The sequence below is a fragment of the Athene noctua genome, chromosome 6, assembly GCF_965140245.1.
Source record: "Athene noctua chromosome 6, bAthNoc1.hap1.1, whole genome shotgun sequence".
Taxonomy (NCBI): Eukaryota; Metazoa; Chordata; class Aves; order Strigiformes; family Strigidae; genus Athene; species Athene noctua.
The window spans coordinates 7,552,331-7,839,026 of NC_134042.1; the positions used below are offsets into that span (position 1 = coordinate 7,552,331).

Sequence of the window (286,696 nt, forward strand, 5' to 3'; positions counted from 1 at the left end):
TCCGCGCCCCGCTCCGCCAGCCCCCGCGGCGGGCGGCCCCGGCGGCGGCAGGATGGCCGCCAAACCGGCCGAGCTGCTGGGCGTCTGCTCCAGCTACCAGGCCGTGATGCCCCACTTCGTGTGCGTGGCCGAGGAGTTCCCCCCGCCCGCCCGCCCCGCCAAGGCGCCCAAGGGCAAGCTGCGCCGGCCGCGGCAGTCCCGCTTCAAGACGCAGCCGGTGACTTTCGACGAGATCCAGGAGGTGGAGGAGGAGGGGGTGTCCCCCATGGAGGAGGAGAAGGCCAGGAAATCCTTCCTGCAGTCGCTGGAGTGCCTGCGGCGGAGCACCCAGAACCTCAGCCTGCAGCGGGACCGCCTCGGCAGCTGCCGCCTCCGCAACAGCCTCGACTCCAGCGACTCGGACTCGGCCCTCTGAGGGCTGCTGGCCCGGCTGCTGGCCCGGCTGCTGGCCCGGCTGCTGGCCCGGCTGCTGGCCCGGCTGCTGGCCCGGCTGCTGGCCCGGCTGCTGGCCCGGCTGCTGGCCCGGCGGCATCACGGACTGGGCTGCAGGGAGCCGCCCCGCCGCTGGCCGAGGAGCGCCCGGGGCGGGATGTTTTCTAAGAAAGCGCTTGTATCTTCGTTTCTATTTGATTGTATGAAACTCTCCGTTTAAAAGACGAAAAAGACAAAAAAAAAAACCAACCCAAAACAAACCTTTTCTATTCGTTAGAAGAAATGAGCTGTTTTAGATGCATTGAGCTGCTGGACTTTATATTTATTTTTGCATTTAAACCGTTGACTGCATTAATTTAATATGTTTCTACCTGAATGTCTGTTATTATTTCCATAAAAGAGTAATAAAATTGATATATTTGCACAGTACATACCGGACTGTTCTTATTTCAGGGCTGTAACTGTCCTCTTTCAGCTTTCTTTACTCTGTTGAGGACTAAAGGGATTTAAAGGCTGTCAGTAGCTAGTGCAGAAGCAGCAACGCTTTCCTTGAGGATACTGTTGAGAGAGGTTTTGCAGTCCGTACTGTCAGGTACAAGTTAATGGACAAGAGCCAGGTTAGACTGTTTTTAGACAAGTTTCTTTGCTTCTTTGAGATCTTTGTGTTAACCTGAATTGATGTTTATGGAGTGTTTATAACCGGTCCGAGAACCTTCATGTGACTGGGCAAGCCTCATGCATTCACAAACTTCAGTTCTCATCCAAATTGTTTTTGCTTCTTCTCCCCTTCCCTTTCTGGCCTGTGAGTTGTTCAGGGCAGCAGATGTGTTTGGTAATTGGATAGAATTGCAGTTTTATTTACTAGAGCAAGTGGTACTGCACAGACAGGCTTTTCTGAAGCCGGAAAGTGGCATAGGAGTGAAGTTACGTGGGGCTTCTGTGTGTGTGTGTTTGCAGGTGCATGTAAGATGTTTGTAAGATTTTCTCTCTCTGCAGTGTATGTGCCAAGGAGCATCTGAAGCACTCTATAGAATGAAAAGCAAATGCCTGGACTGGGAATCCTGTGCTAATAGTGTGATCCCATGGGAGCATCTTCCTTCCAGACAAGCCTCCAGCAGCTGAAACTTCCCCGTTACTAGGTATTAGCTGATAGCGAGCTGCAGCCTCTTAACATTTCTGTGGCAAGATGCTCTGGGGGGTTACAGCTTTTCTTACATCCTGGCTTGCAGCGCAATCATACTGATAAACCAGGGACAAGCAGCATGCTGTGAGTTTAACGGGGGAGGTGAGGGCTGGGGCAGAGGGGAAGGATGGATGTGGTGCAGATGGCGAACAGGGTGCCTAGGTAGGGCTGGCAGCCACGGAGCCCTCCCCTCCAGACACTGGGGCACAGCAGATGACCCGCCTGAGGAGCCAGGTGGTGGCTTTGGGCACAACTGGAAGCTGAGGAAAACCAAGGATGGGGAGAGTTTGCTTTTGGACAGGTCCTCTGGCAACTTTTGTAAGTACAGGGAGAGTCTTAAAAACTCCCTTGCAGTAGGAGAGCCAGCTGAGCACCAGTGCCAGGGGAGGGCTGTGTGGGCTGTTCAGCAGGTAAGGAAACAGGTCTGGGCTCTGACCTGACCTCCTTGTAAAACAATTATTGACACCACTCCCCTGCATGCAGTCTGTGGAAAGAGCTTGTCTCCCTTTGCTGTTAGACCCCGACGGCTGCTTTCTGTGCAGGCGCAGCACATAAACACACAACATTTACCTACAAAGCAAAGTAACTTGACCTCCAGAACAGCTTTCAGCCAGGCAAACAGGACTCGGTAAGAAACAGTTACCAGCAGCTGGGCTAATTATCCTCAACCAATTCCAAAGGCTGTTACAATTCTGGGAGGGTTTGAAACATCTGTGGGAACTCTATAGCTTTGTGCCTAAATGTTGCATAATGTACACAGCGGGCTAATAAGCTCCATACGATTTCCAGGGGTTGTATAGCATCCTCCCCACACTGCAGGTTTGAGACTACTTTCCAGTCTTGCATTCAGCTCTGGTACAATCCCTGTGATGACACACAAAGCGTGTGGTAGCTGTGAGCGCACGATCCTCTTCCCCGCTCTCGGTTTCTGTGCAGCAGCTGGGATTAATAGCAGGCCATTTACCGTCGCCTTTCCCATCCCCGCTTCGGCGTGCAGCTGTGCAGGAGGCACCAGAGGCTGTGCCGTGCCAGCCAGCAGCCCAGCATCGAGGACTCGCCTCCTGGAAAGGGGAAAATAGCCACGTTCTCTTTGCTGTTTTGAGAGGCAGGCATGAATGTTAACATAAAGAGGGTTTGAGAATCTCTTGTAGCACAATATTTGAGAAAAAGCCATATTCCAGTGGCTAGGCTGAATAAATAAGTTTCTTTTCAACCGGTCTTTGTTAACATTTTTCTGCTCCGTCTCAAAGCAAATAACGTGGGAGATGCCAGTCTAAAGACAGGCTAGCATTTATCTTCCAAACAGTTCCAATGGGGGCAAAAGGGTGAAAATCCAGCGTGGTTTAGATCCATCCTGGAAAGGCCCTCCTGAATGCAGCTGGAAAAATAAACCTCCCTTCCCGTCTTCCTGTGCTGCTAATTTTGAAGGTTTCTCCTGCAATGGTTTTTAGCATCATGGATATCTGTCCTTTGAGGATTGCAGGAAGACCTATTAAATTCACTTTACCGAGGGTAATGACCATATCAAAGGGGTTTGGGTCTGTCACCTACTACCCAGGCTTGAGATGTGGGCTGTACATTTCCCCTCAGTAATTTACAGCTTAAAAGCATCCAGCAGATGCCACTTACGGTGATGCTCAGCATGGCAGTGAGTAGGCACGAGCATTTTATGTCAGCACAGGAAGGAGCTGGGGGCCCAATGCTCCCGGCACCACAGGGTGGGCCTCAGGGCAGAGGGGAGACTGAGCACCCCAGGGCTGCCTTCAGCCCTAGTTCTTCAAAACGCAGGAAATCACACAGCAGAATTTGTCTTTAGTGGGACCTGCATTTTGTTCTATCACTTCGTGTGTGAATCTTCCTGCCCTCTGCAGCGAGAGAAGGACCTGGTGGGACGAGTAAAAATTGAACTTGAAAGCAATTCCTTTATTCTCTTCTTGGTTTGTGTCCAGCCTCTTCAAGCTCATCAGCATTTTTCCCTTTTGCTCGCGTTGAAATGCTGTGTTAGTGTAAAGCTACTCATGCTGGTGTGGTGGATCTGCACCTCTGCACCTGATGCTGACAAGTGTAGAGGGGATCTGTACAGTGCAGTATCATTGCTCTCCTGGCCTCAGGATAAAAAAAAAAAAAATCCTTCCTGTGCATCCTGTGGACAAGCTTTTTCTGCTTTTTCCCCCAAACCTTTTAGTTAAATTTGACTCTAATTCGTGGAGACCTTCTGTTTGCAGTTTAGTGTCCACCCCAAGGAGCCGAGGACAGTCTCCTCTCCTAGCCATGTGTGCACCGTTTCTGCTGTTGGGTGACTTCTCTCATCTCTGGGTTTCCAGTGACTCTCTGGGGACACTTCAGAGCAGAGCTGTTATCAGGAACAAATATGAGATTTCTGCAGGTAATTCCTGCAGGTTTCTGTGCTGGGATCCCAAGAATGTGTTTGCTTTAGGAGCTGGTTAATGACCACACATCTCCTGACCCTTACCAGTGCTGTGGGTCTGATCCTGCAAGTGGAGAAGACTGCAGGGCACTGCCCTGGGTAAGAAACACCCCATGACCATCATTATCTAACCTGCAAAGCAAGAGCAGAGCCTGGGACAAACCACAAATGGAGGAATCCATTTCATTGTCAGGCTGACAGCGAACAAACTGCCGTGAGACAAGGGCCGCTGGGCGAGCTCTAGCAAATTTGGTTTGCTGTGGTTTTTCTAATGTTAGCACTGCCAGCAGCTTGCTGGCTGCCCTCTTCGGGGTTGTAGCTCTTGGGCAGCGTGTGTGGACCTCACTCAGCCTCCGTTGCCTCCGGTGCAGCAGGGTTCTCCAGCCTGCACCTAGCCTTGTTTGACCCGCAGCTCCCATGGCATGGCTGAGCCTGAGCTGTCTTTTGTACGTGGGGCTGACATTTCTGTGGGGGTAAAAACCCCTTGGGGAGGTGCAGCTAGCCTGAAGTCCCTGAGCAGAGCTCAGGCTGCCTGGGCAGTGATGCACTGGTGCCCTGGATTTGCCGTTTAGCTTCTCACAGCCATCTTAAATAGAGCATGCAAGCTGTGTGCAGTGATTCAGCAAGCCTGGATCCTAACTCAAGGGGTACTTTTTAAGCTGTAAAGATGGAAGATTACATCCCGAGCAGAAAATAATCAGTAATAATCAAGGGGAGCTCACCGTCTCCTGAATTCAGAGGCCACTGCACAGTACGGGGAGGTTGCCAGCTCAGCCCTGCGGGCTTTATCAAGAAGTAGTACGCAGTCTTTCACTTCCACTTGAGTAGCCACCTGAAGCCAGGTGGCTGAACTTGGGTGCATTGATTTTTTGTGGGAATGAATTAATTCCCAAACAGCATCTCATCACACATACAAACATGTGTGTCCCTGTGCCTGGTCTGTCTAGTCTGGAGTGCGTGCTGCTAACAGAGCAGCCTAGTTCTTGACTGTAGAGCAAAGCACCTCCAGATATTTAACTGACAGTGCACTTAGTTTAACTGGTACCAGGGGAAAAGGAAATACTTCTTGCATAACCAGTAACTGCAGTGTCAGTCGTGTAACCATTTCTCGTGCCAGAGCATCAGCTTAAGGCTATTAAATGCGTGAACTTGGTAATTATGCACTTATGACTACTGCGTTAGCAAATGTCATGGTATGTTCTCAATGGCATCGGATCAGATCCTGATTTTGGCTGCACTGGTGTCAGACTGGATTTGGTCCAGCTGTACTCCGGAGTTGATCTGGATTTGCTCCTTGAGCATTCATGCCATTGGGCTGATGTTGCTGAGCACGTTTCTGGACTGGCTTGAAACGGCCAAGGCATTGATCTCCTGCTCTGTCACACCCAGGGTACTCTGAGGCTTTGCACAACCTTACACAAGTTTTAACCACCCTTGTGCTTTGGAAGTAGTGTGGGTGCTGTGCACCCGCCTGGCTGGGACATCTGCTCCCTGCTCCCAGACGGAGCAGGAGGCGGCAGCGGCAATGGGGAGAGGCTGGGGGAGCGGGAGTGAGAGGGGATGGGGCTTTCCTTTGGTTCCTCCATCAGTCCATACTGATATGAGACTGCAGAAGACTTTCTTTGAAACCAAACCAAGGTTCGCCTGGGTATGATTTCAAACAAAACAAGATCTACCATGATAATTTACGACTGTGTCTTGAACAGAGATTCTTTGTCTGGAAATATTTGCATTGAAGAAGTTGAAGTTATTTATTAGGAACTGGTGAAAGGGAAGTTTTCTTCCTTGGCTTCATTTAAAACCCTGTTGTTGTGGAAGATTTTTTTTTTTTTTTTTTAACTTCCCTGTGAAGAAAATGACCTTTCTTGGGCAGGAGGGAAGGGGATTGGCGAGAAAGGAAAGAGGGAGAGAGAGAACACAGCTCGCTTGTGAAATGGTTCTTGGCTAATACAAAACCATGTGAAGGATGTTTATGCGCTTGTTACTTTTAATCTTGGGTTTTGGCAAGTCAGTGTTTTCCCTTTGAGAAGTATTTGGAGGTCCTGACCATGATCATTAAAGATCCATTTCAGTCTCTTTTCACAAGCTCTAATGTCTGAGGGAGCCTGCATGCTGCTGACTTGAATCTTTCAGGAGAAATTCAGTGAAGTAACATGTTTTTTCCACTGTTCCATATGTAAAAGCAAACAGAGGAAAGCAGCATCAGAAACATAGGTTATTGCTTACTGTTAAACATTTGCTGTTCAGCTGAGTTGGATGCATTTCAAGCGTATGTGGCTGGCATTGTTGGTTGGGAATGCATGCAGGGGGTTTCGCGGAGGCAGCTCCCAGGCTCTCCGCTCTGGAGGCAGGCTGGATGATCGGGTTTTGGAGGCGTGGAAAGATGCAGAAGCACCAAAACCTGGAAGGACACAGCTCTGTCACTTCAGAGAGGCAGCTAGGGCAGAGTTGTTTGGGAATGGAGCTGCTGGAGCAGAACCAAATGGTGCGGGGAGAGGCAGGAAGGACAGAAAGAAAGAAAGAAAGAAAGAAAGAAGACAAAAATACCCAACCTCAGAGAGAAACTGGATGTGGCCCGCTTGCCTAAGAAGGCAAACGAGAGAGCCTGTTTGTAATCAACTTCCATTAGTAGCACCCCTGAGTTTATGCACCCTTGGGATCCAACAAAATGAAATGAAGCTTTGCCTGCTTTTTCTAGTTCTGAAGCATATTGACATTTTTATGTGACATTTTTGTTTGTTTCCCAAAATACATGTGAGAGTTATCAGCCAACTCCTCCTTTTCCCAGCAGATTGACCCAAAATAACCAATCCACCAGCTTTAGGACCTTAGTTATTAATTTTATGACTGTTTATATGTGTGTTTACTCTTGGATAAAATGTCCTTATGTATTTTTCTACCATACAGATGAAGCAAGCAAGCAGGCAAAGCAGAGGAGGTGACAGGATCGCTGAGATTTCTGCTTAGCTTTAGACAATGGAAGTGCTCTGGGGCTCAGAGCAGGGGTTCTGGCAGTGGGGTCTCCCGGGGTTTACTGCTCGTTTGGGGACAGAAAATGTACTCAAGCTCTCAGGGAGAGATAGAGAGTTAGGGGAGGGAGTGCCGTTCCCCATCCTTCTGTTGGTGCACTGCGTGGCCCTGAGCAAGCTGCTTCTCTCTGGCCCTCCATTTCCCTGTGGGAGAGGTGGGAATTGATGAGGCTTGGTTCATTAATCCCTGCAGATGGAGGTCTGTTGTTTTCCAGACACGGGAGATGCGTTTGGTTGGTGAATGGAGAAGACTTGGATTTATTCAGAGGACAAATGCCCAGCAATGTTATGTCATGGGTTTATAAAACACAGCTGCGTGCTGAGATCACCTGTGTCAAAGAAGGAGTCTTTGCTTTGCCCGAGAGCCCTGTGCAGAGCCCGAGTCCCTCCAGCCCAGGCTCGTCACCCATCGGGGCTGACCAGAGGGACCTGCCCTTTGGGGACACACACACACATCCTGCTGCTCAGCAGATACTTTGGGGAACTGGGAAGAAAAAAAGTGTTCTGACACTTTCTGGTGAACTGTACAACGATTTCAGGCCAAGAAAGCTGGTGAACGATATTTACACATTACCAGGCTTGCATACGGCCTTCTCAGGTGTCCCATCCCCTTGCTCGGGGACCTGAGCCTGGTGGCTCTCCTCCTTCTGCTATGCAGGATTCCCATGGTGTGTCTACATGAGGAATGGGCTTATTTTGTCAGCGTGAATGTGAGTCTGCGTCAGGGAGGAAGGAGGGCTTCATGTGAGCATCTGAGAGAAGAGGGCAGCATCGTGTCTGGGCCAAAACGTGGTCGCTTTAGGGGCTTAGTAGAAAGGAGCTAGCCAGTAGGACATCCAAGTGTGTGATGACTGAGTAGGTCAACCAGAAGAGGAGCAACGCTTTATGTGAAAGAAAACATGGCTTTATGTGAAAGTAAGCTAAGTAAATAGTGCCAGCAAGTGCTACAGAGTCCTTACAGGCAGAGATGCCATGCCTCCACAGGGTCAGGATATGACTAGGGTGGCAAAACTGAGGACCCAGAGGGGATGCTGCAATGGATGAGCTGTTCTGATGGAAGGAGAGAGTACAAAGGTAGCAGTAAAGCAGTAACGAGAAATTTCACCTAACCTCATACAGACTGGGTAAGTATTACAAAAGAGCATGATGGTGATGCTACATTTTGGTACTACAAGCAGTGATTCCTTGCCTGAGCACCTACAAGCCTCGGGAATCTCTTGGTTTAGCTCAAGGACTATACAGATGTAGTGAGGAGCACTTTGAAACGGAGATAATCAAGCATTCAAATTTCATAGTTCTGTAGAGTGAAACTTCCTTCCCCTATCCTTTACAGTAAAGCCTTAGCTTAAAGGATGAAAATTAAAAAGTCAAAAGAGCAAAAAAGGCTTGCAGATATCTAGGCTCTGGATATTAGGAATCCATGATAAATTTAACTACCAGAAAGACTTTTCAAAAAGAATAAAAATAGCTAGCATAGTTAAATAGTAGATTAAAGAATATTATTAGAAGTAAAAAGATATCCTGCAAAAAGCATAAGTCATGTCCAAAGGGCGAAAACAGAAAGGATCATAAATACTGGGATGTTAAATGTGAAATCATAATAAGACATGCTTAAAAAAAGATTTTGAAGAATGACTTGTAAAAGGCTAGAAGCTTCTGCTATAAACTTTTGCAAACACATCGAAAGAAGGAAGTTTGCTAGAAATTCTTTGGCCCTCTGTCTGAACAGAGACTAAAGTGAACAGTCAAGGAGGATAAGGCAATATCAGAAAAGCTGAGTCTCTTCCCTGCAACACTGCAAACTAGGTATACTTGACTATATATTCAATACAAAGTGCTCTAAAGCAGCAATTATTGGTGGTGAAAGAGATGCAGGAGTCGTCGGGGATAGTCTTGATTCAACTTGCTACTCAGGAATGATAAAGTTATAAGAATATTGATGTTCTTATCTTATTTCTTTTCTAGGAAAGAAATTAAGAGCAAACCAAAAATCCTAACATGGCAACTGTCTAAAATGACAGTGCTCTGGTATCTTGATTATTCTGTTCGGGTCTAGTTATAAAAAAAAAAAAATAATCAAAAGAGATATCTATATTTACTGCTGTTGAACAGAAATTTAATAGAATAGGACCTTTTGGTTTGAAAATAAAAGGGGGAGATAGGAGGGAGATGCAGGAATCCATGAATAGTTTGTGAAGATCAGTGATGACCTTAATTATTTCTGACAATACAAGAGCTGGAGCAGTGTATAAGTTATTGGACAGCAGGTTTAGGACAAACAAAAGGAAATACTTTTCTTGCGCCACGAATAACAGAATCACACAATTCACTGTCAGAGGATGTTGTGGCTGCCAGAGCTGCTCCAGCCGCACCGTCTGTCCCAGGTGTGACCCCACAGCTGCCTGTCCGGGCAGAGCAAGGGCAGGTCAGGGGTGCTGGTCCCCTGCCAAGGCTCCCTGGGCAGCTGGTGGGCAAGTCTTGGCTAGGGACACCCCTCATGGCCATGATGGACCAACAGCCCCTTCCCCACAGGGCCCCAGGTCTCCGGCAAGCACTGGTGTGGTCCCTCCAAGACCATGATGATGATGATGATGATGACGATCTTCAAGGCCTTTTCCAACCGAGATGATTCTGTGATTATTGATACCTGCCCTGAAGGGAGGTGTTCAAGGCCTTGGTGTTTCCTCCACACGTGCTATGTTAAGCCCAAGACGGGTGGGAAATTTTTGTTAGGAACCAGGCAGGCCCCCCACCACGGCTTGTGGCACTGAGCCACCCGGCTGGCAGAGCACCAGCGCTGTCCCTGTGCAGCCCCTCTCTGCCCCGCAGCAGTGGCGTGCTCAGGGCACGCATTCCTCTGGGTGTGCTGGCTGGTTTGGTTGCTTTCAAGTGCTTGGAAAATCAGCTTTATAAGCAGAAAGCAAAGATTTCTGTCCTTGCCCTCCCGTGTGCGTGTCCCTATGGACGCGAGCTTTGTCTCCTAGCCTGTGCTTAATTCCTGCGTAGGCACTTGGAGACTGATCTTAAAGCAAGCATCAGCACCACCTCCAGAACAGATCTAAATAAAGCAGAAGGCGAGTGCCAGCATATGGTTCCTTTCCAAATGCCATGTTGGTCCTGCTAGAGAAAATGGTTATTTTCATAGGCTGTAGGGTTAACGTTTCAAGGGTCATGATTAGAAAAATAAAACGCATGTCCAAATAAAATGAACTGGGCCAAATTTTGCAATGACTAAGTAACTCCACTCAATAAATGGAATTATACTGAGTGAGGAATAAATCACCCCAGAATTTGGCTCAGGGTTCTTCGCTGGAACCCAGACAATAATAACAGGTAGACTGGGATTGTATGTGAAACGCCAGGATTATGCTTTTCCCTGCTGTTATCAAATGCTCGGTGCCTATTTTTGTCGAGTATGTTCCTAACTCACGTACAATGGGCTGAAAGTTCTTGTCACCATGTGATGCCCCTGCTTCCTACACAAACAAACTCATACATGTGTGTGCAAGGTCTTGGCTGGTCCTCGTAGCTCAGCTTGACGTGTTTCCTGCTGCTTATCTGCTGGCCTTGACCCAGCCAGCGAGGCTCTGGAGAGGGTCCTAATGCTGCTGAGGCTGTTGGGCCTTCCTGCTCAGAGCTTTCCGAGTGCCCTCCTTGCTCAGCTTCCCCGGGAGACCTGCGCCTGCCGTGTCCTCGTGCATTAGCAGAGGCTCGTGGTCTCGGAGGGCCGGGACTGTCTGAGTGGGAGGCAGGCTGAAGAGGAAGGCTGCTGCCATCGCAGTGGTCCCCGGTGCACGATGGGCAGGGGCAGGGACAGGATTCCTGATGGAAACCCCTGGGGCCAGGGGGTCTTGCTGGCTTTCCTGCAAGAACTGTTTGTGCTTGTACTGGGTCTGGCTGAGCTGGAACTGGTTTTCCCCTCCAGCAGCCCCCATGGAGCTGTGGTTTACGCTGGGAGCTGGCAGGGTGTTGGCAGCACCCTGGGGCTGTGGCTGCTGCTGAGCGGTGCTTACACAGCACCAAGGCTCTTCCCGACATTTCCCCCCCAGTGGGACGGGGTGGGCAAGATCCTGGGAGGGGACACAGCCAGGACAGCTGACCCCAACTGCCCAAAGGGACATTCCAGACCATGTGACGGCTGCTCAGTGTAAGGCTGGGGAAAAGGAGGAAGGGGGTGAGGTCATCCTTGGTCCTCCGAGGCAACCCCTCCGCGTATGGGAGCCCTGATTCCTGAGAAGGCCCCACAGCGCCTGTCCATGGGAAGTAGAGAATAAATCGGTTTTCCTTTTGATTCTGTGTGTGGACCTTTGCTTTGCTTACATTAAAACTGGTTTTGCTTTACCCACAAGGGTTGTTTTTTCTATCTTTTTCTTTCCCCTTTTTGCCCTGTTGAGAAAAAAGGGGGAAAGAGGGGAGTGTGTGAAGTGATAGAGCGACTTGGTGGGTACCTGGCATTTAGCCAAGGTCAAACCACCACAGCGCTCCTCTGACAGAACCTTTAGGCTTTTTTTTTTTTTTTTTTTTTTTTTTTTTAAATACTGTTCAGATTTAAAAAAACCCCAATGTCTAAAAGCAATGAAATATCAGAGCTCCCTTGCCCATCCACTGACTCTTGGGATCCCTCTGGATCCTGTCTATCCTTCTGTGGCCTGAAGCCTGCAACATGCTGCCATGTCCTCTGTGAATGTCTTAAGACCATGCTGGACCTGAGGGGCATAAGGAAAACCCACCAGGCCAGATTGCAGTGGACTGGCTCCTCTGGGCTTCGCTGGGCTCACTGCAGACCAGGGGCTATGTGCCAAGCTCCTCCCAGGCTGCTCCTGTTTATTCCCTGTGTGTTGGCAGGGCTGTGTGGAAAGAAGAGCAGGACTTAGAACCTTTGGGGCCTATTTTCTCACACCTCCTGCCATTGTGTCCCTGTGAAACACCAGGTTTGGGTTGTTGAAGGAGTATATGTCATCCAGCCCACAGAAAGCTACCTCTTTCAGTTGCATTCCTCAAAATATAAATACAGCTGACATAATGTTTAGCTCAGCCTTCCCCAAGTACATTTTGTTTCGTGAAGCTCTGGTTTGTTAGTGTTCCCAGCTGAACAAAACCTGCCCCGAGGAAGCAGCATCAAGCCTGCGGAGCAGAGCACCACCTCTTCCCACCGCCGCACACCCCATCCATCACATGGTGTTCTGCCCTTTCTTGCCATCATCCCAAAGCGAACAAACTTCACGGAAAGCTATAATTCTACTTAATGTTTGCACTGCTTGTCTGCTTCTCCCCAGTCTTCCCTGCACTCACAATCCTGATTTACAGCTCAGCGACTGCTTGTCTCCGTAACCCCAGCTGATTCACATTTTCCATTTTGCTATCTCTCGCTCTCTCTGCCTGATGCGTGCTCAAGTGGGACAGCGTGTCAGACTCGGCCTTAGCAGCTTGGAAGTACATCACAGTTCTCAAAGTAAGTGTTATTTTTACCATCTCCCTCTGCTTGTTGGTGGCACTGAGCTGAAGGCAGCTCTCACAGCTCTGTCCCGGCCACCGCATGCTTTGGCCAACAGCTTCCATCACATCTGACAAGGTGGGAGCACCATGTAGGCAGCCTGGGTGAGGGGATGCCTGTGCCCTGAGGAGAGCTGAGGCTTCTCTCCTCATCCCCAGCCTCATTTCACAGTTCCTCTGATGCAGGTTCAGCCAGAATCAGGCCTTCCAATTGCTTCATCTTGTGTGTGCCTGTGAAAAACCCTGTGTCACGCTTGATGCATTTTGGAGATCTCTCCTCCTATCTCCGACTGCCACAGCACATAGAATAATTAATTAAAAATATTAATAAGTAAATATTTCCTGTCAAAGTGTTATGGTTGTTGTTCGGGGTTTTTTTGCCAGGAAATTGCTTGTTTATTTTTTCCACTGTGTTGATTTTTCTTTGCCCAGGTTAAATACTTGGTTTTGATTAAAAGTGGAAAAATCTAATTTTGCCTGTCCTGTAGCAATGCCTTGTGGGAGGCACAGCTCGGCAGTGTGAGGCTGGGGTGGGTGAGAGCATCTCTCCCCTCTCCCTGGAGCTGTGCTGCTGGGAAGGGTGCTGGCGAGGCGGGGAGGGCAGTGGGCCATTTTGGGGGGTCATAGGTAGAAGGACAGTGGGAGATGCCCAAATGACAGCTAAAGTCAAATTTTCAAAGGGCTCTGCTTTTATTCCTTTCACCAGAGAGAGGGCAGATTTTTTAAGGAGATTGCTTTATGCCTCTTTTTCTGTCCAGCTCTAAGAGCTGCCTTTGATTTCAGGCCCAGCAAGCAGAGCCGGGTGCGAGGGCGGAGGAGGGCTGGAGGAAAACGCGTGTGCCACACATCAGCATAGGCAACGGGCTGAGGGAACCTTTTCAATGGCGCCTGTAAAAACCGCTCAAGCGCCTCTGCCAGAGACTTCAGACTTTTAAAAAAGTCAAGACTTTTAATTTAATGCTGCTACAATAGGAAAGCATAAGTCTCGCCTGCTGTTGGCAAAAGGCAGGAGGACCAACTGCTTGCAGGTGCACGGAAGCAGCCTGTGGTCCAGACACTCCCCTGTCCGGAGGGTGCACGTTGCTCTCTCACGAGCTGTGGGGCCATGGCTCTGTTTAAAGTCTTCCAGCGCACACATCTAAGCCCAGTGTGCCTCAGCCCTGGCCTGTCTTTGGGGATGCTTTAACCTGATTAAGCCTCAGGAAGATCTCTGACCTTTCTGTGTTGCTCATCTAGCATGGTTAATACAGTCCCAGCCCCAGCTGCTCTCAGTGCCTTACAGCTCCTTAGAGATCCTCCAGCCACCTGCAAACACACCCAAACACCCAAACACACACCTTGTAAAACATGGGATACAACCTACCTGTGGTTACACAAAGAGCTCTCGTTTTATCTCTGATTTACAGATGCGTGCGCTAAACACAAACCCTACACATCACATGTACCTCCTGCTTAAGTGCACCAAACACAAACCCACAGCTGTGTTTACCTTGGCACTACATGTGTATACGGAATGTAAAATGTGTCCTCACGGCATAGGGTTTGTCTTTCAAAGAATCCGACTGTCCTAGGCGTGCAGTAAAAGATGAGCAGGACAAGTGATGCCATGAGAGAAGTTGCAGAGGCCGAGGGCTGCCTCCAGCCCAGCTTTGCTGCTGGGTGGCTGTGCTGCTGTAGCTGATTCAGCTGGCCCCCACCGCAGCGAGAGCTGCCAGCCGAACACAAAGACTCCTTGTAGTCTGGGGCTGCTGTGGCCAGACCGAACTGTGGAGAAAACCGTTGCGTCAATATTTACCTGAACCACACGCACTGCTCCGCGTGCCGTCCAGAGACGCATGAGCTTAGTGCGTGCCCTGCGCACAGATTTCCACGCATTTCTGTATGTAAGTCTGTAAGAGTGCCCTAAGCAGCACCTGTAAAGCCATGTGCAGGATCCCATGCACCCCATACACCTGTGTGCCTGCATTATACATGGCACTGAAAACCCATCTATGTGGAGGAAGCCGCAGTCCCTGGCACTGGCTGCAATGCAGGGGTGGGCAAGGCTCTTGGGGATGGCCTGTGTATCGAAGGCAGACCTCAAACTGAGGTTGTTTAGTCTGGAGAAGAGGAGGATGAGGGGAGACCTCATGGCCCTCTACAGCTCCCTGAAAGGAGGGTGCAGAGAGCTGGGGATGAGTCTCTTTAACTAAGTAATAAGCAATAGGACAAAAGGTAATGGCCTCAAATTGTGCCAGGGAAGGTTTAGACTAGGTATTAGGAAGCATTTCTTTACAGAACAAGTTGTTGAGTGTTGGAATGGGCTGCCCAGGGCAGGGGGGGAGTCCCCATCCCTGGAGGGGTTGAAGAGTCGGGTTGACCCAGCGCTGAGGGATCTGGTGGAGTTGGGAACGGTCAGTGTGGGGTTCATGGTTGGGCTGGAGGAGCTTCAAGGGCTTTTCCAACCGAGACGATTCTGTGAAATGGCACCAGGATTTTAGAGGTGGGACTTTATGACAATTTGGTTGTTAACAAGTTGGTGGAAAATAGGTCTGGTTTCTTGGTCTCTGAATGCTCTATATGCATCTGCTAGTAGGTGACAGTTAGTATAGGATATTATCTGTCCAGCAGTGGTGAAGTGACAACCAGAGGGACAATGTGGTTGCCATTAACGGCAGTGGTACCAAGAGGCACTTCTGACAAGTCAAAACCAGCCCTTGCCTTGCTGAGAAGGATCCTGTGAATAACCCACAACGCAAGCGCTTGCTTTCCTTAAAACTGAAAGCCATAGAAACCCCACTAATAGCCCTCAAATGATGACCGCTTCTTCTTGGATTATGGTCACTGTGTTTCAGCTGCAGTCTCACAAGGACTTAGCCTAAGTCTTCAGTTTAATACCTCTCCAGGCTGGGTTGTGCCGAACTGGGTTGTGCTATCATGCTTGTGCCAAACAAGGCTGAGGCAGGAGGTTAGGGCTCCTCTGGGCCCACAGAGCCACCGTCACAGCATGCCCGTGAGCCAAGGTTTCACTCCAGGCTTCTCAAACTTCACGTACATGCTGGAGCAGGGGAATGACAAGCAAGTCCAGGATAAGGCTGAGTGTGCAGGCGGCTGTTTGTGGCCCTCCTAATCCTTGGAGGAAGATTGGAGATGCGAGTAAATGCATTTAAGGCTCTTGAGCTGGAAAATAAAGAACAGGAATCTCAAATGTATAGTTTGTAGCATAATCACCAGCATACTGCTCTGCTTCTCTCCCATGAAACAACATCAGAGCAGCGTTACCTTATGGTATTTTGGGGTACTGACCGTTGGTGCTCAAATACTTAAGGCTGGAAGGGCCAGGTGAGGTAAGTGCTATTTATTCCCAAAAAAACCTTGACCATTTTGAGAAGGATTCTTGCTGGAGGCAATATTAAAGTATCAGAGCTGTCTTTTCCTTTCTGTCTCCCAGCAAGAAGGCTAAATGAGGCATAAAAAATGGTGTAAGATTAGAGGAAAACAGGGGTGAATGTTACAAAGGCTTGGGCACTATGGGAATCTTTTTTGACACTTGATAGCCAGCAGTTCTAGCCTGTGGCAAGCTGTGGAAGCTGGTAGTTCTCTGGGTCCTAGGGAAGCCACAGGTGACACTGTGAAAAAATGCCTGATGCCTGGTAGCATCAGGCCATGAAAGAACCAGGAAGGGCAGGTTGAGCCACAGGAGTCTTGCTGCATGTGGGCAGCATCGTAATACAGATGAAAAAGTCTCCTCTGTTATCTGTTTCACCCGCAGTCACACCGCTGAGCCTGCTTCAAGATCTGCTTTGTGCTCCCCACGCTTTCTGCAGGGCCATATCTGAGCTGAGGTCAGGCTTCCTTTGCAGTTAGGCTGTCCTGGGACAAGGAGACAGCAAATAAAATCCAAAAGATAAATAGTGCCTGTTAATCCTCTCTGTGTGTCCCAGCGACCTGCTTTTGTTGTTTAACAGCCGGCAGCTCTCCCTCTGCAATCTTCCCTGGAGATCAAATTTGTAAACCCTCAGCTCCTCACATATCGGGTTCCAGCAGAGGGGGATCCAAAAAGGCTTTTAGAAGGGGGATTTCTGCTCGCTCGCTGGTTATTGATCAGTGCAGAGAACAAGATGCTCTTCATGCAGTCAGAACCCACATATCTTTTTATTTTTAGCAGTAAAACCAAATCCTGGCTTCTGAAGTGCAAAGTACAGCCAGGGCGCTGCATGGCAGACCCAAGGCTGCTGCTTCTCGCTGGGGCCTTGCTTCTGACTTCTGCTTCTAGCAAGGGTGTCAACAGAGAAGATTTGGTGATGAGCGATGTGGTTAATGTTGGGTTTTTTTTTTTGAACAGCTTCCCCCCTGTGCCTCCCTTCCCAAGAGCCTTGTGCCTGACCGTAGCAATATGCGCGCTTGATACACCTCGGTGTCCCGTCTGCAGGGCATGAACCTGAGGGAGCAGGCTGGGGCTGGGTGTAATTCTTCTTCCACAAGTCTGATCCAGGGCTTTTCTCCTGAGTAGGAAGCCATTCAGGGGAAACAACTCCCAGGAGGTGCTGATATTTAGCAAGGAGGTGATGCATTTTGAAGCACGTCACACGTTTCATGGGCTTGGAGCAGAAGAGCTTTGCTCTGAACAGGTGTGACAGGGGGTCTAAGCCCAGACAAGATGGATCTACCCAGGGATCAGTACAACCTTCAGGTGAGAAGGTCATCTCTCTGGATCAGTGGGCCTTGACTGTATAACCAAGAAAGGGGAATTGTTCTGGGCACTAGGGATGTATTCTATGTATTATCCTGGCAAGCTCCCCTACACACAAACATGGGGTACATGGGGGTGCAGCACTTGTGCTGTGCAGAGTGCCAGAAGCTTTTAGCATGGCCCTGGGGTCTCCACAGATCTCTTGGGGCTGCTGGGGTCAAAGGATAGGGGCTCTTTCTTTCCCTGGACTGGCTGGCAGGGCTGTGCTGGAGCCACACAGCAGGTGCAGGACCCTCCAGCTTGCTCAGCTCTGGGCAGGTTTATTTTTTTAGGGCATATCTTCAAAAAACAGGATCCCAGAACCAGCTGGGTCCAGGAGCTGTAATTTAGTACCATAATTAATTATTTATTATCGATCTATATTAATTCTATTTATGTCTTTCTTTTTAAATACATATTCCTTTTTATTTTATTTATACATTTTACATTCAGGTATCTGCTTAGTGCAGGCAGTGGAGTCAGTCATGTCAATACCAAATATCGAATCTGTTGTACTGACAGAGCTCAGAGGGAAAAGCTAAGGCTGGACATCCACCCAAAGTCAGCACTTCCTAGTCCTGAAGGCCTAAATCCAAAATGAGACCCGCCATGTCTTTAGGAATCTGTACCTAATATTTAAGTGTCACAGTCACCCCAGTTTAAACCTATAGATGCCCAGCTATTCATGGCAGTATCAAGTTTCTGGTTGTCTGCCCAACAGCACTGACTGAAGTAACTGCCCTCAGACCAGTCTCCTAGACTAGACCTCAGATAAATGTCAACAAACAATGGCATTTGTGTGTTATTTTATCCGCCAGTCTGGCATAGACCATTAACCTTTGGAGGGACAGAAATGAAGACTTGTGTTTGGTCCTTACTCCACCTGACATGCGTCTGGGAATAAAACCAATTTCCCCCATGTCCTGGAGGGCAGTGTAGCCAGAGGCGACGGCAAAACTGGTTGCAGCTCTGGGGCTGGTTTTGTCACCCTAGGCAGGGTCTCAAGCTTCATGGTCCTGAGGAAAGAGACTTGCTCCTCTTTGGTGACAGCTGTTACCTGAGCCCTTCTCCTTGGCCACTCCTGCTAGATACCTCAGCTGACTTCCAGCTTGCTCTGCTGCTCTCAGCAACCTAACAACCAGCTTGTAAAATAAGCCCTGCGAACCTAACTCTAGGCTGTGCCTGTCCGTGGGTGGGAAGACAGCGAGGAGCTTGGCACTGCCATGCCATGGGGCTACCTGTGAGCACGGCGCTGCTTGCTGCTCACCACGACCACGACTCGGCGCAGCGGAAACAGGTGGGGAGCTGGGGTGGGGGGTAGCACAGTGTGCAATTATTTAAGCCTTTCATGGCTTCTCAAAGCATCAGAGAGGAGGGAGAGGATTTCAAGAACAGCTCCAGAACTCGGAGCTCACAAGCATCTCAGGAGGTGCTTGTGAGAGCAGGCCTGGTCTCAGCTAACGGGGGTCTATGGTACGCACCTTATGGGCAGCGTGGTATCGAGGGAGGGTACAGGGCTTTGAACAGCTCTTTGAGGTTTGGAATCCTGTTGGGTTTTGGTGTGTTTAATACCATGGGCACACAGAGTGCTCAAGAGGCCTAAGGGAAGAGAGAGGATGACTTTATATATGGGCTCAGCAGAGCAGTATCCTGATGTAATGGGATCAGACACCTGGTTCACTTCTGCATAGAATACTTGGAGGCAATCTGCCCCACTTACCCCTACCTGCTCAGTCATGACTCCAGGATGTGAAAAACATGATTTATATGCAGAAAAAGTTTTTAGACTAAACAAAGAATGCATTCTGGTTGCTTTTCCTTGTTTCCAGATACAGCTTGTATCCTGTTGTGTACAACCAGGTCAGCTAGGTCAAGAGACTCAAGCACTTTTCTGTGCACAGGAGGACTAGAAACATGTTTTCTTTCCTGAGCAGAAAATCTTGTGCAAAGCCAAAGGCTGGGATTTAAAGATAGTGATAAATGTATCTTGAGTGATCATGATAAAATCCCAAGCAACAGGGAATTGGATAAAGTGTCAGGCTGGAGCGCGAGTGTTTGGGGGCAGTGGGGTGAAAGGAAAAGGTTTGTTTTTGTGCAGCCCAGCTGTTGGCCACAAGCCAGAAGTCTTGTGCTTGGAGTTTGCACCCCAGTGGCAAGGCCTATAGCTTCCACATTTTCGCTGCACAGCACCGTGCTTCTTTCTCACTCTGCAACTGCTCTCAAGGGACCCCTGAGGATGCCCCCAGTCCTGGCCAAAGTCACCCCCTCAGCTGCAGCCCTGAGCTGGTGTTGCTCCCCCATGTTGTGGATTCATCTCCTGTCATGCACCTTAATGTGGCCCTCTCTGATGTCCTGGAGAAGGTACCTGCAGGGCTGTTGAGGTGTGAGCCGTGTGCGCGGTGACTTTGTGCTCTGTGCCCATGGGGCAGCCGTGTTTGTTGCCCCTCTGTCCTTGGGAGCTGCTGTTCCGAGGCTGCCTGGCAGCCGCACCCAGAAATTTTGCTCTTTCAGCTTTTCCCTCTCTGCGCACATCGCAGGGACGTCTTTGCCCCTATGCTGACTTACTGCCAGCAAGTGCACGTATAGACCTCGCTATATATAAATGAGCAGGGTCAGAGCTCTATTTTTAGCCTGTCTCAAAATATTTCCCTTACTCTGCATTTCTTGCCACCAATTTCTAGTCCTGTCTCCTTGCTGCAAAAGGCCCTGTGAGGTGAGTGAGGTCTGTCAGCCCCGGGATCAGACTGGGGGGACTGGGGAGAAAACAGGGTTATGGGACATCCCCAGCACCAGGCCCTGCTATGACCACAAGCTGAGGTGGGCACTTCTGCTAAAATGTCCCTTTGACTTTCAGGTGAGGAAATCTCCCTGATAATTTTTAGCATTTAGAGTCAACTGCCCTGTAAAATGAAAGCCCAGCAGCTCACCTGCAGCAGAGCCAGCTGCGGGTGCAGGCAGGGAGTGCTGGGATGAGTTGGGCACTGTGGGACACTTGTCCCACCACCGAAAGGTTCTCCTGTGGTACCGGGTATATAGAGTTTTGTCCTCTCTAGGGCTGAGCTTTGCTTTCTCTTATAGCTGGTAGGGTTGGAGTTTACAGGGGAAGAGCCTCTCATTTAGCTTGTGCCAGTACATGATATGTCTGGCGCTGCACGATGGCTCCTGTCACACCCCAAACGTTCCCTAAGAGCCACCACGGCAGTAACGACTGAAGTGCTGCTTCTGGGCTGTGGACCAGGGGGATTTTGGGGAATTTGCTTTCTGAATTGCCTTTCCATCTTCCCGAAGCCAGGCTGCCTCTGGAGGCGTTTTTGGTACAGCTGGTGTGTCACTGCTGCTGTTAAACCTGGCTGCATGGGGACAGGAGGTAACTGACCTAAAGCTGGAGAGGGAATATTTTTGTAGAGGAAACAGATAAGCATAAAAAGAGGGATTGGCTGTAGGTGGCATGGGAAGGGGATGGAGGGGACATGTGAGAGGGCAGCGAGAGCGAACCCTGGGCGCTGTGACTCCCCTCTTGCAGCGACAGCTCTTTCCCCTGGCTTCTGGGGCACGGGTTCAAGGGGTGCACACCCGGCCCACGCTGGGAAGGCTCAGCGGTGCCATGCAGTCGTCTCTCCTGCTTCTGTCACTTGCTCTAGCCCTCGGTGACAGAGACATCTGTAAGGGAGGGTTTGCTTTGAAGGGCTCGGGGCTGCAAAGGGCTCCCATGCCCCATCGCTTTGCCACGCCATAGCAAGTTGCAGCAAAGCTGCCGAGTTGGGCCAGCTGCCTGCGTGTCCATGCTGCAGCTGATCATCTTACCCTCTTTCATCTTCATCTCATTTGCCTCACCATAATCCTGCACACGGCTGGTTACTCATGGTAACTCACATCACTGTAACTCAGCTCTGAGTCCCAGCTCTTGCAGTTTGACTGTAAATATTCTGCTGTTTGACGATTCTTTTCTTACTGTCTTGGCTCCTGGAAGCCTCTGGTCTGGCAAAAATCTCTGCTTTTGCTTTTATAACACTTTCCACACTTCCTGTCTATGGAAAGAAAAAACTTGAAAATAGGATTCCAGTATTCTCGGTAGGCTGGGAAAAAAAGAGGGGAAATGCATCAACTATTAAAAAATAATCATGACTTCCTAGCAGCTTCATATCAGAATGAGTCAATGAGGGAACACAGAGGCCTCACTGAAAGAGAAACACCATAGCTTTTTTCTCACGGTGGTGGCTGATTGTCTGCAGGCTGGAGGGGTAACTAATCTGTATCAGTAGAAGCCTGTGAGAGTTATTTGTTGGTGGTTTTGTTTGTTTTGGTTTGGTTTTTTTTTTGTTTTTTTTTTTTTGTTTGTTTGTTTTTAATGCATGATAATCTTGTCCTTGAAAAGCTTCTCCTAGAAGCTCCATCATGAAAATCAGGTGCCACAATACAATTTTAGTCTGCCCATTACTTATTCACATGACTTATTTACATGACTTCAGCTATTTTTAGTGCCAGTAGCAACACAAAGTTTTTTACTGGTGATGTGAAGCCTCAGTGCCACTTTTTTTCAGCTAAACAGTGAGGAGAATCAGCAGCAAGTGTTCTCCCCCAGAGGCAGAAAATGTGCATGGAAATCACACAGCCCCAGTAGATACAACGGCCGTGGCAGCATCCCTTAAGAAAGTACGTTTGTGGACAATTCTGAGAGTCACACGCCAAATTTAGGAGTCAACAGCAGTGTCAGTGAGGATGATGTACCGCAGAGCAGTTGTTTAAAACGCTGCAGCTTGTTCACAACCAGAAAAATTGTGGATGTTAGTGTGATACAAGAGCGTGACAGCAGTAACAGTGCCAAGGGAGAAATCTCTAGGTCAGCACTGAAGCAGGCTCCAGGGGTTTGAAACATCTGAGGCAAGAAATACCTTCTGTCAGATGAAAAAGTTTTGATTTCAGCCCCTTTGGAAGAAACGTTGCAGCGTATCATCAATATTTATGACAATGAGTGTCAATCAGGTTTTGAAACAACCCTTTATATTTACCCATCTTATGAATCATGTCTCTTTGTAAGTTTATTCCAGCTAACTGAAAGGCAACAGAAAACTAATGGCATTTTGTATTTCTTATTCTTTATGCAGGGGTTTACGTGGATTTCTAAGCAGGAAAACTGGATGTTACATCTGCTTTTCATCTGGGCCATGACCCCCTGGACTTTGAGGGGATATATCAATATATCAGTATTGAGGGCACATCAATATATCATTTTACTTCTCACCTGCCTGTGAAGAAAAAAAGAAAAGGAGGGAGATTTCAATTCAGAAAGCCTGTTTGGAAGGTTCGTAGCAGATGAGTTAACAGAGCAGAGGAGCGTGAACTCCAGTGCAGAGATCCACGAGCTGCAAATCCGTATCAAAAGGACTGTGCACAGGATCGTTTCAGCAAATATCTGGAGGAGAAAGGTAAGGATTATGGTGATGTGTGAAATGAACTTCTGATGTGTTACAAGATCCTTACAGTAACACATGAAGCTTTCAAGGGAAAATACTGTACATTCATTTATGATTCATTACAAACACAGGTATAATTTGTTAATTCCTTAGTTGTAATATGAATCTTTTTAACCAGTGAATGTGTAAAGTAGAAGTCTTAATGCAAAAATATATTTACAGAGAGGCAGGAGGCTGTTGTTATCAAGCAGTAGTAAGCTTGCCACCTTTGGTGCAGTATTAGTATCAGCAATAACTGAAATTTCTCTTCATGGCTTGCTGATTACCTGAGTATCAACTAGAAGAAGAGGCTGGTCATGTAGGCTTGTTGCAGTCCCATGTAGCCCAGAAAGAGGCTGGAGACTGTAGAAAACTGGGAAAGACAGCAAAGCTCTTGAGTCATGGTACACCTTAAAGAAGGCTTGCCACTGAATTGGGGACTCTAACATCTGGAGATGAGAATTTCCCACCTGCGCCCTGCATCCTTCCCACCACAGATCAGGGAGCACCGTCTGCCCACAGTGCTTTTATTTCAAACCAGCTTCAGACCTATAGCAAAGAGGGCCAAAAGCCACAACGACTCAGAGGTGCTGCAGGAACACGACATGGGAGATTACGAGCATCCCTGGTGTCCTATGTCCCTGCTGCAGCTGGGAATTTCTTAGTACAAAACTCTGAGATGATTCTAAGAAACAGCCTGTAACCCACCTCACTGTGAAGCCCGAATATTGCTCTGTGCAACAAGGCTGTGACCTCGGACAAGGTACACTAACCCAGGAGGGCGGGAAGAGTTAACGAGCAGTTTGTTGAGATTGTGATGGACACCTGGTCTATGGGCTGGGGTCACTTGTGGCGGTGACAAGGTGGGGGTACAGACCAACCATCTCAGCAGACGAAGGCAGGATCCCCATCTTCCTCTTTTTTAGGCCTATCTGGGATCTGGTGGGGTTGTCCCATCCGAGAAGCTGAGCTGTGACAGCTAACCCTGGTGACAGAAAAAGCTCTAGCATTTAGGGTGTGGGGTGAACACTGGGCCCAGAGACTCACTCTGCAACTCTCACCGCTGTTGTCAGCTGCTGTCTTACAGCAGCAGGATGAACTTTTGGAAATCTTCCCTACCACTGCCACCCAGCTTGTCTTCTAAGACCACAGCCTCTGGTTTTTTTTCACTCTGCACCTGGCTCCTAGCAGCTTCAGCTCACCTCTCCCTCCCTTAAACAGCATATGGCTATTTAAGGATTAAAAATGGTAGCGGGAAATTGGTACTTACCCTCTGTTAATCCTTAAAACTCTGCCATCTCACTCACTTCCAGCTAGCTGTGAAGGGAAGATTTGATTTCCAAAAGACCAGAAGCAGGATCACATGGGCAAAAATGATGTCCAGTGCCTAGCTCCTGATGTTGCCTTTTGTGGTCAGCAGAGAATCCACGCTCTCTGGATGGACACGGTGGCCCGAGCCCAGGTTCCCTAGGTCCATACTGTAGGGAGGAGAATGGATGAAGAACCAGAGGAACCCTGAGTCTGGGTTTTGGCCAGGGCCTGTTTGCTGCTCCCATCGACAGTGCCCCAGGTGCTAATTATAGTCTCTTTATTCTGCTTTGGTCAGGGCAAATAACAAAGTGGGGTGAAACCCAAAAATAAGCAGCCCTCAGAATAGCCCTCTCCACATCTTTCTGCTAATGGCATCTCTGAAGAAGACTGCTTGTTCCCCTGCAGACAAGCTTTCAGAGGCTGTTTTAATCCATTTTTAGTTGCAAATAGCATTTATCAGAATAAGAGTGGGCTGCCTGCCAGTTCCTTCAGATCTTTGGCAGCCCAGAGGGCAAAGTCTCTGAAAAATAACTGGGTGTGCTTCTACTGCATGTTCCCCTGCCCAGGGGATTTTGGGGACATAATAAGGAAACAGTCATCTGATGCAGCAGAGTCCAGGAACCGGTGCTTTGCTAAAACCAGTGATTCCCCCGTCATCAACACTTGTTCCCAGGAATCAAAGCTCTTGTTCCTGTCATCAGTGTGGATGTTTTCAGATTCAATTTAGCAATCATTAGGAGGCAAGAAGCAAGGTTTGCAAAAAGGTTAGTGAGCCACTTGTTTCCAAGTCACTGCTTAGAACATGACCCCAACTATTTGTGTCCAAATATCCTCCTTGACAGTCATCTCATGGCCACTCAGTAGTCTCCGGTGAGTTCACGATCTTCGCAGAGTTCATAAACTGTTCAAAGTTATATTTTAGAAAATGCCACATGGAACACTAATTGGCATTCCCAGAGAAGCAAACACGGAGCAGGCTGTGAAGATTAAATTTCCCCTTTCCCTGAAGGCATTTTGATAATGGACAGTATCTGGGCAGCTTGCCCTACTGCTCTATCTCAGCGATCTGTCTCAGGCTCTGCGGCTGTCATCTTTCACCAGTGCTAAATAAATTTTAAAATATCTTAGGAATAATATGTGTGGTGGCCTACTGCCTGATTTACTTGGGCAAGGGGTGACAGGCAAGGGAGAAAGAGCTGACAGAAGGACGGAGGGGAGCATGAGAGATCTTTGGCCCTGATAGAGGCTGACATAGGAGAAATTTAGGAAAATATTGCTACGTTCGTGATGTCTTACTGTCCTCCAGCATTTGTCAGAGTGACTTTGACGACCACTTGATCCACTCTTGAGCTATTGGTATCTCCTGTGTTCAAAAGCAGGCATCTGAAATGCGGATCAGAGGGGTTTACAAGCAAGCAGCACTGTGCACAAGGTCTGTTGAGTGTATGATACCTGAGGCAGTTTTGGATCTGTGATTCTGGCCAAACATCAGCATAATAATGATAAATTCTTTGCTGTGCTGAGGGAATTGTTGCACTTCACCAAGAATACAATGGCACCCATTCATTTTTCTCTCTCTCCTCCCACCTGAGACCTGATTATGTAATTTCCGATGTGTAAAATTCATGTGTTCTGCCAGTCACAATAAACATTTCAGGGTGACATGGGGAATGACACAATGATGGTAAGTTCTGGTTTCTATATCACTTAAAAGGGTAAAGCCTGGTAGTATCAGAACTGATCTCATATGTTAACACATAGATGGAAACAAGCCTTTAAGGAATATTAGCCAATCTTATTCTCCCTATTTGGTTTTCACTAGCTTTGTGAGAGGAAAGGAGAGTCAGCTGGAGGTGAGCAGGCAGCACACATTGTCGCAAGTTTGAAGGCTGACTAGACCATCCTTGTGGCTTTTGTTGGTCTCCGTCATTGCACTGTCAGGGTCTTGTGGCCTGTGTGTTTGTTGTCTGAAAAATGCCAGTAAACATGACGTACTGGTTGTGTAACATCATCTCAACGCCAGTAGGGCTGTTACACGTTTCCAGTGAAATACATCTCCTTCAACTTGTTTGCGTAAGGGTCCCAGCAAAAATCAAACAGCAGCCCTTACCTACCAGCTCCTGTCAATTCTGTTTCACTCTTTGTTTCCACAGATACGTTTGGCTGTCGAGTCTTTAACCTTCGCTGCGGGAAGAGTATAGGATGACTCACGCTGCTGCAACAAACTGGGATGCTTCTGGTTGCTGCCTCCAGACTAGTTCATTTATCATGAAGGTGGAAGAGTTTTGGTCTGCTGAATGTCACTATGCTTGTTTTCCCTGCCTGGGCTTCCCCCATTATTTCTAGGTGGATCTTTAATGGGAAAATCAGATCTGCCTCCTGTAAATGCACGCGGCTCTGTGATGTTGCTGCAGTCCTGGGTGGGGAACCCCAGCAGGATTTTCCCTCACACACCTCCAGGCACTGCACACCCAGGGCACGGCAGGGCTGGGCTGCCCAGAACAAGCAGGGTACCTGCAGTCCCACAGAGGGGACAGTCACTCCTGGCTCACTGCCCCATCTCTTGGCTGCGTCCTGCCTTGGTGCCTTGCCTGTTGTGCCAGCTGGAACCTTGGGGAGGCTGCTGATGATGATTTACTAGTTCAGTAAATATCCCTGGGGCAAATGGAGATGAAAGTGTCTCGGTCTCAGGTAGAGCTGGTTCCAAGAGTGCCAGAGAGGAGTCCAAATGGTTGCAGGGAACGTTGGAAAGGCCATTTAATGGTCCTAGCAACGGGTTTGAGTCACAGAGATGCCCTTTCACCCATGCACTCCTGCATGCACAGCCTGAAGTGCCAACTGCCTTGTCACAGCTATTCCTCCTCACTACAGAAATGGATTTATTCTGATAAAAGGTTTGCCACGGAGGTCAGTTTTGATATGTATATTATATGGTAAAGCTTGGGCACCCTCGTGACTACTAAAAGTGCCGCAATGCTTTTGACTGGAGAATAAACCCATCTTGTTCACCTTGGCTCAGCTGTATTCTCTCACCTGTATTTTCAGGGACAGGTGCTGCTCCTCACCTTGTGATGGGGACATTTAAGACATTGGATTTATGTAGTGAATTTAAGATTCATAGTTAAAGAAGATTTGCATCTCTGCATATCTAAAAGTGGGAGTTGAGTTGGTGAATTAAAATTGAGTACTTGTGGGGAAACTCTTTGTAGGCCAAGGATGAGCTTGCCCAGAGTTCACCCTTGACTATAGCATCTTCTGCAGAGACATGAGAGCAGACTGTGAGAAGGAAGGAGGAAGCAAGCAGGGGCTTAAGGAATAAAGGGAGAGAAAAACAGAAATAAGGCTTGAAGGCAGGAGACTGATGGAGAATATCAACTCCTTACACCCACAGGTTTGTAGAAACAAAGGGGAGTTCTTACCTGAACAAGCAGAGGAATTATGTCTCTGTATCTGGGGGTTGTATTGCTTTGGTTTGGGTTTTGTTTTGTGGTTTGTTTTGTTGGGTTTTTTTTTAATGCACTTAAGGTTTGGGTTTGGACACTTGCATAAAAGCAGGGGCAGAACTTTTCTTAAAAGCGTAGCATTGCAGTCTGGCAAGCAAAGATTCCTCATCATTTCCCGCAATTCCCTTGGTGGAAGTCAGTTCCCAGAGCAGAGGCAGTATGAGGTGTGCGCATGTACTGGGGGTGGTAGTACAGAAATGAGTAAGCGAAGGACTGCCTCTTGCCCTGAGCCCAGGGCGCTCGAACATGCTGTCCCGGCGGTAGGCACAACTCAGGGGCGGGGGGCAAATTCTGCTCTTTCCCCCGCAGGCCAGAGCTGCCTTTAGCATCTGCTTTCCCACCCTCTCCTCCTCCGCCCTGTCATAAAGGGCACTTGGACAGAACACTGTTTTGGATGGGCTTCAAGAGACCTTTTAAGGCTGTGGGGTTTTTCCTTTATAGCTGCAATTTACTGGTAAAACTTGTCTGAATTATGCAGGCTTTTTACAGTGAAACAGGTTCAAGAATCTCTATTTTTAGTCCAGCTCTAAACAAGTGCAAGAATTACTGCCTGCTCCTCCTGCGCTCCTCTTTGGCCCTCTCCCTCACCAGGGTTGTCAGCTTTCTGTGCCAGGTAGCTGTTCAGTGGCAGGAACAGTCAGAGAAATGGGACTATTTAGTCTCAAAGAAACCATAACCTGCTTTTCCAGAATCATAAAAAACTAATCAATCCTCTTGATCTGTCACAACAAGCTGATGTGTCATTAACTAGCAAGTCCAGGCTGCTCTTGGAACAGGATGGCTGAAAAGTGTGCAGGATTTAGACGATTTTTTGACGAGGAGAGAGCACGAGGTAAATGTAACCATGTAATACAGGAGTATTGAGGGGTGTGTGTGTGTGTGTGTACTGTTTACATAGTGATGTATTTGTGCATGATACATTACAGATATTTAAAATGCACATTCCTTGATGTGATGAACTGTACTTGAGAGATCATCTGCAATCATAACAAGGACTCTAGCTGACCTGCGGGTATGTTAACCGTGGTAGAGTTCCTTACTCTGGTATCTGTTTATATAAAGCTTGCATGTTCTCTCTCTCTGTTTTATACACAAATTCACGTGGCATCTATCCCAGGAAGCTTATGATCTAAGCTTAGCACTAAAGGATGCTGACTGTAGTATGGGTGGGAAGGACTCAAAAGCACACAGGGGCCTGCTCACATGAGAGACAGTGATTGCCACGAACCCACTGTGCTAGTTCCTTCCTGCATTGCCTCTCCTTGTTTGACCCCAGCTCCGGTGGGTATCAAACCATCCTGCAGCACCTCTAGAGCCAGCTCCCCCAGCAAGAGTCCCATGAAGCAGGAAGGGTGGGCTAGACATCGGAAAGGGTGAGTTTACCTCTGTAGCACGCACACATGTGCACCGTCCCAACCTCAACCCACCTGTTGCCTTCTCCTCAAGGGCTGAAGGAAATTAAGGTCCTGCTGCAAATGATTAGCCAGAGCAGCTTGCTTATATACACCCCCTTGGAGAAGCCTTATATGCACCCTGTGAAAGTAGCTCCAGTCCCCCTTCCTGGCACAGGGGTGGTCCTTGGGCATGCAGGAGATGTGCAGCCATCTTACAAAACCCATTTCACTACTTGCTTGCCTTCCCACTGCTTTCTGGCTGAAGCTGCCCAGGTTGCCAGAGTTCCATCAGGCAGATCCCTGTGGCTGAGGATGGTGGCTTGGGAGAGGGTAAGTCCTGGGGAGGAGGTGTGCTCATCTTTGGATGACTGGACCGTGTCCACGGCAAGTTACATCTGCGTGTCATTGTCCCTTCATGGAACTTGAACCCTCATGACTTAAAAAGTTTTGAAGCCCAAGCAGAGAGGCTCTCAGACCAAGTACAGCAGGACCTGTGCAGAGCTGGTCTCAGGGGGCACTCCCTCTCTTTGCTGAGATAAAGGAGTTTTTAGCGCATGAAGGAGGGTGCATGTGGAGATTGGTTGCACATGGAGGAAGGTGACATGCTTCCTGAGAACCTATGGCCGTCAGCCATTTTCCCTTATGTTGAAGTTGTGAAAAACTTCATGGAGCTGGCAGACAGCTTTGCTTTCTGTCCCCAAAAGACCACTGGGAGCCCAGCACAGGCCCTGTCCTCCCTTCTGCAGAGGACCTGCGAAAGTCTTGCTTCTTGTGGCCATCCCACTCCAGCTCTCTTCTTGTGCCTCCCTCCACCCTTACCCTCACATCTTCAAGGGTGTGAAAGGAAGGGACAGCCTTTTCTTTCATCTCCCACAGCTCAGCCATGTCCTACACCTCCCAGGGATGCACCCAGGGGCTGGGAAAGAAGCAGCAAGGGTGCAGGTGCCCTGACCCAGGCCAGCTTGACAGGGTGCAACCTCCTGGGTTGAAAGTCCCAGGGGTGAGTCCAGTGTGGATGGTCTCCTCTCTGCTTCCTGCAGAGCATCATCGAGGCATTTGTTGCTGCTTTTCTGCTTGAAATCTGTTCATCTGCGGGCTGAAATGAGAACCAGCTGGTGGTTGTTTGGGATTTATTTTAGAAAAAAATGTCTTCTGTAAAGCATTATTCTGTTTTGAGTTCCTGTTTCCTTTCTCATGCGTCCAAGGAGCCGGGTTTGTAAATCTCCCACTGTCTGCGTGTCCTCGCTCACGGCACGGCTCCTCCGCTCTGGGTCCCAGCACGGCTCCAGCGGGCAGGCGTGAGGGTACGTTTCTCCTGGACTGTGTGCAGGGGCGCTTGTGCAAAGTGTTTGTTTGTTATTTGGGTATGTTTTCATCTGCTTATGGTAGTCTCCTCCTGAGTTTCCTAGATTTGAGTGAACCCAGAAATCTCAAAGCAAAACACCACCGAAACACCATCTGGTTTCACATCAAAACAGCACGCTTCCCAGCCATTTCTCTGCCAGCCCACTTGACTCTCCCTCGCAGCGTGCGACTGTGAGTTATCACTGGCACCAGCACAAAGTGGCTGGTTTGGTGGTATTCCGCACCCACAAAGCCTCTGCAAAGATGCAAAAACACAAGGCACAAGGCCAGCTTTCAAAAGCTGGGCAGAGCATACCCAAAGAAATGTAGCAATCTCTAGATCGCAATTTTGACACCTTTCTTTGTTTTCTGTGTTTGATTTTGTGAGAGTACAAATGTCTGCCTTATTTATTTGAAAGGAGAGGCCAGATGCTGCTCTCAGGGCCACCAAAATTAATCTGGATTTACTTCATTTTGCTCAAGTTGTGCAGAAAAGGACTACTGCTCTGTGTTGTCTTTTTTGTTTTCTCCTCATTTGTTGGCAGCTACATGGATTTTCTCACTGGATTTTTCTTCTTTATCAAAGAAATTGTGGCATTTAAAAATAAGATTTCACTTTCTTTTGTAACTTCTAATAGAAATTAAAATCTCTTCTGTAACATAGCTCAATTTGCTCTGATGTCTTTCAGCACTTTCAGAGCTCTTCGCCATTCTTCCTGGGCACTTTTCGCATTCTTAAGACCAGTAGGAACTTTATGGTTATCTGTTCTGGCAATGAATCTCACTCAATAATTTTTGCTTCAACATTTCTTGAGATACAATGTGTCTTTGAAAATAGGCTGTTTAGTCTTCAGTTCAAGATGTCAGACTGTGGAAGCTCTACTCCATCCCTAGGTAAATTATTCTAATGGTTAACGGGTTTTGTTAAATAGTGCTCCCCATAGTTCATCTGAATTTGCTTGGCTTCTGTTTCCAACCACTGCATCAAATTATATTCCTTCTTTTTTTTTTTTTTTTTTTTTTCCTCTCTGCCTGATTAAAGAGCCCTAATATTAATCATTTCTTCTTGTGCTGGTAATTATAGACAGTGTTCAAGTCATCTTTTGACCTTCTGTTGGATAAACTTGGATTGACCTTCTTAAGTTTCTTGCTAGAAGTATGTTTTCCAGATGCTGAATCTTTCTTGAAGCTCTTTCCTGAACTCGACAACTCTTGTGTTGTTTTTAAACTGTGAACACTGACATACAAACACACATTTCTCTTTCAAAGTAGCGTCATAGTTTCTGCTGCTGTTTCAGCAGCACTGTATACTGAGGTAATGTCACCTTTCTGCTATGATGTGATACTCTCCTACTTGTTTGTCCAAGAATCACATTTGTCCTAGCAACAGTATCATGTTAAGGGATCGTGTTCAACTGACGATGTCTGGTTAGAATCAGATTTGTAATCATCTTTTACAGAGATGCTACTTCACAAGAAACTGGCTTCCACTGTACACACATAGCCATCGTCATCCTTTGCTCCCGTATGACTGATCCCAGTCTGGATGTATTAACCACCATATTGCACGGATGAATCTGTCATGCTGGACAGCCTCCTAGGTGGGCCTGTACAGCTGAGCATGCTCCTTGTCTTTCCAAGCCCACCATTTTTGTATCATTCTTAATGCTACCTGCTTCCTAGGAGCAATACTATTTTTTCAGACTGCTGTTTTTATACGAGCGTGCCAAGTGGGGCTGTAAAATGCCTCCTGATGTAAACATACAGATACAGTTATCTACATTAAATAAAGTAGTGATCTCGCCAAAGTACGTTTTAATAAAAAGGTATGCACATTTCCTAGAGCGAAAGGGGAATCTCCACGTGTGGAGATACTAAAAACAGAACTGGAGAAGCCCCTGAGAAACCTGACCACCTAATCACAACTGTTTGGGGCAGGAGCTTGGATAAGATGACTTTCAGAGGTTCCTGACAACCCCAATTTTTCTGTAATTATATAATTATGTGACTAATTAGGTTACTATTTTTAATAATTCTCACTACAGTCACCTTTCTGCATTTTACTCTACACCAGTGAGAGGCTAACTAGAATAGGCCCTGCACATTATATATATAGATATGTCTTCTGTACCAACATCTGCTTAAAGAACTCCATATTTAAGGATAAAATAGCAAGCACTTCATTATCAGGTAATGCTGCTGATGCCAAATACAAAACAAGCATGCTTGCAGAAGACGTCTTGGCTGAAGATGTGTTTGCAGAAGATGTCAGTCTGAAAGCGGTACGGAGGGTGTTTGCTGTGAGGCGTGTTTCTTGGGGGATGTGGCTGACACTGGAGTGCCTGCAGAGATTTGCCAGGAGCCTCTTTCATATGCTCTGGCCAAACGGAGGCAACTGGAGCCTGTGGCTGGGTTCCTGCCATCCCTGGAGCAGGACTACTGGGCTGGCAGTCTCCAGGAGAGGTCACTCCTGCCTCCTCCCAGAGCGGGTCCTTTGCCCTCACCACTGCAATGCGCAGCAGGACGCTAGGAAGGAAAGTCATCTCTTGAAGGTGGAGGAAGGTGCTGCTCCATTTCTCCTGAGTGGGCCTTTCCCATCCTGGATGTGTCCAGCAATATTAGGAATGTCAGGCATGCAACTGGCCTGTGGTATCAATAAAACTTATTTGATCATGTTTATTTTACTAACGGAATTTTCCAAATCTTCCATCTTTTGATTTCTTAACCCTGATCACAGTTTCTTTCCTAAATACTGTAAATAGCCATTCTCAAGCTCATGATTTATTCCAATACTTAATGGTAACTTGTGATCAAACACTGTTGTAAAATCTTATTTAGGCTGAAAGACAGCTCTGAAGATCACCTGTTCCTTCCATCCGCTCAAAGCAGGACCAGCTTCAAAACCACATTGGGTTGCTCGGTGCCGTAGCTGGTCCATTACTGAATATCTCCATGAACGGCAATTTCACAGCCTCTCCAGGTGCCTGTTGCACTGCTTGACCACCCTCATCAGGATTTGGGTTTTGACTTAATACCTAAGGGAAATTCCGTTGCTGTGTCCTGTGCCAATGGCATGTAATCCTGTTGTTGTACCCTTTATTGAGATTGTCTATCCTATTCCTGTCTAAGTTCTCCCTTCGATTTCCCAGATCAGTCTTGCTGCTCTTCCTGAAGTACCTAAATTAACAGGGGCCAAGAGTGTGTTCACTGGATGAGGGAGTCTGGAGGTACTGCAGCTCTGCAAGTGTGCTTCCTCTTGAGAAATGTGCTCTGATGCTTGAGAAGAGAAGCTTGGCAGAGGCAGGAGGTAACGGGGACCGCTGGCATCTCCCCGAGGGGCCTCCGAGGTGGCACGGGGGACCGTGTGCCCAGGACTCTGTTTGTGCAGCCCTTTGCCCACCTCCGTGACACACCCTCTGCCGCCCAAGCCAGGTGTTGTGAGCCGGCTGCCTTCCCTGTTTGTTTTCCTCTTTGTGGGTTCAGTTGTTTTGCATCTGCGAGATTGAGTGGGTAGCTTGTAGTTTCTGTACGCTCTGTTCTTTTGGTGGGTTTTAGTTTAGTCTGTGTGTTTAAATGCAGGTTGTGCTTCGCAAAAGGGACATTACTGTCACTGAATGGCATCATCCATCTAAATACCTGGTTTAGCTTTTACACCAGAAAATCTGATGAGATACAAGCTGACATCTTCTTTTCTTCATCTGGTTAGAGGAAGTCACGATGTTTTTTCAGAGAAATCTTTATTTGAAGATCTGAAAATGTATAAACAAGTAGATACTTCCTCTGCTTTCCTTTGTCAGGCTGTCAAAATTTTCCCAGGCCACCCTGGCTTGCGGTTTTCACTTGTTATTCCTTCTTTCAGATGACAACAGAGAAATGAGTTGACAGGCACTGGTGTCTGAGGCAGGGCGCTGCTCTGGGGAGAGAAGAGCTCATCTTTAAAGAAAACTTTGCTGTGGTTTGGCGAGGCTGGATCAGTGACTCTGACACAGAGCAATGGTGACTTCCATCTAAGGGTATTCATATTGCTATAAAACACAAAATGCCTGAAATAGCTGCTCTCTGGGACTATACTTTGTGGCTGGGAAGGTGTGCATGGGTTTTATCCAAGGGATACAGGCTACAGGCTACGCTCAAACCCATACACATGAGGATGCACTGACTTATTTATAAAGTCAGTCTCCTGCCAAAAGTACAAATAACATATAGCTTTCCAGATACCTAAGTGTAGGTCTATACCTTTATTCTGCTCTTCCACACTTTTATTTCAACACTGTAAGGTGTCAAGTCAGTAAAAGGGCAGGCTCAAGCCTGGGGTTGCTCCTCAGTTTGTTTCATTTGGACCTAGTTAGCGGTTTGAAGGCTGGGTGCAGGGAGACGATTGGGAGAGCTGAGGTCTGTCCTTTGACTTTCAGGATCAGGCTTTAGCAAATCACAGAAGCTGATGAGAGGGGAGCAGGAGGGTACGCCCGGGACTTGCATGGTTGTATTGTGTAGGTTTGAGCTTAAAATGGCAAAGTGTGAGCAGCAGTGACTGATGGTGGTTGTCCTGGTGTGTAATGTGTCCATGCTGGCTGGAGTGGGGACCGGAGGCAGCAGTCGGTGGGGAAAGGCGCTTTGCTGGGTTTGTGAGAGAGGAGCAGGGAGAGCCTTAGCTATGAGATAGAGAGTGACCTGAGTCAAGAGGTATAACTGGTCCCTACTTTTCAAAAGTCCATGTGGTGACTTGGAGGAGACACATGCCATGAAAAGACAAGGACGGTGGGGAGTAGCAGAATATGAAGGCAATGAAAATGGTTGGGAAAGTAGAAAGGAAAATGCTGGAGTGGTACGGCCCTCCGGCTAAGGGACAGGCCAGGTCAGTGAAAGATTTCCCATGTTGCTTGTTGAAACTTGTGAAAACATCCAAGTTCCCCTAAATATTTGTGCCTGAATGCACACCTAAGGGACATGCAAAGAAGCTCAGGTTTGAGAGTTTTGACTTGTCTGCTTCCCTGACTCTTCTACTTGTCCTTTCTTCATCTGTTGGCCCCACATTATGCCTGAAAAGAGCTGAAATTTTCCAGACTGCTGCACATGAGTCCTATGTGGAGTAGAGAGCAGGGTGAGAGCTGTGCTACTGGCAGCCACTGTGACCGCTGCCTCCCCGCCTTGTTCCCACGAAGTGTCCCATCGTTGCTGTGGGGCATGTGAGAACACAGACGTGCTGGAGCACACCAGGCACCCTCTGATCCCGGCAGCGGCCTATCAGTTATGTGCCTGGAAAACTGGTGACTGAGAAAGGGTGGGAGACTGTTGGGGGTGGATGGCAGGAGTGGGGCGAGGGAGGGGTGCACTGTATGGCTTTGATCACTTGAGATAGATAGCCCAGTGCTCAGCAAGGCGCTACCTACACTTCCTTGCCAACATCCACAACAGATGCCCCTGTTGCCTGGGGATCACAGGCATGGCCATTCCTCTGCTGACCTTCAGCATCCCTATGGGATTATGCATGGAAGGGAATAAAAGCCAAAGGCATGCATGTTTTCCTGTGGTGGACATGAAGCCATGGAGAAATGCTCTGTAGCCTCATGCAAAGGTTACCTGGGAGCTGTCTGACAGCATTTTGTCCCTGTAGAGGCAAGTGTTGGGTTGAAACGCCAAAGGCGGAGTAATGCTCTATTAAGCACCTCCCCATGGAGCTGCCTTGTCTGTTGAGAAGGTCCTGGGTATGTGACACTCTGCTGAGCCCAGGCTGCGTGGCGTGGGTCTTGTCTCATGTCCCTGTAGAGTGTTGGATCCCGGGTGCAGTGGCAGGTCTCTGGTAGGGGGCCCTTTAAAGGGGCACACCTGCTCCCTTGGGCCTGCCATCAAACAGCAGTGCCTTCCCATAACACCCAGGTGAATCTCACACAGGTTTTGTTCTTTCCACATGTGAAGAGACACCTTCCTGGTGCAGACTCACAGCTGGTTCAGCTCATGGCATGCATCAGCCTGTTACTGTTGTGACACTGCTCATGTATTTCCTCTTCTCACCCACTGCCTTTCCAAGGGGAAGCTGTGATAATGATAGGACTTCTTGTTCTTTGTCACCAAAATTGGGGATAATTGCTCCATTTCAGCTGCTTTAAGAAGTGCAGCAAGGGAACAGGCTGGATTCTTTCTTAAGACATCAGTCATCTGAAGCATTTGGTAAATGGCACATCAGGGCTGGGAAATGACTCAACCGTCTTTGTTAAAAGCAATCTCTGGGCTCTGGGAATAAAATTAAAGGGAGACAGCTGAGGGGGGTGCAGGAGGGGAAAGGAGACAAGCAGCAAAAAGAGATGCTGTGTTCTGTGCTGCCGTCGTAGCACGAGAGTTTCCTCTCAATAGAGCTGTACCTGAATCATCCCTTCAGTCAAGAAGCTGTTCGTCAGCCAGCCTCCCCACAGCACAAAAGGCCAAGGTGTCCCAGAGGGCAGAGGTGGCTGGGGGTGCAGCTGGGCTCAGCACAGCCATGCTGGCACTGTCAGCAGCACTGGGCCATTCTGAACATCCCTGTTCTCGGGGCATACAGGAGCCTTCAGGTGAGCCTTCTGCCCCCCAGCATCTCCCTGCTGGTGTGCTACTGAGCCCCAGCCTTGCTTTCCTCTCACAACACTGGGAACACCCAGGTTGGGATAATCCTAGCCAGGAGCCATTTTTCCTCCTGGCTGGGCTCACAGAAACCTTGTTGAGTTGGTCTTGCCTGCCTGTGAGTCTTTGAAGGTCTTGTGTGACAAACTGCTGATGGCAAAACAAGCTGCTTCTCAGTGGGCGTAGCAGGGACTGGCTTTGTTTGTTTTTCCTGCTGCCAAGGCCTTGCTTATCTAACCTCCATTTCAGTCTTGTTCTGCCTAGAAATATTGTTATTTGTGCAGCTGGGGCAGAGGCCCTTTTTATTTTAACTCCTCTAAGTTTGAACTTGTGGAAAAGAAAATCTCTCATGGTGGATGAAATCCTTCTGAGGGATGAAATGTGGTGCCTGATACAGAGATTGTACAGATGAGCGCAGGTCTGTAAAGCCTGCCGTTCCCTGGTCAGTAATGAGCTTCAATGCATTTACACATCTACTTCAATGCATCTAGTACAGCTAATGCAGGCCTTTTTGGTCCAAAAGTCACCCCCATGAGAGTGACATCAGGCTTCAAGCCTGATACAAGCCAATAGCAAGAAACAATCCCTGCCCCAAAGAGCACTCAGATGTAGAGGTGCCACCACATCCAGAGGACTCTTTCAAGACTTCAGAGTGGGTCTGGAGACCATCTCCTGGGATGTCACATGCTTGGGAGCATTTTTTAGGCTACTTTGCAGTCAGGCTGGGGGCTTTCTGTGAGGGGGCAGGTCATCGAGCAGGCTGTGCTCGCAGCTGCTCTCAGACCACATGTGAAGATGTAGCCATGTATCTAGGTGGCCCTAGCACTCTGTCCTGCTGTTCCTGCCTTTACTCAGGGTACCAGCATTCCTGATTGCCAGCAATGATTTGGCAATGACTACTGTGACAGTGGGGATCGGATGGTCTTCACACGCTGTTATGACCTCTCTGATTGTGGCAACCAAGGTGACTGTTTTTTCTGTTATAAGTTAATAGAGAATTCAATCATTTTCAGAGCATCTTACACCTCTCAGGATGCTTATCACAGTGTGAGAGCTCCACGGCCCCAACACTGTGGCTGTACCAAGTGCTGTGCGTTCCTAGGTGGTAGTGTAAAAGGATGCAGAAATAACATTCCATTTATAGTCTCTCAATGCACTACTTCACGTTTTTGTTTAAATACTCCAAGCTCTAGGTTTGCTTTGTTCAGCACAGTCTTTTTGACAGAAAAAGAAAGTCAGTCATTAGTGGTTAATTGGGACGTGTTTTTCTTTCTTAGCTGTCCCGTGCTTTTATAGACGTCCAGGTGCTTGTTTCCAAAACAAAGTTGATCTCTGCGGTTCCCCTCTGAAAAGCATTTACCTATGCTAGATTATGACTCTGCAGTACCCAAGGAGGAGTCGCAGCGCTGGCCAATGCTGTCTATTTAGAGTGGCCCAGTGTGTTTCCAAGTACCATGACAAATTGGTTAAGGCAGCACGTGTGCATGATTTGCTACAGCTGATGTGACAGAATTAGACTGTCCATCTGCATGCTCAAAGGATCTGCATTGATACGGTTCTAATGACAGCTCTCATGTAGCCTCTATGAGAAGAAATTGTAATTTTGGGAGCAAGCAGAACTGAATACAGCTTGTTAGGAATGTTTCAACAAAGATGAAGCACTTAGAAAATGTGTATGTGTTGAAGCAGAAATATTGCCTGGAAACATATGTGGTTTGACAAACTTTAATTGTCAGTTTTCTGTTGGATAACTCCCCTGTTGTATCATACGTTTGATCTCGGTGCTGCACAGAAACACAGCTTCCAAGGTTTGTCTCTGAATTACTGCCCTGTGGTCACAGTCCTGGCATCCTCTGGCTGGCCAAGATGGGACTTCACTTGTCCCATCAACCTGGAAGCTTGGCTTTTGAATGAAGCTGATGTGACTTCAGTTTTGTTGTTGCTCACTCCCAAATAAATTTGTTTTTCCTATTCAGTGTTGAGCAGCACTGCTATCGGGACAGAAAAAACCCAACTATGGTAATTTTACTCAACAGCTACAGAAGTCCTGGGCTACTTCTGATATCTTGAAAAGATCATGTATCAGTGTTTCTGAAAATAAATTCTACAGGATTTCTATTTCATAGGAGACTTGCAAACCTTTTTTTATGCCTGTTTGAAATTAGGTTTCAAGCTATTGAGAATTTCTACAGAAGGGGAATCCTATTATTTAGCTAGTTTGAGTCTGACTTCCACCCTATTACTGAGACTTTGAGCAGATATGGCTGGGGACATTGTGGCAACCACTATACACCTAGATAGCAGTTGCTTTTATTGCTGTATAAAATACGATGTATACTGAGGTTTACTTGCACGCAGGCTCTGGAGACTTATTCAGGGAAGACTAACTGCAGAATGTGTTTGGCCAATTCTAGAACTCTTTGCAAGAAAGAAAATTGTTTTACAGGCTCTGATAAGATATTGCTGTGTTCTGTCTCTACAGAATGAGTTTGAAGCTCAACAGCAACAAAAATATGTTAGTATTTTCTACATGTAGGAGATGTTTCTTTCTTGGGAATTTGGTCACAGGTATATTTAGTGCTTAAAAAAAACCCACACCAGAGAACTGAAACCTCTAGGGAAGTTTGACTATTGACTGAAGAGATCCTGTGACCCAATTCTATGCAGCTTTATCCTATTACAGACTGAAATCGAAGCTGAAATATTATGACTCTAAAGCCATGACATGCCCACCACCTTCATTTCCAAGAGGCTTCACAGGACATTGAAATTATACTAGCTGTGGGTTGCTTAGTTTCTCTGTGCAGCAATTTTGCTGTCTGTAAGTAAACAAAGACTGAGATCTTAATGAGGTGACTTCCAAGAACTACAGTCCTGCAGGACAAATGCAAAAGTCACCCACATCCATCAGTATTTACCTTCTAGATCAAATCTCAGGTCAAGCTGGGAGGAAGGTGTTAAGGATTAAAGTCCTGACCTGAGGACAGGCCAACTGGGTCTGAGTCAGCTGCTCTGCCATCAGTTTTATGTGCAAATTTGGTTAAACAGTTTTATTTCACCTATTCTTGGATCCTCATTTCCAAAGTGAGGGTGGTAGTGCCTTTCTGTCTCACAAGGGTGAGAATATAGTACAGCTTGTGATGCACTCAGTCGTTACTGGTTTGGAAGTACAATAAATCCACCTGTTCTGATTACACAGATGGCAGAGGCAACACAGGGAGTCAGCTTTGTCTGAGGCTGTACTAAAAATTATGGACTAGCTGGTCTAGTCTGGGAATAACACATTCTTATGCCAGATTATATTGCTATCTCTGCTATGCTTGGCTTTGCATCTGCGGTGCTGAGGAGTTCCACCTAGGGGAGTAGGTGGAGGTAAAAACCTCTCCTTTACCAGCTGCAGTTTTTTCTGGAAGTGTTTCAGATTAGCTCAGTTATTAGATGCTCTAATTCCTTCAAAAAAGGTTTGTTTTTGCTTTCATATACTGACAACATGCTGATGCTTGTCACTTGACTTGGCTGCATAGCACTTCCCATGACCCCAGTAAGATATTTTGGAAAGACTATTAAAACAAGCATAAACTGGCCCTGAAGGAGCGTGTGTTCAGTAAGTGTGTGTTGCAAGCACTTGCGTCAAGGAAGCTAGAAAGCTGTGCAGAACTGTTCTCTCCCCAAAAGCCTTGTCATGAGGTAATTTTTTGAGGTGCTGACTGCTGACACAAAAGGACCTTGATGCTGTTTATGCAAGATCTGGCTGGCTTTCCCTCTAGTATTTACAGCACCCTCATTGATCCCATGTATCAGTGGAACAGAGGAGGCTTTGCTCCCATCTCTTTGGGAGCATTGCACATCTGCCTGGTACCAGGCAATTTAGGGGTCTGTCACAGCTGATCTGCCACGTTCAAAGGTTGCTGAAAAGTTGCACGTGGCCAACATAATGTGTGTTTGCCTTGGTCACTGACTAGAGGAAAGAATAACTAATGCAAAGCTATGAGAGAAATTAGAACCAGAAACATGTGCATGTTCCTTTTTTGCTCCATTTTAGAATATTTTTTTCTTTTTATGACAAAGCTTGCAGTACCTGATTGTTTAGGTAAAAATAAGCAGATCGCTTCAGCTATCTATGGCTGAAATGTAGACCGACCTATTTTTTGATGTTTCTGTAACAAGATGTTTCAGATTGTTCAGGCTGGAACTCACTACCAGTTACTGTTGGGATTTCCAGACCAGTCATGAAGCAGAAGACCCTTTGGTGTGTGAGATCCATGTCCAAGCCTCCTTCTGCAAAGACCGACGCCCAGATGCTTTGGTCACCACGCTGCTGTGCTACGCTGTCTCCGTTACGTGTTGTGATAGGAATGGTGGGATGGCTTCAGATGAGAAGCCTGAAAGACGTGTGTAGCATATCCAATGGTTTGGTCACTGGGACTCTCTGATGGGAAGGGCAACAAGGGTGTAAGCAGAGAGAAGTACGTGTTCTGGCTCACATATGTGAGGTTTGAACTTGGGGTCAGAGTAAATGGTGGCTCCATGTCCAGCTGCTTAGTGCAGCCTGTGCAGTACCACCTCTCTCCTGCAGCCCTGGGAACAGCCTCCCCTCCCTTGGGAATCCAGCCATTTTGCCTGATTCCTTTGGCTTTTGTAGAAAATGCCCCCCCCCCAAGGGAAATTATTTGTTTTCCACCTAATAAAGCGTTTCACATAATCTGAAGCCAAATGTTTTCAGTTTGCCAGATATTCCAAAATATGTCAGCTTCAGGGGAACCCGCAACAACACCTCCTTTTTTTTTTTTTTTTTTTTCTCCTGTTCCATGACAGAACAGAATTAATTAGTGCCTCAGCCTATCTCCTCTCATGCTAAAGGCACGGCAGCTAAAGTATGGCAGCACTGCCTCCCCTTCTTGGAGCAGACAGCTGTGCAAAAAGGGCTCAGGCTGAGGGAAGCACTGGCCTGGGGGGAGCAATAGGGGGGCACCCACTGACCCCAAGGGCTAGCTTGAGTTTGAGAGGGTGAGTCACACCTGCCTGTTTGCTTCCCAGTGAAAAAGCCACCCTGCAAAGCAAGAGGCAAGGGGTTCATAGGTTCAGGGCTGTCCTCAGGCAAAGGGGTGACTTTCACAATTACCATCTGTCCTTCGAGCACCTTCCTCTCTATCCCCAGACAGCTGAGTCGTCCTGGGGCTGCTGAGGTGCTGCTTCCTTCGAGTTATCTGTCTTGCTTGAACAGTATCGAGGATCTGCGTTCCTGCTGTCATGACAGTGACCTTCCTCCAGGCACCAAAGCAAGTGTCCAAGGAAGGATGTGGTGACGCTGCGGCCTCAGTTACTTTCCTCCCCCTGCAGGCACTGCCTCTGTCTCTTGTGTCCCAGCAACTCTGCCTCAATGCATGATGCCTGTGTGTTATGGGGATACCTTCACCTCCGCATCCAATGTCAAACCCGTGCATTTACTCATCAGTCTTTTCTCTCCTCATCTGTTATTCGGCCCATGATAATGCCCCTATCCTCCTCATGAAGGCTAAATGGGGGGACGAAGGAACAGGCTGTCTTCTAGCAATGCAGGAACATAAAGCTGCAGCCGCAATTGCAGTTACCAAGCGCATAAAAGCTGTAATTTCTTTGCCAGTGCACAGTCCCCACCCAGAGACAAAGCCTCTGCAAAGCCCTGCTGGCAACCACCCCAGCCAGAGACATCTGCGCGGCGCATCCCTACAGGGGAGTAGAGAGGAGGGGATGATATGTCTCTACTCTACAATTAAGGCTTTCATTTTCTCATTTTTATTCCCTTCTGATGGAAGCCGGCAATGCGCTTTACTTCTTCCCCCTCCCATTGCGGTGCGTTACGGTGCTTGGGTGCTCCCTCCCCGCTCTGCGGAGTGGCTGTCACCGTGTCCCCTTGTCCCCAGCCACCCTAGAGGGGCTGGGGGACCTGCCACCCTGCCTGCCTGCCTTCAGATGAATGGTGCCCTGACTACCTGCCTGCCTTCAGACGAATAATTCTTTTCCCTTCCGTCCCTTCTGCTTTCCCGACTGCTGCTGGGAGGCACTGTTCAGCACAGGACACTGCTGCCAGAAAACCTAAGCACACAGCCCTGCTTGGAGGCATGCTGCAAAGGCTTAAGTATGTTTGTTTGCTTCATGGGTTCAGAAGGACTTCCCAGGCTTTCCCCTGATTTTTGGTGTGTTTTGGTTGGTTTTGATTGTTTGTTTGTTTGTTTTTTTATGAATCCTCTTTTTCTATGCCTATGATTTAAAGTACTCCGCTGCAGGTGCCCATCAATCCTCTTCCACCTAATGCTGTGTTGCCAGGGTACTCCAGACTGCTAAACTCTGAGCAGACGGACTGAACTGCTCAGCTGTTTGGATACACACACAGGTTTGCTTTTGGGATGTTACCGATCTGGTGGGATTGAAAGATTTCACAGAGACTGAAATCTGGACAGAGCCTGGGAAGAAGTCAGACCTACTGCACTTCATTGTCCCATTACATCAATGTGCATTGCAGGTTTTCACTCTTCTCATCTGAGAGATGGTGTTGTACATCCTTCCTCCTCATGCATAAAGGTCATCTCCAAGCAGAGTTGTATTTCTCAGTGTCCCAAACGAGGAGTCACCAGGCAGAATGAGTCACTAATGCAATTTTCCATAGTTTAATATAAACTTTTAGGGCCTGATTTCATTATTGTTTCTTACATTGAGTAGTTTCTTCCTGCATGCTGAAATCAGCAAGATTACTTGTGTCACTTGGATGGAAGGTTTTTAAAAAAACACAGGTGGTTTTAGGTCAGGATTCAGTTAGGGGAAGAAGTGCTGGACAGGTAAACAGGGCTGGTGATGAAAGCTGCCTTCACACAACCTTTCCTCTGTCATGTGTACTTTTATGTTACTTAAGCACTTGAGTGGTTTAGTAACTTCTGTGATCTCCAGGCTGGAGCAGATGGGCTGGCATGGAGAGGGGTGGAGAGGTGGGATTCAGTGGGCAATGAAGAAATGCCAGGTCTCTTGTGGAAACATGCAGGTTTTTGGAGAGCAGGGAGTGGGATGCAGTGATGCTCTTTACATTTTCTTGCCTGATAAATCCTCGCTCAAGAAATGGAATGACTTCCCCATAACATCAGAGCTAGTACTCCAGAAAAAGCATTTAGGTCTTTGAAATGAACCAAGGATCTGATGCTCTTTCCTCACACCCCACAAAACTGATCTCTGCTATTTCCCAGAGTCACAGATCATTCCTTTTCCCTCCTGTCCCTTCTTCTGCTAAAACAAACCCCTTCCCTCTGCAGAATTTCTTAATATCTTGGCCAGTCAAACTTGAAAAATACTCTTGTACTGAAGCTTTCAGACCTGCTGTATAACATGATTTTTCTTTAGTCATGCCTTTCTTTTTTTTTTTCTTTCTAGTTAAGTCCTTTTCACATGCATAAAAAAATCTTCTGCTTATTTTTGCCATACTTGCAGACTTACAAGCATATCTGTTTTGTCTCTCAGTCAAATGGCAGAGACAGCTCAGTTCTGACAGTCTAGCTCAGACCTCTCTCTCCTGTTTGTTTCTATTCTCTGAATTCCAACTTTGACAATGTCTTACTGGTAATGTGCTGCCCATAACTGAGCAAGAGTATCCCAGAGAACATCACCCACAGACCTTAACCAGAAGAATGTCCCTTCTCTCCTTTAGGGCATGATGTATTTTCTCAAATTCCATCCAAAAAAAATCTTTTGCAGAACAGCATCCCTCCCCCCACTACCGCAGATCTGACTTTTTCAGGATGCGCTGAGGAAGACTTTGACCGTGCCGGATCTAGGGCAAGAGACACCTGGGGACAGCAAATCGGGCGCTGGACCCCCACTGCACTTGCGCCAGAGCACTGGAAAGTCAGGTTGGCTACTGTGTTCCCCAGCGAGCTCTGTCCTACTTCCTTTCCTTCCTTTATCCCCTTTTCTGTTCCTTTTCTCATGGCAAAAGCAGTTCAGTCCCTTTTTCTCGACTCAGTGACTTTTTTTTTTTTTTTTAAATTCAGTTCAGTCTTCCCACGCTGCAGAGATTTTTTCCATGCTGGCTGTGATATAACTCTGTATGGAGACTCTTCTTTTCCTGTAACCCCTGAAACTGTGGGTGAAAATGATAGCATATATATTCAGATATTTTGAGAAAGCATATAATAATAAAAAAAGCTAACAAATTATTATCAGAGGCTTTGATGTTCTAATTGTCAAAGCAATTAGATATTAGAATAGGTCAAGAGTATGTCTGCCCCGCTTTTTCATTTTCCACTTTCCTTATGTCCTTTGGGTAGCTTTTAGTCCTCATAATAGCTAATCCTCTGGGAGTGAGGATGAACCCCTTGAAACTAATGCACTTGGAAGGCCTGGAGTAGCTTTTCCTTTTGCAAGCACTAGTTTCACATAATTGCATAATCTGTGTGACTATTCTCTCTGGCAGCCTATGTAACCCATAGGAACTCTCAGATTGTTATTTGCGATAGAATAGTTCTGATTTTTAAGCTGAGGCACGTGGGTGATGAGTAAGAATTACCCTTGCACATCATCCCAGCTACTTAGAAGCACTGATTGGTATTTTCTGTGAGGCAGTAGCAACACATATCCAGAAACAGTGAAATCCAGAGTGGAGGAGAAGGGAAGGAGAGCAGAAGTGGAACAGGCTGGGTCATAAAGAATAGACTAGAAAAGGGAAAATTTTTCCCGGCTGGTTTAGTACAAAGTGAATGAGGGATGACAAGGGGGGTGAGGACAGCCAGTGGAGCTCCTCTTCCCAGGTCTGCGAGTGATGCCTGGGGCTTTGGCAGGTCCTCTGGGGACAGCAGCTGGCACTGCTTCCTCTTTGGCTCTCTGTAGGCTCACAGCTGGAATGGTCTCATGGGCTACTCAGGCTCCATCTGCTCTCTGTTTATACTGTGATATGCTCTGCAGGGCCAGACATGCAATGCACCCATCGAAACGGGGCTTTGCAGAGCAAGCGTCCCTTGTGACTCGGTGTGCTGCACTACGGGGGATGGCATAAAGCAGTCAGAATTTCCGCTGGCTCAGAGCTCCCCGGAAAATGCAAAAAGCTCAGGTCAGGGGTTTGTGGTTGCTGTAGGTTTGAAAAATGTTTGTTCGCCTGTGTCTGGCGCCTTTGGGGATCTCACACAGAGCTGTGAAACTGCATATGGTGCACCACCTTCTATAATACTGACCAGGCCACAGAAAGCTAAAAATTGTTAGAGGAAAGATTGCCCTTACAGAGCGAGTGCCTTAGGCCAGGCAGGTCCCAGAGATGGGGCTGAACTTGCCAAGTTCAAACCCTCATCCAGGCCTTTGTTTGGCTTCGTTATCGCTCTGACGCAATTGTATTTGGAAAGGGGCTTTGGGCAGGTCCTCCTTGCTCATTCTTATCAAGATCAAGACTTTCAGGTGCCTGTCTGAACTGTGACCTGAAATTCCACGTCAGAGCCTGCCTCGCAACCCAGCCCACCCATGGAAATGGGAGCGAAATTCCCAACACCTCTGGCTGCCTGATCTGCCTGGATATTTACTGAGTTCTCCCACACAAAGTCCTCTGAGAAAAAATCCAGCTCCGGATCTCTCCGCTCCGCACATTTTTTCCTCTCAAAATAGTCAGACTTGATCAAAGCATAACCCGGTTTGACAAAGCATTTGTGAACTTGAGCAGACCTGGCCTTCACTGCAGTTTGTAATGAAACCCCAAACCAGCGGCGCCTTGCCTCGTTCCAGGCTGGGTTTTGCTCAGTTGCTGGGTTCAGAGCAGCCTAAGCCAGTTGGGTTTAATTGCTACAGACGCCGTACTCTGTGCAGCGGGACGCAAAGTGGAAAACAGGCTTTTGCCCCCTTGTACTCTCGACAGACAAACACGAGAGAGGTCTGGTGTCTCCAAAGGACACAGGGTTTGGATGGGAGTTTCAGGGAATTTGCAGGGGGAATTCTGGTGGAGCTGGGTTTGTGCAGGGGCCAAGCACATGCCTGGTGCAACGCTGTTGACGTCAGCGCCCCATGCCTGGGTCAGCGTCAGATCCTCATTCGTATTTTCTCCTGAGCACATAGGCCTGGCATCTGGTTTGTGCTTTTGTTACTGCAGCTGTTTGCTGGTCTGGTTGCTTCAATAATTTCCCCGGTCCCTGGAAAACCCACCCGCAAGCCCATCTCTAGAGCTCTATGATTGCTCTGTTAAACACACGTTTCCCAGATTGGCTCCCTCTCCCCAGACTAATTCATTGACTAATTATCCCCTTTGTTGGTGCTAGTTTTTCGTGAATGCAGAAATTTGGTCATTACAATTTGTTCTATTCTTGAAAATTCCAAAGTCGTTGAATAATAACGAATAGAAAAAGCCTTTTGTTAATTCAAATTCAGCAGTGAATAGTGGCAGCCCCTCTGATGGACCTGGCATGTGAGGCTGTCTCTCCCGAAAATGTGAGGCTGCGGCAGCAGAAATTTGGGAAGCCGGGCAGGAGGCTTCCCCTTTTTAGAGTGCTGCAGCAGATACCACTCACAGACGCTTTCTTGAGCAAAATACTGGTGAATTCTTAGGAGATTTTCCAGTGGGAAAGATGAAGGAAAACCACTGGGACCTAGAAAAGAAAAACAGATTTTGCTTAGCAGAAGTCATTTAGAGAACGAAATGTCTCCCAGCACCTTCTCAGTGCAGTGTCAGTCTAACGGGACTCAAGCACAGGGATTTGAATCACAGAATCGTTCAGGTTGGAAACAACCCTTGGGATCATCGAGTCCAACCATTAGCCTGACTCTACAAAGTTCTCCCCTACCCCACATCCCCCAACATCTCATCCAAACGACCCTTAACCACACCCAGGGATGGTGACTCCCCCCCTCCCTGGGCAGCCTATTCCACTCTCTGACCACTCTTAATGGGAAACATTTTTCCCAATGTCCAGTCTGACCCTCCCCTGTTGCAGTTCAAAGCCGTTCCCTCTTGTTCTGTCGCTAACTCCCTGTGAGAAGAGACCAGCACAACCTCTCTGCAATGTCCTTTCAGGTAGTTGTACAGAGTGATGAGGTCTCCCCTCAGCCTTCTCTTCCTTGAGCTAAACAGTCCCAGCTCCTTCAGTCACTACACTGGCTTAGACCAAGGGCTCATCACTGTGCCCAGCCTTCGTTGCTTCAGCAGACAGCATAAAATGCCATTAAAATGGGCATGGGGTAGCACCATGTTGATAACCATGTTTAACCATAGAGAGTACTTCCACTCTTCGCATAAATCTATGCTGGATTTTTTGCACTCCTGCGAGCACTTTGTCCAAGCAAGCTCTCGAGACAAGGACTGTGCCTTTCAAATTCCTGTGGAGCCATCTGTGCAGCTGTACTCTGCACAGCGTAACTCAAAATACTTTGCTGCAGCTCTAGCTGTTTCACTAGTGAGTGGCAAGCTCTGTGAGCGGGTGGGACAGTTTTACACTTGGAGCTGCTTTAACTGAGTGCTCTCTGGGTCTTACATTTTAAAGTGAGGTCATCAGGTATGCCTAAATGATCTCTTCCACAGTTACGTCTGCCCCCTTATATCCCCATTCACCTGCATTCTTTCTCTTCTTAAAGAACCATTTATTTGTATAACCTCTGTATGTTTTTATACAGATAATTTTCCAGCCTTCTTAGTGCCTCCTCTGTCATTTTCTATTTTAATTTGGCTGTTTCTTTTGAAAAAGAAAACTGAACAGAGTTATTTCAGAGGATGGACTAGTATCATTCCTATAATTCCAGTCTACATTCAGTATTATCTTTGTGATCTTAAGCATGTCTTAAGATTGATTGTTTTTCACTACTGCTGAAACTTGAGCAATATTTTTACAGAATCATTTGTAAGTGGCTTAATTTTGTTTTTAAAGCGCCAGTAAAGGCAGTTTGCTTAGTTTCCCATTGCCTGGTTCTCTCTTAAAGTTAGGACCTTCTGAGACTCTTACAGTTGCCTTTTTGTGATGTCAGGGGTAAATGATGCAAAGCCTAGTTCAGATACTTCTATGCAAAAAATGAGTGGTTATGCCAGATTTCTACCTGCTGCATTTTTGCTGAAATGGCCATTCTGAATTTACCTGGATGAGCATTCCTATCCCAATATTACCTAATTATGAGGAAACTGAAAAAAATTATCAGCACCTATTTATGCATCTCTGAGAACAACTCATAGACATTCCTGCTTTCTAGAAGGCATATGGTTACAGTGATGTTTTGGTTTCATGGAAAGTCAGTTAAAGCTGTAATTCCCTGAAAGAACATAACACTGACTCGAAGTCCATGAAAACATTGTTATCTTAGGACACCTCTGGAAAGAAAGCAGATCCTTTTGCTTCTCTCATGTCCTTGACTCTTTCTTGAGGCTGTAGCAATCAAGTTCTCACCTGGTGCTGTTTAGGGGCAGATCTTAATCATGTTCTTAGGGGGCAGTTCTGTTCCACCCAGAAACCACCACTACAGCTGTCATCTCATTGACCACATCAGAAAGAAAAGTGAAGTTTGAAAGAGAAATGGAGTTAACTGCCTTCTGATCTGTAGATGAGAGGTTGCATCCTTTTCCACTTGCCTTAAACACGCTGGTTTAAAAGAGATCATTTTATTATTAATCTATTAGCTCTGGGGCTTCTCTTGGTAGGTGTCTGGTAGGTTTCTTCTCCAATATTGTGTGAGATGCAATGTGACTTTTGCTCAAAGTATTTGCTACAGTTAACCATAGAGAGGACCTGTGAATCCGGAATCAGTCAATGGTGAGGATAAAAGACCAGTGAGACATGGTAATGCAGAAATGAAGAGTATTCCTACAAATGGAAGATTTCCTATAAAAGGCCCCACACTGTTACCTCCTTATTCCCATTTGTCTTCCGGGCAGATATGAGATTATGCTGGAACGTACAACTTTTTCACATTCTTTTCTGTGTATCGTTTCCTCCTCTTCCTCCACCCCCTTTCCCCCATCTCTAATATTTGTCCTTAAGCTGGACACAGAGGGAGAGAGATTGTCAGATTTGGGTTCCCCCCTCATCTTCTCCTCTGATCTCTCATCTCTTATTTATGTCTGTAAATGTTTTGTTTTATTTGATGTACATTTGCCAGAGAAATGCTGGGCCAAGCTCCAGGCAATCTCATTTCCCTCTTCCATCTTGAGACATTCCAGACCAGAAGAGCGTGAGCTTGCACAGATAAATATTTAGGAGAAAGTAATGAAACTGTGTCAACAAATAGCTCTGAATACACCTCAGAATAAAATGAGATTATTTAGTATGTGCAGAAAAACAATGTATGATACCTTTTCTATGAAAAGTCTTGGAGCAGACTAGAAAAGGCCTACACTTAAGCTACCAACCATTGTGATCAACATAGCACCTCACTTCAGTCTCATATGAGAGAGAAGGTGCCACCATATTCAACTCACTTCTAACCCCAGACCACTGAAGGATCCCAGTGTGGTGATGACTTCTCAATCCAGTATGGTTTCAGACCCTCCCGGCACAGATCCAACTTCCTTCACTGAAGATCAGCATCTTAGTGTTTCTTCATCTCATTCCTCTTAATCTTTCAGTACTTTCTACAAACATGGAGAGAAATTATGGCAAAGCACACTTCACTTGGAGCACAGGCACTGTATCGCTAATCTTTGTTAAGACAAATGTCACCTACTGCTATGAGTTCTGAATCTGGCACCAGTGGCTTCATCTGCAAAGGTTTCAGAGATTTCTAAACCTCAGAACCTGATGGAGAAATTTGCCAGAGGTTAATACAACCTGTAGGAGTGATTATCTTCAGCAGAGGAGTAAAACAGACAGCTGGGACTGTCTGCCTTACTTATACTATTGCTGCTAATTTTGAGAGAGGCTGTGAACCAGAGCACGAAGTCTGAAGAAAATATGAGACGTCTGGAGCAGCTTCTGGACATTAGCGCTTGTATGAATCAAGCTCCAAGCCTTCAGACTGGACATGTCCACAAAAGCAGCTCTTTCTCCTCCATTGCCACATGCCCTGGATGTGATGGCAGTAGAGGAAATTGAAAGCAAATGGGATTCTGGAGAAGGAGGTCAAATTTATCCTCAGTGATACTGGAGCAACTCCACATGGAAGGTCCTTCATGAGCGAGACAAGACAAAGACCAGCTGCCTGTATGTGCTTGCCCTGTCTCGTAGTGGCTACAGCATGCTACATCTTCCCGTTGCCTCCTGCCCATCGTCAAGATTTTTAATGTTTCTCTAATCAAGTAAGGACAACACTGGATTTAATAAGTTGCCTGTCAGCTGGCACAAGGCCTTGAAGTGGTTTGGAAGAGGGACGGCAAACACTGCACACCTGCTTCCAGCCTCTGCCCAAAACACACTCGGAAACATCAAGCACTGCCGTTCTGTTTGTCTCTGGGTTACAAATAAGTACTAAAACAGGTCTACTAGTCACACAGACACACAATATTTTTGCACCAGCCTAGGCCCAACATTTTACTTGGTAGCTCATCGGCCTTATGGGAAACATCTGAAGCCTGGTCATACACGAATAAATATTCCCAGTGGATGAGAGGGAGGGAAAGGGAGAGAGAGAGCGCTAAGCCAACAGCTTGACTAAACGCAAATGGGCGAGAAAGTGAACCAGCTCTGCATTGCCAAAGTCTGGATTTTTCTATCAACCTTGTGATTGTTTTTGCTTTTCTTAATGTCCCAGCTCCACAGAAATCAGTGTTTATTTATTCATATTTAAATAACGCATTCCTAGCTCTTGTAGCATGAAGTGAGAAGCGGAGTGAATCTAAACTCACTAACATCCTGAAAAAACACCGAATTTATTATTATTTCTCAAAAAATTGAGCTTTAAGGCAAGTCTCCTGAAAAAGGGAAGTCAGGATGACTGGTTTTGAAAGTTTGCTAACGCAGTACATTGATAACAAAATCTTTGGTGGAAAACAGGTGCCAATTTTAATTTCTGGTTTTATTAATTGGAATGGGGGATACACAGACCTCAGAGAATTACATATTTTTTGTATATTTTTATACACATTTTTCTTCTAACTGAGCAGCTGATGGAGAAAAATCTATGAAAGCTGTAAAAAGAAAAATTCTTTTCTTCCTCCCTTCTTGCAAATTGTTCTGTAAATAACTATGATTGGTTTTGGACCAGAGGCCAGACCTTGACTGCTTAATCAGTGGATCACCTGTGCTTTTTCCTCAGCATCACCTGGGAGCATCTGGTGCATTCTCCACGTGGTACAGGTACGTGGCTCGTACCTGGGTTTCGAAGGGAGACAGCACTGATCTCTTACTCTTCCCCCAATGGTTCGGAGCACAAGAGAGTGACCGGTGAGACAGTACAACTACGAGGTGACTCCCGCTTTGGCGCAGGAGGTCTTCCACACCAGTGCCTTCTGTTCCTGGAGACATGTAAGTGATAGATGACGCTGCCTCCTGGACACTGAGCAACCACTGCCATTTAGCAAAGCCCCTGCCTCAAAGGTTGGTAATGCAGATGAGATTTGGAGTGGTTTGAAACTAGCTGCTACTATTAAAGCAGATTAATATTAGCTTAAATAGAGTCTAGTGCTTTCTGAAAGAGGTATCCTTCTGTCTGCAGACAAAGAGGTTTGAAGTACACTAATGAGGAGAGCTGGTTTGGAAATCTGTGCTGTCTCTCTGAATAGAATATTCTGATTTCTCTCTTTTTGCATACTTGAATTTAGTGAAGTTTAAGGAATTTCATGAAGGTAGAGTGAATGAAATCCCATCCATCAGGCTGAAGCAGCCTGGGCACAGGCAGAACATAATTCCATGTATGCTGCCTCTGCTTGCCAAAATATTTCTTGCTTCCAATTGGAAAGAGGCAGGTTTCCTTGTGAGACAAACAGCCTGCTTCAGTCATGACCTCTGGGTCAGCAACAGACTTAATGGTTTTTCTGAGGTATTCATCATTTCTAAATAACTGGCTTGTGACTAATTTCCTTCATAAACATTACCATAATTTTGGTCACTTCTGAACCAAAGCAGTTTCAGTCAAATTGAAAAACAGGAAAGCAGAGAGAAGAAAAGTGGTGGTAACGCACGCATTTCAAAGGGAAGGTTTATGTGTGCCTTCCTTGATAGCTGCCCTATTCAGTTGTAACAGATCCAAAACTGCAGAGGAGAAGGGGTGAAGGGAGATGAACTAAATTTGGCCAATAAGATAATTTTTTAAGGTTGACTCAAATTTGGTTTCAGTTAAAACAGTGTCTCTATTAAGGGTGTGGAATATACTCCCGGAGTGTACAGTCAGATGATAACAGGGCAGAGTGAAAGGCTGAGAAATTGGGAATGTGATGTGAAGGGTCTTGTAAGTCTTTGATAGTACTGCAGGTGAGATCATGTTTTCTCTCTCCCACCTGTCCTTATTTATGAAGGATGGAGGCTGCTACTACACTCTTGGTTATAGACACCTGACTCAAGTTTGAGCCAAGCAGCTCATGTCTTTAATACTGGTTGTAACTCTACTTCTTTTCCTGTGTCAGTTAGGGTGGTGATGGTCCTGGACGTGTTCCAGTAGTCTGGATGGGAGGTTTGGGTGGAACCGGCCTCTGCTCAGTTCCTCTGAGCACAACTCCTATGGCACAAAAGCAGTTCCCTTTCTGAAGTCTTGCAAGATGCACTGAAGACTTATATACAGACTGAAAAAATTTCTTTCAGTCACCCACCAGTCACAAGCTGTGCAATGATGGCAGGGCAGCACGGGGAAAGTTTCCTTTGTCAGCTGAGCATAACATGCCCCTTCTGGCTGTATTCAGGGCGTGAGTACCCTGACTCAGTTCAGTGGCACTCCACTTACCTACCATTTTTTAAAATTACTTTAAAAACCAGAACAGATTCTTTTGCTCCCACCATGTATCATATTTGGAAAGTGATGTTAACAGCAGAGACTGGCTTTCGGCAGGCTCGAGAGACCCTGCAAAGTGTGCTGGGTCTCAACTCACCAGAGACTTATTAGCTTTGGAAAGAAGGGTCTCAAGTATTCCCTGAGGCTCAGGGATGGGAATTTGCTGTGACAGTCTCAGGTTAGGGGGTGACCTCTTCAGAGACTCTCTAGTCTTTGCAAAGCTGAAGTTAGGGGTTGGAAAATGTAGTTATCATTGGTATTCTTCAAGGCACTGACATCTGGACCACTGCGTAGCTGATCCTGTCACTTGAACATCTGGGATGATTTTCTTAAATATTTTTAGAACCTTTTGTGAAGTTCCCTAGAATGAATCACTGTTTAACAACAGCTCAGTAAACATCATACAGTTAAAATCACTGAACACAGTACAGTTTGAATTGAGTTCTCAAAGAAAAGGTTTGCCAAAAACTGCAAAACAAACTCTGTTCTCTTCCTTAATGCAATAAAACCCCCATCAGCCTCTAGGGAATCAGACTTTCAGAAATTTCTAGCAATAGTTATGATTTCTGAATGTTCTCTTCCACCCTAGAAGGCTCACACCCAATGATTGATAACCAGTGCACATGCTGCTCTTTAAATACTGCAAGGGAGGGCACGTGACCCTAGCCAAGGGTGCAAGGACGTGGCCTCGGATTGGGAAAACCTTGCAAGGGGGGGTGTGATTCTCACACATGCTTTTCTGGGAGCTCCTTGATGCAATCTGAGTCTAATGCACACACCTGACAAAGTAAACAAACACAAGAAAGAGCACTTCCTCAGCCTTTTTGCCAGAGTTATAACTGCAGCTGTGCCCATAAGGCAAAACCTGACTGACTGTCCACTAGCCCATTTCTATTTCTGCCAGCAAAGTCCACAGGTAAGAGCAAAATATTAGTATCTTACTTCAATTGTGTTTTGCTTCAGCTGTAAGGTATGGGGAAATATTTTTGTTTGCTTTAGACAATGGATATAGCTCATTTCTGGGGTATCCTAGTTCTAGATAAATGATGCTGCTGTCATTGTGGGGCACTGACCTCAGAGAAGACAGCCAGAATCTCGTGTTGGTACTTCTCCGCACATGTTCTTTCTGACCCATGACAAGTCACTGAATTACTCTGTGCCTCTCTTCCTTAGATGTAAATTGGGAGCGAACTGTGTGACTATGTTGTAAGGCTACAGTCACAAACACACATGAGGTGTTTGCCTGTTCTACAGTTGAAAACAAGATTGGGATGACCAACAGCCATGTTTTTAAGAGTAACATTTTTTCCCTCTGCCAACTTTTCTGGAACTGGACCGGTATAGTGGGATGACTGACTGTTAGTCAACTCCCCATTGTTTGGCTGGTAGGGGAGAATTCTCTGGATATTGGGATGGAGGAGCTGCATGTTGAACCAAACCAGCTTGGGACCAGCAGATCTAATTACCTTTGTGGCAGCCTCCTGGATGGGTCTGCACCACTGTAATGCACAGTGGGTCTGACAGAGATAACAAGGTCAGATCTGGTATTGCACTGACGTGGTTGTTCTGCTTTGAGGACTGAGTTGGCTCAGGACCAGTGTCAGAGGGAACAGACTTCTGAGAGATTGGAGCTGGCTTTGTGTGGCACCGCTCGGCACACAGTGCAATCCTAGGATTGCTCAGTCACTGCTTAGACACCTGTCTTCATGTTCACTTGATGAAGTCCAGCGTTGAGGGAACTGGCTGAGATAGCTGCAGAACTGTTAGGAATTATTTCTGAGATATCACGGGAAATGAGATCCCAAAATGTAGGAAAAAATGTGCAAGTAAAGATGGTCTTTGAAGAAAGGAGAGAAAGAGCTGTGTAGTAGTCACCCCAGTTCCCATTCCTGGAAAAACTGGAACAAATGAGCTGTGCGTAAGCATATAGAAGATAACAAGGTGATAAGTTGCAGATATGCAGGCCTGTGAAGAAGAAATCCTATCAGAGCAGTCTGCCCTCTTTTTTTCTGACAGAGTAACCAACCAGGGAAATAAAAAGGAGATGTCCCATATTCAGAATTGGGTAAGGTTTTCCATGCTCCTTCACGTGATTCTCATAAACCAGTTACGGACATACACCCTTGGTGAAACTCATGGATTATGGGCGAGCAGCCCCATGGAAAAGCCTGAACAGCCCTAGGAGCTTTGCATCAAACAGGGAGGGAGCAGAGAGGGAACAGCGCCTCTGCCCAGTCAGTCAGTCTTGTCATTAATGGCTTCATGAGGTGCAACAGAGATAATGCTTATCAAATGTGATGGCAGTGTTGTGCCAGGGGGCTTGCAAGCACACAGGGGAACAGGGTCAGAATTCAAAGAGGTCTTCAGGCACTGGAGGACCAAATGGAGAACTATTTGATATGGACAGGTACGAAATAGGAATGAACAATCCACTGCACAAATACAAGGTAGGCAATGGCTTGCAGGGCAGCAGATAGGGAAGGTTTTAGTGGTTACAAGGGATCACAAGATTAATGTGTTTCAAATACTTTGCTACTGTTAAGACACCAACATTATCCTAGGACAAACAAGACATGAGCATAGTCTCTGAAACAGTCTCCTTTCTTTGCTTAGCACTGCTGGGGTTTTGGCTCCAGTGTTATGCCTAACTGTGGATGCCAGATTTCCCAAAAGCTGTAGATAGGTTTAAGAGAGTTGAGAGAAGAAAACAAAAAATAATCAGAAGTCTAGAGAAGATATTCTCTACATTTTTTGAATTTGTTGAGAATGCTAACCTCTCAGCTTGCTGTGAACAAAAGTAGACAGTTTTCTGTGTCAGTGGCAGATGAGACAAGAAATCTCCCTTACAACTTACGTTGTATCAGGGGAGATAAAGGTTAGGCATTAAGAGGCCGTTCTCATGCCAAATGTAGTGAAGCTCTGAATAGATTGCTTGGAGAGGCTGGGAGTCTTTTACGGGAGTTTTCAAAAACTTTGCATCTTCCAGAAATTATGTCACAGTAGTGCTGCCTCAGGTAGAGGTGGAAATAACAGAAGAGAACAGCAGAGAACCCAGACAGTATAGCTGTGAAAACCAGCCAAACCTTTGGGCAAATAAGTTTCTCTTCCAGTCTCAGGCTGTTGATAATTCTGCTGCGGAGCAGACCAGTGTCCCTGCCAGTCACAAGCAGCAGGGGCAGGAGAAATTGCTCAATAAGAAAAGAAGAAAAGAGGTGCTTCACAGCCCTTTTAGAAACAAAGGTAGCAGCAGCACCTGCACACTTTTGTTGACTGTTTTTGACTTATTTTATTCTCCAAATACTAATGACATGTTGCACAACTGTCAGGACAAGAGGATCATCTCCCTGGGTTCAATTTAAGTGTCTAGGGGCCACCAGCTTTTAAAGGGACTTCCTGAAGTCTGGGTCCATGTGGGAAATTGGAAGGATTTCCAGTCCTGGAAGAACTGACTTCCATCCTGACCTCTTCCATGTTTCTTTCCCAAGTATTTTTCATCCATACACTACCCTGAAGGGAAGACAGACTCTTAGCAGCATCTGCTGTATCAGATCCTTGTGCTATTCTAACTTCTAGTTATGTTTCCTTTCCAGACAGAAATCAGTCCATTGTGGTTGTTTGGATTTAAATGTTAGCACAAAATTTCTGTTAGCCTTACTTAAAAATGTATTTCAGATAGCTCAGAAACTTCCCTGTCATTCACTCCCTCACACTGTCGGACAGTGATGATTTCCCCAGCCTATTCTCAGGAAGTTTGCATTAATATAGTATTTAAAAATTGGATTTTATTTTTTTTTTTTCTGGGCCACATCAAGTTCAGATAAATATAGCATAGCTGGACAAGGCACCAAAGAGTTGTACAACTCAGGCAGCTGGCACTACACAGTTCAGCAGGATCAATATTGTCCCACAGAGTCTCAGGCTGTTTCCTGAGTGTGCTGGTAGTTACACAAGGACAATCATTGTTCCTGAGAGCAATTACTGACTTTTTAAGGGCAACATCACTGAAGTTCTTGCACAAGATGGAGAGAATAAGGGAAGGAGAACAGAAAGGTCTCCAGCTCTCATGAACTGACTGCAAAGGAAAGCTTAGGGAAAAAAAATTTATTTATTAGCAATTACTGAGAAAGGATAAACAGCACTGATAATATGTGAGGGGAATGTTTCCTTTTGAAGATTATACTTAGTTCAGGAAATCAGAAGCTGGGCACAGCTGAGCTGTCTGTTCAAGGCAAGCAGTGATACGGGTTTTGTGGCCTCAGCCTCAGACACAAGGCTACCCATAAATGTTAGCATCAGTTGTTATTCTCAGGCCTGGCAGAGCAGGAAAGAAGGTCAGGATGAGGATGATGATCTGCTGTCAGTGCAGCGAGGCTGGAGCAGAATAGCTACGGGGCTCTGGCACGTTACGATTGAGTTGCACTGGCAGAGCCCTGTCAAAACCGAGGACACCCATGGCAGTGGGTGCTGCAGACCAGCATTGTGGGAAAGTCTTCTTTATGTACATGGTTTCCCACTGTAAATAAATTCTTAATTTCTTCAGTAATTGCAGAAAACCTGCACTGACACACTCTTCCTCCCACCCCAGTTAGAAAAGGCTCAGTGTGAATGAGCAGGTCTTGCTGGGGGCATGTTAGAAGTATCCTGCTTGGCTTTTAGTCATGCTACAGGAAACAAGAGCCCAATTTCAGCTCATGTAGTTATTGCGGGCAGAAGCAATGTAAACTCCTTACTATTATAAATGAAAATACAGAATAATTCTAACCCATGGTTTTATCTAGAAATTTATTCCCGACTGTTTTCTGTATCAGACCAAACATGGAGGTCTCTGTGTCTATCTTTAGCATCAGATAACGGCCAGTTAGCCTGCTTTTTTCCTTCCCTTTGGCTTTTCTCTTTTAAGGCAAATAGTGACCGATTCTGAATATGCCTTACTTGAAACTAAAGGGACAAAAAAACCTTATGGCAACAGAAGGGAATCCATGGAGAGGGATATGAGCTGATATCTGGTTTTGTTGTGTCATTACTTGGATAATTTTATCTCTCGTATTTACCTCAGTGATGCAATTTTGGTGTTAGCATGTCCTAATTTTTGTAGAGCATATAGCAACACCTATATCCCTGCAAGTTGTTGGTGTGTTCCCAAGCATATTAGCTACTCTTCTAATATCTCTTTTAGGATAAAAGATAATACTATTAAAATGCATAACATTCTGTGATAAAAACAGTAACCTTATCTTACCAAGCTGAGATTTTTGTGATCTGCAGCTGTGAGTTTGGAGGTCACAACAGGGGCTGAGGGGTTCATGGCTCTGTGTCTGTGGAATCTGAAATGATCCATGTTGTTTTCTGGCAGCAGAGAGGGAGAAAACATTTGCATGTCTCCTTGCAAAGAACTCACAGTACAGACCAGAGCCAGCCCAAGAAGCAGCAATGGCCAAGAAAGAAAGAAACCAGACAAATAAAAATGCATGACTGGCTAATATAAACATCATGTCAAGAGAGAAGCAAGTTCGAATGCTCATTTTCCAGCTAGAGTCAGTACCTCTTCTTTTCCTCTACTCTCTTCAACACGGTTTTCCCCTGCAGCCCTCTTCCAGTATGAGTGACCATGAAGAAGCTGCAAACAGAAGTCACTTCGTCAGCTGCCACACTGTGTGTCCTTCATGCTGAAGCCTCTCAGTTTCTTTCTCTAGGGCAATGCAAAATTTCTGTGTTTAGAAAGCAGAGGTTTCAACCAGCCCTGCAAGAATATTAAATGTACACGTGAATCTGCAAGTGATAAATGCCTTTTCTTGCCTTGGCCACGAGATGCCTGGTAAGCCTTAGTGGAAGGATGCACGTGACGTGAAGCACGGCAAGACCTTTCACTACATATAGGATGACAAGTGTCAGTGTCATATGGGAAGTTAAATTTATTTACCCTGGTAGGCACATGGGGTTTGATTTCTTGCCTGGGGCATCAGCCACTGTTACTTCACCCTGAAGAAGAAAACACAGACCCTGTCACTCCCTAGCTAACTGTGGTGTGCTCCTCAGTTTAGCAGAAGTGCAGTCTGCTCCTGCCCTGAAATTTGTCACCATTTAATCAGTAGCATAGAGACTTTTTCACTCACGACTTACAGAAATTGTATTATGGCAGCTGAATCTATAGGAATTTAGATACCTTAGAAGAGAATTAGTCTCTTTTCATTTTAGATCTGTCCAGGCACAAAACTGCAGAAGTAAGCTTGGTCACAGAATCAGGATCCATTCCCTTTCTTGAATGCCTCTATGAATTTAGACCCTCAGGTTCACTTTATCTCTGTTTGGTTTTAGTCACAGGGTTAGCCAGTACTTAAAACACCCCCAACCCAATCACTGCTTCCTGCTCTGGGGAATACCATTAACTAGTTGCATGGGATGAGTAAGCAGGCTTGGCTCTTATCTAATTTGCACAGAAAGTAGGAAAACCACAGTTTCTCAGTTGTTTGCGTGGATGTTACACTGACTGTGAGGGTGGAAAACACTCAGCACTTGCAATAATAGCTCCCTCTGCCCACAACGGGACCGTGGGTCTGCCCAGAGTTTCATAGAAGACGCAATGTGCTGTTTAATCAGTTACAAAATTGGCATTTGGAAAAAAAAAAAAAAATCAGCCCCAGAAAATCTAGGTGCTTAATAACCAAATTCTTCCTTTCTTCTGCAGTTCTTGTCCAGCTCTGCTCTACAAAAGGTTTTTGAAGACTGTCCTACTGCCCTCTGTGGGCTTTACTGCAAAGTACCTTAAATAACCTTTTGGGCTTGAGTCCCTCAGAAACCTTTGCTTCTCTTCTCTCATGTCCATGTACTAAAGCTGCTTATTAAAATGATGTCTTAATTTAAGAAGGCCAGCTATACTCCCACTGTGCCTGCTAATGAAATAAGGAGCCTAAGAGAAGGCATCTGTAATGGTGGTTGGGGCTTGCTTGCTCTGAAAACCAATGGGATATAAAATCATCTCCAAAGAAATAGACATGATGGAAGAATTAATAATGAGTGAGGAAGGATGATCGTGGTACATACGAGATACTGCCCTAGCTTTGTTTTAGGTGCTTTATTTCAGTCATCATTTTGTGGTTTTCAGGGGCTGGGATGAATGTTTTTGCAGGAGGATTGAGTGGATAATCAAGATTTATACATCCAAAATTCTTTGTGAAGCAGAAAGGGTGTTTTCCAGCACTTCTCTACAATGGTCAGTTTTAAAGAATGTAGAAGTAAATGCTGCTTGATGGCTTCAGCTGCTCAGTGCCCCTTGGCAATCTGGGGAATGAGATGGAGTGCCTGGGTGTGGTCTTTCGCACCATCTCTGGCCAGGGCCAGTGCATCAGCTCAGATCCAGAGAAACTAAAAGAATTGAGAGAGTTTCAATTTTTTGTGGTTTGTCCAATAACATGGCAAAATCTCATATTTAATTACACTATCTGCCAAACTAGGGAGATGTAAGAATATTTTTGTCTCAACGGTCTATTTGTACTTTAATTTCTGAGCTGCAATTATTGCAAAGAATTTTTACCGGTGTCATCTCAGGAACTAGACCTGAGTATGCCCAGCTCATCTGACTCCAAGTCAGTATGGAAAGAGACATCAGACAGTTGCAGTTTCGGTCAAGGTGCTGCTGGGCTTTAAGTGCTGCCAGCAGCCACTGCCCATCCCAGGGAAGTAACCTTCCTCTGATGGACAGCATTGTAAGTGTCAAACCAGCATCCTTTCCCACATCACAGAATCACAGAATCATGTATGTTGGAAAAGACCTTGAAGATCACCCAGTCCAACCATTAACCCCACACTGACCATTCTCAACTCCACCAGATCCCTCAGTGCTGGGTCAACCCGACTCTTCAACCCCTCCAGGGATGGGGACTCCCCCCCTGCCCTGGGCAGCCCATTCCAACACTCAACAACTTGTTCTGTAAAGAAATGCTTCCTAATACCTAGTCTAAACCTTCCCTGGCACAATTTGAGGCCATTACCTTTTGTCCTATTGCTTATTACTTAGTTAAAGAGACTCATCCCCAGCTCTCTGCACCCTCCTTTCAGGGAGCTGTAGAGGGCGATGAGGTCTCCCCTCAGCCTCCTCTTCTCCAGACTAAACCCCCCCGGCTCCCTCAGCCGCTCCCCAGCAGACCTGTGCTCCAGACCCTGCACCAGCTCCGTTGCCCTTCTCTGGACACGCTCGAGTCATTCAATGGCCTTTTTGGGGTGAGGGGCCCAAAACTGAACATAGTAAATGAGGTGCAACCTCCCCAGTGCTGAGTACAGGGGTAAGATCCCTTCCCTGTCTCTGCTGGCCACGCTATTGCTGATCAGAGGCTGTTGAAAAGAGGTGTGTTTTATTCATTTGCAGCAGAAACTTCCTTTCATACTAAAGCGTGGAGAGCCGTGTATGGAATTTAGGGAAAACAGGTTGCCAGGCACCTCACATTCTGGTTAAATCTCTCGCTGATGCATTCCTAGCCTGCCAAGGTCCCCCTGCTTGTGATGTCTCTAGGAAATTCTCTATTCTGAACTTGTAAATAGAAAAATGAGAGGGGCAACTACTGATTTCGGGATTGTTGCAGTCCAGAGGAGGAATGGGAGATAAAGGAGTGAGTTATTCCAGCTCTGCATAAACAATACATGCGTTGCTAATGACTATATTTGTGAAGAGGAGCTAAGAAGATTGGTGAGGGCAACATCCTGCCCCAGAAGGCAGCAGTGGCTGGATGACTGTCTGAAAAGTCAGCGAAAATCGGCAGTAACTGGGGGAAAGATAAAGGCGGCTGGGGGAGAGTGGGGGAGACTGCGACCACCGACTCTAAGATGAAGAAGACGTGCTCCCCCCGCTTCGAGTTTGTGCAGGAGAATGAAAAGACATTGCAACTTTAAATCAGGACGGGGCATGTTGTTAACCAGTGAGGGCCAACACTTGCCACCATGGGTTTCCACGGCCAGCAGCAGCAGGAGGTTGCAGACCCGTCGGAGGAGGGAGGTAGCTGGGGCTGGAGCACCCTCTGCAGGGACCTTTTCCCATCGCCGCACCCAGGGCCCGCTGCCGGCCCGGGCAGGAGCCTTTTTAATTATTAAAAAACCCGCTGCTGTAGTTACAACAAAATAATTTATTGTTACCATCTGACATTTAATTGAAATGCAAGGCCTCCATTTGCTTTTGTGAAGGTTTCCCCTGCCGAAACCACCGTGATGGTTGTCACATTTCCCCGCCGAAGGCCTGATAACTCAGTAGGCCCCTTCCACTCAGCTTGCAAATGCGCTGTAAATAAACAGAAATTTCAGCTTCCAGGGCTTTCATTTCAGTGCCGCCTGTGACCATGCCATTGATCTAGGCTCCAAATTTAATGAAAATTTGTTTTGAATGTCATTGTCTGTGGGTGCTGGCAGGAGAGCCCAGCCCCCTGCTCCGACGGCCTGCGATGTGTAGGGCACACACTCTTGCCCAAGGCTGAGCTGTCAACTTGTTGCATCAATGACTCGGAGACCTATAATAAACTAAACTTAACAAAATAGTGAAGCTTAACGCCGTTTTTAAAGGGGGTATTTTCAGGATCATATGTCACAGCTTGTTAGAAAAGGAATTGTGGTACGCAGTTTGTTCGGAGAAGGAATGCCCTGTCACTGCGGCACTCAGCTGTCAACCGCCGAGACAGAACTGAGGCACGGAATTTTCAGAGAATAAAGAAGATACTCTGTGATAGCATTTGGTTTGTGCTCCTGAGCTTGCTGCATGAAAAGGAAAGGTGGAGAGGGATTATTGTCAAACCACTGTTAAAGAATTAGCCTGTCTTAGCTTAGGTGGCGCCTACACTTTTGTCACAAAAACAGGCGTACAGGCCAGTTCAGGAGATGACTTCCTTTTGGTTTTGCAGTTCTCAGTGGCTTGCACTGTCTGCATTTCAACATCATCCCTTCTTGCGCTTCAGGAACACAGCCCCTGCCAGTCCTCTTTTCCATCTGAATTGGAAAAGCAACTCGAAGAACTGGCAGCTCAAACTATTATCTCAGCAACATAACAGTATGTGATATGTTATTTATTATTCAATGCCGTGTCTACCTGACACATGAGTGCAAGGGAAGCCCTTAATTTCATTTAAAACATCAAGTTTCCACTTCATGTAGCGTAAAAAAGTGGAAACAACTGAACCATGAACAATAGTTCAATATTTATTATTTTTTTATATCATGAATTTAGGTTCCATCCCTTTTGATGCTTGCATTTTGAAATAGTGGCTCTTTCCGAAGCTAGGGCATATTTTGAGTTACTTTTGAGAGCATCTACTGCTGCCTGGCTAAGTTATGACCCTCAGGCATAAGAGGCTGGAGCCAAGCTCTCAGGCTTCTTTGAAAAGCTTTTAAAAAGACTGTTCCCTGCTGCCTTTAATCTATTTATATTTACTATTAACCTTCTATCATCGGTGGCTCTATTCACTGTTGCCCTGGTCTTTGTGTACTCCAGCACACACAGCACACAGTCAATGTAAATGTCCTTATATAATTAAGTCTGTATTTGTAGAAAGCAGAGTGCCCGTGCCATGAAAAAACCCTGGGAAGGTAAAATCTTTCTTATGGGGGTGTGGGAGTACAAACTCTAGTTAAGCAGACCACTGGAAAAAAATCCAAACTACTGTCTGATCATAAGTTATTAGGAAAGATAGTATTTTTAAAGCTAAGTCTTGTCTCTTTTTTTCCCCATAGAGACTGTGCTCAAAGTATTGCACAAAATATAATGAAGATCAAGATTTTCATTTTTGTTTCAGACTGAGAAATGGAATTATAGAGGCTGCGAGTGATTTATTAAAATCCAGAGGGAAGTTAATGAGTTGGTTAAAAACCCCACAGTGCTGCGAAGCAGCAGATCTTTCAATCTGAAAGGAAAATCATGAACTTAGAATGCACTTCACCACCTGTACGCTAGCCATCACCACCTGTACACTAGCCACGAGAACTGTGATACAGGATATGGACACATTGTGTTTCGTTCCATTTTTCTCATAAATTACTGGGTTTATGTTCGTCCTCGCTGCCTTAGGGCTCAGTCTTTATCCTGCCAGGCTCAGGTCTGGACTGAAACTGCCAACCCGATGGGTCATGGGGCAACACGCTCTGTCCCACCGCGTGGCTTGAGGCCACCTTGGTGGCTGATGCGGCAGAACAGCTCTGTGAGCTCTGCAATTACAGATCCCTGCGAGGAATTTGACCTGCTGGTGTAGAGGGAAAGCCAGAAATCCTGCCTTAGCTCTCCGCAGCTCTCCACCCCGTTCAGGGACGCAGCAGAGGACGGGGCGGGGGGTGCTTGGAGGGATGTGAACCGTGCCAGTAGGCGATGTGGGGAGGGAAATGGAGGGGTGAACGGGTGCGGTGGTGGCTGGTCCCTCCATCCCCGCTGCTCTGCCTGCGGGAGGGAACCGGCGGCCCGTCCCCAGGCCGTGAGCCGGGGGGCTGCCGGGGGCTGGTTCTGCACACCCGCTCCCCACGCCCCTCCAGCCAAGCCGGGCCCAGCGGTAAGCCGGGCCCAGCGGTAAGCCGGGCCCAGCGGTAAAGCGGCCCCGCCCCCGCCGGGCAGCTCCCGAGGGAGCGGGGCGGGGGTGCGACGCGGCCAGGCCGTGCCGAGCCGTGCCTGGCGGGGCCGGGCGGAGGCGCGGCGGGGGCCGGGGCTGCCCGCCGGGGGCGGGGCGGGCCGGGGCGGGGCGCGGGAGGGCCGGAGGCAGCCGGCGGCGCCGCGCCGATCCCGGCACGGCCCCGGGAGCGCAGCAAGCGCCTGGCACGGGCCAAAGTTATCCCGGAATAAGGCTGCACGCATGTGCGTCACCCCGGATGTGAACATGCCGGCCCGGCTCCCCGCTAGCTCGCTCCGCCCGGCTGTGGCGGGTGGGCCGAGCCGAGCCGAGCCGGGCCGAGCCGGGCCGAGCCGTGCCGGCGGCCGCGCAGCCCCTTAGGGGCGGGGGAGGCAGGGCCGCCCGGGCGCCCTCGGGGCCAAGGTGCGAGAGCCCCGGCCCGGCGGGGGGCCCGGCCCCCCGGGCGGGGGCGGGGCGGGGGCAGGGGCAGGGCCGGGGGCGCCGCCCGGGCGGGGCCGGGCCGGGCCGAGCGGCGGGCGGGACCCCCGGCGCAGCCCGCCCCGGGCGCCCCCGCGGGGCCGCCGCCGCCGCCTCCCCGGCCCCCCTCGGCGGCCGCTCCCGCCGCTGGCCCGGCGGGTCTGGGCGGCGCGGGGGCCGAGCCCCCGGCCCGCCGGCCGCCCCCCCATCCCGCCCCCCGACCCGGGAGCGATGGATTTTCGGGGGAAGAAGTACGAGCGCGGCAGCAACTGGTCGGACCCCGAGGTGGTGGAGCTGCTGCAGCTCTGGGCCGACGAGTCGGTGCAGATGGAGCTGGAGAGCTGCCTGCGCAACCAGCACGTCTTCAACCGCATCGCCGAGGTGCTGCGGGAGAAGGGCATCCACCGCACGGGCGACCAGTGCCGCGAGAAGATCAAGAAGATGAAGCTGGAGTACCGGCGGATCAAGGACAACAGCAAGGCCCCGCGGGGCGGCCGGACCTGGAAGTTTTACGAGGTGATGGACCGGGTGCTGACGAGCCGGCCCGCCCTGGCCTACGGCTCGCTGGGCGGCAGCATGATGGCGCAGCAGGTGCTGCAGGGCAGCATGGTGGAGAGCTACCACCACCAGTTCGCCTCCTCGGGCCTGCCCTTTGGACACTCCCAGCACCCCGAACTGATGGAAATCAAATGTGAGGAGGTGAACTCTGATGAGCACTGCTTGACCCCAGAGCCCCCACCAGCCATGTCTTACCAGCAGGGCTCCCCTGAAGAGCATGAGATGGAGAGAGCCTTCTTGGAGAGGGCCCAGAACGACTCTCCCATCTCCAGGGTGGAGATTCCCATTGAAACCAGTGTTTCACCTTCAGGTAGGGAGAGCCTTTTACATTCCAGCATAAGGGTTCTGCCCGGTTTCCCAGAAAGAGAGATTTTTTTTCTGGTGCAGAGATAGACACCTGGTTTTCGCACTGACGTTTGGATCCTTATTTTTCCACGTCCCAAAAAGCTTTAAAGTAGAAGGCTGGTATCTCCATTCATAGTCTTCTGGCCATTCCCGAAACGTATCTCGCTGCAGGTAAATAAAATCTGAAATTACTGCGCTAGGCTAAATATTGTGTATGAAATCCAAAGGGCTGGCATGTCTGCCGTGAGCCAGGCTAGGCATTTGCGTTAGATTTCTGCATATAAAGCTGAGACCACTTAACGTATTGAAAAAAATTTTTTTTTAAATTGCACGGGTTTTGGTATTATTTGAACGTCACCAGGGCTGTCTGCGGTCCTCATGCTGAATTGTATCAGGAGACCCTCTTCTGCCATGGCTATGCTATAAACCTGCAGGTGAAACTTTCCTCGCTGCCTTTTAAAATATTTTCCGGCTCTAATCTTTTAGGACACTCAGCAATGAAGAATGCTTGGCAATAATCATTGCCTGGCTTTCTAGGCTGTTTATTAGGACTTGGAAAGAAGATCTTTTTGAAAGTCATTGGCAGAACCAGCGTATCTGTTTACAGGAGATGAGACTCCTGCACTGAAAGTGCAGCTGGCCGTTGCTTGGCTGCCAGGAAGGGTACGGTCTGGAAATCCTGGGGATTTCAAACCAGCCTAGGATGGGCTGATGGAAGAGCACGGCGTGATGGGGAAGAAGAGAGACGATAACCAGTGTGAGGTTAATGTCTGAGATCAGGAAGAAATGCTTCGTCCTCTTCACCGTGGTGGTTGCGGAGTTAGTCCAGGGGAGGGAACTGATGATGGTTCAGGTTAATTCAGGGGCTGAGTACAGGGCTGGGGCGGGCAGCGTAACGGGGTGCCCCATGTGTGAAGTGAAAAACAAACTTGAAAAATACTTGCAAACTTCAAGATGTACCTGACAGGTTTTACTTCGGTTTTCCTGTAAAACCCTATGGTAGATGGAAGGGTGTTTCCTAGGAAGGGCAGGGGAAGACAGCAAAGCGTGTCCACGCCACTTTACTTGCTGCACGTTTAATTTTACTTCCTTGCTTTTATATATTCCCAGGTTTCAGTGAGCCCAGCATGGCAAACTCGTCACGGATCCAGAACGTGGTTCCTCGGCCTGGCTTCTCCGCCTTGCATCGGCTGAGAAAAAAACGGAAAGGCCAGCGTGTGAAGGACCCGCTCGATGATCTCTTGCTGAAGACCCTGACATCTCAGCGGGCCATGGAAGAGCGCTTTTTGCAGATGGAAGAACGGCGATTTCAGCGAGATTTGGATGTGGAGGAGCGTCGGATGCAACTGGAGCAGCGCCGGTTTGAGCTGGAGCGGGAACATGAGTTTCGCATGTTCAATGTCTTTGCTCAGATGCTCAGCATCCTAAAGCAGAGCCATAGCGGCTCTTCCTCCTCCCTCGCGATGCCTCGGGGCTTGGACTTCAGCCAGGCACTCTCCGAAATCGCAGGAATGGGAGGAGGAGGAGGGGGCGACCTGCAAGAGATGAGGGCTCGGCCGCTTACCGAGAGGAGGGTTGACATGCACGGCTTCTGTAACACCGGCGACTTCCAGAGGAGCCCCTACCTGTCTGCTCGTGGCAACATTGCCAACGTTTTTCGTGGCTCCACTGAGGAAGGGTACAAAGCTTATCATGCTGACAAATACGATGAAGACAAGAACCCCAATGTGAGTGAGAACCTCAAAGTGTTTTCCTGGCTTTCTTGCTAAGGAAAAAACTGTTAGAGGGTTGCTGACAGATGTGATAAAAGTGTGTGGGGGTGTCCTGAGCTCAGTAATACACTGCAGGTCAAGCTGCTTCAGGAAGAGAAATTAAAAGCTTTGCAGGTCATCTGTATATCAAAGAGGAACGCCGTGTTCAGCTGAGGTTTGCACACTGATTTCCCTCTTGGGGAAATAATAGCAGTAGCAGACCTTGAAAGATGTAAGAAATCTGCAGGAACAAACAGAACTGTTCCTCCTTTCACCTCATCACCCCTGCTGCCCACTGAAGACCATCTCTGATTATCTGATTATATCTGCAGGTGATGGGTGCAGGAGATAAAACAACCGAGCAATAGACTTTTTTTTAAAAAAAATAATTACTTTTATCTAACACTCAGTATTTTTTCTGCCTGCTTAAGCTTGGCTGCTCAGTTGTAAGTAGCTCATCATACCCCCCTTGTGGCACAAAGGCTGAGTGTTAATACTTCATGTCAAATTATTACTGAGTAACAAGTATGCTAAATATAAATAATGATTTATGTGGATGACTTTTAAATAGAACCCCTATTCAGATACTGAACTACTTAAAACTTTTAAAGTGTTTTATTATTAGCCCTGACTTAGTCACACTGTGTTGGGAAGTGAAAACCAGATTTTTAAGATAGAAAAGCGCAGTGAAGTTTTTGATACAAGGTGCATTATGAGGTGCAAACTGCCTCTTCTACCCACTGTTGTCTATGTAGGAGGTAGCTTTTTAAACAAGTATCTAAAATTGGACTTGTACTTTATTAACATCATAAAAGTAACATCATAAACGTACAATTGCATAGATTTACTTTCTCATTTTTAAAAATTTATTTACCCAACCTCTTCTAATAATGAAAATGTGCTAGTAGATTTGAACTCTTCAAGATCTAAATAAACAGTAGGGCCAAATCCTAAACTTGGAACTGTAGGGTAAGCTCTCCAGGGGGGAATATTTAATCTTTTAACCACTTTTCATGACTACATGTTTATGTGATTTCTGAGCAAATCAGTGGAGTGGAATGGTAATGACCAATAAACAAATGCTTTTAGCTAAAAGAAATGTGTCCAAAACCTTGTTTAAAACTGCTACAGAAGGGTAAACCTCATTTTTCTCAGTTTTGTTTTAAGGTTTCTTTTGTAGTTAGATATATACCAGTGAGTGTATTCAAGGTTAAATCAAACATATTCTGTAGAGAAGTATAAACTGTTAGTACGTACTCATGTACAGACAGTTTATTGACTAAGAAGCTGAGTGTCTGGAATATATATGTAAACACACACACATAGATAAGTGTCTCGAGTTATATATGGTGAAGTTTATATGAACTGTGTTTTGACTTTTCCTTGGTAAGTGTTTTGAAGACAATTTAGTGAAGTGGCAGCTAAGGTAATGTAGGCACGTGGTTTTTGTGTTGATAAACAAGAAATTATTTCTTTTTCTAGGGTATAATAAACTTTGGCACCAGTGAGAATAAACTCTGCTTTGACCTAATGTCTAAGCGGGTAAGTTCTATTCCAGATAGAAATACTAAATTTGCTGTGTAGTTCCTCCTCAGTGCTTGCACTTTCCTAGTTATTGCTCTTGCACAGGTTTCTCTGGTAACATTTTTCGTGGTGAATTTTTTACATGTTCGAAGTCACTTTTGCATTCAGCTATTTGTACATTTATTTATGTTATTTTTCCAGGAAGATAGGAAAAAGGGTGTTTTTCTGTTCCTCTTCATGATGGATTTCCCTTTGGGGATGTACTTGGCTCAGAAAAGTAAATGAAAATGAGATGCATTTTATTTTCTCCTGCTGACAGTAGTTGATTTAATACAGAGGTTTTGAACTCTATTTAATTTCAAGGATCTTCACATCTGTCCATTTTGAAAGTCACACAGTTTGGATGCCCAGGTCTGAACTTACCCAAAGTGTGTGAGGGTGGCAGCTCTTGAAATCAGACTGGGTCAGCTGCTACCTGCTCGCTTTGTTCAGTTGCGCCAGGGAGAGGCATGAAGCACAGCACAACTCAAAAAGTAAAAAAAGTCGAAAGACAACAACAGAAGGGTGCTGTAGAGGAGTGTTTCTTGATTTCCATTAAAATCACTGCGCTGGTGCAGCCTGCAAGGTGGGCAGGTGGCAGTCTCTCATACCTGAAGCTGTCTGCCGGGAGGGAAGGAGGCTCAGGGTCGGGCAGTCAGCCTCTGTGGTTTGAAGTTCATGGTTGCTCCCCTTCCACCAATTCCCACCCTCAAAATGTTCCTTGTTTTATTTCTGCCTGCCACTCCACTGGCTCGGGGGGGACGCTACCCCACCACTCCGCCTTCCAGCTAAAAGAACAGGTAAGGCAGAGCTGCTGCCTGCACGAATAAGGTGCCTTCTAGGCTGCACAGGTGGTTTCCTTCCTTCCTTCCTTCCTTCCTTCCTTCACTGTCCTTTCCCATTAAAACTTAACACCAAGCCTGCAGTAAGTAGTGCAGAGGGAGGTGGTAGTCAGCTGCATCTCAATTAACCTTATTATGAAAACGAGTGAAGACTTCATTGGCTCTAGTGAGAGGAGCCATCACGCCTGTGGCAACAAGCTGAACAAAGAGGCTGTTGCCAGTTTCTCAGACGTCGCAGCCTGGCGTTGCAGTATGGGCTCCTTGAATGCAGCACCAGCTGGGATGGTAGGCAAATACTTTGTTGCTATTTGGGACAATAAATACTTACTGTTTTCACTGAAGAAAGTAATGTATCAGATTTCTGCCTTCAACTTTTGACCCTTAAATCAGACTATATTTTGTGGCATGAGATCCCAGATGGTCTTCCTTTCAGTTGGCCCCTCTGGTTTCCTTAGCCCTTAATGCCGTACCTTTAAGGGTTCTCCTCTTTGTTATTGCATAGTAATTTTTGGCCAAGCCTGCTGATACGTTTTATGTTGCATTCTCTAGATAAGTTTAGGAAAGAGATCCAAACACAGTACTGTGCTACGTAGGCTTCAAGAACACCTGCAGCTGAATAAAAGAACTGTAATCCTATATCAGGTTGTAATTCTGCATGGGATAAGGACAGTGTCTTTAAACTCCAGAGCTTGGCACCTGTTATTAAAACACCAATACCGAATGTTGTCATTTTGTTATGATGTGAGAAACTTTCACGCTGCATGTTGAATTTCCCTCCTCCCTTGCACTATTGCCTACTTGCTGTGTCCCCCCACCCTCACCTTTTTTAGTATTAACTCATAGATTTGGTTGCCATTAAATATTTGGAAGGTACACTGTAATACATAATATTTGTTTATTCCCCTTTTGTTTATGTAAAATATCCTCTTGTCTCTGCCTGTACCACCACTGTGCTTCTCCTTGCAACTTCATAGAACTGGATTATGTGAAACCCTGATACTTATGACCTTGAAAATATTTAGATAAAAGCAGTGTGAATACTTTATCTAAACAGAAATATTTAAAAGGCCTCCGCAGTTCAGGTGCATCTGTCTTTGAGATCAGAATGTACACCTAATAAGGAACAAAGTGCCTGCCCTGGGGAAGAATTATCAAGATAATTTCATTTTTCTCCTGTCTTTTGAAAGCTCGCGTTATGCTTTAACACTTATCAAAGCTTATCAGGGTTACAGATCTGAAGGATCTGCAGTAACTTGGAACTCAAACATAAATGAAAGCTAGAATTCATTAAAAAATGAATATATTGAAAGTTGATTAAAGAAAATGCATACCTGACTGTGATTCAAAATCCTTTCTGTCTCTTTCTGCCAGTCTAGACCTGAGCTTTCACAGTTGGGACTTACTTTCCAGCTGAAAGCTGTTGCCCTCAGAGCTTGGGGAAAATGCTCTTTGGGACTCTTTGGGTTGCTTTGTTTGCTGAGAAGATCTTCTGCAGGCATCTCGGTTATGGGCATCGTGTGTATTGCCTGTTCTGCGTTCTTTTTGTCGATCTATGTGCAGCAAAGTTTTGGCTGCAATAACTTAGAACTTCACATAGCCTGAAGTTACCACTGATCAGTTTCCTGGTTCTTGCATTAATTTTAATAGTGACTTTCTCAACCCAGTTTTCGGGTTGACCCAGCGCTGAGGGATCTGGTGTAGTTGTGAACGGTCAGGGTGAGGTTCATGGTTGGGCTGGAGGAGATTCAAGGGCTTTTCCAACCGAGATGATTCTGTGGTTCTGTGAAGTTGCACCTGTGTGTGTGTCTATGCCGGGATGTGCCTGTACAAGGATCCTGTCTATCTCCATGTTTCCGCTATCAGTGATTGTGCTTTTAATGGTTCTTCTTGTTGTTCCCAGCTGACACAGACCGATATGAATCTGATGGAGCCTCCACTGCTTCAGTATCCTGACTGGAAGGGACATATGTTGTAAGTCTCCTCTTTTCTGTAAGACTTCTTTTTTTGACTACTTGTCTGATAAGCAGGATGGATGAATACAAACCGCTTCTGCTGCACTCACTAGTTAAAACTTTTCTAGGTCATTTAATCATCTCTTCCTTTGCAAAACTGTAAATTAGCTGGCCTGCCAAATTCATCCAGTTAAAAATCCTTTTATGTGAGAGAAGATGTCAATTTTCTAAAGCAAACACAGTTTTTAAAGCACTGTATGCAATGACAAATTAGGTGACTCCAAACAGTTCTTTGAAACATAGTGAACACTTGGGGACTTTAATCCATCTCTTCTGTGCCTCGATTAAAGCTCATCAGAAATGTGTGCACCGTTACAGACATTATCTGCAACACCTTTGTCATGTGTTAAAGTCCTGTCTGTGGCATGGGCCTGAGCTATCCTGTTTTCCAGCTATTTTCACCAGACTTTACTGCGCCCTGGCTTTATTTTCCTGAGATGTGGACCTGGGGAAGCCCAGCCTCTTGGAGAATAAGCTGAATCAATATTTGCTTTTGTCTTTCTCAGTTTACGGGAGGAAGTGGCTCGATTTTTGACCTATTACTGCAAGGCCCCTGCACCTCTTAAGGCAGAAAATGTGGGTAACCCACTTTCCATTGGTGTCTATTCTAATGTATTGCCATTTGTTGTCCAACAGTTTCATCTTCTTTTTTTTTAAACAAATGATTTGGTAAGATGGCAGCCTTTTACCATGTAAATGAGGTTGATTCATAGCCATTTCAGTAGCTTTTGATGCACACTTCAGCCAAAACACTTCGGGTCTACTGTATATTTGCCTCATGCTTTACTTCTGTGTGCCAACTCCTCATGTCAGGGCTCTCAGGGGGGCTTTCTGTTTTCAACTCCTTGTTCAGCTCTGGGACCTATTGTGCCTGTATCCCTCAGCCTTAACAAAGAGTGCCCATTGTTTCAGTCAGGTTCAATTTCATCCTGTTCTGCTGTTACACCTCAGGACAAAAATCTGAAATTGAACTTAGAGTAGTTTTAGCCTGTAAAAACAGACCTTTTTTGTGGCGCTGTTGTGAGGAAGGCATCAAGACCTGAGTCTCTGCAAGACTTGCTGACTGGGGAGAGATGCAGGCTGGGCGCAGGTGCCTGCAGAGATCAGGGGTCCTGCCTCTGCTGAGTGCTGAAGGCAGCAGGAGCTGGGGCAGCCATTGCCTTTCTGTCAGCAATAATTCAGCAGAAGCCCATACTTCATGTGATCTGAAGTTACCACTGATCAGTTTGCTGTTCACTGCTTCTCCAAGGCAGCAGATTCTGCCCGATGCTTGGAGTGAAACTCACAGAACCTGTGAGCATCTGTCTTCTAGAAGCAGGAGTCACACCTGCTCCTGTATGAGACAGTGGTTTCCACTTTTGCACAAGTTTGGCAGGAGGTTGGAGCTGCTGTTACCACAAAGAGATGGTAGCATGTATTAGCTGATGAAAATTAGTTTGCTTTTCTAGCAGTTCGGAACTGCTCCCCAATTTTTTCCCTATTTTAAAGCCTACTCTTTTTCTAAATTGCTTATTAGAATCAAGAACAGCACCAGGAAAAAGTGTCTCTGAAGCAAAGAATTGGATTAAAGTTATTTCTGGTAGAAGTGGGATTTCAGCAGGAAAATTCTGGGAATGTCTGTGCTAGAGAATTGGGAAGAAAATGTATTTTAGTAGTATGGTCAGGAATTATTTTATAGGGTTGTCTTTCTATGGACAGATTTATCACTAGCCTCTCTCTTTCTTCTGTAGGTGATTGTTTTAAATGGTTGTGGCTCTTTATTTTCCGCGTTAGCTACGGTCCTTTGTGATCCAGGGGGTAAGTGGATGGTTGGGAGATGAATGTGGGGTTTTTTTCTGGGAAATAACATTACTCTGTTTAAATGTTGTTTGACAGAAGTGAAGTAGTGGAACTGGCATTGACCCGCTACAAAGTTCTTGTTTCCTGCAAGGTTACGCTGTGAAATTCATCATCTCCATGGTCTGCAGATGTCATGCACTCACACTTGGTGTCTTGCCCTGTCTGCCTTCACTGTTCTCATGGTGCCCTGTTTTAGTTTGTTAGAGTAAATGTGAGTCATGCTCATGTTTACCTGGGTTCTTGCAGAAGATTAAAGCATTACTGTAAAAACTAAGTGGAGGAAAAGGCATAACATTACAGTGTTTCCAGAGGGCACAGCTGTTAGAAAGCTTTCATGTGTAGCTGAAGTACGTGAGAAGAGAGAGGAGGACTGTGACCTGTTGATAACCAATTTTGTTTTCTCGGTTCCAGAAGCTGTTCTGATTGCTACTCCCTTTTACGGTGGTATTACCCAGAGTGTCTTCCTCTATGGTAATGTCAAGCTGGTCTATGCCTATTTAGACAGTAAGGTAAGCTCTGAGGGAAGGGAATACCAAACTCTGTAATTAAAAAATAATTGATACTAGGAAGTGCCAAGCTTTGGGAACCTCTGAAAGCAGTCCTCAGAACAAGGATAGACTGAAGTCTGTGGGCATTTTCTCAATTTATTGCTGGGAAACTGGGCATGTGATTTGCAAGAAGGTTGGTTGAGACCATGAATCTGGATTCCAGTCTTGTCCTTTTCTTATATCTTACTCCCAGTAATGGCTCTTGAGAGGAAAAAAATGGCCATTTTGAGCCCTAGAGGCAGAAGTATGTATTAGAGATGGTCCTATGGGTGGAAGACCAGATGAAGATTTTGCATTGTTTGGTTATTCAAGGATAACCAGAGAATTCTGTGTGTATGGCCAGCCTATGATGAACATTTCTTTGATTTTATTTATTTATTTACTCTCTTTGTAGTATAAAAGGATAAGAGGATGATTGCTACGTTACTATTGTTGGGTTTTTGTCATCTTTTGGGGAACATTTCTCAGGGGATTTGGCTCAAGACAGACCCTATTGAAATAACTTGACCTTTTTTATCTTTGTGATGTCTTTCAGATTACTGGAACGAGCACTCGCCCTTTTCAGCTTACAGTGGAAAAACTGGAAAAAGCCTTGCAGGATGCCCGGGCAGAGGTGAGTTTAGCTGAACTTCACATTACTTGTAAAGGCTACGATATGCTTGAGATGGCATGTCCCAGAAGTGGCCTGAGGATCAAAACATTTTCAAAACCTAGCACCTGGCTTTCTGGTTGTCCTTGTAGACCACCTGAGATTAGCCTCCTTGCAAACTCAGGGACAGTCTTAGGGGGAATTCCCTGGTATTGTGTCTGTCAGTTTTTGTCACACAGAAAGGACTACCAGACCATTCACAAAGCCCTGGAACCCATTCATATCACCAGAAAGAAAATGTACTTGGTCATGCACTAAAAAATAGGGACTACCCAGGGTTTGTCCTTCAGGGAGGCCAGCTGAGTTACCCCAAAATGACTGTTCTACACAGTAGTGCAGATGAATCCACTAAGAACCGAGAGTTTTTGCAGGAGAGAGAGAGATGCAAATGTAGAGGATAAATGCAGATGAGTATCACTCTTTTGAAGAGTTCATCCATAAGTTTTGATGTTGTCCAAAGCCCTGTATATGTTCAGTTGCATCTTTAGATCATTATCAGCTTTGACATCTTCAGCCAAGTGTACTTTAAATGGGAAGAACTTGCAACCACATAGCTCAAATTCCCATCTTTCTTGCCTCACTCACGGGCAGTCTTCAGTAATGTGTTACTTCCCACTTACTGGTTGTCATGATTTGAGTCCAGAGGGCAGCTGAGTACCGCCCAGCCACCCACTCACATCTCCAGGCTGAGAAGGGGAAAATAAAGCAAAAGGCTCAGGAATGAGACAAGGACAAGGAGGGGTGGCTCACCCATTACATAAGCAAAAGACAGGCTGCTTAGAGGAAGGAAAAAAAACCCCATCACTTCAAACACTAACACTACTTAGCAGAGTGGGACAGTGAGAAGCATCAACACATCTTGAAAACACCTCCCCTCACCCTTCCCTTCCTCCCTGGGCCCAGCTTTGTTCCAGATATCTCTACCTCCTTCTCCACAGCGGCACAGGGGGCAGGGAATGGGGTTTATGGTCAGTCTACTGCTCCTTTCTCCTCAGGAGAGGGGGGAACTCTGCACATTCTTCCTCTGCTCCATGTGGCTTCCCTCTCATGGGAGAACTTCCTTTGGCATGAGTCCTCCCCACGGGATGCATTCTTCTTGAGGTGCTCTGGTGTAGGTCCCCCCAGTGTGCTGCAGTCCTCCCAGCCCCGAAATACAACAGCGGGGGCTGCTTCTCCCCTCAGAGCCCCCGGCCTTCTTTGGGCACAGCCGCCTGCTCCAGCATGGGGTCGTCCACAGGCCACAGACTGTGGCATGTGCTCCTCCAGTGGCCTCCATGGGTGGGAGGGGGCGGCCCTGCCCTCTCACTGTGGGATACAGGAGGGTCTCTGCTCCAGCACACCTCCCCCCTTTCCCCCTCCTTCCTTCCACTGACCTCGGTGTTCACACAGGTGTCCTTCTTGTAACTCCTCCTCACAACTCCCGACCTCCTCTCAGATTCACCGTCTTAAATACGTTATCGCAGAGGTGTAGCCACTGTCACTAAATGGCTCAGCCTTGGCCAGAGGTGGGTCTGACTTGGAGCCAGGGGAGCTTTTGAGAACCTTCTCCGAGGTGGCCACCGCTGTAGCCCCCTCCCTTGCTACCAAAAACCCCGCCACACAAACCCAGCACACTGATACAGCTCAGAGAAAGTTCTCTTCCTTGCTGAGAACATCTGAGAGCATCTTCTCTGAATTGGTTGACCAGATGGCAACAGTTGTGGCAGACTATCTCTTTTTGAAATCATAGATTCTCTCTATAATCTTTTTCCTCAGTTCATTTTGCAAGTGATATATTTGTAAAATAAAATCTTAATTTGTGGCTGAAAGTTTTCTCATAGAAATCTAACTTTTGAGGTGAAAAGTCATGGTGGAAGCTTAAGGGGAATATTGTGTGACAATCACTGCCTAAGTGGAGGGACTGAAAATTTATCCTGTGATGGGCACTCTCTTAACACTGTGTTATTTGTATTCTGCAGGGTGTCACTGTAAGGGCCTTAATTCTTCTGAATCCCCAGAATCCTCTTGGGGACATCTACTCCTTGTCAGAGCTACGGGATTACCTGGAATTTGCTAAAAGGTACGTGAGTTTGGAAGGCTGAGGCATCCTGAGTCGGATATAGCTTCTAGACTCTGGTGGACTACTCACTCTCCCTAAATTTATCCGTGAATATCTTTTAAGTCAGGCAAACAGTCTATGCTTCACACACAGTGGTGGGCTTAAGAGAAGAGAGGGGAGTGCTGGGGACAAGGGAACATGGACCATGCTGTCACCTGGAGTGGCAGAGCAACTTGCATCAGGGAATGCAGGTTTTATTGGTTGGTAGTCCTAGCAAAAACTATGGTGCTGTGCTTCTCTGGTAGGAAGCTGGATTCCTTTCCTCTCAGTTTCTCTGTATGTGCAAAGACAAAGCAATATGTGAATATGGGTTCCCAGCTTCATCATGGATCACAGATAGTCTGAGATTCAGAATCCATCAGATTCTGAGTGGATGATGATATGGTTTATTCTAATTAATATTCACTAGTACATTGGAAATGACTGAATTTTTATCTTGTTATATGGTTGCAGAGGGTGACAGGTAGACATAGATCACTTCAATGTACACATAACAGACCTTCTGAGTTGTAGAAAAAATGCTTTACTTCTGCAAAATTTGTTATCCCTCTTCTTTGTATAAAGCAGGTCTTGGCGGGCCTGAATTTATCTCTGCTTCTAAACCAGAAGCAGCCTTCTTCTGTAATCTCCATTTTATCCTTTTGCAGACATGAATTGCATGTGATAGTAGATGAGATCTACATGCTGTCAGTTTTTGATGAATCAGCCACGTTTCACAGTGTCCTAGGCATGGACAGGTAAAATCAGCTCCTACTTCCCTGGCCATCTTCCAGTGACAGTTCAACATGATGCCTTGCTGAGAACTTGTGACTGGAAGTTAAGTCATGAGCTAGCAAATTCTGAATCTGCCTTATGCTGATTTCTTTTTTTTTTTTTTTTTTTTTTAAATTTCTGAATGGCAAATGCATTTGTCAAGTGCAATCTAGCAAGTAAAAAATGGTAGTTACGTTTCTGTTGTGGTACACTTTTCAATGTGTGCTTCAGTATTTGCTTGTGACAGTCCCCAAAACTGGAAAGAGATGTTTCACTTGTAGAGAGTGAGGCTTTTCTTCCCACCTAAACATTATTACATCTTTCCCATGTTGCTGTTGATGCCTGTAAAGACTTTCTGTTGCTGTTTACTTGTTTTTTTAATACAGTAGTCACGGATCACAGTGTTATTTCAGACTGGAGAATGGGTTTTATTATGTATTTAATAAGATGAAAAACTTTTCAAATCTCACCTTTTAAAAATATGGTGTGCTTTTTTGCTGTTTTGGGTTGGAGTTTTTTCAAATCTCTAGTTTTAACCAGTGTTGCTCTCATTCTTTTTGTGCTTAGTTGCAAGGAAATAAAATACATTTGGTTAAGTCTTAGCTCAGTTTTGTTGGGCTTGGATGTACTACACTGCAAAAGAAGAACTTCCAGCTCCTTCTGCAAAATATTGGGGTTTGAAAGAAAATTACTTTTAATTCTTGTCAAATACATTGGCACAGGCCTGCTTTCTAGCATTATATGTAAAAGCTTCATATGTGCAGGAAATCTGTGCGTGAAATATAGCACTCACAAATATATGTATATCTGAAATATTTGCTGTGTCTAAAACTAGTTTCAGGGAGTTCCTAGCTTCTAAAGTTAGGTCAGATTTTAATTTTCCCTACTTGACTGATGTTCCGTGCTGCACTGTCTGTCATTGTGTAATGCTGCCTCTCTGTTTCTGCAATGCTGCACTGGTGATCCAAAAGCTTCAGCACCCATGACACTAACTGCCCATCTGCATCCTTCTACATACAGATTGCCTGATCCACAGCGGACTCATGTGATGTGGGGAATAAGCAAGGTGGGTGCTGGTTGCCATCGTACTGTGGCTTCCTGGCTGACAGGGTTGGCCTTGGTGTCCTCAGGTTCCTCCTGCGGGAACGAACAAGGCAGTAGTAATAAGATCCTGGTCTTCCTGTGTAATGAAGTAGTCTCTCTGTGTCTTCTCCAGGATTTTGCTGTCTCTGGGATTCGTTTTGGTACTTTATATACAGAGAACCAAGATGTTGCTAATGCTGTGGGTTCTTTGTGTTATTTCCATGGGGTTTGTGGACCTGTGCAGCACAAAGTCGCACAGCTGCTTAGAGACAGAGGTGAGTCAGGAGCATTATGTATGATCCTCTGCTGTTCTGTGTGTCCTGGTACTTGGGGATCCCCTCCTCTTACTTTCCCAAGTGGTCTCCTGTTTGTACAGTCTAACCGACAGTCTTCTATAATCCTGAAGCTGCCCACGTAACAGGAGATTAACAGTTTTGCAGAAAAGGAGCATTTCTGTAGAGCTCCTGATCATCAGAATTAGAGGAGCAGCTCTGGAGAAGTGTGATAGCTATTCGTATAGAAATAGCCAGTGTTGTGTAGAAGCAGAAATGAAGAATACTGGCTTGTGAGACAAGGGAAATGGAACTGGATTTCTACGTTTGCCCTGGATGGAGTGCTAACAGTCCACAACAGCTAAGAGCTATGAATTTAGGGAAACTTCCTCAGAAAGGTCAAGAAGATATTCTTCTGCACAGACGTGAAACTGCTAAATAGTTCTTGCCCCTCTTTTTGCTGTTTGAGGAAACAGAAAACAAAAAAAAAGAAGGTGAAGGGTGAAATGGAGAAAGGCACTGTGAGTGTTTTGGTAACTTGAACAGATCTGAATTTTCTCTCAGTTTGTGATTATTTTTTTTTTTTTTTTTCTTTTCGTTCTGGTTAGACTGGATCAACCAGGTGTACTTGAGAGCCAACCATGCCCGCCTAAAAGCTGCCCATACATATGTGACAGATGAGCTGAAGACACTTGGAGTTCCTTTTCTCAACCGCAATGCAGGCTTCTTTGTCTGGATTGATTTCCGAAAGGTTGGTAGTCTCAGGAAGTAAGGCTTCTGGGCTAAGGGCAGGCACGTGGTGCAACGGCGTCTCGAGGAAAGTTTATTATTGTGATAAGCATTTTGGTTTAACAAATCTGTTGTCACACGAGCAGAGGGAAGGGCTGCCTTGTATTTCTGTCCGTTCTTTTCCTTTCGTCTGTCTGTGCATTTCCCTCCTTGCAGGAATCTTACTGCTCTCAAGCCACTTTCCTCCCCATTTCTTCTTTTATATCACAACTGCTGTACTTCAGAGGTAAAAGGTGTCTCCCCTGGCCTTTGCAGACCTCATGGGAATCACAAATTCATGAGGATCTCGGTGATTTAGCCTATATGTTACTAACCTCTGGCCCTTCTGCTGACTCTCCTAGTACCTTAGGACAGGCACATTTGAGGAGGAGATGCTGCTCTGGAGGCGTTTTCTGGATAACAAGGTCCTCCTGTCCTGCGGTAAAGCCTTTGAATGCAGTGAACCTGGATGGTTCCGCATCATCTTTGCTGACAAGACCCACCGGCTACAGTTAGGTGAGCAATGTTTTTTTCTCTTTTTCCTCCCACCAGAATTTCTGCAGCACTGTTTCCTCATCTCCTTAATCCTAAACTTACCCTATTACTATCCTCTTGTCTTCTCTGTTTTTCCTCCATTTCCTTCCATTCTCCAAATTTTTTGGATCTGACAGATCTGGGGACACTTTGTGGCTTAAATAATCCACTAGTGTTTCTGCTCTTTATGCCACTGCAGGTATGCAGCGGATCCGCAAGGTTTTGGAAGAGCGGGAGCAGGAGATACTGGCTGAAGAGAAGGAGCAGCCTTGCCAGTCAGATCAGGACGGCAAAGCAGATAGCACAGATGAAGTAATTTTTGTGTCCCGCCACCAGGAGCCTACCTGTGCTGGTAGTTCCAACCTTGGTGACCTCATTGGCCTCCTGCAGCAACAGATGCGTTCGTCTGACTGGCTACAGAAAAATACAGCCGAGCAGTTTGCACAGGAAAAGCCAGAGATCTACGACGTGTTCAGCAAACTGGTGGGGAAGCAGTAAGGGGTCAGTGTGCCTTCAGGGGGTCTCCTGAGCAGTGACTGACCCTGGGCCCCTAACAGCTCAGCAGTGACTTACAGCAAATAATATATTTTCTGTATAGCAAGAAAATCACTTTGTAAAACCCCTCCTCTCCCCCCTGTTTGGAATCTCTAATTTGTATTATATAGGTGCATTCCTTGGATTGAGGTGAGGGTAGGGAATGGCGGGGGTCTTGTTCACCTGCTGCCCCCTGTCCTGCGGCATCATTGTATTTTGTATTTCATTTCTAATGAATATGCTCTTAAGTCTCTTATAAGATCCTGTGGTGTCGTCTTTTATATTTCTTATATCATGACAGAGACTTGAGATTGTTAAAATGTGTACAGTTTCCCTTTTCCTGACTGATGATCAGATGTGACTGATTTTGGGGCCAGAAGATGACTGCTTTTGCAAAGAGGATTTTTTGGGAGTTAGAACCCAGGGTCAGCCCTAACTTAGCTTCAGCTAAGGGTAAATAAGTATGTGTACGGGTTCATCTTCGTGCGTGAGGCTCCTAGGACAGTGGTCATCTAGTCTGAGATCTGTAAAGCTTTTCATTTTGAGCTGGTTTCCAGTCTAACCTCAGATCAGCGAGTATCCAATATCCTCAGTTGGTGAAATGCCCGTTTTTCTTTCTATCCTTTTTTGTATTCGTATAAATAAACAGCATCCACTGGCCTCTTGGCGCAGTGTCCACAAAAGAGCTAAGCAGGGAGAGGCCTTTGAAAGTAGATGTTCTTTCTGCAGCCTTCCTATACCTGGAAGTCCATCCCTGCTGGACAGCAGTGAGGTGTATCGGCAGGACAATGAAGAGGATGCTGCTTCTGCCACCGTGCTAGGTGTATCTACTCTAAGCCCACAGTCTTCCAAGATGGCACCTTCTACCGTTATCAGAGTAATTAAGGCAATTTTTTAGCTATGTTTGTCAATTTGCAAGGTAATTTTTTGGCTAAATGGTATTCTTCAGTCTCCTTCCTTTCTTTTCCATTTTAAAAGACACTGTTTCCTGTATGGTGCAGATAAAGTATTTCACCAGTAATTTCCTGGTACTGTAAAATTTTCAGTATCTTAAAGGAATTTAAGCTTTTTTCTGCATACATACAAATCCAGAGTTCAAAGAAATTGCCCATGAAAACTGAATGGAAGCGCACCTTTCTCCTGTAATTCTAATAACCAAATTTCATCCTGGTGACATGGAATCTTTATATAATGAGTTAGAGAGGTGAAAGATAAAATTTAAGCTAAATTCTGTGCTGTCATAGTTGGAATTTGCAGATTACAACTGAAGAACTGCTTTCTACTCTTCTGATCAAGCCTCCAATGTGAAATTGGAAAGGCAAGAGAAAAATCCTTGGTCCCATGAAATGCATGTGTCTTGCTTAGCTTTGTAGATCATTTGGGAGAAGGGTAATATTGAGAGTTAACAGGAAATTCAGATTATTCTTTGATTCAATCTTCAAGTCAAACAGCTTTAATTTTACAATTTCTTTGAGAGGTGGGATGTCGGTGACTGATGGCTCCCAGCAGTACCACTGTGACTCTGTTGGTTTTGTTCTTGGGCATCACAGATTTGGGCAGATTGCCATGCCATAATGAATGACAAAAGCATTTATGTCTATATCATAAACCAAATTGCCAAGGCATAAGTAGCAAATAATTAATGTGACTGCACTCTGGTGAGGTGACAGTGGAGAATTGCCTGGACAGTGAGAAGGACAGTCTGAGCAGTGGCTGAGGTGAAGATGGTGCTGCATGTGGCAGCTGTTAGAAGTAACTGCTCCCTCTCTCAGGTGCCAGCAATGAGGCAAGGTTGGTGAGGTGATTGGTAAGAGGAGTATAAGGGATAGTTACAAGCGTCATATTTGCTTGTTAGTTTGGCATTTCCCCATGTACAATATTTTTAAGTACATTCTTTGATTATTATTATTAATTTTCCATTTGCTCTTGGGTGTTCACAAAGGTGTTAAGGTCTCCTTAACAGAATGGGAAGTGAGACATACAGCCAAAATGCAAATGGACTTACTGGTTTGTCCTCTCTTATTTATGTGTCCCGAGGAGGGTCTGAGCAACAAAAATTTAGGGAGAAAGCTCTTTGAAATGAAGAATCACGTAAGACTGTATAGGCATTAGCTAAAGTGGTATTTCAGGAGATTCCTGTAACAAACTCAACCCATTAATTTCTCCTAATTTTCTTTTCTTTTGGTGTTCTGGTCACTCCTAAGGTTGGAGTATGTTGGTATATAACAGCAACAATTAATATAATATGTTTTTCACCCATAGACATTTACTGCTCAGAAAGCAGGTTTATAGTACTGTCTCTGTGTGGAAGCAGTTAGTAAAGCATACCTCTGTAGGAAAGAGGGTGTAATACACTTTCAAAATCCTCACAGCTAATATAACACAGCTCACAGTCACTTCCATCTGAGCTTGCTGTAACTCAGAATAACAGGACAGATGCACGCTTTGTTGCATGGAATATTTTCTGTGTTTTTTTCAGGTTTAACACCTGCCTGAGGAGCTCTCCACTGAGGAATGTTAGCTTGGTCACAGAAACTCAAAATGTAACTGGAAATGAGGCTAGAGAGAAATGCGATGTTATGAGTCTGGAATTAACAACATTTGTTTTGACTGCACAGACCCAATAAATTTTGAAAATGGCCTTTACTGGTTGAAAAGAATTGGTAAATATGTAGAAAGTCCTATGTATGTAGGAGTTAAATTGATTCTTACTTGCTCTAAGAATATACTCTGACATAAAAAACCACAGGCTCTGCCTGTACAAATTGTTTGTTCCTTCTGCTACCTCCATGTTAGATGTTCTCTCTGCTCACTATTTCTCATCATTATTATTAATGGCCTTTTTTTTTTTTTTTTCCCCTGTGTGTCAAATCTCTTCAGAGAGGAAAAAAAAAAAAAAAGAGAAATTATTAAGGACTGTCCCCCTCTGCATTTCTTTCTTTTACCAGTTTGTCAAGCAATAGGCAAACAGAGCAGTACCTGAAATTATGAAGCCAGTCAGATCTATATTTTTAAAAATCGCTGCATTTCATCTAAAATAAGAAATGCCATCAAGATGAGTATAACACTGTGCCTTCATTTCTTGTGTCCATTGTAATTAAACAAGATGATAAAATCCACTTTGCATCTAATTTTTGTGTCCAGGTTATCATTCATCTGAGCACAGAGAGGATCCTAGAAAGTTTCATAGTCCGTGCCATGTGCCAGTGTCTCTCTCTTCTCCCCCCTGCTTCTCTCTCTACTCCAGAGAAATGTTCATCGTTCCTGCATTAGAAGCGGGAATTTCCTGTACAGCACTGCTCTCGGTCATAGAAACCTCCCTAACAGACATCCCAGGTCTACTCTTGATGTGTCCATGTTTGTGGGAGAGGAGAATGTGTGAGTGTCCACATTCTTAACCTGTGTTACCTTGCAGTTAAGCGAACCGCATAGGTGGTGCCCATTCCAGATAAATATTTATGAAGGATCATGCATACTTAAAGAACAAATTGGTTAAGATGTGTTTTCCCTTACAGAAATTGAATAGATCCAAAGCAAAATATCTGTAAGGGAAAATATTCAGTAATAACTTAATAGTTCTCTACCTTAACTGAAGAAGAGCAGCTGCTCAAATGTATTGTACAATAGATTTTTTGTAATGCTAATACCTTAATTGTTGTCTTCCTCTATTAGGATGCATCCAACAGAGAGTACAGCTGTGCTGACTGCTGTGTGCTGTGTCCCCATAACCACCCAGTTTCTTAAAACCTGCCTTGGGGTCAAATTATCGTTTATACTGAAAATTTCTCTGCAATCCTCCTCCAGTTACTTGGTTACAGAATCCCTCTGTCGCTCTCGTGCTGCTGGCAGAGCGGTGGTTGCATTTTGTCAGAGAGATGGTGGCTGGATTAAAAAAAACCTTTCATGGAGGAAGCTACGTGAGTCACACCCCCCAAAAACTTCTGCATCTAAACCATCAGGCATGCGAAAGGGTAAAGCTGCTTTTTGCACTTCTAATTCCATATGCAGCTATTTTTGTAGGATTGGCTGACCTAACAGGCATTGTTTTGATTCTTTCTGAAGCAATTCAGACAGGATGATGAAGAACAGGGCAAGGTAACCCACAAGGATATATATATACACACAAAAAGGTGCATATTCCATCTGAGGAAATCAGAGTGGCAACATACACGCACTCTTCATTCCAATTAATGCTTTATTTATTACCAACCTACATAAAACACTGGCAATTGACCGATGACAAGATCCTAGATTATCTGCAGCCAACAAATGTGCTATAAGAGTCTGAGATGGTTATAAATAATCTACTTTCTGTCCTCAGTTTGCTGGGATTGGTTATTTTTAGCAAATGGCCAGTCGACCTTATCAAAATGAAGAATCAAAAATAGTCTGGAAAAACACTGCAAGGAAAGGCTATTTTTAGCTCTGTGTCTATTCCCTGCTGCTATCCAGCAAGGTCTGATGGCACAATCCATGCAAGAGCGCTTAGTTATTCTAGGCGAATGCTTGTCATGACCTGTTCCTTCCCCGAATACCTCACTGCAGAAAGCATTCAATTGATTAAAGATTAATGCATCTGCAAACCGTGACAGCTGAAAGCTGTAGGGAGGGGGGAGTGTACACTGACAGAGAGTTTCTATCTGCATGTTTCTGCCATATTGTAGTTTCTTTGAAGGGAACACTTGCTTAACTGAATCTCCTCATGTCTCACACCCTTCACTGGGAGATATAGAAGTGGACCTCCAAAATATATATACATTTCTTTTTCCTTTCAATTCAGGAAGGTAGTAGAGGATGTAGAGGTACAGACATCAGGCTGATCACCATAGTGACCAGCACCATCAGTTACAAAACAGCAGCACTGGGGGTGTATGATGGACTGGCTCAAGAGATAAAACCATGCAATTGGCTCCTAGATACAGTTTATTGATCAATCTAATTATAAATTCAACTGATGTGAATGAGGGTATCATTTGGTTGAAAGACATAAATGAAATTAGTGACCCCAGGCAATGACCTGGCTGTTACGGTATCCTGCCTTGTCATACTAGAAACTCTTTCATTTAGTCCAGTACCTTATATATTGGTAGTAGCCATTAACAAATTTTTCAGAAGAAAAAAATGAGCTATGATTTTTTGCTATGCCATCTGTTGAAAATGAGGTGGAAAAGATGTCCCCAAGCCATTAGTTTTCCCATTCATATTTGCCTTTTAAAATGATCTCCTTTTATTATAAAAGTGTTTTCAGAATGTGCTGCCTCCAGCACTGACTGTGTAAGGTGCACCATAATCTCACATGCAGCTGCTTTACATGTGTGGAGACTCAGTAGCAGAAGAATCTCTGAGCATTTCTTTCTCTTCTGTAAACTGATCATCCCAGCAGAAAATACACGATGCTGTACGTGACAGCAGGCAAATGTACGGCATGATAGTGAGGTGCTTAAAACAAATGCCCAGATGACCCCCAAAGAGTCACATAAGGCAGAACATAAAAGGGCAAAGCAAAGAGGGATAAAATATCTGATTTCTCTTGTGCATTTATAAAAATTGATAGCCTGTTATCCAGATGCTGATGAATATTTTTACAAGCTATAAATGGCAACCTGGAGTCTAAAAATAGACGCTGTGCTGCAGACTTGTCTGGCTTAGCTACATCACTAGAATATAAACAGGCTCCCTGATGTGGTTTCAGGGAAATCTCTATCAAAACAGACGACATCCTCCATTTTTCTAGCTATTTTGAAATAAAATAGCTGATGCTGTTTGTATTTCTTTAATTCTAGCTTTTAATAAAATTTCACCGCTTTTCAGATTTTTCTACAGGGTTGAAACAATCATCAAGCCTCTGTGAGTGTTTCAGCTACAATTGATTCAATGCGCTTTCTTCTCCTTGGCAGAGCAGGGAGGAAGTACCCGTGGGCACTGTGTGGGCTGGCACAGCCCGTGTTTTGTGGCCCCCGGCCCCTGCAGTTGCACATGGACCAGCCAGTGTCCCTGTCACATGACAGGGCTATGGACCCCTGTCCCCAGCTCAGTCACATCCAGGCACAGCTCACACTGATCAGTCCTGTGGCTTCAGAGGTCCAGCACTTGTCTCCCGCAGCCCCAGCAACATGAACGGTGCCCCTTACAATTCACAAAATCAGACATGGTCCATTAATCCTCCAGAAGGAGAGTTCCTGCCTCTGATTTATGAATGGGGCAGCTCGCAGTGATTTCAAACTGATGGGTTAAAACTGGAAACATGATGTGCTCTAACAAACCCTAGTAACTTGTGCTAGGGAGGAGGAAAATGCTAGTACCAGCACTCAGGAAGGATGCTTTAAGATCTATGACTCCTTTGTGTTGGCTTTGAATGTCACAGATGGGATGAAGAAGGCAGCAGGGAGTCTGAAAAGAATGCTGTATCACCTGCTATGCAACGTGTGTGAGGAGAGGTTGAGATAAAGAAAAGAAAGCACTGCAGTGACAGCGTTTCTCCTTTCTTGTGGGAGTACTGAGCTGTCTCTGTGCGTGCAGAAAGTGGTTTTCCCAAGAGCAGGTGAAGTGAAAGAGAAACAACCCATTGCTGACAGTCAAGAACGCTTAAGGACACTGTACCCCGTGTGAGAGGGAGAGAGACTCGGTTTAGAGGTTTAGAGCAGGGACAGGTACAAACCCCGCATCTTTTCACAAACACATGTTATAGGATAGTACACCATTACCTCACAATTGTACATAAGATACCAAATATATAAAAATGGATACACGCAAAATTGAAGAGGGGAATAATAGATTTCAGGCCAGCAAAAGCTGACACTGTGAGATACGTGTGGTGAGAGTCTTTTAAACAACCAAAGATTACAGGATAGGACCAGAGCTGGCCCGCCATGTATCCCAGGCAGCAGGGAGCAGGCAGCAGGCTGAAGATGCTTCTGGCCCAGAAATCAGGGGCTGCAGCAGGCGAAATGAGCATGGCAGGACATCACTGAGCTCTGGGAGCTCTGTGGCTGTTAGAATGTTCCCTGGAGACCTGTGGCTTTACAAAACAGAGGATTTGCTCCTCAAACAGTCTGTATCTGTCCTCAGATTGGCAGGAGAGGAGAGCCAGTCAACAGGTGAGAACTGTTTGCAGATGGGAGTTGTGAAGTCATCCTTGTTTCCACCTCAGCAGCCCTGAACATAGCCAGGGTCTGCTGCTATCAGCCCAGAGAGCAGAGAAAGGCAAAGAACATGGGTGCCACATGCTGGGACACTGCACTCCTACAGCTGAAACATCTCCACTGCCACACACCATTTCAGTGTGTGTGGCTCAGCTGCAGCATCTAACTTTTTTTTTTTTTTTTTTTGAAAGGGTCAGTTTGCCTACTAAGTCAGCACCTGTTTTTGGGAATGAAACCAGGGTCTGTGATTCCCGCACAGCTTGAGTTTTGTGCAAGAAAATTGTTCTGGTCTGTCAGGGGAGGGGTCGGTTTGTGTTACTCTTGAAAAGAGCTTGGGAAAGGTGTGGTGTTGGGTTTGGTCTGGTTTTGGGGTTTTTTCTCTCTTGTGATGCAGCAGGTTGGAGGGTGACACATGACCCAAAAGTCCCGAGTCAATGAGAAAGCCCAAAATAATTTTGGAAAGGTGCACAGAACTGGGAGAAAGGGAGCCAGGAATGCAAATCTGTGGAAAACCAGGGCTTATCAGTACAAATTTTGCACACCCAGGTAAGCATGAACACTGTCCCAGTACCCTTTCTGATGGGCGAAGTGGCCCTTCAGTGGGGAGAGGCTTTCCCAAATCCTGCAGCGAGGCTTGAGTCACTGGGCTAATCTGGTGCAGTGTCAGAGGGAAAGTCACCAACAGCCGAGGAAACTCCTCAAAATGTAAAGCAGGCTTCAGAGGGGGACCAGGGTGAGGAGCCTGCACGGTGTGTTGAGGCAGGAGGGAGGAGGAGGATGACGAGAGGGCACGGCCTTCCCCTGGGAGTGTTTGCAGTTTGAAAACACTGTTCAGTTTTGGGCCCCTCACCCCAAAAAGGCCATTGAATGACTCGAGCGTGTCCAGAGAAGGGCAACGGAGCTGGTGCAGGGTCTGGAGCACAGGTCTGATGGGGAGCGGCTGAGGGAACTGGGGGGGGTTTAGTCTGGAGAAGAGGAGGCTGAGGGGAGACCTCATCGCCCTCTACAGCTCCCTGACAGGAGGGTGCAGAGAGGGGAATGAGTCTCTTGAGCCAAGGAACCAGCGCCAGGCCCAGAGGGAATGGCCTCAAGCTGCCCAGGGCAGGGTCAGGCTGGCTCTGAGGAAGGATTTCTGTGCAGAAGGGGCTGTTGGGCGTTGGAATGGGCTGCCCAGGGCAGGGGGGGAGTCCCCGGGATCCCTGGAGGGGTTGAAGAGTCGGGTTGACCCAGCGCTGAGGGATCTGGTGGAGTTGGGAACGGTCAGTGTGAGGTAAATGGTCGGACTGGAGGAGCTTTAAGGACTTTTCCAACCGAGATGATTCTGTGATTCTGTGTTTCTCCCCCTGAAAAAGGGCTGAAGTCAGCGGCCTATTCCAGACACCGTTACGGCCGGGCCGCGGCCTCTCCCTGCAGCTCCGACCTCCCGCCGCCAGGGGGCGATCGCGCGGCGCCGCAGCCGCACCAGGACGCTCTTCCGCCGCGGCCTAGGGGGGTGGTGCCGGCGGGCCGCGCGCATGCGCAGGCCGCGCCTGCCAGGCCGGGCGGCGGCGGGAGGCGGCGGCGGGGCCGGCGGCGGGCTGAGCCCCGCTCCCTTGGGCCGGCAGCGAGCTGGCGGCGCGGGCGGTGGGGCCCGAGCGACTGCGGGTGGAGGTGAGCCTGGGCGGGCGGTGGAGGCGCGGCCCGCCTTGGCCCGGAGCCGTGTCGGGAGGCCGGGCCGGGCCGTCGCGGGTGTTACCGGCAGCCCCGGCGGTGCTGCCGCTCCGGCGGGCCGTGTCTCCTGCCCCTCGCCAGCGGCGGGCTGTCCGCTGGGCTGCGGCGGGTGGGCAAGGAAAGCAGGAGGTGGGGGAGCCGCGGCGGGGCGGAGGGCCTGGCTCCGGCCGGCTGCGAACCGGGCGGGCTGGGCCCTCCCGAGGCTCTGGCGTCCCTCGAGAGGCGCCTGTCACCGCGTCTCTTACATCCCGTAATGGCTTTTTGCCACCTCTTTGGCTGCTGTGGCTTCTTCATGTTACTTCTAATACTCCAAATGGTGACGGACATTGTCTTGTGCCTGCAGGTTGCCCAGGGGGATTGTGTGCTCCGGGAAAGTGATTAAACGGTTCCATGGATGCGAGTTACATTTCCTTGAGGTTCCCTCCCTCCCAGGCTTATGTCTAGGCAGCTCTGCTGAGTGACTCAAACGCTTGCTGCAAATGTGTAACCTTTGTCATAATGCAAGTGGTTCTGGTGCTATATCAGGAAGGAGGAATAACATGGTTAACAGAAACACGTGAAAAATTTTTAGTTATTTAACTAATAGTAATGTAGCATTCTGACATCTGTCCTGATAACAATGTCATGCATGTATTGTCTTGCACAGTAGGCTTTAAGCCTGTCTCCAGAGTCAGATGGTGAGCATAAAGTGATGAGAGCAACCGTTAATCGTGGAACGTTCATGAGCATCTGAGATTATTTTTGTGGTGCTATAAGTGCAGTCACTTCATGTGCTAGCCACCTCATCCTGGTTTTTGTTAAGAACTGTCAAATGAACATGACCCAATTTGTTATAAAGGCCATTTAATGCCTCATTGATACTTCTTTCATTTGTATTGTCTGCTGTACAGTTGACTGTCAGGCTTGCTTTCTTGCTCACAAGATCATTCGTCCAAAAGGAAAATACATAATTATATTAACCACATTCTTTTTCAGGAAAAACTTGCTTACTACATTTAAAAAGCTCCCACTATGGAGAGTTCAGGTTGAATTTATTTATTGCAGAAGCTTTAGTTGAAAACCGAAGCAGGTTTTTGCATTCAACAAGTAGCTAATTCTTCAATCTGCCGTTAATATAAATTACCTCTTGCTGGAACCACAATTCTGTGTGTGAAAGCTTGTAAAAAGTATCAAAGATGACAACAGTTCTGTGACTCTGTGATACTTTATATTACATCATGTTTTTCACTATGGGTGTAATTCAAACTACATTGAACTATTATTTAAATGCTTTTCTTAGTGTGGCTGCAGTGGCAGCTCGTAGAACAGTTTTTTGCCCCTAAAGGCACATTGAAAAAGATGACAAATTAATTCCTTTTTCTTGCCAGAAGTAGTTTAATATTCTTCTAGTTGGATGTGGTGGGGCTTCTGTAAAACTCAGTTTGAAAGCACCTTTACATTAGAAGTGCTATCATGATACTAAGTTCTGTGTGATGCCCTATTGTCAGCCCTTTGTGGGGTATCCAGGTTGTTTCTCTTCACTTGTAGATGAGCATTTTATACTTTTTTTTGGTATTCACTATGAGTACACTTACACACAGATAGAGTGACACCTACTAGGATTCGTTATATCTGTAGTTTCTGAGGTTTCTTCCTCCTGTCACTGCCCAAGCCATGTCCTTTTCTGACTTGTGGTTGTTAACTGGCCAACATAATTCCGTTACAACCAGGCCCAGCAGATCGGCCTTGTGTTGTCCTTGCCAAGTGGCAGTCCCAGTTGGCATCTTATGTTCTGGTGGGACATGTGAGCATCTGAAAAAATTTAACTGTAATTTGCTGAGGTGAAGAACCTGTCTCGAAAGGGTTAACTGGGTGTTTCTGTGCGTTGTGATAACTATGTAACTCTTCCAGAGTTCATCCCAAAACCTCTCTCTTTCTGTTTTGTAGAGACAAGAGATAATTGATTCCATTATGTGTGCGTCGGCCAAATACAACACCCGGGGTCCAGCCCTCATCCCAAGGATGAAAACCAAGCATCGCATCTACTACATCACTCTCTTTTCCATCGTTCTGCTTGGCCTAATTGCCACTGGAATGTTCCAGTTCTGGCCTCACTCCATTGAGTCATCCAGTGACTGGACCGTTGAAAAACGCAGTGTCCATGACGTGCCCGTGGTCAAGCTCCCTGCTGATAGCCCCATTCCTGAGCGGGGAGACCTCAGCTGCAGGATGCACACCTGCTTCGATGTCTATCGCTGTGGCTTCAATCCCAAAAACAAAATCAAGGTATATATCTACTCACTGAAAAAGTATGTGGATGAATATGGGACATCGGTGAGCAACACCATTTCCAGGGAATACAATGAGCTGCTAACCGCCATCTCCGACAGTGAATTCTACACTGACGATGTCAACCGGGCCTGCCTTTTTGTACCGTCCATAGATGTCCTCAATCAGAACGCTCTCCGTATCAAGGAGACGGCTCAGGCTTTGGCACAGTTGTCCAGGTACTTACTGAAACTTAAATGTGTGAATTTAAAGAACACAAAGTGGAAAAAATTAAGGTTAAGGCAGGAGGGGAGGATGCAGTGAGTCAGTGCCAGAGCCAGGCTTTGACAGAACTTGTCATCCATCTGTAGGGAATACCTTTCTAATTGTTGTCTGTTTCTTCTTTTGCTGTAGGTGGGATCGAGGCACGAATCACTTGCTCTTCAATATGCTGCCTGGAGGGCCACCAGATTATAACACTGCCCTAGATGTTCCTAGAGATAGGTATGAGTTTTGCTGTGTTTGAATGCACAGATCTGGGTTTAAATGCCATCGAAGAAGCAGCAAGCTCAGGAGTGCAGCTGATAGCAACGGGCGTGCTCCTTAACCTTTACAAAGCTGGAATATGACTTCCTCTCTTCTGAAAACCAGGAAGGAGTCTCTGTCTGGTAGATGACAAGTGTTTGCTCCTGAAATCTGACAGTTTAGCCCCAGCCTTAATTTTGTATGGGATGTGGCTGACAGCGTTTCCTCTTAACTGTTGGGCTTGCTGTAAGGGTGAAGAATCGTAAGGTTAGACCTGTACCTTGTGTGTTTCTGCACCTGAACACCTTCCAGATGTCCCATTTGATGCAAATTAGAAGTTCAAAGGTGATTGTAGCTGCAACTTTCTGATAGAAGTCAGGTGCTTCATGGGCATTTTAAAGCAGCTACTCGACAAAACTGTGGTGAATTTCAATAGTTTCTGTTATCTTAACTATTCCACTTGCATGAGTAATTGGAGAGATGCTCTTAGTTATTCTCTGGCAAGTGTGTTTTGAAAATATTTGCCAGAAACTGAAAAGGCATGAATCCTGAGCTCCATTTTCACTTAGAGAATATTTTACTTTTGGAAGAGGAAAGAAGTTTGTAAGGCAAAGAAAATTCAGCTTAGATACTGTTACTGAATGTGTTTCTACTGTAGTCTGTATGTGCTTAGTTCTGCTGACTTAGGCCCGTTTAACCAGTCCCTCTCTTGAAGGTCAAGGTTAACTTTCTTCTGCCAAATGTCAACAAAATCTTGCCTCAGATATGGGATCATTGTTAAGATGTTTGTGTATGGAATATATCTTGATTTCTTTGTGCCAGAGATGATTTAAAGCATCCTTCAGTGCCAGAACAGAACGTGTCTTTTCTGGACATGTTTGAAGACTAAGTTTACTCATTGTAATTACATTACGGACTGTGAAGCAAATCTTTAGTTTTTTACTTCCCTGTATGAAATGTTATGTGCATGTGGGTTAGCCTGAAGAGGGCAGTCAAGCATCATTCTTACATAACCAAACCCGTTAATCTGTTAGTAAGTACTTGTATTTGTTATCTTAAGTTTTTTACTTCTTAAAGGGAATTTTCATTTGACAATGCTCTGCTTAATGAAATGGACTGCTCTGGGACTGTGTGTTTGTGGATGCTTGTGTCTGTTGAAGAAGTAGATTTGTTAATTGAATGCAGTAGGTTTCTTACATGGCACAACTTTTTTTTTTTTTACTTTTTTTGTGTCAAATGTCCATTTATATTTGTCCTTAGGAGTCTTGGCTTAGTATGCATGCAGGAAATGTATTATTTTGGTAGGTGTTTGTTCTGTTTGTCGTACTAACCTAGAAAGCTAACTGATTGGAATTTAAAAAAAATCAGATCTTTTTTTGGCATACAGGTGCTGTTGTAGCTTGCCAAACTGGCTCACCCTGCAGCTGTACGATTACTAGCTGTAATGCGTAAGAGAGGCAATAACAATGCTTGGGATGGAGAAAAGGTAGAAACTCCTTTTTGTAGGCAGCCAGCAGTTAGACTGTATTCATTGTATGCAAGATCTGTACTACAGGTCACAGGTGTGAAGACAAGGGATCTGTGAAAGTCTGTAGTATGAACCTAGTCCTGGAAGGGCCTGAGTGGTGCAGTGTGAGGTTACGGTATGATTTTGGAGACCTCTGGAGATTTTTAGTTCCTGTCTAACAGAACAAGGGTGTGTTTTCTCAATTTGAGAATGTCCACGTGTGTTACAGAATGGGTAGTTAACAAAACATGAAGGACAGTTGTTGTAGCATCACAGGGTGAGAGGCTGCAGGCCAAAATAAAGGTACGTTGGCAGAGTTCAGGTGATTTGGAATCACTGCTCTGAACTGTATCAGTACAACTCCAGAAAGACTGGATTTGTGGAATTTTGTGGATCGCTTGTGAAATAAGGGGTAATATTTGTGAAGTTTGCACTGGAAGTATGGCCTAACTTCTCTCTTTGGCAATGTCAGATATCATACATAGTTGAATGGTGGTAGATCATGAGGTTTAATAGAGTTGTGTTCTGTTGATTTGCTGCAGAGTATTAATCCAGGTAAAATAAGACCACAAAGAGGAATTCAGTTATACGATATTTTTACATCTGGAAGAGTCTTTGGCTAAGTTACCTCACTAAGGGGTTATTTGTTTATTAAATCATTAAATCCAATTTCCAAAGACGGTGTAAAAGTGCTTTATTCCATAATTTCATAGATGGAAGTCTGCCTTGTGGGCATGGAGGCTATGTTGCTGGTATTAGCTGCCATAAGACTTAAAAAATAAGCTCTTTATTATTTGTTAATAACTGATATTGAATTTGGTACAGTAATGAGAATGAAAGGATTTGTTCTGCAAAGCTACTCTGTAGCTGTAGAATTGAACATATGAACAAAGATAACTTTTTTCATTCTGCTTCAGTTAATGAGTTTGGTTTCAGTGACTTGTGAAGTTTGGCAGAAAGATGATGATGATGGCAGCTGGGCAGAAAGAGTACAGACCAGTTGGGGGACTTCCTGGAGAGCAAGAAGGATCAGTGTCTGAGAAGTGGTGAAAAGTTGCTCAGGAACAGGCTCATTCCTCACTGATAAGTGCAATTTAAAGATTGTCTTGAGTACATTAGGAGTTAATATCTCTACTCCCTTACTGCACCGTACGATGAAATTCTGAGTGGAGTTATTTAACTGGTGTTGGTTCCCTGTGGGTTTATTTAGGTAAAAGTCTGTGTGACACACACCTGCTTTCTCAAGGCTGATGAGGTGCTGTCATGTTTTCACCGGATCCAATTAAAACAATCTGGTTGTAGTTTCCCAATTAGGAGGGGTTAAAAAAGAGGAGGGGGATATGAAGTGCAAGAGCAGCAACACCCAAGCCAATTTTTTCTCCCTACTTGTAACTGAATTAACATGACTAAGACACAGAACATGCAGCTTCAAGAGTGAGACCTAGTCATAACAGCATTGTACGTGTCATCAAAGCGGGGGGGGCACTGGAAAGGAATCCAACATAATCACTTGATTTGGAACATAAATTCTCACTCAGCACATACTTGATTTATCATCCTGTTCTTGAGTTGATTTCTGCTCCTGCCATAATTTGTGTAGCGAGTGAAGAGTAATAAAGGGCAAGTTGTTTCGATTTTGGAATTGTCATCAAGCTGAAATGCATCTGTAATCTAGAGCCTGGGATCTTCAAAGAGCTTCTTAAATGACACTTAGGACTGCTTGCTGCACTGCTTGGGTGAAGTCACATTTATGGCAAAGTGTGATGGTAGTGTTTGAATGCTGAACAACTGTGCTGCAGGTCAAAGCAGGAAGTGCAGTGTCCCGTGGGACATCTGATGGGGGTTAGACCAGGCCGAGTTTACACTGGTGTTTGTCCGGGGTGTTGTGTTCTGGTGGGAAAAAATGATAGGTGTTGGGTGATAATTAGGTGTAACGATGATCTGTTGTATAACAGCTGTAGAAAAACTGCTTCTCCAAACACTATACTAAGGATTTCAGTTAGTGATATCTGAAAAAATAATATTAGCTGATGGATGGTGAGAGCCTCTTCCAGTCTTGCCTTGATTTTTTTGTTCTGATATGTCTGTTCTGATTACTGATGAGACATGTGTCTGCTCCAGTCTGACCTGTGACAGTATGCAAGCCTGTGATAATAAGACTTTTGGCTGGAATCATCTCTGCCACAGTGGGCACAGCTCCTCAAGATCCTTTCTCTAGTGCCTCGTGTAGTGGTGTATTTGTGTTCTGCTTCTTTCCACACAGAAAGAGAGAAACTGGGATTGGAGAAATACTTTTCTCCAAACTACTTTGTATGGTCCTTAAGCAGACTCAGTATCCCTGGGGCAGGTTAAAGAGTAGTATGCCCTGCTGCTTGCTGAGATGGGACTGAAAGTTTGAGCAGCTGTTTGAGAAGTCTTACTAAAGCTGAATCTCTTTTGGAAAGAGGATGGTGTGTTCATGGTGCCACCTGGTCACTGGAGATGAAATGGCAACTGAAAAGGTGATGTCCTCTAGTAACATGTTTCAAAGAAGCCTGATTTGGAATAGGAGATAGTAACAAACCTGTTTTTTCTGGCGTTGTGAATGATGCATTGCTTTCTTCTGTACACATTGTTTTCTTCTGCTTCTTAAAGCTTTTCTGAGTGGCAAAAGGTTGTCCTATCTAGGAAAAGCCACAGACAATCAGTCACCCTGTTAGGAGGTTGAATTACATCTTAATTTATCAATATTTAATGATTCCCATGCTTTCTAGCACAGCCTCTGCTGATGGAAGTTGGTTTCAGAACATACAGAGTTGTTGTTGTCATCATGTTTTCTGTTTATAGCATTTCTGGTGTATTATAAAAATGAAATGAATTTCACTAGTTGGCATACGATCACTTTGAAAATACAGCTACAAAGTACTCTATTTTGTTTTCAGCCATGAGAAGTCCAGAGTCACTGTAAACTGCCAAAATACTACATTATTGTACCTGGACTTGTATCTGAAATACAGCTTGACTCTAATGCTTCAAGAGCTGTGCTGTACCCTATTTTAGTGCAGGCATTGAGGACTATGTTAACTAGTATAAATAATCAAGAACGTATTTCTTTAAACTTGACTTAGGACTTGTAAGTTTGCAAAAAGGCAAAATTATCATAATGACTGCAGTAGATTAAATTTACGTAGATTAATGCAAAAATGGTCTATTCCTCAGTGATCATACGTAGTCGTAAGCATTCTGTTGATGACTAGATTCAATCTGGCATTAAGACCAGTTCACAAAAACTAAAGTGAACCAAGAAACTGCATGAAAAATGCCGCTGACAAAAGCTGAGGGAAAAACTTACCTCAGAGCATGTTTTCTTGGTAATGACAATGAGTAAATCGCGCTCCAAGTTCGCGTGGTATACATACTCTGTTTTAAGTCTCTTTCCTGTATTTTTTTCAGAGCTCTGCTGGCTGGCGGAGGCTTCTCCACGTGGACTTACCGGCAAGGCTACGATGTCAGTATTCCTGTTTACAGCCCGTTGTCGGGGGAAGTGGATCTACCAGAAAGAGGACCCGGGTAAAGCAATTCCCATGGATTGGGCGAAGTATATTCAATATCATGCTTAATATTGATGCTGATAAAATACAAATATAGCTGCTAACTTGTTGGTGGACTTGGGCAATTTCCTAAGAGTTGCTTTTAATAGCTCTTGCTATTAAAATATGTGATGGTTTCAGTGCTGATGGCCTTGACTCATCTACCAATGTGTGGTTTAGCTAGGAACTGAGGATTTTTTGGGACTGATTCTGTTTTTCCCACTGCAGAAGCTGAACTGTGAAATATGACAGCGCGACAGTGTTTCTAGTAGAATTAGATTCCATATTTCCAGTGAGCTGATTTCAGATATAAATAGAAGTAGTTGTTAATATGTTTGGTTTCTTTAAACTGTAAGTAAAGCAAGGCAGTAATTTAAAGCAATCTAGATTCCCTAATAAATGATTGCTTCAGTTTATTTTAGGATACTTGAAAGCAAAGTAATGGCAAAAGATCCCTCCTGCAGTGATAAAAGAAGTGTGCTATACCTCCACTGTGACTTCAAAGAGATAGAAGGGATCATGGGGATCAACACAAGTGCCTCAGGTACCATCAGCCCATGCAAACTGAATGAGTAACAGGAGAATAGGAGCAAGGATGTGATCTTTACCTCTGTATGTCTTAGGAATACATTCTTTGTAAATCAGTTTAGGTGTTTTTGTGGTTCTGAAGTCCTTTCAAAATGACATGGAGAGTTTGGAACAGGAGAAGCCTGTAAATACAGCTCTGAAGGGAAGAAATTCTTGCAGAATGAAGCTTAAGGAGGTTGTTGTGATTAGCTTATGAAAAAGAAGAATGAAAGCTGATTTGGTTATGGGAATATTTACGTCCAGAGCTTAGAATACTGAGTTTTATTTTTTTTCTTTTTAAAGTAATGGAGTAAGACACAAACACCACCACCCCCCCCCCCCCCGGACATTGTAGTTGGAAGTAAAGCAAGACAAGTGGGAAATAAAGCAGTAATTCTAACAGCGAATGTAATTAGCCATTAAAATGAGCTGCCCTGGGAAGTGTTGGTTTCTCTAATCCATTCATGTCTTCAGAACGAGAGTAGGTGTAAGTCTGGAAGACATGTTTTAATTGATTATGGCTGACTGCTCTTTTAATATTTCACAGAATCATCTTGGTTGGAAAAGATTTTGAAGCTCCTCCAGTCCAACCATGAACCTCACACTGACCGTTCCCAACTCCACCAGATCCCTCAGCGCTGGGTCAACCCGACTCTTCAACCCCTCCAGGGATGGGGACTCCCCCCCTGCCCTGGGCAGCCCATTCCAACGCCCAACAGCCCCTTCTGCACAGAAATCCTTCCTCAGAGCCAGCCTGACCCTGCCCTGGGCAGCTTGAGGCCATTCCCTCTGGGCCTGGCGCTTGTTCCTTGGCTCAAGAGACTCATCCCCAGCTCTCTGCACCCTCCTGTCGGGGAGCTGTAGAGGGCCAGGAGGTCTCCCCTCAGCCTCCTCTTCTCCAGACTAAACCCCCCCAGTTCCCCCAGCCGCTCCCCATCAGACCTGTGCTCCAGACCCTGCACCAGCTCCGTTGCCCTTCTCTGGACACGCTCGAGTCATTCAATGGCCTTTTTGGGGTGAGGGGCCCAAAACTGAACACAGTCATTGAGGTGCGGCCTCACCAGTGCTGAGTACAGGGGTCAGATCCCTTCCCTGTCCCTGCTGGCCACGCTATTGCTGACACAAGCCAGGATGCCATTGGCCTTCTTGGCCACCTGGGCACACTGCTGGCTCCTGTTCAGCTGCCTGTCAATCGCCCCCCCAGGTCCCTCTCTGACTGGCAGCTCTCCAGCCACTCCTCCCCAAGCCTGTAGCGCTGCTGGGGGTTGTTGTGGCCCGAGGGCAGCCCCCGGCATTTGGCCTTATTGAAACTCCTCCAGTTGGCCTCAGCCCATGGCTCCAGCCTGTCCAGGTCTCTCTGCAGAGCCTCCCTACCCTCGAGCAGATCAACACTCCCGCCCAACTGGGTGTCATCTGCAAACTGACTGAGGGTGCACTCGATCCCCTCGTCTAGATCATCAATAAAGATGTTAAACAGGAGTGGCCCCGAAACTGAGCCCTGGGGGACACCACTTGTGACTGGCCGCCGACCGGATTTAATTCCGTTCACCACAACCCTTTGGGCCCAGCCATCCAGACAGTTTTTTACCCAGTGAAGCGTGTGCCCATCCAAGCTGCGAGCAGCCAGTTTCAACAGGAAAATGCTGTGGGAAACGGTGTTAAAGGCTTTACTAAAGTCAGGGTAGACAAAATCCACAGCCTCTTAATTTTGTAAGCCTCTTAATTACAGAGCTGAAAGTGTTTCACTGTAGCTAGGTCTTACCTCTGTTATGTTTTAGAAGTTGGTCAGACTGAGGCAGTGGGAGTAACATCACATGTCCACTGATTGTGAAGATCAGGTTTAGAAATGCAGAAACTTTAGGTCCTTTTTTCTGAGAGCATCCTGTAGAAAATATGAATTATTAAAGTTGAAAACTGTGATTGAAAAGGTGCTGCCACTGTCAGACACAAAAAGTTACTGTACTTTGGCTTCAACTGTCTTCTCTAGTAAGGGCAATGTTCTAGACGGCTCCAAGTCAGATGCCGCAGTCGGTTACAGGACAAAGTTGTGCATCAGTGGTTTGCTTTGCTCACACCCTTTATGTTCCTGCTTGTGATGCTGCTGGACCAGGCCAGTGTCAGGGCATCTGGTTGCATCCCAATTGATTCTTCATAGATCCCAAGTATTACAGTCCAGCACAGAGTGAATTTTGTATTTCTGTCTGGAAAGCATGAATGTTGTGATAAGCTTCAGTATGTATAGAACAAATTGTAAAGAGAGATGGCGTCATATTGTTCATGTCCATGTAGTCAGCTAAATGCTATGTTTGGTTTCAGGTCGGATAAAAGAAACTGTTGTGTGGGAGCTGATGCAATAATGTGTTGGAGTTTCCATGTTCTCAAAGTTACCAAACTTCTGTTTCAGTTTTGGGTTTTTTTGGTGAGGAGCAGACTAGCCTCTGGAGTACCATCTAGTGGCCAGCCAGCATTACTAATTGAGACACATTCACATCTCCGATTGCTTTATGCAGGAGGAGTGTGACAAGGGAACAATGTTCAGCAATCAGGCTTGCGTGGGATGGATTACTACATTCCACTGCACTAGTGTGTTATTTCCTGGGAGCTGGGATGTCATTTCTTTTGTAGCAAGAATTGATAGCTAGATTGTGAGTGTCATAGGATGACAATTTCCAGGCAAAATCTGGTTTTAAACATACACACAAACAAACCTGCATAATTTTTAGCTGGTTATAGACATTTATTATCACTCATCTGCAGCAGTGTTTCCTTTTTTTTAAGGCAAATACCTTTTTATTCCTCCCACAGAGCTGAACTGAGGGGTTTTGATTTACTCTCCTTTTTAGTTGGATTGTTTAAAACATTTTAAATCCATCTCTGTTAGAAATATATATTCTGTATAGCTGATGGTAGCAAGTTGGTAGCAGTTAGAGGCCTGGGAAAAAGAATGTTTTAAAAAAATTTCTATGCAAGTCTCATCTGTTAATTGGAGCAACTAAAGTGACCAGCATGAAAATGAGTAGATGTGAGAAGAGCAGCAGGAGAGGTCTGACTTTATAAAGTGTGTGTTTGTATGTGTTTTCAGAGCTGTAAATTAAAGATAGCATCACGTGGAGTGGAACTGGAATCCTAAGTGCAGGCCTTGTGTTTCCTGTGGTCTTTTGGCAGCGTGAGGGCAGGCACTCGCTGTGTGTCCCATTCAGTGGGGAGCGGTGGAGCAGTCTGACTGCACTGACCCGTTTAAAAAGGAAACCAGAGTAGATGCAAATGAGTATAACAATTGCATGACATGCTATTTCCCAACATTAAGATAACTCTTTTAAGCAGTGAGCATCTAATTTGAGAGTGTATTCCTGTGTGGTTTACCTCCAATGTTAATTAGTGTCTTGAAACACTTCAGTATTACAGCACATTTTAAATGCTTCTCTTTTTAGAGCATGGTAGAAGTTGAGAATGGATGGGATAATGGTCCTTCAACTTCGTCCTGAAAATTTTGCCTTTCTGTTGCCCAGAAGGGTCAGAAACTAATCACAGCTAATGAGATGAACTTGTCCTGTTGCTGCTGTCACCATATCAAGACTAAATAAGCACAGGGTAGCCTAGTCCTCAGTTCAGCATCTTTTTTCAATTAAAGGTGATGAGAAAATATATGGGAGGAGAATGCAGCAGCATTCAGTGTCCTATCTACTTTGTTATTGTAGACACCAAACAAAAGAACAATCCTGGCATCAGTAGCAAACTGTTTTAATATGTAGCTATGTAATGTTTATTTCAGTTTATAATAGAGGTTATAATGCAAGCGCCTATTCTAATGTAATAGCACTCTTTCCAAGCGCAAATTTATTCAAAGCTGTAAGTAATGCTGAGCCATGTACTATCCAAGGTTTAATTGTATTGCATCATTACCCTTTCCAGCCTCGTCTGAAAATACGGTCTTGACAGTCTGTCCTCTTTTGGTTAATCTTGCTCTGCTTTTCCAGGATAGAAGGAAATGTGTTCTAGAGTGCTGTCAGGTAACCTTGCTGTGTTTTTTCAGTCCTCGCAGGTATTTCATTCTGTCATCTCAAATGGCTCTGCACCCAGAATATCGGTCTGAGTTGGAAGCTCTTCAAGCAGAGAATGGGGAATCAGTGTTGATCCTAGACAAATGCACAAATCTGTCAGATGGGGTACCTGCTGCTCGCAAACGCTGTCACAAGAATCAAGTCTTTGATTATCCTCAAGTGCTTCAGGTATGACTGTCTTTTCTGCAAACTTCTCTTCCCCTCAGTGACTGTCTTAGCTGTGGAGCTGTTCCTGGTTAGCACTGGTAGGGTACTTCCTTGTGTTTAATTAACTTGCTGGCTATGTTTTGAAACTGCATAATTTGTCACGTTAGCTTGAATATTATATCCTAAATTTATTCTTACTTTTGAGAGGGCCAAGAACAATGTACTCAAACTGATAGACAGACTATGCTGCGATTTGAAGACACTGTTTATGTATAACAACTTCATGAGATTGGTCATGGTGGTCTTCTAGTAACACATGACAACATCATGTAAACTTTAAAAATGATACAAAGATACTGCCAAAACCAGCAGCAACTGGAGGAGAAACTTCTGGAGGCCAGACAAAATCACTTCATTTAAAATTGGGGAAGAACATTGGAATCTACACCCTTCCGAATAACTGGCAAAATGACCTTCAGCAGGCATGAATTTGGAAATGATTTCTCATATATGACAGTCCAGGCCTTGCTAGATGAAGCTTGGAACAGAGGATAGCTTTGTCTATTGGAGGGAAGGTTAAAATGAACTTTAAAGAACTCATGTGTGGATTTATCTGGGAGCAAAAGAGAGTGTTGCATTTAAGGAGAGTTGGTCAGATTATGGTTTTTATATGCAGCTTAGTAGTTAAACCCTACAGAATTCTCTGTATGGATATGACAGACTGAGCTGGAAGACTTGTCAGCATGCAGCTATGAAAACATCTAGGTGAAATGTGTTTCATGGCCTTGGCCCAACTTCCAGAGTCCTTTTGATGTGTCAGTGAAGATAAAACTAGATAGCGTTCTCAGACCCCTGTGTCTCTTGGCAGTTCACTAACAGAGAGGTGCTTTGGCATGCAGTGTGGTGAAGTGAGTTATGCCATAGGCCACTGTGCTCTGTCTGTGGCCACCAGCACATAATCTGTCTTTGAACTTCAGCAAATGATGATAAAATAACAAACAAGCTGAGGAAAGGCAAAGTTTCCACCCCTCCTGTTATGTTTTGTAGGAAATATGTTTAAAATTCCTTGTGGAGGAGGGGGAGTGGGAGGAAAGGGTCACCCTGAGTCCTAAACTTTCAGCCAAAAGGGGAAAAAATAAAGTTTGTTTTATTTCTTGAAATACAAAGTGGGATTGCTCAAGGATAGCAAGTCAGGGTATCTATATCTTGCTATATATGATTTTATAACTCAGAAGAGAGCTGGCACATGCAGAGATTGTTAAAATACTTTCCTTCGCAGAGCCCTGCATCTCCCTTTGGAATGTCTGGCTGATAACAGTGGTGATGCGAAGAGATGTATTTATAGTAACCTTTGTCTAGACAGGAAAAATGGTTATCTGGGAAGATGAGCATGTGTGTCCACATGTCCACATCTGGGCTGCTTTTTTTTTCCCTCTCCCAGACCTTACTAGAGTCTTTTCCACCTGCTGCTGTGTGATCCAGTGAGTCAGTGTGTTCATTCTCCCTGCTTCTTCCATTCCCCAAACCCTTCTTTTCCTTCTCTTCCTGTCTGAGAGTGGGGGAAGGGGGACTGTGATCACAGTTCATCCTTTCCAGTGCTGCCTTTACAGACTTTCTACTAGACAGGCTCTTGGGCTTCTGGGTTGCTAATGCTTCCTGTTTGCAGTCTCCTCTTGGAGGAGATTTCCAGGCCTTTTAGTACTCTATGGATATGAACAACGTCCTAAAATTGCGTTAGGAAACAAGTGAAGAGAGCGCAAACTCCCTTGTATTTCCTAGTTCGATTTTGATGTTTTGCTGCCCTGCTGAGTGTCCTGGCTCCTTTTCCTCAGGCCACAGAACACAAGCAGGACAGATATTTTCTTATCTGTAGGAGTCCCTGTATCAACTTTATAATTTTTCTTTCTTAGACTTAGGGATAATACTGACTTGGGCTTTTTCTTTGTTGTGCTGCTGAACTCTACGAGCATTTGTTTTGTGATATTGACTCTGTAGCAAGATCTGTCAGTGGCAGTGAGAAGTAAAGTCCCTGTTTACAGGGTGAGTGCACCATAGCCAAGAAGTCTTCTCTGCCACAGTTTAAACTCATGGCTTTTTGTCTTGTGTGTTGTGGATGTAAGGGGATTATATTCTTCCTTTTTGCAACAACTTTTTGTCTTTGAAGCTCCCTTTAGCCACCTTCCTCCTGCCCTCACCCCTTCAGAGTAAGTAGTGTTAAGGTAGTGAATCTTTCCTTGTAGATCATACTTGCAAGGTAAGTAATCATCCTTTTTTTTTTTACCCCTGGAATTGCATTGCACAAGACTGAACACACTGCTTGTCTGAGGTCTTTCATTACTGAGAAGAGTAATTCCTTCAGGTCTCTTAGACTGTACTTATTTTTGCATTCTAATACAACCTGTGGGTGGAATGGCTTGTTTTTTCAAGAGCACAACATTGCTGACACGTGAATACTCTTTCTTTCCTGCCCTTTTGTAGGAAATGGCTATGTTTTGCACTTTGCAGAAAAGGACAGTTACTTTATATTTGTGCAGTTGGTTATTTTTGTCCAAGTGTTGAACCCTATATTGGTATTATTTAGTCAAATTAGCCATATAATGTCAAACTCTAATTCCATTATTGATTATGCTTGCTAATCCTACAAGATCATAGGTATTGTCGTATCTAATAAGTATGGTCTTAATTTTTCTATTTGGGTAACTAAGAGACACATTGAATACTGTTCCACCTGGAAAAGGTTTAGTCCATCACTGTTTTATCTGAGAGCCACCACTGACTGCTTTATACTGCTATATAAAGCCTATGAGGGCTTTATCTAACCCATGATTTCTTAATTTGCCTATGAAAATGCTATCAAAGATGATGTCAAATGCCTTTTAAAGTTGAAATAGGAGATCTGTTACTTCTCTGCTATCCACAGAGCTGGATTGTCCTATAATGGAAGAAAAGTAGCTTGACTTCATACAGTTTGTACTCAGTAAGTTCATGTTAATTGTTGCTCATCTTGTTATGCCAAAGTTTCAAAATGTTGAACTTATTTTTCCCCTTGAATTTTCTCAATTAGAATTCTGAAGTTTGCCCATTAAAATAAAACAGAATAGTCCCATTAGCTGATTTCTTATCTGTCCATTCATGATATTTTTGAGCTTCTGGAAGATAAAGTTGGGTAATTATTTTGAATTAGCTAATAATTCAGAATACATTGGTTGTACAGAGCAAGCCTGTTTTCCTTTTGTCTTGTGTTTTTACAAGGAGGAGAGCAGGAAATCATGATGTATACATATATACATAACCACACACACATATACAAATCGAACATTTCCTTTTTTTCCCCCTCATCTGTGTGTTGGATACCATTTGTTAACAGGAGTCTACATTCTGTGTCATTCTACGTGGAGCCCGCCTGGGACAGGCTGTGCTAAGCGACGTTCTTCAAGCTGGCTGTGTCCCAGTCATAATTGCCGACTCCTACATTTTACCTTTCTCAGAGGTTCTGGACTGGAAGAGGTTTGTATATATCCTCACTGTTATACATCTAACCGATGCGTAAGAGACTTCATTCAGTGATTTGAATAAAATCTGTGTGATGAGTCAAGTGTACTGGCATTTACAGGGAATAGAATAGAGAGTAAGATACATGCAGTCCCTGGATATATTATGTGTCAAAAATACAAGAGAAAAACAAATGAGGCAGAGATGACAGTGCATTTGGTTGTCCTGCAGCCAATGATATTTTTTCTAAAGCAGACTTTCTTTATTATCTTGTGCTTGAATTCAGTCTGGTCTGCATTCAGGCTCTTTTAGGAAAAATATATGCTAAAAACTGCATCATGTAAATGCTAAATTCTCTATGTTGTATCATGATTCCTAAGATCACATGAGACTGAAAGGTATAATTATTTTGTAGCTGAGTACACTGTGTTAAGAGCTTAGATTATTTTCCATGCATGTACTATGCCCAGTGATCTTAGGATAACACATAGAAAAGCAGTGTGTACGCTATTACCGTTTGATCACTCCAAAAAATCTCATCTGACAGCAAGACCGTGGCAATCCAGAGATGAGAATTTTCAGGATTTCTGGGTCTCTGTCCCTTCCATATTTATTATTGTCTGTACACATCAGTCCACAGACTTTTGTGGCATTATCTGTAGGCAGACTGGCTGGTGCTGTGAAAGAACGGCTACAGAATCATTAATTACACTGAGAGAAGACTGTTTTCTTTCTGCTAATATCTTCTGAATGTGTCTTATTAGAATAGGACAAGATTCTGGGTTGGAAAAAGCTGTTGACATCTTTTAAAGTAGAATGTCTTTCTTCTCAAATATAATTTGTTTTCTGTTTTTTTTGCTAATAAGGGCCTCTGTTGTCATCCCTGAAGAAAAGATGCCTGAAATGTACAGTATTCTGCAAAGTGTCCCCCAGCGACAGATTGAAGAGATGCAAAGACAGGTAAAATAACGTACTGTGTTTAAATTATTTTCCTTTATGGTTGGAGTATAGGTTTATATTACCTGCCTTACTATGAAATCTGTTGGAAGGCAGAAGCATCCATTGTACTCTGATGTTAATATTCTGATTATCTAGCCCTCTTCTTTCTTTGTGCTAAACATGCTCATTCACCATTACCTTCCAGTGTTACATCTCTGTCCATCGCTGGTGCAGCTGAATGTGTTGAACAGCAGCTGTTGATCAGTACATTACCTATCAGGTCAGGAAGTTAAGAATATTGCATATGATTGTGACTGCAGAAGAACACTCCAGTAGGCAGACTTCAGTTACTCTGAGAGGGTTTTCTCCAACTTGCTATGTTAATGTGCGTGCTGTCGTGAAATATATTATAGGCTCTTTAACATCCACAGTGAGCAAAGCCTCCCCATCCTGAGTTGCAGAAGATCTGAAATTGAGGTTCTGACTATCTGCTTTTTCATGTACAGATCATGTGGTATTTGCCCTTGAATGGAGACTGCCAGTTTCTGCCAATGTAGTCAAACTCCACTTCCACTGGTTTTACTTTTTCTTGTGTCCCCTGTTTTCTTAACGTACCCTGGAATAGAAGCTCTCCCTGAATGCAGGTGTACGCCTCCTCTCATGTTTCTGATAAAATCACAGTGTGTATTTGTTTCTTTTTTCTACATGGTATTTAAATTGTATTAAAGAAGTTCAAGACTGTCTTATCTCAAGAGAAGCTTTGATCTGTTGATAAATTTTAATTGCTCAAAATGAGGGAAGCATTAAGTGCAAAATGTTTTAAATGTTTTAAGTTGATAATTGTTCTGAGAGGGAAATTTTCCTTGCTTGGACTGGAAGAGCTGAGATCATGAACTGTGCAAACTCGTGAATGAAATCTGTGTCAGCTGGGTATGTAGTCAAAAGGAAATGTCTTCTAGTTCACTCCAGTTGATGCTGATTTCCTGGTTTTTATTGGCTTTGCTGTTATGGACACTATCATCAGTTGCTTTAATTCCAGAGCTCCCCCATAAAGTGCCAGCTAAACAGATGAGGCGTGTTAGCCATGTGAGTATCTTTGGGGTGTGAAGAGTTTTGTTGTCAGAATGGGGAGTAGGATTCAACCATGTTGTTCTTCTTATGGTTGGAATATATAGATTACATTTAATGTCTGACCAAAAAGATGTTAACATGTATTGTAAACTTGTATCTAGGATCTTTCATCCCTGTCACCTTATTGTACCTGAGCATATACTGTTGTACGGTAGGGAGATAGTGTTTATCATTGCTTTTACTGATGAGGAACTGAGGTGTAGGAAAAGGAAGAGATAGGTACGTAGCGAAAAAGTAAACTTTCTGATCTTGGGTAACTTTTAAAGATGCATGGGGTTTCTGTAGTCGGATTTCTACAAGAATTGTGAAGGCATATTTCTGAAATTCCTTTACACGGCCTTAGTGACGGAGTCATCTTTTCTGTGGTCCTTGTAAAAAGTGACCCAAGGAATGGTTTTTCAGAGAGTAGCCTGCAACTCTCTAGTTATTTCTACCTAGCCAGTGCTAAAAGCTGCACAGTGGATATTGATCCTGCATATTTGTGGAGAAAGGAGACTCAAATTTAGCAGTAAATCTCTTTTCGTGCCTGAATTCTGTTGCCAGTTTCACCTCACTCTGAACAGTCTGCAACCATGGCATCAGCCATCAGGGGTCTCCTTCCTCTTAGTCCTTTCGCACAAATGAACCGTTTTGGCCGTGCCCACTGACAGCACCAAGCTGCCACCGGCAATGGCAAGTGAAAAAGTAGCTTTGCTGTTACAGCTCCTAAAAACACGATATTGCTTTATTTTCTTTTTTTCTCTGACATTAACGTAGAGATGTTAACGCTAGGGAGTTCTGCCTGAGAAAGCTTTAAATCTGACATTAATAGTCTGTTACACTGATTTTCTTCATGTCCATTTTACTCATATCATTAAAAAATAATTTCAGGATAGTGTTGCTCCTTCTACAGAGAATGCACTTGACAAAAAAAACCCCTGAACAAAACAACACACAAACCCAAATAAAACCCCCACAGACATTCACAATGAAACAAACCAGCAAAAACCACCTTAATTCAGATGATCTGTAAGTTGTCTGTATTATCTATAACTCTGTAGAATTAAGTTAAAATAGAAGATATTTTATTACCGAGAATGCAATTCTAGTCTGTCTGGAATGATTTTTTTTTTGTATTAGAGATGTTTTGCAGTAGTCACTGTTATTGGGTCCAAAGCATCACTGAACATATTGCAGACTGTGATTTTAATGATTGCAGGTTGGAAGTATGTTTTTCAAAAGCTTCCTCTCACATCTTCATGCTTTTGTTGAGGTTATAGTTGTGTGTTTTGGTGGAAGGAGTATTAAGATGAAATTACAAGGTCTGTCTTTCTCTTGTCTTTGTGAATTTATTTCTGTTTGCATATTGGGAATATTTAAACATGTTATCCATGCAGTTCATGTCCCATCAGCCTTACTTACAGGGTAAAGTCCTGGTAAGCATCTGTGAAATTCCCTTGTTGATATTTAGTTCTACTGTGCAGCTATGGATATGGTGAAAAAGTACTTAGTGAGTGGTATTGTGTGGAATACCAGTAACCTGATTGCTATTCCTCATTGATAAATATGCAGTAATGATCCACTTGTGCTACAGATTTTTGTTTCCTTCCTCCTCGTGACTCTCACAGTAGGGAGCAGTTGCACACTTGTTATCTTTCGATTTAAATGGTTTGGGAAAGTGTTGTAAGACTTTATGGCTAGCCAAAAATGTCTTCTCAGTTTTTTTCATCATCTTCCCTTCAGTGACATTGTACAGGAATTAATGAATAAAGATTCACAAAATAAAGCTAAAGTGATTATAGGAGAAGAGAGATTTTGAAGTTGGAACAAACCTTTTGAGGAGGCTGGTGCTAAGGGTAGTTCAGAAGCAAAGTGAATTTGTCATAAGTGCTCTATGTTGTTTCTCAGGCAAGGAACTACTAAAATGAACTCAGCTAATACCCATTTATAGAATGAATCTGCAGATGAACTGGAGTGATTTATACATGGTTTCAGATGTGATCTATAGCAGTTGTTTATTCTGCTTAGCCATGGAAGGGCAACAAAAGCTTCAAAATATTCAGATTTTTGCAAGTAACCCGTATTTCTCAATAATATTTAAAGCACTTCATTTTCCTGCTTCAAGTGCAAATAATAATGCTTAATATGCAATATTTTGATGCTTCTTTTTTGTCAAGTGGAAGACGACTGACTGAAACTGATCTTGTGGTATGTTTGTTTTTTTCCAGTCTTTTCTAGCTTGCACTGAGCATTGCTCTTAACTAGATGGTGAAACAAAGAAATTAACTCAGCATTCAGAATCCAATGTAACTGTTACACAGGTATTCTTTTATTGGCAGCGCTGGGGTCGCCCTGGGGATTCTTCACCATGAGGGCTCACAAGAATTAGTAAGGGACAGCAGTTTACATACAAATCATACTTATTCGTTAGTTTTCCTAGAAAGGGGTGTCGTTTGTTAATGAGTTCCTGGAATTCATTGGTATAATCTGAGCATGCGTAGTGAAAATAAGGTGAGGGTCTTTGGTGGTCGGGGGAAGAAGTAAGTAGTCGTCTTCACAGTGTTTGTTAGTTGACTTACTCCAGAGTGTGCGCTGTGAAGTAAAGTCCAGGTGTCTCCCTCCTAAGTCAGCAAAATCAGTTTCCCTATAACAGGGTCTCCGTGTCTCTTTGTTAGAGTCCCCCTTATCTCATTGTAGGAGTTGCCCACGTGTCCACTGAAGCCCTTGAGTCTGCTATCTGTGATTTTTGTAGGGAGCCTAACAAGCGTTTCAATCTTACCTAAACAGACAAAGAGACCTAAGGAAACAGTTGAGGAGTTAGTCCTTGAGAAACAAATGAAGCAAAACACAAGCAAAGTTTTCATACATCACAGTTTAGTCTTAACAGTTGTTAGGAATTAATTTATTTGAGCCCTTTCATTCCCTTTCAGTAGAAACAAAGATAGTTAGATCAGAATGATCATGTTATTTCTTGTTTTTACATTGTGAAACACTTGGAGTTTGATATAACAGCTACAGAAAGATTGGTCTATAACTGGTGTTAAAATGAGGAAAAAGTGATCTTTGCAAAGAGCTTTTTTTAAAATTGGTATGAAAATATTTTTACATCTCACTGTTTCCTTTGCAGTTAGTATGTGTTTAGGTTTTATGTCAAAAACTGGTTTTGTGGCACATAAAATTCCACTAGGGGAAACAACGTTTTTTGATACAGACTTGTGAAACATGCTTTGCCAGTACCTGCTAATTAATGTATTTTGTCAGTAAATTAAGAAACCAGTTGACATGTTCTGACATGAGTATGGTTGAGATCATCCTCTTTTTAGCCAAACAGAACAAATACTTGCTCTAAATTTCTCCTGGTTTTTAGTAGGATGAAGCATGCATTCATCATACTCTTCAGACTTCCTGAGTCTGATAACATTTGTGGGATTGGAGCCTTGTGGTACAACTACTTTGGTTTCAGTGGTTGTCTTGGTTATGACAGGATTCTTATCCTTAGTTGGAAAACCTCACAATTAAAATAAATTTTACTGTAAATGTTAGCTTGACAGTTTTCTTTGTTGATTAGGTACTCTTTTTGCAGTATATTATCACAGTTGATTCTCTGGAGCTCATGCATCAAGGTTTTTATATATATATACACACGTATGTATCTGTAACTTTTTTTCAAGTTGAGGTAGGTTGTCTGCTTTTAATGAGTGAACTTTTCTCTATGCTTAATTTTTGCTTTGTTTCTGGAAGTCCTTCTAGTTGTACATCTGCTGGAGAAGAGAGGAAGTCTCTTAAAGAGAAGTCACTACATTTGAAATATATAAGAAACTGTATTTGAAAATATTTTCTTATAGTTTGTACACTGATTGTGATCATCATACAATACTGTCATGAAGAAGATGAAATGCAGGTGCTTTAGGTTTGAGTCACCATCTTCTTGGATCTACAGCTGGTATGACCTGGGCTGTGACTTCCTAAAATACAACTTTGTTTTGGTCAACTGTTTTGTCAGACAGTACATGGTATAAACCAGGATAGAGCCTTACTGGTTAGAGCAGAGCTGGAGTGTGGGAAAGCAGATTTAATGTCTACTGTCCTGCATTACACCTGATTGTGCTGAGATCTCTGGTGATTAGCCATATTAACTTAGGCTTTTATCGGTCAAACTTGCAGGCCATTTTGCCGTCAGCAATTCCTGGTTCAGTTTCCTGTCTTTCCTCAGAAAAGGAATAGTTTCTGTGCTCATAGCCTAGCCTACACTGTTGTGAAAAAAATGTGACATATTTTCAGTACTACATGTACTGCCTGTGTCCATGAGAACTGGAGACTAGCATATGATAGCTCTTATAAACTCCAACAGATTGACCATCAAAAAGAGCCTCTGCTACTTGAGCTGCTAAAATTAATAGCAGTCTGGATGAAACTTCTGCATCTCTGGGATTGCTGTCTTGTCTGTTTTCTACAGTACTGTTGTCATTCTCGTTTTCTTTGAAGCTTCCTTGAACCATCCCCCTCTCACAAATAGTTCCATATGGAGTCTGAAACACTGACTGAAGTACCCAGAGGCAAGTCAATAAGCAGCTCAGCTGCACAGCTACTGATCCAGCAGACTTTATGCTGCGTCCTTATGCTTTCATTTTCTCTGCACCACAAACCAACACCCAGATAACAGCGAAGTTGTAGAAGTGGGGGGGCAAGAAATAGAAGAAAAAAACCGTGTATGATAGAGAGTGACATTTGAAATTTCCTCTTGCTCCTGAAGAAGAGTGAAACAGGTAAAGGAAAAAAAGCAAAACAAAAGTTTGCGGGTATCTGTTTATTCCATACCTTGTATAGTTTTCCTCCCAACCGAGTTTTTTTTCTAGCATTTTGCTTTGAAAGCTCACTGATCTCTAGAAACATATTTCACCACTGTAGTAGATACATAAATGTCTTTAACTTGCATAAAAGTTTTCCACAACTTACATCTGATCCCCTGTGCTTTTTTTTCCTTTCTTTTCATGAGATGAATCTATCTGAATATACAGACATTTGTAAATGCTTTTCCTCACTAAATAACAACTCAGAAGTCTTAACACAGTCTCATTAAGGCGTAGGATCAGAAGGGGAATAGAAGAGTTATTTCTCTGTTTATTTAGGCATTCTTTCTCACTGAATGGATTTTAGGTGAGGAGTTTATTTTCAAAAAAAGGCTTTGTGTGCCTGTTCCTTTTCGATTTATAACCCTTCTCACCTCCCAAAAATAAAAATTCTGAATTAATATCTAGTCTGGAAGACTGGATGACTGTGAGCTGTAATGGAATAAGAATGAAGAGCTAGTGTTCTTGAGTGCAGGAATTCTTTTCATCCTGGTTTCCTAGGGAAACAAGGGTCTGATCACATACAATATGCATGCTGATTTCTCTTCATTTCTATTATTGTCCGGTTTCAACCAAACTTACAGAAAGGTGGAGATCTTGGAGATGATAAATCCCATAAAATGCGTAGAAGATGAGTGCCCCAGAAGAACATGGCCTTTAAGGGAAAATTTGCAGCTCAAGCTAACAGTAATAGAAAAACCACTTACAGCTACCCATTATGAATGATTCTGCTTTGGGAAGAGTTTTATTTGGAACTGGCACATCTTAGGCCAAAGAAATTCAGGTCTAGCATGACCAAATGATAAAATGACAAACAAAATTCACTACAGATTAGAGAAAGGGGATATGTGAAAGGCAAAACAATCTTCTCATAGGCAGTGATGGCCTGTCAACTAGCTGCAGTCACTTGGAAAAGAGTTCTTAGAGCTGTAATAAATAGTTATATGAAAATAGAAGTTTCCTGGTCAGTTGTGGTCAAAAAAAGTAATATAAAGAATTTTTAGAGAATGGGGTTGAGAACAAAATGGGAAATACTATGCAACTGCATAAATCTGTTGTATGTCTGCACTCTGAATACAGTTCATAGCTATAGTTTTCCTATCTTAAAAAGGATATAATGGAACAAGGGTGATCAGAGGTTTCAAGAGAAGAGGGATTAAACACTAATGATCTTGAAGATAAATGAGTGGGGATAAGATGAGGAGCAAAATTTATAATACAGAACTATGAAATAAGAAGGTCTTGAGGGAAGTGAATGGGCATGACAGCATTGTTTGATGCAATTTAATTTGATGTTCCCTAGGGGTTGTATTATTGGAAATCTGGTCTAAAAATAAATAATAAAAAAGGAGATGTTTTTTCCCAGAACTACTAGGTAGTCCGTGTGACTCACTGCTTCAGCGTTTTGTGCGGGTGAAGGATTTTTATTGGTGTAAAGGGTGAATGAAGAAATCCAGAGAGGAAAAATCTGTCAGAGGTGAATGCAAAGGTATACCCTCTGGCTTAGGAAGTTCCTGAGGTGCTTGTGGAGGCCAGAGGGTACTTTGGGGAAGTGGTGTGCTGTGTCTGGTGAGGGGGTTCCTGAGTTACCTGCTGCAGACCATTGTCAGAGGCAGAATAGAGGAGCAGAAGGCTATTTGGTTAGAGCTGGTGTGGTTGCAGTGATGCAGCTTCAGGACTCGGGTATTATAATATGTTGTGGATAACCTTGTCCGATCATCGGTGGGTTTTGAAATGCATCTGAACTTCACTGGCTGCCAGACACTTCAGTGAGAGAATACTGACAATGATACATGGTCTCTTCCTTTGTATGAATGGATAATTCACTTTCCTGAAGCCCCACAAGATACTGTCTCAACTAGTGGCCACGCAGCATTCTTGATTTTTATGAAAGTTTCAGATAATCACAACCTCCTGTCTTTTCAGCCCGTGTGGACAATTAAAAAAGGGATGTAAATTCAGTTTGAAAAACGTGGATAGAAAATGTGTAGTTTTCAGTGTTTGTTCCCACAGTCGGAATACCTGGACAAGCTATTAGGGTTTTTCTAGTGCACATCCCATGTGCCTCAGCCCTGACCTGAAGAAAAGTTCAGACTCTGGGTCAAACAGAGCTGAAGACACATGCATAAATCAATGACTTGTTTTAGTGCCACGTTAAAACAACATGAGTGGCTGGCTTTTCAGACCCCTCCTCCATTTCATTTAATGTGCTTCTTTGGCTCTTCTTTAAAGAGGGCTCTGTAGAGTAATTTCAGCTCTTATCAGCTTGCTGACAGCTATATGAGCCTTTCTGCTGGCTCCAGGCAATCACTGCCGGTGTGTGAAACATCCCATTCGTACAGTGAAACAGTCCTGGATAGAGTTAAAGCAAATGGGTGGTGGAGTTCCAGTGGGTGGTGCAGCTCACGTAAAGGAGATGGGATTTAGTTCTTGTTAGCCCATTAAACAGAACTTCATTTCAATGTCTGGACACTGGAAGCTCTTTGAGCATAGTTTGATTTTTACAAGTCCTTTCAATGAGAATAATCAGCTTCGAGCTGCAGTTCTTTCCCTGCCAGGGGACAGCTTCTGTCTCAGGGTTCTTTAGACTCATCATCGTCAAATTTAAATGAACTTTCATCTGTCTGCTGTTTGTAGCATTTTAAGGAGTGTGACTGGGGAGGCTAACCCTGCTTTAATCCTCCCAGAGTGCTTCAGTGGAGCTCCGGGTCCACCATAAATGTCAGGCCTGGACAATTTGCCATCTTATCAGATGCAGTGAAGTTAGTTCCAGCCCTCTCACCCCTCCCCCAGAGAAAAGATTTGTTGCTGCAAACAGCAAAGGAAAGAGAAAACTTTTTCCTGGCTTACTGCCAGGATCACCAGGGGAGTTGTAGAATCCTTGGCATTTATATATGTGACTTTCATTGCTCCCCCCTCCCTTCTACATTTCGTGTGGAGAGTATACTTACCCTAGATTTCTTTTTTTTCTGTTGTCTGTCCTGCCCTGTTGCTTTCTAGAATGAATAAAACTGTTTTCATGCTTGTTGTATTACAGAGTGGTCTTCACGGTATCTCTGGGAAAGAGCTCAGAAATTTGAGAGCAACCAGCACCACAATGAATAATTTTTGTAGGATGCAGTTTTGCTGCCTTTGTATCTAGGTTTGCAGTCTCTAAACAACAAAAGGTTAAACTTCAACTGTAAGAGGGAAATTATGCTATTTTAAGACTATCATTTTTTTTGTTCTTAAGATTAGATTTTAAGAATCTGTATTTCAAGAGTCTGTATGTTGTTTCAAAGTGAACTTTGGGTACTTACCCTTTGCAGATTGCTATACACAGCTTGGACAGACTACAGATAAACCCAGATGATCCAAAAATTGGAAAAGCACATACTTCCTTTTAGAAAGAATATTTGAAAATGTTCTGTGTCATGCACATGAAGCAGTTAGCTGTAGATAAATGGATGATTAAGCATCTCTCCTGGTGTTCCACTCATTCTTTGTTACCCTGTGCTCTCCCTCTGCTGCTACTTAGTCTGTACCACATCACATTTCTTTATCAAATTCACTTGCTTCACTTAACCCTTAATTACTGGAAGTGTTACGAATTTTAGCATTTATCTATGTAGTATAAATACACTGCATTGCTGTAGTAATTTGCATGTGAGTATATTAAATAGTAGTAGTAAATACACTTTGGTCTTGTATCCATTTTACTGATACGTGGATAGAAGCATAAATAACTTGTACAAGGTCCAATTATAATATTAGTAATGGAATTTAGAAGTCCTGGATCCTGTTTTAATGATTAAATCAAATGTATCTTACAACACAGTAGGAATGTTTGGTTTTTAAGTTACAAAGCTTTGACATGTTCTAGAGAAACCATCTGCTGCCAGATAATCTTTAGATATCTTTTCCTTTAATCTTTGTCTGCAAATTGTGCAGATATATAGCAGTTTCTTAGATGCCCGTATATAGTAAAATTATGTATCTGCTACAAATGGAAAAAATGGGCTGTGCTGGGAATATACTATAACGCCCTTTGGCTTGCAAACAGTGTAACTTGTATCTGGGGGTTGGCTCCTTCCTTTCCCCTCTGCTCCTTTTTTTATTTTTTCTTTTTTTCCTTATTTTTCCATTAGCTGACAAGTTTCAGTGCTCTTTAGAAATGAAAATGGCAACTGGCATTAGCTGTCTTTGAATAAATTTCTGTACTGGTGGCTCAATTCTGTACAGATGCTCTGCAGAGGAGGATTATAGAAGGCGTGTGTATTCTAGGATACTAACAGTGGGGTAGGGAATCATGAATAGAAGTTGTTAGGTTATGGTTAAGAAATAGTTACCTGCAACCAGACTTAACTGGTAATGGAGTTCTGGTCCCAGGGGGTCCACAGAACAGTTTATCTTGGTTCCTACCCACCCAGACCAGTCTACCATGGAATGTTTTCCAACACTGTAGCAAACAAAGGCAAAAAATATCAATGGTGCCTGATGAAGCATTGGGAAAAACTCTCCTGAATCTGGTGATTAGGTTAAGCCTGAGCATGCATGTGATGCTCGTTAAGCAACTGTCTGAAGTGCTTCAGTAGTCTAGCAGCACCAAGCCCAGGCTCTGTGCTCTTCCTCTCACCACTTGCTTTGTTTCTCAGCTGGTGCCTACCAGTGCTTAGTAGCCAGTGCTTCAGGGGATCTCCTGAAAGGGGAATTACATATATTGTAAGTGCCATGTTATATGTGTATTGAGGGGAGAGGGAAAGCAACTCCTTCCTCACATTTTTAATACTTCAGGTGAAGCAAAAAGTTAATACAGGACAAATGTGCAAATGCTGCTCAGTGGTGTACTTCCCATCTCTTTTGGGGTAGCAAGGACTTCTATAATAAGCTTTAATGTTTATCTTTGAGATTACATCTCTTTTTTACAAAATTTGGCTTCATGCGCTAAAGAATATTCTTCTTTAGCATGCTATTTCAGATGATTTCCAAGAAGAAATAAATAACTTGTTGGGGTCTATCACTGATTTTGTCCATGTAAAATTATTTTCAATCCTGCCCCACTGCAGTGGGACCACTACATATTATCACAACCAGCAATTATTAATCACTTTATTTCATCAGACAGCCATGCGCAGTTTGAGTAATGAAGGATGAGGTATTTTTACATAGCTTGAGTCAGTTATTTTTAAGGTGTGGAGGAAGAAAGCATCACCATATCCTAAACTGAATTTTTCCTGTAGGTATGGAAAAAACCCCCATGACTGCCAGTCTGTCAGCTTTTATCCTCATAGAAGTCAGTAAGATATATCTGTATTCAAGCAATGCTGGCAGTAATGTCTGTGGTTAAAGCTGTCCAATGTTGAGAACTCTGTGTATGTGGGTATGTGTATGTTTATGCTTATATAAAATAGAACTATGTAGCTTGCAGGAAACTGAGCAAAGCCTGTCTTCATCAAATGGGCAAGTTCTTCCTGGTATAGAGCTTAAGCTCTGAAATTGAGGTATGTGCTGATTCTTGACCGCTATAGTATGGTGGTAACCCTACCTAGATTTTTCTTTTCCCTTGCTTCAAAAAGCTATCCTTTCATGTGTGTGATTGGCACTGGGCTTGCTTTGTGTTTAGCTTCTCTAATCAAGGGAATTTAAGCTTCTATTCTCCCAGCATTACTACGGCAGTCATGGGAAATCTCAAACAAGACAGATCTTGTTGCAGCAGTTGACACAAATAAAAGCAGTTGTGCTTTTATTTATTTATTTTTGATGCTGGATGCTGATTAAAAGTTTCCAAGCATCCTTTAGCCGTGTTATAAAGCCAACCAGCAGAGAGCAGGGCAGCTGCTGAGGAGGGGAGATGCTGGTGGACATAGGACAAGATCACAGTGGGAAGCATCAGTGTGTGTAACTCAGAAAGCTGGGAAAGGTGTAAACAGATCCCCAATTTATCTGTAGAGTGGGCTCTCCAAACACTGTTTTATTGGCCAGTGGCTCCTGCTTTACTAACCTCTAACCTCGGCAATACTCAGAGGTGCTGCCCACCAGCCAGCCTTGTCTTTGAACCTCCCTTGGCTCCTGCCACCTCAAAGGCTTGCAGTCAGATTCCTGTGTTTTGCTTGGGACCTCACTTCTCAGCAGGATGCCTGCAGCAGGGAAAACTGATCTACCCTGAGAACACAGACATATTTGAAGGCAATACCCCTAGGACTAGAAACCTATTGCTTTCAGTTTCAGGAGCTGTCCGTCATTTGTCAAGAAATGTGGCTAAAACGTCCTCCCACCCCCCCAACCTTGTGGTCATACAGTAGTTAAATGTTCCCTGAAATTACATACACATATTTGTTTTCTGTTATTTTCTAGACTGCTGCTGAATCAACGATAGCGTAAGCCTAGCTCACTGTTGGTCTGGTTTTGTGTTAACAGCGACTGCACAGAGGATAAACTTATCATAAAAAGAATGGATGATACAGATCTAAGTAATTTTGACTACTCAGGTTAGGTGTGCCTGCCTCTTCACAGTAACAGCCTGGTGAAATTGGAGTAATTAGGGAGCCCTGCAAATTCCTGGAAACTGAAGGGAAGGGAGTGGGGTATTTTTTGTGTCTTTACATCATTATCAGTGATGATTATGTAGATATGTCTATCTGGAAGCCAGAGTAGGATCTATATTACTCTTACAGCTGTGTTATTTCTGCAGTGTCAACACATGTCATTTGCCTGTAAATATGAAGACAGAACTGAAAACTCTTTGGGAGCAAAGGGAATTCAGTAAATGGGAGCCATTATTACATGTTTTTAAAGGTTTAAGTATGACACTTCGCTTTTTTTCTTCATCCTGCTGCTTTCTTTGCTGTCTTGGTCTCAGTGCTTTGTGACAGTATTCCCAGCCACAGCTGAGAATGGGGTGGTTCCTTACTGCTCGTAGTGCTGGTATCTATTTGTTGGCACCCTAACTGAAATGTAATTTGGCAGTGGATTTGTAGGCTGCCAGGGCAGTAAGTCAGGTTTCCTGGCTGGCGCAGTGTTGCCTTCTGCAACAGAGTTGTGAAGTTGACATGCTCATTAATCAAAGAAGCAAGTTTGAGGTGCAGAAATATATGGAGGGAGGGGAGAACACGAGTACTAAGTGGTATTTTTATCTATTCAAGTCTTGTGTTACTGTCACTAGGACAAGGAATAGCAGAAATCTGTATTTTAGGGGTCAAGATAATGCAGGATTTCAAAACCGTATAAAATGTTACCCTTTCAAGAGAGAGAATGAGAATTGTTCTATTGAAAATAGCTGCTTCTGTGTCATGTAGTTGAGCCAGATTCTAAGCAGAATAAGGCTCTTGTTCATAAGAGAAGATTAAAACCTTAAAAAGTCCCTAACAAACCAAAAGAACCAACCCCCCCAAATTTTGTGAAAGTATGGAAGCAAGACTCAAACTGTTAACTCAAGCTGCAAAGAACCATTCTCATTCATGCATAGTGTGTGGTGGTGTACATATGGATTACTATAATTGATAAAAGTGATTCTTTTTAAAGCACCAAAGAGGAGAGCTTAAGGAGTACTGCAGTGCAAGAAGCTTAAGATTAGTATCTGAGCTTACATTAACATTTTCCTTTACCCTTAGCTCTTATGAGTCAGCATTTGTCAAGTAGTTTACAGCAATAAAACGAGAGCCAGTAGAAGTGAGTTACTCCCAAGTGGCTGGTATCCGAATGGTAAGACTAGTGTTTTGAACTCTGACCTCTGTCCCCTTGTGAATCGGCATCTTCAAAAAGAAAAAGAAAAGAAATTTGGATAGTGGAAAGACTTAGTTTTCACTGTTGTATCTGAAGTAGGCAAATGTCCTTGTTTCATGGCTGAAATTACTACAGTGGAGAATGTTAAGCCAGGTGATTAAATCCACCTACTGCTTTACTTTTGAAGAGATATTTTTTGGGACTGAACTACAATAAAAACCAGCACCACAAAATGTCTATCTAGAATCTCTTTCTTAAAATATAGGACTGTAATGATACAAATTGTTTTGCTTGCTCATCCTGTGGAAGTGTCTCTTAATTAAGGAATATTCCTCTGTAGGCCACTCATATAAGTTGTATTTTCAGGGCTTTACTTGGGAATCACGCATAGCTCAGAAATAAGAGTTGAAAGATGGAATGAAAATTCAGAAACAATATTAGAAGGACGTTGTCATGTTCCATTAGAAGCAAACCTTAGATAACTGGAAACGACTGTATGTGCCTTGCCTTGTTCTACTGCTCGTTCCTCTTTTTCCTTGTAGAGAAACGTCTGGTTGGAGCTTTGGGAAAACCCAGTGTTGAATTCTGGATTAGTCTTTATCAGAAGTGATCAGACACTTCCAAAAGTTCAATTCCTTGTTACTCCCATTTTTTAGCTTTAAAAGTGTCATGCTGATCTTACGAGCAGTCCTTATACAATGCCTACACTACTGCTTTTCTTGGATAGGTCCTTGTTGACAAACAGACACAACACAACCAGCCTAGGTCAAATTTGAAAGGTGCTTTTAATCTGATCTTCTATAAAGCATGAGAATAATTCAGAAAACTTTTTAGTTTTTGGCAAGTTAGCATGATTTTACCAGTATTCCATTGGTTTAATGGATTACCTCTTCATGTTCCTACATACTAGTGTATGTATGGGAACAAGAATCTAATTTTTACTTTCAGATTGCAGTTTCTAAAGAGGTGACCTCCAGTTTTGGGTAATTGTAGTGGCACCCCAAAAGTGAGACAACTTTTCAGAGCATGACTGTCTTATATTTTTCTGTAGCCTGAAACACATGAATTATTTTTGAAAAATGTAGCCTACATGCTTGTTTGTTCTCATTTCAAATCTTCGTGCCTCTCTGGGAAAATAAGAGGGCCCTCAGAGCATTTTTGAATATAAGGCTTTAAGAGGAAGAAGGATCATGGCCCACAGCTAGTCACTTACTCTGTACTCTCTGCTCCCTTAATGAGAGGAGAACACATTGTTCAGGAGGTATTTTAAGGTACCAGAGCTCTAGATTTCCCTCTGAATTACCCTATTTTTTTCCCACACTGATTACAGAGAGAAAATTGAGCCAGCCAGCTTTAGGTGGATTGAACTTGATTGTATTATTTGGTTCAGGTCTCTTAGCAATAAGCACTTTTTTTTTAACCCAAATTCTCACGCTTTCTAGAAACAAATTACCTGCTAGAACAAATTGCTGTCTAATTCTTAACAGTATAAAGTCTTCTGAGGACTTCTTGTAAGCCTGTGTAAAGAAACAAAGATGGCACTGGTTTTAGCTGACCCCTCTGGTATCACCTTTGATGAAGAACTACATACTCAAAGTGTTATGTGTGATCAGCAAGGAAGTTGTTGGAACAGGGAACCAGCTGTAGAAACAGTAAAGCAGTCAAGAAAGAGGGGGCAGACTACAGTTCATAGGCAGAAAAATGTGGGAATTTGAGGTTATAGGTTCCTTAGTCCGAACCCAAAATTTGTATTGGGAAACTTTTTATAAAATGCTTGTTTCTCCAAAGGAGGAACTTATGCTCTGTCTTCAGTTCCATTTTACCTTGGGGAGGGATAGGGGGCTTGAGAACTCAAGCGTGCTATCTGATTATTAGATATCATCAGCTACCCTCATCTGCATCTTTAATATGGGGCAAATATACAATAATTCAGTTTATCTTGAACCTCAGTGGCCTGTCTAATCCTACTGAAAGGAGGGGTGCCTATGACCAATTGTAGTAGCTTGCTTGATGGGCAAGAACTTGTTAAGTCTCAGTAACTTATAAAACATTTGATTATTTTACAGTATCCCATGTAACTTAAGGGCCTGAAGTTCTTAGTGGATGAACTTCCACACCCAGAGCTGTTAAATGCGCAGCAGAGCTGTAGGTGTTTCTTGTGAGATCTTTTATATCTCTGCTGAAGGTAGATATTTTAACAAAGGGTTGCCACAGGCAGTTACTTTAGTAGCATTGGCTAGATAAATATTAGTTTTATTAATTTAAGGTTTCTTTTTACAAATAACGAGAGGATAAAGTTAAATTCTGTTCTTCTATTCACCTCAGAATCTGAAAGGTCTAGAATGGTTAAGTCTCACAATATCTCTGTGAGTTGAATATTACACATACTGCTGAGAGGCTGAAGTAGAAGCAAGAAGCCAAATTAATTAATGTCAAGCATTTATCTGTAAATAAGTAACAGAACCAGGATTACAAGTAAGATCTAAGCTTCCAGGCCAGTGCTGCTGCAGCAGCTAGGCTACTCTCTTTTCTTCAACCAGACTTCCTGAACCCAGCTGGTCAGGGAGTAAAAACCAGGAACACCAAGAGCCGTTGAGAAGGGAAAGCATTTGAGTCACGGCAGCCAGGGTGAAAATGGTTGTATTTCAAGGCCTCGTAAACCTTTTCAAGGCATTTTGGAAATGCTGAGCTCCTGCAGTGGGGCAAAATCTTACAGCATCATGGCGCCTGACCTAAAAGCTGAGTGAAGTGGTGGTTTATGGGCAGTTAACTTTTACTACACTTTTGCGAATCTTGTTTTTCCCCTTTTGCTAACTTTACCAACTCCCACCAAATCATGGGCTGTGAAAAAACAGGAGGCTAGAAGGTTCCTTTCATGAGCTGTTTTCCCCTTGATCTAAATGTTACAGAAAGTATTCCTTTCCTTGCCTCATGCCCAGTGTTTTTCTTTTCACAAACTAATCAAAAGATTTACATTGATCTGACTTGCACTCTACACTGGAGCACCATTAGTGGCATTAACACTAGAACTTATAAACATTATAGAATGGGCTCTGTAACCTGATTCTATGCTGGCTTGTAAAGAGCTTATAAAGAGATGCTAGGCCCCCAAGTGTGTTTATTTCTAAGGAAAATAACACCTTACCTAAATAAATGTTACTTTCTGTGAGTAGGCTACCCTATGGCTGTGTGGTGCTGCCTGTTGCCTCCTATGAAAATAACTGCGATTGTTTCCATCCTAACCTCTTGCCTGTATCAGTATGTGCTGAGTATTGTCAGTTTAGTTTCTTTGTAGTCCACTTGAACAAAATCCTGAACTGAAAACAAGTGGAATTGAACTTTTCACTTGGATGCTTGCTTACTTGTTTGAAGCAACACAAAATTTCCCATACCATCTACAGTTACAAGGAAGAAACAAAGCTACTAAACTTTTTCTTCTGTCTTACAGATACTGCTCGTGTTCCTCAAGGCGTGCATATGTATTTGTAGAGATGAATGAATACTTCTACAGTACATTAAGCAATTTTAGCCTTTAACCACCAGAAAGTGGTGGTTTTTCATGGCTGATCTAGTGAGGATGCAGCAGTTGGAAGTGGAGTGGGGACGAAGGAAGGGATACTTAGAACTATTTACTGGCATGCCAGTGTTTGTGACCTTGGTCTGCAGAGCCCACTGCTTGGAGGGAGGGGAGAGTTTGGTCTCTGTTTCCTTCAGTCTTTGGCTTTTATAGTGAAGCTGTCTTGGCTTTGTAAAAATTTCTGCAGAAATTGAATTCGGGTGAACTAATTTCATGGGGAATCTATTGTATTATAAGAGATTCCAGTCACTTCCAATCCATTGGACAACCCAGTAATATAATGTATTTCTCATTCTCAGTCAAGTCATTCAGTACTCTACATTTGACTTTTCCACATGTTGGCAAAACTGTTATAGAAAGTAATGCTTTTCTGTCTTTCATCTTAGATCTATCCTAGATTTTCTATTTATCTAGAAATTTAGAATGGGAAGAGAAGCTGTGTTTCTTAAATACCTGTTTGCAATTCCTGGTAAGCCATACAGCCAGAACAAGATCCCATAGGTTAACATATATTCATCTGTGTTGTTTTGGCAGTTGCACAAAGTACAGGTTTGATCTCTGTTTACAGTTTAGATTGCCTGTGACCTAAGCAATATTTAGGTGTATACAAAGTTAGCATTCTCTACAAATCTGTGGTCCACATAGCATGTTTCCTTAGAAAATTCTGAAACCTCATCAAGCAGACTACTAGAGTACTAGAAGTTTAATTTCAGTTCAAGTTGAAAGGAATGGTAGCCTGACCATATCGTAGTTGTAGAGTCTGTATAATCAATGCTGTGTGGAAGACAAGATCTGTAATTATGCATCATTTATTTCAAGATCCTGAAAGGCTTTCAGGTAGATCTAATTACTATGTTACTATTGCCATACCTTACAAATATTTCCCAGTGTATTAAACCTACTTTAGAGTATATAACTTTTAGTCTTCTGAATTCATAGATACAGAAAAGAGTTTTTCCTGAGCTGTCCATTTCTATGTAAGAATGCTAAGGAAGTTGGCATAGGAGTCAGGAACAGATATATCTCTTTTTTTGTCTTTTTTTTTTTTTTTTTTGTGTGGGAGGATGTGTTGTGTGTTTTTTCTCCTGTATCCCAAACATGTGCATGGGATTTTTATCCCCCCTACATATTTGTTACATTCCCACATAAGCTTCTCAACCACACCAAGTAGAGCAGAAAATACATTTCAAATGGAATTGACATACACCATCCCAATAGAAGACTTTCCCAAAATGTTTAGTGACTTAGCATGCTGAGCAGCAGACACTAGCAACCCATGCTAATCAGTTCTGCTTTATAAAAGCAAACAAGGTGGGGAGGAAGTAATGAGACCCTGAAACATCTGTTTGGAGACTTCGAATCCCCTTAGAAGGTTTTGAGTTCTGCCTTAAAGAAACACAGTTCCAAAAAATCGCAACCAACTGTGGGAACATTTTCTAGCTCTTTACAAAAAATTAATTACATAAATATTAGTTTATAAAAAGTAAACTCTCTCTGCCCTCTTCTCCAGTTTTGCTTCTGCTATAAAGGTGTAAACTTGCCTGACATTGCAAATATTTTTTCGACAAAGAGAAGGTAGGCCAGATCCATCCTAGTTTTGCTGAAGGAGGAAAACCAGCTTTGATGGTTATGAAGCTAGATAACAGATATTACAGTATTAATAAACAATCGTAGAGTTAGAATGCAATAGGAATGCTGTTATTTAATAACAATTAAATACACAGCCCTGTGTGTATTTCACACAATATCTACTTAATTGCTTTATAAAGTTATATGTTAGAAGGCTACATAAAATAATTTAGCCTTCCTACTTAGTGCTGCTTATAGTACTGGTTCTAAACTGTTGTCTAATGTGAAAATGAAATTTGAAATCTCGTGTTCTTACTCTTGTTTATTTAGGATACTTGAGAGGTTAACTGTGATGGTGTTTTAGGATGGCAGACATTATTCTTACCTGTTTATATAGTTCTTCTGCTTTTACAGTTGGATGTAATATGCGTTTTGTTCTGTGTTCTTGGTAATTGGCATATTATCCAGCTGTTAAGTTCCACCAGGGAGAGAAATAAGGAGAGGATAGTGATTCCATCCTGGAATGAAATTGCTTTGCACTCTCTCTGGATGACAAGCTCCAGAGAAGTGTAGTTTTTGAACATACTCATCAGTATCTTTAATAAAATTTTGAAATACTCTGAAATAGTAAGGCTTATGGTTGTTAATGTTTTCTCACAATAAAAGTAAGAGAGCACTTACCTCTTTCCTAATTTGCTTTTTTAATGGTAACATGGATTTTTTCATTTTAAATTTTTACAAATCTATTCTGAAGAAGCTGTTTTACGAAATACCCACAGAGTAGATTTTTAGGGCCAGTGTTTCCACAACAGGTCTTTAGTTCTGAATCCCATAGTTTACACTCAGAGTAAAGTACAGGGTGGTATATGCTTGAATATGTGTAAGTTATCTTGTGAATTTTTCATTTTCTGTATTTGTAATCTTTCCTGTACACTGTTATTTAGCCTAGGAATGCTCCAGCACAAAGTGTATATGTAGGAATCACTCTGTCTTCTAGTAAAAAGTAATGACCTGCAGTGAGAGAACTGGCAACTTGTAAACAACATCTAAATGAGAGTTATTTTTGGTTCATCTTAAAGTCTGTACCTGCAGAAACTTTGTACTCCTTCAATAACTTAATATGCTAAATAATAATATTTTATGTTCTCATAGCACGTGATTAAAAACACCCTGTCTGTAGAGCCTTTTTGTTGTTTAAGGAATCCATAGCAAGAGTAGAATAGCACTTGCTCAAATTTGTGTGTTCTCTTCAGTTGTTGTATTCTTGGTCTGAAAGCTTCTAAAGCTTCCAATTAATGAAAAAATGTTTTTTAATTGTTCTGTTACCTAGATGCAAACACATACTCTTATAGTTGATAATGAACCACAGGGAGAATGCAAATTAAATTACCTTTTGGACACTTCAGGATGCTGGGGTTTCTTAAAGAAAAATTTTGTTGAAAAAATTCTTATCTCTTGGGCCAAAACTCTTGAACTACATTTATTGGCAAAGTGTGTTTCCTTCTGGCTTGGATGGGGTCCTACAGGATCATTTGATGGTTCTAGGCATTTAAAAAGTATGTTTATGTCTCTTAACAGAGAATCAGATAAGTCAGCATTTTCATTCCCAAACCCTGCTTTTCTTCCAGCATTTCTGTCTTGTGCAGAAACTGGGACAAGATTGAAACTTGCCAAACAGGACCTTTGCTTGAAAATGACTCATCTGTGAAATTCAGTGCATCTGTCTGTAAGAAAATCACATTTTAGCAGTTTTACACTGCTTGTGTTGTAAATCAGCCTAGATTAATTATTGTAGCAAATGGGCACGTGCATGTACTTTTATGTAAAAATCTTAATATTTACTCAAATAATATTTGGTTTTTGGAAGATGTGGGAAGGTATTAGTTTGGTAGGGTTCATGAGTACTGGAATTCTCTAACTAATCAGCTGTCTCTAATATTGATGTTAAAAAGTGACTTCTAAGTTCCACTTTATAGGCTCGATGCTTTTATTTGGCTCTTGAGCTGCCGTGTGGATTCCTTTGCCTTGGCAAAACTGAATGTAACAGCAATTTCTTCTGTTGTATGGTCAAACTGCTTTTGACATTTTTCAAGAGGAAAACATGATAAAAGTGTGAAAAGTAACTGATTCCTTCAAGTATTCTCATTCTGTTTAATCACTTGCAAAGTAATGCTGCTGCTTCTTTTTATTGGATGTAGGTCCTGTTTTTTTTGGGGGGTGGGGTTGAGTTTGAAGCCTTCAGGCTCCCTGGAAATATCCTAGCTACAATAAACATGCCTCCTAATTTAATTTCCACCTGACATATAGACTGCAGATTGTGCATGGCAAGCCAAAATTGATTATTAAGCACTGGAGCTGTGCAATGTGAAAGTGAACTTTATTATCTTTACAGGCAAGGTGGTTCTGGGAAGCGTATTTTCGATCGATGAAAGCGATTGCTCTTGCTACTCTTCAGATTATCAATGATAGAATTTACCCATATGCTGCCATTTCTTATGAAGAATGGAATGATCCCCCAGCTGTGGTAAGTAAATTCTTTTGATTTACTCATAAAACAAATTGTGGGTTTGTTTTTTTTCTCGTATAAAAGGTATGTGCTATGAAACTTGGTAATAATTCTGTGTGTGTGTGTGTTTGTGTGTATGTGTTGTGTTGGTAACTTGCACAGATGAAGTTAATATATTTTATGACAACTGGCAAAATAACTACCAGTTCATGTCCTGGCGGTGAAATGCAAACTTTCAACTTTCAATATTGCACACACTAAATTGGTTGCTTGTTTATTTATTTATTTTTCATGCATGCATACACACATACTTCTTTCTTTCTGTTAAATTTTGTGTGAGTTTAGCACTCATAAAATGCTCTTAAAAATGCATAACTGCAGTGGAAATAGTTGGTGAAAATACTGAAGATCTTAAACAATCTGCAAGGCTCTTTCATGTAATTCTGATTAAATAGCTAATTATTGCTATGCCTACAATTTTCTACATATTATTTCTGTGTAATTTTTCTTATCAAGAAACTGATGTTCAAAGTTCTTCTGGGGCATTTTTGTTTTCTTGAAAGAAAAACTTTCACTGCTTGAATCCACCTCTGTTAAGAAACACTGGAGTATTAATTAACCTTCTGCACCAAGCAGCTGGTTCTGATTTTTTACTATGTAAAAGCCTGCAGATGATTTTCACTCATAATCAGTTAATTTTCTTTGTGTCAAAATATAAAAAATAGTTTTGTTTTACTAATAAAAACAAACTTGTTAACTGTCTCACTTTATGGTGGTTTAGAGAGAGTTTCTCTGGAAGCTGAGTAGGAGTGCTCAGGAGTAGATTGTGTTTCACTTTAAACTCTTCAGGCTGACAGAGTGTGAACAGTTGCTGACAAAGAGTTAGAAGCTGCGTTTCAGAAGATGATTTTCCATTGCCTATCCAAAGGCATTAATAACCTACTGTTGTCATTGCCTGGAGGCAAAACCTGGGATTTACCAGTATTTAAGGAAGAAATTAAGCTACACAGGATAGTACAGTACACTGCAAGAAGGGGATCAGGACATCTCAATGCTTTTAAGTTATGCTAGCAAAACAAGCACCTTGAATCACCTAGTGAAATGAAGAAAATTGCTTTAGCATTACTCAGCCTTTAAAGGGAATGCAAAAACATCTTCTGGGTTCTCTCCTATACTGGAAACCTATCCATTTCTGGGGAAGCTAATCTGAGCAAGAAGCAGGCTCCTTTTTTATTTGTTTTTAATATATACTTGGAAGAAATATTTATATTAGTCATTCAACCTAGAGGTTCTTAAGCAGAAAGTTTATAACCACAGACACAGCAACATACAGACCAGAACCCTGGAACTGTGGGGGAACATGTAACAGCAGTACCATGCTAGGCCAGTACAAGGAGTAGGCAGGAATATTGTATCAATGTGCAATCGCAGAGAAAAGTTAGAAAGCTGAGTGCAACTACACAGGCTGGAATCTGTCCAAGACGTTGGAGTTAACACCTCATATCGTGACTCTCTCATACCACGAATGGTCAGTTCCTTGGTGGTTTTATGTCTCAGTTGAAAGAATTTGATGTTTATCCTAGTCTATGAAAATTGCTTAATATGTGCATGAATTCATTTCTTGCTTCGATATGAAACAGAGATGTCGTTAAAAGTTCCTTTATGGGCTGTGTAAGCTCCATATTAATCAGCAACCCAGAGTGCTTGTGACCCTTCCTCAAAGGGTCAGTTAAAAAAAATAGAATTCAGATCAGATATTGTTCAAGAACAGTTAAATTTGTAGAACAGCAGTACATAATCCAGTGATTTTTTTAATTGGGGATTTTGATAGCTACTCTGAGCAGGTATGAAATTTCCTTCCATCAGGGTCTTTTTTTTTTTTTCTTTTTTGTTTGAGCCAGCTAATACTGTTTGGTTTTGACTCTTGTTCTTTCATTCAAAGCAAATAACTGGAGTGTTCTCCAGTTTATCTTGGAGATTTATTTTCTTTTTTTTCTGTGCATTTATTTTACCTCTTTGAGATGAGAGCATATTACAGTTGTGACCTACAGGGGAGCATATTTTTCAGAACAGCTAATTTCTAACTTCAAATAATTTAGAAGGTGATGATATATACACTATCTGCTAGTAAAGTGAATAAGTCAATGCACTGAATAGTAATTTAAAATTAAAAAAAAAAAATAATTGCGCTGGTTGGAATTCCATAGTTGGTGTCTGCTTGTCAGGGGAATGATGATCTACTTGAGCCTGAGTATGTTTCTCATCTAATCTGGTGCCTAATGTCCACTCACAGCACTGTTACAATTTCCAGTAAGCCTGGATGGAACTTTATAGTTGGAAAGCAGGTACATATGTACATTTGTGGTAGCAGAAGATGGCAACTGTATCCCCTAACTCTGATAAGAAGACAAAGTAACTAAAGATGACTTGAATATGTTCCTCATTTAGGAGAAAATTGTAAATAAACTCCAAGACCGAAGCTTTTAAAGAAAAGTATTTCAGGTTGGTCACAGGACCAGGATATAGGTAACTTAAAATGAAGCACTTGTGAGTTAGCATTAATACCAGTGTGACATGTGTGAGTAACTGGGCCAGAACTGTACCTCCAGAACTTGCCACATGTATTCTGCCTTCAAACTCAGCTGGCTCAGCATGCAGTTCCTTTAGCTCTGCCTGCAGTTCATGTGGTGATGGTGTGGTTGGTAAGGGTTAGACGCAGTGTTCTTCTATACGCTCTTGTTCCCATTATGCAGTTTCAGTAGGAACGTGGAGTTGCAGAAAGAGTGTGTGGAAGCTGTAGGCAAATTAACAGAAGGTGCAGAGGTGCAATCACCATTTTAAGGTAAGGGGCTTACTACAATTAGCCAGCAATTTCTTTAGTCAGTACAAGGCTGTTAATAGAGCTCAGATCCCTGTGCTCTGAATAGTGAGGTTTTGAAAATGAGAGCATGGATTTGCCTTTGGAATATTTATACAGAAAATGATATCTTTAATGGCTTTATGAGCTTACTTGCTAGGAGAAATACACCTTTCTAACATCAAGAAGAGCTTGCTGTTTTTGCAAGATCATCACGCAGAGGAGAATCTTTAGCTAGAAAGAATCCTTGGCCATCATTGCTTACCTGTCTGCCTCCTTGATTTAAGGATTCTTTTTCTTTGTGTGCTTATAGGGGTTAGTTTTGCTTATTATGTTGCTGGGATCCTGAGAAAAATAGAAAAATAGAGCTCAATAAAAGTGTCCTGGTTGCTAATTGTTCTACTGCTCAATTGTTACAGCTGCTTCAGGTGTTAAATAAAGCAGTAAAAACATTATTTCTGCTTTGACAATTAAGATAGCTCACAGTTCTCCAAGGTGAACATTTTACTGTTCAGCTATTTCAGCCTTACGAGTTTGCTTCCAGTTTTAAGATTTATCATCTGATTTCAGTCTATTTCCTGTGATCTCATGTACTGCCTGTTATGCTTATACTGCTTTTTGATTATAGTGCAGTAGAATTGAATCTATTTTGAGTTAGCAAACATTTAACAGATTACAGCCTGTAAGTGTGCTAGATAAGAGATTTTTAGGGGCCTCAAATATTTGATTAAGTAAGTTTGTAACAACACCACCTATGGGGAGAAAGCTTCATCTTTCACAGAAGCTGCCTGAAGTTTGTCACTTGCAAAGCAGGACTGGTAGGGACTTAGGGCTATTTTCTGGAAATTTTCTTTTTGCTTTATTTAGAACTCTGAGACTTCAAATTAGGAATTAGGACATATCTGCAAACATAATAATGATTACATCCTCTTCAGCAAAATTACATTGATCTTTGTATCTGAGGGGGGGGTTGTTATCTTGGACAGTCAGCCTGAAAGTGATATTCATGCATTTAAAATCAGTGAAGCATGTTCATGGTTAGATCTGTATATAGATAAGCTTTATTCCTGTTCCCCAGATATTTTTCAAGTCTCAACACAAAGAAACACCAGCCCACCTTGTGTTGTCTGTAGGTTCCCAAACACTTTGAACTGCTATAAGCAGATACTGTTGCCAAAAGAAGCAGTCCTGCACTCTTCTACAGTTGGATGGTGATTTCTCTCTATATTCTATGTGCTGCCTTCTTTTTGAGTTCCCTAATTCACTTGTGGTGGATTAACCAAAATAATTTTTCTCGTGTAAAACTTACCGAGCAAAAGAAAAAAAAAAGGGGGGGGGGGGGAATGGGCGGCAAGGGAGGCACCGGGTGGCTGGAAGGTTGCTTTTTTTGGCATTAGTTTGGCTTATATTGGCTCAAAATATTAGTAAGACTGTTGCCTGAGTATCTTCACCACAATGTGGATACAGCAGCAGTACAGGAGGGTGTTTTTCCAGCAGGAGGGGGAGTATAAGGTACACAGAAGATAAATGCATATGCAGTTAACTCCGTACTTAGTACATTGCATTGAGGAAGTGATCCAGCAAATTTTATGTGTTTGTGTGGGTTGACTGAAGATAGTTTGAGTTTTTTTCTAAAGAAAAAAATTCACATTGTCAAGTGAATTATTTTTCTACTCATCCACTGTCCTGTTGAGGAAGTGGAGAACTAGTAGCATATAACATACTAGTATGTTATGGAACAGTACTTTCAATGAAAATGCACTACAAGATGCTTCCCTCTTTTAATGAAGAGGGGAAGATAATGTTTTGGGGACCTGAAATTCGTTCCTGACCGCTCGAGTCCTTTACATCTCAGACGGTCTTTTGCTGCAAGCATGGGAGCTTAATGCCTTTTGTGTTTCTTGGCCCGACCATTATCCATTAGGCAGGGGCAATTAGTCACGTTCAAGTAAGCCAGAAAATGACCGCTTCTGCGGTGTGCCTTCTGATGGTTACTAGTTTGGGATGGATTAGAACTAATGACCTGGGTTTGAGATGTGATCTGTTATCTTCAATTAAGTACTTTGTTATGCTCTAACAGATGTTAATTGCTTTCTCACTTGTGCCTCTTTGTAGATTATTTAAATTCTCCTACTTTGCCTCATACCTTGCTAATGTATATGGGTTTCTGAAAAATCAGCAAGATGGGGTTTTTTCCAGATTTCTTTAGTTGCTTTTGTTGAAATTCTTTCAAGCCTGTTTATAATGTAGACCTATAAAACATTAGAGGGTTTTTTTTTTGTCAGGGGCTGCTTTTGAGCTTTGACCTTGAATGATACAGACCATAGTTTAATAATCACTTGAGAATATCACTATGCTGAACAATAAACATACCAGATTTCATTTCTCCCAGTGAGACAGAAAACAGCACCATCATTTGGCTTAAACTAAAGTAGGCAAATTAATTTAGTGCAAAAAGTGCTGTTCATTTAGCAAAGCCTAAGTAGGATGTTCATTTACAGAATACTTTGTGGGCTTCTGCCAGTTACCAGGCAGTTGGCACTTAAACAATTAAACTCTTTCTAAGCAATTTGAGTAGTATTTTACAGCCCTCAGTCTCCAGATAAGACACTGTTATAACTGTACTTCCATCCTCATCTTCAAAGCATTAAGCAAATAATTAACATATGCTTTTTTAGTTACCTGTAAATGAGAACAAGCTAGCACTTTTCTGGGCAGTGCACACCTGGTATTTTTTCCATTGAACAATATTAGGTTTCGGTTCCTGCTGTATTTCCAGTTATCTCGTGTGATGGTTTGAATCAGCTGGGTGAAATTTTGCTGTCTTTACTATGTTAGAAGATAGGTATTCTTCCTTACACTAAATAAATTTTGGTTTATCGATACGTTTTTCAGTGTTGATGTTATGGACAAGTTGAGTATTCAGCTATAAATAGCGATATTTTTGTGTCTGTGTGTGAAACTTGATTTTACGGTTGGTTCTTCTACTTACTAGCCCAGGTATTAGGATACTTCTCTTACACAGTGATAGATAACCTCACAATTATCTTATGTTGTGTGGCTAGAATCTAGCATATAAGTTTATTTCCATTGTAAATGATCATTTTTGAGACATGAACAAAATTTTTTGTTTGGTTGACAGAATAGGAAACTGGATTTCAGGTATTTTGCATGAATGACATTTTAGTTCTTAAGACTGAACCTAACCATTTAATACTGTTGGCTTTTATTTTCTGTAAGAGCTTTTTGCTTTGTCTGTTGCTTAGAAGTAGACACCTAAACATACAAGTGAGAGATATGTTTTTAATCTTAAGGAAGCTGTTTTTGAGATGCACCCAAAGAAAAATTTTGCAGGCCAGAGGTGAGGTTCTCATCACTGTTGTTCTTACCTTGTTCATTGCACTGCCTGGTGCCTCCTGTGGCTTCGTAACTGTGCAGCTTTATTGTATGTAATGGGAGTGATTAACTGTTTAAAAAAAAAAAAAAAAAGACTGTTGCATTGTCCTCTTTTCAGTACTCCCTGTCTTTTCTGGCTGTGGGAGGATGATAGGTATTTCATTACTCAAGAATGAATAGGTAGAAACTCCTGTGTGTGTCTTGTGCCTAAAATACTTTTTGAGGAAGGTTTCTAATCTTCATCAAAGCATGAAATGGTGGCCACTGCAACTTGGTTTGTGATTCTGCAAAATGTAAGCACTACAGTTGGCTCTGGCGAAGTAGAGGGGGTTAATTCCTTTGGTTTTGCCCTATGACCACTTGAGGATGGGAAGCATGATGAAATACTTTCTCAAAGTATTCAATAGAAACTTATCATGAATAATTGGAGCAAAATAGAATAAATCAAGGCGCTTTTTTTGTCTGGTAATTCATAATTGAAACCACATTGAGGTTGGTTTGATACTCAGAACAACCCAGCTGAAAAAGCCTTGCCCACAGAGGCAGGGGATACATATCTGTTTTGCTTAGATGTATAGAAGAGCTGCTTAGTTACTGTTTCAGTAACACAGTGTTGTCCTTGCCTCTGCTTTTAAAAGACCGTGAGTTGTTATTTAGACTGTATAGTTTCACTAATACGTGGTTACATCAAGCAGTCTAGTTGCTGAAAATAAAATTCACAAGGAGGAAAGCCCACTGTCTTGTTTGTGAGAGCAGTGAAATTCTATTCTTAAGTGCTGTTGCTGAGTTTTCTCACTAAGTGACAGCTGGGAAATTCTTTACTCTTTCCTATAAATATGGCACATCTTATGCAATCTTGTTTTCCTAGAGGGCATTCTGTGATGCAGTTTGTGTCTGCTGTGTTTTTCTTCAATTCTCTTTGTGATACTCAGTGTACCCCCAAATAAGAAGTTTTGGGGTAGGATCCTGTCTTAGTTATGTCTGGTGTTTTGCCAATACCTTTGAGGCTCTGTAGCATTTGTTATGTTCTTAGTCCGGTTATGTTCGTTGATGTCCCAAAGCTCCCATCTGTCTCTCTTTTGTATCCTGCTAAGAACTGTCTCTTTAAAACTTCTCTGCTAAGTTGAACCTGAAGACTCCACATCGAGTCCAGCCTTAAGCATCCCACATAATGAGAATTCAACTCACGTGATACCTTGTCCTTAATGTACTAATTTTTCCTAAAATGCAATCAAGTTGTTTTTAATCACCACAAAGGAGGGAAATATTTGATGTTTCTATAGTAAAGGAATGTGCCTTATTTCTAAGGCATTATTGTGCATGCACATGTGTGGAAAGCACGCCCAGGACAGCTGCAGCAGTCTGAATCCTTCCCTGTATACGTACCCATTCCTCAATTCTCCTCTCTCCCCGGCTTTAGGCTGTTCCTAAGTTCTCACTGTCATTCAGGTCAGACTACTTTGGATTTTCACGTGAACTGCAAAGAGCTGTCAGACAACTGAGACTGTGAGACTTAAGTGACACGAGATTACTCTTAGGAAACTGGCATTTGAACTTGATCCTTTTTGCCCATAAAAATGATTCACAGCAAACAACCTATTAATCTTAGATTAATTATCCCGTCTCTTCTAATGATATTAGCTGGGAGGGCGAGAGTGAAGGTTGTCTTATCCATAGCTGAGTGTCAGCACGTTGTTAAGGAAAGGTGATGGATGATCAATCCACTGTTGCAGTTTGCTCTTCTCTCGGAGAGTGAAAGTTCCTGTGAATTTCCATCAAGGATGTTAATAAAAATGGGACTGGAGCAAATGTTCCTTCACCACTTGGTGTCTTGAGCAGTGACTGGGAGAACCCATCCCTGTGTCATTATCCATTTCATGCTTTGCTGCCATAATGGAGATTTAATTAGGTTGCTGTTGAATTAATTGCCTGTATGGTTTGCTTTTTCCAAGCAGAAATCTGGAAGACTTTAGCAAATTATGGAGGCTTGAATTTGCCCGATTTCCTGCAGAAAGTGGGGTCAATAGGTCTCAGACTGTAGACACACTCTTCAGGCAGGCAGCAGGGGGTTGGCTCTTAATGGCACTTGAGAGATGCTTAATTGCCTTTTTGAAATGTTTTTCTCAAATTAGAGGCATGGTTCTCCCATCCATTAGTGTGTATCTACAGGCTTTTCCCTCCCTCCATCATCCTTTAGTAGATGCATGAGCAAAACCACCTCAAAAGTTGCCTTATTTTTCCTAAGTTGTAACCAGCAGGGGAGAATTTTCATGCCTTTGAAAGTAGTAAAAGTTGGAATTTAAGTACTGTACCTAAACCTTAGGTTTTTAAGAGAAAACGTGATGATTTTTTAGGCATGTATGGATGTGCTCACACATGTGTATCTATTTTTTTTTTTCTTTAAGTACCTAAAATAGTCTTAGGTGATAGAAAAGGAATAATACTTTTCCAAGGATGATATAGCAAGTAATTTGTTGTGAAATGTTGTGGCTAGAGAGAAAAAAGTTGCTGGAAAAACTTCAAGTGGGAGCCATTAATTTAGGTGGCAATACTGACCCGTAATTAGTAAATACAACACTGTCTATAGATTACCAGATATTTCTTCTTGTAGGGCAGAAACATAAGAATTTCTTGGTATACTACTGAGTATGATGTTAAACCTCTGCTTCAAGTATTAATGAAAAGAGGGTTCTGAAAGTTGTTCTAAGAAGCTGCTCGACATTACAAGGGTCATTTGGGTAATAGCAGTCTTGGAGTGGGAGTTGTGTGGAAACAAGTCTGTAAAGCTTTAATGAGAAAGGTTATGCTCTGGTAACATTTAGATTGTGATTTGCTGTAGGAATTACTGAAGCTGGAGCAAAATCAGAACGCTGTCCCCATCTGCCACCAGTTGTCTTGTAAAATTAACAGAAGTATATTTAAAAGCTTTAATTTTAGAAAATGTAATAATCTGAAAGCAGATTTGTCTCTGCACATATCAGTTGCTGAAGTAATGTATATTTTCTGAATTACTAAGTGCAGTCCGCTATCACAGGTAACCATGTCTCTTTCATGGATCTAAGCTCTGTGTTGTACTGTTACTATTTCTACATTATCCTATTACTCCTGTTGAGTAAAAACTGGAACTTCATGCTTTCCATTAGGAACCTCACCAACAGTTTGTGTTGAATGCTTCTTGTACCAGACCCAGTAAAGGATGTGTAGCTGAAGATTAGTCTGCCTTTCCAACTATTTCAGGAAGTCTCCTTAAAGATATTACTTCTACTGACAGATCCTTGCCTGGAACATCTCCTTAGACCATCCTGGATAAAATAGTGTGCCAATGCTGTGCTTAACTTTAAGTGTCTCTTTTCCACCCCACATATTTATCCCCCCTTCAGTGTTGGTACATTTGTGTCATATTCACATCACGCTCTTTTCTCCTTTACTAAAACAGTCGAAATGTTATGATCTCTTCTAGTAAATAGGCTCTCTATTCTCCTCCTCTTTGAAGTTATTCTAGTTAGAGGTGTCTAACCACTAAACATGAGGAAGGTGATTGCTGGGTGTATAAAGTAACCCAAAGACTAAAAAAGAAAATGGAAAATTGCAGAGTTTATTTCCTGCAAATATGAGCTGATAACTTTTGAGTGTGTAAAACTTGCTTTCCTCCTGATACAAGCAGGCTCATGGTATGAATTTATCTGGAGATTTTCGCAGTATTTCTGTAAACTGCTGACAGTTATTAAGTTCTTATGACTGTTCATGGTTTTTACAGGCTAGGATTCAAGACTTCCCTGCAACTGCAAAACAGCATCACTCAGTTTCTGCTTTCCCAACTCCCCTTTTCACCTCGCTTTCCCAACTCCTCCCCTTTTCACCTCATCCCAAAAGGTCTTGTTTTTCCCTTTGCTTCTGTGTCTGACCCCTGCTTGGAACATCAGCTGGAATGGAAAAGTTGAGACTGAAGTGCTGGCACTTTCATTCCTGTTGAAGGGTCCCTTCACTGCTTCCTCCCCCATGTTGTCGGCTCCAAAGGAGGCTGGCACGTTCAGTGAGAATTTAGTTGTCTGTCTTGTCTTTTGCCGGCTGACTTGGCTTCCTTATGCTGGCAATGTATTGAAGTAAGACCTTTAAAGTCTTAAAAGGGATGCCCTAGTTAAAATTCACAAGGAGTAGATAACTCTCTGAAATTCATCTTTGCATGTCACACGTCTTATATTTTTTAATACAGTAGGTGTTTTTTTCACCATTGAACAAACACAGTTTTGTGGAAGCTAGTACATTATTCCTCTTGGTGCCTGCTTTTGCCTTTTTTGTTTGGGTATTCATTTTATGCCAGGTTTATGTTTTTGCTGCTTTGATTTTACTGTTAACTCTTTTTTGCTTCTAAAATTGTAGTGCTGATTAAGTTTCTCTTTGTTTATTGAATCCCGACTATAAATATGAATGTCTTGAAATAGTGATTAGTATATGAGAATTGAATCACGCTAGCTGGGTTCAAAATTCACTTTGGTTTTCCTTCTCCACAAATCTGTCTGCCTCTTCCACTTTATTTTTTATCTAAAGCAGCTCTTGTTTGCAACATTACAGCTAGGTAAAAATGAAAATTGAATTAAGAAAGATAGGGGAAGGAAGGTTTTGAGAAATTACTCAAGTCCACTGTTGCCAGAATTGGAGAGTCAGAGTGCTTCATTGAGCAAATTCCAAATCTGTCGGTTAGGTCCTGGCTATGTGAATTACTCCTTACTGTAATAATTACTCCTTACTGTGACAAGCCACTTTAATCAAATTGTTTTCCTGTTCTCTTCTTTTCCTTCACAGAAATGGAGCAGTGTAAGCAACCCACTCTTCCTTCCACTGATCCCACCTCAGTCCCAAGGTTTCACAGCCATAGTTCTGACCTATGACCGGGTGGAGAGCCTTTTCCGAGTCATCACGGAGGTGTCTAAAGTGCCTAGTTTATCCAAATTGTTAGTTGTTTGGAACAACCAGAATAAGAGTCCACCAGAAGGTAAGACCCCCTGGTGGGTGAGGTGGAGGAGGGTGAAACTGGTGGTAGGATGTTACAGAATGACCTCTCTTCTACTTCATTAATTTATCTTTGAAAAGTATTTAATGGTTACTTTTGAAATAATAAATTCGGATTTTTTTGGTGGCAGTATTTTTGAAAGTGAAATGAGTAAAGCCAAAACAGATTAAAAGAAAAAAGCATGTCAGTGGTTGTGCTGCTAACTTCTGAATCGAAGATGACAGATGCAGTAGTTACAGAAACATTTCTGTCCTTAACTTTAATTTGGGGAGTGGTAAGGAGAGACCCATCTTTGATTTGTCAGTGCTTGGTTTTATTTCTCTGTAGACACTCTCATAGCAGTGAATACGACTTTTGCTAAGACTGTTTTCTAGGGCAAATGTAGTTCAAAGCAGCAAAGTAGTTTGAATGCTTGGAACTATAAAATAAGTGAATATTTTGACTAATGAAATGAAAACTTGGGATATTTTGGGTGTCTGAAAAGAAGTTCCCACACCACCAGAATATGTTTTGAAAATGCTACAGCTAGCTCAGGAAGACTTTTTAAAGATGTTTCTGTTTCCAACACATGTGGTACTCTGTTGCTCTTTATAGTCTTTATGAGTGAGTCTAGTGAAGTCTACATGATATTTTAAATTTTTTTACTTCATGGTTATTGTAAAATGAGGGCACATTCACAGACCTCTTCCCAGATGATTTAAATGTGTAGGTTTTGGAAGAAGATGTGGTTTCAAGAGTGTATTAATGACTCCAGTGTGAACTCAGTGCTGTAAATCTCTGAATTAATTTGTTTAATTTTCAGTAGCTGAGGTGTGCTTTGCTGGCAGGGGTACCTGCTGGGCTGGCATGTTGCCATACTGTATCCCCTCGTGCCAGGACCTCAGTCTCCAGCTGCCCAGTCCTCGCTACTTGCTGCCTACGTTTTCAAACCCAGGACCCTAATCCCAAATTTCTCTGTCTCCTTCCATGTAATGCCACTGCACACACCATGGCTGCTCTGTCTCCCACCAGCTCCCTTTTTTCCCAGCCCTGGGCTGGCTGTCTCATAACACCATGCTGCTCTTACTCTTCTCCGAGGTCCTCAGCTGGAAGCACAGGTCCTGACACTGGTGAATTCCTTTACAAAGTCACCATGGAGTAAATGGGAGAGTCCAGAAGGCATTGCCCCATGTAAAGAAGGCAGCTAGGCTTGGCCTGTGGTAATCCTCTCCAGTGCCAGACAGCCACTGCAATGCCAGTCGTTTTATTTCCATGCTCATTGCTTCCTATCTTGTGTTTCTTCCAAGTACACTAGTACTAAAATCCTGAGCGTTGTTCTGGGCAATTAAAGCTGCCTCTTGTCAATCTTGATTAAATACTGTAGATAAGTAGCTGTAAATGAGTTTGTTTCCTGTATGCTGTACGTATAAATCTGTCATTCTCATCTGAAAATGTGGTGATTTTGTGGGACAAAGTTGCCTTGTAGGAATATGTGTTCACAAAACAATGCTATATTGTGGATTCTTTTGTCTTCTGTAGTGAATGAAGCGTGTCGTTAGGACTCCTTGCTTTGTAGTTCTCTTTTCAGAGGCTTCAGCTGCTGCAGTTTTCCACTCCTCAAAGTTAACCACTCTGTGTAGTGGCAAGATACAATGTAAAAATTAATCCTTGACCACTTGTCTCAATTTACCATCTTCTAAAAACTTCTTAGGGCCAAGCTATTGCTACCATTCACTTGGCTCATTTGCCGTTTTGGCAACTTGCTCCAGTTTAAAGCAGAGTAGCTTTACTGTTTGCTTTGAGAAGTGTTCTGTAATACTGCTGTGCTAAGCACCTCAAGTTTAATGCTTTATTAAGTGTTTTGCAATCCTTCAGAGTGAGAATTGTTACATATAAATTGATGGTAATTGGAATTTTTGCAGTAAGAAGCTTCTTCTAAAAGCAAAAATGCTTAAATATTCAGTTATGTGAGCACTGAATGCAGGTGGATTTAACCGGATGGGTTGTTTCCACATTTCCTTTGAGTGAGTCTGAGATACAGGAGAGTGAAAGCAAATAAATCATTAGAATGGTCTTTTTTGTTAAACCATTCTATTAATCTTACATTTAGAAATTCTTGAAAATTAAAGTGTGTTTAATTTTTTTTACCCGTAGAGCTTAAAATTGTGGGTTTGAGAGCACAGTTCAAAACATCGGCGGTTTTGCCCTTACATTGGCCTAAGCATCGCACTGGAGCAAATAACTATTCATTTCTAGAGTTTCTTGTCCCTTTACTGCTGTATAACCATTGTAATCTTTTGGCCTATGGCTAGAGAGAGGTCAGTTTGATTAAATTAACTTGTTTTATTCCAGATCCATGCAGGGCATTCCACTTGGCTCTTCAGCCAGTCTCTCATTCAGTCTGTCTATTAGTGATTCTAATCCTTGGACTTCAAAGCTTCTGCTGTTTATAGCCTGTTAAAGCCAGGAAGTTTCTGATGGATTAGAGCAAGGAATGAGTTTGAAGTTTGTAATGTGCACCACTGTCACTGATAAAGTCTGGTTTACTACCCTACAGTAGTATCTGCACTTTTATGGCTATTCACTTTTAATTGGTTATAGTAAAGCTGAGGTGCTTAACCTCCTAGAGCATCAAGTGCTGTATTTTCTGGTCCTTTCCGTGTAAGGAACGTGTTTTGGTACAGAAGCAAATCTTGGCTTTTGTCGCTTCAACCCTTTGTGTGTTTTTGTTTTGTATGTGTAAGTGTGTGTGGGGGGGGGGGCTGGGTGAAGTACATGTGAGTTGTCTTCTGTGCTGATTATGTGTGGTAAATTGAGAATTGGATTTAGGTCTCCTGAGATGTAGCTGGCATAGTGCCACACAAATACGACATATGGCTGCTCCGTTGTTTCCTCTGTCAACACCAGAAAAATATTATAACTGAAAGTGTCATTTTTATCAAAGCAATATATATTGGGAATAGAGGGAATCTGTCCCTAGGGATGGAAAGTTTTGAAGTACATGCAAATTCTAAAATTTAACATTTTTTTATGAATGCTTATGTACTTGTAATAATGCCTTTATGTATTGAAACTTGGCAAACTTAGAACTTAAGGGGAAAACAGAATAAAAATGAAATATTTGATTCTAAATATTGTACAAAACTTAAGATGCTGCACCCCTCAACAAATGCGACATTCTATAAGGTAAAACTCCTTTTTTGCTTGTCCTCAACATTTAGTAAAGTTTGAGTGAAAAGATCTATTTGTCAACATGACCTGAAAATTAACTAATGGTGATACCTGTCAGACAAATGACTAGAATGAATTGTGGTCACTCACTGCCATCAGTACTGCTGAGCATCTCTGGGTGCAGGTAAGAGGCTGTAGCTGATCTCGGCTGCTGCACTGTGGAATGGTAACAAGTGTGGGGAGTGTGCAAGGTGTATGGACACAAACTCCTTGCAAATCTAGGCCTCTTGGGGCAGGTGCAGCTCTGGTATGTCTGACAAATCTTTCGTCGCGTTGGCTGATAATAAGTAAGCAGCTTATATGTCAATGCATTAATGGAATGCTTGACTGGGAAGTTTTCACCCAAATAACGTACAGAAGTATAAAGCTGGAGAAAAAATAGCTACATGCATATGGGCTAGAAATCAGTAACAATTTAAACTGTTTTTCTCTTTGTCCTATGAGTTTGCAAGGTCCACTCATAACTTAAAATGTTTGAGAACTACATGTGTAGTCTGAGCTCATCACTCTGCATTTCCTGTAGAACCAGTGAAAAGCAACAAACACCTCCATCTAGCCTGCATTAGGTATTTATTTTGGGGAAACTATATCATCCTTCCAGAAATACCCTTTTTTCCTCTACTGAGTATGAAGGAAACACAAGGTGACTAGTACAAGCTTAAATGACTGATCTTTAGTCACATAACTGTCTGCCCTGAGTTCCTACTTGTTTTGCCATACTGGTACCTGAACATAGTGAAGGACACATGGGCTGTGCCACAAGGTTCTTGAGAAATAAAAATTAATGAGCACTAAAAACAATGTTTCAATTATTTTTCTTGGGCAAATAGTACTTGTAGGTGGGACACTGACCAGACACAACTTCTGCCTGCTTAGTGGGAACTAATTTCTTACTGATCCTCAGTTTCTGTGTCTATAAAATTAATACAGCGATACTGTCTTAGATAAAATGCTTTGAGATGTATAATCTAAAACTGTTATGTAAGTAGCATTATTCATGATATTATTAGATAGGTGCCAAGATTTCTAATTAGGAAGTTAATGTCTCTTTGAAGTCAAAGTAAAATATAAATAATAAAAGCAACTGCTTTTTATAGGTTTAAGTTAATCTGAGTATCTTCAACACATTTACAAATATGTACGTATTGTGGCTTTATGACCAGCAGATTAACTGGTTATTACCATTTTACAGCTCTACAAACAGGTACAGAGAGTGTTCACCATCACTCCGTAATTCAGCTTCAGGGCAAGGAATTGATTCAGGAAGGTCCTGTGCTTTGGCCTTCATTTCACCTAGTTGAACACACTGCCTTCCCACACGTTTTATTTGAGAGATATCATAGACGTAGGAATGGGTAAAGGGGTGGAAGCTTTACTGTGCATTTTAAGGTCATTGCAGAATCTGTGCGCCAGAGTAGGAGCACTATGCTTTGGGTGAGACTGGAAACCAAGGGTCTAATCTCTTGGTTTTGAACCCAAAGTATGAGCAGTGTCTTAGGAAAAAAAATAGAACTGCAACAGATGAGCAGCACAGCTGTTTGCTGCAAACATTTTGAAGTTTTCAGAGGGCTTATGATGGTAAAGATGTTGGAACTTATATGTGAAATAACAGAGAGAAGATATCACGGTGGTGATTTTAATCTGGAACCTTAGAGCTTTATAGAATCATCTTGCTGATCTTAAGCACTCTCTGGATTTAGGGGATGTGATCTCTGCTCTGTGTTTGGCTGAATTTTGCATATATTCTCAGCCATGCAGGGCATGCAAGAAGCCTGTCAACCCATCAGTACTGTCAGCAGGCCCATGACTGCATGTATACTATTAAAAAGATTAAAAGCTTTGAAATATTACAGGCAAAAAAGATTATTTTTTTAATCGCTTACTCCATGTCCATTAAAATAAACATTGTGGTCCAAGTGCCTGCTGCTGGGAATATTTGTGTAGACAGGGTGTTTTTTCATTTTCTCCATCAGCCAAATACTTTTGCCCTTTCATTTGTATTTGTCTAAATTGCTAGTTCTGAAATTCAAGAAAATACTCTGTGATAGAAATTTTCAGCGACATTTCATTACATTTGTTTCAGACAATGGAAGAAACTATTTTGTCCACCACATAAACGGTATAAGAATGTATAAATGCATTACTGCTAATAAATAGGCAACAAGCTACAAATCATATGTGATAGTTTGATACCTTTTTAGGTTCAGTTTTATAAAAATGAAAAGCGTATTTTGAAGAATGTGTACTTTGTGTAGATGTGTCTGTGGTTCCTGGAGCTAAGGTGCTGATAAACTTGGAATAAGATACAGACTATAAGGCTTATGGGTTTTACTGCAGTAATCATCTTTGTATTTCAATTTGGTGCTATTAATGGACAATATTGATATAGAGCACTGGGGATAAGGAACCTGAATATCCTATGGGTTACTGTATCTTAAGAAAGTGTTAATTTAAAAAAAATACTAAAAAAATACTAAAAAATCTTCAGTGGCAGATTTTTTTGCATACTGTGCCTTTAATAGTCAGCACTGGTGGAAATGTTTGTTTTATCTTCCCTTTCAGTTTTGAATTAATTTGGCTTCTTGACCATGGACTTGGAAAATGACCATTTTCCTTGATTAGCTAGAGAACTATTTCATGATGGTTTTAGTCTTCCATGAATCATCTTAACAAACATTTTGCAATGTTGTTTCCCAAGAAGTCTGAAATCTAGCTTAACAAAACTGGGCTCTAAATAATGTCCTAGAAACCAATATTCTGTTTTATATAAAAGGAATTCTGTGCATTACTGTAGGCCAGTATAAACATTGTAATGTAAGTAGAAAACACCTGTTTTGAAAAGATAGTTCTAAGTTGAAGCAGTTGAAATGCCTGGACAGACCTTTTCAGTCAGCCATTATTTGAAGGAATTCTGGTAATAAATAGATGTAACAAAGAGATGATGTTGTTTCTGACAGTTTTTTCAAACTTCAGATTCCAGCTAAGTTCTGCCTTTCAGTCTTGGAGACTGAAAAAGTACTTGCTAGGCTTCCATCATACATGTTCAATGAGTTGAATTCATAAAGACTACTATAGACAAATTAGAATGAGCATCAAATAAAAGATTTTATAAAAGATCAGGTATGAGAGTTGAGCGTAGTGAATATGGGATTCTGTGCAACTGCAGGTACATAGAGAGGAGTGTGTTTAGAGATGTTTCCTGCCAATTTTTTATTGATCTTAGTCTACCTTGCACAACTTCTGGAAAGGTTTTTCCTTTTTATAGTTCCAAATGGGCTCCACAGAAGTTGTGGGAAGGCTGAGCTTAGTAAGAGTTAGTACTCTGGTGTCAGGTTATCAGCAGTCATAAGATATTCCTAGCTGTTGTTACTGAGGAAGTAAAACAGGAAAAGCATCTTTGTATGAGTCATCAAAATGCCATTATTTCAGCCAATAAGTGGATCTCTTTCTAATTTTAATTTGTCATACTGCTCTTAATACTGGCAAGCATTCAGTTCTTTCCATCAAGAGTGTACACTGTATTTCCATCTCCTCCTCTTTATCTTTACCTGCTGCTTCCAATTGCAAATGCAACAAACCATCCACATTCAAGTATCACTTGCTGAGCTCAAGATATTCAAGTATCATTTCTGAGCTCGATACTACTCAGAATGGGTGTCCCAACAATACTGGTTAGCTCTGTACAGCAGCTCTATTGATTCTCACTTTCTTTAGGTTGAATGCTGAAACTGGAGATGGATGGTTACTAATCAGAGCAAGTAACACATTTCTGTCTGCTGGCTAGATAGATGACAATGCATCTGTTGCTAAAGGACCCCTTCAGATATTACTAACTTTTCCGTTTCTTAGAAGCAAGGATACAAAGAATGATGCTATTTAACAACTTGATTGTGCCATTTCTCTTTGAAAAGAGATAATAGGCTACATAGAATTATTAACTCTGTTATTTTTAATGATCCCTCTTTTATGTATGGTGTAACAGTTCATTAAGAGCTGAGAAACGGGGATGGATTTCGGACTAAGAATTCATTTTTATATATAAGCATTTTGCAAGCTTATGTTACTGGCGTTTTTGTTCCGAACATCTGATGGCAAGCCTAGGGGTGTGTGGAAATTTAAAGGGTTTTTTGGTGTGAGAGGGTATTCCTTTAGGTTATAATGAAGTTGACTCTCTCATGATTGTCCTCCCTTCTGTCTTTCATGTAATTCACTGGGAGTTGTAGCTGAGAAATGCGTATTTAGTGGATGGGGGTTTTTGCTGCACTTCTGTATGAGTGTTTTAAATGGGAATGTAATTACAGCACTTTTTTGATCCTGAAGTCTGTGGAAATCATCCTGAAATCATGCTTGAAAAACTTACTGCGAGATGGAGACTTGCAGGACTTAATGGTGGGATTGTGGGCTGCTCAGAAATACAGCCGTGTATGCGGTGGTTAGGGATTGGAAGCCCATTGGAAGTGGAAGCTGCTCTTGGCAAAATTGTGAGACTGCTGATTTTGTGTTTAGAAGACCACATGCTGTTTTCTGTGGGCAGCTCCTGCAATCAGTGCATCAGTAGTCCTAAATAGGATGAAGTGCCAAGAATGCCCTGAGTCTTGTTGCCAAAGAGCAAGTGTAAGTGGTGTTCAGGCTTCTCTCATAATTATTTCAGTATGATGTGCAATAGGAGATGCTTGTAATTCTCTTCAGACTCCATATATACATGGGGGTTTTATATACACTCCAGAGAGCTTTATTTTTATATTTTACAACTGTCTTCTGCTGCATCACAGAAAGTCCTCACCGGTTTTAAAAGAGCTAAGAATAATTCCGAGTCCAAACATGCATTTTTACTTTTGTATGCTTAAAAAGTTTTCGTGCTGTCACGTAAGACTTCATCTGCCTTTTTATCTTTGGCTATATTTATATTTACTCTGTTAAATGATGTGGTGTCCTCTTACTGTAAGAATAAAGCATGTGTTTTTACCTTGGTTAGAATAAAGTTTACTAAACTGAGAATTTCCTCCATATATATTTTGCTAGTTCTGAGGCTTCTCATAACTTTCCAAGCAGTATCTGAAAATTTGGAACATGGTATTAACAGAAGTGGCAGACCCTGTCTCTAACTTCTCTTTAAGCCACATTCCTCCTGTGCATAAAAGTACAAATACTCTTGTGGTCCTAAATATAGACAGTTTTAACCTTCCTGATAGATTCTGAAACTTTGACTTCTGAAGTAGCTGTTGTCTTTTTTTATTGACTATATATTTCTTTTGGAGTTCCTGCTGCAGGACTGGTTTTGAATGCTTGGATCTGGTTGGAGTCTGCTGTCCCTTGTGATAGTCATTTCTGGCCAGGCTGCCAAAGTGGTTACCCAGGTGTTGTGTCATGACTTCCCCCGAGCACTTCCATCTCTGAAGATACAGCAGCCTTCAGTATCAGATCAGCCTCTAAGCACCAAGTAGCTTTTTTTCATTTCATGTGCTGCAGAGTAACTGATACCCTAGTGTCTTATTCAGAGTTTCTCCAAAATGTTGGTATTTTCCATTCATTAATTTAAGTCCAAATTCACAAGCTTTGTATCATGTTTCCTGAAGCACAGATACTTTGCAGTCACAAAGCTCTTTTTGAGAATTGGTCATTTTGAGACACTTTCCAAGACTTTAGTAAATTATGTGTATTTAACAGGGTTTGCTGACATCTGAGATGCATGCTGATTATAATTTAAGATTACACCTTTATTTTTCATATAATTTTCATTACTTTTTCTTCTGTTACTGTATTTTTACTCAAATGGCATGTGTTAGTAGGTTATCAAACAGTTGATTTTTCTGAAGAGCTAGAAGTTTAAAGCATCAATGCTTTCTTGCTTTTCTGAATAATTATTTTTCAATCCTAGTGACTTTTTAATTTTAATTTTTGTTTCAGTGTGTTCCTGCACTGAAATAAGATCTTTGTAGAAATTGGGTTGTCTTTTTTTGTCTTGTGTAGCAGATGTGAGAGGAAGAAAAGCCCCACTAAAAGAGTATTTAATGTGTATAAAATGTAAACTTTGTTGATACTTATAAATACAAATTTAGAAATGGGTACATACCTATGGCAGTTCTGATTGCTGCTGAAACACTTGTGACAGCAAGAGTGTTTTGGGGATCTAGCAGGCTGCTTAAAATTATTTGATGCCAATACTGGGATTATGATTGGATAATTATAGTAAATTAGCCAAAGGTCTTTAAGTAGCTTGCAAGCATTAAGCAGTCTACAGTCTGTATGAGGCCATGATTTGTGACTTTGTGAGGTGCCTGAAACTGTCTTATAAATATGGATACTTGCATGTTGTATGGTAAACCAGTAAGAAAGCTGTGAGTTGACTTGAGAGTACTAATTTGCAGTAAACGGTTCCAGTCGTTCAGTGTTACTGCCTCCTGAGGTTAGAATGACTAGTAAGACTAAAATTTCTGGAATTTCAGTTGTGGCCTACTGGAATCATAGTTCAGATTATGGTTCAAGCAGGGGATTTCAAAGACCTTACAATACTGAGAATAAAATGAGCTCATTGCACTGTAACTGGAGTCCGTGGCTCTTGAACACTTTTGTTGTGGCCCCAAGGCACTTGCTGTGTCTCCCCAGCTGCTGGCTGACTGTGACTTCCATTGAAGCCCATCAGGAGCATGGTTGAATCCTTCCAACTGGCTACTAATCAATATCACAAGCCATTCAAGTGTGCATCACTGTTTGGGCTGATGCCTCTTGCCTTCTATTAGAAGGAAAAGAGGTGAGTAAAACTGGACATGAACCCGCATACTTGTCAAATACAGGCTATGATTTACAAGACCACCCAGATAAAGGTAGATTTTTACAGTCACTCTTTCAATCTCACAGGAAAAACCTCAGGGTAGGAAACTGAATACAAATTTTGCCAGTAAATATTACTCTGTATTTCTTCTCCTTTCTTTTGGCCACCCATGCATGCCAACCCTTCTTTCTAAAATACAGCTCCAAGAAAAACTGACTTTTGAAGACTCGTACTGTGGTTTGGAAGTACTGCTTTGTTTTCCCAGTGAAGCCGTGTTTGGACTCTGGTGTCTTTAAGCAGTGTGCAACTCTGTTTTATTTGAGTGTTGTGTGAGCTGTTAAATCTGAGAGGCCCAGTGGCAATGAGGACATGGACACTCATTCCAGCGAGCAAGTTCTACTTATACATTATAGAGTGGAGCAACTTCTTTTCCGGTAGTAACTATCTTCCTAGTGCAACAGACTCACAGTGGAAAGAGGGCGAAGCTGTCTAGGAAGCAGACCTAATTTTGGGTCATTATGGAATTGGAAGTGTGTGTGCCTAATTGTATCATGTTGAACCCATTTATTTTTGGTGTTTGTCATCCAACGTTCTTCAGATCCTTCTGCTGAGAACACTTCCAGAATTTGATTATACGTTGTTATTTACAAACTAAAACCATATTCTCACGATTTCTCTTATCTTGGCTGTTACAGTGGCTTTTTTCATTGACACCCATTTTACCTTCCTCTTTTCACTCTCAAAACACACAAGCAAGGATCTTATTTCCTTGTGCTATTCTCTGAATTTCTGTATTCGCTCCCCATGTCCTAGTAGTTTACATTCAAGGTGCCTATTCTCATTCTGATGACAGTCAGCAATCTCACTGGTCATAGGTTCACAGTTTGAGGCAGAAGGGGCAGTAAGGTCATCTGGGTTGACCTGTAAATCATGAGTCACCACATTACCTTTCCTTTCAGTCCAGTGATTTATAACTTGAGTGCATCTTCTATAACATTGCCCAATCTTGTTGAAAGACAAGATGTACAGAATCAGCTGTAGTCCTTGTTAACTTCTTCCAGAGGTTAACCACTATTGCTATTAAAAATGTCTGCCTTATTTATACTTTGAATTTGCCTGGCTTCAGATTTCAGTCATTGTTTTTTGTTATGTCTTTCTCCAGTTGGTTGAAGATATGTGGCATTTTTCTTCCTGTGTAGACACTTGTACATGTTAATCAAATCCACTTTTGGTTCTTCCTTTTAGTAAGCTAAACAGATTTATCTCCAAGTTCTACCATAGGCATTTTCTCCTGCCCTCAAATAACTTATGTGGTTCTTTCCTGCACCATTTTCAGTGTTTTAACATGATTTCAAAAATACAAAAGCCAGAATCGGTGTTTTAGCATCTGTCTGTGTTTGCATATAGGGAAAATTGCCCGTTTCTTACTACTAACCCCTCTACATATGCAAAAATTGCATTAATCCATTTTGCCTCAGCAGCATGCTGAGAACTGATGTCCACTCTGATCCCTTAATCCTTTTCAACAGCTGCTTTTAGGGAAAAAGTTGCCTTGGTCCTGGTGCTTAACTGTGTGCCAAGTTATGTCAGTCTTTTGTTCAAATGCACCTACTCTACGAAGCAGTCCAAAGTACTCTGTATGACCGTATCGTCCTCATTATTTTTCAGATCTCCAGGCTTTGTGTCACTTGGAAATTGCACTGGCAATTTATATATATTTCAGACCACTGATGCAAATTTCAGTGGCTTCAGGCCCAGGGACAGTTCTTACAGACTCTTACCACAGAATCACAGAGTGACTGAGCTTGGAAGGGGCCTTGGGAGATCTTCCTGTCCAGCCCTCCTGCTTGAGCAGGGTCACCTCAAGCAGATTGCACAGGATGATCTCCAAATGGTTTTTGAATATTTCCAAGGGTGGAGACTCCACCACCTTGCTGGGCAACCTGTGCCAGTGTTCGGTCACCATCACAGTGAAAAAGAGTTTCCTCGGGTTCATGGGGAAGCTCTGGTGGTTTGGTTTGTGCCCATAGCCTCTGGTCCTGTCACTGGGCACCACTGAAAGGAGCCTGGCTCAGTCGTCTTTACACCTTCCCTTCAGGTATTTGTACATACTGATGAGACCTTCCCTGAGCCTTCTCTTCTGCAGGCTGAACAGTCCCAGGTCTCTCAGCCTTTCCCCACAGGAGAGATGCTCCAGCTCCTTCATCATCTTTGCGGCTCTTTGCTGGACTCTCTCCAGCCTGTCCATGTCTCTCCTGCACTGGGGAGCCCAGAGCTGGACACAGCACTCCAGGTGTGGCCACACCAGTGCTGAGCAGAGGGGAAGTGATGCTTCCCTCAAGGTGTATCCTTCTACAGATTTTCATTTGACACAGAGAACTACTTACAAATTCTCTGAGCAGTCACTTTGTAGATTTAATGTATTTTTCCTTATTTTTCTTATCATTTACCATTGTCATTCTCTCCATTTCACCAGTGTAAGAAACTCAAGTGTTCATCTCTCTGCTGTTCACAAGGTACTCAGTCTCATACACAGAATCATCTAGGTTGGAAAAGACCCTGGAGATCATCTAGTCCAACGGTTCTCCTAGCACAGTTCCCACCTACAGCATATCCTTAAGCTCTAAATCGACCCTACTCTTAAACACCTCCAGGGATGGGGACTCCACCACCTCCCTGGGCAGCCCATTCCAACGCCCAGCAACCCCTTCTGTAAAGAAATGCTTCCTAATATCTAGTCTGAACTTTCCCTGGCGCAACTTGAGGCCATTCCCTCTTGTCCTGTCACTTTCTACTAGGCTAAAGAGGCTCAAACCCAGCTCTCTGCACCCTCCTTTCAGGGAGCTGTAGAGGGTGATGAGGTCTCCCCTCAGCCTACTCTTCTCCAGACTAAACAATCTCAGTTCCCTCAGCTGCTCCTTATAGGACATGTGTTCCAGACCCTTGACCAGCTTTGTAGCCCTTCTCTGGACATGTTTGAGTAACTCTATGTCCTTTTTGTAGTGAGGGACCCAAAACTGAACACAGTAATCAAGCTGTGGCCTCACCAGCGCCAAGTACAGGGGTCAGATCCCTTCCCTGTCCCTGCTGGCCACGCTATTGCTGACACAAGCCAGGATGCCATTGGCCTTCTTGGCCACCTGAGCACACACACTGCTGGCTCATATTCAGCTGGCTGTCAATCACCCCCCCAGGTCCCTCTCTGACTGGCAGCTCTCCAGCCACTCCTCCCCAAGCCTGTAGCACTGCTGGGGGTTGTTGTGGCCCAAGGGCAGCCCCCGGCATTTGGCCTTATTGAAACTCCTCCAGTTGGCCTCAGCCCATGGCTCCAGCCTGTCCAGGTCTCTCTGCAGAGCCTCCCTACCCTCGAGCAGATCAACACTCCCACCCAACTTCGTGTCATCTGCAAACTGACTGAGGGTGCACTCGATCCCCTCGTCCAGATCATTGGTAAAAATGTTAAACAGGAGTGGACCCAACACCCAGCCCTGGGGGACACCGCTCGTGACCGGCCGCCAGCTGGATTTAATTTCGTTCACCACAACTCTCTGGGCCCGGCCATCCAGACAGTTTTTTACCCAGCAAAGCGTGTGATTGTGCAAACCTCGAGCAGCCATTTTTGCCAGGAGAATGCTGTGGGAAACAGTGTCAAAGGCGTTGCTAAAGTCAAGGTAAATTACATCCACAGCCTTTCCCTCATCCAATAAGCATGTCGCTCTGTTATAGAAGGAGATCAGGTTAGTCAGGCAGGACCTGCCTTTCATAAACCCATGCTGCCTGGGCCTGAGCATCTGGTTGTCCCTCATGTGTTGCATGATGGTGTTTAGGATGAGCTGCTCCATCAGCTTCCCGGGCACCGAAGTCAAGCTGACAGGCCTGTAATTTCCCAGATCATCCTTCCAACCCTTCTTATAGATGGGCGTCACATTGGCCAAGTTCCAATCAGTCGGGACCTCCCTGGTCAGCCAGGACTGCTGGGAAATGATAGAAAGTGGCCTGGAGAGCACCAGCCAGCTCCTTCAGCACCCTCAGGTGTATCCCATCCGGTCCCATAGACTTGTGTATATCTATGTGATGCAGCAGGTCACTGACTGTCTCCTGGATTGCAGGGGAGTCATTCTCCCAGTCTCTGTATTCTGGCTGTGGAGGCTGGATTTCATCAATACAACTAACCTTGCTATTAAAGACTGAGGCAAAGAAGGCATTAAGCACCTCAGCCTTCTCCTCATCACTTGTTACCAAATTTTCTCCTGCATCTAGCAGGGAATGGAGACTCTTCCTGGACTTTCTTTTGCTACTGACATACTTATAGAAACTTTTTTTGTTATCCTTGATTGCAGAGGCCAAATTAATTTCCAGTTGGGCTTTAGCCCTCCTGGTTTCCACCCTGCATAGCCTCACAGCCTCTCTGTAATCACTATGTGTGGCTAGCCCCTTCTTCCAAAGGCCACAAACTCTCCTTTTCTCCCCGAGTTGCAGCCAAAGCTCCCTGTTCAGCCAGGGTGGTCTTCCCTGGCACCAGCTTCTCTTACAGCAGGGGACCGCCTGCTCCTGAGCCATTAACACTTCCTTCTTAAAGAGCGCCCAGCCTTCCTGGGGCCTGTACCCTTCAGGAGAGTCTCCCAGGGGATCCTTTCAAGCAGGTGCGTAAACAAGACAAAGTCAGGCCTTCTGAAGTCCAGGATGTCAGTCCTGCTTAACTATCTCCTGACCTCTCTAAGAATAGAGAACTCTATTATTTCAGGATTGCTGTGCCCTAGTCGGCCTCCAACCTCTACATCCTCCATCAGCCAGCCCTTCTCTGCTCACAAAGAGGAGATCCAGCAGGGCACCTTCTCTGGTCCGTTTACTCACCAGCTGAGTCAGGAAGTTGTCTCCCACACATTCTAGGAATCTCCGGGACTGGTCTCGTTCTGCCGTGTTGTATTTCCAGCAGATGTCTGGGAAGTTAAAGTCGCCCACAAGAACAAGGGCAATCTTACAATGCTCTCTTTTCCCTCAGATTTTCATTAAAATATATGTTTATGTGAAAGCTGGAAGAAACCAACGAATCACATTTATCCTTGTCTAGCTATTAATTAAACTACTTTTTGATTAATTGGTACTTTTGGGATGTATCATACTGTAATAATGGCTACTGTTAAGCTTTGTGCTAGAAAATGTATATGGTTGAATATGTGCATTTAGAATCAATGTCTAATATTTGGTCCTTAGTTGTATTTCTTTTAGCTTGGTGCTCTATTGTAGTAATAGAATAGGATTTTGAAAATTTTTGAATACATGCAGAAGTGTGCAGAAACTGTTAATGTGAAATTAAGGTGCTACATGATAAACACATAGCAAGAAATGGAAATCTGATCCCATTGTAAAGTGAATTGGATCTAGTTTTGTATCTACAGGGTTTTTTGTTGCTAGTTAAAACATCGTTTGGCTTGTGAATTTTCATGATTATGTACCCTAGTGCATTCTACCTGTAAGGATGCTGTAGGGCACAAGTAGAATAACCCTTTTGCATTTATCTTGCTTAAATTATCGCTGTGATTTAGGACTTTGAAGATGAAAGAAATTACTCATCCGCAGAATCTACTCCTTAACTGTCAACAGCGATTAACGTTTTAGGCGTATCTAGATTTTTAATTGATATAATAAAATTTATTTTTCTCAGCACTTGATAGAACTAACATTCTTTTTCAAATTCGTTGCGACTAGACTTGCAGTCAGTGATTGTATACTGCTGCTTCAATTTCTTATAAATAGTTGCAGTTGACTAAAGTGTCTTTTCTTGCTGTGTCCTAAATCAGTAAATACACAGTGTCGCTGACTCTTGTTCTGTGATTATTGCAGACTGCTGTTTTGAGCAAGCTATATAGCTGTCTGTGAGACTCCCTGTAGAGAGCAAAAGAGGGAAATTGTAGCTGAACTTCTGTCTCTTGCCTTCATATGCTCACATTTGCCTAACTGAAAATCAGATGTAAATTGACCATTAAGAAGCTTCTGTTTAATATGTGAAGAAAAAAAAAAGAGTAAAGAGAAGCTAAAACAGATGTGCAGACCTGTTCAGGAATACAGTATACTATTGAATTCTATTTCTTTTACTTTTTCTCTCTAGATTCCCTCTGGCCAAAGATTCGTGTTCCCCTGAAAGTTGTTAGGACAGCAGAAAACAAACTTAGTAACCGCTTCTTCCCCTATGATGAGATTGAAACAGAAGCAGTGTTGGCTATTGATGATGATATCATTATGCTTACTTCAGATGAACTCCAGTTTGGCTATGAGGTAAGAGAACTGTTTTTTTCCTGTCTCTTAGGCTGTCCACTTCAACAGTGTATGTGTATATAAAGTAGAGGAATCACTGCATAATCTGTTGATTAAGATTCTTGCATCTCTCTTTACCATAACAGTTCAATGAGGACTGAAATATTTTTACAGACAGCCACTACTTTATGGAAAAAACCTGCCAGCTAACAGAAAATTTTCAGTAACTGGCACAGTAATGCCAAGAGACTCCAGAAAATGTTGTGTAATGGGTGTAATGGAAGCAGTCTGGAGACTGAATTGCATTCTTCTTAACAGTTTCAAACAGTTTTCAGACAAATCAGAAGTGCTATCCAAGTTAATGTGTCTTGATGGACAAGACAAGTTTCAGAGATTAAGTGCTGGGAACAGAGGAGGCCTCTTGAGGACAAGCTGAAGTACGGTGAAGTGCAATGAAAAGAGGAACTGAAGAATGTCAAGGAGGGGATGCCTGTATCATATGCCTGAAATGGCAAAGCTTCAACAGCTGCTGTTGTAATGAGGGTATCAACAAAAAGAGAGTTTGTCCAAATCAGTTACCCATGGCAGTACAAAGAGGAGGCAGTCTTCATAGGCATTTGAGTTGTTTAAAAGTGCACTTACTTAAAGCAACACTGTTGTCTTCCTTCCAAAACATTGGTTTGAATGTGTTAATTTTTGTCTTCCGTTTGTATTTGAGTATATGACACAGTCCATTATCTGATGTTACTGTTATGTGTGTATTTAAGACAAACACACTATATTTGTAAATAAATCAGAAACATTAGAAAACATAATACCATATTTTAAGAAAGGTTTGAATAGTTGAGTCACACCTGTACCTGCAATATCAAGAGCAAAACAACACTGGGCTTCATACGTGAGAGCTAGAACATGAACCTGTTATTTAAATTGAGTGAAACAATGAAAACCACTTTTCTAAAAAGTAGAAAGTAAACTAAATATGTCAGTTGTCTCATTTTTAACGATCTTAAATGTAGTTGTTAACAGAAGAAGGTATTTTTTAGATGTTGGAAGTATTTCTTTAATGTCAATACATACGTGGTAAATACTCTTTCTCCCCCTCAAGTGAAAGAGACTCTTAGCAAGCAATGAGCTTTTGGACTCAAGAAATGGCTTGTGGTAATGTAGGTATGCTGATGTAATAACAAAGATGTTAAGTAGCGGAGACGGAGGTTTAATCTATCATGTGTGTCTCCAGAAAGGAAATACTTCCCTTGCCAGGTTAAGAGTAACGGATTAGTACATGAAGTGTGAAAGATGGAATGAAGAGAAGACAAGCAAAGGAAGGGGGTTTTTTTTGGCCACATACGCCTTCTCTGTACTCCGTTGTCTACACTGAATGTTATAAGCACTGCGCTGCAACAGCAGAGCAATCTATGTGTTGGCAGTTCTGCAAGTTGACTTACTTTTGTCTGTGTTGGTTCTTATAACTACTAGTTTTGAGGGTGAACTGATGGGATGAAAGATAGCAAATGCTTAACGTGCATGTGGTGTAAAGCCTGGCTTCATCTGCAGTTTGATTTTCATTTTCATTGAGCTGTCTCAAAGTTAATAAAAAGAAGTTTTATAAAAACCTAAGTGATGGTGTAAGTAGTTTCAAATGAATCTCTGCTACTGGCAAAGCAGGCTTTGAAGCAGAGATTCAAACTGCAGCTGAGTTTCAGCTGTGTCAGCCAGAAGTCATGAGAAGTAGAACTGTGGTGCTCGTGTGTCTGAAGCATTAATATAAACATCCTCAATGGAGAATATCTGTAACTTCACATATATTGAGTCTGGTCACTGAGGCAGGAAAGGGTTATTTATCCTCATGAGAAAAAAATGAGACAAAGGAAAGTTGACATGAATTCCCCTGTAGTCAGTGTGATTAGGTGGCAGTTGGGACTTACAACTCCTCATCTCCAGGTCTAGCTGTTGGACTGTGCTGGCTAATTTACTGGCTTTCTGCGGACCGTATGCATTGATTGCAGTGACTGTCTGAGTAACAGTCCTTACAGTCCGTGTGTGAATGTAACTGGACACGAGATTGTTTAGTCTGGCAAACTAAAAACTATTGCATTTGCAGTTTTTTGCATTTTATTATAAATCCTTTTTTGGGGGGGGGTCTGTGAATTCAGCTTACTGCACAGCCACATTATTGGAAAATTCAAATGCCTTATTGAGCAGAGATTTGAGAGAAACCTGTGGGTAGTTTGAATCCTTATATTTTGAGATGAGATTTTTTTCCTTAAATAAATGAATAGAAATGTCTTTGAATACAGAAGCACAGCAGATTATTTTATAAATACACAATTTTCTCCTCACAGAGGGTGGGTGATGTGGTTCCTATTCTTTGGCACAGAAATGAAGGTCTGAAGATTGATCTTTCCTGTCCCTGAGTGTCTGTGACTTGCTTGACAAGCCTGAGCTGGCTCCCAGATGTTTAAATTGTCTTCAGCCTGTGATAATTTATTTATCTGTTTATGTGTGTTACCAGGAAAGTATCTCTCAAGCTCTTGACTCATTTGCAGGAGAATCCAGAGGGAACAGTAGCAGCATATAATGTTACTAGAAAGTTTTCTTTTAAAAGTATGTCTGCTTCTGCTTTGGTCATAAGAAGGGCTGGAAACGTGACATTCAGTAATTTTCTTTTCTCCTCCTAACATCCTTGAGACTTTACATTTAAACATGTGGCAAAACTCCCTCTGTCACAGACTTGTCTGAATGTATAGAGCAAGCCTAAAAAAAAACCAGAAAACTTTGATCTCTGTACACTTTCAGCCATAAAAAATTATAGTAACACTCAAAGTGTCAGACATTTTTTACTTGTTAAAAGTGAACTATTATGGTACAGTGATTTATGACATTGTGTAAATCTGTTGGAGCAAGCAGAAAAATAGTCCCTGTGTGCTGCTGTATTAAGGTAGCAGAAGAATGCTCATGACATTCTGACTTTGAAAAAAGTATTTCTGTTAAGTTACATGATGAAATCACAGGCGTGACTTGGGACGCTGGAAAAAAACCTGTTAGGCTAGACAACTTTTTCCCCACTTATTGTTGTTTGTTGTTCACAGAGGGAATATCAGAGAGACCCAAGAAAAGGAGCGAGTATTTAGATTATCATAATCTTAAAAAATTAAAGCAAAACCAGTGGCTGCTCCTGAAGTGTTTAGTGTTTGAGACTGAAAGCACGGGTTATAGTGTTCCCACCTCTGTCTCAGATGGCCTTGGGGCAGATGGCTTAGCATTTCTATCGCCCTGAAAAGTGGGGATAACAATTTCCAAGTATGAAGGTCATAAGGATTTCTTACTACATACTTATGCAGCACTTTGTCATTACAAAGATGTAGTATTTTTATTACAGCAATAATAGAAATAATCTAAATTGGGGTTATTGTCTGAGTCCATGGGTTTTGTTCACAGAAAATATTATCAGGTGCATTGCTAAGTTTGCGTGTTTTCTGTTGGAAGCTTTTTGCCTTCTGCTAGTAGATGATCTTATTCTGTTTCAGAGCTGTTTTTCAGTGCTTCATGTCTCTGGCATTGTTTAAAAAAAAAAAAAAATCAACTCTCTGACAAATTACATATTTCACTAGGCTTAAATCATCATAAAGTTTGAACGCCTTCTTTAGAAGAATTCTTCCGTACCCGTGTATTTTTCAGCATTCCTTTGTAGGAGGAATGATCTTAACTCCACTTACCAAAAGACTTACCCATGTGTAAATGTTGGCCACATTCAAAGCTTTTCTTCAAATGTTCAAATTGAAGTTGTTTTACAAATTGTGTGCATGTGAAGCATCATTTACCTTTTAATGGGCTTGGTGTTTACATTTTATTTTTTGTTTAGTAATAGCAGGAGCCATCCCTTTGAGGACCAGGGGATAATTAGAAGTGGATGGGGCTCTGGGACGAGAGGAGGAATACAATTGGTTGGGTTTTCTTTCATTAGTAGAGGATGGTCAACATTGCCATGATAGCTTTGGAAACACTGATTATTTTTCTGTCTATTAAATTAAAACATTTTCTAGTTGTAATGAGCCAGTTCCTGAAGTGTCATGTGACTTAATATAGTCTAATAAATATGATGAATAAATGGTGGAGGGTATTCTGAAAAAGGAAGTGCTTCTCTGTCCTCCTGGCTACATGGAGAATGAGTTGTGGCAGCTGTGCTGATGGCACAGCTAAGCAGCACAGAGTAGTTGAGCCTGGGAGGCAAAAATTGCTGTGGAGAGGTGAGACTGGAGGATGTTATAGCTCAGCTGTTCACTTGGGGAACTCACCTTGGAAACAAAATTACTGTCATTTTCTCTTGGTGTCTCTTACAAGATTTTTAGTGAAACTGCCAAGTTGGAACTTCTGTTTGACTTTTCATCTGGGAGATGCTTCGTCCAAAAATATTTATCTTTAGGGCTGTCTAGCAGAGTCATTGGAATAGTATTGTCCGCAAAGAAGCGTACCTCCTCTTCACTTGGCAATATGTTTTTCCTTGGATGTGTCCCTTACCAGTATTAAATCAGGCTATTCTTCTTTAGTCTGAGAAAACTAATAAGATCACTGGCTAAAATGGAATGTATTCCTAACAGACTGATAAATTATAGGCAACCATCAAACAGGAAAATGGACAGTAGTACAAAATAGCGTAGTATAAGAATCATTACTACTATTTTTATTCTGAAAGCTTCCTTAAAAGCAGTAGCTGTATATATTAATTTTGGCACAAAGCATATGTATGGATTTGGGCAATGAGCTGGATGCAGCTCTTTGGAGCCTTTCCAGGATTACCATTGAATGAACTAGTGCTGAACATTATGAAGAAGCCAAGCTTTTCCATGGACTTTGATATCATTACTTTTAAAAGGAATCTTTGTTTAAAGCAAACAAGTTATTTTTTCAGTGCATCAAACTGACAATTTTCGGAGGCCAGAAATAGGATAGGGTTGAGCTTGATAGTGATACAAATTAATGAGTAACATGCCTTATAGTTGGCTTTTATTTTATGTCATTTGCATTCTTGGAAGATGACACTGAGGGCAAAAACTAGAAGGGGTATGAGTCTACAGTTCTGTATTTTGAAGGCACTGAAGTCCCTTGGGAAGGCAGTAGCTGAGTTTAATCTTTCTTTCAGCTGCCTTTAATACGCATGCCATTCCCTCTACAAGAATTCTTAGCCCAGTATGCTGCAGATCTGAAGTGTTCTGTCAAATCCTTTGTTGAGCCTCAGTAGCTTATGTGGTGCTGCCTTCCAACAGCTGGGAGATGGGCATTTTAATAGGTTTAAAAAAAATTAAAATGAAGTCATTAATTTTTTGAGTCTTGGAGAGTGAAGAATAACATTTTGGAAGAGGGTGTGACTGTACCTTTGGTTTTGTGTTCTTTAGTAATGTTTTTGACATCATGTCAAAATAGGCATCTCAAGCCCTCACTGGCTTTCCTGCCAAAAAATCTGTATTTTTTAAATTAGCTGATGGCACTAACTTGTAACAATGTCCTGTGAATTCTCTTTCTTGAATTCCAAATCATCTCTGCTTTCAAGAGCCCTCTGTGTTAGAGTGCTGTCGTATCTAAATACGATCCCAGTACTTGTGCCCTAGAACTGTCTAGAAAGATTGATTTCTGGGTAAAGTATGAGTCAGGGAGTGAGAAGATCTGGTTCCCATTCTTGTTTCCTGTATGATTTTTGGCAGGTTTCCTCATCTGTACATTTGAAATAATAACTGCTCTCATCATGGGATTCTGAAGCTATATTAACTGACAGCAATAAAATGTGTTGAGATGTACAGATGAAAAGGTATATAGTAATGCAAAATCACAGAAATATAGATATAGAAGCAGTAACTTAAAGCTGATTGTTTTATCATATTTACTTTGAGAAAATACTTGCATAGAGCCCTTATAGTCCAGGCCTCCCAACTGAAATATACTGGCACATAAAAAGTGCCCAAAGTGAACTGCTGACCAGGTGAGGTTTGCTGGATAATGGAATACCAGATAACGCCTTTCTTTACTGCAAATTCAACTGTAGGATTCTCTTGCCTTTTGTACAGAGAAAAGAGGTTTGCTAGTGAAGTGATCACTGGGAATTTATGAGATATGTTGTTGTTGATCTTGTATACACAATGAAATTTGGGGTTGTGTGTGTTTATTTATACACTACCAAACCTGAAAGAAACTCTTGTGACCTAACATTGCGTTGGAGAGTCAAGACTCGTATTCTTCTAACAAACCTAGCAGTTATTTGGATTAAAGGACAAATTTTGAGTAATTTGTCTGCAAATAATGCAGATAAATACTAATTTCTTTACTGGTCAGCAAAAAGACAGACTGTTTATTTAGCAAGCAAATAGCATTCAGACCCTTCTAATTATAATCCTTTCTCCCTTTTTACCTAATGCAAAAATTGTCCATTATTTAATGTGGCCAGCAGTGTGGAGAACTGGGGTTGCGTTAATGATGCCCTTCTCCTTGTTCTTGTCTACTGTGTTTGATCCTATAGTCAGCTACAAAATAATGTATGGAGTGACAAGGATGGTATCTTGATTGTATCCAGCTGTCTGGAACAAGTCAAGGGCAAAGAGGCCTTCCATGTAGCAGTAGATCCATCCAAGCACCCACTAAAGAATACCAGAAATATTAAAATATAAGCCTGTTTTAAGCCTGTTCCTATCAAAGAAAGCAGGTTGGTTAGATCCAAAGCCAGCTGTGAAAGTAGTTAGGTTGTAGCCATATCTACTGAAGTTAACATCAAAAGTTCCATGTTAATCATGCTTGGTTTTAGTTAGTGTTAAAATTTTTTTGAATGGTCAGTTGTATTTCTCTACAACAAGGAATTTGGTATTGCTTTAGTGGCCTTTTGCTGTGGGGTATGGCTTCCCTCAGTTGTAGGGTCCTCCCAAAGCAAATTTGGGGTTCTTTGTTCTTCTTCCAGGCAGTTTCCTATTCCAAGAATTGGGACTTAGAAGAATTGATGTGATCTTTGCACCACTGTAACTCTAACCTCCCAAAGCAGATGTGTTGCATCCGCACATTTGTGTTTGCTTGAGCTGCAGGCCTGGATAGCAGCGTGTCACGTCTTTTTCTCTTCAGGTTTGGCGGGAGTTCCCTGACAGGTTGGTTGGATATCCAGGCCGCCTGCATCTCTGGGACCATGAGATGAACAAATGGAAATATGAATCAGAATGGACCAATGAAGTTTCAATGGTGCTCACTGGGGCAGCGTTCTACCACAAGGTGATGTAATTTCTAGTATACCAATATACAACATGAACCTTTTTTAAGAGCTGTATGTGCTGCTGTCATTGTTCTGTGTGAATACATTAAGCCTCTTTCAGTTGCTGTGAAAACTACTGGCTTGTCTCTCTGTAAAATTAAACCATTACCTTCATGAATTTACAGAAGAACTCTTGCCAGTTTGCAGGAACTGTAACTACATAGCAAATTCTGCAGTGAAGGTAGCTTTGTAGCTAGCAGTTTAAGAAAAGAAAACTCATTGTAAAGAAATTTGTGTGCTGGTCAGAAAACGAGTAATTATGCAGTTCAGCACCCAAAAATTATTTTCTATCTGCTAAGTAGTCCTTGACTGAAGGCAGTATCACAGTTTGTACATAATCCATCCTTAGCTCCCTGCTGTTCAGTGACCAAAATAGTCTTATAGTTACTGCATCTGTATTTAAAATGATCTTTTCTCTTCCCTCTATCCTGCAGTATTTCAACTATCTTTACACCTACAAAATGCCTGGAGACATCAAGAATTGGGTGGATGCTCATATGAATTGTGAAGATATTGCCATGAATTTTCTAGTAGCAAATGTTACTGGCAAATCAGTCATTAAGGTGGGACTTTTCTGCAGTTTAGCTTTACAGACTTTAAAAACATGATGTACATACTCATATAAAATTATTTCATAGTCTTCAATATATTACTCAATCTTCCTTTTTCTCTCATGTGCCGGTGGTAGGGTGTCTTGTTCTCCTTCCATGATAAAAGGCCCTTTTAGTAAAACTTTTACGCTAACTGGGAACAGAGAATTGTATTTTACCAGTTGTTTCTGGTAGTTATTTTAGCCATCTAGATGAGGTATGAAAAAGGTAATTTAGATTATAGATATAGAGATATATATATGTGTGTATATATATATATACACACACGCCCACATACATATATTTTAACTATTTGAGATCACTAGAGGAAAGAAATTGCCAACTGTCCACAGCTTGCTCTGTCATGGCTTGGCAACAGCTGATTTATAGGAATGTTAATTGCAAGAATGTTAATTGCAAGATCAGCTTTAAATGAACTTTTTATCCCTGAATTAATTTCCTGACATGTTTCGACACGTTTTCAGGTCTGGACATTCACTCTGTACATTCATTTCAAAGTGTGTCAACTTGGAATGAGATTTAGAGGCCACCAGGCGTTACTTCAATTAGCAAGGTCCATTTTCCCATCTGTCCATCATCATTTACTAGGACTGGTGGCTGCGTTTCCTAGAAAAGTCTTTAGAAGATAAAGTGTGTGTTTTTGCTGAAAAAGTTTTTGAGCTGTATGAGGGCACAGCAGAGTAATTTGGCACCTCTGTGCGATTCGGAGAGCCTTGCAGAGTTTGCCAGTCAGCTATTAACTGGAGCGAGCAAAAGAGCGTCTGTTGGATTAACGTTACGGTGAAGTATGGGAAGCTATATTTCATCGCTGTTATGGCTGCAAGAACAAATGGTGTTTATACAGGGACCTTGGCAGTGAGAAAACAGTCATTAAACAGGAATTAAGGAGCTTGTCATCGCTGCTTCTTTTCAGTTACAGAAGGAAAAACCCCTCCAAGCCGTTTTTATTGGGCCCCTGTGAATTTCGCAGTCAGCCGGGCCAGATGGAGCTGAATGGAGGAATGGAGTGGCTTTTTTTTTTTTTTTTTTTTTTTTACACCCCCCCCCCCCCCCCCCCTTTTTGAGACAGCTCAGCTTACACTGCAGGCATGTTCAGAGGTATCGCGCTGCTCTCTGTGCAAGGAGATTAATGTCCCTTCTGTTGATATTTGATGATATCTGGCGTGCCTTCCTGCAGGTGACCCCACGAAAGAAGTTCAAATGTCCAGAATGCACAGCTATTGATGGGTTATCGCTGGATCAGACACACATGGTGGAAAGGTGAGTGACCACCCTTTATTCTTCTGACTGCCTTGTTCTAGATCCCTAGAATCTTATCCTGTGTCTCATTGTTAGAATCAAAAATACTCACTGATTGTATTTCTGTAAATTACTAATTTTGAAAGAGAGTCGTATGGATTTGATCAGCATAAGTCATTCCTACAATGGATGATGTGACATTGACAAGGGAACTACTGCAAGAAAGGACTTCAGAAGGGCACAATTCTTAGCAGCTTTGCTGCAAAGCATATAGGACACATATCTGGAATTCAGGTTGTTGGTAGTACTTTCAGTAATACCACATTTCTCTTTTACTGTGGAACATTGACTGTAATGAGTATGAAATGTATTTTTTTAAACCAGACAGTTGCTACCTTACCAAAGAGCAACAAGGATATAAATTATTAATAATATTATTTGGTGTTCGTACATTGTCTTTCCTCCAAAGATTGTGAAGCACATTGCTTTCACTAATGAAGGACATTTGCCTGAATGATTGTATGTCACATTTTTTAGCAGTGGCAGCATTATTATATTTTTATGAGAATTTAATTTTGAAATTAAGTATGTATTTGGAAAGGCGGTGAACATTTAGAGTGAAATACTGAGAGGTGGTAAGTGCAAGAGTTGCATTCCCTGCTTTACAGTAAAATGGCTTCCCAGCCTTGACCAAGACACTACACTTCCCTCTGCTTTGGCTTCTGAATGTGTAAAATTAAGGAAAAGCTTCTTCACTTTTGCAAAGTCGTTCAACACTCGTGTTTGAAAAGGACCATCTGACAATAAATGTACATACTAGTTATTAGGTGGAATTAACCTGAGATCTAGGACTGAGAAAGGCATTACACCTTAGACTTCTTGGACTGTTGCATCTCTCCTGCAAACTTTAGGAAAAATAATTTGCAGCCATAGAATTGATGGCGTAGGTAAGCAGGGGTAGCCATAGTGCTGGAAGAGACTACCAGAAGAGGTGTGAAAATTAAAAAAATCTGACCTGCATTTAAAACAGGTCATTTCAGATTTGCACTAAGACATAACATGGCTATCTTACCAATTATCATCTTAATAGTGAGCTTTTTTCTGTTCTTCTCCACAGTACTCAGGAAACTTAAAGTGTTGTTTCCATTTACTGGCCTTTAGCAATGTAAATTTATGTATTGTAATATATGCGGTGAACTAATGCAAAACTGGTTAGTAGGTTGGGAGCTTATTCACAAGAAGAGTGCATAAGTGTGCCCAGTGTGTAAATACGCATTATACAACACACACAAACACATGTCTAGCTTGGCTGATTGATTATTAACTAAGGATCGTGCCAGGTGTTGAAGAGCATGATCACCAAGGTTAGTGACAAAGTGTTTAGACTGGATGTATAATAAGGCTTGATTAAAAAAACGGAGTATGTATGTAAGGCAGAAATGTACCCCATTAAGGTGATAAAAATTACTCTGCAGAAAACTTCTTAAGAAAGGGGCTGGAAGCTTTGCAGATCTTAAATGTTAGCTGAAGGGGAAGCACAAGAGGTTGTCCTGTGTCTGGTAATTCTGCACTGGCTTACAGGATGGACTACCTGAAGCCAGTGGAGCTCTCCTATGATCATACTAGTAGCATTACAACAGCACATAGGAATTTCAGTCATGAACTAGGTTCTCATTAATGTAAACACTGTAAAAACAGAAGATAAAAAAGTGCTTTTTGCTCCAAAGTGCATTATGACGCAGGGCAAAGGTCATGTTTCCATGTCTATACCAATTCTTGAATCCTCAGAGTAAAATATCATTGACAGTTTATTGAGAACATGTTTAAATTGTTGCTTTTCTTCTCTGTAGTTTCCAACAGTGGAGATAACTGGGTTGTGGGAAATGTTAGATTGACTGCAAATGCACATACTTTTATATGCCCAGCCAAAGGAGTACATGGTGGGATAGAGTCTGAGTGAAGGAGAAAATCTAGGGGAATATACAGTTTGGGTGTAGTCTTCATTCTGAAGTTCATTAATATCGTACTGAAACTGCATGCTACACCTGATACCTTCTTTCCCTGTGTTGTTATTATCTACCTTCAATATAAGGGAGTTATTTGAAATCTGAAAGGGTTTCTTTTTTTTGAAATCTTCTAAGCTAGCTATTGATTTGAAGTGGATAATAAATGATAGCAACTCCTAGAGCAAATTTTCGTAATTTAGCAGTAAACAAGGCTCTTACTGCTCCTATATATGTGTGTGTTATATATATATATATATATATTTGTATGTATACACACACACTGGGTATTGTCAGGGTCAGGAGAGAAGCTCAGTGGAAAAAGTGCATACATCAGGGAATCTTATTATAAAAGCTTTCTGTACAGATAACTTCACAGTGTTGGGTACTGAGAACAATGCCTTGGGTATCAGGCAAAGAGCCATTATCAGCTTTACTTGCAGCTTGCCAATGTGCCAGACTTCTTGGTTTTTAGCATTCAGAAATAGTGAGCAGGTAGTGTGAGCTAATTACTTGCCCAGATATCCAGGGATCAGCCTACTGTTTGTGAAACAAACAGGTTATCAGGGTTGTTATGGGCATGCACAACATTTGGTGTTAGGTTTCTGGTTCAGAAATAGCAGAGAGGTGCCCAGCAACTGCCTGATGATTGTTTTGTAAGCGTGGAAGTCTTGAGAAGTCAGTTGTAGAGATCTGTCCAGGAGGGACATGTAACTAACCAGTTCTCTTGAGCCTTTTGGCACTTTAAGCAGAGACAAAGGAAAGATGGTACAGTTGTGCTCTGTCTCTTATTAAGAGATTTTTTTGACCAATACTGAAGGATATTTACAGCAAATCATGGGAAAGCCAACACTGCCATTCTTCCTGCTGTGTAATTTCTCTGAGATAAATAAAAGACTTCAGTCCCCAGGGTTATCGAGCTCCATCATTAAAATACATTAACTAAAGAAAGCTTTGAACCAAGAATCCCCTTCTTGCCCTAGGTTAGCCTTTACATCAGGTCACAGAAGAAGCTGTAGGAGGATCTCATAATCCCTGTATTTACAGGTGCTGTTTAAGTAGCAACAAGTTTTCTGCCTTCAGCATCTTTGCATCTGGCTCTCAAAAATGGAGAACTCCGTAAAATGCAGCCCAGAGGGCAACTGCCTGTACAGTAAATACAACAAAGGACTGAGCTGCTTCTGCAGCAACATTAACAGCAGTGTCTTATTTAGGACATGTAAGTATTTGTTAGAGTCAGAATAAGAAGCCATTCCCTTTAGAGACAAACTGACCAGGTAACAGTTGGCCAAAGGCTGCAGGTGCAGAGTCACCCTGCCAAAAAATATTGGGTTTATAAGGGAGAGGAAACTGATTAAGAGAGACCTTAACAGACCTGAAGTTCACCCAGTCTGCCAGGGGCAACAGGAATCTCAGTTTCTGAGTTCACACAATCTTAATTCCGTGTTGAGCACAACCGCATGTTGTTGGCACAGCAAGGAAAATAAAGAATAATTCTTGGAAGCAAACATGCTTCTGTTAGTACAAATTTGCAAAACCGTCGACACAGCCAAGAAAAATACCTTCCCTCCATATTAAGGTGACACGTTACAGTCTCACGGCTACCTAGCTTTGAACGTTTAATGTTCTGGATATCCTTTCTGGTTTATATTGTCTGAAAGAGGCAAAGGCTTTGGAATTCAAGTGATTTAGTTCAGTGCAGGAGATGACATTTTTGGAAAGAGGTGACTTTCCTTCGAACACATTTTGTGACTTGTGTATGACATATCTTTCATCTAAAAAAGCCTGTTTCTGATCTTTGAATTTGGTATTTCCTGAGGACTAACTTTTCTCATTCAGCCGGAGTGATTAGAATGTAACTGATTTTTCCATTTTTCATTTTTTCATTTCTTTAACTATGAAGTGGTTTCTTGGTGGTTAAAGATAGTGTACTGGTATGCTTGAATTGGTCTTGTCACCAGAATAAGTTTGGCTGCAGAAGGATTCCATCTTGATATTTTCTCATACGACCTCATCTTTGATTTGGGAGTATAACCTCTGGAGAGAAGAGGTCAATTTTGTCTCCATTATCCATTTAGTTTTGTCTTTTGCTCTGAGGGTGCCATTTAGTTCTGCTTGTGACAATGGCTGATCTGATGTGGACACCTGCCTACCCAGCAGCAGGCTGAGATAACTAATTCATTTCACACCGGCCACCAAGCAGCTGTTACATTACAATGTCCTTCAGTCATCACTGGCAGAGGCAGGATTTGACCCAGTAGACTGGAAGTATTCTTGTATCCCAGAAACCAGTGAGGGCCAGCAGCTGTGCAAACTTCTCACATGCACATCTCCCATTGCATCTACCTCCTCGCTTGTGAAGTCTGTGGTTTTCCTGCCACGAGGTTTCTCCAATACATTCAACTTGGCTTACAATTAGCCACCTTTCTCAGAAGTAACAGATGATTTGGAAGTCTGACTTTATCTGAAAATTAGATGCATTTAAGGTATCTCATGTTGGGCATCTCGTGGAGGCAACAGAAACTGCTTATTGTTCCTGGAGAAAATGCTCGGTTCCTGCTCTTGGTGTTACTGTAGCCTTTCTGTGCCTAGGGCCCAAAGCTCACGCTCCCGATTTCTCACCTTCTTACTGCAGACACTAAACAGCTACTTGGGTCTCTTTACTTCAGTCCTGGCTGATGACTCCTTTGCTGTTTCAGATTTGTGCTACCCTGGAGCAAATGGTGCTTGTGCCAGGTCTAGAGGTTGCTTCCCACTGCACACGGTTTCCTCTTACACTCTGAATTCCTTTACATTTGTTTCCTCGTCCAAAGCTTTGAATCTGGAGGTAGGAGGTAGTATGAGGGGATGAGAAGGTAGCAGAAAGTGAAATATCTGCCATTTACCTGCATAAATATTTTATTCAAGCATCACCCCATATGAAGTAGTTCTCTGACACTTTTCTCAGGCCAGAAAATGGCCTGAAATATGACCACTATAGCTTGAAACAGCTGCATAGAGATGTAGCACTTTAACAACCTGGGCTTTGTGTTTTCCAGTCGTTTACTCTAGTTAAGGAGGGAGCCATGGGATGACTCAGAGGCTGAGAAATTAATTTTGAAAACCAGTCTTGCTGTCCCATCTACTTCAAAAGAGTGTTTTGGGGCAGTGTTGAGCAGTCCCCATCACAAAACTGTCACACTCAGTTGGTGTGATTGACCGGGTCTGTTGAGGAAAATTATCCTGGAGCCATAGTGACCCCCTAACCCTTCGAAGGGGTCGGGAGAGGGTGCAGTGGTTGGAGAGCGAGAGACCTGCTCTGGGACCGCCTGCAGCACGTCAGCCTTTATAGCCGGTCAAAGTACTCGTTTCTTTTTTGTTTTCCCTTTTGAATGGCAAAAGAAACGTGACCTGTTTTCTTGTAGCTGTCTCTGTTATGTGCTGGGGACTGTTGTCATGACTCTTGGTGTCTGAAGTTCTTAGAAGCTGCTGTATAAAGTACACAGCTGGCCTTAGCTGAGTGCTGGCTGAGGTGAGATGAGCCAAGTTTTCCCTGCCTTGCTTCCACAGGTACCGTGCTTTTCAGTGAAAGAGTTAAAGGAGCGATGTAAGGTTAAACATCTGTTTGCTTGTTTTTTGAAGCACATGGCTGTTCCCTTCCACAGCATTACTGACACCTGAGATTATTAAAACTGAAAGAGTCATCAGTGGTCCAGTCTTTCTTGTGCTAATGTGATACCTTACTGTTCAATATCTCTTTATTTAGACAAGGAAAATAAACTAGTTGGTTTCATTTTATAGTTTTAATTCAGCTTCACTTTTAAGTTATGGTATAATCAGTGGTGCCTATATACTGAGGCATGTTTATTTTTGTGGGAGAAGTTAGAGCTTCTGAAGAAGCCTGAAAAACCCCAGTCTTTCTTTTTTTTTTTAAGAACTCCATTTTCACGAAGGCTTGTTTTTTGCAAAACCTTTGTGATGAGCCAAATTGACCCAACAGTGGCCCTTTAAGAGACATGTTGGCAGTTAATCTGTTCTGGTTTACAGCATGTACATTGCTTTAAGAATGACTGGAATTCTAGGGGGAGGGAGAAGGGAAGCTTTGACCTCCATGTGCACATGTGCTGCTGCCAGCATCCCCTTGCTCGTCTCTGTGATTAAATGGATAAATCAAAGAACACCAGCTTCTTTTCAGTTCTCTCTGCAGTGAGGCTCTCTTTTTATTTATTAGTAGCCAGCACGGCTGAAATACTTCCAAGAGCAAGAGGGAAGGTTTCTTCTACCAGTTATGTTGGTGTGGGAGCTGGTAGCCAGCCCATTTGTTGGGGTTCTTAATTACACTGCTTTCCCTTTCACCAGATCGGAATGCATCAATAAGTTTGCCTCTGTCTTTGGGACCATGCCTCTAAAAGTGGTGGAGCACCGTGCTGACCCTGTCCTGTACAAAGATGACTTTCCTGAGAAACTGAAGAGCTTTCCCAATATCGGCAGCTTATAAAGGCAGCTGTGAGACAACCCTGAGTGATGAAAACGACAGCTGAAAAAGGTGCTATGAGGAATACAAGGCCCTGAAGAAAAATTGCTAGAGAGTGGGTTACATCTGAGGGAGATGGGAATTAATGTATTCTGGTATGTTGTCTTCCCTTTACATTGCACAAAGATGTAATGGAAAGCTGAACAACTGCTGCTCTGTTGCTCACAGAGGATTGAATCTATTCACGAGTCCCTCCCAGAAATGTCACACACATGCCTGTCTCCAGAGAAGGCTACACACCTGGAAGAATTAAACAGAATCTCCCTCTCTGTGGTCTGACCTCTTCTATCAAATGTGCTGCAGCTCTCTGGTTTGTAAGCATCCATCCATTCAAAGCAACCGTCTGCAGTGTATAGCTGCTCTCTTTTGGGAGGAGCTTACTTACTGCCTGTGTGGTTGGTGAGCCTCTGTCTTTTGAGCCTAATTGTTGGCTTAAGTAACTGTGTAACAAACATTTTCTTCTGCATGGTGAGACAAATGTTTATTTTTTTACATCATCAGCAACAAAAAATCTGTGTTGTGAGATGGTTTAAAGGGCAAAGCATTTTATGTTACTTAAATTATTCTGCTGCAAATTGAGACACACAGCAGCTGGGAGGATGGTCTCCTTCAAAGCAGAGACCTGTAGGACAGAACTCCAATTGCTGCACCTCTTCTTGCTGCATAAATCTCAGGTTTTCTGCTGCATCCGTGCAAGAGACTGTGACTGTCAAAACTAGTTGTACTATACAGAAAAATATGTATCTTTCTGTCTTACTATTTTTTTTATTTTCACTATCAAAGCAGCGGTCAGGTTGCAGTGTTACATCGTAGCCGTGCTTGGGAACAACAACTATGTGAAGTAAGTTTTTCACAACTGAATCTTTGTCAGCAAGCAGTGTGTTATAGTACCGATTTGTAAAACTTAAATATACAGAAATTTCCCAATTACTGCTTTAATGTGCAGGGATATTTGTATGTGCTAGACCCTATTAATGCACATGTACAAACTCCTGTAAAGTACCATTGTTGGAAAAACTGTTGGGTCTTTGCTTGTAATTTAAGGAACCTGTTGCCACAGGCTACCACTGAAACATACAGCTTAGGAAGGCTTTTGGAGAAGCTTTACGTTTCTTATGAGCATCGGAATTATTTCTCAATACTGAAATTAACCTGAATGAGAAAACTAAATGCAACAAAATTAGAAATAAAATTGCCTGGACTGTTACTCTCGTCCTTTGATATTAAAGATGATCCCAAGTTGTGCAGAGAAAGGAATCTCTTTTCCAGCTCCACTGATAAAATATTTGTTACCAGATGATTTCACTGTCTTTTGAAACCTCCGTTGCTGCCAGTTACGGAGACATCCTACTTGATGGGCTGTTTTTCTGTTACACTGCAAGCAACCTTATTCCTCAGATTTTGCCAGACCCCAAACAATAGGACAAGTGTTAGGCATCACGGTTCACCCCCTCTCCTAAGCTGGATACGCAGCAATGACAGAAACCAAATGAAAGTCAGGCTCGAAACAGGAAACATCTGCTCCTATTTGTCTCACCCCCACTAAGACTTATCTTATTGCCCAATGCAGTGGATGTGCTGTGAATGAAAATCATATTGGAACAATAGCTCTGAGGGGATGCTTCACTTCATAAATCCCCTGGGATGTGCCTGTAAACTGTATCGTCCGATTCTCTGGGAACATTTAATTACTAGTAAATGTTTTTCGCTGCAGTCTTTGTTTCATTCCTGTGTTGCTGTGGGAGGGGGCGTTGGGGAACTAGGAGGATAGCTGTTGCAGTGACAACTACTGCTGTCTGCACAGTGGGTATCACAAGATAGGGGAAGGTTTGTCACTCGCTATTTCTCCTTTGCAGCCACTCAGGTTCACTCATGGGAACTTTTCTTTCTGAATCTTCCTGTTGATTTAGGTCCTGGTGCTTGAGCATCGGGAGAGACCAGCATGTTTCCCTTGAGAAGTTTGCTTTAAAAGAAAGAGTAGCTGTGACAGTGCGGTAGTCTCTTCAGTTTTGGCTGATCTCAGCTTTGGCAGGCTGCAGCAGTTTAACTGAGTTATAACATCTTCCTTACAGAGTTGTGAAGCTGCTGTGATTTCTTCGTTCTTTCTCAGTAAGCCAGTAAAAAGTGCACGCTTTGCACGGAGTCTTAAAAGACACAGAGGATTTGAAATAGTCGGTGGAATATTTTTAGGTGGGGACAGTCTAACCAACCCTCCTAAACTGATTTTATAGTCTCGGGTCAGTAAAAAGGCAACAGGTCCTTGTGCCTGCATCCTGAAGCATCCGAGTGGATTCCCTTTCCACAGAATGCCCGGTGACCCCTGTCAGTCATGTTTTGTCCTTTGGCATTTTACAGTTGCTTTTATAGGACCATCTCTTTTAGGTCGTAATTTGTCTCTGGTTTGTACCATGAAGAAAATCGGGCAATTGACTGGAAAAAAAATTTTTTTAAAAAGGCCTACTTCTTTAAAGTTTATAATCGGGATGTTCTTGATGCAAAATCTGTAAAGGTAAGATGTACCTGTGTGTCTGATTTGGAATGGGCTTGTTGTCTGTCTTTAAATTAAGATAATTTTTAACCTTTCATTGTATATATGTTATTAAAAAAAGAGGTTAATATTGGAATATTAAAAAGTAAATCCAAGGACTGTTTGTTGTATTTCACTTCTGGCGCAGCACAAGGAAACATGGATGCATTTAGAAGGGAGAATTGCAGTGACAGGCTGGTTTACTACATAAATCTGTGTTAAACTTGAATATCCACAGTGTACTTAAGAAAGATCTGTTGATATTTTGTCTTTCCCATAACTGGAGTTGGATGGTTGTCTTTGAAGTAGAAGCTTGTTCTGCACGAATTCATCCCAGTCACCTTTTTGGGGAGAGTAGTTGTTACTCTAATTTTCTGCCAAGATTTGACAATAGCATTTATCTTGGAGAAATAGGGAACAGATCTTTTCTCTTTTTGTGAAGAGAGACAGCAAATATTGAAGACCTGTGCTTTTGAGAAACGAGCTTCGGCTGAGTCATGGAGCTTGTGGAATCCAGCATGGTGGCAGCTCTTTGTTTGCAGAAGTGCCGCAGGTTCTGCTGCAGAAGGGCGGTGGCTGCACGTGGTGCACCTCGCTCCTTGTGTGTGCCAGGGGCTGTGGTGTGCCACAGTGCTTGCCCGGCCGGTCATGGTGAGTCTTAGGGATACATTTTTAGCATCACCAACTCACCGTGCAACGTCTTGACTCTTTCCTTCCTTGCAGCTCCGCTATCTCATTACAGGACGTGCCAATTCGAGCACTGATGTTCTGAATTTCCTCTCTCCTGCCATCTCCAGCTCCTGCTCTTGATCCTCCTGCCATCCATAGTGCTTCCGCTGCTCCAGTTCAAATATGCTTTACTGCAGCAGCTAGTTTATCCCTATTAATTATCAATTCAAGAGCCTTTTAAACTCAAGGGCCTTGGAGACACAGATATCAAAATAATTGTGAGGTGGGATTTAAGAGATGCTCAGTACTTCTGACTCATTTTGCTTTTAGGCTGTACTGGTGAGTGTTGAGCACTCCGGAAAAATACTATACTGAGACACATGAAAAATGGATTTAGGTGGGCAATTTTAATGTTAAAAATGCCTTCAAGATTTGGCATGGATGCCCTCCATAATGTGTGTCTGGTACTCTAGGTACTTCTCACGGGTAGAGCATCTTTTGATCGGCAAGGACCTCAGAATGGTTAATCAGTGCTGCATAAATCTTACGTCCAGCCCTTTCACATGGAAGCTGCTCTTGTAACAGGGCTGCAGTACAGGAAAGAAAAATTAAATTGATGGTGCTGATGAGAAAATGGACTTTAAATGCTCTAGCCAGAGATCAGACAGAGTGAGTATGAATTTTTTCATCATTGTTCTTAAAGGCTTGCATGATTAAATTTTTACTAGGGCTGTTGCAAAGCGTGTTCTTTTGTAAACTGAAATGTAAACTACAAGTAGTTCTTGGAATTGTGGGTAGTCTCATCCATGTACTTAAAGCAAGAAAAAAAAAATTCTGCAAGGTTGTATTAGATTAAGTATATGCTAGAAAGTGAGCATCCAATTGCTAACTTCAGTCAGATCCCAAAGAGCTGAGAGGAGCAGAGCAAATCCTAGGCAAGTGTTCCACCTAGATTGTCTTTTCTCTTTAGTTTTTAGGCTGGAAGACAATTTCTGTCCAAAAGTGCCAGAAAACTGAACACAGTATTCTTTGCATCTTTCAGTAGGATCTGAAAGTTATCCCACGAGCAGGTAGTCACTTCAGACCTCTTGCTGACGTTGGTATGTAGACAGAGATGGCATTTGCTTAGCAGAAAAATCAGCTGGAACACTTTTGCTTTACTTTTGAGTCATGGATCCTTGAGTTGTACCTGATGCTGTTAGGAGTGCATGTAGGGTGGTGTGAGTTCTTTTTATGATGCCTGCAACTGCTGTATCTGAGCACAAAAAATTGAGCTTCACGGTCCTCTTGCTTGGGTAAGATCAGCTCCTTGCCTGTAGCCGCAAATAAGGAACTGGAGAGAAGGTGTCGTACACCCAAGGCTTTAGGGGTTGTGTGGGTTAAACCAGGTCTGAATACCAGCATCACAGTGTGTGTTTTAGCAGAATGGCCACACTTTTGTCTGAACTGTTGTTTGGAGTTTGGGGTAGCTCAGCACCAAGGTAGAGGACCGTTAGCCTCGACTTTCAGTGTCAGCATGCTTCAGCCTGCCCTGGCTCGAAGCCATTTAGTGACATTCCTGGTGCACTCTGTGTAATTTCAGCCTGATGGAAGTGGCTGTAATGCAGTCCCACCTCTGCTGATCTTCAGGATTCCCCTGTCTGCAGCTTCTTGTGGTTGCTTTGAAAGCGAGTTATGTTTCCCATTAAAGGATAACAGCGACAATTGAGGTAATTAAGTGGAGTGGCATGGAGCTAGCAGCACGCAGGGAGGTTTCCGACTGGAAACAGTGTAGCTCAGAGGTTCTCCCTGCAAGGCTGCCTGTTTGTTGTCTTCATTTGTCTGGAAAAGGATCCAGTAATTCTCCTTCAAATTTCCTTTACTCATTCTGAATGCCTGTTTGCTAGCATGAATAGGAAGTTCTCCCGCGCCAGACAAGCCTGACAACTCTGCAGTGACTGTGGACTGAGATCAATGCAACCTGGTCATGATTTCATTAGGTCTGTGAACTTGAATCAGTGCTCAGTGCCAGGCTGTATGCAGCGGGGAAGACAACAGATAAGGTGGGCAAGGGGAGGATTCAGGTGTCTATAAAGAGAAACAATCCATGTTGTGACTATTTCTACAGAGTTGTGAGAAAAAGAAAATGCCAGCTTAATTATTAAGGCACATCTACTAGATTTTTAACCTAAATTTTAGTTGGCAGGGAACTGGAAAAAGGTGAAAGCTGGACCAACAAAGCCAACTAAGGTGTGAAGAACTTGATATATACAGACCCACGTAAGGTGAGACGTGGTTGCTGCTACACCCTGTGCTTTTAAGGATGAAGCTCATCTCTTATACTCCTGGCCCCCATTCTGTGCTGCAGTGGGAACTTGTAAAACTAAAAGCCAAAGCTTGGGACTGACGGAAAAGTGCCACTTGGGGATATCTACCTGCCCAGTGTGAACACCTCGTGCTCATCCAGTAGATAAACCTTGGAAAAATATCTGAGGTTTTCAGGCCGAATGCTTTATGTTCGCTGCTGCATGTCTGTGTAGCCCTACACTCAAGAAAAACACCGTTTCTCACCTGGTGGTCTGGCTGCTTGAAAACTTACTGGTCCTTCTTTTACAAAACCTTTCGGTCAAAGGGAGGGCCAGGTCTCAGCCGGGTGCTAGGCACAGTTAGTGCTGGATGCCTGCGACAGAGGGCTGGTGGAACAATGCCCGCTTTGCCACGCTTCATACTAGGAGGCAGGCGAAAAGGTTCGAAGCAGAAAGGACCGTAAAATGAGATCCAGGAATTCAGCAAGGCTACAGCAAAGGGAGCAGATTGCTAACTCGGAGCATCTGTCTTTGCCCTGTGAGTAAGTTACGAACTGAAAAGCAAGAGAAAGTGGAAGATCCTTTCACAAATAATAAACACTTGTTTGTCTCAGATTAAATGCAACACCTTTACATGTGGGCTCCAGCTGGCCATAAGTAGATGCACCTTGCATGGCTGTTACCTTCCCTGCCAATGAGAAGATTATTGTACATCCATCTGCTTAAAGGTTAATAACCTGCTTTTAAAAAGAGGAAGAAAAAAGACAAATCTGTTTAGTTTACAGGAAGAAAAAATTGTTTTTCATTAAAACTGCCCGAACTTTGCCCTGCCTCAAAGTCGTATTCTCCAACAGAGAAGGAACGTGTTAACCTAGGTGCTGTAGCCACATCTCCCAGAGAGAAATTTTTCCATGTGTTTTAAACAACTCCTGTAATGCCAGTAGGAAAGTGCAGCTTCAAGAAAAGAATGCACATTTCTAATCTGGGCCCTGCCACTATTGGGAGTTTATAGATTTTTTAGCTCTTTGGCAATGTTCAGGCTAGGAGCGATTTCTGATGTAAACCCATACAGCCAGGATGTTACTGAAACTGGTTTTAGGCTCTCAACAGTCTGAACTCTGCCAACATCTGGAGATTCTGGCTTTGAGTGCTTGGGGAGGGAAGGAATTTTTCTCCTACAAGTGAGAGGAATGGATAAGCTTGCAACAGCACCTGCATTATCCATTTCTTTGTGAGATGGAAAACAGCCACGCTCCATCTGAACCGAGCTGATGCTCCCAGCCAACTGATGGAAAGGCCAGAGGCACTGTGGGTCTTGGTGGGTTGTTGACAGCTGCTGGGCACCTTCTCAGCTCTGCCTCAACACGCAGGGATGGCACTTTCCCATTCACCCAGCACCTCGGTACAGGGCCTTGATCTCTTCCCTTGTGCTCGTGCTGGTGGGTCTGTGGAGTCTGAAGGAAATGAGCTCACAGCTGAGTTTATTCACAGATTGAAAGCAGCAGAAAGGGCACTCCCAGAGCCCAATTTTCCCCATGTTGAAATGGGGCAAGAGCTGTGCCCTGGGACCCCGTGGGCCTGAGACAAGCCCTTCTCCTCGCAGCAGGGAGAAGTGAAGCCTGGAGGGCCCGTTCTGCCCCATCCCCTGGTGAACAGCGTCTGGCTGCTCCGCCCCGGGCACCCGGCAGAGCCACGGCCAAAGAGAGGGTGGGTGAGGCTTAGAGGCGTGGGCGAAAGGAGCGCTCTTTGGGGGGAAGGTCCCCCCACTGTCAGCCCCGGGTGGCTGCTCTTGGGGCTTCAGGAGACCTCCTGCTGCCGTGCCCCGAGCGTGGCTGTGCTGTGTCAAAGCAGCGGTGCCATAGCACAGGGAGCCGGGTGGCTCCATCCTCCTCTCTTCCCTGTGGCCAGTGGCCATGCCAGGCGATGCCGAGCGGCACGCTCGGAGGCAGAGAGGCCCTGGTTAGCTGAGAGCTGGCTGGCAGGATGTTCCCGCGCCTGGCTGCTGGCTGTTAACCATCTCCTTTGTACCGGGAGAGGCAGCGGCCCGTGAGCTGCCACCTGTTGTTAATCTACCCCCGGCTAATCCATTCTGCACTGCGTCAGCAGTTCAAAAGGGCACTGTTAGTATTTTTTGCCAACTTCAATTAACGTGAGATTTTGGAGGCCCCTCTGATCACATTTCATCTGTCATGAGTCAGGAACAAACCAGCCAGATTGCAGTTGAGAGGAGAGAAGAGAAGGAGTTTATTGCAAACCAAAACAATAACAACAGTGTTTGTGCCCCCTCGGCCAGGGTGGCTGGGAAGCAGGGTCCTTCCCAGTGATGCCAGTCCTTGCAAAAACTGGAAAAATAAAAATTGGGGCCCAGAAATTCCAGCCCTCCCCACCCCACCCCCCAAAAAAAAAGAAAAAAAAAAAAAGCTGCAAGTGCAATAACTTACTTCAGAAGAAGTTAAAAGGAACCAAGCTGCAAGACTGTTTGTTCTTTTTTAATATTCCACTGTAATGAACTGGTAATACATGGCTGCATAGGCAATAACATTGCATCGCACAAACCTCACATGGCAACATTTTTAATGATTTTTTTTAATTCTTTTTTTCCTGAACTTTTTAAAAACTTTTTAATTTTTTTTTAATATGTTCTACCCCAGGCTGTTAAGCTAAAGAAAAAAAAAAAAAAAAGGTTGCGTTTATACAAGGTTACAATATTTTACAACAAAAAACCAATAATATTGATTGAGGTTTGTTTTCTTTCTTTCTCCCAGTCTCTTTCAAACACTGCACACCTAAACCGATATATTATTATACATTGAAAACTGTCCTTCAAAATCAGTAGTATAAAAGTCCTAGCTCTACCTACCTACCTAGCTATGTGGGGGGAGTGGGGAACCGTGTTACCAGCAAAGAGTTAAGGGGGTGCAAGGCCACTCTGTCACCTCTTCCCAGCTCCCTTTGGGAAGCTGCAAAGGGCTGAATGACTTTCCATCCAATTCTGCCCCCATTCCCATTTGGGTTTAATTTCTCCTTCGCTCTGTTTGCTTTTTGCTGTGTCAGTCAGAGCAGCAAAATAAACACGGGGCTCTGCCTCTGCTTGATTATTTTTCAGACCTTTTCCAGGAAACTACCTTTTTTTGCCTTTGTTTGTTTGGAGAGTGTTTTACAACGTGCTGCCTGGTCTGGGTGTACTCTGGGAATCAGGGAAATGCCCCTCCCCGCCCCAAAACACCTCCACCACCGGAGAAACCCAGCCGGCAGCCCTGCCTGGGCAGCACACCGGGTACGCCTGTCCCGGTCAGCGCTGTGTCCCTGGTGCAGGTAAAGCCACATGTGCCACAGCTCTGTGACCTCGCGTGGGTCTGTCACTACACGTGGCCTTCCCCGAACACCCTGCCCACACTCACGGCTCGGGCCAGGAGCGCTCCAGCAGGGAAAGGATGTGCACTCGTTCACACGCTGCCGTGGGCTCTAGAGGAGAGGGAGGCTGGTTCTCCTTCACGTTGCTGTTTCGGGTCTCTTCCCCTTGTGCTCTAGGTGCTGGGGCAGCGAGTCCCAAACTGAGTAGCCTATTCAAGAAAAGGCTGCTGGAGTGTGGCTGCTGGCTGGAGAGCTTGCCAGGAGCATGGGCAAGCTGGCTGTGGGCGATGTGCTGGAGGAGCTGACCTGGCCCCTGTCTCGCTCCTCTCCATGAGCTTGTTCAGACACGTGAGAGCTCTTAAGAGTTTCAGCCCTGCAGGGCCCAGCGAACTCAAGCCTGGCTCACCACTGGTTTGCAGTTGCTCCCAAAGCACTAACTACTGCTTGTAGGCAAGAAGTGCCTCGGAGTACTCAGCAGCGAGTGGTACCCAACTGCTTTTAAGCCAGTGCCGGGAACCTGTGTCGCTTTCACTATTTATATCCTCCTCGTCTCAATGCTCCGGGATGTCTCTGGTGTTCTAACAACAGGCAGCATAGGGCAGCCTCCTTGTAGGGTGCCTGCTGCACAGCCAAGGCCAGGACTGCTCAGGAGAACATTTTGCTACCTCCATGAGGCTGGAGAGGGCAGCTGGGTGAGCCCAGCTAGCTGGGTGCCGTGGGTGCTGCGCCCACAGGGGATGCCACCACAGGCATGGCTGGTGTCAGGGTGGCTGGGACTTGTGAGACATTTTGGTGGTGGCCGGGGATGAAGCTCACAGCTTCAAAGGCAAGTCCAAGCCAGGGAATTGCAACTCAATGTATGGACAGGAGTAAAGTACTAAATAAGAAATAAATAGAGAAGAAAGTCATAAATAGAATTGAAAGGTATTAAAATAATAATAATAATTAAAAAAGGCATCATCGTGGTAACTTGAGATTGCAAGAACAGCACTGACCCTGTGACCCTTAAGAAATGCAGTAGCCGCAGGTTGGCTAGATTAAGATACATATATATATATATAAAAGTATATATATATATTTATACAGTTTTCTTGTTAATTTAACAGCTAGTTTAAAAAACCCTTTTAAATTAATTAAAAAGACGTGTGTAAATACAGATGCACATAGCTTAAATCTGCCTGAATAACTTCTTTGGGAGGCTTCTGAGGGGAGCGCCTTCCAGCGTGACCCATGGGTGCGGGTGCTCCCTGGGGCAGCACCCAGTGAGGGGAGGCAGAGCCCAGCGAGCAGCGGGGCTGCTGGCTGCAGGGGCTGGGAGGGCAGCCCTGTGGCAAAGGGGCTGTGGGGAACAGCATCCCCCCACCTCGCCTCATGATGCTTCTAGGCAGGCTCAGGGCCAGGCACACGCAGTGGCGTTTAAAATAGATTGAGTGAGTCCAACATGTGCTTTGCACGTGGATTTTAAGGTGAGGGAAAGCGGGGGACAAGCCTCTGTAAATGCCAAGTCTGCTGCCAGGAGACGCTCCTCTCTAACAAGATGAGGGATACAGCACTTAATCCTCTGGGCTGTTAAACAGCTCGGTTGAAATCCTGGCCCCGTGGAAGTCCGTGAGGAAAAGCTACCCTTTAGCTTCAGTTGGGAATGCAGCTAAGCTCTTGAGTGGCTGCAGCCCTCTGTTGGAGCTGCCTTTGGTACCTGCAGGCCATGCAGGACCCGTCCCGACCACCCCACCACCCGCTCCTGGGCTCTGCCTGCTGCTGGCTTGCCTCAGCCTTCACGGGGTTGCCCGCTGACCCTGGGAAGCGTCACGCTCCCCAGCCTACCTGGGAAAAGGCTCTCGACACTGTGCTCTGCTGCCTGCACAAAATCTGCCAGAGAAACCACCTCCTGCCACTGGTCCCTGGGTGGCTTGGGACCCTCAGTGGCTTCTGGGGTGCCTGGTGGGGGTGACATACACCTCCGACTTGTCAGCATGATGGTGTCTGGTTCAGTGCTCCGCATTGCTTTTAGCACCTAAGCCATCATGCCTGATGGCTCAGCTGAATGTTTAAGCTGGGACCTAAGTCCTGGCTACTTGTGATGGGAGAGGCCTTGGTCGTACACCTGGTGGTGTTAAATGCGTGCTGGTTCCCTGTGAGTAGCAAGGAAGGCAGATCTTAGCATTTCTGTGGAAAGAGACAGTACTGCTGGTCTTTCCTTAGTCCAATAAATATGTATTACATTGAATTGAGCAACGGTGTCTCGTTTAGGTCGTGTATGGCAGTCTAGGCACTATAGAAATACTTGGCTATCTTGTTAACCTGAAACCTGACATTTGGTTGTAGCTTATTTGGAGCCTTTTCCAAGACCACTAAATATTCCTGGACCTTGAACTACAAGATCCTCTAACACTGAGCATGAGGGAGAAGGGTAGGGTGACACGCAAATTTTTATGGGAGTAAAATCCTGGAGTTCCCTTGTGAATCTTGGAGATGGCTGCCCCAGCTCAAGCTCAGCCTGCATAGCTGCACGGTGTGGGTGTTAGTGCTCAGCTGACCTTCAGCTTCTCCTCAGTGATAATTCAGTGGGGTAAAAGGATGTTCCAAAATTATTCCTAGCACTGTGAGATCACTGAAAAGCTTGTAAAAGATTTTAGCCTTGCAAAGGAGGTCTTAACAGTTAGCACTGTGCAGGGAAGAGCACTGGGAGGGAAAAGCAAGGAGGCACGTTGGCTCAGGCAAACCAGGCAAGTTCTGGTGTCTCCTGCTCCCTCTGTGCAAGGTGAAGAGGATCTGAGGTGGCTGGAGATAGGGCAGTGTTGCCTCCTCCAGACTCAGGTCCCTTCCCCGCCTGCTCCCCGGGCCGTCCCCCAGGCCGAGATACCCGCAGCAGCTGTGTGCAGCAGGGCCCTGGGGCCGCAGGGCTGCCAGGAGGGGCTGTCACTGCATAGATCTGACCCCAGGACAAGGCGTGTGAGGAATTCGGTGGCCTCACGTAACCGTGGCTGCGTGCTAGTGCTTGGGCTGTTTCTCAGAGCAGTCTCCTTGGGGACCTGTGGATTTACACAGCAGCTATACTCCCCTCCCATAGCTGCTGCCTCTATATTGAGGGTAGTAATTCCCAACATAGGGGAAATGCTTTGCTGCCCCACCACACACATGAGCCTCAACATCAACCACGACCGCGGTGAAGCAAAGCCCAGGTGCTCCCGGGGGCAGCGAGCCGTGCTGGGAAGCGAACATCTGCCGGGGTGCATCTCCAGCTGGGCGACCAGAGGGCTGGCAAAGACTCCCAGCATGGTAGCACCATGCCACGTTGGGAAGAGAGGCATCCCCTTCACAGGCCTCTACGGCTCTGTGCTTCATCTCGGACTGCAAGATGGAGAGGAAGCAGAGTGGAAGGAGGTGGGCTAATGTTGCCTTCTTTCTATCCTCGGGTATCTCCCCAGCCTTGTTCCCCACTCAGCTGTGGGAAGTCGTGGCTCCCGCTAAGAGGATGGGAGCAGCCTGAGAGGACCCTCTTTGCTGGTGCCAGAGTCCCCATCCAGTCCCCTGCCCGGGGCAGAAGAGATCTGAGCAACACTGTCGACAAATCAGGAGAGGAAGACGTGTGTGTGTGCATGTGTGCGTGTATGGGGGGTGGCGGGATGAGAGAAGCCACTGCAATGCCAGCGGGCTCTTGCTCTTTGGAAAGGCAGATCTGGTGTCAGAAAAAGGAGCGGGGAGAAAAAATGCCCAAGTTATTGGGGAGGTGGCGGTGAGAGGGGATGCATCCCAACCCAGCTCTCACTGGAAGAGGTGCTGCTCCACAGCCGCCCTCTCCCTGCCTGATCCCAGGAAGCTGGGAGCTGCCGCGTTCATGCTGGAAACACTCCACTTACGTTAACATATGTACTTTATATGCCTAGGGTAGCTAAAAGTGCTGCATTCAGATCCCCGAGGAGGCAACTGCTGTCTGGAGTCCAAGCGGATGGATTTATTCGGCTGTCCCCATGTGCTCTCTCCGTGTCGCGTGGGCGCTGGGCTGCAACCCTGTCATGTCGCCCAGGAGATCGCGGCGCTGTGCTCCTTCGCTTTCATCCTCAGGGCAGCGATGCTGGAGGTCTTGCGGTCCGGCTCGCTGTTCAGCTCGTAGCCATTGAGGCCGGGGCTCATGCCAGCCGTGCCGAAGAGGCCGCCCATGTGAGTCTGTCCCACGTGGCTGCCGGGGCCGGAGACGCCGAGGAACTCGGAGACGCCGCCAGCCGCGTGGGGATGAGCATGGGGGGACATGCAGGAGGGCACCGTCTCGCAGGGGACGACGCAGGCGGGCACGGGGGAGGCGGCTCCGTTGTTGCCGATCCAGGAGGGGTTCTGAATCTGGGGGTGGGAAGAGAAATGTCAGGGCTGCCCCGTGCAGGACGCAGCCAGTGGCTGGCCTTGGGGGGGATACAGAGTGTCCAGCCCCGGCCCTGCTGCGCCAGGGGCAGCCGGTGTGACGGGGTGGGGCATTTTGGCCCCCGCCAACAATGGGACCCACTGAAACCTCCAGAGCCAGCAGCTCCCCTCCCAAATCTGTATGCCAGCCCACACGGGGCCAGGGGGTGCGGGAGACTAACTCATAGGGGAGCAGAGCCCCTCCTCTGCCGCAGTGACTCTCAGTTCCCTCTCCCAGCCAATTTTGGGTTTTTTGCACCATGAGCACTTTTTGGAGCAGGGATCAGCACAGAAAACCCAGTGTTATCCGCAGTGTTTCCGTGGGCCTACCCACTCCAGAGGGAACAGGCAGAATGGGATGCTGCGAGACTGCTGAACTGCCCTCCTGCCCCAGCTCGGGGCTTTTTCATGCCGCTCAGACATGCCTGTCGGAGCTGAGCTGCTGGCAGCCCCCAACGCAGGCAGATTCCCTGCCCCTCATTGCCCACTGAGGAAGCATCACCCACCCTGCTGCAGAGCAGAGCCCTGCGGAGCTGCTGCGAGTGGCCATCTGGGCTCCTACAGCGTCGCTCATGGCAGGATATTGCAGAAGAGCAGGGGGGCTCAGCATTTGCTGGTGGCAGTGGGGACAGGAGCACCCAGGACAAAAGCAGGGAGAAGGCAAGTAGCTAGCTGGAGTGAGAGCAAAGGGCCCTTCACCCCAGCGCCCTGCTGCACCGCTCACCCTTGGGCCCTCTCTGATCTCTTACCTCCGCAAATTTTGCGTTTTTTTGATCTGTAGGGCTGGGAGAGAAGGGAGCAGTATAAATTACAAAGGCAAGAGGAGGGAGTGCTGAAAAGGCTGCTGAGAGTGTCCTCTGCTTGAAAAGCTGCTTTGGCATCTCTCAGCTGTTTCATAAGGGCTCCTTGTTCAGTTCGGGGGAGACGCCAAGCAGGAGAGAGGTCAAACGCTCTTGACTTGGCTGCGGGGGAGCTTTGGTGCGGCGCTGACTGGGGAGGTGGCTGACAGCCGGGGCGTCAGGGCGGGGAGGGCTCCCAGCCGATCTGCGAGGACAAGTCGGGTTCAGAGCATCACGCCTGCAGAACTGCACCCTCAAGCAAATTCTGGGTGGCGGGAAAAGGAGTCGGCAGGGCGGAGGGAGCGCTTTGTGGGGGCAGAGCCCAGCCCTCCAGCTAATGAACTCTTGTCTGCCCTGGCATGGTCTGAAGGCAGTGTTGTGAAACGGGGGGTGGCCCAAAGCTTAGGAGGCTACTGTGGTAACAGGTTTCCCAGGAGAGGAAGCTAAGGCAGGGAGGCGGCTGTGTCACCTGCCTCCTGGGCCAGGGCAGGAATGGTTTCCACAGGCCCCAGGAGCAGCCCCAGCTATCCCAACAAGGCTGATCCCACCCTTCCTTTGGAGCAGAAACCCACGAGTCCCTTGGGAAGCATCCCTAGACGTCACTGAGTGCGCTGTGGGTACCGCAGCCCAGGGCTGGGAGACTTCTGTGGGAATTTGCCAAGGGAAAAAAACCCTTTTGTCCAACTGCCTAAAGAAGGGACATGGAAACCCAGGCATGGCAACAGGGAGCCTTTCTGGGAACTGCTGGGTTTTAGGCATGAAATAGCCTTTTGGACCTCTTCCAAACCACGAGGAAGTTAGTGGGTAGCGGCACACATGATGGGAGAAGGACAGCAGAACGTGAGCAGGGTGGGCCGTGCCCAAAGGGTGGTTGCACAGTGTCGCTCAGGGCTGGGGTTGGTGCCTGCTTTTGAGATGGCTGCTCCAGGCCAATGTGCATGAGGGAGCCAGGCAGGACACCCAGCTTAATAACTCCTGGCCCTTCGGTGCTTGGCCATATAGCCCCAGCCCCGGCACTTTTACAGTCTTCTGAGGGGAGGAGGATGAAGCTGAAAAGCGAAGCATCACTTGGGGGGACTGGGAGCAGAGGCGGTGTGTCCAGCAGGCACTGGAACCGTCAGACCAGGAGGGGAGGATGCACTCACCTGGGCGTAGTTCTCAGCACGGGTGAGCAGGGGCAGCTCGTAGGCAGTGGAGAAGTGGGTCCGGACCTGCTGCATCTGACCGAACCGCTCCCGTTTGCGCCATTTCGCTCGCCGGTTCTGAAACCACACCTGGGGAGAGGGCGACAGGGGGCTGTGAACAAAAGGGGAGCTGCTGGCCGTGGCTGGGAGCCCCGCAGCCCCGGGGAGCCCGCTGGCTCCGAACACAAGCCCTGAGCCGGAGCAGCATCCTGCCCTGCATCCCTTGGAGGTCTGGGGCCAGCCTGCGCTCCCACACTGGGAGCACCCCAGGCAAAAGGTGCTGCCCATGGTTCGGTGTCCTGCCTGTCTGGGGATGGTCACAGCCTGGTTTGCCCTGGGCTAGCCCATCTTCCTCACACCCCTAAGTCAGTGTTACCATGGGGCTGCCTGTAGCTCTCATGCTGTCGGACAGGCTCAGACGAGAAGTGTGAATGCATCCCTGTGTGCTGCTGCCAGGCTGAAACTAGCAGTGCTGGGGCTTTCCCCGGGCCTAATTCTGGCTGTGACAATGCCACTGGCTGAGAGCTTGCAATTCTCACTGAACTCTCAGTCTTATTTTTCTTAACTGTTAAAAAAAATATAAAAAGCATAACAACCCTTCCCTCCTTAGCTGCAGAAAGGACAAGTGCCCTTCTACAGCGTTGCGTGCCCTTTGCTTTACACCACGTTTTGTTTGCAGAGCTTGCAGCTCTGCTTCACAGTGCTGCTCAGATGCCTTCAAGGCAGAGGAAAGACCAAAACCCTGTTTCTGCTCTTATTTTTACTGGCTTGACATCAGTGTGGATTATTGCACTGTTGTCAGCACCACTGTTCCTGATTTGCATCAGCCTAAGAGAGATCAGAGCCTGGCCCAGTGTCTTCAAAGCCTCTTGAAGCTTGTGAGTCAGGGAAACACATCAATCAAGAGCCGCTTTGAAGGCACTGAGAGATGCAGGCGATCACCAGGGGCTGGGTTGTGCAGGTCACGCCAGTGCATGAAAGGAGCAGTCCTAGAGCCGCTCGCTTCTGCTTTGAGTTTTACACGGTGACTTGCGGAGGGGGGGGACACCGCTAACCGACAGCTTGGCCCTGCCTGTGCCTGGCTGTGGGGCAGATCCACTGCTTGGCAGGCGGCTGGAGAAACCAGATGTCAGGTGGGAAGCTCACATCTTTGGAGGACAGGGGGGCGAGCCAGGCACTGGGCACAGGGTGGGGCAGCGGGATGGCTTTTGGGGAGGGCAGGAGAGTGGTGGCATTTGCAGCCTGCATCAGCAAAGCTAGGAACTGCTCCAGGGAGTGACAGGCCTGAGGGTCTGTGGTTTCTGGTCTGAGCTGACCTTCTTGCTTGTGCTGGAAGAGTTGTTTCAGGCTCTCCTGGCTGAGTTTCCCCCTCCCTGCCATGGTGGCAGCCTCATGCTGGTCTCTCGCAGCTCCCCACCGCTGCCAGCCCCGTGGTGCGTGTGGGCAGCTGAGGGTCCAGCCGTGTGCTGTGGCCTGCCCAGGCACCTCCTCCCCGTGTGGGCTGGGGATGGTGTGGGGGTTAGTGCCCATGGCAGTGCCACCGAGCCATTCACAAGCCAACCCGACTAGCCATACCCAAGCAGCAACCTGATATTAACCCCCCACCCCGAATCAAAAACCCTGTGAGGATTTTCAGCAGGTGCAAAAAGCGCCAGCAGAAAGGTCTTAACGTTATCCCAGCTGAGCTCATGCTGCACATGAAGAGTGTCCTACTGGAGCAGGTTTGATGCCCCAGGCATCTGTCTGTTTTTCTTCTACCTCTTCTTGGCACAGGCGCTCCAGCCCAGCTGCAGGCCAGTCCCAGGGCTGGCCCAGATCATGCCGCTTTGATCTACAGATTCAAAGTTAGCGGTGGTGACCCGGTTCCTCCTCAGGCGGAGGAGGCCCCGCTGTGCACAGAGGGGTGCAGAGCAGGTAGGGAGCAGAGCGCTGGCTGTGCATGAGGCCAGGGCAAACATATGCCAGGCATATGCGGCCGTCCCGCTGCCCGCCGAAGGCACCGGCTGGCCTGCCCGCACACCTGCGTGGCCACACAGGGCAGCTCGCCTGAGCATCCCGCCCTGCAGCGTGACCTCCGAAGCCATCAGCGCGGGGTCTGTGCTCTTGGCTTCCCCAGCACAGCGCCAGAGCTGCAGGGAGGTTTCCTGGGGCTGGCTGAGGCGGAGCGGGGTCTCCACAGTGCAGGGTTTTGCTCCGCTGCTCCTCATTTAGGCTGATTGAACTGGTGCTGGCAGAGCAAAATGGTTTAAACTGGCAGTTCCTGAATTGCAGTCCCTGAGCGGCTGGTGGGCCAGGAGGCTGTGGCAAACTATCACATTAGGCTGAAAAAGAAGTGTCTTCAGTTCAAGTGCTGGTGCCCGGCATGCTGGAGGTACTCCAAGGGCTGGCAGAGAGCCACTGCTCCAAAATACTTGTGACAAAGTTTGGACCACTTTTTGAAGTTCTCCTTTCTCCTCTGTTCCAAGTCCTTTTAGGCTGCTTGGTACCTTGCAGTCAGGTTTCTCCAGACCTCCACAGTGCTCCAGGGAAAGCAGGGCAGGCGAGGCAATGCGTAATGCAAAGACGTCAGCAGAAAACCAACTAATCCTAAGTATTTCCTCAATCTTAGAAGACACCTGCTTTTAAAAAGCAAATTTAAAACCCAACAAAAGCTCATTTTCCTTTCATTGTCTGTCACCTTTTGTCAAGAGAGGCTGCTATGGGATGGGGATGTGACAGTGGAGGCTGCAGCACTCGGTGCAGCGTGTCCTCTGGGGTCAGGACAGGGTACTTCGTGCAGGGATAAGCAGTCGCTGTGGGCTGCATCTCAGTGTTAACAATTAGAGTGGGAGTGTAGGGTAATGTCATATATCTGAGTCCTGCAGACAGTGCTTTGATAAGCCCTGACGTACCAAATCAGCCCTATAAAAATCTACAGAACAGAAAATGTTTCATGTCTCCATAAACATTCAGCCATATGCTGGTACCTAAATCCATATGCATACACAACTGACGTGCTGCAGGGGGTGGAGAGGCCGGGGACAGCCTGAGACAAAGAAGGCAGGAGGCTCCTGCTCGCTGTGGCCGCTACCCTGGCACCCAGCCGGTGCTGCTGGTCTGCCCCTGCCACCAAGCCCCAGGTGCCCTGCACGGGGCACAGGTGGGTGGGCTGAGCTGGGTCCTCACCCACGCCCCTCTGGCCACGGCTGGATAGTTGGGAAATGCATCGCTGAGTTTGTCCTTCCTCCAAGTTAAGGAAAAGGTGATTTTTTTTCCCCCTCCTTCCTACCTGCCCTGGTGCAGTGGTGCAGGGTGAGGTTGGCCTCTGCATGTGTGGTGGTGGGCCAGTGGCAGCCACGGGGCCAGATCCAGCCCGGTGCCCCACGCCCTGTGCTCAAACCCCGCCAGCAGCATCGCTGCCCCGATGCAGATGACAGCTGCCTGCTGCGTTCAAGCCTCTTGTGCTCCCGCTCTCCCCTGGCAGCCTCGCAGCAGCCATTCTCCCCATCCCTGTCCTCTGGCCCTGCTGCCCTCCTCCCTCCCTCCCTCTGTCTGTCTGTCTGTCTTCTGTCTGTCTCCAGGACCCCATCCCTCTGCGAAAGGCCAGGTTGTCTCCCCTCTTCCCAGAGATGGCCACCAGTCCTTTGCTTTCCAGCCTGCAAGAACAGAGCCAGAATTCATCCTTGAGCACTGAAACTGGACACCATTTTATCAGTGGCCTGGAATGGGAAATTGGAGCCTGGGATGAGAGAATTGAATAACTCGAGCTTGTTTTCATTTCATGTTTAATTTCCTGCAGGCTTAGCTCAGTCTTTCCGCTCCTTCCACCAGCCTCCCAGGGTTTTATGGGGGAAAAGGGATCAAGATATATTACTTCTTGCTTTGCTTTGCTTTTTTTCTTTTCTTTTCTTTCCAAGGCGGTGATTTTGCTACAGCGGAGTTTGACATTTCCCTCTCACTTTCAAGCCCCCGCCTCATCACAGGGTCACCGCTGAAAACATTTCATTAACGGTCGCAGCAATCATAAGGCTGGCTCTGAGGGGGGCTGGCTGAGGGGTTATATTCCCTGGCTGTGAAGCCTCCTTCCAGCCCCATCTCTTTCCTCTCTGCCACAGGGCAGGCCAGGAGGCAGAGATACTCACAGCCCGAGGGACATGAGCAGCCGGAGCCACGCTGGCGTGGACTTGGGTTGGGTATGTGTGTGTGTGCATGAAAGGGGAGGGAGCCATGTGTGAATAACACACGTGTGTGTCTACCATGTTTCTCTAGTGCCACCGCCTCAGACATCTGCCGCAGCCCTGGGTGGGCTCAGGCAGTTGCTGGTATGGAGCAGGAGCTCTTTCTGGGGCTCTGCAGCCCCAGATGTGGAAGAGGAGGAGAAAGGAATGGGATACGCACTCTGTGTAGGACCTACATGAAAGCATCACCTTGCAGGTTTGTTTCGGAGCCCTAGCAGGCTCTTGCTGGCTGGGTGGCTCCTGTCTCTGCACAGGGCTTATGTGTGGATCCCACTTCGGAAAACGGGGCCGTGCAGTAGCTTAATTTGGCAACAAGGGGCCAGGTTGTGGGGGACAGATGGGGAAAACGTTGTGTTGCATCGCAGGGGGACTTTGACATTGTCGGACATCAGCACCTACAGATGGAAACCAAGCAGAGCCATGGAGCAGGAGAGGGGCCAGGCTGTGGGATGCCACTGCTCCACAGACAGCGTGGCCCGCCCCATGCCCGCTGCTGGCATGAGCTCTTCTCCAGGCACCGAGATCTCCAGCAGCTATTTCACTAATGAAGCGTGAGCTTGGGAAAGGGATGGAAAAAACAGAGCTGCCACTTGCCTGTCTGGGCTCTGCATCTGCTCCCGCCTGCAGCGTGGCGGCTGGTTGCGCTCCTCAGGGAGCAGGGCCTGGCCGGAGGGGACGACCTCCAGCCAAAAGCTGGCTCAGCCGTGGGAGGGAGCATCACACCTCAAACCGGCTGGGCGCCTCGCCTTCCTGCCGCTCCGCTTGGCTTCGCTCAGCCTTGCAGGCAGCTGGAGCTGGCCTCCCTGAAATCATCCCAGGACGCTCGCCATCCCTTAGAAAGCTGTACCTTCCTTGGGAGAGGGACTGCTGAGCAGCCAGAGCCCCTGCCAGCTTGGCGGTGGGTGTCCAGGTGCACAGTGGCTATTTGGCTTGCAGGAGGAAAGAAGTAAGGGGCTTGTGGCTTTTTTATGATTTCCACCCTCTGCCATGGCCCTTGTTAGGCCCTTGGGCCTTGCAGTAGACATTTGCTTCACCATCGGTCTCCTGGGCTGCTTCCTCGTGCCCATGCCCACTTTTCAGCTGTGAGCTGATGGCTCTCGGTGCTGCAGTGCTGGCAAGGGGAGGCCCCAGCAGAGCAGAGCTGCTCAGAGGGGTTGGAAGGCCAAAGCCAAGCCTAAACACGCTATAACACAACCCAGAGCTGGAGACAGGCACTAGGTTGATTCACTAAGGCCCTGGCCCCGAAAGCCTCCCTCGTGCGAAGCACAGCCCCGTGCCATCAGCAAAGAGCCCTGTGCCACCCCAGGCTGCGTCCCCACGCCTCCCGGGGGCTGCCACCGCCGTGCCGAGGCTGAGCAGCTCTCTAGCCAGCAGCCCCAGCTCCCTGGGCACCCTGGGGGTGCCCCTGGACCTGCCAACCAGCACACACAGTGCCAAGCACTGTGACATGAGCCTGCTTGGTTCTCGCTCTCCAGTGCCAGAGAGTCTGTATTTCCACTGGTGGCATGGCAGCCCTGCATCACAAGGCTGGGTGCTAGGTGCCAGCCCACAGCCCAAGGGATGAGGGCATTCCTGGCAGGGCTGGGGGCGTGAGCGAAATGCATGAGTAAAATGCAGAATCACAGAATCATCTCGGTTGGAAAAGACCTTGAAGCTCCTCCAGTCCAACCATGAACCTCACACTGACCGTTCCCAACTCCACCAGATCCCTCAGCGCTGGGTCAACCCGACTCTTCAACCCCTCCAGGGATGGGGACTCCCCCCCTGCCCTGGGCAGCCCATTCCAACGCCCAACAGCCCCTTCTGCAAAGAAATACTTCCTAAGAGCCAGCCTGACCCTGCCTGGGTGCAGCTTGGGGCCATTCCCTCTTGTCCTGGCGCTTGTTCCTTGGTTCAGGAGACTCATCCCCCCTCTCTGCACCCTCCTTTCAGGTAGTTGTAGAGGGTGATGAAGTCTCCCCTCAGGCTTCTCTTCAAGGACTGAGGCTCTTCTTGGCTGCTTATGGTGGGCAGCTGTCGGGCTGCTTATCTCAGGGCAGGCCGAAACCCCCAGGCCACCCCCTACCCTCTGCCAGATTTCCTCCCAGCTGCCTGGGGAGGTGCTTCTACCCTCAGCTGCAGTGTTACCCAGTGGTAAGTGGGGCATATGACCCACAATTTGTGTCTTGCATCTGCCTCGCCTGCACTGGCTCTGCTAGCCGGCCCTGAGCACTAGCTGTGACACGCTAGCTGCGCACCCGGGCTCAGAGGTGAGCAGGAGGAGCTTGCCGCCCTCCAGCACCTCATTCTCATTCCAGAGTGAAAGTGATTTCATGCGCTGTGCAGTTGGTAACCAGCTTTCCAGGAGACCCCATCAGCATTTGTGATGTGGCCCTGGGAAATCAAGGGCTGCGTCCAGTGGCAGAAAGAAAGAGCTGACATTTGCAGCGCTGCCTTCCCTGCCCGTCCTGCAGTGCTCAGCACGCTGCATGTGGGATCAGCAGGAATCACACTCCTTTCTACTGAAATTCAGCCATGTCCAGCCTGAAGGGAAATAAACTGTGGGGAAGAAGAGCACACCAGTCCTGCAAATCAGCTTAGGCAAGAAAAGAAAAATCCTGCAGCCAGTTGAAACTGGAAGTAAATGTGCAGACTAAAATGGATTTAGGCAAGGCCTGACTGCTTCCACTGTTTGCAACAACTACTTGTAGAGGTCGGAGCAGAGGGCAAGCCAGGCTGCCTGGCACCTGGGAATCTTCCTGGTAGAAGAGGTACAGTCAGATGTCTCCACAGGCCAGCTATTCTTGATGCTAATGCAGGTTCTGTGGTGGTGAGCTGATAAATGCCTGCAGATGGAAGTCACGGGATTAGCTGGACTGGAGAATGAGAGCCTAAACCTCAGGGTAACCTTTGATGGCCATCAAAGCGTGAGCTGCAGATGTCTGCTCCAAGTGATGGTGCTCCTTTTTCACATGCATCTGAGCTCTGCTAGGCCCTCGGTTTAACCTTAACTCAGAGGAGAGAGCAGCACTCACAGAATCACTCACTCCTTCAATGCAGAGTTTGGCTCTGCTGGACCCCCAGGTTAGTTCAGGGGAGCCAGTTCATGTGGGTCAGTTCACGTGGGTGCGACCACAGTGTGGCTGTTTGACTCTCCTGCTCCCCTCGAGGTGGTGGAGCACCTTTTTGCTCCAGATCACCAGGCTCTGTGCAGTCTCAGCACCCACTCAGCTGAGCAGGCGACAAGGGCTGCCTTTCCTCCATCACCTCACACTCACTGGTACTGAACATCCTGGTCACCTCTGCAGCCCCATCTTGCCAGACAGAGCCCATACTGTGGGAAACCTTGCTCCCACTCAGATTAATGAACCTGTGTCCCCTGCTGACTCTCCTGAAGGAAGTATTTTTTGTAATAGCTTTGTTTAGGGTGACAGTGAGGTTTAATAGCCTGCCACCCCGTTAGTTCAAGGACAAGAGGCGTCTCTGTGAACACTGAAGCTCGGGACAGCAGCCCAAATAAAGGAGCTGACACTAGTGTCAGACATGGGCATCCCTCCCCGTCCATCCCCACTGCAGAGGTGTGCCAGCCTGTGGCACAGCAAAGCACAACAAATTTGCAGCGTTTGTGGTTCCATTCCCCAGAGAGTGGGGGCTTGTTTGCAGCTCACCCACCCCTCACCCAGCCCCACATCCTCTGTTACCTGTACACGAGCCTCGGTGAGGTCTGTCCTCATGGCTAGCTGCTCCCTGGCATAGACATCTGGGTAGTGGGTCTTCTGGAAGACCTTCTCCAGCTCCTCCAGCTGGTAACTGGTGAAGGTGGTGCGGTTCCTCCGCTTTTTGCCCTTGTTGCTCTCCGAGTCGGCCTTGTCCATGGGGCTGGGGAGGTCCGTGCTGGCCCGGTCCTGGGGCACTTTCACCCCGGCCTCCTTCACGCTGAGGTAGCTGCTGTCCATTCCCGAAGGGTCCGAGCTCGGCTGCAAGTCAGCCTCTCCCAAACTGCTCTCCTTACCTGTTTGGGTGGGGACAGGAGGGCAGGTTTGAACAGGGTGGGGAGTGGGGGAGTGAGAAGGAAGGAAAGAGATGTAAACCTTTTGACTAATTGATTGCTTCAACCAATTCAAGCTAGCCATGGCAGCTGGTCCCCAAATGCAGGCAGAGAGACTACAGCACCCTGGGCAGAGGAAGAGGAGGGAGGTGAGGCAGAGGGCTGCCCCGGGTGCAGGAAAGCTGCTGCCCTCAGCCTCAGCAGGTGCTGGAGCTCAGCTCAGGGGTGGCATGGGCACCTGGCTGGGCTGTATTCAAGGGAGGACGTGGCTGTTATGGCACAGCCCGCGAATGCCAGCACAGCCAGGGAATGAGAGGTTGGGGCGAGATCTGCCACCTCGTCCCAGTCCCACTCCAGGACAAACCCAACACGCTCACATGCCGAGCAAGACCCTCCTTCACCATCCCACCACCCACAGGGGGACTGAACCCCACGGAGCACTGCATTCCTTGGTCCTGGCCACAAAAGAGGACAGAGGCATCCAAACCCAGGCCTCAGACGATGGTTCCCAGTCACCAGCCCGTCTCTGCTCCTTTACTGAATAACACGCGGTAGGAAACCAGGGGCACAAAACACACAGTTGAAAACCATGCAGCCATGCATGGCGCTCGATGGGATCTGTCTTCTGCTTGGGCATCCCCAGGCGATGGTGGTGTGTCAGCAGAGGTGTTCCTGACTGACCCCCCACGGTCACCCCCACAGCCTTCTGCGACTTGCACTGCTTTTGGCAAAGAGGAAATGAACGGCACTTAGTGCCACAGAAAAGGTTGGTGTGAGACACCTACAGAAACACCCCAACCTGTGTACAGGGCAGAGAAAAATGAGAGAGGAGTCTGACAGCAGCCTGGGAGGCTGTTCCTGCCTGACTGCTCCGAGCAATTAATAACTAATGGGCCGTGATCCACGAGAGCACTATGGTGAAGCAGGAGGCGGACATTTCAACCACTGCAGTGAGCTGGTTCCTCTCTAAGGCTTAGCAGCTGTGAGTAAAACCACCTTTGAGCTTCTGTAACCGGGCATACGTATCCTCAGGCACAGGCAAAGCGCTCTCTCCTGCCCACCTCCTGCCCCCAGTGACAATGGTGTCCCTTTCATTCACAAGTGTGCTGCCATGCCAGCAGGACCCTGGTGGGGACCCGTGGCAAGTGGCCATGGTTCTTACTTGCCTGCTGCCACTGCTTTGTGCAGCAAGCTGTCCCAGACCAGAAAAAGAGGGACTGGCGTGAGCGACTGGCCCACCCAGCATATGCTGCCCAGCGCAGTGTCACACCTGCTCACGTTTCTGGCTGGGCTCTTTGGACAAAAAAGCACAGTAGCCCTACTGCAGGGTTTAACCTTGAGCCACTCTGCCAGGCTCCTAAAGGTCCGGGAAGGAAAGGGTGCAGTGGTACTTCCTATCCATGCTCTCCTTAGCAAGCCGAGATCATACTAACTGGCTAATTTTTTTTTTTATTTTTTTTTTTAAATTTCGCATTAGCCTATTTTTAAATGTTCTCAGTCCAGCATCAGTTTTTCTGGGAAATAGCTCCACCATCAAGTGATGTCCCCACAGGGAGCTTTTCTCCAGCACTGTCATATCCAGGGTCATAAATGCCAGCTCAGGCATCTTAGCCCATGCCTTTGGAAATCCCCATTTTTTCCAGCGCTCATCGCTTGTTACAACACCCTCCCACCTAATTCCCTGTATATTTATAGCTTAACCCTTCTGTGAATGGCTCTGTCATGGCTTTGCAGCCAAAAGCCCATGAGCGGGCTTGTGAGGAGGTGCACGTATCCTCGCCCATTTCTCATTTTTGCAGCTGAAAGACTGCACTGGGATGTAAAGAGGAGATGAAATGTACACGTCACCTTTGGGCGAGAGGAAGGCCCAGGTTTAAGCTTGGGAGGATGAGCTATGAAAGGGATTTGAGAAAAAATTTGCCCAGTTAGTAGGGAGGAGTGGAAGGCAAACCTGGGATGAAGGCACTGGAGGTGCAGGAGCTATCATCTGCCACTACCACCCCACTGCGTTTTCAGGTTTATTGCTTTCTCTAATACTGTGCCCTCGGGCTTTTGAGGAGCTCCCTGTACAGCTCAGCAAATTCTGATGGTGTCTATCTCAACTCTCTTTGCTTTGATCCTTAGGAACATTTTGCCAAGATTTATGCTCCCTGGGTGCCAGGACTGGTGTCCAGACCAGTGACTGCCACCCTGCCTCCTCTTCGCAGCTGCACCATCCGCTGCTTCCAGGGGATGCAGGTGGACAGACCCATCCAAAACGGGCTGGGACAGTGCCCTGACTCACAACCTGGGTAAGTCATAAGATACAGCCGTGATATTTATTACTTTCAAAACTAATGATAATAAAACAGTCCAGAAAGTCTGCAGCAGTGGACTATCGCCTATGAGTCAATAGAGTCAGAGTAATAAATAAATAAAAGTATGCCAGGAAATTTTTTCCTCCTTTGTTTGTTTTTTGTTATTTATGATGTCAGGAAGCTCAGTACGTTTTCCCCCGTGCCTTTGTGCTGGCTGCCTCCCTAACTCCCAGGTCCCCCGCAACTCCAGCAGCAGCAAACGCAAGACCTGAGGCCTTTCCTTGGGAACCCCTCTGCCGTCTCTTATCTGCTTGAGCGGCTCAGCTAGCTGGGGAAGGGTCTGCACAGACACACACACACACAAAAGCTCTGGCTCTCATCTAATTTCCTTGGCTGCATGGCTCAAACTGCAGCTGGGAGCTGGGCTTTCAGCAGCAATAGTTGTCTCTACCACAAGCCACCAGCCCCAAAGAGCAAGCGACCGGCCGCCAGCCCAGAGCCCTCGGTGGTGTCACAGCCATGCTGCTCGCATGCTTCCACGCTGCAGCAGGCACAGGGTCACGATTCTATGATTCCATAATTCCTTTCCTTCCACTGGCAGGGATGAGCTGTCTCTGTGAGAGGGGCAGCAATAGTGGGAGGGAGGGCAGGAGGCAGGGAGCACGGATGGCAGCGTAGGGAGAGGATGGCGTGCATCTGCCCTCAGCTGAGCATCCCAAAAAGTAATGCTCATTCCCTAGAAACAGGCTCCCTGACCTCCAAACAGTCATGGTAACTGCTGAAGTGAAACAAATTACATACATCTGCATATGGATATGCCCAGACTTCCTGTAACTGGAGATGGCCTCAAAGTTTCAGCACAAAGTTTGGGGTGTCTGTTTCTAATCAAACTTAGAGAGACCTTGAATTACACATTGTGAAGATCTCCATGACAAGAAGGTAATGTGAGCATCACTGCACCCTTACAAGCCCGACAGGACCACTTGGTGCCTCCTTCACTGCTCTCAACTCCGTCCTTGCCATCATAGCAGTAGAATGAGAATATTTTCCGGCTTCCCATGCTTAGACCCTGCTCTCCCAGAGCCTTGGCTGCCTGCTAGACCATCGGCACTTCCAAGACCTTCCCTGAATCATCCTGTGTCCGTTGCCAGTGGGCAGGGACAGCCCAGGACATCTGGACACAGGCCCCAAGCATCAGACTGCTCTCTCCCTTTCGGGCAGGATGGCTGCCTGCATCCCTAGTTCATCTGGAGGGGGGGTTATGTCTTTCTGATCTCACCGTGTCTGTCCTGGGAACCACACAGAGGAGGAAGGTGCAGGAGACAGACTGTGCTGCATGCATGGCCATGCAGTGATCCCCCAGGACGGCCAGGCATCACACTGCTCTGCTGACACCTTCCTGGAGGGAACAGCCGTTTTCACCATGCCATCACAATGTTTGGCTTCACAACTCCTATCTCTATTTTTTTCCTGAAGTATGTTATTTTGGGAGAGTGATAAAGTAAATCTTTGCCATGCACAATAGTATCCATGAAATTTAATTTAGAGCAAAGTCAGCTTGGTGCATCTACATGGCAACAGAGACTGGGAAATGTCAAATACATGCCTTAGGGCCCAACTTGAGATGATAGGTCTCCTTTGCACAGTACATGCATGACAAGCCACAGTTCCTTATTGACAGACTCCTTCACATAGATCCTGTGATTGCAGCCCCACTGATTACAAGGTTCCAAGACAACTACACAGCCAGCAAAACCCAAGGATACAGCCAGCAAAGGAATGTTTTCCCTAGGCTCCAAGCAAAGAACCCTGCAGGATCTTGGCATTGTTCATGCACTACTGTGGCACCATCTCAGAATCACAGAATCATCTCGGTTGGAAAAGACCTTGAAGCTCCTCCAGCCCAACCACGAACCTCACACTGACCGTTCCCAACTCCACCAGATCCCTCAGCGCTGGGTCAGCCCGACTCTTCAACCCCTCCAGGGATGGGGACTCCCCCCCTGCCCTGGGCAGCCCATTCCAACGCCCAACAGCCCCTTCTGCAAAGAAATCCTTCCTCAGAGCCAGCCTGACCCTGCCCTGGGCAGCTTGAGGCCATTCCTTCTTGTCCTGGCGCTTGTTCCTTGGTTCAAGAGACTCATCCCTCCTCTCTGCACCCTCCTGTCAGGGAGCTGTAGAGGGCGATGAGGTCTCCCCTCAGCCTCCTCTTCTCCAGACTAAGCCCCCCGCAGTTCCCTCAGCCACTCCCCACCAGACCTGTGCTCCAGACCCTGCACCAGCTCCGTTGCCCTTCTCTGGATCTCATCCAAGCTATTATGGTCTCAGTGAGGAGCTCCATGCTATCCCAGCCCTGGGGGGCTCCGAGTGTAACCTGGGCCACCTACCAGCACACGATGGCTCACAGAGCCTGCCTGCCGCCCATGGCCAAAGCATGTGGCATGGGCAGCATGTGGCTGCACTAGGCTGCCTCTCTGCTCTCATGTTAAATGACGCAGGGGCCTGCTGCCTTCCTGCCCAGTGTAGGCATGGGGGTTTTCTCCCCCGACCATCCCCAGATCCTTATGGCCTCCTATGCTGGCCATTTCATGCTGCCTTTCCCTGCCTGCACAGCCCTTGTCTGGCTCTTACTTTTCATAGCGACAATGCTTTTTCAAAAAAAAACCCCAAACCTCACAAACCTCAGTGCAGATGTTTAAGAAGACTTTTTAAATCCAGTTCTGGCTCTTAATGTCATTCTCTCAACTCCTGCTTAAATATCCGTGCGAAAAATTTTGCCTAGATAGGGTTTGGGGAGTGTATTCTACACTTCTTACCAAGGAAGATTTGCACCACAGCCCAGCCAGCACACCTCCAGGACTTGGCTGGCCGTAGTAACCTTATCCAGTCCTTGTGATCTTGCCTTAACACATGCTGAAGCCATTATAACTTGTTCCCAAGTTATCTGTTGCAGCCTTCTGCCTTCTGTCTGTCATTGCAGTCTAGAAGTCAGCACAAGGCTACCATTTCAAAAATATTCACATTTTGCATTATATAGGATAAAATGGAGAGGCTAGATTTTAGACATATAAAGGCTCAAATCTCTAGGTTTATTTCTGTTCAGGGAGTCAGGGTTCTTTCAGCCTGCAGATGTAGAGAAGAGTTAAAAATGGAGAGAAGACCTAGAATATTTTAGCTGAATGTGGCATCATTGATTTTATTAGCAATGATCACATATTTAATATACCTTCACTCTTGGGCCCACTGAAGTGTAAAACTGGGCAGCATTGATCTCTTAAATGCAGGTGGTAGAAGTCTATGTAAGATACAAGCCATTGGCATTGTTCTGGAAGCTGCAGTTAACCTTGCTGCTAGGCGCAAACTGGTTGCAGCATCTCCATTTCAGCTCTGGATAAGGATGAACACATTACCTCGTGTCCAACCCACCAGCAGCTCCCTTTTAAGTCTGCATAAAGCAGAGCTGGTTCCTATATGAAAGCACATCTGTCCATCTATCCCAGCCAGGGAGCTCATTTGGTTGACCCTGTAGAACCTGCCGGAAGGCTGGGATGTGCTCCAGGCAGCTCCTCTGCTCACAGCATGGCATGCGCCACCCTCCCGTTGTGCTGAGGAGATCACTGCATGAATGTGCTCATCCGCATGGACACCATTCACCTCTGCTGAGCCCCACCAAAGCTGCTGGCGCTGCTGCCCTGCTGCCTGCAGCCTCCTGAGGCTCTACAGCAAAGAGCGGACATAATGAAACCCGCAGACTAAAAACAGCTGTGAAATACCTGGCCACCTTGGGGAGCTAATTACAGACAGCAAATTCCTACAGAAAAGCCTACTTGTGTAAGGATGAAAGGGGGAGAGGAGCGTGTCTGCTGTGCTCCTCCTGACCACACCAAGGGTTCTTCTCTTCAAGAAGAGACTTATTTTTCTGAGCAGAGCATACAGCAGGAACAACCCTAAGGCCTAGAGCAGAAAGGTCTCAAAAACTCCTTCTGTTCCAGAAAGGCAGTCTGGGGACCGTGCCAAAGTTGCCACACAGCACCGGTGGGTCCATAGGCTTTTGATGGCACCGCAGCCGGTGTATAACTTAAGTCACTGACTCTGTCTCCACTCTGTGTGCCTCAGAGATGCTTCCCTGCGAGCCAAAACCGTCTCAGTCCTGACTGCACTTAAACCCTCTTGTGCCTGGCTGGTTACGTTTGGGAACAGACAGCTTGATAAATATTAACTCTAGTGCTGCTGAGAAGTTTACATCACAGCATGCCTGGGGAATGTGTGGATGTGTGTGTTATTTGTTTGTGGAAGTTGCTGTTCCACTTGCTTTTTTTCTGAACTTGCTTTTTTTTTTTCCAGTGCAAACATCTGCTTTCGAGGGCACGCATTGCTTTATTGTCTGATTAGCTGAATTCACACACCCTGTGGCTACTTGGGGAGAGACTGGCATCGTGTGTACAAATGCAACATGAACTGCTTGCTCCTCTTTCATGTTATTTAAAGGACACTAACAGAACTGGCTTTTATGTAAACAAATCAATTCTGAAAACTCCACATAGAAGCTGTGGCTAGAGTATAAAGGCACAGTTTATGTCCCAAGTCCTTCTTCATATGGCACATTCATTTGAACAGCAAGAAAAAGAGCTGACAAGTAAATTTTGAAGGCACAAAAATGCTTCTAGCAACCTGCTGTAATTGCAGTTGACCTCCTGCTCCCAGAATGCGATACAGGAAAAGAGAAAGAGCAAGAAAATGTACTGCCATTGCCTCCATGGGGAGAAAATGAAACAGCTCAGTTGTGTACCAGGGCTTGCTCACTACTGAATATGAGAGGATATTATTGTTTATGCCAAATATTCTGGAGCTGGGCATCTTGGTTCTCTCTGACAAACTCATGAATTTCTTCGTGACCTGACTCTCCTCTCTTGACACCTGAAAGTCTCCAGTGGCTGCAGGGGATGACACACTGCCTTGGAGATGTGCTCCGCCGTGCCAGGACCAGCTGCAAGATGGGTTTTTAAGTGACAGTGGAGGAAGCCGACACTCACCTCTGTACAGCTCAGTGGCAGCCAGACCCTCAGCAGATCCCACGCAGGCAGCCCCAGGCACAGGGCTGAGGGTTTTCAGCATGCCAGACTACATGCAAAATCCTGCTTGAAACTATGACAGTCAAGATGGGTCAGCTACTGCATTTTAAAATCTCTTTTTATTTCCCATTGTGAGCATGTCACAAACAGCTGGGAAATAATCATGGATTCCTGCTATGTCCTACTCGTGTGTCTGCCTAAAACAGTGCATGTGAAGCAGAAGTCACCTGGTACCTCTGATATATTGCCAGTGCTTGCCTGCCAAGGAAGATGGATGAGGCGGACAAGGATTGGAAGGGGGCTTGAAAGGGCTTTCAGTTTCCTTTTGGCTCTGAATTTGATACCTTCTGGATAAGTAGTCTCCTCCTTCCAAAGCAAACCTGCATTGCCTTGCCATGGCTGTGGTCGCCTGAGGGTCTTGGCTTTTCTCATGTTCCTCAGAACCAGATGTGAGCACCTAACTGCTCTGGAGACAGGGCTCAGTGCTGAATAAGACAAAACATGGGAGCTCATAAAGAAAATGAAACCGTATCACTACTGTAGGGCAAAGTACTGAATGGGATTGTCTCAGTCATAGACTCATACCTACAGGCAGGCCAGTAGTTGTTTATTGGGAGCTAAGGCCAAAACGGTCCACAGACCCTTTGTGTAGATGAAAGGCAGAACAGGCAGGTCCCTCTGCTGTTTGCTGAAGTCCTTGTTCTCCGCAAACAGGCAGCACAGGGTTTTGCACCCCTCGATGCATTGACCCAAGGTGGGGGCTCTGTCCTGCTCCTGTCTGAGCTGAGTGTTACTACCCGGCCGTCAGCATCTGAGGAAGCACCTGCCTCCTCTGCCTGCCTCCCTTACTTTAGGATCTTCCAGTTCTCTCAGGGTTGTGTTTCCTTTAGAAAAATCTAGATACATCAAGGTTGCAATGTCACTTCTCCCCTGTTTGGAAGTTATCTCCAGCCAAGTTACATGACGGTAGTGTTTAAGGCAGCCAGGATTCAGCCCTGCTCCCTGCTCCGAGGCGTTGTGCAGTCAGGCTGTACCTGCAGCGGGGAAAGGTAAGCACTGGGGAGCTCTGGGGCTGATGACAAGCGATGCCGTTCAGTGCCTGTGGAAACACTAAGGGTCGTTCAGATGTGAATGACAGAGGAGGGTGATGCAGGGCTTAGAGCTAAGCTCTCACTCTGAAAGGAAAAGCATAAGCCTCCCCATCGGATGCAGATTTATGTATTCATCTTAACCTCACCCTTGCCCTTTGGCCAAGATACCTTGCTTAAGCACTGCAAGACAAAAGGGGGTTTTTCACTGCAAGTTATCTCCTCCAGAGCTTTCCCCCACAACCAGTCAGCACTTCCCTCTCCCCCACAACACGTTCTGGATGTTCCACCTACAATTTCCATCCAAAGCTGGGCGCTGGGTGAGCAGGGCACCCGCTCTGTCAGGGTGAGAGGGGGGCATGAGGTTCCGGTGCCACCTTCCGTGGTCTCAGTGTGTATGTATATGTATTCCAGTATAACCGCCTGCCAAGCGAGGACCCACTGGCCCTCGTGTGTGACAGTGGGTATCAATGAACCATCTAATTAGGGGAGAGTAGGGGGACGTTTCTTCCAGCTGGTGGGAAAGGCGGGTGAGGCAAAACCGCCTGAAGTGAGTTGAGCCTTGCTCTGATGTCTGGTTATGGCACAGTTTAATTCCCTGCTGCCAGCTTGGAGAGTGATTCAGCCCATCCTATGTGTCTGTGCCTGCCCGGACAGTGCGCATGCTGTCGGTCGGTTGGTGGGTCCGTCAGTCTGTCTCTCTGCATTCTTCTGTCTGCTTTGCCAAAGCAACCTCTTGGCAGCAGAGGCAGCAATGCATTGCTGAAGTTCAGCTGCCTCCCAGAGGTGACTTCCAGTTGCCTGTTTTGTGCTGCTGGTAACAGGGCTGGAACTGCAACCTGAAATAACCGGCAGAGCAGAGGGGCAGGAGGAGGGAGGTTAGAGCCATTTTGTCACGAGTTGAGCAAGAGCTCAGCTGCCTCTGCATTATGGAGTCCTGGTTCAAATTAGTGACAGACAAACTTCAAAAGGCTTGCAGGCACCGGCCGGAGAGGCGTCTGAGCGGGCTCTGCCCAGCTGAAGCAGCAGCCTGCGGCTCTAATCCAGCAAAGCACTGCAGCATATGTGTGTCCTGGACTACCCTTAGGTTTAAAGTAAAGCGTTATGTACTTCAGATGGGCAGTCAGACAAGCCCCAGCAAATTCTCCCAGCAATGCTCCTGTGCTGCTCCTCGTGCTTCCCAATCTGGGCTCCCCGGTGCCCCCGTGGAGAAGAGCTGGGGACTCTGAGTCTGGATGAGGTGCTGAGGCAGCCCCATCGCTACCCAAGTGCAATGCATCTCAGGGGGATTGGGGTGCTAGCATTTTTGTGTGGAGAATGGAAAGCAGGAGTGATGGGAAAGCTGGAGTAAAAACAGAAAACACCCTAAGTTGGCTGAACCTCACTGAACCACAGAAAGGGTTGCATTTAAACATTGGGCCAAAGTTTGGGCCAGGTTCTTTAACAAAATAGTTCTGCTATTCTTCAGTTTTATACAGCTGATTAGTAAAGAAAGGCCCAGACGAAGGAAGAAAAACATTCAGCCTTCCCCGAACCTGCCCATTGTTGGAAGCACAGCTAAAACTTATTTCCATTCTGACTGCACATTGCAAAACTCAAGGCCAGCCAGGTCTGGGAATTGCTAATGTTCCTACAAGCACTAGACTTTTAGAAGTATTCCAGAAAGAAATTAGGTTTCTGGCTACCAGACCCAGCATTTCACAGTCACTGGGGCTGGGCGACAGACTGGCATCAGCTTTTACTGGCAGAGAGAAAGAGGGCAGGAAAATCACAAACTGAAGCAAGAATCAGCACAACCAAACTGGGAACTTGCCAACCAAGAAGGAAGACAAAACAACTAACAGCAAACCTGAGGGCGGCAGATTGTTTCCCCCAACCTCTACACCCCTCCTCTCTCCATTGCTCAGGTCACCCGCTGTAAAAAAAATCTCCCTGCCGTAGGGTCACAAGATGGGGATGGTGCTGCAGCCCCGCAGGGGCTTCCTGCTGAGGAGATTCTGGTGCCGAGGGAGAAGGGGGAGCCTGGACTCCCGACAGGGTCTGAGGGCAGTGGACACCCCTGCTAGCCAGGGGCTGTCGTCCTCAGTCCTCATGAGCCCCCCGTGCTGTACAGGGGGTGCACGGCAGCCTCAAGGTCTCATTGACCACAAGAGCTGTTCCCAGGTATGGGGGGGGCATAGCTGTGCTGCGTGGCCTGGCCGTGAACCGCAGCTTGTCTACGCTATAGCTGGGGAGAAAGGGCAAAGAAAGAAAAATCTGACTTGCCTGGAAACTCCAGTTGCCCCTTACACAGTCTAAACAAATATTTATTTAAATTACTCTGAACGCCCCAGTCTTCTTATATGTGTCCCAAAAGAGTGTCATAAAATGTCTGTAAAAAGGACTCCATTAACCTCTGCTGCCCTGCATTAGAGGCACATATTTCAGCTTCAGTTAAACTGAAGTTTAATAAACTCTTGGCCTCTCTCGGATCCCTCCAGCTTCTGTGGCAGACAGTCCTCCCCTGCCCCAGTCTGGCTCCAGGTCTACGTCCATCACTGGAATTTGCCATGAAGAGCCGCCACCACGGTGGGGAAGTGCCAGTGCTGCTCCTGCCTCCAACGGGAGCCCACCATCAACCGGGGGTGCTACACTCTCACGCCTGGGATTGTTTTCTGTTGGGGCCATGACGGGGAGGGAAAGGATGTTTGAAAATCTCCCCCATCTCTCCTTGGTCCCAAAATTTAACCCCCAGCTTACTGCATTTCTATCTCTGGAAGGTTAGCTCCAGATCCTTCGTGTCACAGCAGAGAGAAAGTGCATTTTCCCCATGGGGGCCAGGGTAATCTAAATCTTTTGAATGATACCAATTGCTGATGCAAGCCGCTGTGCTGAGGAAGGCACTGGGAAACACTGCTTGCCTCACGGTTTAAGTGCAATGCTTTCTTCAACCAAAAAAACATATATGTGTAGTTTATCACATTAAGAGGAATATATCTCCTCTTAATGAAGTTTTGCCAGCTTATCAAGGAGTAAAAATGATACTGTATGACTTGGCCAGTTGCTCTCATGAGACATCTGTGCAAGAGCCCAGGCACATGGATCACAAAGGAAAGGGATGAAAATGATTTACAGAAGCAGTGAGGCAAAGGTTTATTGATAATGAGGCACTACTAGGAAATGAGATTAGTGTGTGTAAGATTCCTCTAGTAAATGAATAATGAATAGTATTCGCAGCCAGCAACTTATGTTTTTCCTTTTGAGTTGAGAATAGAGAGACGCAGGGTAAATGACAGTTATTAAGAAAAATCCATTAGGTAGTACTGAGCAAGGAAAACATCCACAAAAGTGAGCTCTTACTTGTGAAAGCAGAGTCGTGACTTGCTCAAAGGGTAAACTGTGCTTGTCAAGTAATTCAGAGCACTACTCACGCTGAGGTTGGAGAAGGGAAGGGGGATTTCATTTCACGCATGGACTACTTCACCTTGCAACACATTTAATTGTCACCAGGAGAAAAAAAACCAAAACCAAAAACAATGAAAAACCAACAGAAGTAGATTTGCATGAGCTGAGAGAATTTGGCCTTTATACTTTCTTTTCCACCTCTGTGGTTCACTTCTCCCCCAGACAGCCTATGCCCAGTAAGCCACACTCGCACAGCATCCTCCCGTCCTGCACATGCTCTCCAGCCACTTGACCCTGACCACTGAAGTTACTGGGGTCTGGCCACTGCACTTGGTGGTGACCGAACCAGCCCAAGATGTAGATCTCTCACCATCACCTGCAGTTCCTTTATAAAGCTACTCCGGGATCAAATTTTTCTGGGGACAGACTGAACGGAAGAAGACATTTGTCCCTTGTGCTGGTGTGGCTGCAGAAGACACCCAGTGTGGTGTGGCTCCACCAGCACTGATGGATGGCTTCTGCTAGCTGGGGGTGGCGCTGGCTGCTCAGCAACACAATTACACCCAACACTGGGACCAAACATATCTACTGGACCCAGGGGAATGAGCAGCGAGAGCACTGTGTGCAGGGCTTTTGTGCCTTTTCTCTTATTTCTTTTCTAACATACTTCTTGCTTTGTGGCTCTTCGGATTGTATATACTGGACCCATACCCCTGGTGAACAGTTCTCCATTTTCTTCTCATCATCCAGAGTGAGAAGGCAATCCTTACTGCATGGCATCCACACCCTGTTCAGCAGCGTCCTCTGGGCTTCCCACAGCATTCAATACTGGGAAGGTTGCACAGAGATGCCTGAGCCACAGTGAGCCCGGGGGGAGGTTGTATGGGTGGCAAACTGAGACAGAGAGCCACCAAGTGTACAACAACCACTCTGAGATTTCCAAGCTTGAGTTTTAGAGAGTACTTATCATTGTCTAATATTTTTGCAGCTTGGAGACAAAGGTCAGTGAGAACGGTCAGTGTGAGGTTAATGGTTGGACTGGATGAACTTCAAGGTCTTTTCCAACCGAGATGATTCTGTGATTCTGTACTGTTGGCCTCAGCAGGTGCCCTGAATCATGCAATACCTTTGTATCTTGGTCACCCAGTCCTAAGCCCTCGTTCAATCCGACACACTCCCCAGTCTTCAGACCAAGTTTCTGCCACATCCAGATTTCCTATCCTAGCCTTCTGCTGCTTCCCCTGATACAGCTTTCCTTGTGCCTGTAGTTACATCCAACAATGTGCTCCCCTACTTTGCCTGGGTCCAAGCAAGGCTGGACCATCTACTGGGATAAACGGCAACTGCAAGAAAGGTGAGCTCACACCTGGCTGGAAACATGCCCAGAACATGGGAAATCTGCAGTGTGTTTAGGTGTGAAAATCAAAGCTGTTGTTACTGAGCGAGTGAGAGCCACAGCTCCTTAAGGCTTGGTCTTAGGTAATTTTTCAGAGGAAAGGCACAAAGCACATTTCCTACCCAAAGCCCAGCTCCACTGCAAGTCTGACGATCTTCCTCCACAGCACAGTGCACCAGAACTTATGAAAAAAGACATCAGCAGATTTTTTTCTGACATGAAGAAATCAAAAATGTGCTTAGTTTTAGCTACATTCTTGGAAACAGCTTCATTGATTCAGATGAACTTTAAAAAAATTAGTATTATAAAACCAGCCAGAGGCAAACAACTGCTGTGGGAGCTTTTATGCCAAATCATTATGTTTTGATTAAGTTAGAAGCAACTGGAGGCAGAATTTTGGTAGGGAGTATCAGACAGTAGACACAAACAACAGTGACTCTGGTAAGACACTTCCTAACAGAGAACAAGAAAATCATGACTCTCGGAAACAGTGAAGCTCCTGGAGCACCACTAATACTCAGAAGAACTGGATGATTATGTGAAAGATGATTGCCATGAAAATCAGCCTAAATTAAAAACTATCCACAGCATCTGAGCTCATGCTCATTTTTGGTTTTGTTTCCAGTTAATGTTCTAGGATGGGATCATATTGACATGGGTGACTGCAACTGTCAGGTAAACATTAGCAAATATTTACAGGAATCATCTTTAGGAACTTGTGAAAAGGAGTATTTACCCCAGAAACATATTTCTGCTGATGATGCTCATCCAACAAAGGAAAAGACTTATCTCACGTGTCTGCCGCGTACCTACCTGCCACTCACTACCACAGATCACCTTTCAGCTGCCCACTCCTTGCACCAGTTAGCACACACACACACACAATCTGCTGACCAAAGGCGACTCGCAAACGTCATCCCAACAGCAGTCCTCGGTCCCAGACAGACCTTGAAAAATCATACCTGGTTCATAATTTCCAAATATAATGCAAGGGGCATTCATGCCCCCTGTCTCCCAAAACACTCCCTTAGGAGAGCCCGTGTTTTGGGAGGGTTCTGATCTACGTGTGGGTGTCTGTGTGCTGACACAGCCCCCAGCTCAGAAGGGCTCTGCCTAAAGAAGGCACTATCCCCACGCCAGTGCCACAACCAGAGCTTCGGTGTTTAAAAGTTGCCTTTTCTATCAGGGTGGGAAGCAGTGCGAGGCCGTTAACAGCATGTGGAAAGGGCAATTGCAGGCAGGATGGCTTAGAGAGGAGAATAAAATACAGAATCGTAAACATGGGCTGGAATGAACACATGTCGAAGGCACCAGTCTGCAAGGTATGTACTGTTTCAAAGTTTTCTAGCTGAGAGTAGGCAAGACGCCTTTTCAACTGCTCTGTCTTCCTCCACTCTTTAGAAATCAGCCTATCTGCAAAGGTCTGGAGAGAATGGAATTTGGAAAGACCAGATAAAGACTTCAGTTTCCAATGTCTGAGGACTCCCAGCATTAGTGGGGTCACTAGGCACCAGCTGGCCTCTGCATGGCAAAGCATCCCCAGCTCCCAGGGTCAGGGCGACTGCCAAGGAAGCTGCCGGGGCCACAGTGGGTTGCTTTCTCCTTCCTTCTCATCTCAGACGAGGCTTCCCACACGCTGTCTTCTCAGATTTACTACCTCACTGTACATCTGGGTCCTAATTTTGCAGACTTCACGAGAGTCAAACATGCCTGTATGGGAACGTGTGTTTTCTGCTGCAATTCTTTTTGCTTTCGGAAGATATACAGTCGGGATAATGGGGCTCCAAACTACAAAGCAACTTCAGTTATGAGGCTGTAGCTTCCAACACGTCAGGGTTTCAGAGACAAGGTTTTAGTGCTAGGGGAAGCTGTGTAACGTCTCCATCCTGAAGAAGGGGTTAGAGATCCCCTGTGCTGTGCCTGCTGGAACTGAGAGGCTTGCCTGGAATTAAGGACTCTAAGTATTTGCAGCTCATGCCCTCTGTTTTCCAAAGCAAAGATGCAGCTTCCCAAATAAGCTTAAATCCCATCGTTCTTCCCAACTGACACCTCCAGCAGCTGATGAAGCTGAGGCTTTTAAACAGGGATAGCACGATTGCTATACAGTCCAATTTGCTTCAAATGTAGTATTTAGTCCAGTATGTAGTACACACAGGACTAAATAGCTTTCCCCTGTAAAGTAACTCCTTTGTAAAATAACTCCCAGCTGAGAGGGATGGGGATGTGTGCGTATGTGTAACTTTGTCAAGAACATTATCTGACATAAACAGAAAACTGTGGTGCTCCACCTCCTGTCAGTGGATGGATCGTGACGTTCAGACGCTACAGTAAGAAGCTCTATAGATTATCACCAGGCAGGGACAGTCTAGAATCCCGTATGTCATCTCTTTATTTAATGGGTCTTGCCCCCAGGAGAAAGCTCTGTCAGAAGAGCTGGGGGCTGCAGAGCAGAGCTGCTTGCCTGGAGAGGGGTGGCCTGGCACGACGTCCCTTCATGCAGGACACGACAGGGTGAGGAGCTGGCAGGGACAGCCCTGCTGGGCCCAACCACGGTGCTACACCGCTGTCCCTGACACACTGCTGGGTGCCCCGCTTTCCCCTCCTTCTCCCTGCTCCAGGTGTACCTAGCTGGCTCTGGGGTGTGCTTTGAGCAGCCCTCAGTGCCTTCATCTGCTGCTTTCATTGTCTTGCCCACAGTCAGTACTTCTGGCATGGGGCTGAGCAAAAGGGAACTGCTTCGCTCACCACTGCCGGGCACCCCTGCAAAACCACCCAGACCAGAAGAACTCGGACCCATGGACCTGCTTCATCTCAAATATATGGGGAGGAAGAGCGTGAGAGCAACCAATTTAGCTATTTACATACTCATATCTTGTTTTCCCGTTGGGCCAGTTCAGACTGACTCTGCTCCCACTGGGATGCCACTCGAGGCTTTCAGCTGCTGCTCCCTTTCCTTTTGACTCCCTGAGAAGCAGTTCTCAGCAAAGTTCTTGGTTTTAATGAAATCTGTGGGCTAACTCATGCTATTCCCTATTTTTGCCCTGTAGGGAACCAATTTCCATCAGACTCAACATCCACAGCTGTATTCTTAGCTTTCGGGACCTTCTCAGTTCCCCTTTTAACTCCTCCTGGGCCAGGACCCACTGGCCTCTTACATGTTAACGCATGTATGTGGCCACTGCTACACACCATGGTTTATCTGCTTTGGGCTCCTAATCCCTCCATCTCCATGGGCTGTGGAATCAGCTGTGTTTCCACACAGAAGCCTCCATCAGAGAACGTGCATGTTGCCTGAGGCAATATTCACATTTGTTTTCTTCTAGAAAAATCTGAGTCGTTCCACTTGATTTTTGCAGAGTCCAGATAGGCCAGACCAGTGCTTGCCAAATGGCCCAAATTTATGAACTTCTTTCAAGGAGTGTGTCTGGCTGATGTCTGAAAAGGAGAAATGGGGTCAGACTGCACTGCCTCTGAAAGGCATTAAAATCATCAGAATAGACAAAGGGCTAGATTAGTCCTGGTCCCTTTGTGATTCTCTTGTAAAGTATCTGGGGTGTGATTCAGTTGCCCTCTCAAAGGTTTCTGGTGCTGTGCAAGACACACTGACGTCTCTCAGATGCCAACATGGGGCAGGCAGATGCCAAGGCCTTGAGGAGCAGCTCTGGGAGACCAGGCAGTGTAAATGGGAGTGCCGTGCAGTTGGCTCAATGCCTCCTCCCAGCACCAGCCAAGCTTCCCCGCTCTACCATCCATAGGATGCTGGGTACCTCCTGTTGTATTAACTAACATCCGACAAACCTGCCGAAATACTTTGGCTTCAAAGCCTCTGCCTTACTGCATGCTCTTCGTGTCTAGGTCCCCAAATATGGTGAAGAATTCATCCCTTAGAAGCTTGGTTGCTATCACAGCCTCTTGGTTCCTTTTTGGGTAAGCTTCAGGTCATTTTCTAAAGAAATCCATAGCTACCAACAAATATTGTCTGGCAGATTCCCTCTCAGGCAAAGGCCCAACAACATCAACAGCAATGAATGGCAGTAAGGTCTCCAGGAGCCACTACTCAGTAGGGTTTCTCCCCATCTTTGGGGACCCACTTTTGAAACACAACATGTGCAAGAAATGCATCACATTTCCTGTGGCAATTTTCCATCATCTGTCTGCATTTTCCTCAAAACCAGTTCTTTCTTGGCTTGACTAAAGATTTTGCGAACTCAAGATGTCCAGTGGTTTTGACATCATAACAAAACCTCAGAACCTCCTTTTTGAGTGTTTTGGGTGTAATGAGCTCTCATGAATACTCATCACCCATTGTTTTATTTCCCCATCTCCTATACAACATCTCATCTTTAAATTCCAAGCTTTCCCACCATGACCAGAGAGCTTTTGCCCTGCTACTCTGAAGAGAGACTATACTCAAAAGCAGACATAGTTGCCAAATGAGGGTTTTTTTTTTCCAACCACACCTTGTTTTGATATCAGGAACCTTTTTGAGGGACAATTTTAGCTCCTTGAACTCTGCTCTTGCAAACCTACGTCTACTGGATGAAGCAGGACCATTTTCATTCCTGCAGACTGTGAAAAAAAGGAGGAAAAAAAAAAGGATGCAATCTCAATCTTTTCTTGCTGTCCTGCTGTGGGAGGTGCCTGTCTCAAAAAAGGCATTTGAACAAGGCATTGGCAGAACTAGCCTTTGGTGACTGTGGTCTTGTGTCAGTGCTGTCCCCACCCCACAGGCATCCCCAGCTGTGTTCAACGGAAACTGCTTCAGCTCTGAAAATGCCCAGACGTTCTCCTCTGGCCACCACGGTAGCTTTTTCTTCTCACAAGGAGTACGTGGAGCTTTTGTAATCCTGGCAAGTCTGCAGCTGAGCCCCCAGCAGCAGGATGGGTGCCCTGCGAGGCCAGGCAGGCTGACAGTGCCATGCTCCCCTCCCTCGCATCAGGGAAGCATTGCCCCATCGCCCCTGGCTGGGCATTTGCTCAGGGGGTATGTTACATCTCTTCTACAGATCGCCTTGCTCTGGGTTCCATTTCAGATTGGCAACCTCGAGCCCATGACAGCCCTGTTTATAAAACATTATCAGTTCCTGTTAAAGGCTCTGCATACACCTCAGCTGTAATGCAGGGGCTGGGTGGCTGGCCGTGCAGTACCTGCTCTCATGGTCTCTCGAGTGAGGGCTGCCTTACGCAGGTGGTGGGAGACCCACGCTACAGTTTGCTATGGACTTGTGCTAACACGAAAGCCATTTTCACCTCCAGATATCCACTGGGGAAACCAAAATGAACCTAGTAAGGCACATCCCAGATATTATCTATTAATGGTAAAGCATAAGGACCCTTTGATTAATGTATTATACAGCAAAGCTCTTGCTAGCCTTTTTTTCTAACCAGAACAACAGATGAGGTCCAAGAACTGGCTACAAGCTCAAAGAGATGGCTCAGGGGCCTGCCCACAGAGGCAGACGCCGCAAACAGATTGCCCAAACCTCTTTCTTTCGCATGATCCATGTCTTTAAAAGAAAATACCTCAGGCTGAAAGCCCTGGTGCTCACTGACCGGGTCCCAACAACAGTGATGTACATGCCAAGCATTAGTTCATCTCCCACCTTGGCTATGCTGAGCATTTTCCTGAACCCCAGCAGTCCAGTCTCCCGCATGCATTTTTCCCCAGCAAGGACATTTTCCCCAGTCCCTGCCTTCCCTCATACCCATGGGGTGGCTCCATTTTGGATTGTCCCATCGTCTCCCTCTCCACCTAATTTCAATTTCAAACTGCAGCACCCGAACGAGCGTTGGCAATGCCTGTAAATCATACAGGCAATAAACCCCTCTCTTGCTGCTTGGATTCCCTCATAGCCCTCCCTCTGAAGTGGACCACTGCCAAATGGAGGCAAATAGGTTGTTTAACCAAGAAATCCAATTTTTGCCACAAAGGCCAAGGAAAAGAGAATTCCCAGTACAACCAGCCACAAAAGTACCCTTCTCAAAAGCAAGCAAATTAAAGACTACCAGGGAAGAGTACATAACATCCAGACCTGGGCACCACAAAACCTTGCTACAGCCTCAACTCTAACTTAAACCCAGCATCACCCAGCTTTGCATGTGCAGCTTCAGGTCACCCTGTTTCCTGAGCCGGGCTTGGGCCTTTCAGGAGATTTTTATGAGGCTCTGTCCTGACTAGCCATATATTTGTAACAACTCTCTCTGTGGATATTTCCCCTCCCCACCAGAGCCGCACTTAACCGAGCTGCTGCAGTCATGTTTGATGTCGTAGCCAATCTCCCATTGCTTTCTGTCTTGCACAAGTCCCTTTTTTCTAATAGCTGGAAATGGTATGAACTGGGTGGAAATACTCTCTAGCACAGGACCTTGCACCTCTATAAAGTAACCCGTTTCCCTCTCTTCCAGTAGCAGCTTTCCGACTTCTGTTCAAGGGCTGAAACGCAATATTTAATCTCCGCCATAAATCCCACAGCTTCATGGAGTGTTTCTGGCCTCCTGCACAATCTGCCTAAGTGTCTAGCAATTGGTCCATCGGCTATTTATCTTGGAAGTCCTCACTGGCATCTGGAGACGTGAGGAACCCAAAATGTCTGCAGGTCCTCTGCCAATTTAGGTGGGTCTCTTCTTCCTCTTGCCTTCTAGCATTTGGCTGCGTCCTGTCTAGCTCAGACTGATATCTGGCTCCAATCTGCTTATGAAGGTTGAGACCAAATCTTGATAAGCCAGGTTATGTCTATAACACAGTGCTTCTCAGCTCTCAGGTATGGGTCCTTGCCACAGCTGTGCTCCTGACTCCTCTCCAGGATGAGGTCTGGGCATGCACCATCCCAGGGAAGGCTGAAAAAGAACCACACAGTGCTCCAGAAGGTCTCACAGCCTCCTGAACCAGAGACCAGCACCAGCAGAGTGTAACCCTGCCCCAGTGTTTGGCCTCAGGCTCTTCTCCGTGAACTGCAGAGCAAGGCTCCGGCCAGCTCCTCTTTCCAGCCGGCCATGCGGTGGGAACAGACATGCATCAGCCTCCCATGGGCTTCTTTCTTGAGTGGCATCACTAGGGCTGGAAAAAACATGATGCTGTGGGCCTCCCCGTGCTTGCTTTACAGAGCACTCATGCTGGAAACGGCCAGTCCCACGGGTGACCCAAGCCCCGCCTGAGAGGCCCAACAGCCTGAGACCAAGTCCAAGCCCAGCAGGCTGGTACCCCAGTGAGCCTTTGGTTTCCTTTTTGAGATGGTTTTCTATTCTGTCAGAAACGTTGCTGTGGCTCAGGCCACCTATTAATTTTCAGGCTGAATAACATTTTCCTGTTTCCCCCGTTTTGTGAAATATTTTCTGGCCCCTGTCACACATGTTCCCCAGCACCTCACGGAGTCGCGGTCTTGCAGCTGGGCCTTTGGATCTCTCTGGGCAGTGTCCCAGCACAGAATCATTCTCTGATTGTTTTCAGATCCTTTCTGGGAAAATTTCTGATATTGCCCTCTCTCCCTGTGCACAGTTTACAACTCTGGGTTTTTTTAATTTGATTCTGGTGTTAATTCCTTTCACTTTCCACTGCTCCTGAGTAGGTTAGATGTCTGCAAGCACCTTTGTTATCTGATCCCTCTTGCATCAAAAGAATGAATACAGTTCCCTGTTTCCCTCTTTAGAAACTGCATCCCTACCCCGACACCAGTATTACCGCTCCCGACTGAAGCGGTCAGTCAATACCTGAAGTCCTGAGGAGGCAGCTTCCAGTACAGGGGAGGAACTGGTGAGACCTGAGGTATTTCTCTTACGCAGCAGTGCTCACACACACAGCCCTATCTCCCTAAACACAACAGCAATCAGATAGGAGTTATTTCGAGACAAGTTTCTTTTATTTCCCCCAGACAGAAGCCTGCCCCAAATGTTTGTCCTGTTTCTTCCTCAGGTTCCCCATTTCCCATCCGCTTCTCTGATGGGCCTTGACTTTCTGTTGACTCCCCCTACACTGGTTTTGTAGTGTTTTCAGACTTTTACTGAATAAAGGCGGTTGCTATCTTCATAAGCCCCGCAGATTTTTCACCCAGCCTCAGCATACAGCGTGTCTATCAGTGACTAATCCGTCTTACCTTTCAGGCTCTATCACCAGCTGAAAACCCACTTGCCTTACAGCTAATGAACACAGCTCTTGCTAATAAAGAATATATTTAGAAGTAATACTGATTCAACCATCTGCTTCCAGCAAGCGGGTTACTGCAACAGGATAAACACTTAAACCACATCTTCACAAAAAAAATTAATTTATCAGATGTAAATAGGCATTTAACTGCTGAGTTAGGCAATGCAAAGATCTTCGATCAGCACAGATAAGGAGAACCATAGCTCATGATATACCAGCTTGTCATGGCTAAATCCTGCTGGGACCTGAAGATAGCAGCTCCTAAACGTTGAGTCACAGCTCTTCTCAACAGAGAGGGAAAGAAATTGATGCTGGTGAATTCATACTTATATAGTCCATAAAATCTGTTGCAGCTCATCACCCATCCAAGATATCTCCTCTTCTTCTTGCCCTGCCTCTTCTCATTCATCTCTGCTCCTCCCTTCCTCCACCCCTCTTCTCTGTTCCTCACTGGCCCATCTCTCTTTGATGAAAAAATGGCCCTAGAATATCGTGGCAATCCCGGCTGCTCTTTCACGTCATGTCTATTTATGTGACAGTCAAAATATGAAGATAATTTGCAAGCATGAAGGAAAACACGGCCAACAGATTCACCAGTACATATAATAACATTGAATCATCTGAACTTACCCAGAAAATAAAGTAGAGGTCATTTATTTAATATACGTAGGTAGCTTTCCTCCTTTACTTATGAACTTTCATTTACAAGTTGAGGCAGCTGTGAGATGTGTAACTATGGTAAATTACTCTAACGCTTTATTCATATGGAATGTTCCCATCCATCTCTTAGTAAACGTTTCTCAAGTCACAGGGGTCCTGTATTAGCTATGTTACTGCTCAGGCTTCTCCGAACCCAAAACTATTCCTTTCCTTTTGAAAATGTATCTACATGAAGATATTAGACCTATGCTTTCCAAGCTGGTTAACAATCGAGAGGGGATATTTATTTTATTTCCAAATGTGTGGGAGGAATGCCTCAGAAACATATGACTTTTGGAGCAGGGATTTCTCAGCGTTTTCTGAAAAGCAGGAATGAACCCGTATCCTGTGTTGGCCAACGTAGGTTGCCCACGCTGATGAGTTGCTTTTTAAAGATGAGAGCATTAATGTGGATTGGCAGGTTGAGCCTATTTTATGTACTGGGAGACCTGAGCATACGAGAACACACCAATGGCTGCACTGAAGAAGGACCTGGCTGTCAGGAAACCTAAATTCAGTCCGTTCCCCCCCCCAGTCAAACCCAGGACCTCTGTTCCATGAGATTTCTGACTCCGGCAGTGGGCTCCTTCTCCGGCCCGCAGACAACCTCCTTCTGCCGGAGCCACGGCCCTGGGAAGGTCACACTGATGCCCCTGAGTGACAACAGCTTCGCCTCGCACAAGCCACTCACAGGTTCTGAGTCTCAGTTCTTCCGAACGCAAAACGGGAAGAAAAGTCTCCGACTGCCACAGGATGCGTCACGTTTTTTACCTGGGAATTGCTACGGCTACCCAAATGCCCTGAACAAGATAATAAAGCGGCTTACGGACTCCAGGGAGGGAAAGTGGCTGAAGAGCTGGGAACTAGGGCAACCGAATGGACAGGGCTGTGGCTGGAGATGTCCTTTAGTGGCAGACCTTGGCTCTGAGCCTCCCAGACACCAACTCCCTCTTACAAGGGAAACTCATCACGGCTTTGAACGCAGGGCTTGGAAAAGGAATAAATCAAGATCTGAGGGATTGAAGTCTGCACATTAGCTCCCCTTAAACCCTGAGTGCATTTAACTTGGGAGGTTAGAAACCACAGCCAAAGAAATCTCTTTTGATTCACAACTTGTTTTGAGCAGTCACCCATAAAGCAGCCAGTGAATCACTCCAGCCAGTTAGTCATGCAACCACACTGGATGTACACTCAAAAGGCTGCACAAAATAAACAGCCTGCAGCTCCAGATAACACACACACAGCTCATCTGCGCTATCTGGCATCAGCATATATTGTTAATAGGACTCCTACACCAAACCCTTAGGAAAAGGCGCACTCCGCAAGCGCCTCCAAATCTCTCTCCCCATCAGTATTTTTTTTTTCGTCTGCTTCGCGCCGTGTTGCTTTCAAAACAGTCAAGGCCAGTAAAAGTTTTAAGACTCTTTCTCTCTCTTTCCGCACCCTTCTTGTCGCTGGTAACGTCCTGCTGGGGTTACAAGCGGCGGAGGGCTAAAGCGGAGTTAATCCCCGTCACCAGCGGACAAGTCGAAAATAAACAGCTCTGGTGCGAAAAGAAATCTGCCTGCAAGGAGGGAGCGGCGGGAATACGGGGGGAGGGAGGCTCCCGGTCCTTTGACACATGAGTGTTATAAACAGCTCGGGTCAGGAATCCCAGAAAAGCCTCCAGCCAGATCTACCGTCCGAGCCCAGGGAAGCGCAAAACATTTTCGGGAAGAGATGCGCAGCCGGGGTGGGGAGGGAGGGGGAGCCCCTACCTTCGCGTCCTGCTCCCTGAGGAAAGCCCGCAGGTTTCCGCGGAGGAGATCCCGCACCTCCGAGTGCCTGTGCAAACAAGAGCCTTAGCCAAACTCCCGGCGAGAGCTCCCTCCCCTCCCTGGGAGGCTGCCGGAGCCCTTGAATGGCAGATCTGGTGGCCCTATTGTGGAAAAGAGAGGCCGATTGCCAGGGCGGCGTCAGCAGCTCGCCGGGGGCCGGCGGCCGAGCCTGACCGGGCAACCGGCCCCGCCGCACCCGGGAAGGGGCCGGCCCCGGCCCCGCCGCCCCCCGCCCTCGCTGCCGCCGCTCCCCGCCTCTCCGCCCGCGGTCCCCCCTTTCCTTCCCCCGCTCCCCCCCACGCACACTTCTCCCCCTTACATCCTCCTGCTGCCCCCCGCGGGGATCAGGGCAGCAGCATCTTCCCCCCCCCCCCCCCGCCGGGGTGCTCCCCCCGCCTGCCTCCGCGCCCGCGCTTTTATCCGCGGGGAAGGCGCCGAGCTCAGCGCTGCGGGGACGCTCCCAGAGCCCGGTGTGGGGGCACACAGACACGGGTACCCCCTTCCAGCCGGGGGAGAGAGGCAGATGCCGCCGGTGCCCGCCCCGGCGCACCGGGAGCTCCGCAAAGCCCTTGACGGGGCCCGAGCGGTCTCTCTGGGGAGAGTGGGGGGGACACACCGGCAGCGCGCTCATGTGTGCCGTGCCTGCAGTTTTACATTACGTTAGGGGGAGAAGGAAGAGGAGAAACGCATTAAAAGTGTCATTTAAAAAAAAAAAAAAAAAAAAAAAAGCTCGCAGCGAGCCCCTGATTCCGACAGCAGTTGACTTCTGCGCTTCTATTAACAACGCACTTTAGGCTGCGCATCTCGCTAAAAAAAAAAAAAAAAAAGAAAGAAAAAAAAAAAGAAAAATAAGGAAAAAAAAGAGAAAGAAATGGTCGTTATTTGCATAACCCGGCACTTAAAGAATTTCCTCTGTCAGAGAAAGCCCCTTTCCTTTCTCCTGTTTCCTCTGAGCAAACATCCCCATCACATTCGCCTTCACTCCCCAAAGGATTTTTTTTTTTTCCTTCCAGCTCGTATTTCTAGGCAGGGATACACGTACATATTTGTGTGTGTATATGGCTGTACGCGTACATATGTTTCGAGACATGTAACTTACTTCAGCTCCGCGCAGTAGAAATAGCAAGTCAGATTACTACAGCACATAAATCACCCGAAAGCTTTTCCCCCTCCTAAACCAAGATATATAACCTGTTCTGAGGGCTTTTATTTAAGATTTCTGCTTTAATTGCCGGGGCCGGTCTGCGGGATAACCCTCACCCCTATTTACGGCAGAGGAAAGGCGGCCCGGCGGCGGGGGGGGCCCCCACCGGGACACCCCGCCGCTCCCCCAGCCAGGGCCAGGCCGGCAGCCGCCGCTCCGAGGGGGCCGCCCGGTGCCCCCGGCGGCCGGGCTGGGGGCGCTTCGGCGGCTGCCGCTGGTGTCCTGCGGGCACGGAGGGCCGCGGCTCTCCCGCGCCTATATTTATCCGTACAACGCCGTGGAAAGGCTTAGATCTAGAAATAGAAGCCGAGAGCAATAGATGGCAGGCACGGGCTTTTTATAACTGGGAACGACTTGTTTATTAAAAAAGTAAAATAAAATTAAACATTAAAAAAAAAAAAAAAAAAAGGAAAGAGGGGGAGATACCCTCTCCCACCGGCTCGCGGGGTGCCCGCCGTGTCCCCGCCGCTCCTCGCTGGGATCTCCCGGAGGTTCTCCAAGCGAAGGGGGGGGAAGACGGGGGCGAGAGCCGGCTGGTAGTTTTTATCTTTTTTTCCTTTTTTTTTTTTTTTTTTTTGAGGGGGAGTACGGAGTGTTGTTTTTGACATTGAAGGACTTACGAGCACGGCCTCCCCACCACCCCAGCATCCTCCTCAACCCGGGGCAGCCAGCGTTCCCCGCCGCTCTCGTCTCTTTCTGCACAAGGCGCACGGCAGTACCGGCCCCGGGGCGGCGGCGGGGGCTCGGCGGGCGGCGGGGGGCGGCCACCGGCTCCCCGGTTTCACCTCCCGTAGTTCTCCACACCCGCCTCGCCCCCCTGCCCGTTAGCCGGCCGCTCTGCGGGGGGAGAGGAGGGCTCTCTTACCCACGCCGAGGGTATTTACCGGGCTCGGTGGTTCCCCGGTCCCTTTAGCCGGGGCACAACGCCTGAGCCCGGCGCGGTTTGGGGAGAAGGCGGCGAGGAGCGTACGGGTGCTGCGAAACCCCGATCTGGCTGTTAGGAGCGAGTCTCTCTCTTCATTCGTTAACCGTTATTATTATTATTATTATTATTATTATTATTATTATTATTATTATTATTATTGCAATTAATTATCCTGGCGGATCCATGTGTCTCTTATTACAGCCCACTGTCCCTAGCCACATCACAAGGGGCTCGCAACGAGCGCCGCGCCGGGCCGCCCGCCGCCGCCGTGAGGCTACCACTGAAGTCAAGCCCGGAGCCCCGCTTGAAAATAAATAAGGGGGGACGCCGGCGGTGTTAAGGAGGGTGACAAACTCGCGTGGGTCTACCGGGGATGGTGTTGGAATGTGTCATCACAGGCTAAAGCCGGCGCCCTGGGCTTTGCAACCTACAAAACCAAGAGAACCGGTTAGCAGGGTGGCCGGGAAGGCACCGGGGGCTCCCCGGCCCCACCGTGCCCGGCCCTCGAAGGCCTCCGCGGATGCGGAGCGGGCCTTGGCGCCGGCATGGAGTTGTCCGCTCAGGGAGAAGGGGCAGGGGAAGAGAGCGAGTGAGGGGAGAGGGTGGAAAACCCCCAGCCCGAGCCCCGGCCAGAACGAGCCGGTCCCGGGCACAGCCGCCGGGCGAGGATTTAATGCCTTTTTTTCCCGGGAAAAGGTGGGGGGGGACACCCCGAGTCTGTGGACCTGGATCCGGGGACACTTTGGCTGCACGCAGGGGGTGATGGACGGCGCCTGACCGCGGCCCGGCCCGGCGGGGTTTGGGAGATGGGCCGGGGACGGCCCCTCTGCGTCCTTTTTAAAGTCTAGAGGTGGGGGAAAGAGAAAGCAAGGAGGGCCAAGAGTACCCAAAATGACGGCGAGAGCCTCGAGATGGGCCTAACCCGGGCGCCTCCGGCCTCCCCCGTCACCACCCGTCTTAGGGGCTCCCTGGGGACCCCGGCACGGTCCCCGCCCGGCGGGGTCACCGTGGACGGGCGCATCGAGGATGGGGACACAGCCGCCCCCCTGCAGCGGCGACGCGCTGAACCCTGGCCGGGGCAGCCCCTCTTTGCCGGCACAGAGACCACCGGGAGGGAGGGAAAGAGATTCTATTTCCACTTTCTCTTCTTCGGAAGAACATTTTTTTTCCCAACTTGTTTGGTTGTTGGCTTTTTTGTTTGGGTGGTTGTTTTTGGTTTTGGGTTTGTTGTTGTTTGTTGGTTTTTTGTTTTTTTTTTTTTGGGGGGGGGGGCGCGGTTGTTGTTTTGTTTTGGGTTTGTTGTGGGGTTTTTTTTGTTTGTTTGTTTCCTAATCGCCCCGGTACAGCGGACACCTCCCGGAGAAGCCTTTTAAACCCACGCTCGGACGGGACAGGAGAAGCGCCCCCGCTCCAGGCTGCCCTGCCGAGCGCCAGCGCAAGAGAGCGTCTTAATTGCCGCTAATGACCCGCGGAGAGGATGCGAGTGGGTTATCTGCAGCCGGGCAGAAATCAATTAGGGGAGTGGCGATTAGGGGAGAAAGTGAGAGCCGGGGAAGTGGGAGAGACAGTTACAGCGGGAAGTGAGGATTTCGCTGAAATCTCCCAGAAATTCTTCCTCTGGAAGAGGGTCCCCGTAGCGCGTGTTTGGCGCAGCCCGACGGTCCGCTCCTTCTTTCTCTTTCTGTTTCTGCCCCCGCTCGCTGGGGATTTCCCTGCATTGCTCAAGAACTAACGCTTCCCGGGAGCGCATCGGCCCCGCTCGGAAATTACGATTAAAATCACCGCAAAAGCAGGACAAGGGGTGGGAAACGCCACTTCCCGCGGGCATCGCGGCCTCTAGACCCGGCTGGGGATAAAGATATTCTGGGCGGGAGCGGGGGACACACACAGGGGACACAGCGGCCCCCCCAGCCCCGCACCGCGGCGGGACGGGCGCGCTGCGCTCCGCGGCCGGCAGCGCTGGGCTCCTTGAGCCCGGGAGGATTTGCCCCCCCCTCCACATCCCCCACCCCCCCGGGAGGCCCTTTCCAGCCCCCGGCGTCTCTCTCTCTCTCTGGTTCCCCCCCCCCCCCCGGTGCTTCCCCCGCCTGACGCCAAGGACTCACCGTAACAGGAGACCTGCAAAGCTCCGTTGTGGCCGCTGCTCTCTTGCAGTTTGAGGTTGCTCTCCGGGGGGGTTTTGCAGGGGCCTCGCTGCATGTAGAGGTGCGGGGGCTGCTGCTGCTGCTGCTGCTGCGGGTATTTGTTAAAGGAGGCCGGAGCCCCGGCGGAGCCGGGAGCCTGCACGCTGCCATCCAGGGACTGACATTCCTGCTGGCTGTAGCGGCTCCGGCACTTCGTGCTGCTGTCACCAAAGCCTTGTCCTTTGCTGGCCAGGAAAGTGGGGCTGAACTTGTCACTTGCTTGAAATGCCCTAAAAGGCGAGGAGCCTTCTGTGCCCTGGGAGGCTGCGTTGTAGTAGGAATCCATGGCAGCCGGATCACAATAAGAAACACAAGTATCAGCATTCATTCCTAAAATTAAAAGGCCCGAGTGTCCTTAATGCGCTTGGAGGGGCACCAGGAACCTCTCTTTCTCTCTCCCTCTCGCATACACACACACTCACAGCTGGGCCAGGGAGCTCTAAGAGGATTCAGATGTTCTTGAAAGCTGACCAGATCTCCAAACCCCCTTAAGATCTCGCAAAGTAAAAGGGGTCTTTTTCTTTCCCTCCCTCCCTCTCTCTCTCTCTCACACACACACAGTTGCCCTCCGTCTCTCCCTCCGAACTATCTACACTCTAAAGAGGTTCTTCTCCGCACTTTCCCCCCCACACATAGGGGAAACAAAAAAAAAAAAAAAAAAAAAAGAGAGAGAGACCTCTCCCCCAATTAATATGTAGATGATGACAGTGGAGGGGAGGGGGCCCAGGAAGGGGTGTGTGTATGTGTATGGGGGTGTGTGGAAGCAGAAGGGGGTGGAGGTCATAGCTTTTGCGTTAAAAAAGAAGAAGAAGAAGAAGAAGAAGAAGAAGAAAAAAACCCAACCTAACCACCACAAAAGTTTTTATGATTAAAAAAATAGAAAATCAAGTAGACGGCACCGAAGGGATGGATGTGGGATCCGCGCAGGCGGAAGCACCGCGGACGATTTAACGGTCGTGACACGCTCGGTTGGCCCCGGCCCCTCTCCGCTGCTCACTGCCCCCAACTGCGGGGACCCCCCCCTCCGCGCCCCCTCCTCTGTATTAAAGGCAATACGGATTTCCCCCGCAGCTATATGCCTTTAAGCCCCCCCTCCCCCGTTAACCCCTTCGGGGCCGGCAGCTCTGCCAGCGCTGCCCCGAGCCGTTTGCCTCCCCTGGCACGGCGGGTCCGCGGTCGCCCATGGCCAGGCGAACTCCCCGCACGTTTCTGATCGACGTTCTTTATTTACCTCTACAAACGTGCTCCCTCCAGGTGTAAAACCACTGGATCAAAAGCGGGAGGGCAGCAGGGACGGATTTTAACAGCGTCGCCGAGCACAGAAAATTGGCCCCGGCTTCTGGGACTGTCAGAGGTGAACTTGCAAAGGGACAGAGGGTGGCAGGAGCCCTTTTTGGTTGGAGGGGTCAATTGCAACTCAAAAAGGGCTTAAAAATAAATCAATACTCACCTTCCGTCGTCCCCCCCCCCTCCCGCCATTCAACCTGATTCCCCTCCTCCCCTGGTTAACTCCTGCTACCCCTTACACTCACTCTTACCCGGCCTTCCTCCCATCCCCACATCTGGTTTCTATTGCTCGCTTACCTTGAAGTTTTCAGTAATAAAGATATTACGCAAACTACATCCACAGTTCTTCAGTCAAAAAAAAAAAAAAAAAAAAAAGGAAAATAAAAAAGAAAGAAAGAAAGGAAAAAAGGAGAAAAAGAAAGGAAAGGGAAGAAAAGAAGGCCCTTAACCCCTTCGGGAGCGCGGGCCGCGGCGGAGCCGGCTGCGGGCGGGGAGCGGGGGCACCGGCGTCGGCTGTGGGCTCCCGGTCCCGGCGGGTTCCCCCCGGGGCCCGGCCCATGTGTCCTCCCTGCTCCCCCCCACCCTGCAGAGAGGTGGGAGAGTCGTGGCTTTCATCTGGGTGCATGTATCGGGGTGCGCGGGGGGAGCAGGATGCGGCCTGGGGGGGAGCGGGGCGGCAGGGCGGGGTGCGGCCCCCGGGGCGACGGCTCCGGGGGGCTGGGGGGGGGCCGTGGCCGTGGCCACCGCCGCCCCTCAGGGTTTTGCTGCAGGAGCAAGACCGGCACCTCCGTTTTCATTAGCCCGGATCTGACAAGAACAGCTCCCCCGGCCCTCGCCCCCCCCCAGATGCAGAAGGGATTTCTAGCGAGGTCGTCGTTAAAAACAGCCGGAGACGGGTTCATTTACTAGATTTCAAACCATTTTCCGAGTCTCCCTCAGAGCAGCGCTGGGCTCGCTCAGCTTTCTGGTCCAAGAAAGCTTTCAGCGGATTTGCCTGCCTTACTCTCTTTATTACCTTGCTTAATTCTTTCCTCCTCGTTTCTCTCTCCCCTCCCCAAACCCCCCACCACAGCCCCCTCTCTCTCCCTCGTCCACGACTTAATAAAAAGCAAACCGACTCAACGCATGGGAGTCTTTCTAAAAAACAATTTCGGGGCGGCCAAGGGAGACGGGGCACTGCCGGTATCCCGGGTCCCCGCATCCCCGGCTCCGCCGCAGCGGACTCGCAGCCGCGCTCATAGAAGAGGCGATTTGGGTGTGCGAGCACGTTAAATACGGGTTTTTCAGCCAGTTACTTCCCCGGCAATTATTTCTGGCGAACGAAGAAGCAGCCGGAAAGAAATTCTGTGTGGGGCAGTCCTCGATGCTGCGGCCGTTATACCCGGCCTCGGGATTTCTGTTCGGCAAAGTTAAATAACAGCAAGAACAAAAACTAAAGGGAGAGACTCCGGGATCGGGCAGGAGAGGATTTTTTTTTTTTTTAATATATGTATATAGAATTATTTCTTTTCTTTTCAGAAGCTCTGCGGTGCCGGGCTCGCAGAGGCACTCCGCTTCTGCCGAGCCGAAGGAGGGTTGCCCGGGGTCTGCCTCGGTCGGAGCTCTCCGCCGGTCCCTCTTTGCATTAAACTGTAACGAAAAATCCATTAGTCCCCAATCAGGGCTAATCCGCAGCCCCGCGGAAAGGACCACAATAAACCCCTCTCTCTAATGGCCAATTTGTGTCCCTGGGAGCGGGAGGTTAATTCGGGAATCGTTACCGGGGGAAAGGGTGCTCGCAAATACCTGGCGATCTGGCGGGGCGGGTGAGGGGGAATAACCGGGGAATCGCTTTTCTTGACCGTTTTCGTTTCGCCTGGGTTGGCTTTCGCCTGAAGTCCTCTCAGCAAGTTTGACGGGGGATTCTCCCAGCCCCCGTTAGCCGGGAGCGGAGCTTTGTGTCCAGCAAAGCAAACGGGGAGCCCGCAGCCGCCCCTCCCCGTTAAACGGGGCGATGGGGCTGCGGGGGGCTGCCGGCTCCAGGGCGAGGGGAGCATCCCCGCCTGCGGGAGCTCAGACCGGCGGAGCAGGGGCGGAAAGGGACACGCACCGCTGGAAACCCGATCTCACCCTTTTTTCCTCCGAGTGACCCCAAACCCGCCCTGTCTCGGCACCGAACGCGTCGGAAAGGGAAGGGAGAAAGAGCGGCCGAAAGGTCTGCGCTCCGCGGCAACCGGTTGCCGGTTCCGTACGTTTATGTGTTTTATATCGACCCCTTTTCCAGGTACAGCCGCTGCTGGTTTGGGGAGGGGTCGCTCCCGAGGGTCCCGTCTCACTCCGTGCTGTGGGAGCCCAACTGGGAGCCGACTGGTGCCGCGATTAGGGGCGGCAGCTCCCACCGAGCAGGTCCCCGCCGGGAGAAACGCCCGGGGCTGTAGCTCGGGGCCATCCAGGTGTTCCCTCCCGGCGACACCCCAGGGAGAAGGGAACAGTCCAAGGCAGTTTCCGAGGAGCCGTTTCGCTTCCACCGGGGCAGGAGCGGGCATCGCTCCCGGGTGAGGACCCGGTGCCAGGCGCAAGCGAGAACGGGCGGACCCCGCAGCTCGGTCTCTGCCACACAAAAAAAAAAAAAAAAAAAAAAAAAAAAGGTCTTTGTTGCCCTTCGATTTAAACACTTAGGCTTGTGTCACGTCCAGGGAAAAGGCAGAGGTGCCCGCTGGTCCCTGCACACCGTTGCTGCGACGACCAGCCCGGCTCTCGCAGGGGGCCGGGGAGGGGAGGAGGCAGAAACGCGCTTCTCCGCTTTCCCAGCCACCGCCGAGAGAAACCCACCGGGTGTTCCCCGTGCCCCCCCGGTCCCCCATGCCTCCACCGTCCTCCCGGGGCTCCGGTCGCTCGGCCCCGGTGGCTGCGGCCGGGTGGCTGGAGAGCGGCAGGACGGGACTCCGGGGTGCCGGGTCCCGCACCGCGGGTCCCCCCCCAGCTACCCCCGGGCGGTGGGAGAGTAAATACCTCGGTTCAGGGAGTGGGGTCATTTCACTGGGGAGGGGGTGGCGGGGGGGATCTTTCACACCGTTCCCTCCCGGCTCTTTGGCAGAGCCGCGCTCTTGGAAACCACCGCCGGTTTGTTTCCCCGTTGGGCTGGTTTGTGTGGTCACTGCAGAGCTGCGGGGTCCTCTTGTACCGGGCCGAGATCTGAAGGCGACCTATTTATAACACCCCTGCTCGGGGGGAGCGAGGGAAAAAAAAGATTCGTGCTAATCTTCCCCCCTTTTTTTTTTTTTTTTTTTTTTTCCCAGCGTTGCATCTCTCTTCGGGGAGTGGAGCTCTCCTAGTCTCCCTCTCCTGCCCTGGGCGCCGTTCCTCAGGGATAAATGTCTATGCAGCCCATATGCAATGATGTCGGTTGTTACTCAAACACGTTCCGCGTGTCGCGGAGAGGTTTGCGGGGGACCGGAGCTGACCCCGCTCCGCTTCTTCCCGGGGAAAGCGGAGGAGGAGGCTCTGAGCCGGGCCAGGCTGGCCCCTGCTCCTCTGGCGTGTGCGGCCAAAGCTCGTCTCCCCACGTCCCCCGGGGTCCCCCCGCTGCCTCTGACCACCCCCCGGGCTCCGGCCCCGCAGCCCCCGGCTCCCCAAGGCCCCGCTGCCCCCGGCCCGGCCCGCCCTACCGCTGCGCGGACAAAGCTTTGCCCCACGCGGGTGCGGAGGCGTGCGCAGCCACGCGTGGCTCTGCATCCGCAACACCTTCGCACCAAAAGCGGGCACCTGCTTGGGCCTCGGGGTGCGGGGCGAACCGGCCCCGGGACGCCCGACGGGGCCCGGGCCGCAGGGCGCACGCTGTGGGGTGCGGGGGGTGTCCGCCCGGGGAGGAAGGGGCGAGCCGGGGGCCCTTCGGCCCGGTCCCCGCTGGGCACGGCCGGCAGCAGCGGCCCGGGAACGCCGGTCGGGCTTGGCGGAGAGCTCCGGGCCGAGAGGCTCTGCTCGGTTTTCCTAGACAAGCTATTTCTTTTCTTTTGATGTTTTTTTTCCGTTTATTTTCTTTTTTCTTTATTTTTTTAAGTTTTTCTTTTTTAAAAACATTTTTTCTTTTAACTTTCTTCGTTTCTTTTATTTTTATTTTTTATTTTACTTTTTCTTTTGCTTTTCTTTTATTTTTACTTTTACTTTCTTCTTTTACTTTTTTATTTTATTTTTTAATTTTGTTTACTTTTTAATTTATTTTTTTAAAACTTTTTTCCTTTTTTTTTTTTTTTTTTTTTTAATTTAGTTTTCTTTCCCAAGAAGTGCCGCGCTCGCTTCAAGCTGCAGGCGGCGGAGGGCATTTATTCACCCGCTTCTGCGTGCAGCCCCCGAGGCCGCCGCGGCCGGAGAAGGGCTGCTGGGCCCGATCCGGCCAGGCCAGGACGCGGCCGGACGGGCGGCCGGGGGGGCAGGGGAGCCCGGTATCCCCGGAGCAACACCAACCCCTCGGTCCCGTCCACACCATCCCCCCAAAACCATGGAAAAATCACTGCTTTTGGCATCGCGCTCGCGGGGGCCCCGGTGACGCCACTACGTGAGAGCCAATGGGAAGGCGGAGTAGGGGCGGCCCCGGCGCCCCCCGCGCCCCGCTCCGCGCCCCGTCCGCTCCGCTCCGCGCCTCGGGTGGGCAGCGCCGGGCGCGGCGGAGCGCAGCCGGCCGACACGGGTGTCCCGGCCCGGGCTGGGCCAGGCGGGGGAGCTTAGGCCGGCGGCCTCCCTCGGACCCTAGTCTGGGTTTAGGCCGTCGCGCCGGGCTGGGCTAAAGCCCTGCCGCGTTTTTCGTCCCGCTTCCAAGTACCCCTGAACATGATCTGGGGTGTGTGTGTGTGTGTGTGTGTGTGTGTATCTATATTTAATATGCCATCCCAGGACTGAAATTTTTAGTGGCTATCTGTAAATTCCTTCCTGCGGGGAAAAATCCACTTGCTATTAATTTCCTCGATATTTTCCGTGTGCGTGTGACCTCGCCAGACCTCGCTCTGAAGTCAGGGGTTATTTTTTGCTGGAATCGGCAGCCCTGGCTGAAGGGGGGGCAGAGCGACTGGCCGGGCTAGCGGCCGGGGTTGCCCCGCGGCCCTTCCCGGGGCGGGGGGGGGGGGGAGTGTGTCCCCCGGGAGGGTGCAGGGCAGAGCCCGGGGATGCGGAGGGAGGCGGCGGGTCCGGCGGGGCAGCGGAGGGGGGGCCCGGGGAGGCGGCCCCGAGCCCGGGGTACCATCCCGGCGGCCGCGCCGAGCTGTCGCCCCGGGGATGGGACAAGGGCAGCCCCCGGCGCCGGGGACCTTTCGGGGCCGGGATGCTCCGCGGGGGGAAGGCATTTCCCGGTGGGGTGCGCCGGCACGGGAATGTCCTCTGTGCCCTGCGCCCGAAACAAAGAGGTCGGGGAGGAGGAGGAGGCTGGGCACCGAAGGCATCCAGTGGCAGCTGGTGCACCTGTCAGCGCGGCGGGAGCGGCTCCCCTTGACCTTGAGGCGAAGGGCAGAGCCGGGACAGCCCGCGGCGGCGGCGAGGGTGGGGGACACGCTGGGGCAGGCCGAGCAGGGGGGAGCTCCCCCCTCACCCCCCCTCGCCCCCAGCCCGCTGCTGGGAGCCCGTTTCAGCCGCCCGGGCCGGGGGGACGCCTGTGCCCCAGCCCGGACACCCGCCTCCAGCATCCCTCGGTGACAAGCAGCTGGTGGCCGCCCTGCCGCCGGGAGCTGCCGAAAAGCGCTCCCAAGGACGCGTGAATATTTTAAAACGACACATATGAGGCATTCAGGGGAAGGCGACCCCAGGCCGCGGAGAGGCGGCGGCAGACCCGCGCCCGTTTCCGCGCCCCGCGGTGCCCGGCTCGGCGTCCCCGCCACCGAGGGGCCGGCTCAGCCCCGGCCCCGGTACCGCCCCGCCGCTGAATTTCGTTCGTTCCTCTCCTTGCCTGACGCTCTGACAGATATTTCCACCCCGGGTCGTTTGTCAGAAATCCACCTTTCTCGTTGTCGTCTCCAAGCAGCTCCCCCAGACCATCCCTAAACCAAACAAGAACGGATTTCCTCAAATAAAGCAACTCCTGATCCACTGCTAAGAATAATAACCGTTATGACTTTTTTTTTTTTTTTTTTTTTTTTCTGATTACAATCGCGTCCCAATTACAGATAGCACAGCAACATGTCAGGGGGTCAGCGCACCATGCACGAACTTATTTTACATGTTATTTGCGCCAAAATCGACACGACCCATCCCGGTTAAAGCGCTCAGGGCAGCGGCTGCAGCGTGCCACGGTGCTCCTGGCGCTCCCACGCGTGGCTCGGGGCCGCGGCAGCGGCTTTGGCCCCATCCCGCTGCTCAGAGCGCCGGTTTCCACCGGAGGACCCCCCCCCCCCCCCCCGCCTTTCTTCACCAGGTTAATTCGGGGAGGAGTATCGGAAAGGGAACATGTTTTTTATGTTGGTTTTTTTTTTTCTTTGTTTGTTGGTTTGTTGTTTTTGGTTTTGTTTTTTTTTTTTTTTTGAGGTGGGGGCAGGAAGAGTTCAGGCAAGCGGTGGAAAAGTCCTTTGCAGAAAAGACCTGAAAAGGGAGAGGAGCAGTACAAGGGGATTTGCAAACAACGGCTTCTTCTCCCGGGATGCTCCGCACGCAGCCCGCCCGACGCCCCCTCCCTGCCCCGTTACTACCGGCCGCGGGGCCCGGGCTGGACCGTAACTGTGACCTTTTCTTTTCTGTTACTTGGTTGCTTGCTTATTTTTTTTTTAAGCCTTCCAAGAACCTTGTTTGGTTTTGGGTTTTTTTGTTTTTTTTTTTTAGCTCCCACAAAAAATTCAACCAGGGCTGATTGTGTCAGAGCCATGCCTAATTAAGGGAGAATCGGTTCCCTCCACAGAATGGCCCAGGGTTAAAATTTTGCAAGTTGGTGGAGTGGGCTGAGGGGCTGCCTGGTTGTACATCCCATGAGGACACCACTTGTTTTTTGTAAAGTCTCGCACTGAGGGAAGTGCCCTTGTTTTAAGGCAGAGAAACTGAGTCTGAAACAAGTGATGGCCTGAACTCACAGTAAGCCACAAAATCTGCTATCGACAGGACCTGGGAAAGAGCCCAGGAGTCGGGCGGGTCTCTGCCCCTCTCCCCCGGCGCCTCTCAGCAGCACCAGGCACCCCCCCAGGCAAGCGGCTCAGCCAGCCCCCGTGGTTCAGGCAGAAGTACCACAAGGGGACACACAAGTGGCTGGGATTTCCCCAGGTCCTGAGCTTCTCCAGCTTCCCCTGGAGCCAGCGAAAGCTGCAGCAGCTGGGGCAGAAATCAGGCCGCTGCAGTTTAGATGACTGAGTCAGAAACCCTGGTGATGTGCACCCAGTCTCCAAATTTGCGCGGCCAACAGTCCTGCCCAGCCACAGCCAGAGACTTCTGCCCAGCAGCCATCCTCAGCTTTTAGGAGTCATCCACCCACAAAACCTTCTCATCAGCACACAACTGCAGCCAGGACAGGGGCAAAAGTCACCGAGAAAATCCAAAAAGGAGACGGGTCTGAATGACATCGTTAGGAAACCCACTATCAAGAGAGGAGCAACGGCTCAGTGTGACTTGTTATCTTTGGTGGCTTAAAGATCGGAAGGATGAAAAAGAGGGAGGAAACCCAACAGCAACAACAATAACAGCAGTGAAACTAATGCAGAGCCCCCACAGCCGTTGCCGCCTGGGACGGAGACAGCCTGTGATGCTGAGACAGGAGGACAGTCAGACGGGAGGACAGACAGACAGACCTTCCCTGAGTCAGAAATGACAGTCGGGTCAGCTGAGCCCCAGGGCCACCTGTGTCCTCCCTGCTGCTCAGATTTATAGAGTGTAACATTTTAATAAAAAACACACACACCTCTCCACTTTGGTGCATTAAGAGATTTCTAGCAAAACACAGTAATGTTGCTATAAATTTCCCTCCCAGCACCCTCACAAGTAATAACTCAAGCCCCAGCATTTTGTATTTAATGTTTATTTTGATGGCTGCATTCCAGAAAGAAAAGGGAAAAAGAGGCAAAATCTACTCAACCACTCTCCCCATTGCTATTAGCCTGATGTTTTCAATAAAATTTAGTGCAAACTGGGAAACAAACACTTGGAAAAAGAAAGGAGGAAAACAAGCACACTTGGGCAAAATTCTCCTAGACATCTGCCAAAGCCTGGGTTCAAATCCTGGCTTAAATTACAGATGTCCTGCCATGGGTTCTCATTATGTCCTCCTCCCTTGGCATGTTTGAACAGCACCCCGGGGGCTGTACCTGTGTTAAGCAAGGCTCAGTGATGGGATGCTCCAAAGAATTGAGACATATGAAGGCTGGAGGCTGAAATAGCCAAGTCTGGAAGTTAAAGACTGAGGCTTCTTGGCTAAATAATGGAGGGCAGAATACTAGGAGTGCTGCCAGTCATGTTCGAAGTACGTGGCAGAGCTATTTAAAGTTTTCAGAGCACCTGCTTCTCTGTGAAGCCACCAGTCCTTCACGTGAGCCAGCACTGAGCCCGCACTTGCCACTGAAAAAAGACGAAACCATGCGGACAGATGTTGGTACACCCAGACAAGCCACGGGCATTTCCTAACCGCTGTGAATGCTCCCAGAGATGACTCCCGACTCTGGTGAGAGTAGCTTAAACCCTCACACAATGGTGAATATTTACCCAGATGCGATTCAAACTTCTGATTGCTTACCCAGAAGTAGCAACCCTTGAATTCGACTGGATTCAGATGTGGTTAACAAAAATGTGCTGAGAGCAGCAGCACTACGTAACCAGGTTGCTAACTCATGAGAGAGGTGTCCCAGGCTCGCAGTGAGTGCATGTGTGTGAAGTCTGCATGAGCTAAGCCTGGAGAGCTCCACATCCAGAGCATGTGAAACCCATCTTTGTGCATCAGCCCAGAAAAAAGCCAAAGGTCTTAAGGAGTAACCAGATCAAGTGTTGCAGAAGTTTTTGCGTTGCCCTTTCTGCAAGGCACGCTTTGCCTTGCATTCCCTGTCCAGTAGCCCTGGAACATGCTGGGATGGCTGTATCTCTGCCTTTGTGTTTATTAATCCAGCTGTTGTTTGAAGGTTTAGACTAGATATTAGGAAGCATTTCTTTCCAGAAGGGGCTGTTGGGCGCTGGAATGGGCTGCCCAGGGCAGGGGGGGAGTCCCCATCCCTGGAGGGGTTGAAGAGTCCGGTTGACATAGTGCTGAGGGATCTGGTGGAGTTGGGAACTGTTAATGTTGGGTTGATGGTTGGACTGGAGGAGCTTCAAGGTCTTTTCCAACATAGATAATTCCGTGATTCTGTGATTCTTCTCCCCAGATCACTCTAGTCCCCAAGCAGATTCAGACTGATCACATTGCTACGGCGATGTTTCAATGAACCATCAGTTCCTCCACACACTCACTTAGGACAAACTCCACTGGCCCCCGAAGGCTCGATCAGCTCAACCACTGCTCCCCTTTCCACAGGGTTTCTTTGGTCTCTGAATACTTATATATGGTATTCACTTCTCCCCACTTTTCTGCAGAGAAATCAGGAAGATTCACTGCCTTGGGTCAATGGCACAGAATTGTCACCAACCAGCTCTGCTTTAGTGGTGCAGGGGTGATTTCAATCCCTTCTTGCAGTCACGCCATCCTTGCTCTTGACCTCACGCCCAACACTGAGCTGTCTATGGACAAAATTACTCCGTAAATTGAACCTCCAACTGTGATGTTTGGCTTATGACACTAGGTTCGTTGGGCAAGTGATATCTAATAAATTATATATTATGGTCATGATTTCCAGGAGTGAAGGGATCTATCAACTCACATCAGTTCTTATATTTTGATGTATACAACAGATTAGTGAGTAAGTGTTCAGAGCACCTTACAAGGTCCTGCTTCTCCTCAAAGGGACTCTGTGCTGTCTGCAACTGTTTGAAATTTCCATACCATCTGAGTGGAATTCTGCATTGCATCCTGTCACATCAAGTAATCAAAGACAAAAAAACCCCAAATCTCAGAGGGCCAAAATATTCATGCCCATGGTGTCTTCCAGAGGGCCTCTGCTCTATTCAGTGGAACAAAACAAGCATCAAGACTTGGTTCCGAGCACACCTATCAGGGTGAAGGTGTCATTGCCCATGAGGGTCAATAAGGCTGATCTCCATTTTCAGAACTAATGTGATTATTTCCTTTTGAATTAATCCTAGCCACATGCATGTCACATGAGGTGAGTGAACTCACGCCTACTTTACTGGAAGCAATAGGCTCATGGCCATGGTGAGCTGCCCACCAGCAAGCTCCCTACTCACAGGAACGGGAACAGCTCTTAGTTCCTTGCCAGTGATTGTCAAAACTATATTTGCAGTCAGAATAGGGCTAGAAAGTGTCAGATTTTTCCTTACTTCAAGTTGTTTGCTCTATTGACTTCAGTGCTGATGGGTGGCTTCAGTGAAGATAGCACTAGTTTTACACCTAGAAGCTGGTACTTTGCTTTCTTTTCCCTCTTGAACAGAAATTCAATTGAGCAGCCTACAACTCTGTAGGGCAAGTCTGTTAAATATGCCAGCAAAACACTATTAATCAAACATGACTTTGCTATTAACTGGAGAACATCTGCTCAGTGAATAGTATTTGGGACATTTTGACTCATTTTAAGAAAAGCATGAGTCTGTGACCTCATGGGTTTGAAATAGGAACCTGCTGTTTCTAGAAGGGTTAAGACACATCTTTTTACCTGTTCTATATTTTCCCATCTTCCTTCCCAGCAGAATTCTTAGTGCACTGAATACCCAGGGTGGTGTTTCACCTTAAAGAATTTGGCATGGCTCTGATGACATCATGGTGATTCACATAAGGCATTTGACTCCTCTGTATTTGCCTCAATTCAAAAAAGGAGGAATCTAATGATGCTTAAAAAGGCTAATGCTGGTTCAGAAGGAGGGCTGCATGGGGTTGGGTTGATTGCATTCAGTCAGGATCAGCAAGACTCCCAGCCAGCCTGGACAAGAGGAGAGAGTCCAGGGGTGTGTCCATCTGATTTCTTTTTTTATACAACATACAGCACTGCAAAATATTGGAAGAGGTATAGTAGTTCCTCTTCAAGGCCTCAAGCAACACAAAGGAAATATATTCACTAAAAACCTTAAACTGACCCAGTGGACTGATAGCCAGTTCCAAGAAACTCAGCATTTTATTCTGTATTATTATTATTTTTTTTTTTACTAGGTTAATATTCTTTTTATAAGGAGAATGGGAATAACAGTTCACTCTGGATGACTGGCGTGATTTACTTCAACTGCATCAGCACTCTTCCAGCTCATATTCAAGGCAGCTCTTGGGTGATATTTCCGGGAGGGCAGTGGACTTGTGTGATGCCATTTAAACAAAACAGAAAGCTGAAATATGATTTTTTTAGATTTCTTGAGGGACGAGAAGAGATTTGTTTTAAAAACCTTCAGTCGCTTTAAATCCATAAATTTATTTTACCTCGGGACAAGCAGCAAGGATGAGATCACTGAACTGCACGGATAACAGAGACCTCACAGATACCACGGAAACAAAGAGTCTGGTTACTTCCACAGTAAAGGGTGAAGCGAAACTCGCTCTGTTGCCTTGTGTCCAGCTCTCCCTCCCTAGGGACATCATTTCTGTGTTACCCTGGGTGCCAGCCTGGCAGGCTGAGTTCGTGCCCTGGCTTTGGCAGCTGCCCGGGAAACCTGCTGCAAGAGGCAGCGGGGATGATTTGGTGGTGTCCTCTTGGATGTTTGGCCCTGACCTCTGTTTCATACCTCCACAGGACAGACTGCCAGGCACTCTCTTGGTTTGTTAACAGAAGCTAGCCTCAGTTTGCTAAGCTGATCCTTTCAGACTGGCTTTCTCTGAAACTCCTAAATAACTACAGCAGAAAAAGATAAATGGTGGGGTTTTGACCGGGACTGCAAGATTATTCCCTGGTCCTTTGAGTTGCAACTATGGTCATGGGGAACCGAATTTATCTGGACATTAAATTAATCCACTGAAGAAAAAAACCTCCAGTAAAGCTCAATGCAGTGATGTTGCTATTCATGTCTGCTGAGGATATACCACTTGTGTTGCCTCCTTACAGAACCAGAGGCCAATTCAAGGGCTTTGTACTGATTTTAAAAAATCTTGAGAGATTACTTTGTTAAGAGTACGAAGGCCTCCCTACAGTAGTGGTTGCTCACTATATTAAACCAGTGACCTGTAAAGAGATATTTGAGCTGAAGGGTGCCAGAACATTCAACAGTTCTGACAAGTGTTCAAAAATCTCATTTCTCCAGTCCATCTTTCCAGAAAAAGTACACATGCACATATGTGTAATCAGTACAGACACATCGACTTTAAAGTTTGTTTTTTGACCTGCTAAAAAGAGATATATATGTATTTTTTGGAGCTGTCCAGGAAACATATGTCCAGGTTGGTGAGGAAAGTTGAGTTTTGGGAACTGTCTCCTTCTCTTAGTCACATGAAACTCCAGTGTTTCAAACATTAGGGTGGACATGTTTCCAAAGAGAAATCTTCTCCCTAATGCCCTGAGACTCTGTTCTGTCGCTCACACAACCTACATAGTGACTTGTCCTGATTTCTGTGTGCTTGGCCCAAACTGGCCTGCACTAAAGTCAATAAAAGTTTTGCTGTTCAGCTCCTTGGCAGCAGGATTAGACTTTCTGTTTGTATTACTTTTTTATCTGTGATTTAGTTTTTCTGCCAAGGCCTCTAACCATTGATGTCAAGCAATGATAGGGAAGGCGAGAGGAGAGGGAGAAATTATATTTTTTTACTTGAAATACTATATATTGAGCATTTAAGCATCTTACCAGTTGTGTACAAAACTTACAGTTCTTTACGCAAATGCCTCGTTTCCCAGATGAGAATAACTTGGCAAAGTTACTCTGTACTTCACCTTTGCACTATAGCTCTTAAAGATCCTTGTACATCTTAAGTCCTTTGAGTATTATGCAAATCATTTAAGAGCCAAAATCAGGAATATGCTCATGAGTTGGTCTTCAAAAATTGGGTACAGAATAGTCTGAAGTTAATTTTCTTTCCTCTCTCTCTCTCTCTCTCTCTCTGCCTCATATGGGCCATGAACCAATGTCCACTGTTCTCCAGAAGCAGCAGGAGCAGTGGATAGTAGCATAAACACGCAGATATTAAAATCTGAGCTCATTCAACCATAACTGACCAAAAAGAAAGCGAACTGAAAACAAAAAGCTTAGTACACAGCTAAGCAATGAATAATGTCTTTCCCGAATACAGAAGGGTACCTTTCTCTCTCTCTCTCTCATCAGAAATCCTCAGGAGATTCAGGTTTCAAGTGGGGTTAAAAGCTTTATGATTTGTTTAGCCAACACATGTAAACCCAAAGGCTATTTTTGACTGGGAGCGTATCCTTGGTGCGGGGAGCATTTGCAAACAGACAGTGACACTGTCCCCTTGGTGCTGCTGCCCAGCTGGTACATGAACATCCTTTCTGTGCTGTGCTGGGAGGCAGCGGCTGGAAAAGCAGCGTGGGAATGGCAACCGTGGGAGCAGGTTTTCTGCACGGCACAGGCGAAGACCAGGATGGCCAAGGGCTCCTGCAGTTGCTGTGAGGACACCGTGCCCTGGCCAAGGTGGCTGAGTTAGTTACCCCCTGCCCTGCACAGCAGAGAGAGGAAGACCAAAGGCCTGAGAGTCACCTCTGGCTCCCAGTCCTTCCTCCGGGAAAAACTCATGGCTGGTACTGGGCTGGAGCCTTAATGAAGCCCAGCTCCCCAAACCTTTTGACAGACAGATGTTCTTATAAAAAAAATCAAAGGACAAACCCAATTTTCTCTGACAAAGTAATATACTTACAGGCACAGGAATTTCTTGTGGGTTTGGATCATTTTTGAAAAATATTACTGCAAAAGTATCCTTGCTATGTCCCTTCTCCATCATGTATGATTGGACAGAACTGCTCCCAGTTGGCCAGAATGGGCTCTCAGTTACACAGAGGTAAATCTAGGGCAAATCCACAAGACTCCAGGCATAAACAATACAAAGTCTGGAAGTGAAAGAGAAGATTCAGGGAGCTATAGACAGAGTAGTCTGATAGCGGTCATGGATTAAATAGTGCAATGGTTATGATGAACAGCACGGACAAAAGTCTTTTGCCAATACGTGGCTTCACAGGAATGGATCTTGTAAGAGGAACTGTTTGTCTTTTTCAAACAGGAATACAGCTTGCTTGGTAAAGCCAACTTACATTAAATCTGCCTACTTCTATTTCTTGACAATGCCTGTCTTAATACTGCCTGATTAAAAACTTGTAGTATGTGGAATTAAGACGGAACTTTTTAAAGTAAAAGCAAATCTGTTAATGGATTTTAATGGAAATAATATCAGTGTGACACGAATAGTAACGCTGCCTGTTTCTGGGAGCAGAGACTATACAATGCTTGGTAAGGCTGCTACTCAAATGTTGCACCCAGTTCTGCTCTCCTGTGGCTGTGCAAGCGCTTGAGGAAGTTGAAAAGATTTTTGACACGGCAAGCAAATAAATCTCATAGCAGGAGGCTGTGTAGAGCATGATCCGGTCATCTTATTGGAGAGAAAAGGTTGGGAGATCACCGGCTATGCACACTTGCAAACAGCAATGTCTACATACATGGAGTTTTTCCATCCTGCAAGCGAAAATGCATCCTAAGATGCAATGGCTGGATGCTGGAGTCAGACAAGTTCATCCTTGGAGCAAGGTATCATTTCATTGTCAGTGAAGGCATCTCTGCCTGTTCCGGGGGCAGAGGGGCTTCCTGGAGCTTGGAGGCTTTAAGCTTGGGCAGTTTTCAGAACGACGCGCTTTAACCCAGCTTCTGGGAAAAATCTATTGCCTGTGTAATACAGGAAGCAAACAAGATGATCACAGCAGTCCCCTCTGGTCTGGGAGCCTGGGAATAAAAGAGTGGGGGCGCTTTGCTTTTGCAGTGGCATGTGGTGATACGAAAGCTCCTTGGTCATTTAAGTATTTTGGGGTCTTTATTTTATAGGCAGGGATAATGTCTAAATACACATTATTTTTTTAACACCACCACCCCCTCTTGTGCTTTGTAGAGTCCCAAGCTACAGTTGCAGAGCTGTGGTCAGGATAAAAGCCGACAGACCAGCCATAAATCAGCCAGAACCGAGTTCCTTAACCTTTCATATTAACCTCTTGCATTGACTTGAGTTAGGTGCTACGTTCTGCTGCTATAAATCATCCCGCAGTGAATTTATGAGCTTCAGCACAATAAAGGGGTTTTTCTTTATCCCCCCCTCGCCCCTTTCTCTTAGTGCATTTTAGAAATTATGCAGGAAAGGCCTAATGACTGGGATCTGTGAATATTGCTAACTCTCCTTCCTTACCAAAGGGATCTGGCAGGAAGATGTGGGGGTTGGGAGTGGAGGGAGAGACTCTTAATTTCACTTGCGGGTGACACAATCAGGAAAGCCTGTTCTAAAAATCCCAAGAAACCATTAGCTCCTTGGAATAGGGGAAAAAAAAAAAGCTAGTAATGAAACCTGTTTTGGGGGTTAAAATAGCAATCTATTCACTGATGCAGTCCTCATCCTTCTTTCCCCTCTCCCCAGAGCTCTCGGTGCATGAGGACGATGGGTTTCTTTGCCCTGTGGACCCCGAGCGCTCTGCTCTGGGCCCCCCTGCATACTCTGTAGGAGCAGAAACACTTTGCTGGGCTGCTGAACCTGCGGCAGCATGAGGAGACCCCCTTGGAAAATCACCTTCCTCTCTGCATTTGTTCAGCAAGGCTGTGGCACTGGAATGAAAGCCAGTAGGTTTTCAAGCCAGCGAACTTTCATGCCTCGCCGCTCCCAGGGGTGGCATTCAGGGAGAGAACCTGGGGCTGGCACCACCAAAGGAGGGCATGTAGGTGAGGATTGCTCTGCAGCTTTCTGGTGCTACCAGGAGGGAGAAGGTAGTTTTGCACGGACACCAAACGCCACAGATGCCTTTTGGTGCGAGGGGGAGCCTGCCAAATCTTTCCTTCCTGCCGTTACTCTGTAATGCTCCGGTTTGCTGCCTGCTGCCCTCTGTCCCAGAGCTGGCTGCATTTCTGTGTTATTCAGAAGTTTGGAAGTATTTTGAGATATTTATACAGTGATAAAGTATGTGACTCACATCGGTGTCCTGGCATCTTCCAGCCTGTCTATCTGCAGTATTTCCATGGTGTTGGCGACTGCAGCATCTGACCCAGGCGCTAAGGAGTCGGTGTGTCACTGCCACTGGGTTTGCTCCTACCTCTAGCTCTGACACTGCAAGGCAATTAACGTCGATGTGATCATCGCAGGGACGCCCAGGACCTGCTTGGCCTTGCAAAACCAATGACCCTATGGCCAAAGGCAACACATCGTGCCCACTGAAACTTTTGAGGGTTTTTGCACCCTGCTATTTTGATGTCTGACGTGGGAGCTGCTCTCCCGTGCAGGAATGCTGCTGGGGCTGGGAGGGCTGGAGGCATAGCCTCGGCATTTCCAAACCAGCACCCCTGGGCCCCACATCACGAGGTGGTGGGGATCAGTGGAACCGCAGCTGACTCTGACGCAGCTACTGGGAGCGAAGCGTTGGCATCAGCACTGCTCGCTGCCTTCCAAAAGCATCCGCTTTTCCACAGTCCTGTCAAAAATGAGCAGCCTTCTGTCCTACCTGTGGGACACTCTGTTTCAGTGGCTCTTTCAAAGACAAAATGGCCACTTCAGTTAAACACAACTGCTGAGCTCCAGAAAGCCTTCTCTTTTTCCCAGGGGTGGTAATTTTATCCCATTATTTGTATTTATTAGTACAGCTGGTGCTCCCTAAAACCGGAGTGACTTTGTTGAGGCGCAGGCAGCCAGCCGGGCAATCCTGCCCAGGGTATGTTGGGGAGCAGTAGCTGCTCCCCGGAGCCGGGGTTGGTTTGAGGGGTCGGCATGGCGCTCCCTATGGAGAGGCACAATCCCGAGGGCTCTGTTTCCCGGCCAGGGATTGCAGCGCAGCTCTGTCACCGCCGACCGAGCAAGTGAGGCAGTGTCAGGGAGCAAAGAAAAAAGCATTAAAAAGAGCAGGTTTCCTGGTTACCTGCAAGGCAGGGGTGAGGACCTGCATATTTTTGCGGTTTTGGTGTTGTTTTTTTTTTTTTTTTACAATGTGAGAAGCAAACTGAAGAGGGTTTGTCTGAAGTTTTTTTTGTGCTTTCTGTTTCTCCTTCCCTCACCCCTGCTCCTGTGTTTCTGGGTCTGCCTGTGAACTTGCTGCTTCTCACCTACCCCAGATCTCCCTGTAGCATCCCAGCATGTGCCCTCTTGTCTCTCACCAGGACATGTCAAACTGTGCCCCAGCTCCTCAGCCCCCCTGGGCTGTGCCGAAGCGAGTGGGCAGGGGAGAGACCGCAGCTTGTGAGGGTGAAGAATCACTCCCATTCCCCTGTTATGCGGCGGTCTCGGTTTATATTATCCTCCCTGGTGTGCTAAGGAGTGTCTTGCATCTAAAAATCTGGGCTGCGCTCCCTAGCTGGCGCAGCCGGGCAGCCTCTGCTACGCTCCCTGCAGACCCCAGCATGGGGGGCACCCCCACCTCCCTGCCCTGCTAATGGGGCAAATGGCACCCCAAAAATAAAAGGGAAAACAAGAAAAGGGCGAACCCCGCTGGTCAGATCATTCATGGGGATATTTCTAGTTCTTCGTTTGTTTACCTTATAGAAAAGTTAATTGGGTCCTTTTGATCTTACAGTGAAAACCACAAAGGAAATTTTGTTAGAGTAGGAGCAAACCGAAGCCCGTGAGTTTGTCTGCTAGCTCTAGATATTCATTAAAACAATTCTGTTAGAGTCCTAATTTAAAGAAAACATTAATTTTTCCCCCCTCGCTTATTATTAAGAGCCCACTAGGTCCCTAGGCTAAAGCGCTCGCTCCACAAATAATCCCGACAGCTGCCAACATGGTGCAGTTTATAACCTGCCTTTAGAATATATATATATATCTGTGCATGTCCATGTGTATACAGAAAGAGCTGTGTTTACAGTTGTGTCGTCTTTAAAAATTGCCAAGTAGGCAATTCAAGGTTATTAGAAAGCTTAACAGGCTAAAGGAAAATCATGATAAGTTTAGAGAATGCTCTTTTATTTTTTAAAACATGAGTTTTCCCAGTGTGCTGAATTTAAAACAATTTTAAATTCCAAGTTTGAGGCAATTAAGCTGAGGATGTGACAAGAAAATATTTCTTTTTTGAGGTCTATTTAATTAGCAGAGCTATATTAGGAAAGCAAGTAATGTGATCTATTTATGGACAGATGTATCGCTACATAATAATAGACAATAAAAATAAATTAAAGAGAATCACAAGGCAAAAATAGCTGATGCTTTTTCTCAAGTGTCTTCTAGTAATTTTTTGGGGGCAGCAGGCAGCAGATCTCTGCTGCTTGCATTATTTTGTTTCAAAGAAAATTATTGCCTCCTTTTTATGAAATCTCTGTCTATATTTATGAAGATAGCTGAGGGCAAAACCAAGTCACCCAGAAGCCACCCCCCCCTCCACATACACACATTTAAAACGATATTGTAGACCTGGGTTTAGTGCAAATATGCCTTGTATGCAAACTGGGTTTAGTGAACATACGCCTTGTGACAAATGATGACACAAAACAAACAAACAAACAAGATCTGACCCCATGCTCGGTGGAAAAAAACTCCACTTTTAAACCAGATAAAAATCTGGAGGGACAAACTCAGAGGAATTTTTTGTGCCAAATGCACAAGCCCCGATGGTAAAACAGTACGGCTTGAAGGCAGGGAATTAATGGAGTGGGTTCCTGAAGGATTTTCTTCTTCTCGCTGTAAAACTTAGCTATACCCGCTGCCCATCACTCTTTATGTATATACATACAAGGGGAAAGAGCAACACGTATTTGTAGCTCTTTTTCTATACACATGCTACCGTACAAATGCAAACTCTTGTTAGAGAAGAAATACTCTGAAGACAAAAAATAAATTACCACATAGCAAAGCCATCACTGCGTGATTATCAGAGCAGAATAAAGCAGGGAGCGATTCTTGGAATGGGAATGAACGCGCTGCACGTAATTACAACATCATGGTCAAGACCTTTTGTTTTCATTCTAAAAGGCTACATAATTATTAGCCAAAATGTGACAAGTAAGCACAGCATAAATACATAACATATTAAAGAGAGTTTTATAGCTTTCTTATTCTGTTTTTCAGTGGTAATTTTTGAATCAACAAATGGGACATATCAGCCATTCAAAAATAAATCGCAATATTTCTCCCCCTTCTTTTAACATGCATGTGTAAGAAATATGATGCTGTCAAAATATAGTGTTAAATAATTAAAACAATAAAAGTGGAGCTAAGTTTGATATTTTTTGTATCAGAAACAGACTCTTTAGAAAACATCCTGGAAGATGTTACAATTCTTATAAAAATTTTTATGCTGTGTTTGGCATTTCCAGTTGCCTTTTCCCAATCATGAATATTTTTCTTTTTCAGTCAGTATAAAGATACCCACAAACTATTATGCCAAGTAAAATAAAGACAATGAAATATTTTTGACTGGCAAAACGGGAAGGTGTTGTTCCATTTTTTTAGCAAAGAAATCATAAGAATGCACAAATGTGAATGCTATCTAATAAGAAACAAAACCTATTTGACTCTTGTTCTTTTTAAAATGAAAGGCAAATAAAACTAGCTGCAGCTCTTCAGATTTATCCTCTCCAGAATACTATTCTAAACAGCATAATTTTTCCTGTTTTCCCCATCAGAGACAAGTTTGCAGAATTACTGAGAAATAACTTTTTCTGTTTGGTTGTTTTTTTGGTAACAGCAGAAGAAACAAGGAAAATAAAATTTTCTGTAAGTTGATGACTAGAACGAGATAATTCTTAAGAGGGAGGGAAAGATGGAATGAGAGTGTTGAAAAGCACAATCAGGCAGCAAAATACAAGTGTCTCTCTTGCCAAATCCAGCTCAGCATTAAAGCAAATAAGTTACTCAGCAAAGAAAGAAAAGTTCGGACCCTACCTTTGTCAGCTGAAAAGTAATGGGGAACGTCTTCCAAAAGTGGGAATGACCTGCACTGCCTATACGGTACGCCTTACCTTAAAATCTATACATTTCTAACCAAAACAGCTTGGAGCAATTCACATAAAACAGACCCAAATGTTGCCCATTCCATGTAAAAGATCAGGTTTCTGTCTCAGCTCAGCCTGTGATATCAGACTTGGGCTTTTTTTTTTTTTTTTTTTTTTTTTTTTAAATATGTATTCTTATGTTTCCAATCCTCCGACACACTTTTTTCATCTCGGTAAAGTTCTCTTTCTTGGAAAGGGTGTGTGGGAAGGTTTTCCAACTTGTCAGGGCTCTCTCTTTTCAGTACAATTAAGCTTTCACTTGATCATTTTGAAGGCCGGAATGATTTGCTGTGGTCACCGGCTCTTTATTATTAATATTGTTGCAGATACATAAAGTTTACTGCAAGCTGTAAATATGTCAGGTTTTGCCATGGGGTTTGCTAATAAAGAACTCTTAGAGGGGGATTATTGATGGGAAAGATAATCTTTTCAATAAGGGTTCCACTTTTTTTTTTTTTGTTTGTTTCCCTGGGCGAGTGTGGTGTGGGGGCACTCCTCGACGAGGGACGCGCCGAATCTCCGGGGGCTTCGCTGCCGGCAGCGTGGGGGACACCGGGCAGAGCACTCCTGCTCCTGCCTTCCTCCCTGCCTGACACCGTTCTGTCTTTCAGTGGGATTTTAAATGCCCTATTAGTTTTATTAATACCTTTGGTGCCACGTTTTTTAAAACGGGTTTGTGACCATAAGGAATTGATTGATTGTCAAGTGACACTTCCAAGTTATTTCTGTAGGTGTCACCTTGGGTTAGCGCAGTGGTATTAAACATAGCGAATACTTTTGTTTCTTTTGAATTCTGGCCACATAATTCACCTAATTAGTTCTTTTTTTAAACAAAATAAAAAGGAGGCAAATAAGTTTGAATTTATTTTCTGCCAGCATTTCTCTTTCTTCTTTTGAAACATCCTATTATTAAATATGTATATATTTGGTCAAGTCACAATAAGTGTTCTATCAATCATTCTTAATACACTTTGGTATTCACTGTAATAACAATAAACAATTTTTGGCTCATCTGGTGTTAATGTGGCTGTCATACGGCTGCCCAGAAAACTATGCACATTCACTATGAATTAAATACATCATTATGAATTGTGAAAAGAGAGGAGAGGAGAGGAGAGGAGAGGAGAGGAGAGGAGAGGAGAGGAGAGGAGAGGAGAGGAGAGGAGAGGAGAAGAGAGGAGGGGAGAGGAGAGGAGAGGAGAGGAGAGGAGAAGAGAGGAGGGGAGAGGAGAGGAGAAGAGAAGAGAAGAGAAGAGAAGAGAAGAGAAGAGAAGAGAAGAGAAGAGAAGAGAAGAGAAGAGAAGAGAAGAGAAGAGAAGAGAAGAGAAGAGAAGAGCATATGTGGAACTTTGTCTGGTCAGAAGTATTTTCCTAGTTGACTTATGCATAATTGGGAAGGAGGGAAATTAATGGTGAAATAAGCCTGTATTACTTCTGCAGTTGTTTCAAATCCAAACCTTAAATTTTACTATTATCTAAATAAAATCTAGGCATCACAAGAGTCTCTAGATTCTGCAAGTCTATGTATGAAGACCTTCTTCATGCATAAAATAAAATCAGAGAATATGAGGCAAGGACAAGAATGGTTTTGACACACTTCCTCTGGTTGCACGCCATTGATTTGTGGAGAGGTCGGGAAATTTTAAAACTCACAGAGCAGGAGGAAACGTTGTCTTTCCCAAAGAATGAGGGGTGGGCTAGAAAATAGGCTGCTTTAGAGTCCTAGCTGGGCACATATAGGGCCCTGTGCCTGGTGATCAGGGAGGGCTGGGGGGGAAGTGGGAGCCCGGGTTCTCTGCTGAGGGGATGGGAGGGAATGGGGTTGTACAGGGGACCCTGCAGTGCCTTTTGCTGCCCCTCTTCCACAGCGGTCTGTGCCTTCTCCTTTGCGGGGGACTCATGGTGTTGGTGTGTGTGACGCTGTAATGGGGAGAGACTGCAGCGGGTGGCTGGGCAGGTGGCATGGATGAAGGGTGCTTCTTGGGGATGGGCAGGGACTCCTGGCACGCTGGAGCCAGGCAGGGAGCACGGGGCTCTCAGCACCCAAATGTGCATCCAGTCACCAGACAGGAGAGCGCTTGGGGCATTTCTGCTTATCTAAACAATTCTGTGTGTAACTGTCTATGTGTCCCTCCAATTACAGCCAAACGTACAGACAGACCCCTTGCTCCTGCCTGTGGCTCCTCGCTCTGATGCTGCCGGGGGCTGGGAGATGCAGAGGAGGGAACGCAGCCCCATCCAGGTGCTTGGGGGGCTTTAGTGGCAGGTGAGTGGCTGTTTGGCACCCCAAGGCATCCCCACAGGAGCAGGGGCAGCTGAGGAGCTGGTGCTGCGGGAGGAGCCGGGGTCAGCGTGGCTGCGGGAGTGGGAGACGTGCTGGAGCTCACTGAGCAGGATGAATTGGCAGGGACAGGAGTGCAGGGGGGGCGGCATGGCTGAGCTTGCCGTGATGGAGAGAGAAGCAGGGGGATTGAGCTCTGCAGACAAAAAAACCCCAAACCTCAGCTGTCATCGGGATAAAATAATGAATGGCTGAGACCTGGGGTGGGTAAAGCAAGCGTGTTCAGGAAAGCCTGTAACCTCATGCTTGCTTTTAAGCCCCACTGGTGTCAAATCAGTGCTGTCCTGAGGAATGGTAGATTTAAGCATGTACTTAAGAGTTTCCTGGATTCGTGGCCCAGGACGAAGGCGGCCGGCTGGAGAGCTTGCAAGCTGCGGGCATGGGTTTTCTCCACACGGTCACAGCCGCAGAAAAGCAGAGCTGAGCCTGCTCAGAGTCAGCTCCGAGTTTTGATGTATAATTGCAAGCAATTCCCATCTAGGCTCAGGAAAGCTGAACAGAGGCCTTGTTTACTTTACCCTTCTTATTTTTTCCCCTGAAGGCAAGCAGCCAGGGTTAGGTTTCAGCCTGGTGGCTGCATGGGCCAATGACGCAAAGGAACAAGGGCTCGTTTGCGCCGTCCTGCTCAGCCAGTGATAGTCTCTGGGTACTACAGCCTGACTCGTAATGTTAATGAAGTCCCTTAACATAAACACTGCTTTTCTAACACACTCCTCGGGGACATGGAAAAATCCCTTGGCTTCAGCTCAGGAAAAGGCTGGGGCAAACAGAGACACATAGCGGGTATAATCCACCAGAGAAAAAAACCTGATTATTTCCAATAGGTCTAGGTAGTTGTTTAAACATGATCTGTGTCTCGCTCCCTCTCTTCCCAACTGCCTTATGCCCATCCTTGTAGGCAGCAAGGAATTAAACCGATGTAACAGGTTGGCTTCTTTATATTGTACGCTTACTCCTGATGGGGTTGTGAGTGGCATTGATGCTCTGCTGGCACAATGTTCTCACGGAGGTATCAAGCCTGACGTGCCTTACACCAGAAAGGCATCCTGCTCTTCTAAACCAGCCTCTAAGTCCCTGTTGTCAGACAGAAACTGTTTGACAGACTGAGGTTGTCTGTTGTTGTCCCAGACAAAATGGCATGCTTTGTTTTCAGTGGAGTGAACCAGGACTGTCTCTTCAAATGGCAAATTATAGGGAAAAGGGAGTTCTGAAAGGACTAAAATTGTTTCAGCTGAAAAAGCAGGATGGAAAAACTCACAAAATGTCAAAATAGGACTTTAAAAAAAATTTTTTTTTCCAATGGTATGAATCATTTTAGAACTGTAAAACTGTAATGCAGTTTAACAAAAAGACACATGTTAAAAAATGAAAGTGGGAGAAAAATAAATTAGATAGCTCCCAGTCTCTTTGAGTTGGAGGAAGCATTTGGAGCTGGAGCAAAACAAAAGATGGGCAGATTTTCTGTTGTTCCCTCAAAACTTAAAAATTTTTAGCTTGATGCCAAGTCATCAATTTTAACCTAGCTCAAATTTCACTTTGGCATCTGAACTAAAAAAACCCTCACTTGTGCAGTGCTAGTACTGAGCTAAGTGGTCTGCCCAGATGTACTCAGACCTAGGATTCACCTCTCTAAAACAAAACTCTTCCTGAGGTTTTACCATATCTGACTTATTCCTGGTGAAGAACAGCCCTCCCCTGGCCCAGCAGTGGCATCTGTCAAAGCAGAAAATACCTCTTCTCCTGCACATTGGCCACAGTGGGGCAAGGCTGAAGGTCCTTGTTCCAGGGGTGGAAACTGGGCATGGCAGTGTAACTGGAGTGCTCTGACATGGTAAAAAACTCTAATATTTCCCAACAGAGAAGACAAACTTTCATCTGTGAAAGACACATTATTTTTCTGGTCTTGTACACATCCACATGCCCTTCCTAGAGACCTGGGAGAAGTAGATAGGCCAGAGTCTTGAGTGCAATGTGATGGTCTTTTACTACCTTGCTGAGTGCCCTAGCTCTAGTCCATCTGGCAAAATTAGGAATAGCCCAGGTAAAACAAGGTTTGTTTTCTAGGGATGAAGAGCAGAATAAAAAATGGTGGGGGCTACCACCAGTTTGAGCCCTCACATCTGAGAATCTTTGAGAATCTGAGAGTCCTTGCTTAACTGCATCCCCACCTCCATCTCACCTACCTATAACAACACTTGCTTGCTGAGCCAGGAGCCTGACCAAAGCTAGGTGTCTGTGATCGTGAGGACAGGGGGACACGGGGAAGGGGTGACCACTCTCCCTGTAGAGGTGCCAGCTTCCCTGCATTGACTGGACAGGGAGTGTGCAGGGGCCTCCCAAGCTTTTGGCCCCTTATGTCAGGTGAGGTGACTCCATGATGATGCGATTGAAGGGATGTAAAGACATATCTGAGCAAATAAGAGGAGGGTGAAGTCCTGAATATGAGAGGACTGCTCAGTAGAGGATAAATTCCTTTGTCTGGCTGGTACTATGACCCGCAGAGGGTGCGGTTTGCATCCTGTAAGTTTCTGTGTTGTTTCCAACCTGAACAAACTACCTCTTTGGAGGGCTTCAGTGTAGCAGTGATAGGGCTCTGTTTTTCATGACTGATGGGTTTTATGCCTCTTGGGAAGAAGGGTTGTGAAATTTATCTTCTCACCAGAATCCGCATGAAATCGATGCATTTTCCCCTTGAGAAGGCCCCTGAAACTGATAGTCATCACTCAGAGAGTCCATGAAATCCTCAGGCTTGCTGCAATGCATCAGTCCTTCCCCTCTGAGAGAGCAATCAGAGGGAGCCTGCGGTGCGTCCCCGCATCCTTCGTAGCCTGCCTTGGCTCGGGTGATGGGCAGGGGCTGAGGTGGGCCATTCCCGGAGCGTGCAGGAGAGGAGCAGCGCTGCCTTGCCACTGCCCTGCAGAGAGCATGTGTTCTTCATGCCACGCTCTCCAGGGAAAAATGAAGACTGTCATTGGCAGAGCATCTCTGCTGTGGCAACATTAAACCAGTTCAAGATAACCAAGTACATGAAATCCACTTAATAACCTTATTTGGAAAAATTCCAATTAGATTTCTTTTAAAATTCTTTTTTTCATTTCAAAATAAGAATTTTGAAAATAATCTGATCAGGTACCTGAAGTAGCCAGCTGAAATTAAACCCCAAAGCTAGGGAAAAAATAACCATTGACAGGGTCTTGCTTTAACTTCTGATGTTCCAGCAGACTCACTGTTGGTTTAGGTGGTTCCTTTTCCTGCCATAGGTTGAAGGGACACCAAGGAAATGCATTACCAAGATAATTAATAATGATTTTTTTTTGGCCGCAACATTAGACTTTATGCTTTGGAATCTGGGACTATTTCTTTTTATAAAGATGCCAGATTCTTTATCTGACATGTCACTTACTACACCTTCTTCTGAAGCATGTGTTGGTTTTGAAGCCAGGACAAGAGGGTGCCAGGACTGCTGCTCTGAAACGACAGTTCCTACATTCCTATGAAAACATTCAAAATGTGAAATTGTGACATATTTTAACGAAAATATACATTCTGTTTCTTGCAACAGGCAACTTCCCTCATTAAAAACAAATAAAATAGACGTATTCTGACCAGCTTGAGCGGTGTGCTTCTACTACATTTAGCGAAAGAATGATAAATTGCCTATTTTTGAAATAATAAGAGCAATCAGATAGCTACTGAAGGAAGTTAGTGAACAAAGATGCAGTGTTTAGTGCAAAGCTCAATGGCTCTAGAATTAATCACCTTCTGTTCAAATCCCTTCCACTGAAGAAGGAACTAAAGGCTTCATGGGGAGCAGCCAGCTGAGGGGACACCACACAGGGACACCTCTGCTTCTTCGTGGCTGGCAGCAGAGAGGGCTTCAAGAGGCCACGCTGGCATCTCCTGAGTGTGGTGCAGACCCAGGGTAATACTTTCACCTGCAGAAATGATGCCTCTGAGGTGTCGCTGCTCAGCAGAGGGAAGATGACCCTGGAGGAGTGCGGGACTAAGGGTGTGGGAAGAGGGGCCAGCCGACCTTTCCCAGAGGGGATACGTTGGCTGGAAAGAAAAGCTGATCAATGTAATAAAAAAGGCAAATGGGAGCAGGAAGGTAGGCTGGGGGATGAGACACAGAGCAGAAACGGGAAAGGTTTAATTTCAATTCATGTGCAGTTTTGATTTCTCTGCCTTACAAACATTTCTTAATAAATTCAGGGGACACTAATTATCCTTCTTGAGCCATTCCAAACATCTGATCTTGAATTTCTTCTGCAATGAAAATCCTGGAGCTGGCACTCGGTGCCTCCCAGAAGCAACAATATGCATCAGAGCAAACTGGGGTGCCAGCCTTTGTTTTTTCCCCAGGTCCTGAGGTGCTTCTACTTGTTTGCCTGGTTTCTGACTGTAGAAATCCTTGTGCTAGATCTGATGAACTAGCTGGATGAACAAACTGGGTGGTGGCCAATGCCTACTGCTTCGTAAAGGAACTGGGAAAATAAAAATTTATGGACAATTTTTGGGCTAACTTTCTAAAGAGGTTTCTTTTTTCTCCAGACCTCAGGCAACTGGAATTTGGCCCGTCTTGAAGGATGCTGTCCCTTATTTTTAATTACCTTAGTGCCATCTGGATATTCTTATTATGATTATTAAATCTCCCCTTTAGACGAGGATAGATAATACCAGGCATGGGAATGAGTGGGAAGGATCCCACCAAAGGGTCCACCAAATGATACTTATCTGCAGAGAAAGACCTAATAAGAAGTGAAAATAAGAGCCATAATAATTTTAAATAAGAGCTGATTAATATATCTACAGGGTACTTGAAGTTCAAGGCTTGTATGGTTCCAAATGGGGGGCATTGCTTAATGTTGGCATTTCATAAATTCCCTCCCTTTGAGCTGGAGAAGCCACCTCTTTACCCTTTGGTGGGAGAACACACATGTATTGTTTACAGCCTCAACTGACTAACGCAAGCCACAAAGTCAGATTGTGGCACAAGGGATCACAAACCAAACACACTGGAACATTTTGTTCTCAAAACACTGCATTGATTTCCACAGTCAGGTTTTCTGCCCCGCAGAACTGTCCTCGACAATTCCTGCACACGGGCAGGAGCCAGCATTTGAAAAGGAGTAACCGACTATTCGTCTCCACTCTGACCATGGACATCTCTGACCTGCAGCAACGCTTCTTGTTTCAGTTGTGGGTTCTGTACTCGCAGCACTGCCAGCAGTCAGCAGTCTGGCTCTGCAGCTCCTAGTCTAATGGAGATGTTTCCCTGTGTGTACCTAGGAAATAAACAGATACGCTACTGTGTCAAGGTATACAGTGTATACATAAACACGGGCACAGATAGGTAGCCTTGAGCAGCAAAGCACAAGCCATCTGAGGATGAGTAAAGCAGTGCTGAAACTGCTCAATCTGGCAAATGGATGCTCTTTGCGCTGGCACCCCATCAACACACAGACCGCTGACACGGGATGACCTTCCCCTCTGTAAGTCTTTGGAGAAGATGCCAGGGAAAAAGGCAGGAGCTGCTGGTATGTGAGACAGTCATGTTTTTCTTCCAACTTCTGGGCCTCACTCCCACGCTGACATCTCTGCAGACCTTAGCCCAGCATCTTTGGGCAGACCTTCTATCACCTGTTGGATTTTCAGCTGTTTGAGCTTCCTTAAGATGTGGGCGATTGTTTTGCTGATAAGACACATAGTGTAGGATGGGTATATTATTACTGTGTCATTTTCCCTCTGATCATTTCATTAAAAAACTTTTACAGCTTCATCACAAGCTTTTAGGTCATGGGTTAAACCTGGAGGAAAATATGCCCTGGCTTGTGGAAGATAATTTGTTTACAGGGTAAGGGGAAAGGCAGGTGCACAATGGGGAGGTAGCAGCCAGATGAAGGGGAACATCTGGAAGCTGTGCAACTCGGGCTTGTAGACTGGCTACAGAAATAACTTTGTTGGTCTTGTAAGAGTTTTTATATATTTAGAGGTGCTTTGTTAACATTTTGCTTTTAGAAGAAACTTTATTGCTCTACGTCTGGAGGCGGGGGCAGTAACATCATTTTCAGTGCCAACATCTTTCACTCATCAGTTTCTGTCCTGGATGGTGGAAGGTTTTGCACATTTTGAATTGCACCTGTGTTTTCCTGAGGGATGAGATGTTAATACTGCACTGGTCTTGTGCTGATTTTTGCCCCATTTCATGTGGCATTGGCCATGCTGCTTAAGAGATCCAAATGTAGATGAACAGGACAGTTTCGTGGCCCACATTTAAGATGAGTTGTGACTCCTGAGGTGGCAGGGGGAAACACACAGTAGGAAGGAAAGAAGTGGAGGATGATAGTTGGGGCTATTGTTTGTGAGGGGCTATTGCTTGTATGTTTTCTGCTGTGGAACTCAGCCTCCCGTATCAATCAAAACCTAGCACCTGATCTTCTCATGCCTTATTTTTTTTTCTTTATAATTTAAAACCTAACCAGCCCCTCAACCCGCCTTTTAAAATGTTGGATGTGTATGAATCACTTGCCTCTTTATTTGGGCTGTGCCATAAATGTACTGTTTCATAGTAGGCAATTGGCCATAAAAGATGAACTGTTACAAGACAGACAGCTGTGGGCTGTGTTTCAGGCAGTCCTCAAGCTACTTAGAGCCGTTTAACACACTGTGGCATGAACTGTGAATCGACATGTTTGTTCTGCCACTTAACCACCAGCTCCCCCTAAACCATTTTTGGCCCCTCCTAACCCAATTGCTTAGAAAACCAGATGACGGTCAATGCTCCTATGTTCAGCAGAAATAAACACAGGGGATTATTTTCTCTTCTTACAAGATACCTATCTCCTTCTTCCTGCCCTTCACTTGCCTCCATCTACAGAATCTAAAAGTGGTAACATTTTCACCCAAATGTCATAGAAAGACACACAGTCTCTGTGTGACTGATCTTCTCCCTTTTCTTCTAAGGGCCCCAAACCTTCTGAAAATGTGCTAAATGCCTATGAATGCTTACAGTTCATGCCAGAGGGAACAGTTTGTTTGATGGCAGTGCTTGCTTCGTATCTAAGTAGTTTTTTCATTTTGTCTTTTTATTCCAGTGAATTGGATGATTCACAAAGAAATTTCACAGGCATATTCCTTCCTGCTAACCCAGTACTTATGGCTACTGTGATATCACCCTCCCTTCCTTCCTTCCTTCCTTCCTTCCTTCCTTCCTTCCTTCCTTCCTTCCTTCCTTCCTTCCTTCCTTCCTTCCTTCCTTCCTTCCCCCCCCTGCTTCCTCCTTTCCTCTCCCACTTCTTCCCTTCCTCCCTTCCTCCTTTCTTTCCATCCCTCCTTGTGCATCCATTCGCAGGAAAAGCAGGACCACAGCCTCACAGCCAGCCCCACCAATCCCTCCTCCTCCACCTCCCACCTTCCTGGGGCAGAACCTTTGTTCTCCCTTTGCAGCAGAGAAGAGGGGTAGAAAAGAAGCTTACGGCATAGTTTAACTATGTTGAATTTTTCTGTTAACTAATACAACATGTTCAAAGCTTTGACATTGTATAAGCAGATTCATCCAGAAGAAAAGAGATGTTAGGAAAAAACAATTGTGAAAGATAAAGGAGTCACTTGAAAGTGATCTGGCCACGCTGTGCTGTGGCTGTCTCCAAGCAAAGGAGAGTCTTTCTGGGTCTGGAGAAAGTTAGCAAAGTGTAGTACTGCCTTGCGGGAGGTGAATGCAGAACCCCATATGTTAATATCTGCTCTTGACAGAGTGTTGACCTGAACGGCAAAATTCACATGTGGATCAGAATCACCACTAAGACATGGTGCTTTAAGAGACCCCAGTTTGATTTAGGAGTGTCTCTGATGAAAGAACTCACATTTGAACTTTAGCTGCAAACCCAGAAGCTCTGTTAAATATATCTAGGGTTGACCATCCGCAAATCAGCAGAAGTTCATCAAAAGGCTCCCAGAGGTTCATGAGCTTTTTTGTTGAAGCTGAGTAAAACCTGGAGAACTAGAAAAATGTACACAACATAATCTTTGAACATTGTGGTTCAGCCAAATCCCTTCACCAACTGAAATGGTAAAGCCTGGAAAGTTGCACAGCTTGGTTACATATGCAATAAAGATGCCATCTCTGCCCCGGGGAGCTTATGGTCTAGGCTGACATTTGGGGCCCCTCAGCTGTCTGCATTTCAGAGTACTTACTCATGGATAAATATGAATGACAACATTAATTTACCACCCAGGGGTTGGGAAGACAGATCTGATAGCGCTTGGGGGGGGTGTGGCCCTCTATGTTACAGAAAGCATAATGTCAAATAAGGGAAACAAGCTAATCACATCAGCACCTACCACAGAGTCTGTGTTTACCAGGACTCTGGAGAGGTGGGGGGGCTCATTAGGGACAATTAATACTAGTGAGGTTATGATGTATTGATCAGCCTGTCAAATTTTGGTGGTGTCTGTAGAAATGCAAAGGGGAATTAAAGAAGCTGTAAAGGAAGAAAGCACAATGATAGGAGGGAATTTTGTGCATCCTCATGTTGATGGGACAAATGCTTTCAGAGACTGTCATGGGGACTGTCAGACCCCATAAAGGACTGTTTCTCGGCGGTAGGACCACGTGTTTAGTTGTGGGCAGTTCTCACGGCACACCCAACTCTTACACTGCATAAAGTGGAGACACTTGCTCAAGTGGGAGCGTCAGGAGACGAGGAGCCAGCAGTGAGGAGGATGATGCAGAGGAGCTGTCATTCACCCCACAGTCTGAGAAGAACTCAAAGGAGGGTGCTGATACCCCAACTCTTAGATAAGTCCCTGAATGTGGCCAATGTGACAACAGCCTTTAGGGAAGGTTCCAGGAATATTTAATAAAAGACCATAAAAATCAATATAAATTATGATGCATAAGAATAATATAATGAGCCACATGACTTTTGTAGAGGGAAAGAAAGTCCTGCAAATCTAACAGAGTTCTTTAAAAAGTCAGTAAGCACATGAGGAAGGTAATCTAGCAAGACCTAAACCACTCAGATTTCCAGAAGAGCATTTACAAAGGCTGACTAATGAAAATAAACTCTCTTGGGGCAATAGGGAATCTCCTCTCATAGATTAATAGCAAGTTAAAGAACACAGGGAAAAAGAATAGTGACATGACTACAAATGACTAGCTATAAAATAGGAAATGAAATGTCCCAAAAGTAATATATATGGAAAAAGTCAGTCCTGACCAGACAGACCCAATGGCAGATTTTAACTGGCTTATGACCCCACCAGCTATGATAGCTATCAGAAAACAACAGTGGCAGTCAGGAAGACTATTGTGTGGATCAGCCCATAAGGGATCTGCAGCCTACTGCTTTGAGGGAAACAGCCAGAAAACTCAGCGGAGAAGGGGAAGGAGTGGAAGGAGATGCTGTGCAAAACAGGCAAATGTTGCCTTTTAGAGGGCAGCACCTTTATTTGCTGGACTTTGGGCTCTCAACTACTGCTGGATCTGATTCAGCTGAGCACATGCAGCAGGGCTGTAGAAATAGTTATTTCTGACAACTTTTCTCCCCATATGGAGTGAGCATTACTATCCTTGCCTTATAGCAGGTGCCTGAGCAAGCAGCTGTGTGATGCTTAGTTGGTGGCTGGGGTTAAGCCATGACACAGGAGAAACAAGGAAAATGAAGTGACTTGACCAAGACGTTGGAGGAAGGAGGGGATGCAGTGGAGTGGGAATGCTGCAGTCTATGTCCCGGTTTTGGGACCAGAGCAGTGGATTTATTTACCCCCATTGCTCTTCAGATCTTCCTCTTCATGGTCAGAGACTGGGGGAATTTCCTGGCAGGAGAATTAACTCTGCTGCAAGATGCTGACTGGGAAGGGGCCTTGATATCATCAGTGGTTTCCAGCCCTGAAAACTGCTGTATAGTTCTGGGGGATCTGGAGCAACATGTGTGTTTTCTGTTCTGTGTGCACAAGTCCTGTAAGCTGTGTCCTGGCTGTGCAGCTGCGGACATGAGAGAGGAGAAATTGGCACTTTTAATAGATATAAATGAATGCCACTGATTTCCATTGCTGTGACATCTGCTTTCATCAGGTCAGAAGTGTCATCTGGGAATTTCCTTCATCTGAACTAGAGTCCTACCAACATCTAGTGCTAATAACGTGTGGGAGAGTTGTGCACAGGGCAGGCTCTGGGCTGAGGGAAAGCTGGCAGCCACATGCAACACACTTTGGCTGCCACATCCTTTGCCTGTGCCACAGGTTTAGAGAGCCAAAGATACTGTTGTTTTCATATGTTGAAGGAGCTGCACTGTGTGTTTATTGTAGGAGTGAAGTTGATCACAGCACCAGCCACTGGTGCCTAACCCCCCACTTCTCCCCTTCCTATGCAGCAGAAGCAGCCAGCCTTGCTCTCCAAGGTATATCCACACCAGATCCACTCTTTTCACCAGCAGAAAAGCCGAGTTTAGCTTCAGCCCTAGATCCATGGGGCAGGAACATGCACTCTGGACTATACTGCCATGAAGCCTTGAGCTCCTATGTTACAATGGGAAGGACCACAAACTGGACATGCTGCAGCATGGTGGAGCTCTGTGTGGGCTACCCACTGACACTCCCCCTCCTTCCAGGCTTCCTTTGCATCCCAGACCAGCCCCAGATTTTTGGAGCTACACAGCTACCAGTGTTTGAGCTAAATGGTTTAACTCCACGTTGGAGAGTTATACATGAGTAGTGCATCCTAGATGGGGACCAGGGAGGTAAAAGCTGATTCAAATGGAGTGACTCCTGGAAGAACTGTATGGCCAGGAGCTCACAAGCCACTCCAGGCAGTGGCAATACCTCCTGCATACTGGGTCCCTGCCTAGCCAAGGTGTAGATCACGTACCACGGGTCATGTTAACAAAAGCGCTCAGCATCCAAGTCCTCCTACTTACATCATCAGGTTTGTAAAAATACGTGAATCGTGGGGGAATGCTGTGAGCTGTGAGGTGTCTGGAAGACAGGCCATTTTTTGAAGTGCTATAATTGCACCTCTGGACAGCTGAGCTGCTGCTGTTGTTTTCTGAAAAATTGAGCCTACTGTGTCCAACTCGCCTACCTGAAGTGCAGAAGAGCAGTGGAAAGAGGCACACCTCTTCTAAAACCTGTCTAGGCAACATGAGACAGGCATTTTTCTCATGATGTCATTGTCCTGGAAACTTTTGAAAGCACATTGCAAAGGAGGAAGCCTTGTGGGTCTGAACTCCCCATGAGCCTCTCCAAATGGGCCAAGCTTTGATGAAACCAACTCATTATCAAAAGCGGGGAAAAACATGTTGGACGTTGTTTACCACTGAGATCACCCTGGTGGTTCTTCCAGCTGCCTGAGGATATTGGTGAAGACAGAAGGAGGGAGGGATGGAGAGAAAATGCCCATTTTGAAGTTTCCATCCTCAAGGTGACATGTTTTCTTTCAACTTACTCTAAAAAACCCCCTTGAGAACACATCTAACCATGGTCTCTGCATCTCAGGTTCTGGGTGAAATCCATAGCCTGAAGTTTCTTCTGGGAAAAGTTGTTTATTCTTGAATATTTTTTATGTCTTTGCTTTCCCTGTTTGTCTTGGCATTGGAGTGGATAACACTGACTATAAGAAAATGAATGTAATGATTCCCATACAATTAGGGGCAACTTCAAGTTTCAGCTTTCTTGACATTATGGTTCAGGCCCAGGATTCTGAGCTCTGTACTGCTAGAAGTTGCCACATTCTCATGTTGAAACTCTGGAGGATTTCACAATCTATGGAGCCCATCACAACAGGGAATGAGAGGTTGTTTCCTGCTGTATATACTAGAAATTATGAGAAATGCAAGCAAAACCCTGCTAGAGGTCTCCAGTCATCACGTATTTAACATCTTTTGTTGTCTCCAAGTTGGTTAGAAAGCAAGAACATGAGGAGGCTTTTCCAGTTCTTTTGCCAATGGTTATCTGACCACAAGGTGACTCAGAAAGGGCCAGGCTGTGTCCCTGTACTCTAAGCAAATCCACCGACACCAGTGGATTTATTTAGCACATTCTACGTCTGAAATCATTATCTGCATCCTTACCTTCTTTAGGGTGGGGTCTTCCAGCCTGACCTGTCCTCAACCAAAGTTTAAGCTTTTTCCAACAGGGACCTGAGGGATTAACACTTGAAGGAAAGTCATAGGATGGAAAATATGATGAGGGCTCAAAATCGGATCCTTGACAAATTATGCAAAAAGCAAAAAGTTTCTTTCAGAGTGGTCATACAAAAGCCTACCTAATAGAGACGCAATGAAAGCCAAGGGTTGACTTGATTTTTGATTCTGGTTTCTCTTCCCCAGTCAGTATCAAAACCAGACAAGATTGGTTCTAGCTATTCCTCAGCAGGCTGAAAAGGGTTGAGCACCAAACTTCCAGTTCTCAGGATATGTCCCCACTACTTTATCAGGAGACCAAGTAACAAGATTCAGGAGCAAAATTTTAAAACTTCTGGGAGCATAGAGGGGGTGAGTACACTTGCTTGCATTAAGGAAGGTGTTTGTCTAAGCGACTAAGTGACTGACAACCCCAGCTTCAATTGATGGGCTGATATCTGGCCAGCTGGTGTGCTGAAAAGGGTAGCACCAAACTTACCCTTTTGCTGGGCTCACTGGGATCTCACAGCAGGTCTGATAAGAGGAATCTGGTGACGGGTGGAGCTTGCTGCTTTGGATGTTCGTTTTACACATGCTCTATGACTAGATATTTGAAGAATATTTAGTTTAAACATAAGCCAGGAAATGTTACAATCATAGAATCACAGAATATCTCAAGTTGGAAGGGACCCTTATGGACATCAAGTCCAACGCCCTGCTTCTCTCAGGACTACCTAACACTAAACCATACAACAGTAAGACCATCATCCAGATGCTCCTTGAATTCTGACAGTCAATGGCTTAGCTATATATCTATTTTTTTTTTTTTTTATCATGGATGTGTTCCTTACACTTTGAGATTCATCAATAATGCCACACAAACAACCTTTCTTCTGGGATCTATGCAACGTGTCCTCTTTCCACCAGGCGCTGGCTAGGGAATCTACAGACATTTTCCACTCTCTCTGTATACTTATTTTTCACCTCTACATTTTGGGACCCCTGAACTACCTCCTTTTAGAACTGTACATAGCTTATTTTATTTCAATTTGCATTAGTTATTACTCAATAATCAGTAAACCATCAAGATTTGGAGTTCTTTTGTGCTAAGCTCTGTATAGACACGCAGGAAGAACTCATGGTCTAAGTGGGTAACATTCATAAAAAATACTGGATTTCTGCTGATTAGGAAACCCTATCATTAGGAAGAGAGAAGATTTTTCAACAACTGATCCATGAATCAACAGAAGAATACAAAGAGAGATATGAAAAAAACCCAAGAGTGATTTTACACACCGAAAAAGCTGTCTGAATTATTTTACTTTGGTTTCTTAAGACAAAAAAGGGTCAAGCAGGAAATCTTTGTAGCATTTCTGTTTTGCAAGAACTACAGTCTGTTTACTTACAGGGCAGAATGTGGCTTGATAGACAATGGGGTTCTTATACGCATCAATACAACCTGAAGGGATTTTCCTTCACTTTCCCTTTCTCTTTTTCTTTCCCTTTTCCTTTCTCTTTTTTCTCATGACAACCCCCCTGCATTTTTGCAAAAAGAGTTAACTTAATTTCAAGAGTTTGTGTGGTTTTCATTAGGATCACAGTCTTTTGAAATGTCATAAGAACGCCCAGCAGAAACTGAAATTGATATAAAAGGGGTTGACCCACATCACCCTCTACACTCTGCTATCTTGCTTCATCTTGATTGCTTTTGGGTTGGAAAGTGGGGGAATGACATTTTGGGGGAAGAAGAGAAGAAAGGAGAGAAAGGAAGGGGAATGAAAGGGGGATGTAAACCAGTTTTCTCCTTTTGCTTTCTGACTTCATTTGCCTTCTGACCCAACATGATTAGTATTAGTGCTCTGAAGAGTATATCACCACTTTGCTGGTCTTTGAGGAAGAACATTCTGGATGAGGCCTCTCCGGGTAATAGGGATAGAGCATGCAGGAATAGAAATGTGGTTATGAAGTTTAGGAATGCAGCAAGGATGTAATGTGACAGTATAAATCTTGCCGGAATGAGACTTCCTTGAGCAAAGCCTTTCACCAAGTCATCTAAGCTGACTAGAATTTGCTTCCCAGTTTGGCTGGGAATGAGGTACATAGTGTGATGGGCATGACTGGTCTGGTGGGGGTGTTTATGTGAGCATATATGTGTACACACACACATGCACATGTATATCTCTTCAGCTGTTGCCTGAGCAAAAAAACCTGGTTTGTTTGTTTTGTGTTTTTTTGGAAAAGAAGGTGCTTTTTCTTGGGCATGCCATTTTTCCTGCTTTTCCCCAGTCACCTGATGGCAGGCACATTTCCACTCTGGCTAGGGAAATGGGGTATTTCTGAGCATGAAGACAGAATCAATTTGTTACCTTCCACATTCACTCTTAGGGCCTCATCTTCAGCTTTTTCCATATCCCTGATGTGTATTGCACACTTGCTAGGCAGTGCTCAGCCATCAGCCCAAACAACAGTACTGGACATGGAGTAACATCATCTGATGTAATATGGGCCCTGTATTGCTGGCTGGGGAATGCTGTCAGCGGAAAATGCAGGATGTTCAGCTCCTTCAAAACTGGGCATGAGATGAGTTCAAACCACCTGTGGTGGAAGATGCTACTTTGCCTTCAGCCTCCCCCCATACATATAAACATTTAAATCTGGACCCATGGCAGTTGGGAAATCTTTTTTCTTAAGGGTGTATAAAAACAAGACGGGTGGTTGGCGCTCAGAATTATAGAAGCAGCTTCCTGCCTCTCCCCACTCACTATGTTTTTGGAATATCTTGGAAGGCAACATGTAAGAAAAATCCTCATCTGGATAAATATCAGCAGTTCTGCTCACGGCCATCTTATACAACTTAGTCTTATGGGTCTCCACCTAAGGCAGAGCAGCCAGAGCTAACATGGGAGTACGAAAGCCAAGAAAGGTCTACCAACAAAGAAAATTACTGTGACTGGCCACTGCTGCAGTACAAGCATCTTTTTTGGAAAATGTGTCCTTCAGCTTCTTTTTTTCTTTTTCTTTATTTGCCTTCATGGTTTTGCCTTTCCTTTGCCTTTTAAAATCTGAAATTTTAATCTTGCAGAACTTGAGCAGAGAGTTGATTTACTCATTCTTTAAATAAATGTTAGCCAAAGGTTCCCCTCTGCTGTCTCTAGACAGCAAATTCCCATCCACAGAGCAAAACCAATAGGGTAAGATCACACCCACCTTCATATTGTGCCCTCATCTCTGGGGTCATTCTCCAAGACCTCTTTGGAGTTGATGGCTTGAGATTGATGCTTATGATGGCAGTCTGTGAAAAGGAGACCTAGTCCCCAGGTACTAAGACAGACCCACAATCAGAAGACAATGCCTTGCTATTTCCATTTGTGCCTTGGGACCCAGCTTTGATATTTCTATTCTTAGCTCTAGAGCCATCCCACTCCAATTACAAGAAGCAATAGGGGGGCAGTGATCCCTCATAAGCAGGAGAAATTAGAAAGAACAACCTCCCCAGGAATGCACTCCCAAGAGAGGTGACATATTAGAAGCAACTCTTGCCTCTACTGAAGTCAGTGAGAAGCTTTGATGGGCCCAGGCTTTCACACATGCGACCAAGGAAGATCAGTCTCCAACTGGGCAGGTGTGGTTGGCATGGGTTAGAGAAATACAGGGTTTATTTGTTTTTATTCACAAAGCTGATGGTCACTGGCATGATTTTATCACTCTTGAGAATGGTGTCTGGGTAATAGGACCAGGAACATGTGTTTTCACATGGAGAGGTAGAAGCTGGCTCTGCACAAATGAGTGCTGAATGAGCAAGCAGCGTGGCCACGTTGGCCTGGGGCAACACTGCAGAGACTGCTCTGCTTCTTCAGAAGCTGTGCTCTGCCCTGGCCCCATGCCGTGCTGTGCATGTGTGCACACCGCCAGGGACTGGGGCAGGTCAGGGGTCTCTGTGTCACGCTCCATTGCACACGAAAGCCACAGCCTTGGATGCCTCTTCTCTCAACTGGCTGAATTTCAGAGAGAAATTTGCACCCTTAATAAAAACTTGCTTCACCGAACACTGGGTCTGGCCTCAAAAGGATACTCAAGCTGCCTGTTTTCATGTTCCAGGGTTACAGATCCAGTCATTTCCACTGTGGAAAAAGTCATTTGAGATGGCATGTTGTTTCTTCCAAACTGTGTTAGTCATGGAGAGCAGACGGCATGCTACCCAGAGATCCCAGGGCCTGTTAAGGTAGAGAAAGAACAAAGTAGTCCTTCTCTGCAGAGCATACAAAGAAACATTTACTCAACATTTGCCTCTAATGCAGCAAAGGCACTAAAAAAGAGAGAGGTAAAGGGAGGACATAAAATATAGGGAACAAGCCAAATGAGAAGACAACGAAGGGGAAATGAGATTCCTAAAACCAACCTACATCTCCTGTCCAAAACTTATAGGCTTAAGGCTTCTCTAATAGGGCGTTCTCCTCTTCTCGGGTGGTCACAGACCCTCAGCTCTTCAGGCCTCCAAATAACAACTCAGATGGCCTTTCCAGTTAGAGCTTCTTGTAATTACAACTCAACCTGTGATGAGTTGTCACATACCTTTTCTTTGCAGTCTCCTGAAGAACCCTTGTTTTGTAAATCCTGAGGCTGAGTGAACAATAAGCACTTCAGGAAAGAGGATTTAGGAATCTGAGACAGAGCGAAAGACACAGCTGCAGAAAAGTCTTTCTCTTAGCAGAGGTTGGAGAAGCCCATGCTGACAGTGAGATGCTGTGATATAGAGACCTCCACCCTGCAGTGTGAATGTGTGGGTCTGCGCTGGAGAGGTGCAGGAGATGCTTTGAAAAGACCATTAACAGCAGGGGCCTGCATCTAGCTAGCAGATAAGGATGAATGGACAATAACCTGGCATGATAGTTAGAGTTTAAACAGAAGAATCACATGGCATTTATCATTCATTTGTCCATACTCATTCCTGCAAACCACAGCAGGGCTAATAACCTCTCCAGCAGCTGCAGGCATCTCTGGGCCATCATAGAGGGGACCCTGGCCAGTGCTGTGTCACCAGCTCGGTTCATGCCTGTGAGTCCAGGAGCAACTCCATTCCACCAACAGCTGTGGCCTGGGGAGTTTGGGATGCACCAGTGGTTTTGATTATGTTTGAACTTCCTCTTTTACAATTGACAATTGCCATAGTCTGGAAATGTTTCTTCCTAGCAGTGCACTAGGCAAAAAAAGATAAATAAACTATTTTTGTGGTTTGTTTTAGTTGCTGCTGGCATCTTAGGGGTCCTGAAGCAAGGGGCGCAGGACACAATAGGGAAAAGAACAGACCAGCTTTCAGGGACTGGCTGACCTTTCAGACCTCTTGAGCGTTCAGAAAAACCTTGCCAGTTACAAACCAGCTGTGGAATCAGGAACTCCTTTTGACGTCACTGCTGAAAAGTCCTAATTAGATAATTTCCCAGACCATGTGGGTCTCAAGTGCCTCAGCTTCACCTTTAGCCCTGGACCAACTCATCCAATTTAGTGGTTAAAGGTTCAGTTCTGTGTCAGGTCAAAGGCGTTCTTGAGAAGACACCTATTGTTTCAAAATGGATTTTGCTGCCTGATACTATTTCAGGATACCTCCTTCCCTGTGTGCTTCCAGTGCCTCGGCATTCAGCCCATCTGCTTTAAGGAGAACAGCAGCAGACCTGAACTGTCTCTCACCTTAACCATCCAAGCAGCCTCCACCTCCCGAGCAGCCATGAATACAACTCAGATCCCCAAAAGGCATTTGGAAATGCTACGGTATATTTATATGTATATGCTATTGCAAGGAAGCTGATAATAGCAAATAATAAAAGCAATAAGCCTGTCTCTTGGCACAAAGTCTAGTGATGTGCTTTAGAAATGGTACCCGTTCAACTATAAACTTCCGGATGCATTTAACACATCACTAGCAGCACAGCGAGCTTCTCATGTGTCTCTGACAGAGATGGAAAATGCAGCTATGCCTCTTGAGACACAGAAATTGGTGGCATGAAGGAAAGAAGGATACCAATATTAATGAAAGCACCAGGATTGTGCTTCTTGTGAAACAAACACGTAATAATATAAAAAGAAATGAGGATTCTTCCTTCCTTCCACTCTCTTTTTAATATTTCAATTTTTATCACCTGGTAGATTGAGTCTAACCTTATGAAATTAATTTTAATTAATCACTTCACTCTAATATGAATTCCATGAAATAACTAATTTTACTTTCCCCCAAAAACAACGCAGAATAAGGTCCCTGTTTTTCATACACTGCCTTGGTTACAGTAGGGGTGTAGCGTGCGCCTGCTGTTATGCTAAATTCATTTAAACCCAGTAAGCCCCAAGACAAAGAGGAAAGGTAAAACCACTGTGATCTCAAAGAAAGTCCTGGGCCTTCATGGGGTACAGGAGTGAAAAGGGAGCTATGTGATGGTACCATCACTGTGTTTATTTGGGGATTTTCTTTTCAGTGAAAATGAGAAGGGCCTGCCGGACCTCTGTGCTTCAGGTTAAACACATTTCTGATGTTTATTCTTGTCTGCATTCCACTCATTTTTTCTCTACGCCCTAAAATATCATTTGAAGTTTATTACAGTCACTCTAAGAAAGGTCACGTGGTAGATTTGGCCTGATGTCTGATTTTTCCTGTTCCCCCAAACTATGGTATTTAGTGGTTGATCTGCCTCCTGTGAACCTTTGCTTCATGCTGCCTCGCTGAGCTCTTGCAGAACGGCAATTTGCTTTTTTAATATGACACTTATTCCCCTTGTCCAGGAATGGATAAAGGGCATAAGACTCTGTTATATTGCTCTAAAATATCCTCTGGATACTAAGTATATAAAACCTGATCCAGCATGTATGTTTTAGCAGATTTTGACATTTTAGCTATGAAATCAGAAATGCTGCTTTTAAAGTAAAGCCTCTACAGGGGTCCCTGGGTCACACAGGCAGATCCACTAATTTTAAAAGGCATAAAAAGAGAGTCTCAAAATCACTGGGTGGAGAGATACCTGAATTTGTTCCCCACAACACGGTACTTCAGAACAGAGCTGCTCCACCACCTGGGCCCTGCAAATGTGCCAAAGAGCAGGAAAGTGCCAGGGTAGAGCAAACACACTGAGGACCTGCTTGGGCTCGCTGGTTTGATGCAGGAATCCCAGTCTCACCTCAGCAGGGGCAAACTTGAGTTTTCCTGCCCAGGAGTGATGGGCTGACTCTCTCCTGCCACAGGAAAGGGAAGAGGGGAGACAGAGTCCCGTGGAAAGCCTGCAATGGTGATTGCTGCAGTTTACTGGGAAGCAGCATAAACCAGCCCCCCAGCATCTGCACTAGCCTGACCCAGCTGCAAAAAGCAGCTTCCCCCTTTGTCTGGACTTAGAGGCCACCCTAGGTCTGGTGGTTCAATTTATACCTCAAAGACCTCTTAAAATAGAGCTTGCTTTTTTTTTTTTTTTTTTTTTAAAAAAAAAAAAAGTTTTAAGATTCAGTTTAAAAAAAAAAGGTAGTGGAAAGGATCAGATACCATCTGAGTCCTAAATGAATGAGATGGTGGGCAGGACCAAAGAGGAGGTATGAGCCACAGATGTGCTGAAACCTCTGTGAGAAGGGTGTAATGCTGCTGCTGCATCATCTGGGGGGTGTCTGCTTATTCAAAGACAGAGGAGAGACAGAGGAGGCTGCACTGCAGTTCTTCCCCAAGGGCCCTTGAGGCAAGCAATTTTCAAGAAAGTCTGAGTAAGCACATGGATTTCTGAAGCGCTTAGGAAAACTGTCTGTAAAACAGTGAATCTTCATCTTTAATTACGGTGGTGTTATTTCCTCATTATAGCTAGTGGGGTGTGCGTGGGAGGAAAACTCTTCAATTGCCTCTGTCTACCTAAAACTTAAAATAGAGAAATACAGGAATAAATAGACAGAGACATAACTACACAGAAATGCAAAACCTTGCATTTGTATGTGTGCATTTGTATGCATACATATTCTGATTTGCATTACTATCACTTTTTTTTTTTTTTCTTCCGAGAAGACAGCCTTCTCTTCCAGGCTCCAACTGTAAATTTCCTAAGGCATTGACTTAATCTTCCCTCGATCTGTCCTCATCGCTGGGATCGCTGGGACAGTCTTGGAAGGGAAGCATCCAGGACCTCACAGCCAAAGCAAAACAATGGCTCCTTTCCCCCAGCCTCCTAATAAGTTCAAGAAGTTATGAGAAAACAAACAAAGCGGTGGCCTGGTCACATATCTGAGCTCTCCAGCTCCTGCGCCATGCCGTGCTGTGCCATGCTGCTGGGGTTGGCGAGCCCTCTCCAACCTGCAGGACGCAATGGCTGTGCTGGCACACGTGGGGTCTGCTGGTGGGCTGCTTGGTGGGCTTGCTGATGGAGAACCCAGGGATGTGAGCCCTCACGTCATCCTCGCTCCATGCTGCTCCCAGGATCTGGGCTGGGGGTGGCATCCCTGTTCACCTGTGTGATGGCACACGTGGTGTGGAGGAGCGGTGGCATGGCTCGTGTACCCTGCACTGCTGGGCCACCGAGTTCTCCAGAAATGCAGAAATACATCCTTGAAGAAGGCTGGTGTTGTCTGGTGATATAACGAGCTTTCTGGAACAAAGTTTTGCCTTATTTTTCCATAAAGTTTGCCTGATTTACAGCACTCTGAGGTAATTAAGTCATAAGGACTCAAATGAGTCCCTGTACATGGCAAATCAGAAGAGCAGTATTACTGCACTGGACGGTTTTTGGAGCATGCAGTTGTTTTCTTACAATGGTATAAGCCATCACAACACAGTTGAGTTACTTCAGCTGGTGTTCCCATCAGTATTATATGCCTTGGTTTGCTCTGTGTGTGGTTTGGAGGAGAACGTGTATCTGTGTGAAGAAAATCCTTTCAAGAAGACTTTGTGTGATGCTTCCAGACCCTAAAGATCACAAATCTCACAGGAGGAATTTGTTGCACTCTGCTGTGTCACCCGTGTGAGCGACACACCCGAGGAGTTGGGAGGGACAGAGTCATCACCTCAAGCTTGAACATCTCTGCAGGGTTACCAATGCAGCTCCCAAAGCAAGTTAACACGTCGAGGACATGGCACTGCTGACAGCAGTGGGAATTTTGCTCTTTTTAGCAGAATTACGATCGAAGAGTCTTTGGGGTTTTTTAACATTCACTTTGAAAAAACCCCACATGTTCAAAGAAGCTGTCTTTCCCCGAAACAATATTGCTGATGTTCAAGCCTTTGCCCTGGCTGCTCTGACCTGCTGATGAGTGGAATCTTTAGTTCTAGCACAGTGCAGCTGCCCATCAGTAGTCATACAAGAGACAAACCAGGGAAGGACCATGCCTAGTGACGGCAGAGCAGATGCTATGGCACGGTACGGGCCATGAGACAGCCCCCAGCATGCTTGGTCTGCCCTGGGAACACCTGGGTTTGGTGTCTGAGCGGAAACCAAGGGCCTCCCAAAATTTTCCTTTTATTTTGAAGTGCCAAGCATGCTTTAAAAAAGTGCGTTCCAATATGTCTGACTGGTCAGCCCATGTTCAGATGAGGAATTTGCTGGAGGGCCAGGCTGCCGGCTGTGCCATGCCGTGGCTCTGTGAGCATCAGCAGCCCCTTGCCTTTCTCTGAGCTGGCTGTACTGACCAGATCTGTGGGTCTGGCAGTGGCACTGGCTCTGGCAGTGTGCAGGACACCGACCCTTGCCCCGACCTCCCTGTGCGTCCCCGTGCTCATCTAGGTTCACTCTGCTCCTGCCTGCGTGAGAGTGGCTTTGCCGCAGCAAACGCTGACTTGTGAGGCCAAGTTTACACTAAAAAAATTCATTTGTGCCTGAAGGAACGAATCCCACATTGTTTTTTCAGTTTCCTGCTGTGCTGCTATTTTTTTCATCTTGTCCCTTGTTAAGTATCTCCCTGCTGCAGTGTGGGGAGCCCTTTACTCCCCAGTTTGCAGTTATGTGGTGTGCTTTATAGTTTTTCTCAACTACTGCATGAGGACTTCCAGATGAAGTTTTAGAGTGAATGCTGCCTTCAAAAGCGCCTGCGAGATTAATTAATCTTTCCAGTAATCTCAGTAGGTGGGTCAACACCTCTGCTCCTGTTGTAGAGAGGGCAAGAGCAAGCAGTCAGGGGTCTGAGCAGCTTGCCCAGCTTGTTTGCCAGGCCTGAGGTCTCACTTTCCCATTTGGTCTGGAAGAGATGGTTTTCTCTGAGCTGGTTTCCTTCAGCATCTCTTCTGAAGTGCCTCCAGACTGGCCCGAGGGGTGTCTGAAACAGGGAGGAACATTTTCCTGGGGGTCTTCGTATTCAAGCCTTATTTCTTTTTGATACTTGCCTATCACGCAACCTCAGCTCGCTGGGGACAAGGGTGGTTTTGTTATTCATTAAAGGACTTAAATTAACTGAAAGAAAATTTCAGACTCTTCCTTAAGAAGCTTATAATTTAATAGGTGAAATGTCAGGGAAAATCAATGCAAGCCTGTTTCCTCTCTGCTTCATTATGCACTCCATTAAACAGCTTTTATGTTCTGTTTATAGGTTGGTTGTGTGTTTCTTCTTTTTTTTCTTAATTTTTTTATTTTCATAAAAGAAACATTTTTACATTTATGATGTAAAGCAAGCTGGGCTGAGAACCAGCACTACAAGAAATGCGTTTGGCTTGAGCAAGGAATCTGCGAGACCACAAACATCAAGAAGTCCCTAGCAAGAGGCTCCATGGTGGGACACCGCGGAGGGGAGGCGGGTGGGGAAATCAAACACGTTCCAGGCAATTTGCTGATTGCAAATCTTCAGAGGTATAAAATGTCCCTAAATTGCTACGTTCCCCCCTGTGGTGTTAAGAGAGGTCCGATCGCCCAACCTGGAAAGAAAAAACCACAGCGACTTGTTAATGTTTCTGTCTCACCCCTACGGTGAGGAGCGAGAGAACGCCTTTTCCAGTTCGTAAACACCGCCTGGTTGACTGGAGGGATGTTCTCGCCCGGATGTGGCAAATTTTATAGCCGTGTGAATAAGAAACAGAGCACGCAAAGGAAAGTATTACAGTTTAGGGGGTGATAAAACTTAATGCCACCCTGCTCCATTCCCCTCCTGTCCCGTGTTTTCTCAAAATGTCCATTGGGAATCTTTGGCTTTGGTGAGGCTTAGGAGGCAAAGAGGACAGTAAAACAAAGTTTGGAGACCAGTAGAGATGTCATCCAGGATAACGCTTTTATTTTCCTTGAGCAATGGAAGATAATAGCTCATGGCTGGATCATGAGGTTGAGAGTGAAGGTTTTCTTTTTTTTTCCCCTTTAATTTACCACAGGATTGCTTGGCAAAGTTATTCTGTTGCTGGATGTCTCAGTTTTTCCAAATGTACTGTGGGGACAAATCTTGCCCAGCTTGGACCAAGGCTATGAAGGTTAATTTACCATTATTTGTGAAGTGCTTTGCGTCACCAAGGGCAAAGCCCTGCAGAAGAGTCCAAGGGGAGAACTGACACTGATAACGGTGCAGCAGTTTTGCTGCTAAACCACCTCCCCACTGCAGGGCCAGCCCCTGTACTTTCATTGCTCTTCCCTTCATTTTAACACATTGCCAAGAGTATCTTAAAGTAGTGGTAAAGCCTACTAAGCTCTCTACCATAGGAAGACAAGCAAAGGGAAAACACTCTTCAGGCAGCTCTAGTTGGGGGAACTGGGTGGTTGGCACTCCCCAACAAACAGATTTCTAAACAGAAGGAAAGACACTGGAGCATATTCCTGGAGTTATAAGGCAGAGAGGCAAGTTAGTGAGAGATAGAACGGTAAAGAATGGTGAGTGATGGTGATAGTGATGACTTTATGGGAAAAGTTTCAGTAGCAATAACTAGGATCATTATGGTGTGATATGCCTTAAGGAATGGGTCAATATGACACCAGAGAAAAATTCAGGAGAGAAACTACTAGGGAAAGAGGGTAAAAAGGAAAGGAAGCTACAGAGAGGGTTGGGAAGACCTCTGCTAATGTAGAGAGGGTTGGGGAGCCTGCACTGCTGCTCCAATTGCTGTCACATCACACCATCAGGATGTTTGGTGCTATGATAAGTAGCACTACTGGGATGCACTGTCTGTAGTCTACCCCCTCAAATCTGTGCTTGCTGTTAGCCCTCTGCTACTGGAGGGTAGAAATGCTTGGGACCAACTTGCAAATTACATCTAAACCCAGCTCAGCTCAGAGAGCTCCAGCCAGATCTCTCCCTAAGAAAACTCCAGACATGGAGAGAAAGGCATTCTCTTGTTTCCCAAGAGCATTTACAGCCTGAAAAAAAAAAAGAAAAAAAAAGAATTCACAGATTTAAAGTCCGGAAGGAGAAATACACAGAATAAGTCTCTTCTGTGTGACTGAGTTGCACCAAATGTTTTTTGTGATTTTTTATCAGTTTCACTGAATTGATAACTCATACAGAAAATCTGAAAAAAAAAAAAAGAAAAAAGAAAATGTTGTTTGAGAAGAAACTAATTTTTCCACCTGCTGACAGAGAGGTCCCGGAAAGGTGCACCTGATCTCCTTGTCACTAACAAGTGGTGCTAGAAAGAGTCACAGTTTTGAAATTGTGAGAAAACAACTATGCTTTTTGTTGAGTGAAGTTTGGATCATCAGGGAGCACTGAACATCCTTCTGAAAGATACAAAGGTAGAAAAAAATACATATTAGACTATACTGTATAAAGTATATAGTAATGGGAAATTACACAGGTTTTCTAGGGATGGCCAGCAAAATACTGAGGCGTGTACCATTAGTGTAATGGTTATCTCTTTGGCTTTCATTACATTTTCTTTTTTCATTTTCTGTTAGGGAAAAGATTCAGACATGTCGATGAATGGAAAACACATCAGAAAACTGATCAGGATGAATTAAGCAAATGCAATGGAATAGGTCATTCTCTGACTCCTGTGTCCTGCACCATACCTGGAGAAGTTCATCTCTGCCGAGGAAGAGATGGTTAAATTAGTGATCATGCAAAATATTCATTAGGAATTTATGTCCTTGGCCAGCTAGGTAATTGGATGCAAATTAATGTTCTTCCTCAAGAACGTTTACCAAAAACATTTAGTTCACTTTTTTTTGTTTCTTAAAAAAAAAAAAAAAAAGACAGGCAAAATCAGTCATTTTTATTTTGTTGGAAATTGCAGCTATAACTTTGATTCAAATCAGAATAGCTTTGTTTCAAAACTACTTTATTTGACTTGACTCTAATTTAAAAAAAATATATTTTCCAAATGAGACAAAAGAAATTACATATTTTATTGTAAAGCATTCTTTTGTCCTTACTGACTCTTCCATTTCCTTCCCCTTGAACAGAGAGATTAAGATTAGCTACCCTTCCTGATATAAAAGACAAAAATTCCCACTCCAAAACCCTTTAAAGGCAACCTTGCCCTGAAGACTAAGGGAGAAAAGCTCATTTTCCATAAGATCCATTCATTTTCATAGTCCTTTTCTATTTTTAAGCTGCAAAACCTGAGTCCATACCTCCTTGTTGCTGTGTTTTCTTAAATGCCTGCTAATAACCTCAGGCTGCAACACCTTCTCATGACTGTGAGCAGTGGCAAGGTTGGGAAACCTTCCCTGCAGACGGGGCTCCCATAGGTATTGCTTAGGACTGGTGGAGTGCAGAAACCATCCTTCCTACTGGATTAAGTCCAAAAATCCGAAAGCTCAGTTACACGATCTGACAGGCAAGGTACAGTCCAAATCTAAACAACTTCTCTAATGCCTGAAATGACTTTGCTTGTACACCCAAGAAATATGGAAACACTGGAAGGAAAGTTAATTGAATTTTCTCTCCTTCCTTCGTCCTCAAACCCCACTGCATTCAAAAAAAAAAAAAAAAAAAATCCCTTTTTTAAAAATAACTATTGGAGCTGGAAATTAAGTTCACATGAAGTGAGTTAGGGATGAGAGCAAACTCCTGATTAAATTTACTTAGAAAAAAAAAAGAAAGTACAGCTGAAATGGGAGGCCAGACTCGTGTAAAGCCGTTTGGGGAGAGCATGGGCTGAGCAGCTGGTGGGTGCTGAGCGCTGGGGCAGTGGAGCATTGTTCTGTCGTCACCCATAGCTCTCCCTGAATACCGGGGTGAGTCCTTATCTCCTGTTGCCGTATCTGAGCCTAAACAGAGGCCTAGTTTTCTGTGGGAAATGGGTTTCCCCCTGCCACAGGCTGCCTGCTTTTGCTGGCGTGAGAACCAGCTTCCTGCCTTTTGATAACCAACACTGGCTAAGGCAAAATTTCTGCCTAGTGTGCATTTCTTAGCGCTTTGTCGCTATGATTGAAGCAATATTCTTTCCACTGCTTCTCCTGAGAGACTTTCCAGTGCTTGATACATCTGACTGTTGAAGTGTTGCCTTCAGCATCCTCTAATAATAGTTTGAAATTAAGCTGGTTTTTTTCCACCCTGGCTTCTGCTGCTCTGCTGCTGGGATGATGTTTTCTGGAGTAATTCTCAGCAAATGAGTTTCAGAAGGGCAATGGCTAGATAGAGAAGGGTGGCAGACCCAGCTTCTGCTCTGAATAGACACTTCCCAGTTTGGGATTTCTGTGTCCCCATCAAAATGCTAGCAGTGCCTCTGCTACAGAGTCTCACAGGCATCGTACCCTTCTCCGAGTCTGTGAACAAGCATGAGGACCGGATTTTTGTGTCTACATGAGTCTTGGACCACAAACATATCTTTCTGACACCCCTGAAGTGCCTGTGTTTTCTGGTTGCCCTATTCCTCCCCCTGTAGACACATTGCTCAGATGCAATCCCAGCCTCTGTGCAGAACTCAGTCTCAGCCTCTGGAAATCACTAATTCTGCTTTCCCCACAGTGTTTGAGAGGGGGGCCAAGACCCATCAATTAGTGTTTTTTCTAAAGACTGAAGAGAAGCACCCATGTTTGGGATGTACATGCCACAATGGGACCACACAGCTGTAGTCTCCAGTTTCCCCAGGGTGACTGGTGCACGCAGTTTCGCACAGGGATACCCAGGGACTGAATACCTCCCTGAGACAATCTCCCTGAGGTGCTGTTGGTGAGAATTAGGCAGAAAACAAAAATTTTAAACTGAGAGCATTTCCTGAAACCAAAATGTTTCCGGGCTTTAAAAATGTGCTTTGCTGTTGCCCAGCCAAGTGGAAAGTAGGCCACACAAATATTTTTTCCAAAACCACTGTCTACCTTTACCCAAAAGCCTTGTCTACCTTTTCCCTTTTTCTCTCCCTCTCAGAAACAGAGAAAACCAGCCAAACATTTTCAGCAAGCCTGGTGGTGAAGTGCCTACCTACGGTGGATTTAAATCCTTGCTTAACTATGGAGCCGTGGCTCCATCTCTTTCACTTTTCCAATGAATATTTCTTTGACATCTAGCACCTTTGTCAGGAGAGACTGCTGGCAAGCTGGCAACAGGGGCAGTGGCCACGTGTCCCAGGAGTACAGAGTGGGGCAACATCCCACTCTGACCAAAGGAGGCCAAAGAGGGACAGAAGGTCTGCCACAATTGGGGTTATGGGGCCATCCTCTCTTGAACGTCTATCTCTTTGCAACTGCCATCAGAAATGCCATCCCATATGTGAGAAATGCTCTTTGTAAACGAGCTACTTCTGATGAAAACCTATCTTTCACCCCAAATTTCCAGCCAACCCTCCCATGGCAATGTATGATACCACTTCGCCAACCCTGGTGTCAACTTCCCATTCTCTCTGCAACCAGACAAAAAGATTTTATTTGAGTAGCAATCTGAATGGCTTAAAAAAAGAGCAAAAATCTAATTTTAAAGGGATTATGGTGAACCTCTTGTAAACTGTGTTCAATAAGAAGAGGACTTAGAACAGGGCCTGTAATGGGTCTGAGTGACTGTGCTGGGGAAACAGGTAATTTCCTGATGGTTAACAGATAATTTTTCTAACAATCGAAATGCAGGGATCATGCATATAGGTTTCTAATGGACACTCTGAAATGGCAAGAATACTGATGAATACCAGGTGTCCAACATTCACTTTCCTATTATCAAAGACTCCATTTAACTCAGCAGGCAGCAGGATCTCTGACCACCTGAATCTGTAAGGTAGTGTATGGGCAGCTCATAGCCTTATACAGTTTATATCACCCCTTCTGGGAAATAAAAACTATTGATAAATGGCATCATTGCAATATCTCCATTAGCAACAGCACCATCAAACCTGTCCTGGAACTCATTCCATTAAGCATCCTGGAGTCACCAGAGACACTCCTGTCTGTTAACTCTGTAATTGCTGTCCCACCACGTTGCTTTGCCATGATGGTCTGCCCGAGAAGGGATGAGCCAGGAACGCATGTTCCATGGGATCATCAGTGCTTGGAGGGGTGGCCTGCAAAACTCGCCACTGTAGGACCAATAAGGGAAATAAAAACATTAGTATGGCTTTTTTTCAAACTCTCTTATCATTTTGTATGCTGTTTATAGTCTTGTTTTAAATGAGAAATGTTGTTTATGAGTTTTATGTGCTGCTATCTGTTATGGCATAGTTTACTACAATTAGTATTACTTGTAATGAGATTAAGTTTTTTGTTGTTGTTGGTTTTTTTTTTTTTCCTGACAAAATCTGATTGCTTCTTGTAAAGAGAGACTTTTTTCCTATGACTCTGAAAATTTCCATTTGCACAAGTTTTCCTAACGCTTTATATCAGAATTTTGTTGGAAAAAAAAGGTTGGTAGATTCAACATAGTATTTTTCACTCAAAATACAGACACGTGAGTTTGCAACCATTTTTCCCTTTTATTGGCCATTTCTCTAGCATTCAACTTTTGCTTTCTTATTGGCAGTTTGGCTTTGAGTCCTGAAAATGGATTTAGGAGACTTCTCCTGAAAAATCTGTAAAATGTGTCCTTATCCTGGTGCCAAATCATACAGGCTTCTCCCCTTTACCACATGGCTCCCCATGAATTTTCAGTAGCCTGTAAATACACAGTGATATGTAGCTTCTGAAAATCCTCCTGAGATTTCTGCAGAGTGGAAAAACTGTGACACTGATTAGATTTTTTTGGACTAGGTATCTAAAGAGAAATGAATTTCTGATACAAATTCTCTGTATAAAGCAGCTGACAAAGGTACAAGATGCTGTACGTTTTATTATACTGTACTACATGATAAATTCAATGGGGACTCATGCTGGGTTTTAAATCCACAGTGGTTAAGAGCTTGGCTTCCTGGGGACTGTGACGCTTCCAGATGAACTGTGTTGCCCTAAGCAGCTGGAAAGCCACAGACATTTTAGGGCTCTTCCCCAAAACTTTGATTTACAGAAAGAAGTAACTGGGTAAAAGGCAAGTTTCCCTTTTTAAAGATATGGAAAGACAAACGTCCAGGGAGGCTGTGGGAAGAGAAGGGGAGACATGAAAACTGGAAAAGACAGAGAAAGTCACTGAGATCCAGGGCAGATGCAGGAATGGGAGAGACATTCTGCTGCCCATGAACAGTAAGGCAGCAATTATGTCAGACTAGGACTTTGCTCCTCTGCCTCTGCCTCCCCCATATCCCTCCAGCGGAATTAATTCCTCATGTTATGTAGCTGCCTCTTGGTCCTTTCTGCTCTTTCTGATACTGTACAGATCATAGTGCGGTGGTTAACACTTAAGATTGGGAGCTGGGGTTCTTGGACTCTGTTTGCAGCTCTGTGACTGATATATTGTGTGGCTGCGGGCAAGTTACTTCATCTTTCCACACCTTGGGTCCCTCATCTTCAGAGGATAACAGTACCAACTGGCCTGCTGGAGAGATTATGGGGCTTAACTAAAGTGTCTTTGAAAAGCTGTATCTGACAACTTGGATGAAGAGCAAATTGGTACTAATGCATATTGCTCCTCATGATGTAATTCAATTATTAAGAAAACATGTTTGCAGGCTCTCAGAAGGGTTGCGGAAGTCCCAAGGAAAATTATCTAAAGAAGGGTCATTCACAGGCGTACCAAAGGCTGAGTTAAACTTTTTTTTTCAGTTTGCCAGATCTTACGAAGGGAGGAACATCTGGACAACGGATTCCAAAAAGAGCCAGGGCCCAAGCCAAATAGCTCAGCGTAGAGTCTCTGGGAATGCAGTGGACATTTCCTATCATACACAAAAGGGAGCTCAACCAAGAAACAGTTTTTGTGTTTTTATGCAAGAAGACACAAATTCAACCTAAGAACAGCTGTCAAGACCCTCATGTGCTTGAACTAAGGATACATGTCCTAGTCCTCATATGCCACCGATGTTGTAAGCCTCTTGTTTCTCAAAGCTGGAAGCTGGGGTTCAGAGAAATAAAGCTGGACTTTGAGAGAGTCTAATAACAAAATTTCCTCCATATGCAAGTGATGAAAGGAGCCAAGTACAGCTGCCTCACACCAGCTCTGCAATAACAGCCTTTGCTCTGCTAAACTGTCAGCAATAAAACTATATGTGCTTTGAGCAACACCTTGGAGAACAGAGTGAAATGATTTTTTAAGGAAATAAAACCTATTTTGCAATATGTATTTATTGTACACACTACCTTCTACTAAGTGGTATGGAGTAATACTAGTATCAAAGTGTTTTGCACTCTTACAGTGCTTTCCACTGGAGGATCTCTGCATGCCTTGGTAAGATTACTTCCATAGTGCAACAGCCCCTCTCCTGCCCTCTCCTTGTTGACAGGAGATCGAAGTCATGCCTTGGCCAGGGGTTTCTCACCCTTCCCTAATGCAGGTCAATCCATGAGCACACACAAGCCATGCAGATCACCTGTGATGGCTGCTGATTCACTATTTGAAGGCTAGGAAGGGAAAGTTTTTTCCCCCCTCTTGCAGGGATGTGCCTAAACCTGCAGCCCCTGAGTGTGCCCAGCCCCTGGGATTGCTGCCTCCATGGATAGCAATTGCAAGTCTGGGCACATTTGTATCACTGTTCTCTTTCCAGAGGTGCATAACCTTAGCACAAGGGAGATGGTAATGTAAAGAGCACATGCTGATACTGATTTCTGTTGCGTGACCAACACCTTACTCTGCACCTCATTACAGGGGTATGAAAAAGGTGGAAAACAAGCTGGTAACTGGCCTCATTTACACTGGTGTTGTACCTGCCTCCCTTTCCCTTTGTTCCGTGCATAAACACAGATAACACACAGTGAGCTTCGCTGATCTGGGATCTCGAAAACCTCCTGTACTGTGCGGTGGATTCACTAAACTCAGCAGGGCTCAGAAACATTTTTTTTCTTTAACAGAAAATTGCAGGGTCATATGTCTATGTGCATGTCTGTACAGGTTGGAGATTCTGGATATCACAGAGGGCACAGAGCATTCCCTGGGTATATGATTGTGCTTATGTGCTTTGCAAATGTTAACAAGATATATGTGGTTTTAAAGTACAGACAAGTGCAAAGAGGACATATAGACAGATCTTGACTGGGAAATAATTTAAGGTCACAGCGAGCTTGGATTTAATGAGGTGTATGTGCTTTTCTGAGCAGAAGTAGCTGCTCCTCCACCTGGGAGGCTGGCTTAACTGGAATGTAAAGTAGTCCATCTCTTTACTAGTTGGCTGTTTCCTGCAGGGTGTGTACTTTGTGAGCTGTGGCAGTTCAGTTTGCTTTATATCTGCTTCACGGAACAGTAATGTCAGGCACCCAGACCCCTCTGTGGACATCTTTCTGATAATTAGGGCCCATACTCCATGATATATTGGCTTGAGAAACATATTAAGTCCTAATTTTGTACAGGGGGTTACAGATAAAGAAACCTAATTCTCTCTTGAATATGCTAACTGGTCTGGTGTGTACAGATAAAACCTGTGTCTATGGTATACCTTGGCTTCAAGAAAGCTTTCAGATATCCCTCCATGTGAACAAAAAATTATGACCAGGTTGAAGACAGCACAGAACTCGTTAAAAAAACCCAGGATCATGAGTCAACAACACGATGCAGTTGCATAACAAAAAACCCCCCACCAAACAGATTTTGCAATGTAGTAAAATGAATGTTTTATGCAAGGTAATTACTCTGTTGTACTCTGCTTTTGTGGCCAGAGTAGTAGGGAAGTCTTTGTAAGGCTTAGGATATAAGGTCTCACCTTATTCTGGATCTTCCTAAATGCTGGGCACTATTAATTTAGTTATAAATTAGGCTCCTGGCTGAGTTTAAATTGGGGTTCCTCGATAGAACACACGCAGTTTCTTTACTCAGCATTAGCAGAGAGATGCTGATGTGCTTTAAGCAGATGGGATGCTTAGATATGGCTTTTGATTTATACCCATTCAGAAGACTCTCTAGTTTTAGGTATTGCACTTCAGGAAAGATGTAGTGAGGAGAGCCCAGGATAATAAGAATTAGAAAACATAACTGCTGGAAAAGAGTAAAAAAAAAATCCACGTGTCCTCCAGAAGAGAGAGAAAATGAGGGTGATATGAATGTCCTCTGATATGTAAAGCTTCTTCTGAAAAGAATAATGATTATGCTCCCTGATGCTCTGTGAAGAAGTAGAAACAATGCGTTCAGTTTGCAGTGAATAACCTGTTTGAAACTGAGTGAAGCTGTCTAAGCACTTCCAGTTAAGCATGGGGAGAGGCTGGTGGTACTGGGGATTCCCCTCTTGAAGTCTTGTCTTATAAGAAAAAGTTAAATGGCGTTTGGTCAGGAATTGGTCAGTTTAATCCTGGCTTAGATATGAGGGTTGGGATAGATGCCTTCTTTGCTTTCAGTCCTGCATTTATTTTCATGTTCTGCTTGGCTCCTTAGTCTAAGGAGATGGAGAGCCCTGGAGGCTGGGTTGGCAAAAGAAGAGAGCCCCTCCAGGCTATATAGACTGCGCTGATTGATTTGTTGCCACTACAGTGCATTTTGCCTCCTCTCCTTGTCCCTTTTCCAATATTCTTTTCTAAGTGTCACAGTAAGCAGCCAGTGTGGGTTCGTTTCCCAGGGCAGGACTCCTGGAGCGGCTTTCAAAGTCAGCCTGATGTATCAGCCCATATTGAATATGTGCAAATGTACACGTATAGCAACACACAAAGCTGGGAAACTGCTTATTAGTAAGCTTAACTAACATTTCTGTTGACTAACATTTTCTTTCACTTGTTTATAACTTTGACAGCTTCAACTGTTTGGGCTTAAATTTTACATACAGAGTGTTTGCCTCAAACTGAATTATTTACGGAAATTTCAGCCAAAATGACATAGTGTTTCTGAGAAGAAGCCTGGAAAAATACATTGTTTGCCTGTTGCTTTTTTTTTTTTTTTTTAAATAACTTTGTGTTTGGAAAGCCCTAGAACCCCTGTGCTTTGGAAGTGCAATCGGACACTTGGCAGAAGAGGTGGCTTTTGTGTTGGGGTTGGGCCTTGTCTGTCCCTGTGAAAAACTACCCACATTTGGCCAAGTTGTAAGACTTAGCAAACCACGTGGAGAGGATCTGTTACTTCTGTTGGCTTAACTCCTGGCACAGCGGCATGCAGTAGAAAGTTGCTATCTTGATGGCAGACCCTGTAGATGTCCACAGTATGACCACGTTGGTATGTCTATACTACACTTAGCTTACTTTAAAACATAGGAAATCAGGCAACCCCTGGGTTAAGTGAACATTACCAAGGTTTTCATGTTGATCACTGAAAAGTCAAGAAATACCTGGATTTGGTCTTCATATTAATTCCATCCTTTTGTGCAGAACATACATTACATGCTCAAACACTTTCCCACAGGTGTCCTACTGTGCTCCACCAAACAGGGGAGGCTACCAGCCCCTGGGCTCCTGCTGCATTTGTTGAAGGCTATGGAAAGTGAGGGAAGCAGGATGAGCAGTGGAAGGTCTGGGACTGTACCTTATCGAGCTGAGCACTGCTGTGAGGAGCGGAGGCTTTGCCCTCGCAGATGATAAACTATGCCACCTACAGTGAACTTTTCACAGAGGGCTCCTAACTGTAGATTCTGATTTTCTTGGGGACCCAATCTGGGACTCAGCTGGGACTCAGGTTGTCAAGAGCTCTGCTCTGAACATCTGCAGTGCTAGCTAATGACAAACAAGAGGAAAAATCAAGACCTAGGCATCTCAATGACAGGATTCAAAATTAATGCCTACCACGGATCTTGTAGAAGCACTGTTGACCATATGGCTACGTCTATACTGTCAAAGGCCCCGAGGCCACCTTCAAGACTAGATTCAATTTTGTAAGTTTGTGAGCATGTCCAGGGGGTCAGGCAGTGCACACGCTGAAGCCAGATGTAGCCTGACAGACCATGCAGGCGCTGCTTTAAGCAGTCGTGGGGCTGCAGAGGACATCACGGCTTTAGCTGCTCTGTAAACTGCATCCATGATTGTATAGACAGGGCTTATGCTTTCAGTTCAACATTTGGAGAATGAAGAAAATACCAACTTGCCTCCTGGGGCTGAAGCAAAAATAGATGAATTAATCTTTATGAGGCACTTTGATACTATTGTCATGAGTGCTATAGAAAAGCCCATGAGAAAACAAAATGATGTTGTTTTCAGAGCAGGGTTTGAATAGTGCGCAGTCAGTAAGGCTTGAGGTCACAAACTGAACAATGAAGAAAAAACCGAATCTTCAATAGCTGTTCCTGTAGCGAACAGTATCCATCCTGAGCCCAGAGTGAGGCAGCCAACCCACGGAAAAAGGCCGTGTCCTCATGCCGTGGAGGGCTGTGTCATGAATAATGCAAACACATGAGGGAGCCCTCCTAAAGGTGCACAGGTAACCCGAAGTGGAGTATGTATCTTCCACCTACGTGCTTTTGCAACCTTGATTTCACAGGTTTTTGCAGACACGCAGCCACCCCCCCTCCCCGACATGTGCATGTATACATTCCTCACGCATCAAAGGTCAATGGCAATGTGGTTACTAGGCAAATTTTCCCCATTAAAACGTTACCAAAGGCAGATGTTTAGGGGCCTACAGGATTTACAGATTTGCTCTCCAAAGAGCATATTAAGGAAGATGACTGTTCTCCTGTTGGGTCGTATGCTGTGTTTTTGAAAGCCTCAGTGCCCACCCGAGATTAAAGCAGCATGTTGCTGGAATACTGGGCCTCCAATGAAGATGCCTTTCAACAACGCAAAACCACTAATGAGAAAACATAGACAGAAGGAGAGCCAGCCCCTGATGGCCGCGTTTCTCAGCTTTGAGTGGCTTCCAGGGCCATCGGTGGCACTGGCCTGATGGAAGGTGAAGTCTTTGCTCTCAGTAGCTCTGATCATTTTCTATAGTTGGAACACAAAAGGCAAGAAGAAAAGAAGCAAGTGAGAGAGAGAAGAGAGGGAGAGATCCTGCTTGGCCACATACCATACATGCAGATAGTGTATTGCATTTTTCCAGACTGCATTTTCCTCCTCTTCCAAGTCTTCCAGTAATTAACCTCACTTTCTTGGCTGGTGTTAATTTGTTCCAAGTATTTGGGCTTTAGATCTAACCATGGGAATCTCATTCCTTGCAGAAGTCTTGCCAACTATTACTAGACATTTTACCACACACATGCAGGCCAAAAAAAGCAAGGCTAATTACACTGCTTTTTTTTGCAAAATGAAGTGTATTTGTTTTAAGTTCAACGTCTCCTAATAAGGTAGAGGAGGGGGAAATGGCAAGGCAGCATCTTTTCGTGTCTGCCCATGGGAGGAGGGGGCAGAGAGGAACAGGGAGCTGCCTCTCACTGTGCAGTACCCGCAACGTAAATCCTCTGTGAGGTTTTAGGAACCTAGGTGTGACGATCCACCACATGAAACCAGAGAGGAATGGTGCTACCAAGATTTTTAGCTGTGAATAACTGAGTTCAATTATTCGGTACCAATGGGAGTTCTCTAAGTAAAAATTTAAATAGGAGGAATTATTCGAACCAGATGTTGATTTCCCAATACTTTCTTTTTTCTCCCCCTTTTGTGATGTATGTGCTACCTGTTAAGGAAAGAGTGTGTATGGGAGGAAAAGAGTGTGTGTGAGAGTGTGTGTAGGGGCTCTCTCTGACAGCATGACAAGCAACAAAGTCATACGTGACAACACCTACAGCAGAGGAAATAGGTTATGAAAATCCCTATGAATTTTCAAGTCAAGTGCCTGCAGTTTTTGGACCCATTTCACACTGAAGAGGTTTTAAAAGGGCCAGCAAGGTAAGAAGGGCTGTAGAGGCTGTCATAACGCCAGAGTGTTGACATTTGGGATATTTTATCAGGTTAAGTCCTTAATTTTACTGAAAGATTTTTTTTTTTCTGCTTGTTATTAATTTTCTAGCTTTTGAAATTAACAATAAAATGTAATAATACCTAGTACTAACATAAACCCTTTTATCCCTAGACCTCAAAGCAGTTCATAATGGTGAGTCAGTATTATTATCCACAGTTTAAGCCCATCTGCAAATAAGTTTCTTCAGGGTCTATCTCTAAATCTGATTTTGCAATCCTTTGCTTAGTGCATTTAAATTTATTTATTTTTTAAGTGGGTAAGTGTAAGTTGCTCAGACAAGTTTCTTTCTGACTTCTCTGGGACTGAGGTTATTGAGTCTCAAACAAAAACTAAAGCAGACATCTTTACTGTTTGGGAAGGTTAGAAAGCAGTGAGCAAGTAGTAGGCAGCACTGACCTTTTTCCTACAAGAAATCCAAGCTTTCTGACTAATAGGTCAGTGGAGGGGATGAAATGCTTGCTTCATGAAAGAGTTCAATATCTGAGAATTTGGTTCTGCTCCAAATCTGAGCAACCTTTCCCAGGTTAAGCTCTCTATGAAAGAAAATTCTGCAGAAAAATATATTTGGGATTCATTGCAATATTTACTAATGATTTTGGATTTCTAATTTTTAACTGTTTTCTAATTCAAACTACAGCATGAATTAGGAAAAAAAAAGACAAAAAACAAACAAACCAAAACTGCAGCAAAACTTTGTTTCAAAAAAGGAAGTGGGAATTTTCTGTTCCAAAATGTTAAAATTTCTTGTGTTTTTTACTGGCATTGTTGAAATTCCTTTCCTTCCCCCAGGTTTCTTCTTCATACAATAGCAACACTATCAGCTTTATCTTGATGGAAGGGCATATTCTTGCAGAATGTATTTCCATCAGCTTTCTCTGACCAGCGTTTGTTGCCAACTTTGCTGTTCTGTGATTTATATTAAAAGAAAGGCTGAGTTTACTTCCCTACGATCCTCATTCTCTTCACATTGAATTGCTCCCCAGAAGAGGGTCAGGCACAAGACTACTGTAAATTAGCACAGCTCCATTGAAAACAGTGTGTCACACCAGCTGAGGGTTTGGCTCAATAGTTTCAGTTAAAGGAGTATATTTTTGCCTCCAAAGAGGCTGAGAGTCATCCAATCAGTCTGGTGAAGCAAGGCCTAAGGAGGGGTCAGAAAGATTTTTCTCTTAATTCTTGGTAATCTTTTAAAATTGTGTACTGAGCTTTCCAGCTTATTTGAAGCCAGTGGTGAATTGATGATGAGCCAACAGTGGTGGAGTTGGTGGGCCAGTGGTCGCACCAACCTCCATGTGAGGTGGATACACCACATCTCAGCGCAAGAGCAACCACGGGTGCAGCCATCCCATCTTCCACACACACCCTCAATATGCCCTGACCAGCCTCTGTGCTGTTGAGGAGCAGACACTTTTGAGTAGGCATGGGATAACCTCTGCCTTCCCTCGGTGCTATCCTACTTACTGGTAGTAAATGGTATGTTTAAGCCCTGAAATATAATGATAAGTAGAAACCAGTCATGTCTACTGCTTCCACATACCTGACTGTGTAGTCAGATGTCCTCACCCACATGTTTGCCTGAGGAGTTTCCAGTCTCTCAGCTGATGCCTGGACACTGGAAAGGCAAAAGACATTTTTAATGAAAGGATTGGAGGAAAGTGGTAAATGTCTTATATCACATACATTGCTTGGAGAATTTTTTCATCATGGTTTTCAGCATGATGTTCCCCAGTCCTTCCTCTTCACCTCTTCCCTCCATCCCAAAATTGTTGTCTCTTCACTAGCACCAGACAACTGCTTATCTGGATGAACTTTAACAAAGAGGTCGGAATGGTAAATGTTTTTCCCGCAGATCACAATCTGGCTGTGAATGGCAGGCAAAACAAGTCCTCTCCTAAAGCAGGGAGCTGAACAACCTTCCTGTAACACATTCACATTAGCTATTATATTTTGAGTAATTCTGCTATCTCTGAAAATATCCAGCCTCTTTTAAATCTTGCCATATGTGAACAGTCAACAGGAACACATGTTGATTGCAAAGATGTCTCTTTTTGTGCAAAATATTGCAAGCAAACGTCTCCCATAAAACACATGTTTCCAAACACCAGTGTCTGGGAAAGGCAAAACCCCAGAGCCTGGTGGGATGCTCAGGTGAGCAGCTGCTCACCGCTGCGGTGTCCCACCCTGGCAAAAGAAGGCCAAGAGAGTGTACTGGAGAGAAGGAGAAATCCTGTGCACAGAGAGCAGAGGAATGGTTTGAATGAGACAGCCCTGGGACGACTGCACAAGATTTTGGCTTCCCCCAGGGCCATCAAATGGCGAGTGCAAACCTCTGGAGCCTTGTACGGCTGAGCTGAGATGAGAGGAATTTTTCAACACCCAAAGCTGGATCAAACCCTTCTTCCTGCCTCTAGTTCATAAAGCTTTTTAACTTTTGAAGGGGAGAAAAAGTGATCCCAGATGTACAGCCCTAATTACATACTTAGATGAAATTGGATTAAGGTGGCTGCTGCCTGTCCTTTTCCTCTGAAAATGGCTGGGACTGTGGGTTGCTGGTGTTGGAGCATAGACAAGGGGGATTGGACTCAGCACTGCACTCAGTGAAAGCTCCAGCAAAAGTTCCTTTCTGACTGAAGACTTGGCTTATAATAGTTAGGGTCATTATCTTTACTGTGGAGTAGATCTGTAGTATTTTTCTAAAATCTGCCCT

The 286,696-nt window shown here is 45.4% G+C and overlaps 4 protein-coding genes and 1 long non-coding RNA gene across 9 annotated transcripts in view; 4 read left to right on the top strand and 1 right to left on the bottom strand.

Moving 5' to 3' along the window:
* C6H11orf96 (chromosome 6 C11orf96 homolog) overlaps positions 1-861 on the top strand; it is a 1,200-nt gene extending 339 nt beyond the window's left edge. Inside the window, exon 1 of the mRNA XM_074909103.1 lies at positions 1-861. This exon is cut by the window's left edge and continues 339 nt beyond it. Coding sequence (XP_074765204.1) covers positions 53-415 — 363 coding nt within the window. The 5' untranslated portion in view covers positions 1-52 and the 3' untranslated portion in view covers positions 416-861.
* Positions 862-21,834: 20,973 nt separating this feature from the next.
* Positions 21,835-27,032, top strand: LOC141961829 (uncharacterized). The gene is made up of 3 exons (XR_012633835.1): positions 21,835-21,929; positions 22,382-22,702; positions 26,194-27,032. It is a non-coding gene; the product is annotated as an uncharacterized LOC141961829 (long non-coding RNA).
* Positions 27,033-65,937: 38,905 nt separating this feature from the next.
* Positions 65,938-85,009, top strand: ACCS (1-aminocyclopropane-1-carboxylate synthase homolog (inactive)). Of its 5 annotated transcripts, none has more exons than XM_074909402.1 (16): positions 65,938-66,440; positions 67,763-68,379; positions 69,886-69,945; positions 71,358-71,450; positions 72,709-72,779; positions 73,327-73,396; positions 74,551-74,617; positions 75,071-75,168; positions 75,743-75,820; positions 77,815-77,915; positions 78,602-78,691; positions 79,728-79,773; positions 79,924-80,065; positions 80,671-80,813; positions 81,193-81,346; positions 81,564-85,009. In XM_074909402.1, the coding sequence occupies exons 1-16, from the start codon at positions 65,981-65,983 to the stop codon at positions 81,860-81,862; spliced, it is 2,589 nt and encodes an 862-aa protein (XP_074765503.1). In that variant the 5' UTR covers positions 65,938-65,980; the 3' UTR covers positions 81,863-85,009. The 5 variants fall into 5 exon arrangements, with proteins under 5 accessions (XP_074765503.1, XP_074765502.1, XP_074765504.1 ...); XM_074909401.1 differs by having other exon boundaries at positions 65,938-66,617; positions 81,008-81,346; positions 81,564-81,702; XM_074909403.1 differs by lacking the exon at positions 81,564-85,009 and adding an exon at positions 81,008-81,077 and having other exon boundaries at positions 65,938-66,617; positions 81,193-81,320.
* Positions 85,010-90,572: 5,563 nt separating this feature from the next.
* EXT2 (exostosin glycosyltransferase 2) lies at positions 90,573-174,907 on the top strand. The gene is made up of 14 exons (XM_074909404.1): positions 90,573-90,690; positions 92,677-93,236; positions 93,412-93,501; positions 98,462-98,578; positions 103,199-103,394; positions 106,741-106,880; positions 107,732-107,825; positions 129,004-129,135; positions 140,174-140,363; positions 156,473-156,639; positions 163,720-163,863; positions 164,338-164,466; positions 165,692-165,774; positions 172,095-174,907. The coding sequence occupies exons 2-14, from the start codon at positions 92,701-92,703 to the stop codon at positions 172,231-172,233; spliced, it is 2,157 nt and encodes a 718-aa protein (XP_074765505.1). The 5' UTR covers positions 90,573-90,690; positions 92,677-92,700; the 3' UTR covers positions 172,234-174,907.
* A 10,211-nt stretch (positions 174,908-185,118) lies between these two features.
* ALX4 (ALX homeobox 4) lies at positions 185,119-224,299 on the bottom strand. Its single transcript, XM_074909228.1, has 4 exons — positions 223,894-224,299; positions 195,420-195,730; positions 187,484-187,612; positions 185,119-185,442 (listed from the first exon to the last, which is right to left on the bottom strand). The coding sequence occupies exons 1-4, from the start codon at positions 224,297-224,299 to the stop codon at positions 185,119-185,121; spliced, it is 1,170 nt and encodes a 389-aa protein (XP_074765329.1).
* Between the last annotated feature and the right edge of the window lie 62,397 nt (positions 224,300-286,696).

Coding starts and splice junctions, on each gene's coding strand:
- ACCS (XM_074909399.1), top strand. CDS start 65,981: ATGGATTTTCGGGGGAAGAAGTACGAGCGCGGCAGCAACTGGTCGGAC. Junction 68,380..69,885: donor ATGAAGACAAGAACCCCAAT/GTGAGTGAGAAC, acceptor TTCTTTTTCTAG/GGTATAATAAACTTTGGCAC. Junction 81,347..81,563: donor GACCCACCGGCTACAGTTAG/GTGAGCAATGTT, acceptor ATGCCACTGCAG/GTATGCAGCGGATCCGCAAG.
- EXT2 (XM_074909404.1), top strand. CDS start 92,701: ATGTGTGCGTCGGCCAAATACAACACCCGGGGTCCAGCCCTCATCCCA. Junction 103,395..106,740: donor ATTATCCTCAAGTGCTTCAG/GTATGACTGTCT, acceptor ATTTGTTAACAG/GAGTCTACATTCTGTGTCAT. Junction 129,136..140,173: donor GGAATGATCCCCCAGCTGTG/GTAAGTAAATTC, acceptor TTTCCTTCACAG/AAATGGAGCAGTGTAAGCAA.
- ALX4 (XM_074909228.1), bottom strand. CDS start 224,299: ATGAATGCTGATACTTGTGTTTCTTATTGTGATCCGGCTGCCATGGAT. Junction 187,613..195,419: donor TCACCGAGGCTCGTGTACAG/GTAACAGAGGAT, acceptor CCCTCTCCCCAG/GTGTGGTTTCAGAACCGGCG. Junction 185,443..187,483: donor GTGCTGAGAACTACGCCCAG/GTGAGTGCATCC, acceptor TCCCACCCCCAG/ATTCAGAACCCCTCCTGGAT.